A 229,551-nucleotide genomic window follows, 5' to 3' on the forward strand; every position below is an offset into this window, starting at 1 on the left:
TGCACTTTACACCTGAGAAACAGGGTGCAGGAAGGAGAAATTACTTGTTCGAAGTCATGCAGGACATGTTAGAATTCCAGATTGCTAACATCAGCCTGGACAACCCCTTCTTTACGTTAACTGCTCTTTATATATTATCACTGAGACATCCTCAGCTAAGTGAGTTTTATCAAGACAGGGAGCAAGGCATGCATGAAAAGAAAATGACTGTGCAATAGAGGTAGGAGGGTGACACTAACAGATTTTGAACTACAAAACCAAAACCAAATTAAAATTAAAGCTCTCTTATTAAATTTCTAATTGTCTTATAACACCGCACAATCATTTCTAAACCACTGGAATCTTCCTTTTATGTGAGACAAGTGGAGGAAAAAATGCACCAAATCCAAGTCTTTGTTTGGCTTTATTATGTGCAATTCCTTTTTAGCATTCTGAGCATTTAACCTTGAAAAATAGTGTTGTTTTGCTGCTGCGTTTTCTGATTGTTAGTCTCAAGGCATCTCAGTGGCATCTTTATAAATCTGTTGTAGCTGGTAAATACTTCTTGCAGTCCAGTTCTGAAGACTGAAAAAGCCAGATCACTTTTAGCTGTCAGGCAATTAATGTAATCCAAAGGAAATGAAAGGTATGTGCAACTGGGACTGCTTTTAATAACAGAGGGTTCCTGACTCATGCTTCTAAGGGGAAGAAGGAAAAAAATCAATAAAATAAAGCATAGAGAGGGTGCTGGAAAAGATCTTGACACTCTGGATGCCATTTCAATGCAGATTATATGACAACTAATATTTGGGGAGAAAACATGATAAATGTATTTATTGATGACCTGTTTCAAATGACAGCCACAGTATAGTTACACAGCAGCACCTCACATCATCAGTTTCTAATTTTTCCTCTTTCAGGTCACTCCTGTGTTTTAAGTAACGTCCAATACAGGAAGGAGTTAAGCTGGCAAGGTACAAGGGCATTAAGGCACAGGATCAATAAACTGCATGCATGAACCAAGATCTGAAATAAGTTCCAAGTTTTCCTCGGGCATGGAGATGGAGTGCATGAGTGGAAATCTGAGCACTCACCCAAGTGGTGTTGCTATCAGTGGCAGCAAGGCCATGGGAGCAGCCAAGTGTCCAGCACTTCAAAAGTCAGACCAAAATGTGCACTAGGGATCTGGGAACCTACCTGCAGGTTCCACCTACTTAGTAACCTTTTTATTCCCTCAATTACCTCTCCCAGTGCCACAAAAGCCATGCAAAAGGAGTGAGCTCAAAAGCCTGTTTGGCATGGGGCAGTCCAGCACACTAGCAGTCTGGAGGTCAGAAAAGTGAGGGGGCAGGCTTTGTCCACTTCACCAGCGTCCCCCAGCACAGCTAGGGATGTTACTGCTGTGCTGAAAGAAGGGCAAGACCTGGGAGAACACAAGAGGGAATCTTCCCACCTCAACAGTCACTCCAAACAGACCTGGGAGAGTATCGGTGCCTGTGCTAACAGGACACAGCACCTCTTCTGTGTTTTTTCCATGCATCTTCACACCCCAAAGCCTAGCGAGTATTTCTCTGCTCAGTTCTTCCCTGACCCCTATTTAAACACACTTCTCTGCCATCAGCAGAGTTTCTATGTGCATCTCTGCAAGCCCAGAGCAGCAACATTTCTATTTGTGTCTCCTAACTAGTTCAGCTTACACGTAATCTTTTTACTCTAGAGTCAAAAAATCCCGTTTGTATTAAAATGGCAGGATCAGGCCCTTTTATGATACTACCAATATAGAATAATTAAAGCAAACTAAATTAATAATTCCAGCAGAGTAAAATTAACTCAACCACATAGGCAGATAAAAGCATCTCCTGTTATTTGAAGTGTCTGTGGAGCTGCACCTTTAAACACCATGGCAACCACTGCCATTACTGACTTCTTTTTTAGATCTCATTTAAAATGTAGGAAAATTGATGCTTCATTCACTTTGGGTTAGGTTTTCTTTTTTTCCTCAATATGAAAAAACTCTGACTCGGGTATGGCCCTGCTTTTAACAACAAAATCTCTTTTTCTGTAACAGCTTTTCTCATCCTTCCTCAAACAACTTTTCCTTCTCTAGCTCCCTGCATGTTGATCATTTAACCAGCACCAAATACCCCTCTCTAAGAACCACTTATCGATCTGGTTTCTATTCTTTAATATACCCTTTCTCAGTTCCAAAGGCTATGTCTCCACTCAGGGTTAAAAGTAGTGGCTTAGTACATTTTCTTCTTGGCACCTGATTCCCTTAACAGTCCACAAATACTACATGTTTTTCATCAACAAAACAATCATTCATTAATATTGCTTGCTGACATTATCTAATGTTTTATATTCTTTTAGAAAGGCCAGAAATCTGCCATAGCACTAAAATATACAGGAGGCAGTTCACACTCAAGTAAAACATACAGGCCCCTCAGGTCCAGCTGTGAGCTGCAACAGAGGCACCACACTAGAGTCAAACCGTGCATTAAATAAATTACTTGTTCAATAAATTTAGCCCTCTTCAGCTCATTAACTGTCCCTTCAAAAAACGTATTAATTTTTACAAGTTTATTCATTACTCACAGCTGCTTAGTATATTCAAGAGGGCAGACTGCTCACAGGGTGGCCATAAAGAGAACTTAAACTATTAGTGGCTATTCGGTACTCTGTGTTTAACTCTGTGTCTCAGTGTCTCTTGGGTATTGATGATATCAGCTGAATTAAACATTTCTGATTATTCCTAAACAATTTTTATCTGTTCCTTAGACATATTCTGTTTCATCAGACATACAGAAAGTATTTGCCTTTTCTTGAAAAATTACCTAAATTAAACTTCAGCTGTTCAAGTGACCATGAACAGTAAAATGGAGGCAAATATGGCACCAATTTTAACACTGCCGCTATCTTTCTGGGTGACATGAGGCATACCATTCTACCACCCTGCTTCAAGGTTAGAACATATAAAAGGTATTGACTGTTGCATAAATCAGTCAGGATGACAATTTGACCCTATAAAATACTAAGTAAATAGCAGGTACAATTAATGGTGTTGAACATATTAAAACCGTAATTCTGCTCACCAACAAGTTCTATTCTGAGACACATTTCTACTGAACTGCTTATTGCAAATATGCCAGCACAAGAACCTCAGACAGTTAGATCCTACAGAGGAGTTTAAATCAACAAATCATTTCTGTGAGCTATATTCTTCATTAAATTTGGCCTCACCAGCAAATAAGCTACAGCAAAGCTTATACATATCTATTTTGCCCTCAAGAGAGTTAAAAAACTGCTGCATATTCCATGATTTGCACATTTCACTCACTTAACATAAAAGTAATAACATTTTCTACTTCATTCTGCACACTTTTAGCTAAAGCAGCAATGGCCAGCTCTGAGCTTTCAGCTCAAAAGACTCATATCACTCTCTGCCACCCCACATACTGCAACAGGAATTTTCAAGGATGTAGTTTATACTAGCTGGGTTGTCTGTTCTTGTACCCACTAGCAGAGACTATACCACACTTACATAAGCGGAAGCATTGACACAGGTGTCATATCTAAGATGAAGTACACTATTTTCCCACCACTGCAAATGTTTTTTGTTTTTCAGTAAACACAGCACTAGTGTCGTGCATACTTGATCAACCAGGATCTAAATAATGGAAAGAAAATTAAATAAACAATTTATTTTTTCTCAGGCTTCCAGTAAATCTGGTCAAAAGGCACAGCTTGATTAAGAGCCCAGTACAGAATGCAGCCCCATGAATGGTAACAGCAAATTATAATGTAAAGAAAGAGTACTGAGTAACAACTAGGAATTTCCTTTGTATGGTTGATTTCTGGAGATTTATTACCACTACCCAAGAGGATATTGGATTGGTGTGGGCTATGTTAAATATAGGGACAGAAAAAACAACTTTGTCTTTGCTTTTGGAACAGACATGGCCAGTCTGACTTGGGTTGTCTCAAAGTCACCTGCCTCCTGATGGCACTGATGACAAGGAGCTGAACTAACATCTTCAGCTGCCATAACTGTCATACACACTACACCTAGTTTTTTTTTCAGCAACAGCTTGTTTACCAGATTAGCTATTGCACCCATCTACCAGCAGCATTTTAAATTTGTTGTTAGCCTTTTTTTACTGTCACTTGACTGAGTGACCTCAAATATGTTTACAACCACAAAACGTACAAATAGATGTAATATTAGAAAAGATTGTAAAGAACTGAGGAAAATGAAATATTGTACTATAAGCCGAAATGTAATCTTCACAGACACCATCTTATTAAAATCAGAGAAGCAGCCTTTTTAGTATTATTCCTTCTATTGATATATGGAGGAGTGCCTAGGATATCATATCAGCTCTCAGTTTCATCTCTTTTGTTGTTTTTATGCCAGAAGCAGCACTCCTTCTTCCACAGCCAAACAATATATGCTGCATTTACATCTCTTATATTGTGTGCACTAATAAACAGTTAGCCAAGTTTAGCCCTGAAATAAATATGTCATTACAATCACGAATCTTCAAATCTGCCTCCTCCAGAAAAAGGATTTGCTTTTTTGTCCTTAAAACTGGATATTTTGTGCTAGGACATGGCATTCTTTCATGGATGTGGCTTTGATCCCTTGACAGGGGAAATGGAAAAACTGTCCTTGACCTCTGTATAACAGCTGGTCAAAAATTATGATGTGTGATAGATTGATTTTTGCAAATGAAGTAAATGAAAGAAAGGGATATGCCTTTAAAAAAAATCAGAAGACTTCACTTAAAACACCACTAACATATCTGACTCTAAACTGCCCGTGGTTATGCCCATGCAGCTGCATACCTCCTGCTCTCAGTCTCCTCTTCAGTCCGGCCTCTGTCACTGGGCTGCATCTTCCAAATGCATCACTGGTGCAGAAATCCCCCAGATCTATAAGAACAGAATTGTTCCAGTGCCAGGGGAGGCATGCACCAGCTGGGAACCTGATCAACGGAAGAGAAGGGACACACACATCACTAAATATATACCACCTCTAGTAGCTCCTCTTAATACTGAAATAAACCATGAAGTTGCCTGGGTTGTTTGGTTGTGGAATTTTTTTCTGAAGAGAAAACAATTTTGAAAAAAAAATAAGGATTTTCTTCTGAAAATATTTTGATTTTGTGGATATCAGAGCAAGGAATTGCATGGTGACTTTTTCTTGGGGATTTTGTATTTGAAATTTGTAGGAAACTTGCACCAAATGAATTCCCACTACGAAGGCAGCACAAATGGATAAACAAAAAACACAAAACATTATCCTTCAGAACGACATCCTTCAGTAAGCTGGTTCAACGTAACTTACTATAATAACCACATACTACCTGACATAGGTGAAAAAAAAATCAGTTTAAGTGGTAAGTCATCTTCATTACAACTTGCTGACAGCTCAATATAGATATGTCTCTGTAGCACAGAAACCCAAAGGCATTACCAACGTGTCACCCCTTCTCCATGTACTACATTAACATGCAAGTCAGTCATTCTGAATTACTTTTGCCACAAATCAGACAAAGTTTCATTACAAAGAGATTTCTGTAATAAATAATTGACACTCACAGAGCAAAAACTATTTCATCTTTGTATGCAGACCTAAGCTATGTAGCTACTCTTAATGAATTCCGCAACTGCACTTAAACTAAGTAGAAAAGTTTCCATAACCAATAAAGACTCATATGCCCATGGTAACAAAATACATACCAAGTGAGGCAAGACAGGGTTGAGATTTTACAGGGACACAGTAGCATACATCGAAGGCTCTCCACTCTTCCCCAGTTCATGCTGGTATCCAACTCCCCAGTAACTTGTTTCTCTCTTTCAGTATGAATGTGGTTTATGAAATTTCCACCACATAAATGGCATGATAAAGTTTTGGACATGCTGTTAAAGCAGTATTTGGCCTTGCTGGCACCATTATTTCTCCAGAAGGCAACATATTTATCAACAAAACACCTTGTCATTGCCCAAATGCTTCACCCAGGATGTTTTTTCTAGGATGTTGGTGATACAATGATGTGGGAGTGGAACTTGACGATACTAGCAATGAGAGAAAAAAAATATTCACTAATCACCATTTGCGTTCAAAACTAAAGAGATTTAGCCATCAGAAACGTTGCATTAGACAGTAACCAGCCTTTGCATCCACACACTCAAAGCACGTAAGAAAGTAGAAGGAGGCTTATGGGTATAAATAGGACACAAGTCACTAGTATCTCCCGGGCTGGGCAGAGACGGAATGGACGAGCCCATGTGGAAAGAGAAAGCCCCTGAAGACAAATCATTTACTGTGTGGAGCAGGATGAGGGGCTAAGTAATCCTCTCCACCTCCAGAAAGAGGTCTGATTCTGTCCTCTGCTCAGGTCTGCAGCTGTTACCACCAGGCAATCCAACACCTTGGTGCCTAACAATATGTTTGATAATTTACCTGCTTATTTCCCCCTGCGTCTTTTCTCTTTTTCTTTTTTTCCTTTTAAATCATTCCCTTACACTTTCAACTCCTCTGTCCTCACAAACAGCCTTGAGGAAAGGGTCCCTTTGCAATGGGATTTTCTGCTCTGACAGCTCACTATAAAGTTCCTCATCAGCCTGGCTCCATCGCATCTGTGCCACTTCACATCACAGCTTAACCAACAGGAATAAATCAAGTAAATGAAAATCTGCATCCTGAAGGCCTAATGCAAGCAATTTCATCCATTTTAAGAGCCACCAGCTCTGATTTACCTTAGAACCTTGCTTCTGCCTTGAGGGTGCCTCTGAAGTACCCTGTGAGTAATGCTCCTATTTTTAGTTTTGTAGCAGAAGACAAGGAGAAATTAAAGAAATAAAATGGAAAAAAAAATCCAAACAAAAGCTCATTTCAGCTTATAATGGTATTTTCTCAGGTGACTAAACATTCATTTGACTTCTGGTAGTGTTGTATTTGTTCTCCATTAGGGCAAATATGATTTGGAGGCTAACTTGACCTCTGGAGTGTGGAACTTTCCTTTATCTTTATTGCTAGCCTCAGTTATTTATCAGGTCAATGTGTGTGCTCAGATTCCAGGAAAACTGCACTAAAAAATGAAATTAACACTGAAGACAAACACAATTGGAGAAGGTGGCTGTTGACTCAGATGAGCAATTTCTTTCTGATTGTCACTGGCCGCAGTACAAGATGAGATGCCCGTCAGAGTCCAGTATCTGTCATCTAAGATTCATTTCACTGTATGATGGGAATAAGAAAAAGCTTTTAGAAAAAGAAAAGAAGAAAAAAATAGAAAATCTTGTCTGGAAGAATTTGCAGTAAGCTTTCACATGTACCTGCGCCCTTCTGCATGACTCTACAGCATACAACTTCCATGGAAGTCATAAAAAAAAAAATCTAACCAACCCCAGGATACAGCTTTTCAGGAACTTAGATTACTGTGGAAAACATACTTACTAATAAATTTCATGTAGAAGAAACAAATTCTCTGAAGGAGGAAAGCTTATTCTGTCTGTTCATCTGAGAGAGAGGAAGAAAAAAAAGAATGTTTCAGATTCTCTGAGAGAAAATGACAGATTTTTCTGATTCAGGTAAAAATTTATCTCCCTGGCACATCTGAGTATGCATGTTGGGTATCGGCTGCACTAAGGTTTAAATGTAACACAACTCCTCTCTTAGCACTTCTCACGTTATCTTTGTTCCAGCCCCCCTGTAGTTACCAGTAAGTTTGAACACATCCACAGAGGATAAGAGATTTTGCTAACTAGAGCATTGCTAACTTATTTAGCAAAAAGTCATCCAGGACAAAGACCTTGCTCGAGCCTGTTTTGCTAAGAGTTTGCGTTACGAAGAGAGAAACTGAAGTGGGTAGGAAAGCTATTAGCAATCCTTCCTCTGTCCCTCGAGAAACACTAAGCCAGATTCAACGGGGCTAAGAATCTCTATGATACAAGTAAAAATGGCTTCCAGCTGCAAAACAAAAGCATAGTACAGCTCCAGCTCTGTCAGTGGGAAGTGCTCCATTTATCAAATTCAATTCTTAGAAATGCAAAGTGCAAACTATAATGGTCCCTGTTGAATAAACAGTGTAACTGGCTAAGTTCAGCCAGCCTGTACGAAAGGTGACATTTTCCTCAGGAATATTTCTTAGCAAATGAAGGATTTATGCTGGTTACTCTTTCACAGATCACAATGGGAATTTCTGCACTAGTGAAAGGTGCCAAAAGCAGCTGCAGATAGTCAAATCCAATTTATTCCTCAGCATGAACAGTGAGCAGCAATGCAAGCTTCTGCAAACATGCCTCAAAAACGTCCTTGAAAGGGCTGTTTCCAGACATGAGAAGGGAGCTGCAAGTTCCAGCTTCACGAACGTCTGCTTGTCAGAGGGGTTTGCCAACGAGGGTGCCAAATACAGTCTCTGCAGGGGACAGACAGATTTACATGGGAACAGGGTTGCATTACAGTTGATTCCACCAAAAGGGGAACAAAGAAAAAGTGCTTTTCATGCACTTTCCAAATCTGTTTGAGAAGGTCTCATGCAAGCCAGGTGCCACTGGCAAAACCAAGGTCCTGGGCTGCTACCTGGGCAGGTTGACAAGTTGCTCCTTGCTCCTGCCACACTCACTCACCTCAGGGAGAAAAAGGAGGCTTTGAGTCTGACAAGAAGAAAACCAATCATCTTCATTAATTGAAAATAAACTGTGTAAGGAATGATTTCTGGATAGCTGTGCTTCTCTCAGCACGTATTACCTACCTGCTGGCTCCACTGTTAGAGCCCAGTGGCTCATTTAGATATAGTGTTCTCCTCATTTTTTTGAGAAAATACTTTCCTATCAAACTACTAACTCGATTTTAGCAGGAAATTTCTGAATCCCAGATCCTTCTTTTGCTCTAGTACCAGTAGTAGTTAAAGGAACTATGCCAATTTTTACACCACGATGTGTTCCTATGCATCAAATACTCCCCACTGTGTTACTGGTTAGTAGATAACACACAGCCTTCTTTGACAAAGTGCTGCTCATAGGAGCAGAGGTGTTTTGTAATTAATGATGAAAGGATGAGGGGGATCATCTTATCTGCTGCACAAAGGTCAATACATGACAGAGCTTTGTTTGGTTTTCCCAATTAGACAAAAGATAAATCAATTTGCCTGCAAACGTCCTGTTTGGGACAACAGAAATGACCACACTGGCTACTCCAGCATCTTGTCCCCGCAAAACACAGGAGTCCACAGAGCAATAAGTGAGTCATAGAGGGTAAGATCTCCTAGTCCAAAGGCAGACTCAAAAAGATCAGAACAAAACTGCTGCAAATCCTATACCAGACACATTCACTTTTTAAATCTCTTTCACAGAACCGAGGATCCCCTGCATCAGGACAACCTTTCTGTGAAAACACTGATTTCTCATCCTTTTAAAAAAAAAATTTATTGTGAAGGCAGCTATTCTGCTTTGGATAGGATTTCCAGATCTTGATAGCTGCTCCTTCCAGTTGTTTAACAATGTAAATTATAGTCACAGTGCCATATCTTCATTCCACCAGTCAAAGGATTTTGCCTCCCACAATGAATTAGAAAATGCAGACAGATTATTGTGATTATCTTAGCAGCAGGTATTTAAAGCTCATTGTCACTAAAGCTTCTTGCCAATGCCCAAATTCTTTGTCACAGTCGTAAGGTCTGTGCTGCTGGGATATTGCCTTGACAGCTATCTTCTCTACTGGTGGTGCTTCTTGTTTGGACTTCATGAGTGCAGCTCAGCATGCGCTGAAGCACTGCCACAGGGACACAGGCTATTCATGGGAAGGAGACGTGACCTGCCATCTGCTCATCCTGTATTTTATGGTCTTTAAATTGCACTGTAATAATTTCCTGGCTGTCATCCTGGAAGGAGATGCAGGCAGTGCGAGTTCAGTCAGCCAGCGAGGCATAGGTGAGCACAGCTTTCAGGCATTACAGAGGAGACTTACTCAAGCATTAGGTGCTGGAAAGATGCTTTCATGGTATACGTGGCTAGTGCAGGAGGAAAGGAATTTTCTTCTGGCCTCCAGTTTTCACTTCAATATTTGTTCACTTCGTACTATATTATAATACAACATGTCTCTAAAGGGGGACAGTCAGTGGACAGAGATGAGTCTGGATCCCACTAGGGAGACGTGCAGGGACAGAGTGAAGCTACTTGAAAAGGCTTGAAAAAACAGCTTCCCAACACTCAAATGTGAAAGTACGTTTACTCTGAAATTGCAAGCCAGACAAGAAAATCCAAGGTAGCTTACGGCCAGCTTTGATCACAGGATTATCGTTTTGCGTTTTCTGAGTCTGAGGTTTTGAATAATAAAGCTACACCCCAGGCACAGCTCCAGGGAACGCACGACACCAAGAGTCCTCTTCAGCGCAGCAGGCTCAGCATGAGGATGACTGTGGCTACTGAATACAAATAGCAGGTCAAAAAGGCAGCGGGAAGGGCAGGACATGAAGGCCTCATTAGAAACAAGAGCAAGCCTGTTTACCTCTACACAAGGCTGCAGTGGATGCACACAGAAGGAACCATGTTCTCCCAGCAGCTGTCCTCCGGGCAGGGGTTAGCATTCCCAAGGGTGAGAAAGACGCATTTCCAAAACAGAAAATACTGGGGTCAAAGACAGAAGTCAGACAAACCAGGTTATATTTTTTCCCTTTCCATTACTTTTCCTCATTGAATAGATTAATAGCAATTATGAAAGCTCAAATGCCAAAGGCCACATTTTTAAGAAGAGGCAAGAATATAAAAGTAGCTAACTTCCAGGGGGCAAGAGAACGTTCTTAACAGTACAGACAATGTGAGCACTGGAGCAAAGCCTAAGGAAACATAGGATGCTGGCAAGAGAGTCGAATCATTTGGGTTTCCTTCTTTTTTTTTTAATCTCCTCTCCTCTCTTTGAAGGCAAATTATCAGCTCTTAAGGGTAAGAAAGTATTTTTGTTTGCTTATCAAGCTACAGAGAAAGAAAGCCTCATAAGGCATTTGTCCAGTAGTGGTTAAGCTCACCTTTCTGCGTTGTCCATGAATGACTTCCTTGCACATGGATCTGTCCCTCTTTAAGTCTTGCACTTGTGTAGTCCAGCGCAGGAGTGTCTGTGCAGAGTTAGTTAGTACCTGCCCCCAGTATCTCTCAAGTCCTGACAAGAACAGGTACACTTTCCTTTCTTGAAGTGAGGGGAATGGCAGAGGAGAACTAACGGTCAAAGATGCTGCTGCTACCTCTCAGTAAGAGATGCTAGGTGTTTTCAGAACCTGGGCAGAGACTGAGAAGTATTTTAAACAGGAAGTTGAAGACATCAAACATCCCTGATAGGGCTCAGTATTCTCCTTGGAGTAACAAGGAGAGTAGTGATTAGGATATGAAAGTTCACGAGAAAAACTTGCTGGAACACAGAATCTAGACCTCTTAATGACTGATGAACTCAACCAAGCAGCAGGGTGACAGCAGGAGACAACCTGGACAGCCTACCAGTAACTGCCACTACTCAGTCATGTCCTTGTTCTCTGTCTTCCCTTCTGGTCCCTGGCTGCCTGATTTTTTTCAGTGACATGAGACTTAAATGTATATGTTAATATACTTTCTCAATTGAGAAAGTCTGGGCTTGAGACTAGAGAAAGGAATCTTCTGAGCACACAATATATTGTGTCCTCTTGGCAGTATCTGCAGGACTGTATTTGTCTCCCTTCACCAAATTGTTTTATAACTAGAAAAGAGGAAAATGCTGTAAGTAAACCTTCTTTTGTATTTATTTTTCTGTCTATATACATTACAGAGATTCCTAGCAAGAGGAGAATGTGAGGTGGCAGAGCATGCCACCATTGCTTTTCTCAGGCTAGGTATATCATCTTATCAGAACAAAAAAGGATTTCTTACTGCTATTTGGCACATGGATTTGATACATAAATAAGATTCCAGTTAAGTCTATTAAAGAACATCAGATAACGACAGAACTAGTTGACATATTCCACCTAAACTACAGCAGCAATTCAAAGAACCAAGTATTTAATCAGAAATATGTTCAGTAAAACTTTGATTACTAAAATAGCAGAATTTTTTTCTAGCATCTATTCAAAATGAAAGAAAATGTTCTTCAGACCTCAGCACTGGTTCTTTTAACATTATTTAAAATACCCATTCGATATCCCACATCCACTCTACGTTTTAAAAAGACTTCATATGCTAAGACAAAATGCCATGCCATCATACCCTATATTTCCAAAGACCATTGCAATGAAAGTGAAGCTTCCCAACAACTCCAACCAATTTTGTACCAAGTGTGCCTTATACTTCCACGGTATTGCAAAAGGCCTGTCAGTTTTGGCTCATTTCTTCCTTTTTGTTTGTTTGGGCTTGTTTTGATACACATTCTAGGTTCGTGTTGGAAATCAGATTTTTGTCTTGCTCTGATATATAAGAATCAAGAGGAAAATCATTTCAGAATCACCTCAGGGTAAGTCTAGCAGAAGAAAAGAATCAGGCCCAAAGACTTCGGATGTTAATGATAGAGCCAAGGGCTCTCTGCAAAGGCATCTGAAGCTGAAATGGACTCTGATAGTTCAAAGAAAACCTACTGTTGGCATCACCTTCTTCTTTAGAGCTGAGACTGTTTTTACACAGCCTTTGCCCATCAGCAAAATCTCACATGCTTAGGGAGGAATCCAGGTAAAGCTTCTCTATGTTATATAGCAGTTAATATTAAACGAGTACTGAAAACCAATCCCAACTGACTGCAAATTGCAAACAGCATAAACACAGCTTGCTGTGAACAGTATGAGAAACGTGACTTAGCCATGGGAGCACAGAGTCATCTCTGCTAAACCAGCAAGTCTCTGTATCAGAACACATGGTCAAGATACTCATTTGAAGGCTTCTTCAGGAGCCACTTGAGTATCCCCACACCTGCCTCTCCAGCAACACGGCAGGGCTCAGCCTGCTGCTCTTCTGGGGGCTGCAGACCTCACAACAGCTCTGTGCTGCATTTGGAGGGAGCTGGGTTAAAACAATGTCAGGTTTTAAGAGAGAGGAAAGGAAGGTGTAAGCTGTGAAGCTACCAGTGTGCAGTTATGGAGGTGGGACTGTATCACTGCAGGTACCATTTCTCACAGCATCTTCCTACTGCAGGTCCCCCATCCAGTAGTAATGACAGGAAACGCTGGTATGTGAATCGCTCCTGCTGAGTGAGACTTTAATTTCAGGCAAATTAAGAGAAACACAGAGTGAGACCTCACAGGTTATTGCAGCTGGGATAACTCTTTACCTTTCCTTGCCAGAAATGTCAACACAAACAGGGTAAGCTATGAGCTCAAGAGAGTCGCTGGTATTTGCCAGCTGGCTACATCAAATTTTGTATGAGATGTGATAACAGACACGCTACACTGCATCCCATCAGCCAGCTTCTCTCTTCTGTCAGCCTCATTGAAAGTAAAAATTAATACTGTTCTTTAAAATGGATGTATTTACTTATTTGTTTCTGCCTTTTTGAGAATCTGTCCAAAGAAACTGAGAGCAATTCTCCCTGTTCCCATCCTCTAGATATAAAGAAAAGAGCAAAAGTGAGTAAGAATCCAATATGAGAGGGTTTCAGACACTACAATGTAAGAACCACCTGCCCGATACACATTAAAAAAGTGAGTCAAGGCGTGGCAGCCAGTGATAGATGCAGGCTGGTCTTTCCCTTAAGATGCAGAAGGGTTTTAGCAAGGATGGTATACAGCACAGAAACTAAGGTAGCCACTTTCTCCAGTCTCCTCAGGACTAACCACCTCCCTCAGACTCAAGGGCATCAGGCCATACCCTAAGTGACATGTTGCTTCGTCCCATGACACCACTGTCTGAAGCCTTATAGCCTTGCCAGGACAGACAAGTGTGTCCCCATCTTAATGACCAAGTAGCTTGTAATAGAACCTATCATTTGAATTAATCCATTATTGTTGCTTATTATTAGCACTAAAGAAAATCTACAGCTGGCCGTGGAGATTGTTTCAAATGTCATTGAAAGTCAGCAGACAAAAAGCCCCAAAGTACTGAATGTTGCTGACAATATTAGAGTGCATGGACAAATGAACCCTGTGCCAAGCTCAGTGTCTGCTCCAGAGCCTGGACGAAAGACATTGCTCTGAGAACAGAAGCCTATGCAGGATGGTAAATGTGCAGCAGACGGATTCCTGGAGCTGATCCCATGATAACTATTAAACCACAAATCCTCATTTTATGACAATGCTAGTTAGTTTTCTAAGAATCACCCCTTAGGAAATGAGGCTATCTCATCAGTAGTGCAGAACTGGCTATTCTTTGCAAGACCATATTGCAATATTGAAGTGTTAGAGAGTTACTGCCACATAGAACAAGCCAGGATCAAATAGAAAAGCACTGTGATGGTCTCCACAGTGTTGACCATAACCCGAAAGGGGGTTCCCCCAACAGGCTCATCTCTCCCTGCCCATTAGAGACACCCTGGTGACCATCACAGAAATCAAAATGGAAACATCATCCCCTATCCTTGCAAAGCGTAGCTGGACACTTCCATCCATTATCTTGTACGGAGGAAAATGTCTGTGGAGCTAACACCAGCTGACTCGGTCTCTGAGCAGAGGTGGCAGAACACCCTCAGAAGTTTGACCCTTCCAGCAGGAAACCCTGCCAAAACACTAATGATGCACACCCCAACCTGACCACCAGACCCTTGGCAGAAGAGCTGAAGGGGACAAAAGGTCCACCTGCCACTTATAACAAATTCAGCCGGGAGAGAAACCAAGTCCAAACAGAACACCTTCCAGAGCTGTAACTGCTTTGTTCTCCGGCCCTGAAGTCTCCCCACCAGGGTCTAACAGTGCCACCTACTGACTCCTGCTTCAGCAATTTTCACTCCAACACCCAAACAGCAAGGGACAATTATTTAATTTCAAATCTTCACAAGAGAGATAGTAGAGGTCTAAATTGCCACTGAGCCAAAGACAGCTGAAAAGCAAGAAACCTCCTGGGTTTCACCAATTGTTGTTCCTATTTCGCTCCAAATTTAGCAACCATTTACACAGACACACACGAATCAGTCAACAAAGATCAGCCATGGGTATGGGCTGATAAAAATATGTTCGTAAGCTTTTAAAAGCCACGATAACATGTAATGCTCTTAGCTTATTTGAATTAACAGATGCAGAATGAACTAACTGTTGACATCAGCACAGCTGGTCTAGGAGCTGCACTAATCTAGATGGACAGCCAACAATTTGACAAAGTGAACATTGTGGCATATGCTACCTAGTTAGTTTTAAAGGAGGGGCAAAGATATTGGGACCAGAGACTATCAGCAATAGTCTGAGTGCCAGCACTTCCATCTTCATTAGACAGTGCTCATTTCCACGTTAACAGCTGATCATGAGCCAGCACATGCAACTTATCATAACAAGTGGAAGAACAGTATAAAAACGAGATTTAGAGTAGAGCTGAAAAAGCTCCAGACAGCTTTTACACCGAGTCAGGCAAAAAAACCCCGCCACATGCAGAAAGCAACAGAATGTCATAAAGCAAAAATTGTCATCTTTCTTTTTTTGCATCCTGTGCTGTTTCCAAATACTGAGAGCAGAGGAATGCAGATCGAGATATCTGACAGCTGCCTGCAAGGAACACGGAGGATTGTGGCTGCAGCAGTGATGGAAAGGGCTGCCAGTGTCACACCGCTGAGTCCAGCCCTTTTCAGTTGCTGGCAGAGCCAGTGACATTTTCTGTTATGCACTTTCATTTTTTCAGCTCCTGTAATATTTACTAGCTGGACAGGCTGGGCGATGATTTGGCAAGCAAGTGCTCTGCCACACAACTCCTACCAGCACTACCAGACACAAACAACGTGGCCAATTTGTCTTGGCTTCCCATCATCATGTCCATCTCCTCACCTTTGGGCTGCCTTATAACTTAAGTCTCAGCAATACAGTGCTTTTCTCCCTTCTCCCTCTTCCACAAAAGAATTGTCCATATTTTTTTCCTCCCACTCATAATCTCTATGCATTTTAAAATTATCTATTTACAGGGTCTAATCCCACCCCCCTAAAACCACAGTGCGCAGCCTCTTCTTGCACTCAGACAACTCCCCTTTACAAAGACCCAATTGAAAGCAAGGTTTAGACCACTCACTATCTATTCTTTGGGCTCAGTCACTCAAGATAATGAAAACTCATGTCACAGCCCACCATCTCAGCATTAAAGCACAGGTCAAAAGCAAGTTTTGAGTCATGTCTTGTGCTACCTGCCTTTCACATTGAATGGTGAACTTCTCTCCATATATTTGCCACTCAAGAAACTGAGAAATTATCTGAGGAACTTAACTGAGGAAATTAACTGAGGAATTTATCCCATAACTTAATTAATTATAAATTATTTTCTCACGTGTAATGGAAGGACTTTCCACTGAACTGTAACTCCTATGCAAAGATCTCAGAACGCTTTGCACACAGAAATGCAGCAGCACAACTGTCCTGTCAGAAAGGAGATATTGCTGTTATAGGAATTGAGAACCATAAATAGTCACTAAAAGAGTGCCTAAAATAGCCAAAGCGATGAGTGCCTGGAAATTATGACTTTGGGATAATGAGGGCTCAGTAAATTTGTGTGGTTTTTTCTTTTATTTTTTTTTTGTCCTAGGGTGGAGGTAAGGAGATTTTGCCATTTCCCATTTAATCCCAAGAAGTTAGGCCAACATTTCAACATTTTGACAAACAAACAACAAATTTCATCTGTTATCCTGAATGCTTTACCACAGAATCAAGGAGAATTGCCAAACATATTTTAAAAAGGAAACAGAATCTTGTTTCTGCAGTTTCAGGTGTTACCCAACAAAATCCAGTTTGGGAGACTTGCAGAAACCAGCACTTCCCTGTGACTCTCCTTTCTGTAAAATATCTTTCAGTCTCTGATCCCAGAAAAAACATAAAGCAATTGGAGACCATCCAGCTAGTAAAACTAACGCTGGCACATACAAGCCTGAGGACAGCCACAGCTACCTGTGCTTCTTGGGGCAGCAGTGGGGAGCAACACAGAGTGAAAGCGGCATAGGGGACCTGAGGAGCAGGAGGATCCCCAGCTGTGTTCAGAGCACAACCTGCCCAGCTTTCTGCTCCCACTGCCCTGCAGAAGGTGCAGAGACTGCAGCGAGGTGTGTGCACCAGCAATGGCCCCTGGCTGCCCTCAGCAAGCGTTTGCCATGGTCAGAAGAGTCTTACACGCGTAGCGTGGACCCCAAGGCATTTCAGCTGAGCAATTAACCCCGGGAAGGGCCTTGCTCTTTTCAGCAGAGTCGAGGTTAAATGTCAGCAGATGTGTATCTTGTTTTTTAGGCCAGTCAGGACTGATGGTTGCACTTTACTGTGATCCATACAGCACTGTGTGAAAGTGCAGGTTACAACAGCTGTCAGTTATAACAACTAAAAATAGCCATTTACAACTTCAGCAAAGTCTCAGACAAGGAGAGGACTTCAAAATGCAATTACAGCTGAATTTCCTTTCCAAGAGAGGCCTGTGCAAGACAAGCACATAACAGTTGTGCTAACTGCAACGTAAAAGGATTGTGTTGGGTATCTGCTATGTGCTAAGCACTCCACAGAGCAAGTCATCAGTCACTGGTAGTGATGTAAACCCGACTCGATACAGTTCAGTTTCTAGTTTTGAGTTTGGATGTGCATATTTTGCTTCCCTGGGGAAAGAAGTTGGTTTCCCTCTGTGTCACGGAGGACTACTCATTGCCTAATGTGAGAATGCCAGTTTGAATCTGAGTAGCTTTATGTGGAGAGGTGACAACATACCAAAATGAACACAGCCAGAGGGAGGTTTTTCACAAGTTTGAAATAACACTATCAGACAATTTAAGTTCTTTCAGGCAACTCTGAGCAATAAGGCCCAAAACATATATTAATATCCCCTGCCTAGTCCAATTAAAACTGTTTCAAGATCTCAAGTGTCAGGCACAAAACAGAGCTTGCATGGTAAAGTATTCATCTAACATTCGTACTTACATTTAACCTACTTTCAAAAACGTCCAACTAGAATATCATGCCAAAGGACCATTATGCTTTTAGCAAAGTTAAAATTTCAGAAGAGACTGTTCAGTTGTTTTAACGACCTACTTCAGTTTTAAGTTCCTATTGTATAAATAAAATATATTTTAATTGTGTCACGTAAATTAACTCCACATACAAAAGTGAAATCAAATACTTCAATTAAGGTTTATATGGTACAAATGTCATCATCTATATGAGCTCAAAGGAAAACTCCTTCAAGACTTGGAAAATCATTTTCATTCTTTATCTCAGCATAGAAAGAGCAGCTTTGAGATGAGGGAGGGTGGAAATGTGCTGTTCCAGCAGTTTGGTATGTCCCTTGCACTTTGCAGAAGCAGTGAGCCTTCTGGTCTCAGCTCCTCTCAGTTCCTCTGCACCTGGACGCGAGCCCCACTTGGCTTCCAGCTCTCTTCCTCCTGCCATGGCCACTTTGGTTCAGAGGCCATCCCTGCGCACTTGTCCCTACATCCTGCTGCACTGAAACGCTGCTCTATTAGGCTTTCCCTCCCACCACTGTTTCAAAGCACTGTTGAAGAACACCACTGAGAAAGACCAATTTCTTTAACCTCCCCACTGGGGCCAGGCATGATGGTGGCTTGGTTCACTGAGGCTTGTACCATCTCCCATGGGGCATGCTGCGCATTTTTCCTACAGATGCTGCAGCTGCCTTTACTTCTACCCAGCACTTCTCTCTGCCTTATGCACATGTCAGAACATATCATCTGTACAGACCACAAAAGAGCTAGCTTATCACTTTGTGATTAATCCTACAGAATTTAGTTCTTGTTCCAGCAAATCTTCCATGCTATCTTAGGCCACGGCCCAAACATATATTGCAGATGTTGTATCACCTCAATATTCCTAGCTCAAAGAGAAACCCAGTGATTTTTGAGGCCCCACACAGTTTTCTTGGAAACAAAGCACAGGTGACACCTGTAGCTCAAGAAACTCCACAGTGGCTGCTTAAAAGCAAAGCAAACTTCAATTGTCACACAATCAGCACAGTTGATTGAATTAGAGAAGCATATTTATGCACCTAACAAGTTTGAATCTGCAGAAAAACCTGCTGGGAGCGATTTGAAAAGACTAATGAGACTTTTCCCATCACTGGCCTGGTATATTCTCCTTTAAAGGTTTATGAGCATGTCATTTAGTTTCAATACAGCTTTTGCAAAATCATTAATGAACTTGTGAAAATAATTAGAGAGATAAAAGGGCAAGAAATTCGTGCGTTAGCCTGAAACCTGTGATAATACAGAGTAGGCGAAACAGAGGAGAATGCACTGCTTTGAAGGCATCAGACGCAAGTTCCTGATGTTTTATGCTTGTTAAAATTATCATTCCTAATTTTGCTCCTGTTAATCCTAAAATGGATAATGTCTTTGTAGGACATGATCTTGGAGACTCTGTTTCTTATTAAAACAAGAGGGACAGCAGAACAATCTCGTTAGAGCAAACTGAAGACATGAATGTCAGGCCATATAAAACACATCTCATTAATACCTGCATAAACTGAATGGCAGAGGCATGAATGCTGTAATATAAAGACTGGATCTGACTTTGATCTTTTGAAGCTACCTTTGAATAACTCCCAATCAACTACAAATTGCAGAAGAAAAGCAAATGATCAAAGGAAGAAATGACCTAGAATCATAGACTCGGTGCCATGGAGGTGTTTTCTTACTTTGGGAGCACACAAGTTATTTTGGCAAGTAGAGCCACCAGACTCCATGACCAGTGGAGTCTTGACTTTATCCTCCTTGAAAAGGCATTTCCTCCTTCTGTGACAAGCTTATAGGAATGGCACATTCCCACCCCTCAAGTGATCCTAGCAGCATAAATATCCTTTTGCTTCAGGGACTGCGGTCTGTGTGCATCACAGCTCCAAGTAGCAGTGCAACAGAGGCTTCTTGGTATGGACCAAGGCTTGGGACAAAACAGCACACAGTCCTGTTACTAACACAGCATGAGAGCAAGCTGCCGACACCTGTCCAGCTGTCAGACTGCTTCTCTGCTTTCCCAGCAACTTCCAGATGCTTGGCGGGCCTTAATCTGTCTCCTCTAGCAAAGACAGTATCTGATTTTCCGTGCCCTGTGCTCCATCCAAAAGCACAAATCTCTTTATTTATATCTATCTCCATTATGAAGGAGTCACCAATTAATTTCATAGAAACCACTCCAAGAGAAAAACAGAAAGTAATGATTGAGTTCTTGCTAAAGTGACTAACTTGCATATTTCATATAATTTTTCTCCTCTGTATATAAACAGATACTGCAACTGAGCCTGTATCTCAGCATTCACCATGCATTTGAGCAAGCGGTTTCTCTTCTTCACTAGTTTCTCTGATCAGTTTTCTGAAGCCCTCAGACATACAATTGCTAATTCAGAAAGTGGAGACTGCAAGCTTCACTTCTTCCTTTTTGCCTTGGAAACACTGCAGGCTTGGCTAGCTATGTGGCAAAAATATAGCTAAATACAGGTAGAAATCCAGTGTCAATTCATAGAATCATAGAATAGTTAGGGTTGGAAGGGATGTTAAAGATCATCTAGTTCCAACTGCCCTGCCATGAGCAGGGACATCCCACTAGATCAGGCTGCCCAAGACCCCATCCAGCCTGGCCTTGAACACCTCCAGGGATGGGGCAGTCACAGCTAACTTTGGCAACCTGTTCCAGTGTCCCACCACTCTCTTGGTGAAGAAATTCTTCCTAATGTCTAGTCTAAATCTGCCCCTCTCCAGTTTATACCTGTTCCCCCTTGCCTTATCACCACCAGCCTTTATGAATAGTCTCTCTCCAGCTTTCTTGTAGAATTCTAGATGATTTGCAGGCTAAGTTTCACCATAAACTGCAATAGAAACTTGCTGTCTCTGAGAAAGTCTGAAAATTAAGCCCTTTCTCCTCTGCACATTAATGACCTGCATCTGGCTAAAGGGATCACAGTAGTCTGTCCCATCACAGCCTGATGGCTTAGGTAATGTCTGAAAAGCATTTGGACCACAAGAAGGGGAACATTTTCAGTGTGGTTTCACTTCATAAGTGACTAAGTCCTTTTCAGAAATAGAGCTTGGCTGCATCAACCATGCCATCATTATAAGTGGTTTAACCTACGTGCTGGGCTCCCTTTTCCAGTAGCTATGGATAGTTCCATAGTTTGGGCCCAAAGTCCCGAAGCTCGAGACAAGTACAGTGAACTCCTGGCTGTGAGTCAAGTCATCTTGGAGAAAATTAAACGAGCACAAATGGCTCAGAGTCAACATACACTGACAGAAAAAAAAAGGAGGGGGAAAAAAAAAAAAGTAGGACATTTTGCCATTCCCTACACCCACCGCTCACAAAAAGGTACTGGAAATCTTGGTGATGACTTCAGTGAATTTGAATCCTACTCAACGTGCTCTGCCTCTAGGATACATTTTTAGGAAGAGCTGCATTGTGTCTTTTGCTGCAACGATCACCATCTGGCATAGACCAGCTGACATTGCAATCACTGGTATCACTCCACAGATCTGCTCACTCCAACATTTGCTCCACTATATCAGAACTTGGCCCAGCCCCTGTGTCTGGCAGGGAAAATTGCATTGAAAGGTTCTACACACCAACCATTCCCCCTTTCCCCAAAACACTCCACTCTTCTAACTGCCTTGTTTGGATTCTCCTCTCAAATCTCAAACCTTCCTGATGGGAATAAAATACATAGTAGATGACAACTTTCAAGTCATTTTCATGTCATGCCTGATCACTGCTGTAGGAAGGTTATTGATACTGTTATTAATTCTTTTATTTCAATTTTCCCTCTACACTTCTGCCCCCAGCAAACCCTCAATATGAAATTATTTGCTGAACTGTTTCCAGCCTGCTCCTGGTGTTGCTCTCAGAACAATCTGAAGACAGATAATACAGCTGTCATATCTCAAGGCTCCCCTGCCATGCTTTGATAAAACCCAAATCGTGGTTTTGATGGTGCCAGATTTTATGAGCCTATTAAGCTGTCTCTGCCAAGTGATGGTTTTTCCTTTACAAGCTCTGGGCTGACATAGGGTTTCCATGCTCTCTGCAATATTTAACATCCCATCTCTGCCCAAATGTCTGCCTTCTTTTTCTTTCTTTTTAATCTGACTGCCATTATAGCAGCAGATTCAAATGAAGGAACTAGTATAGCCACGAGTAGCAATCACCTTATTTGTCCTCAAGCAGGGGGGCAGAGAGAAATATTTGCATTTAAACAGAAAAACATAAACTCTGATAGAAAAAAAAAGAAAGGAAAAAGATACCTTGCCTTATGGTTCAGATTTCTGTACCATCCATCCACTGAAGTATTCAATATACATTTCAGTCACTCCTAAATCTGAGAAATTAGAAACTAAGCACATGTCCAAGCACTGCACTGAAATCCCAGCAGCTTTAGTGAGCATCAGACACTGCAGACGGTAGAGAGGTTGAGCAGGTGGGAAGAACAAGACCTGTTACTCATTCCAGCACTGTATCATTACTGCCATACATTTACTATTCTGATGAGCGGACAGGATCTCGCAGGCGATAACTGTCCTTCTCTGGTCCTCCCAGATTTTTGTCATGTGGGTTATGCTGCACAGGGAGGCAGACATATTAATTTAACCTTTAATTGGATACTGACTCCCTGCAAAACCACCCATTTTCTTAGAGCTTTCAAGGGGTTAACAAATTCTTGTGATAAGTGGCCAAATAAGAGAGTTCATGGTGAAGGAATATATTCATCATAAACAGAGATGGCTTTTCTGCACAGCAGCACAGCCTGCCCACAGCAGATGGTTGCTTTGAATCACATTCAGTAGCTCCTCTCTGCAACTGCCTATAAAAACTCATACACCTAAACCAAGCCATCCTAGTGGCTTCCTAGTGCCTTCATGGTGGATCTCAGTCCCAGCTTCCCCTCCACTTTCCTTTCCTGACCTTTACCCCGACAGACAGCAAAAACCCAACAGAAGGAATGAGAACAGTTCCTGTTTCCCCACTCTGCTGAAACCTAGCCAAGCTTGAAGACGTTTTCTAGGTAGAAATTTTCTAATATTGACAAACACCAATTAAGTTGCAAAGCAAATTGTCGTGAAATGGAAGTGAGAGGGAGAACTTTATCATTTCCATGAGTGCTAATAACACGCAGACAATGGACTTGGCAGAAAACAGTGACCTGACAGGCTGTGCCAATACCCATGAGTCTCACATAGCCCCAACTCCCAGCCAGGCCTGCTGCACTCCCTGCAGAGTTGAGCATGGACTTTGTTGAATTATTGCTGCAGAATACAACACAAGGCTGTAGATTTGGGAACTAAAAGGGCAATGTTGCATTTACAAGACCAAAAACAGAGAAGAAAATAATGATCTCTGCCATGCCAAGGCCATTCTTGCATGAGTGAAGAGCCAGGCAGCATGAAAGCAACCTTAACTTTGTATGCAGATGTAAGAATTCCCCAGGAGAACTATGTCCAGACCAAAAAGTCAACTTTCAGAGAGAGGGAAGATACAGAAATCAGATTAAATGACAGCTGAAAGAAAACCAGGGCCTGAAAAACTTCCTGCAGAGGCAAACATAAGTAATTTAATGTGTCTGATAAAACATAGGGACAACTCGATACTCACAGGTACTTGCATACAGAAGAGCTGGCCAAGAGTCAGCCTCATCAAGAAAGGATTCAATGGGCAGAAACTAGAGTCAAACAAATTCAGTTTTGAAATGAAAGCTTGTTTCCCAACACTGGGAGTAATTAAACCATTGGAACGGCTTCCCTGGGGACATGGCAGACTTCCCCACTGGGAAGCGTATCACTGCTGGGTGACACTTCATCTATCCCTACACATCCAAGTGTGCCAAACAGACATATTGTAGGGCTAAGGGCCTTTGGCTTACATGTGTCTTGCTGTGAAACAAGAGCCTGGAGCCAAGGAGCACCTTCCCTAGCCAGGGCTTGACTGTCACTCCCCTGGCAGGGCCTACAGGAACCTATGGACCTCCAGACCACACTAGGCTCAGAGCTCCTGAGGTCTTACATTTAGAAACAGACCCTGTTTTGTTTTGTTGTTTGGATTTTTTTACTATAAATTTGCTGAAGAAAAAGGGATATTGTGAGTGAAGCACACAACTATTAGTCATACAGATTGCAGATCCCTTCAGCCACTGCCACCATTTTCTCATTCTTGGGAACATCTCCTACATTAGATAAACTCTCTGAAAATCACTGCAGTACCAGAAATACTGGGCTTAACTATTTTTTGTTCATGAAAGAGTCATTTCCCAAAGGCCATATTCTAGTCAAAAGACCTCTGACATGGCAGCCCACCACAGAGAGGTGATTTCCCCTCCCAGTAGCATGCAGGGAACAGTTAACTTCAACTTCTGCCCTCTCAAGCCTTCAAAACACGTGGAAGAGGCCAGTTAAAAAGCCAGACAATATTGCTTGTTCTTTTGCTTTTCCATTCACTATATATACTTCCATTCAAGAGACTTTGCTCCAACTTGCTAAGCAACTGAGACACATTTACACTTGCTCCCAAATCACTGACTCCCCACTAACTACTTTAAGATGGCAAGAACACCAAGTTAAATGGCAGTAATTTTCCAGTATGAAGAGGTGAGGTCATATCTGCCTATTCTACTTCAGATTTTCCAGTGCAAGTGTAAGCCATTTCTTTTCGTGCACCATAGATGCCTTTCAAACATAAAGTAAGTGGTTTTCTAATGAGTTGGAACATCTTGCTTGATGTGGTCTCTGCTCAAACTGTGATCTTCCTCCAGCTGCGTCAGGGCTTTCTGGATTTGACACATTTTCCATGATTTATGTATTGCAAAGACTCAAGTGTCCATGCTGGCAGATGCAGCGCTCAGGCATCCACCTCTCACCAGGAGGTTGCTTTCCCTTCCTACCAAACGCTGTCCACAAGGGGATACATTCCCCTTTCTCCCTCCAGCTCCAGAAGCACAGAACCAGTCACGGTCCTTGCATATGACTATGTGTGTAATTTTCCTATCTGATCCACAGGACAATGTGATGGAAACAGCCTGCGTCTTACATCAAGGAGGAGCAACACATGCACTGGGTACACTGTACAAATGTGTCTCTCAAGAGCAACCACCAGTGTGTGACAGTAATGCAGCCAGTGCTGCTGACAGATGAGTTCACCTGTCACAACTCATGGATTGTCATTAAACATTTGGCCAGCTTGCAATTATTTGCTTTTTTAACGTCTCCTGCTTGACAACAAACCTACCTATGCTGCTGGTTAAAAAGAAATGTTTCATAAATACCCATGCAGGGTTTTTATCTTCAAGGGAAATTCCCAGTGAGGCCACTGTTTCCACTCCACTGCTCTCCCTCCACTGACACCAGGTGTCCACCCTCCCCAGCACGCATGGAGCAGCAGATGTGTGGCAGACCACATTGCACAATTTTTTAGCTCAAGGTTAGAAAAACAATAATAAGCCTGCCTGAACTCATTAATAAACAGACCAGTTTAATTAAGGATATGCTTCGACAGAAAAGAATTTCCCATTCAAGCCTTTCACAACAGCCTCACAAAAATAGATGTGGACCCCAAGAATATCAGCAAATGTATCCTCATATCATCCCTGCTGGGTCAAGCAAAATCCATTTTACAGAGAAGAACCAGAAATGGGATGTTTTAGCTTTTTGCTTACAGCGAGCTATGGCACATGGCATCCACCAGCCCCAATGACACGGCAGAAATTGAGTCTCATGTTGAAAAGTGAGGCTTTCAGTCATGGGTAGGCAGTACATTTCACCCAAATACAATGTTCTACCTAAAATGTCACACTGCTTTGTTAAGTTTTGTCTTGTTATTCTTGATTTTTCAGCAGAAAAACAGAACAGACATGATTCCTACCTTCTTTCCACCCTCCTGGCCTGCCCTCAGATTATTCAGTAACTTGACTGCAGAATGAAAAAGCCATCCTGTCTTTCTAGCCATTCTTCTTCGAGCCACCCATTGAGTTTGTTGCCATTTATCACACATTCACCATTCTTGCTTTGCAATGTTTGCACCAAAGACAGCAAAAAGCCATCAGCTTATGATAAAAACATGTAAAACTGCCTCTGGTTTGTTTCTTGAACTGGCCAAGCCTACAGAGCCCACCAGAGTGTAAATGGTCTTTACAGCAGGTAAGTTTGGGCATGGGCCATCTCCTCCAGGTGAGCCTCTGGAAGTGTGCACACAGTAAAGCTACGCACAGTTCATCAAGGACTCAAACATCTCTCACGCTCACTCTACTGAAGTGCTCAAAAAACGTGGGAATGGAGAAATGGGAATTTGGGTCTACTTGAAAATCAAAGGACAAGCATAAGCTAGAGCAGCGCTTTGGCTGACATTTAAGGGCTGGGTTACACTGCCAGCCTTACATCAGAGAGCAAAGCACTGGACAAATGCACTACCTGGACCTTGTGCTCCTGGCCAGACATTATTTGGTGGCCACTGCCACCTGGTGGCACTGTCACCCACTGAGGGGCCCAGACACAAAGTAAGAACAACGCAGCCTTCAACGATACAACTTAAAATAAAGGAGCTCTCTCCTGACTACACAGCAGCATAGGAGCAAGAAGAGACCAGAATGTGTGGGTTTCCCTGACTGTAACACCCTTGTAAAACATCCTCTGCCTAATTCCAAGCCAGATAGTTCAGCCCAGGGCTTCAATGCCCACCCCTGTCAACACATTTTTGCTAGCACAACAGAACAAAGCAGGTTCTGCTGCATTTAGAGCACACTTGGAACTGAAACCTTTTACATGTGGTACAGTTGCCCTTTAAAAAACAGAAATCTAGCGTTTAAGAGAATAACAAGGCCTGGAGAGACTTGGAAGTTTTCTGCTCTGGTGAGTGACTGAGAGAAAGCAATTCTACCACCAGAGTTGCTCAGGGTTTACTAGGCAGTACCCTCTCTGCAATTGTAACTTCAAACCACCTTACCCCAGCTCTCCTGTGGAAGCCTTTCCCTCTCACTGCTACACAACCTCTGCCTAGTGTCTGTAGCGATATTTGCTGTCCTCGTGGTCTCCCTTATTCTGTAGACTGGCTCCCGAAGTCTTTTCATGTTTGGAATGTTATCAAGTAAATGGAAACACTGACAGAGAGAGTAATTTAAGCATCCAGGAACCAAACTACCATTAAAACACTGGCACACACAGGATCACATACTAATATCCTAAGGAACAGCAGCCAATCTGAAAAACTATAGGTAATTTTCTCCTGTCTCCCACTCTTTTTATGGCTCATACTACCTGTCATAAGTAGCTATTAAAAAGCCTATAACGTAGCATGGAAGAGAGGAGGGGGGAACCCAAACTACACCACAAAACATTTTCCCTCAAATTCTGCCCATCAAAGGGAATTTAATTTCCAGCTGTCTACCATTTAAGAAATATAAAGCAAAATGGTAAGAATAGACTGCAAAATGCCTCTTTTTTTTTGCCATTATACTCACTACTGAGGAAAAATATTTTTGATGGGGTGACCTTTGCATCGAGCTGTGTTCATACTGAAATGCATTTTGCAGACCATGAAAAAAGTGGCTCCTTTTGACAGCTGAACTCAATACACAAGAACTATTTAAGAGAAGCTGCTTTACAAACAGTGGGTGGCAGATGACAATTAGTTTTATTCTTCTATTATGGTACTGATGGGGGGGAAAAAATTATCTCCATTAGTCACAGCATGCTTGATATGACAACAAAGAGGGACTGGGCTCTCTCTGTCTTCTTTCCCATGTTTTATTTCCCCTGTGTATCCTTCTGTATCCGCAAGCATTGCCTTTACTCCTTCATACACATACGTACACACCCTCATATTCTTGGGACGCTCCCAATTTTGCCTCCTTTTGCTTTAATTCAGCCCTAAACTATTAAATGCAAATCTGAGCAGCTTCCTTAACTGTGGAAACATTTTGCCCTAGTCCTTAAAAGCCAGGACAGAGAGTTGAATCCAAGAAATACGGAGATCAAAAAGGAGGAAGAAGAGTGGCACAGGGAAGAGAGGGAGCACAGAACAAATCCTCCACCAACACAAGCCGCTTCCTCTGGTGCCTGAATTACACACGACCAATTTCTTTCAAAATGTCATCAGTCTCACCTTGATGCAGGGACCTCCATGGACGCTGGCGTTGCTGTCCTCACTCAGGCCTGAGCACCCCTCACAGCTGGGCAGAGGGGACACACGAGGGGCTGGCAGACCCCAGCCTGGAGAAGGCGGCTGAAAAACAACAGGAGTGAGCTCAGGGCAGCTGGAAACCCCAGCAGCCGCCCTCCATGTCAGCTCCCTCTGGCGCCTTGGGAGGGGCTGGGCCCGGCCAGGCACACCTGTGGGCCTGCAGCCCTGTGGGGCTGAGCCTCGTGTGGGGCAGAGCCTCGAGCCGTGAGGGCAGAGCCTCGTGTGGGGCACAGCCTCGAGCCGTGAGGGCAGAGCCTCGTGTCGTGAGGGCAGAGCCTCGTGTGGGGCACAGCCTCGAGCCGTGAGGGCAGAGCCTCGAGCCATGAGGGCAGAGCCTCATACCGTGTGGGGCAGAGCCTTGAGCCGTGAGGGCAGAGCCTCATACCATGTGGGGCAGAGCCTCGAGCCATGAGGGCAGAGCTTCATGTGGGGTCATGCCTTGAGTGGTGAGGGGCAGAGCCTCATGTGGGGCAGAGCCTCCAGCCCTGTGGGGCAGAGCCTCGAGCCGTGAGGGCAGAGCCTCATGTGGGGTCATGCCTTGAGTGGTGAGGGGCAGAGCCTCGTGTGGGGCAGAGCCTCCAGCCCTGTGGGGCAGAGCCTCGAGCCGTGAGGGGCAGAGCCTCATACCGTGTGGGGCAGAGCCTTGAGCCGTGAGGGCAGAGCCTCGTGTGGGGCAGAGCCTCGAGCCGTGAGGGCAGAGCCCCGAGCCATGAGGGCAGAGCCTCATACCATGTGGGGCAGAGCCTCGAGCCGTGAGGGCAGAGCCTCATGTGGGGTCATGCCTTGAGTGGTGAGGGGCAGAGCCTCATGTGGGGCAGAGCCTCCAGCCCTGTGGGGCAGAGCCTCGAGCCGTGTGGGGCACGATGCAGCTTGTTTTTCCTAAGGAAAGGCCTGATTTCACCACACCGTCGTCAGAAATCTGTTTTCCTCAGCTTAGCAGCCACCCCGCGGGGCGGACGGCGCAGACGCCACAAGGGCTGCAGCCCCACACGCTGCGCGGGCCCAAAGGTGCTGGGTGAGGCACCAGCCAGTGACCCGTGAAGAGAGACAAAGACATTTACTGAGCACATTCTCATCTAGGCGAGCGAGTAAACAAAAGGGCAAGCAAAACTAATAAAAAAAATCCTATAAAAGTTATTTGGCCATAAATGAACACCAGGTGATGCCACCATCATCAGATATGATGGTTCCCAGATATTTTTTTTTTCTCTGAAGGTCAAGCAGCCCTTTGAGCAATAAAATCTGAGAACCACAGCTGTAAAGTCTATTCCTTGCATCTGTTCTTTGCCTGCAGAGAGAATATATGTGCATGACTGTATTTCAGATAGCTAGGGCTAAGGATAACTCAAAAGATCTTCAAAAAGGATAAAAACATCCTTTGTTGTACAGCAGCTCCCAAACCATGATTTTGGTAGAAAATAGGCACAGTCATCTGAGAAGCTACGCGCAGCATACAGGAGGCGACAAACAAAAGTATGTGAATTCAGGCAACGGCTGAATCATTTTCATATCAGCTGAAGGTCTGAAAAATGTGATTAGCATATAGTTAGGAGACACTTCTCCTTTGTATCTAAAAATACCACGGCAGCTCTGGAAGACAGCAGCCACCAGCAGAGCAGGAGGATTGCGTAAGGCTCTGCACACCATTGTCTATGGGGAGCAAAAGGGCTGGGTGTTGTGGGAAACAGCAGTTTATCAAGCAGTTTGATTTTTATGACACTTAGCATAACAAATCCATCAAGATCAGCCTGAAAATAGTCACAAGACCTAGGTATTCACCCCATCAATTGGCATCCTGTCACATTTAAAAACTGATACCTATTTTTAAATGCAGGATCTCCAAATGTCTAAAATCTGAAGTGGGAATCAACATTTAGAGCCCAGTTTTGTGGCTGTGATTTGCATGAGACCGTGCTCCCTAACAGCAGGGACAATAAGAAACTCCATGGGCTGTTCCCGGCTCTGTTCAGCTGGCAGCTCTGCCTCTCTGAGCTATCACAGCCTGGTGGGGTTTGGATCTCTGCCAATGGAAATCTTTTCTTCAATTGTTCAAGCTTTGGATGAGGACTAACTTGCACAGACCTTTAAATGTGAGCTGCAGTGAGATTCACTGAGGAATCAGCACATACCATCCATCAAAGGTCAGCAGTCTGGGGATGAGCTTCACCAGGCAGGAGCAGGTCTGGCCAGGATCAGCCGTTATACTCCAGACAGGCCATAAATTACTTCACCCTTGAGATCGGGTGCTAAAGGCAAGGATGTGAATGTCTCCTAGGCTGTGAGGGACCCCTGAAATCTAGATCTTTCTCAACTCCACGTAGAAGCTCTTTTCTCCTGTTCCTTCACGGATGAGAGCTGGCACAGCACCAGCCCTGCTGCAGCTCCAGGCTCAGCTCAGTTCCCCACACCTCCATGTGCTTCCCATATAATCTCAGTTGTTGTTCTATGCAGATGGCTCTGTTTTTACTTAAGGCAATTCTATGCTTTTCATTGTGTTTTTAATTTTCGTTTCACCAAGATTCACTCCCACGACTGCGCTTTCTGGCTTCTTCCAGTTTTTGTCCTTTATTTTTACTGCTGGAGTCAGAGATGATTATCTCTAAGAAAGAGATTTCAGCTGCATTATGTTGATGGTTAAGTGCTGTTTTTTCCTGCCCTGTCTGATTTTCCATGCAAGATAGCTTTTCGTACAGCTTTAAGTATTTTATTATTTGCAAATTGGTTGCCACGTCTCCATGTTTCCCTTTCCCTGCTGTGGAAAGTGCCAGCATTGCTGTAAGGAGGGACTGCAGCCTCTGGGAGGCCCAAAGAAGCCATCAGTTGAGCCTAGGAGAGGACTGCAGAAACCTCCCACGAGTGCAGGATGCTCTGGGGCACCATGACCTCCCCTGGTGGTACCGCGCTGTCTTCAGGCACCAGTATGTGCATGTCCCAGGCTGCAGACACCATCCTGTGCCAGGGCGCAACTACAGAGACAGCAAAGGGATCACAGGCTTCCCAGCAGCTAGCACGTTCAGGTGCTGGTAGACAAGCTGTGACACTTCCATCCTTGACAGCATATTCTCCAGCAGGATATGGAGATCCTCAAACCATCAGTTCTGCTGCCAGCACTGGAAGATGCCCAAGCAGTGAAAAAGAAATGCTGAAATCCAGGACTGAACCCACATCCTGATGTCACCTGGTACAAGCTGGACCTAGCCAAGACTGTGTTTCTAAAGCGTCATCTTCTCCATGACAGGAGGCTTCTGAAGATGCCACAAGAATCTCCAACTATGACTAAAGTCTCCAGAGAAGCACGTTACCCCTCCTTTCAGGCAAAGGAGATATGCCCTCCCCAGACTCTCTGGTAGCTTTCTCCATTAGTCTTCCTCACATTTAGTTCCCAGGACTGTTGCTGTCTGCTCATGTTTCAGACCCCCCGTTCTCAGCTGCTTGCTCAGCCTGCAGCGGCCTCACTAGTCCTAGCACCTGTTACACAGGGCCTGGCAATGCCATAAGCTCTCTCACATCACTTATTGTGCTAGCACCCACAGCTAGAGGACCAGACACCCCTGTAAGAGAAGGCAAGAGCATTAAAACGGTGTCCTCACGTTCTCATAGACCACCAGCAGCCACAAAAGGTCCAACAAGGTCCTTGTTCCCTCAGCTGGCCGTGCCACCTCTGCCCTACAGGGTACGCTTGACTGACTTCAGCCAAGCCAGCGCTGTAACCACAGAATCTGGGTTTTTTCCTCCCTACTTACTTGTCAGTTCCTTTTATTGATATAATAGACCTGCTCATCTCTCAGCTCTGCAACACCTCCCAGTACATGGAAAACCAGCAGGTCCATGCTCGTACAAGACCCTCACGCCACACAACATCCCACAGGCTTGTGAAATATTGTAATAGAGAGAGAGGGCAATCCAATAGAGCGAGCGCTACTGAAAGCCACTGCTGGCTCAGCATTTTTATTTTCAATCAAAGCAACATTATTTTTTTTTTTTTGTAATAGTTTTTCCCCCTTTGGCATTTCCATTAGAAAACAAACAGGAAAAAGAAAAAGCCCTCAGCAATCCCCAAGTGAAAGTTATAAGCAGCCTGACACCTGGTAATGAGATATTTCAAGCTATGGCCTGGCATTTTTATGGTATTTCTAAACCAGGCACTCAATCAAGTGAACTTAGAAAGAATGGAAAGTTTGTTACTCCCAGGCATACGTCCTAAGGTTTTTCATCTTACATTTCAGCAACGGGAGAATACAGTACAAATAAGGCAGGCAAATACCTGGCAAGTAAATACTTTTACCATAGTATAATTATTCCCTTCAACAAAAAGGCTTCCAAGAGGGCTCCTGAGATAGTACTCAGCATTCACAGCCAGCCTGAGAAGCCTTGGCTCTTCTACATTGAAATGTCTCATGATTTTTCTTAGGTAAACAGAGCTCAGACAGTCCCTTTGTCTGCCTACCTCATTGTCTTCCCTTCCATTCCCCAAGAAGCTCTGCAATCCACCAGCCAATATCTCTCAAAGTTTAACCAGGACAGTAAAAGTCCAAGATTGCCCATTTCCACACGTTCTGATGTTAAAACACACGCAGAAGAGATGAGAAACTTACTGTTGTTGCAAAGTAGCATCTGAAAGACAATGTCTGCTGAACCACTTGAGTGCTAAGAGCTTTGCCCAGAAGCTGTTGCGAGGGGCCCTGTGCAGCTGACAGGCGGCATCTGCCCATGCACGGACCCTTAGCAAGGCTTTCCTTCCCTTGTTCTAGAAACTTGGGGGGAAATGACAACTCCACTGGGAAGTCCTCATTGAACTGGTCGATGCTTTTAAAATTACTGCAGGCTCTCGCTCTTTAAGGGCAAGAAACCCCAAACCCCGTGAAACGAGAAGGGGCAGGGCAGCAGCAGGACTGCTGGACCCCCTCACAGCCAGCAGGACGGAGCAGGCTCTAGGCAAGTGAACAAGCACCTTCCTGCACAGCTTCCAACACCACTCCCAGCTAAGAGCACCAGGGATGGGTGTGCAAAAATGCACCTGGTGCACCAGCACAGAAAAGCAAGACAAGAATAAGATGAGCAGGTTCCCATCAGTGGAAAGGAACACAACCTGCATATTCAAGCAACCAACCTTAACTCTATCACCATATCCACACTTGGAGCACCCAACTCCTCAGAAGACCAGCTTTCACCTGGCCACCCGCACCTCTGCAATTAAATTCCTGTGAGATAATCAGGCTAGTTCCACTCCCCTCCCACTCCAGCCATAGCTCGAGTTGAAGCTGTTGGCTGCAGCCAGGCTGCCAGGAGTGGGGCTGGTGAGACACATCTCACCCTCAGAGGAGCTCCACAGCAGCTGAAAGCAGCGTAGAGCCACCATGGGCAGGAGAAGAGCCAGCCTCTTATTCTGCTGTCTCACTTGTCTCCTATTTGACACAAGGAAGAGAGGGTTTTCTCAAAGCACAGCCATGCTTAGGCCACTTGCTCATCTCCCACAATAAATGATGCCATCGACACGCTGGTGCTAACTGCAGAGACAGGAAAGTCATCTGCATTCTACCCATAACAGTCCCTTGTTATTTTTATGCATGCACACACAGACGTGAGTAAGGAACCCTTCTCATATCAAGCTCTGCTACAATGCTAACTACAGAGAAATAAATATGCCACACTGTACCTCGTAAGTGTCATTCACATCAATATTTATTCCAAACATGTTTCCCCTATCACGTCTGCTCTGCCTGGAAGTGCTCATGACTAAAGACCAGACTTTTGTTTTTAGTGATTTAAGCAGGCAGGAGAGAGTTAGCAATTAAAGCTCACTTTTGTACAATTTAATGCTTTTTATTTCAGCTATCAAGGCATGTTATCTGCTATTGCTGTATCTGTTTCTGTAGCTGCCACCTACCAGCACTAGGTTTGTATTTTGCTGATTTGAAAGGTGGGTTCTCCCACCTGGGCATGGGAAACAGGGCTGACTCCTGATGTGCCGCGGGATTGTGGTTCTCATCCCTGTGCCCCACGCTGTAGGACTAGGTCTCTATCAGGAAAGGGGGGTCAGAGTCATTTTTCCTCAGGCTCTGATACATTCCTGTACTGCCAGCTCCAGCCCCCTGCCACCCAGCGAGTGTTTCGCTCTCACCCGGTGACACCTGCAGGCTCTGTGCCCGGAGCTGCCCTGGTGCTCCCACGGCCGTGCCGGGAGCTGGGCTCAGATCCAGCCACCTTCTGTCATTCCCTTGAGGGGTTATTTCTCTGCTCATCAAAGGCTGGTGAGGACTGAATGTCATTCAAGAAAAATGTTTCAGAGCTAAAAATAGCCTCCTGGTCTTTGCTTCCCTCCTGAGGCAAATGTCTGCCTGGCAGGTAGCAGATGCATTTAGTGGTCCCACCACGCGCATCTCATCTTGCATCTGACAATGCTTCACACAGTAAGCAAGGCATCCCACCAAACTCAAATTCCTGCTCTCTAGGCTGAACTATAATTGGTTTTCACTTTAAACTGAAAGAACTGAGTCAGAAATCCTCCACTGGTATTGGAAAACAGGCAAGGCTTTGACTTCTGCCCAAGATGGACAAATCCACCCACCCATCCCACACCAGAGCTAACAGGCCTCCACTCAACTACAGCAACGTGTGCAGTCAGCTCCCAGCTCCACAGCCTGCTCAGACAAGGTGAAAATGGTTTCAAATCTGAGGTGCAGATACTTAACTGAGGGGCTAATGTTGCCACCCTGAGGAATGAAACCCAGGGACTGAATGAGGGCCAGCACTAATTACCAGCCCACACAGACTTGTGGATTATACGTCGAGGATCCTGTTATGCAAGAATACAGCTGGGCAAGCTACTGCAAGTGAAGAGAGGCACCCATGGGAATTGCAGAGGTGTAGGGAGAAAAGGAAAAAAACCGCTTTTGTTTTCCCCAGAGTTTTTTTCATTCTTATGGTTGAAGGCCTGATTTGTAAAGACACTAAAAACCTGAAGTTCTCGTTGATGTTCCTTTGGTTTTTTAAAACAAACTTAAACTGCACTAAACAACAGACCAAATACCAATTAGGCTCCATCTGTAGAGACTGGGAAAGTACACCAGAGGTGGGGGTCAGCAGCAGCTTCTTTTTAACCTCCCTCATCACCTGCTTTTCTTCTCCGGCTACCAGACATAACCCTTGCTCCTTCCTGCCCACAGCCCAGTCCAACTGAAAGCACATTCTACTTGTGTCAGTGGAAGCCAACAGGAATGGTTATGCCACGTTTCTTCCTCACAATAGAAGGCACAAATCCCAGCCTAATCTAGCTTGGGAGGTGTAGACAGAGCAGTGTTGCACATACACTTTTGTATCCAAGATCACACACCAAGTGTTCTTTTTTCATGGTTTCTTATATTAAGGCAAGAGAGACATCTAGAGACCACAGGCAGGGGATTGCAAGCTTCTAGAAAAACTTTTCTGTAGAATGGGTAGCACAACGTGATTAGAGAATAGGAACAATAAATAAAATTAATGAGATTTGAAGCAGATCAGCTCCTGGTTAAAAATGATGAAGACACGAGAGGGAACAGCAATAGAGTAGCAGGAACACTGCATTTCCGTGGTTTGCCCTCAGACAGCACTACCCCTCCAGATGGAAAGAAAAATATCTCCTTGACAAAGTTTTGGGTAGGGCACGTGCCCTGCTAGGACCCCCTGTCCAAATGCAGCAGACACAACAGGACTGCAAACGCCACAATTAAGAGCAGTGCCAGCAGATATGACCTTCAGTAAAAACTAAGCTAGATATGGAACTTGAATTCTGCCCCATCCCAGCAGCACAATGGTACCAACAGCATCACTATTCTCAACTCGGTCACAAGACTGATGAGCTGGGGTGTCCTGAGAGGACTGGGAAAATTACAGCCCAGAGGAGGGAGAACAAGCTACTCATTAAATATGCACCTGACCCATTTACTTTTATAGACCATTTGGCATCCACTTTAACAGTGTTTTATGTCACTATAAAAAGTGTAAGTGGTGGTTGCTGGGTGTTTTCAGCTGGCTGATCTCAAGCATCCTGCTGCACTGTGCTGTGCGTGGCACTAAAGTTTGATCAACCACAACTGCAAAGTGACCGCGGCCCCAATGCCAACCCAAGAACAAAACAGTCGTAGCAGTCAGGCACATTTAGTTTATTGAAGAAACCAGATGAGAATTTGACTGCCTTGTTAGACTGAGACTTGTCACTGGCACGGAAGAGATTTAGCAGAAAGGGGTTTAACTTGCTTGATGCTTTCTGGGAGTAATCATTATAGCTTTGCCACTGGTGTATCTTACTGTTCATGTTTGCTCCCTCACATATGGAACTCAATAGGGTGAAATTCAACAGGAATGAAGATTGGGGCCCTTTTTATAAAAGGGTAAGAGAAGATAACCAAGCGTCTCTTCTAGACTTAGCTCCCAACTCAGATTTTAGAAGGTGGAACAGTTGCCTTAGTAACTTAAGTATTAATTTCCCCACTTTTACATTCCATATATTTTTTGTCCTGCAGTTTTCCTTCTCCCATCTTCAGCCAGTGAAACTCCAGCTGAAACACACACTCCACTCAGGGGAAGGGAGGCGACTGAATCACCTGTGCCAGAAAACAAACAAAAGAACTAGAAGAAAGAGCATTTCCAGGGAAGCCACTCACATATGCACCTGGCTTTTAACCCCATTGCTGTATTTCCAAGATCCATACTCATTCTCAACTCCCATATCTTCAATCAGGCCCTATTGCACAAAAGACAGAAAAAGTTATCTTTGTGGATCATAGTGCAGGAGAAGCTGGAATATTCAGCTCTGTAGCAGGAGCAGGGAGACCAGGACAGCTCAAATCTCACAGATTGCCCTCAGCCACCAGCAATTCAAACTCAGCTGCTGCCATCTGTTGACAATTTCCCACTGCAGCAATACAGAGGGATTTCGCCTGATGCGTGGCAGGCGTTTTGAACATGTTTTATCATGTTCTTAAGAAACGGCACAAGGAGAAATGACAACTGACATCTGTAAATACTTATCACATGTCTGACAGCAGAAGTGAGACCAGCCTGTATCCCAGAGATGTGTCACCAACCTTCTCCCAACTACTTCTGATTTCACCAGTAATTTTCACAACTTGAGTTTTAAGTTTTGACCTGATTTTAAACACCTGTGGCTAGGACCGCTTTAATCTAAAGGATGCCTTAAAGTGGTGCTGACCTTTCTCCAGCAAGTATCAGAAAGGTGTTCTATTCTGGACCAATAGATCACGATTTTATAAAAAGGAAGAGTGGAATCTTGATACACTCTTCAGGGTTACTCTAAACTAGAAATTAAACAGCCTGTGTGTGTCAGTGCTTAGAACTGCAGAATTATCCCCACTGAGCACAGAAGAGAAAATAGTTTAATCTGACAATGAAAGAGGTCAAAACAGACGTTGACTTCATAACTACCCCTTGTAATTCAGGATACAGATCTCTGTCTTCAGCTAAACAAAACTCTGTCTCAAATCAAACCATATTTGAATTTGATACCACCTGCAGTTCATGTTTTGTGACATTAGCTTGCCATGCGACTGAGATAAAGCAGGTAAAATAGCCTTTTATTACTCCTTTGCTCTTCTCAGTCAAACCACAGGACTGTTAGGGGACACTCGCATACACCACAACACTTACTGTAACCATTCTTTCACAGCTTTGTTGCTACCTTCTTGTTCCTCAGATCCACCACATTAGGAAAGACTCTGCTGCCTCTCTACAAAGCTTTAAGACCTGTTCACTTAGCACCTTCTCATTTTCTCCATAAAAAGTAAGAGACCAGACTGGACCAGGTTACACAGTTACACACCACAGATTTTAAGGACTTTGTGCCTGAAGACAGTTACTTCCACCTCAAGGCGCTCTGAAAAGCTTTGTGAGGAATTATCACCTTTAAGGCACACTTCTGACTCGAGCAACCACACGTATCAAGGATCGGAACATGTCACCAGGAAGGCAAATTGTTTCCAACCATTTGTATCAGGAAAACCACAAATTCAAGGGCTGCTCTAAGGCTTGTCAAAATTGGCTCCTTCCTAACAAGGACTCCAAACAAAGCAAAATAAGCCAAGGTATTTCCAATTGCTATTCAAGGACAACACAGTCAGCCCAGAAGTTTGCCTCCCGTTCTCCATCACCTCAAAGCAGCTCTTCGGCTGCAGGCATCTGCTGTGCACTGCTGTGAAAGAGGTGTCTTCACTTCTGTCACCAGACGCCTGAAACAAAGACCAGTAACTCATTCAGTACTAAACATTCACCACCTGCAGGTTCAGAGATCCTCATTTCCTCACTCCAAAAAGTAACCCAAAGAAATCCTCAACAGTGCAACATGCAGAGCAGCTGCACAGGAACCTCCCTAGCCAAAACCAAAGAGCTTCCAAACCAGAATTTTCAATTAAAAAAAAAATACTCACCTCAGCTACTCCTTAGACTGTAAAATGCGGAACAAGTCTGTCACCTAACTTCAACCATCTTCATTACTCCACAATCCCACAACTCATAACCTTTTAAACCAAACTGGGAAGTATCTTCTCGCAAGGCACTTTCTATTATTTAGCTAAAAGGTAAGTCACACATATATGTAACTATGGAGGCACGTGTCTAACACCAAGAGGCAATCCTACCACATGAGAGACAAATGCAGTTTAACATTAGCGCTCCCCTGCTAAGCCTATTCTGTAGAGACCTGTAGCTGTCATTCAAGCAGTAATTACTCAAAGTATGTTACATTATTAACAGAAATAAAAATTGTGACCAGCAACGGTGTGGAACCTGAATGTCATCTGCAGTATAGAAGGAACACAGGCACTACTGAAGAGGTGCCCGTTACAATCACTGCCGAGGTAGTGCTACGAGTCATTAAAACATCGACTGGAAACACCAGAGTCCATCTGAATGGTTTATTAATATCCTCTTTTTTTACAAGTTTTAGAAAAAGAATCCCAGGATTTTGCCTCCTGTGTGTTTTCGCCTAGCCTCCTCATGGTCCATGATGCCAGCTGAGGTTGTCAGTACAATGTACCTGTGAAGAAAGAACAAACGCTTGGTTTATCGTCCCGCCTTACACTCAAGCAGAGCTGACAGCACTGACTTCAGTTCTGTATTTCCAGAGTAACATCGGTTTCTGTAGGACTGGGCCTAACAGAACTAAGAGCGGGTTATGGGACAATGATAAAGGAACTCCACTCACAAGCGTACAGCTCTGCAGCACACATAGGGCATCTACAGGCTTCTGCGCTCCAAGCATTTGCATTAGTCTCAGTAAGAAGTTTTCTTGTGCATTCCCACTATAAACTCAGCTGAGCTGTTGTAGTTCTTAGAAAGAGTGTGCTTCTATCTTAAGCAGACATTTTTCTTCAGAGCAGGTAGAGCTGCCACGGTGCCAGACGGCTCCTCATCCCTAGACGCTTTGTCTCCGTTTTGAGCACTGTGCACAGATGCAGAGGAGGATCTGGACTGACAACTGGAGCAGCCTCAGTCACTGCTAATGCCAACATCTGGCTTATTGGCACTCTTCATCCACACAGCTTCGTGTCCCAGAAGGTCTTGTCCCTTCCCCCTACAAATGCTCCCTATACAGGTACAGCTAAAGCAAGCAGCTCATCACTGGAGCATTAGGAAAAGGAACAGCACGGCACTGTTAACCCTGACAGACTGGCTGAGCCCTCAACACCCTTCCAGCTCTGTCATCCCAATGTACTGAGATTTATTACTCTTGACTCAGTGATTTCTGGGAAGGAAAAACATACTCTGTAACAGTAAGATTTTCAGTGCTGTAGAGGTCTTTTTAACAGAAGCTCTGAGTCTCTCATATCTTAAAATCTAGTCAACTTATACACAATCAGGAAGTTTAATTAAAGTAGCACAACCTACTCCCATTGACGAGGTAACTTGCTTGACTCCTCCTCCATCTACAAATGGCCATTAATAAAATCAAAATAAGTAAGAGAAAAGTTGTATTTTCCTGCTAAACTGTAGAAATGCAAAGCTGAGCAAAAAACAGGTCCTTGCTTAGTAGTGCCTCTTTTAAAATCGGTTACAAAGAGCATTTCTGTGGAAGACGGACTTTTAGACTGGTATCTCCCTCCAGACTGGTAAGAGGAAAGGTGTCAGGTGAATCTAACTCAGGCGGTATGAAAGCGTAATAAAAACCCCCCACACTTTTACATATGTTGCAGAGTAAACTCTCCTCCATACTCACCCAAACTGACGTGACGGTAGCAGATTGTTCTGCCACTTTTCCAAATCCTTCAGCTGAACATCAAATCTGGGACTGATTACACCACACTGTAGAACAAAATATCATTACAAACTTATTAACTTCATAAACTGGATTTATACATTTCTCAATCCAACTCATTTAAAAAAAGGAATTTAACAACTGCACTTGAAATATTTTTGGCAGCAAAAGATCAGGCCCATAGTACAAAAGAGCACTCCCTCCCAGACAAGCTGACTCTCACACAGCTCTTCCCTTGTTATTTCCTTAGCCTCTCCACCTCCTCCTCAGCTCAACAGGGTGACTTACACTGCTGAAGCTCAATTAACATATGAATGGGAAAGCACCAAAGCACACCATAAATAATTGAGATTACTAAACATCCTATATCATCAAAGAATGCAACATTATCCAGTGATGTTCTACTTCTAATCATCGTACATAGTTAGCAAAAAAAACACCTGTAGATTTTAAACAGGTTGAAATTAAGAGGCACAAGTTACTGAAGTTTTCAAGTTAATCATATTGCTGACCGTACCACTGCTACCACCTCCAGTTACCTCACTGGCTCCAAGCATCTCAATAAATATCCAACAGCAAGGATACTTCCTACACGATGGACATTCTTCTGACCCAAACAACTCTTCCCCTACAGCCACTACTGAGAAACGTTATATCCACCTGCACCCTGCACCATCTGCTACAAAACCATCCCACAGAGCCCAAAGAACACTACACACTCAAACCTGACATGCAGTATTTTTAACAACAGTAGCTTGTGTTGTGTGAAAATTCTCTGGCTACACTCAAGCCATTTTCTACTGCAATATCTGTTCACTGTGGAGACAGCTCCTATCGTACTTTGACCAAGTATTTTTTCATTTCCTTATTGAGGAACCATGTCTCACTTGACTAAAACGGAAACAACGATGCACAGCAAGTCATAACAGAATTGGACAACTCAACACTTTGAGACAAAAGGAGTAAAAATAACTCCACAACACACCTGAATATCTCATATACCCCAAGAATTTAAAAAGCACTCATTAACAAACATTCTATTTTCCTGCAATTGCAAGCAAAGCCCATCCAGCAGCAGAACGTTTGTCTTCACAACACTTAGAGGTATTAGACAATGACTGGAGAGAACTCAGTTCCTACCCCTTAAGACAAGTCTTCCAGAAAGCTTAAACACCAAAGAAACCAAGAAATCACTAGGTAGCCAGAAAGCCTTCAAAGACAAGAGAAATACACAGCACTTACAAGATGACTTCCCTGAAATGTCTTACATATTGAGTTTAGAAGAAACGTCAATAATACCAATATGTATCCACATACATAAAAACTTGACAAGCATTTGATAACCACTGGTAACACCCACATTACTCTCATTTACATGGATGCCATAATCACCACCTTCTTTACAAGCAATTCTTTAAGAACCGAAGCAGACAAACATTAAAAAACCAAAAGCGTAATTTAAACAGCTTCCTAGAAAACTGAATTCAGAAAGACAAATCTTACCTTGTTGAGCCTGCCTGTAAGATTGACAACAATCTTCCCAGCTCTGTGGTCATCAATTATCTCAAATTCTCCAATGTAACCTACAGAAGATTAGCAAAAAACCACATCAAATAAATAATACTAGGCTATATTAATACAACTCCATTAACTACGTCGTAAAAAACTATTTTAAGCGTCCTAATCTAATCAAAAAGCACTTTAATACAACAGCATCCACAGAAACCATGACTGAGAAACCAGTCAGCGCCCTGCGCTCCACACTTACCGTGCTTCATCATCACAGTCAAAAACCGGACAATTACTTTGGAGCACGGCCTAATGAGAACTTGGCGTTTCCCACGTTTCTCTGCATTGTTGATGCTTTTGAGAGCATCGGCTAGAACATTCATGCGCACCATGGTGCCTGTGGGGAAGACAAGAGGCTGTTACATATACACCAGTTTTTCAGCCAAGCAATACCGAGCAGAGAGCTTTTTTAAGGCTAATTTTAGACATAAAATATCTAAGACTGACAGAAAGTTGCATTAAACTTTAAAAAGGATTCTTAGGCTAAAAAGCAGATGAAGTCACATACTCCAATATACCCAAGAGGACTCACAACTACGGAACCAAGTTAGGAAGTGTGATTTGCTTATTTAAACTTCACTTTATCAACACATATGTGAAGACTTAAAAAACACCGCTCAGACGTTTCAGCAGTCTGACACTCTTCCCGGGTGAGTCGCTTTAGCCTTTAGAACCCAGTCACGGGTCAGCCCCGTTTAAACCGCAGTCGCACACGGCACTGAAATACAATAAACGCTCCTCCTCTCGCTGATCCGCAGCAGAAGCTGCAGGACGCAAGGGCCGCGCAGCTCCGTGCGCCCCCCGGGCGGGGAAGGCCCGAGCGCGGCGCTCGCCCCCTGACAGCGGCGCTCCCGGGCGGCCCGCGAGGCCTTCACGGCGGAGCCAGGGACCCTCCGAGGCGGGCCCGGCCCCGGCCCCCGCCCCGCTCTCTGCGGAGCCACAGGCGGCGGCCGCCGCACCCCCCCCCCCTCCGCTCTGGAGGCTCCCGAGAGCGCTAGGGGACACGCCGGCGGCTCAAAGGGGGCCGGGCGGGTCGGGCGCAGCCTGGCGGCCCCGGCGAGGCGAGCGGAGGCGGGCGCGGGGCCCGGATGGGGGCGGGGGGCCGCGGATGGCGGCCGGGACCCGCGGCTGCCGCGACTCACCGGCGCAGCAAGATGGCGGAAAAGGAAGGGGCCGGGCTCCCGCGCGGGGTTATGGGAGGGCCGAGAGGCGCGCGCCGCCCCGCGACATCTCGCGAGACTTGGCGTCCCGGTCGGGACGCGGGGCCCGCTCCTCCCCATTGGCCGCGTCCCGTCCCCATGGCAACCGCGACGCTCCGCGGCCGGCGGCGCTACGGCGGCCCGCGAGGGGCAAAAGCCAGCGGGCCGCGAACCGGGACCCCGGCGCCCCCGGGACAGGCTCCAGCAGCACGGCACCGCGGCTCAGGGCTACCGAACGCCTTCCAGCCCCTCGGGGACTCCACCAGAGCCCCCCCGCTGCAGGGGCAGGCCCCCCGGCACGCAGGGGAGAACGGTTTCATCACCCACATCAAGCTACTCCAAGCAAAACGTGTTTTCCCCTCAGGGCAGCGCAGGCAGCGACGCTAAAACACCAGCCCCAGTTCGTCTTCAACAGATGCGCTGACACAACTTGATGTTCACACAGACCAAGGCTCAGAGAGTTTCTCTTTAGTGTGTATTTGTCTACCCAATAGTTTACAACAGACACAGAGGGTTCCTTTTAAAACAGTAAACTCTTAAAATGCATTAACACAGGTTTTAGCTTTTTAAAGAGAAAAGTTCAGTTTTTTAAAAAAAAAAGGAGGGAGAGGCCATAGAAAAGCACAAACAATCGAGGCATATTTACAGGAGACAAACCTAGCACATTCCAGGTGATTTTGTGTACAGACAACACCACCCAGCAAACCAAACGTGTGACGCGGCTCCATGATAACAGCAGGTTTCAGAACAATCGGGTGCTACACTAACTCACACCTTAACTCATTTTCTACAGTCTCAGTGCAACGAGTTGAAGTTTACGCTACAGCTAAATAACTGAACTACAGATTTATATATTCCAGACCCCCACTCAGCAGGTGGTCTGGTAGATGCAGCCAAAACAAGCAAACAGATTCAGTGAGACAATGGAATCGCCCTCTGCCCCCGCTGGGTGTACACTCTCAGCTACGATCACTCTACTCAAGAATCAGTAGTTACAAGCCTGCAAGAGGCGTGAGCTCTCAGAGCCGTCTTCCATACTCGCTGTGGGCACAAATTAACAATCAGTGACACTAACGCAGTTACAGAAACACTATCATGCATTACAGCTCGGCTGTTTCTGGAGTGGGGGTATTTATTCACAGGGCCTCTTCGTCTGGTGAGGACAGCTAAGCTCTGTACATCTTTCATTCAAGATCAGCTGCAGAAGCCTAGTCAGCAGAGCAAGAGAGGCACAGACCCATGGCAGTTGCTAGGGTGACACTTCCACTTCATCAGGGAGCCAATAAAAATAAGCCAGTGAGCAACACTTCTACTGTCTTAATTATACATTAAACTCTCAAAACTGTTCCCAATGAAACCTTTCACAGGAGTGAACAGCAATTCAGTCTTTATTCGTTTTTCTTTTCCTTGTGCTTGAGAAGTTTGTTTATCTCCCTTTTCGCCATTCCAACATACTTTGTAATGATCCCATGCTGGTTTAGTCCAGGAAACAGCAACAAGAAGCTTACTAGAGGAAGTAAAAAAAAAAAAAATAATTACTTCATACTCCTTTAACAAGCTTCTGTCATCTTGCAATTCCTTGTTTCCCTTAAGCCCCATTAACTGCTTGAAAATAGAGAAACATAACCTTACAAAAGAAGACACACAATCAAAAATCACTTCTACCAGGCCCATACTATTTCAGGCAGCAAACAAAAAATATTGTGCCTGTTTTGCATGCCACACACTTACCGATTAGATAGGTCAGAAAGAGATTGTGAACTTGCTGCCCAATCCAGGCAACCACAGCAAGAGAAAAAAGCATGGTCATGAAGTACTGAAAAATGAAAAGGGCACAGTTACCAGAGATGTTGGCAATTGTCCCCCACCCCTTCACGTATCCAGCAACACTTCCAGCATTCAAAAACAACCTAAAGTTTGCTGTTTCTTCCACACACGGTAACTACCCACAGAATTGCTAAAACTGAGATGACACGATTGCATGTTCTCATTTCTTTTCAGAACACCAGTTTTACAGGAAGACAGCTTTATTCTGTCCAGATGTCCCACAGAGCCGGCCTACGCCTTCACTGCTGACACAACTTCAGCCTCACCGTACCTGAAGCTGTTTGCAGGACAGTAAACTCAGCAGTTCACACACCTAAGCTGGCACATTACTAAGACTCATTTTCCTGGACAGTTAGTGTAGGCTGAAAACAAGCTGTGCTTCTAAAAACTGACCATGTTTGACTGGCATTAAGTCACAGTCAGAACTGCTGGTTCTGGGTTGGAAATACCAGTTTATTCAGACACATGCCTTCCTAAAATACTTAAGACAAAACAAACTCAATAAAATCTTAAGACAACAGAGATGAACCCATAGAACTCAATACCATTTTAGGCTTTTCTTCCTTCAGCGTGAAAAGACGCTTCCACCAGCCAACAATTCGGCGACGAGATTTTACCAAATTGCTGCAAATTTCATGAAATCTTTGCTGCTGTTCCGTAGTCCTTTTATTAAGGAAAAAAAAAAAAAAGCCAGAGATAAGAACTAAAGATTTCAGCTGAAATTTAAAAATCTCCCATAGTATTTTTACAGCAATAAAAATGCATCAAGCACTTATCCTAGCATTTGCTTCACTTAGTTTTAAACCTTTTCTTCACTGAGCACTGCCATGCAATTCCTCATGTAATTTATCTTCACACTGACTCTCTTACAATGACCCCCAAAGAGCAACCACATTCAAAGCTGAACCTCACGGATTTCAACCCGATACCAGCATGATACAAACAAATAACACACACCTGATACCAGTGTGTATTATGTCAGTTTTCATGTTGGGTTCATTGTTAGACAAGAACATTTATCCAATAGTCATCTCAAAGCAGATATGCTAAAATTTACCTTTAATTCAAAATTTAGTTAAAATAAGGTTCTTTGGTTTTACAGAAGCTTTGCCCTTCAAATCTTTCAATCACTTACAATCACATTCATACTCTCTGCATTACTCTTGTCCATTGTATTTACTACTGACACTCTTCCCAAAAATAATCCAGCATAATTTTAGTTCTCAGTATCTATTATGCATCAATTGCTAAAAACTAGTTCAGCAGAACTAACTAGCATCCTTAATGTACATGCAAAGAATGTACCTACTCCTTCAAAAAAGAATCTCATTTTTCTAGGAGGAACAGTAACGATATCGCAGTAGTTACCTTTCAGAAAAAGAATGAAGGACATTTTACTTGTGCCCTCAGTTCATATATTACAGACATTTCACACTTCTCGCTACAATGACTCTATAAAGTAATCATTTGATATGTGCAACTCTGATATCCATTTTGATAAAATTCATACTTTAGTTACTCTCCAACTGTTTTAATTCAAAGCTTTCCTCACCATTTGTTAGAGCCAAAGATTCTAGGCGCAAGAGCAGGAACAAGATAATCAGCCAAGCAGAGGAACATCACAAAACAGGAGACACCTGAAAGAACTGACGGGTCCAAGTAGTAGATCATCCTGTCGAAAAAAGGTAGCAGAAATTATTTCTGGATGCTTAGACTGCTAAGTACTAGACATATTTAGCCACCTCTTTGGTTTGGCTCAGGACTTTAAACAGCAGAATAGGAAAGATGCAGAATAGGAAAGTTTGCCCTATGGAAACAGGTTTTCCAAAATGATACTACCATTGGTTTGGGTAAAAAAAGGAGGTAAACCAGATTTGACTGAGAAGCAGGATGCAAAAAGATCAGGGCAAAATAAAACAAATGAACGAAGAACTTAGAGCTGAAAGTGGTAAAAATCTACAGCAATCATTGCTGGCAAACGGCTTTTGCAGAAAGCACTGCCCCCCCTCCACACAGTGTGTCACTTCCTGGTCTCTGTACTTAAGGTTACTCTTTGCCAGTGTTTACACACATTAAGAAACAGAACATGGAGTAAGAGCCAAGCCTTTCCGTTAGGTTTTTAAAGATGTCTTACTGATTTACTTAACAGGTTTGCTAACAGCCATGCAAGTGCAATGGTGTTCTAGGCTCCTCCCACAAACTACTTACAGAAAAGAAAAGGAAACAAGGCTCATCAGCACAAGAGGAAACCAGGCTCTCTCCCAGCGAAGAACTTTATCAGTTATCAAAATCACTTCTCCCCATCCTTGCAACTGCTCTTCCAAGCTAGCAGTTTCTGAAGCCTACACAAAGAGAAGAAAACTGTTATTACTTATCAGAGTATCAAAATAATTCCCACACTCAAAATAGCTAAAAATTATCATAATCTAAAGATCCCAGTCAAACCTTTTTGTGTAATTAATTTATTAATGATGTTCTAAGTTTTGTACTAAGATGTGACATTGTAGCAGTGATACTTCAAAACAGTCAGGATCCTATCAAAGCAGCAACATATGTTATTAGACCAAACCATAACTCCTCCCAGATTGTGCCAAGGTGTTTTCCCTAATCTCCCTATTATTGTATTCTCTCCTCCCAGACTACTAGAAAGTCAAATTTTTAAGTCCAGCTAAAACTTGTCTAGTTTTCAGTGTCAACAGTTGAAAAAATGCAAAATGAGAACTATTTAAAATATGTGTCTACTCAAAGACAACTCTACCACATGAAATTGAAGCTTTCTAGCTGCTGTGCAACACTGATTTTTTAAATGGTTTTTTGATTATGTAAAAGATTAATAACAAAATCAAAATCCACACCAAAGGTCCCCGGACTGATCACATCTGGATTGCGAAGGAAGTTTTTCCACAGGTGACAAAGGCAGCTATCAGGCAACCTTTAGACTCTTTCTCCTGTACAACTCCTGCATTCCTTCCTAAACATCTTCTGCAAGGAGGCCCTACCTGCTCTGGCATCGGCTCGCCAAGCAGCTCACCTGAGGTGTGCCACATGTTACACCGCTTAAAAGTTTCCCTACAGTGGGACAAGGTATCTTGGAGATTACAAAACTCCGCTAATTATGAACAGAACTGATCACTGTCCAAGTAGTAAGAGGTGAATGGTCATTGAGACTTGCACACGTGCTGTGCAGAGACAGCAGTGCAGTGCTAGACAGAGTCTAGCATCTGTGTGCTAGACTCAAACAAAAAGCCTGACACCATGAGACTAACAAGAACAGGTGGGTGCAGCTATCATGATAAAGCAGAGTTTTCTTGTGTTATACCACTGGAAGCTGCCTGAAAGCTACAGTTCAGGGAAAAAAAAGAAGAGCAAAAAATGATCTGACGTGCTGCTGAACACCTTCCAGATATCTTATCTGCTTTATATTATAAATAAACTGTCACATGGAGAACAAAACAAGCACTTCAGTTCTACAGGAGACATTTTATGACAGACTGTTTTGCTTTATTACCTCTATCTGTCTGCATTTAACACCACAATCAAGAAGAAAAATGAACAAGAAACAGACTGGAATGTAAGAGTTATAATTCACAGCCTGCCTCCACCTCCCTAGAAGATGGCTATTGCAAGTTAGTTTCCCGCTGGGCCAGGTAGAGAAAACTTAAGTTTTTGTGAGCACTACCTTCATTCCAGAGCCTATACACCAAGTGTTTTCATTAACATGAAGTTTCCATTAAATGTGAACTTCTGCTCCAGAAGGGGTATCCCTCCCAAACACCGCCTATCTTTTGGCAATACGGTTTTTGGCAACACAATTTTCTGCAGAAATCTGATCCCCTCTTCCACCCTGCTGACAGTCGGTGCCTCCTGCTGCAAGGAACGGCACTGATCAATAACGCACCCAAAACCTCCCCTTTCTCCACCCCTTTATCTGCTTTTACAGTGACTTTCCCGTTTCCCACTACAGAGATAAATCATATAATCACAGAACAGTTTGGAAGGGACCTTAAAGATCACCCAGTCCCCCCCTGCCCCGGGCAGGGACACCCCCACAGCCCAGGCCGCCCCAGGGCCCCCAGCCCGGCCTCGGGCACCCCCAGGGCCGGGGCAGCCGCGGCTAACCTGGGCCAGGGCCTCACCGCCCTCATGGGGAGGAAATTCCCCGTTATGTCCAGTCTCAATCTGCCCCTCCGCACTTTACACCCGCCGCCCCAGCATTATCACTACAAGCCTCTGCGCACAGTCCTTCCCCAGCTCTCTAGTGCTTTCTCACCCCTCCCCCGTATTTACTTCCGTTTTAAGCGCTGAAGCCCCCTCCCCGCCACGGTTCACCCTCCCTCCCGCCCCGCGGGGCTCCTCAGGCGGGGCTGGGGACACACGGAGGCGGGGGGGGGGTGCCGGCCCGCAGGCCCCTCACCAGGTGGTACACGCTGTTGTTGTCACTCTCCGCCATCTTGCCGGGCCGCGCTCCGCCGCGCCCTCCGCGCCCGCCGCTTTTATAGGCGCGCGGCCCTCCCGGCGCGCTGATTGGCCGCCTCGAAACCAGCGCGGGCCAATCGCGGAGCCCGCCCAGCGCCGTGCGAGCAGCCGATTGGCTGCTGCGATTCGAACGGCAACGGCCGCGCGAGCGGCGCGAGGCCCCCGCGCCCCCGCCCCCACGCCGCAATGCGACTGCGGGCGGGGCGGGGCCCGCGCTGCGGGGCGGCTGAGGGGCGGGGGACGCGGAACCAGCGGGACAGGGATCTGAGGGGTCATCGGGCCCAACCGTGCTTACCTGCCGCTAAACCATCTCCCTAACCGCTTAATCCACACGTCCCTTAAACCCCTCCAGGGATGGGGGCTCAACACCGCCCTGGGCAGCCTCTGCCAGGGCCCCATGGCACTTTCGATGAAAAATTTCTTCCTAATGTTCAGTCTGAGCCTCCCCTGGTGCAGCTTGAGGCCATTCCCTCTCGTCCTGTCCCCTGGGAGAAGAGCCCAGCTCTCTCCTCTCCACAACCTCCTCTCAGGTAGTTGTAGAGAGCAATGAGGTCTCCCCTCAGCCTCCTCTTCTCCAGGCTAAACACCCCCAGCTCTCTCAGCCGCTCCTGGTAAGACTTGTGACTGTGTCTAATTAACCCAAAAAACAGGGACTAGCACCATGGTAGGAGGGAGAATCATAGAATCATAGAATAACCAAGTTGGAAGAGACCCACCGGATCATCAAGTCCAACCATTCCTATCAAAAAGAAGAGAAAAACCAGCTAAGACTGGATGCAGCCTTGAAAGGGGCTCAAAGAGGCTAAGAGCAAGCACAGGAAAGGGAGCTGAAAAGCTGAGCTGTGCGGAAGATCTCCAGTCTTCATCAAGAGACCCCAAAGATCTCCGGAGGGAAGCTTATGTAAATAAATTCGGAGAGCTGATTATAATACACACACATATTCCAGGAAAAATAATGAATATGTAACGTTTCCCAGAATCTTTATGAATATTTAACCAGTATAAAAATAATGTAACCAGTCTCAGGAATTGCACACGTATCAGGCAAAGGTATCCTGCCTGCCTGACATCACGTTACAGGACACCTTACTTAATAATCAAATTGGCATTGATTATCGAGTCTGGCTTTTCATGGCATCGGTTTGAAAGCAGCCTGTGTGTCAGCTGGAACAGCAGAATCCGGGGGTGCAGGATTGCCAGATTACTATCCATTTTATCGATGTCCAATTTATGCACGTGAGCACTGGGCACTGTGTTAAGAAATCTGCCATGCTGCAAAGCCAATGAAACAGCTCCAGGCTTCAGAGAAAGGTTCTCCAGTTCTGACCACCACCCTCCGTTCAACTACTGCTTTATATTCTTCAGAAGCTGTAGCTGCATTGGAATAAAGACAGGAGAAAAGCCCTAGGATATAAGTATTTTTTTTTCTGACTCAACTTCCTAAATGTTTGTCACGCATGTTAAGAAGCTTAATCACAACCCCTAATACCTAATGCAATTCCAAAATGAGGGCAAAGAAAACACACAGATGCATGACTGATTGCTGTTTGTGGGAGTGCCTGCAGCATCCTGCAGAAGCCGCTGCTCTGACTGTTCAAAAATCAATGAGCTCCTGGTTTCATCCATGGGTAAACTTCTCAGCAGAACACTTACCACTGAAAACAGCGAGTATTTCCAGCATTCCAGCCACTATCAGAATACTAACTTCCAGGTTCAAGCACCAGCTCCCAAACCAGCCTGCTCTTACAGCTCGTCTTCCATCTGAGAGGGGCTGCAGAGGTGCAGTTCCATGTTAGGCGTTCCTCCGTAACTTCTTTGAGGGGCAGAGGGAAAGCAAGGCTCACAGAATGCCTTATTTGCCCAGAAACACCCAAGAAAAAAAAAAGGAAGTAACCTTGTATCTTTATAGGAAGCGCATTATATTTTAATAGATAACGTAACTCACACAGTCCTATTTAGTAGCAAGATCCATGCAGCGAATGGGCATTTTGGGTTTGCCATATTGTCAACGTTTACCAAGCAAAACGCATCAGCTCAGAAAGGGTCACAGCCCCACAAACTCCCAAGCGTGTGAGCTGTCTCCTCAACATTAGTTGCACATACTTAAGTCACTACATTAATGGGGGATGTTTGTATTTGGCATTTTATTCTCCCCTGTAATTTTCACAGCCACAAGCAGTTTTGCAGAGAAAGAAATCATGACTACATATTCTTTTTTTTTTTCTTTTAAAACTTTATTAAATTACGCAGTAAGAACCCATCTCCACACAAGTGTTTCATTTCTGGATAGCAGAGGTATAATACATGAGCCACAGGTGAGTGCATTACCCCTCCCTCCTCCCCAGCTTCCAAGAAACAAAACAGCCTGTATAATACACTCTTGTTACTATGGTTCTCCAAACAGAGTGTTCACAAGGTTATTTTTAACTGGAGAAAAACAAAAACGACTGACAGTGCCAAGTGTCTTGTTCTGCATATGAATGTTCTTCACTACAACATTCAAACACCTCCTTTCTTGCAGTGCTGGCAAGGCAGGGGCTTCAGGAAGCGATGGCAGTGGAATGCATTTGCACTGGTATCATCAGAATAAAGCCTGTGACTTCCCTAGGGTTAATCAGGCATCAGAATAAAAAAAGTGTGTCTGTTGAAAATTCTCACACTTCAAAGTGCATATCCACAAAAAATTGGCAACAGAGGAGAAAGTGAATTCTAAGACCTACAGAGGAGGCAGAGCAGTTAGCATAGTGCAAAATACTGAAAATAATACAGGTTTGTCTGTTACTTATGCCTGGTGGTAATTTACGTTATCTGCAAACTACTAGCCCAGCTTTCTACTCAGGTGAACTTCTGCAAATCCATTCAATTAAATGAATTTTATGCCAGTAGTGGGCTTGGCTCAAATTCTTTTAATACTCTTTGCTTGACAAAATGCTGTATTTTAAATGTGGTTTTACCCTGAAAAGTAACTAAAATGGCATAAAGGATCTTCCCACGTCTATCTTTTTTCAGCAACTGTGCATAATGAATTCAACAGGTTTACAAAAAGAAACTTTATACACAGCTACGCAAATTCATCTGGGTTGAGAATGCCAGTGTGCATTTCTGCTTCAGTTATCAGCACCTGTAAGATTCTGTAGTTGTAATTTATTTGCGTTTGTTTGCTCTCAGAAAAGGAAGCTGCCTTTTCCTAAAGGTGTCCCACTTTAAAAAGGAAGCAAGAAGTCTTTCAGACAACTGGCAGACAAGCAGGACATTGATCTAAGTAAGATGATGTTTTTAGAAAGACTTTTGACCATAATCACACTTTGAGTGTAGAACTGATTAAAAAAAACCCAAAACCTTGTTGGAAGATTTTCTATGGAAGCATTATTGAATAACCATCTACAGAAGTAACATGGCAAAGGAAAACTACTTTGCAGAAATCTTTACAGATCTAGTTGAACAAAAATTGGAGAGTCCTTCATTTCTTGGATTGTATGCACACCCCTGTGAACTGAAGCACTATAATTTACAAGTGTAAACTAAAAGTATTAGGAAAGTGAAGTAAAAAGCATATCACTGTACCTCCACCAGAACATCACTTTATTGTTTTTCTGTCATCAACAATGTAAAACTCTACTAGATACTCTATCCTGGTCTTTAAAAAGGTAAAGATTACATTGGATTAGCTACGTTGTACGAAAGAAACTACAGCAATCACAGTAGAATGCGATTGGAGGGACAATTTGAATTACAAAAAAGTGTACACTGCAAGCAGAGGGAAGTGCACATTAAATCAAATGCCTGTAGGATTCGTTACTTTTAAATGCACAGTGACAATTTTGAGAAACTGTACATAATAGAATCACAGAAATGACTTTAAAATAACCAAAATTACATTTTGCATTTGACCGTCCAACTCAGAAGTTACCACTGATGTTTTATATTTTCAGTGCTTTTGGAAAATTTGTTTACCAAACAAAATTTAAGTTGTTAATTTGACTAAACTGTGAAGTAGAAGGATTGAAATAAAAAGTATATTGGAAGTACGCCTAACCTACAAGAATAAGCCAAGAGAGGTGTGTGCAAGGAGAGGCTAGGAGGGAGGAGAGAAAGGAAAGAGGAAAGAGAGAACAAAGGCTTTTTCTTCTGTCTCAGAAGTTCTTCCAATGCAGCGTAAATCTGATGTACAGCTCTTTGCGTTCAGTCCATTTCTGAAGTTTACATTTTGTAGCCTTTTTCCATACCAACTGGTCAACTCAACCAGCACTGTTGCCACGCAACAAGAGTAACAAGAATCTGAATGCATCAAATCTTCCCTTGCTGTGATTTCTTCATGGCCCCATTTTTTCTGTTTTTCTTTGAACAGGGTTCGGTGTTTCCTGAATTGTTCACAGGGTCAGGTGGAATTGAGTTCCAAATCACTCTGCGGTTTGTAGCATCCTGATTTCTTTCTGCAGCTAACCCCCACACACGTTTGCAGTTCTTCCGTAGCAGAAAGACAAACCGTGTTGCTCAAGCGGTGAGCGTTCACCCTTGACCGTGGGGGTTGCAGACCATTGTGTTTAGCGTATCCCTGAGTGCAGCTATCCTGCAGGATTCACTTCCCAGTGCACCGAGATTTCCTAGGTTTCCTCAGATTAAGCCCCAGTGTGCACCACCACTGACCGTGGTGTGGCTGTGGATGCCTGAGGCCGCGTTGATTCTGGTGGATGTCTGACCTCGCTGAACCAGACTGATCTGCTTTCTCCCTACTCATACCCAGGCAGTCCAACCTTCATACAGCTGAGCCAAGTTATCTAGATTAGTTGCTTCCTTAATCACAAAGTCAACCTATTGAAAAGGTCAAACAAGTAATTAAAAATAAGCTAGATTTTTAAAAGTCTTTAAGTGATCTTAAAACATAGTGTGGAATGCCATCTGCAAATACAAAATTTCAGTGAAAATATCTATGGTAACTGTAAACTTAACCATACAGATCTTTGTCTAAAAATGGAGATTTAAAAAAAGATATCATACATCACTTCATTCATAGCCCCTAACTCAAAAATAGTTACAGCATTCTCAAATTTACACAGACATCTGGGTCCCAACTTGGTTTCCCAGAGACAGGATGGCGGCTGTGATCTGCTAGTGCTCACAGATAGGTTCTGTCCCTTAGACAGCTGCGCAGGTCTCATGTTCTCCCTGGGTAACAGCTGTGTAACACATGTTAGCTGATACACAAAAGGCAATTTTATTCAATTCCTAAGTTAGATTTATATACATCTACAACACAGAAAACAAAAGGATTTGTGAAAAAAAAGAAGAACGCAGCAATACAAGGCAGCAGCATACACTGATCTGCACTGGAACATAAATCCCACGTCTCAAGAAGCCTCCCCCCATTCACAATAAGATTTTAGTCTTTAAGGCTTACTTCAGCACACTTAAACACGTGGTTACTACCTAATATTTAAAACAAGTACCAGAACTGGAACTTCACTGTTTTCAACTCACCTGTTCAGCAACAGACATTCTCCTGTTGGGATCCACATCTCGGCCCTCCAACTTGGCTTTGACCCGCTTCCACACACTAACTGCATATGAATTCCTTTCCTGCACAGCTAAAGGTACAACAATAAAATTAATTCAATTTCACACTCCTGTACAGAAACCCACTGAGGTGCTCTGGGGTTTTTGTTGTTGTCAGTGGTGGCACTTTTATGTGGGGTTGTGGTTTTTTGGTTTTTTTTCACTTGTTTGGTTTCGTTTTAAGCCATGTTTACCTTTTCCTGTTTTAGGGTCCCTTGCTGTTTTTTTGGGACTACAGGCAACACTTTTGCCAGCTCCCGGGACTGTGCTTGGAGGAGTATCCGCTGACGTGGCAAGATTTTTCTGAATTAGCTTTCTTGCATTCTGTGACATCACCTCTGGCTGAGTTTTCTGCCCTGTATTGCTACGCACAGCTGTAAAGAAAGTTTTACAGTATTCAAAATAATATAGTATAGATGCAAGAAAAAGCACAATTAAATATGTATCAAATGTAGCTATCAGGATTTCAGTACAAAGGCATTTAAAACTTGTATTTTAAACTCAGTACCAGTTCTTTCTTCAATCTTTGCTTTCGATTTTCTTTCACAAGAGGGTTTTTTCCACTGCAAAACATTTATTTACATTAAGCCTGTTTTTATGCGCCCTCTTCACCTCTAATTCTATCATTTTGCATAGCAGTTATAAAACACAATTTTTGTTCTTTACAGAAATCAGGGACCTTCATGTAGTCCAAATGGTGACAGTAGAATAACCCTTCAAATAGAAAAAAATCCATGCTCATGAGAAACTACTCATGTTTTTAACTGTAAAGTAATTAACACTATGCAAATGTGAATGCATTTGTAGGGTTTCAGGATTAATTCCAAAGTCATCACAGATTTTCATACTAATTTCAACAGAAATTACAGTTCAGTTGATACATGTGATAATGCATTCCATGCATTTTGGGGTTTAAGGAGTGAATTCAGATCTAAAAGGTGATTCAAAAGTCATGATCAAGTGGTCATTCAGTATTGTATGCTGGACGACTTGAGTTTTATAGGGTTTTATAATCTTATAGAAACCGTCTGTATCTCAAAATTTAATAAAAGTTATGATCCCCTCTAACAAATTCCTGATCTTTCCCTGAGGAAAGTATTACCTGCAGCAAAGGTTGGCTGATATGTAGCAGCTGACGTTGGGCTTGAGCATTCATTTGCTGTATCCGTGACTAAGGGTGATGCAAAACCCACCAGATTATTGTAGACGCTAGGAAACATAACGGAGTTGATAAATATTCATGCAACTACTTGACTTATTGAAAACTCAAACCCAAAGTTAGGTCAGATTTTGCAAAAAGATTTCTGCGTCCTTAGACAACCACCAAGTAGGCGCCCATGCCATGTTTCTGCTGCGGACAAGCAGATCAGCAAAATACCTTCATCTGAGAGAGGGTGATTTTCTTACCTCTGGCTCTGTGTTTTTAGTTCTTTCAAGGTGGGAGTGATTTCCTGCAGCATTTCAACATGTTCCTGACTGCGGACTTGACCCATAACCTGAACTAATGTAAACAAAACCGTCTGAATATTATCTTGCCATGATTTATACTCGCCCAAGAACTGCCTAACGCTATTCTCATAGGGAACATCTTCACCATCTGCCAAAGCCGCTTCTTCATCCTGTAACGAAGATGTGCAAAAATGTTAACTACTTGCTGTATTTTGGCTAAGAGAATAAAGTTGAGCATTCCTTAACCTTTTTGGACCCTCAGTTTGTCTTATGACTACAAATAACCATAGGTTTCAGCAGTTATATTTCAGGAAAATAAATCTTAAAACGATCAAATGCTTTACTGATTAAAGACCATGGGCACTTGTAAACACAAAAACAGCGTTTCAACTGCAAAATTAGAGAAAAGGTGCAATTCAACCACAGTCTGGTTAGCCTAACGCTAGAAACCAAGCTTTATGAATTCTTAAGAGATTAATTTTGTGTGTTAACTCCATGTGCTTGAACACATTTTACTCTTTCTAGATACTTAAAAAAATCAGAGTTAAACATGTTATTTTTCTTAAACTATACTGACATGGGTTTGAGGAATTAATCTAGAAGTTCTAGGGATACCTTTGCCATAGCTTTCAGTAGATGTTTGACATCTCCAAGCTGTCTGTTATGACCCGTGAGCACAGTTTTAATATTATCCACCAAATTCTGAATTGTTTCACAAACTGTTTCGATTTGCTGCTCTCTTTCTGTTTGCACTGTTCTCTGTGTAGATATTTCCTGGGTCAACTGCTTGTGAGCTGAGTGAAGCCATTCAGAGCTGCCGATGGGATGTTCAAGACCAGTGCCCTAAAAACAACAGAAACGTTTCTGTATCCAGAGATAAACACTCAATTACTATGCAGATGCTATTGCCAACTGTTTATCATCCCACAGAACAGACTGTAATCCACAGCCCATTAGAAGGTGTACGTAATGTTAATATAGAATAAAATACAAAACTGACAACTCCTGATTACAGCAATTCTATAATGTTTACATATTTTGTTTTTACTGTTACATACCACTCTCTGAAGCAGGCGAAGCTCCAGTTCAGACACTGAACTGTTGAACTGCGATGCAAACGAGCACATTTGTTGACAGCGTTTGAGAAGTTCAAATAATGCAGCATCAAGATTTAAGGCTTCTGCTGTTCTTGTACGTAAACTTTCAAAATGGATGATATTACTGCAGAGGAAAGTGACCTGAAAAATCAAAGCAAGAGTGAGAAAAATTACTCCAATTAAACTGTATTACACAAACTGCATTTGCTCCATGTTCTCAGAAGGAAGAATTTTAAATGCAGCAGTCAAGTCACTCCATTGTAGCAGCAGTATCACCTCAGGGTCATCCAAACCTGCAGCAGTTCTCCTAGAGATCATTCATACTGCCTTTAAAGCAGAATTCCCAGACTATCTGCTTATCCATGTTTGCTCTTTAGATGCTGAGGAGCAAGAATATCTTCTACATAAATCTCAAGCAGGAAATAAAGAGCAAATACACTTATCAATCCATTAGGTCTACACTTGCGTCTAGTACCTGACTTGCTCTCTGACTTTCTTTCAGTACGAGGTTTCTTCTTTCAGCAATAGTAGCATCAAAATCTTGCAAGACTGGTGCCAGTGCAGGATTAGCACCTCCTGCCCATTTTAAACGTTGCTCGATACTTGCTTCAAGCGCTGCTAGTTTCTCCTGCAGTGGGGAATAAAAAAAATACATAGATAGAGATAATCCAAACTGATCGATGTTATCTTAAGCCTAACTGCCAGTCATTTAAAAAAAATTAAATATACATATATAACAGAGGCAGACATATTCTTATACCCATGTAAATAAACAAATGTGGTATTCCTGACTGGAAAATGTTAGCTTATGCTGTTTAAAGGTCTATTTTCAGCACACATCACACATCTAGATTTTAACCAATCAAAAAAAAAGCAAGTAAAAAGTAATCACATTTTTAGACTGGAAATTACATAAAGTGATAGCAAGATTATTTTACAAATAAACTTCAAAAATGATTACACACGATACCTTCAGAACTAAAAAGAAAACTATATTTCAAGAAACTAAGCAGTATTTATTGTAAACAATTAAATATGGCTGTCAGTAATGCAGAATTAGTCTAAAAAGCTGAGCCAAGCCACAGCACACAAACCTCAACACACAGAATAATTGATATGCCCAGATCTACAAAGGAAGCTTATGGCACTTAGCTAATAAAATGAGAGTAATGATGATCCAAGTTAGAGAAACTTAAAGAAGAGGAGCATGATCAGCCATCAGGAAGAAAGATACTTTCACATATTCCTATTTTTGATCATGAAACTGGTTTACTGGTATTCCAGAGAGAATATTTGGTAAAAGATGGTAAAATCAAATAATCTAACAGTATCCATCAGACACACTGAAAGTGATCAATGAAAATACTACTGATTCTGTGCTTGAATAGAAACAGAAAAAAACAATCTGGAGGTGGCAGCCAATTTAGCAGTTTGCGTTAGAGTCATGTTCTAAGATGCTGCTGAACAAATCCCCCCAAATAGTAGTACCTGGACTGTTGCAATCGAAGCTTCAATCTGACTGAGTGTGTGAAGTTTCTTTTTCATGCTGGCTAAAATTGCAGAACGAGGTGGAGGAGTAACAGAAATAGCTTGTGGGCGACTGATGAGGAGATCCTCATGCTGCCACTTTAAGAAAATAATGGGTACACTTGATTATCAATTTTGCTCAGTACAAAAAGCTTTGCTTCACAAACAGCTATTCTAGTACTCAAGTAAGCTTCATAAATAAGGGCATTTTAAAACGTCTAAGTGTCAGACAATACCAACACAATTAAAAGTTCTAAATCATCGGAGTGTGTTAAATTACATGAGTAAATCTTATAAAGCAGCTTGTCTTCAATTTAAAACCAAAATACTTCATCAAATTCACTAAAATACTCTAAAGCTCATTCAACAAAATATAAAGTTCTTCTTGTGTTCGCTTTTCACAGACAGTTTGGAGAGAAATAACATGGGCTGTGCTCTTACCTGGAACATGGCAATGTGCAACTGTACTCTCTGAAGACTGGTCTTGCAAGATGAAATACTGGTTTCGAGCCTGCGCACCAGGTCATGCTTCTTCCATGCTGTATCATATGAACTAGCTAATACTGTTGCCCTGTTCATGACCAACTGTGAGAACCTGCCAATCTGGATGTTGTGCTCCACAGCTTTCTTGCACAGGTCATCCACAGAAACTTTGCTTTCTGCCCCAAAGTCTTTAGCTTCTACCTGCGCAATGATATCAACGCCCAAAGCACTGATGAAACTGCACAAAGTAAGTCCCAAAGCTTGATTTGGAAGGCCAATTAAAAGCTGTCTCACGAAGTCAGCTGTAAAAGCCTTGATTGGTTTAGCCATTTGGTCTTCACTAAAACAAGAGTTTCTGTAAAGGGTTTTCACGTTAACAATTTGAACAGGTCCATTTACTGCATTCTGGTCTTCAAGCGAACTGACTCCTTTTAAAAGGAAGAAATAGTACTTTTGTTATAAACAGAACATTTGATGCATCTAGGAAAATACTATCTGATCTATATACACAGCAAGATTACAGGAATTATTTTTGATTTTTGCATGCTTACCATGTACCAAAGGCAAGTTACAGTGAGAATAACCACATTCTTCTCAAAAGGACACAAGATGAGAAGCAAAGTGATACTGAGTAACAGATAACATTTATTTACCTGACAGTGTTTTAGAAAAGGTACCACAAAGCCTGAAAAATTCTTTAATTGTTTGCAGTCTCTTCAGAAAGAAAATTTCCTCTAGAACTTGCCGATTATTGTCATCATCAAAGAAGTTAACTTGGGTGCTGCGGGCTTCCCTAATTATGTCAATCTTACGCCAAGCAACAGGTATTTCCATCTTGTTTAGCTGAGCAACGTAAAGAAAATAAATTACTTTTGTTTTCAAAGAACTTCCATATTCCTGACTCAAAGAATGCTCTGAAAAGAACAAATTCATACCTTTTCAATCAATAAACCAAACGCAGTCTCCACTTGAGCGAACATCCCATCAAAGGCCACCAAAAGCATCTGACCAGCTGACATTTTGGGAGTTTCATCAACTGAACCATTTCTTGGCTGAATCAGCTCACCATACTGAGCATGAAGTACTCTTTAAAAAAATAAAATTTATGTAATTTTGATTGTCTACAAGAATTAAATAGCATTTTCATAAACTAATTGATGACACAGCTAGAGCTCTTTCTAACCCCCCACTTCCCCGCTTACCACAAACACTAGTGCTGCCTTTATAAGAACAGCTAAGGATACTCTTTCTGATTGGTTGCGGTTTTGTTTGTGTTTTGTTTTTCTTTAATCAAGTCACTAATTCGTTATGCAAAATGCTGCTCATCAAAACTCCTGACATGAGGAGTGCCATGGTTACAAGCTCTCCATTCCACAGGTTCCTCCAACAAACTGAAGGACTAGTTACTACTTTTAGCACCCCTTGACTTCAAACATAAAATCACAACTGCACATTTCGTCAAAAGTTGACTACCAAAAGTCAACTTCAAGCAGATGTAAATGTAAATTGCTATAGCTCTGTATTTCTGTGTGTAACCCTTAGACACTGTACTCTGCTTAAGGGTATTCTTGGATAGGAAATGCCCGTACAAACAAATAACAAGATTTAGAGAAACTACTGCTCTGCAGTCTTCATTCTCTCATACATAAACTACAAAAACCCCCATGATTTACCTTGCAACATCAATGTAATGAGAATGTGTTTCTTCCTCGAGTCCCATAGCGGCATTTCGTAAGTAGGCTTGAAGAGATTCAACCAACGTTTGCAAAGGGACTCCATCAGTTGTTTGATCAATAAGGTTATCTAATTCATGAAGCATACTTTCTAAGGTGTACTCTCCTTTCATTAGGCACCTAAGTGCTTCGGGAAAAATGATCTGTCGGAAGTTTGAGTTCAATTCCTGTTGGGAAGCAAGTATGAAAACATGAGTAATTTTCCCCTCTCAAAAATTATCATATGCAACATCTTTCTCATTCAGAATGAGGAAAGGAAAACTAATATAAAAGTATTACCTGAAGTGAGATATATACTCCATTTGCTAAGTGAACAGCTTCTGATGCTTCAATTGGGTTAGGAATATCTAAGTCCTGAGGTACAAGATGACACTGCTTCAGCAACTGCACAAGGCACGTAACATTCCCACTCATGCTGCAAAGCTCCTCCAAGAACCAGGCTCCATCTCTTGAAGTCAAATCAACCAGTTGCTCTCCAGCACTAGATGCTGCACCTTCCATCATCAGATTACGCCTAGATGAATTATGACACTTGAGACAACCTGCCTGCTATTGCATTCTGCGTATAATCATGTCACTTGAATATTACTTTTATGTGGACTCAAGCATGAATGCATACAAAAATTTCACAAGAGGCAACTCACCTCGTCAGCGTACAAAGAGCAGAGATGATAACGCTTGCTAAGCTCAGTGAGCCTTCCTCTCCATTTTCATGAAGGAAAACTTTTATGCAACGCTCTATTTCCTTCAGCTGCTCTTCACAAACAGGTACAGTAACTGCCTCCTGTTTCAACCGCTCCACCTGCCTGATGAGTCTGCTATTTATATCTGCTGCATAGCGCTGCAGAGTCATTTCTGTAGCAGTTATGAACTGACACATACTTGGAGGTGGCTGAGGAGCATACTGCATTTCATACCTGTAAAGCAAAAGTACAATGACAAAATTCTCCCTTCTCAAGCACTAACAAATTGCATTCGGCTCTGTGGGTAGGAAAATACTCCACATTTTGAACAGTTCCCACAGACTGAAAATCTGCTTTAATTAAAAAAAAAAATCTTTGCTTGGCTTCAATGGTTTTTAAATGCTCGAAGTTCCTAAAACCCCTAAATATCACTACCATAAAGCCCCTAACAGGGTCTTCTGTTCGTTCACTACAAGGCAACATTACTTGGTTCTCTTTCTGTAGTACAAAGAATAAATTCTGGAATAGAATTTTTAAAGCAGTTTTTCATCTTTTTTCTCCAAACTTCTGCAATTAAAATTTAATTTTGTCTTGCTTTAAAATTAAACCGGTACTCACAAAAGTATTAACTTTTATTAAAAATTTAAAATTCTGTTAAAATTAAGTTCTCCAATCAATCCATTATTTTGTCAACTTACTTCCTAAAGATATCCTGACAGCGCTCTATTGTCATGTTACAGATGAGTTCTTCCATCCAGGTTTTCCACTGCTCTACTCGGTGCTTCTGAAACACAGCTTTTGGGTACTGAAGAGCTACTGTTGCATAGTTGTGCAGCTGTTCAAGACAACCACGTAAGACAGATCTTCTCTGCTGGAGAAGAGCACCAACTTCTCCTTCCAGCTGTTCACACTGACTGATTAAATGTGCCTGGCCTGCATTTTGCAGAAATGCTGTTGCTGGTACGTAACTCGGAGGACCTGTTAAGAAAGACGGTTAAAAATTAAGACTCACCCCTGAAGTACACATTTTGGAATATACAAATACTGCACGTTAGCATCTTTTGAAAAATATTCTTTTGCTTGGGGTAAAGGAGGCATGGAAAACTCATATTGAGAATTTTGAGCACAAGGCAAGACAATAATCTTGTGTCCAGCTAGGGTAAGACAGACAAATCCCTTCAGACAGCTTGGCAAAGAAACCTTCAAGTGCCCTCTGAAGAATATCCTTTCTTTTAATTTATTACATACAAGTCCTTGACTTTAAGTCAGAGGGTGCTTGTAATGCCTCCTGATATTAAATTTCATTTATTTTCAAACCATCAAAAAAAACCCATAAATACTATTTTATACCTAGGTCCATTTGTGTGCTGATTTCTTGAAGAAGACTTGCAAGTTGTGTTGCCTCTAAATTACTGAAAGCAGTTTGGTAATGTGTTATCCACTGCTCAAACTCATTCAGCTTCACCTGGATTGCTTCCTGGACAGCTCTTTGTTGAGACTGCAACTGTGTGTGCTCAGAATACCTGAATTATTGAAGCCACAGAATCAAGTAAGTACTACAAGAAAAATATACTTAGCTATATTGAATACAAAACCGTATTGAACAACACAAGTATCATGCTGAACTCCTGGCTCATTTGTACCTGTGCTGAAGCGTGTGGGAGGGATGATCCACTCCTTCTGCACCTTCCAGAAATTCTATCTCCTCCAGTAGTTTTCCTTGCAACTTTTCTACATCTGTCAACTGCTCTTGCAGGTTCAGATACTCTTCTAAACTACTGTCCAATTTTGGCAGCACAGCAAGCATTTCATCTCTGTTCTTAAACCAGTTAACCTATAATCAAGACACAAATTCAAACCAGTAAGATAATGTAATGCATGACAGCACTTAATCCTTCCATGACATTGTTCATTTAGGACTACCTCCAGTGCTACAAGTGCTAAAGCTTAAAGGACATTATTTAGACTGCTCTCTAGCCCAGCTTCAGGCAACACATTAAAACATATTTCAGAATTAAGCACACAGCAAGTTCCATATAAGCACTTCCCTCAATATAAACCAAATTTAGCTCAAAAAAATTTGTGAGCTATTTCTAATAAGTGACCACCTCTTCCACCACCCCCAAAATGCAAATAAACGTAGTGAAAGCATAGGGCCTACTTAGGTTACAGAATTATTGTAGTAAAGTCACCTTTATTTCAGCCACTCTTGAAGAAAAGAGACTTCGTGTAATATCTCTTTCCATTTCTCTTTTGCTTTGTTTGTTTTCAGCCTGCTGGCCACCACCACCATACACAGCTCCAGCAAACCCTGCTTCACCTCCTGCTGTCCAGTCCACCAGAGGATCATAAACAAAAGCTTCAAGCAACGTAAGCAGAGTCTCTCTCCCACGTCGCATAATATGAAGGACCTGCACCATATTTGAAACAATCATTCTGATCTTGCATTATCCTTGTAGAACAGCAGAACTTTAAATGCAAAATACTGTACTTGAGTAGCTATAGAAATGTATCACTTATCAAACTTCACTAATCACTACGGATGCAGGAAGAACACTACAGTATGTACAAATGCAGCTAGTCTGCAGCAGCATCACTAAAGACTGCATTCTAGCCCTCCTCACAAATTCTGTACTCTAGCAACAGACACTTGAAGAAAACTCTTTCTTCAGAGCATTTTTTTAAAAAATATATCCATCATGTTTATAAAGGATGAGTCCTGAAGAAAGAGGGTAAGCAAAACTTAACATTCTACCTGAAGCTTTTTTTTTTGTGATGTTTTTCAACTAGACCTACACATCCCTCTTGCCCCCAAACCGTAGTTGTACCACTAACCGCATGTGTCTTTACCTGACATTGTCGTGTTTTTCAAATACCTAGTATGGGATAAGTCCCATTAAAATCACAGCAAAAAAGGTGAGGGCTTTATAAGTCAACAGCAGAATGTTTCACAGGGAAGTTCTAAGATAGTATTTGTTTCCCAACTTACCTGTTCACAAGAAAGCCTGAACACACCTTCTACTCCTGTCACTCCAAGTGCTGTTTCAATATTGTGCGTCATCCGGAATGGAACCTTCTCTGGTACCCTAAGGCTCTTCCCTTTAAGATAAGAAATTGTTTCTTTTACTTACCAAGAAAGGAAACCTTTTATTTCAATAAAATATAGTATTTTTTTAAATTACCTTTTTCAAAGCAAACATTATAATCTATGTGGACAACTTCTCCTGTAGTCATATCTATGAGAACATTATCCAGATGTCTATCTCCAAGCCCAATGATGTAGCCAACCATGGACATAACTGCAGTGGATCTCGCGTATGACTTTAAAGAGAGTTTCGGGAAAAAATTATTTGTGTATATCCTCTGCCAACACACTGGACTGACTACCACCTTAAAATGTTATTTTAAGTGCAAGCGTAAAACAAATCAACCCCAACTTCCAAGCTATTTTCTCTTTGTTGTCTGATGATATCTTACAAGAGCTCTCCTGTCTTAGGCTGATAATTCTAGTACACTAACATAGAGTTATCAGGTGTATATCTGTTTATTTCATTCCATATGGCACAATTGCCAACATTTCCTGGCACATGAAACTTACAGCAGCGCCAGCTCACCTAACTCATTACTATCATTGCTTGAATGCATCCCAGGCATTTGTTGCCCCTTACCCTATTAAAACCACAGCCTTTCAAAGGGAAAATGTTGGGGTTTTTTTATAACTCACCTGTGTAACTCTCCACCATTCATCTGGTGTAGTACACGATGACCAGAGCTCCTTAGCTAGGAGATTCGGGGGAGTTGCTTCCATCAGTTCTTCTAGAACAGCCCTCATGACATTCAAGGGCCAGTCACGACGTGACACGTCAAGATTAAGCCCAACTGCCTTCAGAGCAGGTCCAATTTTACTGTAATAAAGTTCACTGGGCCTAGGCACTATTCCAGGATTTTGAGGAGTCTGGTAAGAGTCCTGAGCCTGTAAAACGCAAAACTGATAGCTTACATATCAGAACCCATTATCACAGAAAAGCATTCCAAATACAGTTTTGGCGAGAACAAAATGACATCAACCCCTCCAGTGAGGCTGATTTTAAGAGCTCAGAGAATTCTTTCAAAATCCAATATTTAAAAAAAGCCTAAATAAACTGAAAACATTGTTTTGGCCTGACTCAACCTTTATAAAGGTAAATTTAAAAAATGTAATTAAAAATTGTATTTAAAATTAAAAGAGAAGGAGAGAAGGAGATGTGGAACTAAAACAACTTTAACAAAGATTAACTCCTGCAATACTATGAACAGTACACACTCCTTTTAAGACTATGTTTGGAACTGCAAAGCAAATCAGAATACTTCCCTTCTGAATTGATCTAGCTGGCATAAAACACAGTAGCTACCTTTTGTACTTGTAAAGCAGCTTCTCGCTGTTGCCACCGCTTGTAAAGACCAAACAGAGGTGTTGCTCCATCCACCCACTGGATCAAGCCTGATCTTGTTCCCAGAGGCGTCACAGAGTAGTGCCTCGCGTGAAACCTCGGCGTCTCTTGACGGTTAATAGTAGCAAACATCGTGTTCACAATTGATAGGAACTGCATGATTCTTTCATCTAGATGCAAGTCTTCCAAACCTGTGATAGATTTTTTTTTAAATTTAGTTTATAGATAAAAACACGTCTTCTCTAAAAGCCGAAAATTTAGCTTTTTTTTGAAATCCTACTTCACTTCAGCCTATGAATAGCTTTATAAATGATGCAGATTAAGGATAAGTTGTTCAGGCTAAACCTAATTGTTTACATAGCGCTCTCTGTGAGCAGCACACACAGCAATTACTAACAGAACTAATAGAACTTTCCATTTCAGGGAAAGCATGCAGTCTCTAAAGTTCTCTTTCGAGTGCTACCTTAAGCTTCTGGAAAACTAATCCAGCTAAACCTATCAGTATGCAAGCAGAGCACCATTTCTCATGCAACAGTTATCAAGAAGGGATCTGAAACATCTGTGGACTTAGAGCTTAACAAGGCAAAATTCCTTGAAAATATGTGGTGAAGCTGGAGGTGAGGAACAGAGGGAGCAAATGTTCCAGATAACTCTTCCTCCATATCATGCAGGCAAATAAAAAAAAAAGTTGCCACAATGCATCTTCCCAACTTCAATATAGTCTAAACTATAACAAGAGATAGTAACTTGTATGAGAAAACTTCTTACCTTTGAACAGGTAGGGATAGTTCTTCCCATCTGAACCCAGGAAAAGCAGCTTTTTAGGTTTGGTTTTGGTAGGCAGGATGGTGATGGTGTTGCCCACGCTATGAATTGTGACTGTGTCTCTGGTAGAGACTTCTCCAGGAAGCGCTATTTCAGTGCTCATCATAGCAGCCAACCAAGGACTGATTTCTTCAAGTCGTAAAAGGTAACTAGCCCGTTTCTGTGCTCTTTGCTGCAAACTTAGCATAACCTATTCAAAAAAAATTTTTTTGTTTAGGTTGAGGTTCACCTTAATGGCTAGCATTAAAATACATCACCACCAAAAGAGTGGTAATCTTCCAGGAAGCACGAAGATTTTTCTTAAGCTACTTTTAATCCTCATCACCCTACTCATCCGTTTACAGCTCAGGATGAAGATGACAAAAATTAAAAAACATCCTTTCCACACCAAATAAACCCTGCCTGGTGACAGGCACCAAAGTCACAACAGATCAAGATTTGAAAAAAATAAAATCATTTCATTGGGTAGAAATGCAATAATGCAGACAGTCAGTAGGACTTTTTACAGAGGACAAAGTTACTCTGCTTTACTGTCTAGCATGCCTGTGGTCACATTAGGGAAGACAAAGTTTCAGACTGCAGTTTTGACATGACAAGAAAATAGCAAAGGAAGAGTGTCAAGCACATGGTGCAGGAAGTGCATGAGTAGTCTCTACACAGTACCCTTACTTTGTGCATATAATACCTCTTTAAACGGGAGCCAGCTGCTTCCAGGTTTAGCAGGATTCAACGGATTCTTAAGTTTCTCTAGTGCATTTTCAATTGCATCTCCATAGCTATCCTGAAACCATTTCTCATGAGGAGTTTCTGCAGGAGCTGCAGTGATGCTCCGTACATGCTCCAAAGCAAATACAATGGGCTTCATTAGAGCTGTATGCTTTTCACGCATGATCGCTATTTTCTCCTCTCTGTTAAAAAAAAATAACACAACAAAACTTCCTCTTAACTCAACAAAACCAACTCAAATCATAAACAGAGCACTACAATAAGACTGCAAAATGAGATATGTAAGAATTCAGGAAAATTATCACATCTCTAAAATGAAGTCTTCGAGGATGACTGTATCAAAAGGAACTGAACGCAAGTTCCTCTGAAACACGCTAAGTGAAACATTTGAACTGGATTTTTTACCACTGGAAACCCTGAGAAGCAGCTCAGGAGTTCTTCAAACCATTAGGCAACTTATTTCCTTTAATAAGTGCTCTTCACTACTACTTCCTGAGGACATGCCACATTATAACATGCACTTAGCCAGGTGCACGGAGAATAGCTTTCCTCTTCAACAAATCCAGATTCACAGAAGAATCCAGGTAAGGGAGAAAAAAAGACTTGCTGACCACTGAAAATCAAGAAAAGATTAATACATTCTGTTTATTCCACAAAGATTATCCCTTCAACATGCTCTTCTTCATTTCAGCTGACTTGCAGGAAAGACCTTGGAAATGAATAGGACTTCATAATCCACAACTTCATATGCACTGGTTTCTAATGCATTATTGCTAAGGAAATCCCCATATGCATGCACAGATAGACTTATTATTTCTCATTTGATTAGAGTACTAGCTGTAGCAGCAAAATGTTCTTGAGATAAGGTTACCGGCTTACAAAGAAGCATCTAGGATACATAGTACGAATCCAGTGCAATAACATTGATCTGTTTGTATGTCTCCCCAAGAACAAATACTTGTTATGATTATCACCTGAATAATTGAAAAAATACATACTTCCGTAAAGTGTTGTTGTTTTGCACCCTCTTGACTTCATCTTCCAGTTGTTGAATCCTTCTGAGGACATACATGTGCTGCTGCAGTAAAACTCCCAACCAAAGTTCATCCCAAAGAACTGTAACTCTGCGCAGCTCAGCCACTAGCATCTGAACCTGCATAAAATAAATAAAGATTCACTTACTTTTAAGAGTATTTGTATTAAGACTTACTTTTGTAGATGAGCAACTTAAAAAAGTGACAGTCTTGTGCCAAAACGATGCACTAAACTTTCAGTAGGTCTCCCCGGAAGATATACAAATTACATATTCTGTGATTCAAATAAAAGCACAAGTAGCATACATTTGGATTATTTACCTGCAATACCATTGTTGGATTTGCAGCAGAGAGTTTCTCCACAATTTTGCTGTAACAATCTTGCATCATTGCTTGATCTTCATTTAATCCAACTTTTGTGTCATCTTTACTGCTTTCCTGAGAAGCCGGGGGGCTCCCTCCATCACATTCACCACCCAACAGTTCTTCTCCTTGAATATTACCTAGCAACGTAGGGATGGCAGAAGGCAGCTTGTTTCCTAAATTAAAAACAGGTATTGAAGCATTAGCTACATTGTTCTGGCCTTCAGGGATACATTAACTCAATACTTCCATTTAGTATGAAGTCCCCACATTACATTCAGTACTGGTAAAATATATGATGATAAAATGGAAAAACTAATTTGCCAAACGGGCAAAGTGAATGAAAGGTATCAGTGAGGTTCCATCAAAAAACATTCCTAAAATAAAAAAGTATCATTTCATCCAGTATATAAAAATATACTAGCTAAAGTGTATTTGAACGTTTATTTTTCCTTCCGTACCTGAAGTCTGGGATTCACTGCTAAGTGAAATGGTACCCACTATTGCAGGATATAGAATGAGATGAGGAGAATCTTGAGCCACTCGACACAACAAGTTGCAAATACTCTGACGAACATACACTTCTGGGTGATTCAGGCGGGAGAAAAGCTGAGGTATAATGCCTTCAAAAACAGGAAAAATAAAATATGCTGATTAATTTTATTTTACTTCAAAATTATGCATAGTTTTATTTAATTTCATTTTTAAAAGCATGCTGGTTTAGCACTGGGAGAACAGAAACGTCTAGCTTCCAAATAAAACCTTTTAAAATAACAGGTCTTTCACAGTATGGGCAATAACTTACTTTCTTCTACTATTCAAATACAGATAACATCAGATGCAGTATGTAATTACTTTAAACAAACACTAGGAATTGAGTTCTAAACATTTTATTTGTTTTGTCATTTTTCAAAAATAAGGAGAGTCACAGTAATGGTTCTCGAAGTTAGCGCAACTGGACGTCTCAAAAGAAAGTACAGTTTTGTAATAACTGTCTTCCTCTTCTGCTGTCTTCCACACTTTAACTCAATAACTTTGTGTTATGTTAAGTCCCTGAGCAACCAGAACAAGTAATGTAGTGACAATCCACTACTACTGAGACATCTGGCTTAGGCCACACATCATCTAGCTATAAAAAAAGCCCATCTTCTAGCTATAAAAAAAGCCCATCTTTTTTTTTTTAAAAATATAATGGTAATATAATGTAATACTTCAACTACAAATATAATGGTAATAACGTAACATTCACAAACTGTATCTCTTTTCTCCTTTCAGTGTCTTAAGGCAGGAAGGGGATCAGCATCTATGCTTATAAGATTAGAATGCATGGCAGACTTGAACACCTTTAATGAAATTATTTAGTAAAAGACAGGCTCTCTTTCCATCACGCTCAAAAAAAAATTCATGAAAATGCAGTGAATACCTTCCTGCTTATATTTAGAGAAAATGCGTAAGAGCTAGATAACATATTTACCTCTCCAAGGAGCAGTGGGTGTAGTTTCTAGCCCATGTTCTAGATATTGTCTGAGTTCTCCAGCATGTTTCACAAGCAACCGTAACAGTCTTAGGGTTGCCATCACAATAACATCATCAGTGCTTTGTTCAGAAGTATTTCTTAAGTGCAGCCTGGGATCATCTTCATCAAGTGGAACCTTGAAAGAAAATATTCCTCTAAGCTCAGTATATCGTTCATATCAGCATTTAGAAAAAATTGTAACTGGATTTCCTCATCAGCACAAACACGAACCTGACCAGCATTGAGTTTAAGGAAAGTAAAGTATGCACTGCAGGAGAGTTTATAGAGACTGAAGATTCTGTCTACAACTTTCCTCCACACTTTAATTAACCCTTCTGTTGCATTTTCATCAAGATCTGAAAGCCAGGGACAACTTGTTAATAACTGACGCCATATAACATCCACCATATCATCCTCTTCATTGTCTTCATTTTCAGTGATTTGTAGAGTCATATCTTCATCCTAATTGCAAATAAAGGGAAAACAGATTTGATTAAGTCCTCCAACCATTCCTACAAGCAATATTTGTTCATAATCCAGTTTTTGTCTAGGCAACTCGTAAAACTGCATTACTCCATCATATTAGTATTGTTCACAGAACAGACATGTTCTCTGCTAACAGGTGGTTTCTCAGAGAACTCTTGCATTGTCTGAATTTTTACTTTAAGTATTTACAAGAGTTAAAATGAATCATAAGTGGAGGAAAAATGAAGTTCACGCTTAAGCTGAACATTTTTTTAAGCAAGCAAATTTACACTTACTTGAATCCCAGCTGGGCGACACACTGCCTGGCCAAGAATCCCATAGATTTTCTCTTTATCTTCCTCTGCAATGTTGTCTGGAAGCAAGTTCTGAACCTCAGATTTTTCCCGGGGAAGCAGACGAACACCTTCTCCCTGACTGTAACATTTAATGAAATATTGATCCCAAATACATTAGTACAGTAGAGCTACTAAACCCATTAAGATCGTATAGATAAAACTTCTTGGAAGAAAGGAATCTTCATCATTATCTCAGAACTAAACTCACTCCTTTTTACAGAGGGCAAGTTATCAAGAGAGTATTCAGCTCACTCCTCACATGCAAATTCACACCACAAAGAACAGTAGTCATAAATACAAAGACAGGGTTTACCTTAAGAAAACTAGTTGTGCTGTATAAATTTACACATTAGGATGAATTTACCTGGCATTATCAACTACTTTCCGGCCCCATCTATAAGCCCAACTAGCCAGGGCTGCCCAAGACTTGGCTACTTCAGGTGCCTGTACTGAAGACAAGTGATACAGCTGTCCTAAGATGAAGTCAGGTTCTCCAACTCCAATATTTACTGTGATAGGAGAAATAGAGTAAAATATGTTATGATGTAGAACCTACTTCTGATTTCCTTAAAACAGAAAATAACACAAAACCATTTTAAGTATATCGTCATTTTTTTCTGTCAAGTTACGACCCAAGAGTAGTATAATTGAGAAAAATGTGAAAAAAATATAAAATATCAATATTAAGGAGTTTGGGTTTTTCAACTTTGTGTAGTTACCTAGCACACAAAACACACACTGTTTACACATGTATTAGGAAAACAAATAAATAAGTATTGGTAAAGATGAAGCACTCCATTAAAACTGGTGCTATCCCTCCATGGAATGATCAGTAAATAAATTAAACCATGAATAAGGAGAACGACTCTACCTGTAGATTCACTTTCAATCCTAGGATATTCTTCTTCTAGTGTATTAACAGTCGGGAGATCTATCAAATTATAGATGTTTTTAGATAAAGTAGACAGACCAGTGTGATTCTGCTGCTGTCGAGCTCTATATACTTGTTTCAGCTGTCCTGAGATCTCTTTCCATTCTGCTTGAATCCATTTAGCCAGTGTGAGAATGGATTTAGCAACTGCATATTCAGCTTTGGCAGATTTGCAAAAAGATATGGCACAAGAACTCAGCATTTCCATGGCATGTGTTGACTGACCTGCATGTCATAGAAAGCATATTGTCAGTAGAGTGTTAACTTTAATCAAAACACTTCTGAAATCCAGCATTTTCAGATACAGCTTGTAACAATATATTTTTACAAAGAAAATTTTCTTTTGAAGTTAAAATGACAAGTTAGAAAAAAGACTTCTGAAAACACTTTCAGACTGAGTCAACAGTTAGCAGGAGGACATCAGTTCCTAACGATACTGTCCTATTACGATTGCACCAAGGTCAGGGGAATTAGCATGGTTATAAGGACAAGTATCTACAAGTATCAAGTATCTACAACACAATTAACGAGTACCCACCTGCTGTGTATAACAATTTTGTTTTCTCAATGTCAAGTTCAGGACCCCACTTTTCATCTATCTGACCTGGTGCAGACAATTTTTTAAAGTGCTGGACTAAGTCCTGTGCAGTAGTGGTTTTTCCTAGCTGAATTTCACTGCACTGGGCAAGCAGCCGTGTAGCTAGGGCAATATTTCCTCGCTTCCGTGCAAATTTTGCAGCTGTTAAGCCCAGCTCCATTAGATGGCTTTTAATTGAGACTGTTGGTTCTGAAGTAGAAACAAGACGTTATAACGAAAATTAATTTTTCCACAATAAGCATTCTTCTTAACTAATAAATCTACTTGTCCCCAATGCAACTTCTTTATCTCCCATTACTTCTTATCATCCTGCACATCCAAATAGCTTTCGTGACTGTTTTTAAAGACCCATTACTGGTAGCGTTAAAGTGTTCAAAAGTGAAAGCATGTGAAGTATGAAGAGATGAGTAAGTAAAGTGTGATCAGCAGAGCAAGTATAGAACTGCTAAGCATTTTAGAATGATTCTTTTGTTTTTTAACACTGCCTACATTACAGTAGTAATCAAGACCCCTGGTTATAAAGCAAGACATTTAAATAATCAAAACTTGGCTTTAAAAGAGAAATTCATCTAATAGAAAAAGACACAGCTGGTGCTCTCAGCAGAATATTGAAGTTCAAATTCTGCGTTCACCTTTCATAACACTAAAATGAGAACTTATATACCTTTAAGTTTTTCCATCAATTGATTCTGGTACACTGTGTACCTCAGCGCATGCATCCATGGCCTTACATCATGCTGTTTGCATGACCTCAAAGCATCATTGAAGAGAGGTATAAGACAGTCCTGAAAGAGGCACAGAAGTTGCACAGCTGTCATGAGAGACACCTTTATTAACATGTATTTCTTATTAGAACCAGAGACCACGTTGGTGCAGAGTAAACATTCTTATTTGTATTAGTAGCTACTATCGTTCTATGCAACTCTAGAAAGACATGCTTGATTTTGAGATGACAAAACTAAGAATGGCTCAAAATTGATCAGAATTTTTTTTCTGATCAATATGATTAGACATTAGAACAAGATCATTCATGCTAATTGAAGTTTGACACTGAGTTTTTAATTGCTGACATGATTGGTCTTTGATAAATATTATGTAAATAATTACATGCGTGTGTTGTATGAATAAGTGTTACAATCTATTTAGGGAAAAAGATATCAACACTTCTCTAAAAAGCAAGTATCAATTAAGCTTTAAAAATACTTCAATTTTTGTTGAAAAAGGTGGTACTATTTATAACTATAGAAAGAAGACCAAAAGACCTAAGTTTAAAAAACTTGGATCAAGGTACACTAGAAAACTGAATGAGGTCTTTTTACAGTATGATTAACAATAGTCAAAACAATTCATTCTATATTCAATAATTCATGACATGACATGCAGAAAGACATTACCCCCGTTTAGGTTTTAAACACACAGACGTACCTCTGATGTCAGCCTGTTGGATACAGTGTTTTCCAAAGCAGAAGAACAATACAACTGAAGAGTGCTCAACACTGGTAAAGACTGAGACACAGTGAGCGTGGAAAGTCTTAAAGGTCCTATAGCGATTCGCGATGTTTGTTTTAAGTATTTAATAACATTTCTGAAATAAAAGCATCAGAACAGTGATTTTTGTTAGCTAGACTTATAAGACATCAATTACTGAAGAAAAAGCAAATTCAACGTCTTTAAAAAGAGGGCGATTAAGTCTTGTAATATCATGCACAAGTTACAGTATGATACATTATTATTACACTGCTTTATGAAGTCACAGAACTACATAATCTCCGATCTTATTTCTCCTTGGCAAGCTTAACTCAACAGCTAAAACTGGTAGCAAACTGAGATAGATAAAAAGTACAAAATAGAGTATACTTTTCAAAGAGTTATGTTTAACAAACTAGAACAGCTTTCCACATTCATTCATATTAGCATATTTCAACTTACTCAGATATTGACTGCCACTTTTGCTCCTGTTCTATGTGGTTTACAGCTGTTGCCAGACATACTGAACTTCTCAAAAGTTGTACTTCAACTGCCTTTTGAAGTTCTCTTGGATCAGGACTTAACATATTAGGAAGGAGCTTCTTCATGTCTACATGGAGATTAAACAATTGAAACCAATTATAACTGACAAATTTTATCAACCATCAACATCTGAGAATGCATTTTTGAGAGCAAGGAAGTTTGGAAAAAATCTTTTTTAAAAAATATATATTTTATGTATGTATGTACTCATATCTGAAATTGGTGACAGACAGAAACAAGCACATTAACTCCAGAAAACACACCTGCATCAACACTTAGAATGACCACTGCAAACAATCTGAAAGCTCAATTCATAAAGGTTACAGTCAGTCCACTGAACACAGCAAACTGCATTCAGAAGTCATAGAAACAGGTATGTAAAGAACTATTCACTTTTGTGTTTGAAGTAATGTTAACTTATGGATTTATACCTATCTTTTCTTTGGATCCCCCTGCAAGAAGGTTGATATTTTCTCCTGGTAATAATTCTAGTTGTTCAGTGCATTCAGCAAGTTGTCCAGACTCAAAGCTGCTCAAAGATCTGCAATTCAATGTTGATAGTTTTATCTTCACACTTCTACCTCCAATCCACTTACTAAATATCTTATACAGCAAAAGGGACTCAAGCCTAATTCAAGATCCTACAGAGCACTTCTGATTAATTATAAGCAAAAATCCCAGTTTTCACACAGACCAGTAGAAAGCAACAGTACTGCACCAAATGGATAAATTCAACAGCAAGTCATAGATTATACAAATGAAAATATTTCTAAGAATTGTACCACTGAAAGGCTTTTTTTTTCTTACTATTGTTTAAGTTGTGGGAAAGGATATAAATTTCTTATCTTTTAATTTAACTGGAAATATATTTTTCTTGAATACTAGGAAACCTCAGCGGTCAGAAAGCTACAGTATTTAGAACGATGTTACCTCTTTACTTATCTGTAGGCCTAGTAAATATTACGGCCATGTTATCCCTCTCCCAAGAACATAACTTTCTTCTTATCAAGCCTCTACTTCAGTGACATCTAGTTTCTAAAAATCCATAAATAACTTTCAGAGTTCAGTATCTTAGAACCCATATAACGGGTACTGTTGAATAAACTATATCCTTACTTTATGTAGTTAAAATCTGCTTTCAGATTGATTGAGGTATTGCTATTGCTTTTCTTCAATTCATGGACCATATTTTGCCACTCCTGAACTGCAGACCAGTCAGCAATGGAAATGTAACATTCACAGGCTTTGTTACCCAAGTAGTTTATAACTTCAGGTGAAGAGTCACTTGGCTTAGTCAGAACAGTTTTTCTAGTTTCTCCTGTGAAACAAAAAAATATAATATGTACTTAAATACATATTAATGTTTATGCATTTTTAAATAGCATTTGTTACTGAAATTAAATTTGTCTCTTGCAAAGAAAACCACATTTTTTTGAAAAAAATCAAATATTTACATAACGTGTACAGCATTCTTCCACTTAAAAAAGCCCAGAACCTTCTCAAAGGAGGTTTTTGAAAAATTTAGTCCACATCTGTAAAGAAGCATCAAAAAAGGAAAACTGAAAACTAAGTCAGGAACAAAGATTCCCGTTCAAAGAAGAGACGGAATAGTGCAATGAAGTCACAGTAGTTAAAACTGAGTAACTTGTGCATTTATAATACAATTATATCATAAATACTTTTTATGATGATCTAAAATAGTTTAGAATTTAACTATTAAATTACAGACTATTTCACCTATTGTTTTTAGTTTAATTCAACTAGACCTGAGTATTGTAAACCCTCTTATCTATACACAATATGGGTTTCAAGGACATTAAACAGTTGATTTCAACTGCAGATAGAAACAGGGTTTCAGATTTAAGAATTAGAAACACAATCATTACCATGGCAATATCACTGAAGGTTCTAATTTTGCATACATAAAGTTAGAAAATTGTATTTCTCTTAAAAAGAAAACAGTAAGTACTGACCATTCAAGGAATGCTTTGGGCTGGCATTATTCACACTGTTTGAATTGGCCAACTTCAGAACAGTTTTGTCAAAGCCTGTAATGCAGCAATCCACTCCTGTCATGGAGCACAGGTGCTCCTGGTATTCCGCAGTTGCTTTTTCAAACCTTAAATGGTTTAATATTTTAGTCAGCATTTTACAGAATCAGTTTCTTTTTTTTGGTAAATACATTGTGCTTTAAATGTTTCTTAACCACAATACTTAAAGTGCATGTGTCACCTTCAGCAAAAGAAAGGGATTAACATACAAGTTTATTGGCTGAATTTCCGGGTTATAGCACCCATTTACATTCAAATCCTGGTAATTTAGTTAAGACTAGAAGTTAAAAATATCTAAAACCGCTGGATCTATTAGATATCTCTAAAAGACAATTACTTTAACTGACATCGAAATTAGCTCAGCAGCCTTGATTCATGCCACAATTTCAAAGATTCAGAAGCAGAACTATGCATAAAAAGGAAAACAAGTCCAAGTTTGCAACATCCAATTATCTGAGAAAACCTACCGCCCTTCTGCTTGTTGAGCTACAGAATTGATCCAGGCAAGACTCTTCCCAAGTACAGCAGAAGACCAGACAGCGATACCCTGAATAGCTTCAGGACAGTGAAGCTCACATAATGCTTCTACCAGCATCATAATTGTCACTTCCAATTCATTTCCCTAAAACCAAACCAAGCAGAAGAATACATAAAGAAGCAGAAAGTAATACCTATCAAATCTCCTTTGTTAAAATACTTAAGCAAATTAAATCAAGTCATGAACTGAATAAACTATTCAACCTTTTGAAGGAAGATTAACCACTTTATCTAGTCACCTCACCCCTGTGCTTATCTGATAGCTCCTTAGAGGAAGTTGATCCTCACGATACATCCCTCACCTGCCCATACCCACAGGTTAGCAAAGACAACTGCACTACCACACGCTTGGCAAGGCCTCATGCAATACAACAGAAATTTCATCAGGTTTAAGCAGAACCTTCTGCTTGAAAAGAAACTGGTCAATTCAAACTGTAAACAAACCACAGCATTTGTTTCAGTACAGTATTTGACCACATTGTACACAACCTAATCTCCAAACCACAGTATCGCTTAACCACAAAAGTCTGTCAATGCAGAAGTAAGAGTTTAAAACGTGGCTTTAAATAACACAGTCTTTTAATGACTCATTTATTAAATAACTACTGATTGTCTTAGCTAAATTCTTGTAGAATATCACATGAGTACTTTTGCAATAGTCTGAGTTTGAAAAGAGAGTACCTGAGAGATACTATTATTAGTTTTCATTTCTGTGAGTAAATCAAAACCATGCCTGACTGTCACAGCAGGCTGGCCAGCCAGCAATCCAACTCTCATAATGGAAAGTCTAATCCGCGTTAGCCAATCTTGGCATGTCTGACGATTAGTATAAAAGAATGTCCTGATAACCTTTAAAAAGAGAAAAGATAAGTTTTACAATACTGTTCTTCTGTATGAATTAGAATAGTTACACTAAGTACTTGTATTTATAGAGATCAAGGTCAGGGCACATTTATTTTCTTCAGTTCAGTTTTCAACCGAGAGATGAAGAAACAGGTAAAATTCTGTATATTTAATTTTATTAATCTGTATGGTCTAAAATCATGCATAGCACGCAAACTGGCCAGACATACAGACAAGCTAAAAATCTTGAAGTGCACCAACTACGAATTATATACTACTGTCTTCTCAAAGTCTGGTAATTAAGGAGCTTATTTCAACATTGAAGAACGTTTTGCAACTAGAACCGCACAAAAGGGTATGTTCTTTATAAATATTATATTCCCCCAAAAGCAATTTAAAGCCTCAAATAATTGTGTTGCTTCGTAACAGTAACGTAACAGCTGACAATCAGCAAACAAGAGACTGCTACAAGTGAGAGGTACCACAGACTTGCTTAATTTGTACCACAATACAAGCTGGTACTCCAGAAATAAATCCTGTTTTCACATGTTCTCTCGGAATCAAAGCCAGGCAAATCAAGAGTCTCGAGCTTTGTTTGAGAAGTTCTTCTGAAGTTCCACAGTTAAGATCTGAACAACCCTGAAAACACTGCACATTCGATAGACCGTTTCAAGCAGCAACAGCACTGTAAGAAAGACAAACCTTGGGTGGAGAGGTAAGGGCGTTGGCACATCCTTCATAAGCATTGTACATTAATTTTTCCAAGTTCTCCAGATACTGTAGAAGGAGAACAAGCCTAAGCTGGTTGCTACTGTGTCCTTCATCATTGTCTGCGGTAGTCCACTGGCTAACATCTTGGTCAGGGTTTAATGTATGGGCTGCAAGACTCCTAATAATACCTACATATTCACCAAAATAGGAAAAAAGTTACTAGACAATATTTTATTTAAACGTGTCAATGAAAATAAACCGCATTTCTTATATTACCTTCAATTGTTTGAAACGTATCCTGGGCCCTGCCCAGAGGAGTTCGTAACTTTGAAAGAACAGTGAATTGAGCTGCTTCCCAAACAGCCCATTGCCAAAGAACAGCATCAGTCTTCAATAGATTACGAGGGATGGTTGGTTGATCTCTCTTATCTAGCCTTTGGCAGCTATAGAATAATCTTTCTAACCAATTATCCTTCCTGAAAGAAAACATCGGTACGTTAACACGAGTTCATGTGATAACAAGTTTACACTGCGCACACTTCGGCTCCCTATTGCTTTCAAACAAATCTCTCATAGGATTCTTTCCAAGCAGCAATGTACATCAGCAAACATGCAAAAAGGTGTGTATTTGAAGACATTTATAAATGCTTCAAGAGAAATGTAAAAAAATTATTCAAGATAACGCAATGCAATTTGCATAGATAACAAAAAATTTTAAACTAAACATAGCTTGGAATTCTTTAATATAAATTCAACATCCATGGACTTCAGTTTTAAGAAGTTCTTACCCAGTTCGGTGAGAGTTTCCATACAGAATAAAACTAATGACATCAGAGAAATCCTGTGGGTGGAATGTATTACTTGGAGCTTTGCTCATATGACTTCTTATTGCCAAAGAAATTTCTTGTATTTCTGTGTGGGTACGGTTACTGCAGGAAGGGGGAAAAACAACCTATGTAACTCTGTACTTGAATAAATAAAATAAAGTTGTGCAAGAAGTTACACACAGACACAGAAGTACGTATATGCAATGACTGGAAATAAGTATACTCTGTTTTTTTCAAAGTGCTTTAAGAGTTCAGCTCTTTGAGACAAACTGCAGGACAAAATATTGCTGGAGATCTGGATAACATGGACCTCACAAGCATTCATATTTGCTGCATAGTTTATCAGATTTGTTAATTTGTGTACTACTGTTCTTAAACTGTAACAAGAGTAGAAGAGATAACAAGACACACATTCTTATCGATTTTATATTAAGACAGTATGATTACATGCGACTAGTGCTACTTTTCAGACAAATGCCATTCTCTACACTGAAGTTATTCCGAACTTACCTCAACACAACATCTAAAGGAATTGACTTCAGAAGTTTTCCAAAAGTTTGCCTTACACGAGCACCACTATGTACCAGTTGAACACGACACACATCAACACACCTGCATCACCAGAAAGGAAAGAAGGTAATAACATTTCCATCAACAGCATAATTCAAGTAGTATACAGAATTCTATGCAAGTACCTTTGTAAAAGGTCATCTGGGAGGGAGGAAGACAGGGCATGGAGGCTACTACATGCTTGAAGACAAATGTTCACATCTTCCAGAAGGGCTGAATTAAGGAGTTGAAACAAACAAACAAAAAAAGAGTTATTCTTGCTAGAATTACATAACTTGTGCATTGCTCTGCTTGTGGCAGAACAGCTTAAGATATTTTACAGCATAGCTGGTGGAAGACAACAGAGGCTTTAAGCAACACTTTTCTTTTGATTTTGTGGACTGGTTTTGCTATAACAAGTAAATGCTTAATAACAAAGTCACTTGTGCTATGTTACTTACAGGCCTTTTCCAATGGCTGACAGATTAATTCTTCTACGGTCTCCACACATTGGCGTTATACACAATACATTTCAGTAAGGGAAAACTATGGTAAAAGTTAGTAACTCTGGGCCTTGGGAAGCTACTGCTTTTGCTAGTATTATACTGCTAAAAGCATTAGTTCCCATATTTGTATTCCCAGGTTTTGAAATGCAAAACAATACATGACATGAAATGCTTCCACTGCTTTTGATGAAATAAAACGCAATCTTAAAAGTAAGATTTGGCACCTCACTGACATTTTTGGTAGATCAATTTCACAATCACAAATTATTTTAAGAAAATTAATTGTGTTTGTAAGTAATAGCCAGGGATTCATTTCAGAAAAAACAGTAAAAGTGTAAATTTTTGCAGAGTACGAGCATCTCTAAAAGGAAACGAAACTAGTGCAGCTACAGCTATCAGTAATTTATGACAAGGTCACTTATGTACTTTATTATGCCACATAAAAGACAGTTAAGTAAAAATATGCAGTATCTTACTGTTTGCTAAAAGTCCTTTACAAAACTTATGAAAAGACGGGAGAGAAAATAATGGTGCGTAAGTCTCTGATTTTTTCATCAGGACTGCCACTTCCAAAGCCCATGTCATAAGTAGTTTCCTTCAAAAAACAAAAGTATTAGTCACAGAAAGATATCTTCCAATAAAACTGCTTCGAATTACAGATGAGTATTATACCATAACTCTTAGTACTTTCTAAAGAAAAGGTTCTATAACATTAAAAATGTCCCTAGCTTTCACAGCATTTTGCTAATACAGGTTTTTAACTGTTGTAAAAGGGTACTTTCAGTGAGCAAAAACTTTTTATGTGAAGTTTGGCAGTTCTGCTTTTACTGTGTAGATCTTATGATGGTTTCCTTTTTTTTTCCCTAGTTTTCATACATAAAAATGAGCACCTACTTTCTTCATATGTATTTCACTATAAGTGTTTAAAAAAATCAAATACTTGACTGGCTAAACTTACGCCAAGGTTTACAGCTTAAAATTATTCCGGTTTCTGAATTAATGCATTCTACTAGAAAAAAAAGAACAGTCCCCTGATTAATAAGAAAATGTTACTTACCTGGTATCTTGAGTAAGGTTATCCTTCTTAAGCAGTAGCCCCAAAAGGTTTAGTATGATTGAGAAATGTTTTTTTGTTGCTGTGGTTACAGTACTTATAACTGCTCCATCAAACAGAGAGGGAGAGGAAGAACTGAGGCTACTGGATATGAAATGGTCATGCCTGAAAAGGCAAGAAAAAACATAAAAGATAAAACCACTCCAAGATTAGGGATACTTCCTTAAAATATACAGAGGAGGGGGAACAACAACAACAAAACAACACACACACAAACAAACAAAAACCAACCAAAAAAAATCAGCAGCAAAAGTTAATAAACACACGCACAGTAACCACATTACGTCAAAATCCAGGCATTTTTATCTCTGGCCTAAAAGATCAAAGCTACTATTTTTACAGCCCAGTAACCTGTAGCTGGTATCACGCTTAGTGAAAAATCTCCAAAGCCAAAAAAATGTAGAATGTAACAGTTAAACTACTATATTCCCTTACTTTGACAACATCTGGTAGTAATAAGGTCCAAAATGTGTTTAAATGTGTTGTTTACATTTCATTACCTCTCCTAGATCTTACAGTAAGCAAAACCATAAACAATCTCTCCTTATTTACTTTCAGTAGAGTTGTCCCTCAGTTATCTCTATTCAAACACAAGACTTCTAATCTGCCTTTGAATAAAATGCCAAATTTGAAGCCAGGATATGCTTTCTTGGCTGAGAGATTCCCTGCAATTACTGAAAGTAAAAACCGATTAGGGAAATTTGGGCAAAAGTTTAATTGTAATAACCTATTTAAATTCATCACTCCAACAATCTATTCAATTCAGATCAGTCCACCCTGGTGCTCTCAAAATACTGCTGAATGAATAATCTTCATACCTGGAACAGTGTGAATACAACGTATAGAGTACTGCATACTGGACAGCAGGAAAATGAACTGCTATGTCACCATGAACAATCATCAGATTTTTACTCAGTAGTGCAAACACAGTCGGCGAAAGGGCCCACATCTATAAAACAATTGCAAAAGGAACATAATAAATAGGATCTATTTTTAAGTGTAGTTGCCATACCATTAATTATCGTGTTTTGCTTTTTCCCCAAGGGAAAAAAATTTACCTCTATTAATTTTCTGGTCTTAATTTTAACCATTTTCTCTCCCCTTTTTAAACCACCTGTTAAAAGCAGTTTATTTTTTTATTTGAAGATCTGGAACAAGTTACTTTCGCATGGCTGATATTCTACCAGAGGACACCCTAAAGCTGCCTTTATCTGCCTTGATTTTCAAAAAGAACTACTATGACAGCTCTTAGAACCAATCCGTGAATAGACCTGATAAGATTCTCTTCTCTAGAAGAGAATTATGCACCTACTTGAGCTATAATACAATCCACCCATTCCGTTTTCCCAAAGTTTTAATACTGGAATTTTTTCTATAACATAAGTTAGGAAACAAACGTGATCATTTTAATTATACATATGTGCACTATTCATGAAATATTATGGTATATTTTAAGTTAAAAAGTGGGTTTACACTTATTGTACAAACCTTACCTGCAGAATTTTTACTCACCCCAATTAATGAGTTTTTAGCATTTCCAATAGTACTTAGAGCACTGAGGTCAAATATAACAACAAACTTTGCATTATCCACATTGAATATACGCTTCTTGAAAGAGTCATGCTGGATTTCAGAACAGGCCTCCGGAAGATGTAAACTATAGAGAAGACTATTTAGAGCACAGGTCATTTCTCCTAGAATCAACCTGTAAGCAGTCTCCAAAACAGGAATGTTCTTTAGGCTCAAAACAGCTTGGTATACAGCAAGGGCTGCTGCAACAACCTTGAGAATATAAAATAATTACAGTAATGATTGATTAGCATGAAGGGTAAAACATATTTGTCACTAATGCAGACTTCAAAATTATGCTTCTTTACTTGTAACTGGCCTAGTCTGATACATATCCCTATCTACGCTTTTCTGTAATTAAGTGCTACTTGCAGAATCTATTAATTACTTTCTGGATCATGCACGTAACATGCTGAGTATGAAAGGCAACTATGGACTTCTCTGTCTGATATGATGGCCAATTTACCAATTCCTTCTCAAATCTAAATGCCAAACTGAAGAAATAGCTACATCTGCCTTTTTAGAGGTTTCATATATATAGTTAGATTAAAAAAATATAGAATTAAGATGAACCAAGTTTTACAGCTTAATAAATATATTCTAGGAAATACACAGAGGCTGTTGTAATACACGTGTAGAAGTCACTTACTCTTACCTCTTTCTCCCTATGATAACGAAGAACAAGTAGTTTCGACTCTGGTATAAATAATTTCTCTACAAATGACGATGGCAGTTTTGTATTTATTTGTTCAACAATCTGGGGATAAAAAACAAAATGATAAACAGATTAACCTGAATTATTTTTTATTAGAACTTCTAACTTGAATACGCTACAACTAGAAAAAAACAGCTTCCCAGCAATGCAAGTATTTTGCATTTCCTTCCCCAAATTCACATTCAGAAAAATTAGTTATTTTCAGACTTTAACAACACAGCTGAGAAAAAGCTGGGTGAATAATTTGGACTGATGTGGGTTTGAGAGTTTGTGACCTACACATTAAGAGCTGTGTTTTCAAAAAGTCTTAATTCCCAGGTCATGGCTTAAGTAGATAAATAGAACATATTAAACACTAAGATTCTGAAATTCATCAGATGGTGTTATCAACTGCAGCTGCCATGGAACAGCACAGTCCAGCAGTCAAGCTAGATGGACCGGGGGGAGAAAGTGAACCAAAAACCCCCCAAAACAAAAAAACCCCAAACCACCATGAATATTCATGCTAAAACTAAACACCACCTTTATCAACAAACCAAATGTATAAACAAGCAAGCAGCATAAGCTTCGCAGAAAAGAATACAAGCATTTAGAGATTTATTTCTTGCTTGCGATCAGGAACAGAAGAGTTTTGAACACACACAAAAAAGCAAAGTTGCTTAGAAAATAACATTTTCCAACGCAAAAACTACAATAATAAAAATATGTACAAACCAGTGTCAACAGATTCAGGACTGAAATGATATAATCAGTGCCACAAGTCTGACAATTCTCCATTTGATCTAATCCATACGTGATGACCATGTCACAGTGTATGGTCATGCTTGGATCTAGGCTGCCAAGTAAAACGCCAACACACTCATTGGCAGCTGTAAGCACGGCTTCAGAAAAGAACACTTGGTTTGCTGCAGTCACACATCTCATTACTCTGTACAGAACCTGGAGAATTAAAACCACACAAATTAAACTACACTGAAAAGAGGCAAGGACTGCATGCTGTTTATTTATTCACATCCATTTAACATCCTGTCCTACCACCTACTCTGCAGCTTGGTAAATTCTGTCTATAGAATATTCTGAATAATGCACATCGTGGCATTGTACTTCAGAAGTATAAGAAAAAAAACAAACCTTCAATTGCCTGGTTTCCTACTCAGTTAAAGACTTGCAAAGCCCTAAAGAACCTAAATTCATGATTTAGAATTCTGTTCAGTTCCAACTGGTGTCAGCAGAACTTCTCTTTTAAAGACAGACTAGCTTTCTTTTCTTGAGCTTTTGCCACAGAATCCTCTGCAGATTAAGACACAAGTTACATAACTGTCTTGGTTTTAACTGGGAAATCCATACACTTATTTATCCAAGAAGTTTTGTCCCTCTCAGAACTCTGCAAGGGCATAGATTCCAGTTGTGCATCTCAAGCAGTAACAACAAGATTTTGACTTGCAGGTAACTTTAGCCTTTTTTTAAAATTACTCACACCCTCTACAGTTCCTGCTACAGACTTATAGCAGCTACTTTGCATATCATGTAACATTTATTCCCAGTTTACATCATCCCATGCTATGCTTTAGAATAAGAGAACTTAGTCAGATTTGCTAGATACAATTTCACATGGATAAAACACCCTACATTGTATAAATTCGAACAAGAAGAAAAACACAAAGAAGAAAAATCTGAAATCTTACATCAGTTACATATGCTTCTGTAATTGGTGGTCCTCTAATTGGGCTGAAGCGTTCCCCAATACTCCTCACCACAGTACTGAACACCCGAAGAAGTGCAGCCAGTTTAGGTAGTGATACTGAAGGAGGAGGAATATCTTCATCTACTGACTCCCCAGAAGCCACATGGCTGAGGTCCTACAGCACAGGAGTTTTATGTACCAGTACATATCATTAGCAGTTGTAACACAGGCATAAGAGATCAAATTATAAGGTTGAAAACCCTTCATCTATCTATTTTCCATACCTATTGTAGATATTCTCCAGTTATAGATACACTTATGCAACAACTCCAACTTCACATACGTATGAAGATGGGATATAGGTACACAATAACAACGAGCATGTCATAGACCAGTAATGAGATGCTGCACAATAGTTTATTGGCTGAAAGAAAGTACTCAGACTATAGTCTGCAAATTAAAACAGAGGTTTATGATGTTCCTGGCCCCTGGAACATGATCATCCATATCGCTGCACTGTTACAACAGTAGTCTGCACATTTTTATAACTCTCCTAAAACAACTCCCGCCCACAAATTGAAACGAGGTGTTCGAGTGGCCATTCCCATCATACTGTTTACATGCAGCTACCTTGATCTGGAAACTATGAGTTTACTAGCAGGCTGCTTCGTGCCAGCTGGCATCAGTGCCTGGGAACACTCCCAGAAGTGCCGATCTCATTAGTATAGATATAGCCTGGGTCTACCCCACCGTGAGATAGAAGCACGCTGGATGGAACCGCCCCCTCCGTGATTTAAGTCAATGCATGTTATCTTAAAACTCTTCTGTGACTAAGAATACACATGTTGTCCAGTTGAGCAGACAAGCTGATAAGCAGTGATTTACTGCACTGGCTAATCACTTTCAACTGGGTGCCTACAGTCAGAGCAGCTGTGGGCTTGACACTGCCAGAAAGGTGCAAGTCCTAACTCTTAAAGCTGCACCATAAGAAGTTTTGGTGTACATAAGCACACGAATAGAATTCATTCTGCTTCAAGGAAAACAGATTGTATTGGAATTTTGCCTATAGAATCTACATGTAAACTTATATAATAAGGCATAATCTAATTGTAAGCATACATACATATGAGCACATATCTTAAAAGACAACACTCCCCCCTAAAAACCCAAAACTCTTCCTTTAATGACAGCATCAAATAAACTCTAGGCCCTGTTAACTAAGCAAATGTTACAAACTGAAAGCAAAGTTTTTAAATGAACATACTTTAGTTTTCTGTCTGTTCGTGCTGCATTATTTCTTGCACAATATAATCCATTATTTTAAATAAAACAAAAAAAAGCTTTACCATTAATCTACAGAAGCATTAAGAATCCCTTTCCCCTCAATAGTCACTACTTCTGAAAAACTCTGAAACTGGACAGCTAGAGAAAATCCAAGGAAAGGCAGTGAACTGTCTTCACTGCAGTTTTTTAAAAATGAAAGCATTCCTGCTTGGTTAATTTTTTATTTTTATTACAACATGATATTCTCAATCAACAATGGCCAAAAGCCTGGCTATGATACAGTTTATGTAGTTTGTAAGGATTCGTGTAGGGTTGTCATTGTACGTGCTTTATGTATGCCCTGTAATATGCTCCTCTTCTCCCCAGGAAAACTACATAATCTTATTTTTCAGAAACATAACACACCCATCAGAACCACAGTTGTGGATTTATTAAGAAATCCGCAACAGTTAACTCCAGTATATACCATAACGTCTTGTTTACCTCAGCATAAGCTTCCATATCTTCTAAAAACTGACCCAAGAGCGTGGTAGAAAAAGTAAGATCAGCCACCCAAAAAGGCTCCAGGCTCTGCAGCCATCCTGTATAAAAATACCAGGGCAATTAAAAAAGGGGAACAAAATAACATACAAAAAATAATTTTTAGTTGCATATTGCTAAGGTAAAAGTTGCTAAGGTAAGTGAAGGTACCTGTACGAAAACTTTAATGCAAGTTGTTTTTACAATAAATATAAATTTTATTTCCCTCTTTTCTTCCTTTGACAAAATCATTTTAACATTCAGTCCTGCCCTACAGCAGTTAAACATCTAATCTAGGACTATGATACAGGAAACTTAACAGGCTGGCTGTGAATAACTCCAAGATGACTGCTACAGCAAGAAGTATCCCAATTCTTTAAATGCCAAAACAGTATCTTTACCACAAGTTTTCTAGAAGCATAAAGATGAAAATATATTCTTCCACAGAGAATACATTAAGATCTATACACTTCTTAAAAGTTGTTTAAAAGCTACAGAAAACAAATTATGTTTAAATGCAGCCTGTAACTAGTAACTAGTTTTTCCAGATACAGCACAAAATGGCAAATGTACATTTACTAAAAAATTAGGAGCAAAGTCTCATTATGAATCAAAAAATTCATTTTGGTTTTATGTCAATTTCCACACCAGAAGGACCAAACTTGTGTAAGTAAACCCACATCTGCAAGCCAGAGCCAACTGCATTAGTGACTCTCCAGCCAAACTTACCGGACACCTGCTGCGTCAAGGAAGGTTTCTGAGTGTGATCTATATGCCACCCAACTAGTATGTCCACTGTGTCCTGGAAAGCAATTGTGAATAAAGGTTAATTACCCAATTTGCTGCACCAAGACTTCAATGAAAGAAAGAAAACAGGACAAGGTAAGCTTACCCTGAAATTGGTGCTGAAAATGTGTGGGTAGCATCGGGACACCAAGAGGATGCACTTGACACATTTGCACAGTAACTCTGGCGTATCCACATTTTCTAGAATGGACTGCAGGCTGGTCATTACAAGCTGCAAAGTAAAGCAAAGCCACTAGACCTTTCACTTCAGTAAAAACGTGAAAAAGTTACTACATTAGACACAGATTTATTCAGTGTTGAACACTTCTTGGCAAACTACTTCTGATTCAAACAACAGAAACATCTCATTGCTTCTTCTGCAGGAAGGAAAAATATAAAAAGCACCACATATTCTAAATGAAAATAACAATCTCAACTGGGCATTTGCTTGAAACATGGCAGAGCCAAGCTCAAGACCTGGGGACACTTTTCTTTCATTCACAGTCACAGAACAACAAATTGTTCTAAGTTCCTGCTTCTCCTGCTGAAGTTTTTTGACTCTGTAACTACTAAACTGCAGCACAGAACTGGAGATAACTGTCCTACATTCAGAATACAGACCCTAGAACTCGAACCAGGAGACCAGATTTGTCTGCATACATCCTACACCCTCTCATATCTGATTACAATTCAAGTCAGGAACTTAAAATAGGAGGTAGCTCAAAACAATCAACAGGTTGGGGTTTGTGTTCCATTGCACACAAGTTCTCTTTTGGTTCTCAACAAGAGTTCCTCCTCTTGGATCTACAATACATAGTACAAAGTCACATCAAAATATATATCATCCTACAAAGACCTGACATTCCTCTCTAACGTAATCATAATCAAAGAATCCCATTCAGACAGAAAGTTCCCTCCCAATTGCAATTATATTTACTTATTATGTCTACATAGCATTACTTATTGTTCATTCCAGTTTAAAAAGTTGATTCAAGCATTGCACTGGAAAAAACACTAATAACCCTGTTTTAACTTGTCTTACCTGCATTAAAGATGAAAAGGCTTTCTTCTCTCCTACAGTCTCTAGTGCTTTGTAGGTTGCACACAAATAAAGAAGTTTAACTTCATCTTTTGTGGATGAGCTGAATTTGCTAAAAATCCATTTAAAGATCTTCTCAGCCTCATAGCTCAGAGAAGCACAAAGAAGGCCAAGACAGCAAGCTCCTTCCTGTCGCAGTTCTTGAAGCAATTTGCTACTGTATTTTTGGGGAGAAAAAAAGAAATGTGAAATCAAGAGCAGAACAGAAGAGACCATGAACAAATTACAATATTTTCTAAGGCATAAAAATATATGCATGAATAAAACTGCTTCTCATTTAATGGCAACAGCGATGAAGGTAAAATAAAAATTAATAATCTGAAAAATTCCATGAAATACTGTTTCTATGGAATAAATCAACTTGCATATAAGTATGCAATAAATAGGCCATTTACTTGCAACACTATCCAAGGAAGAAAATTCTTAACATACAGCTGACCCTGGGTAATAGCACTGAAGTTCACACCAAAAAGCCCACACACACCTGAGCTTCCTCTACATATGCTCTTAGTTGATCAGGTTGTAAAAAAAACTTGAGTTCAGTTTGCAAGCTAGACCACCACTGCAGTGCCCTACTGCACTCAGGAGAGACAGACTTCATACTATCTAAAACATAAAAGCCACATTTGTGACCTCAAATTCTCTTCACATGAAGTGCACTCCACACAGTAATAGTATCATTGACACGCCCAACAGTTAACTCTCCCCCAGCTCCATCCTGTTACTGCAATGTCCCATCCATGCAAAATTAGTGAATTAATTTCTTTCAACCTTTTCCACCTCCATTCCATTTCTATACTGAAATCCAAACCTAACACTATCATTATTTTTCCTCTTTAAAGCCTTCAAGCTGTTAAGTTTTTCCAGCTTACCTTTCATTGAGTACATCATGAATAGCAGTCAGGATATTATCCAGTTGTTTAACCAGTACCTATAACATAAGATGCATAAAAGGCATAAGTATAATAATAGACACTAACTTCTGCACATTAGGTCCTGTTTACACCCATTAAAAACACCAGTGCCAATTCTGCTTGCTAACATAATACTATTATGCTTTCCACAGCCACTGCAGACTAGCATGAACTATATTAAGCAATACTGCAATATTATCCTACATGATATAGTTCATATTTATTTACAGTAGCCACAGAAATACACTGGCAGCCTGCCACCAAGGCTTGTTCTAAGTTTAGTTCTCGCTGATAACATTACATCACAAATGTAAGACTCACCATTCAGCTCATCAGTAGCTTCTAGAAAGACCTAGTCTCCTGTACTAACAATCAATTGCACCAGCAGAACATTTAATTGATCACATTGCACAATCTGCAATATTAAAACTTCTGCTTAGGCAATCCTCACATTGAAAATAAAGGAGTCCTACTCTGGGGATGAGACATTATGTTTACCAAAGAGTCCACTCAGTAGTTTGCTTCAAGGCAATACATCATAAGTAATCAAGCAAGAAAAAGTTTCCTGAATGCCGGAAAAAGGGCATGCAATCCAGGAATACACTTTCCTTTGCTGTGGAAGGAAATGCTTTATATGTAAGCTATTTCTTGCAGACATATTCCAATATTCAGATTTTTAAAAAGACAGTTTTATAAAATGAGAAATAATCCAGTGCTATGAAAAAGCAATAATTACTAACCAGTTTGTTTTCTGGTTGCTGAATGAATTCTTTCAGTTGCTTTACAGTAGCCAGTCTTCGGTCTCTGTCATCTTCCCGAGTAATCCTCCGAAGAAGATTTGACAGTCGAGACTCGTCAGAATAAGACAACGATCGCTCTGAAAAAGAAAAGACAATTATTTCTTTTCTCTACAGCACATGATTGATAATATCTGCATTGACTGAAATGTGTATTTTTGGATTCTATCAGTCATAATAGTAATTTGAGAAAAAAGTTAAAAATCCTGATTTGTTTTACAGCTAATATGAGGAAAATTAAATGTAAAATCAAAGTTAGCTACCAAAATATTTCATTTCTTCCTGTGGAGAGCCCAGTACCCAGTTAGAACTCATTCAGAATCAAGCAGAATTCTTTTACTTCTATGCAAAAACCTGGTTTTAGTTCCCTTCTACACAAATGGAAGTAAAAAAGGAGGTGTAGTAAGGTTAAATAAGACTTCTGACTGAATATATAAACAAAAATAATTCAACAAATGACATAGTTCTTATAGGTCACAGCACCATGTATAGGAGAGCACATCTGAAATCAGACTTCCGGAGGACAGAATATGTACAGAAACATGAAGTCACAGGCAGTAGACACCCAAAATTACAGTTCCTAACATTTTATGGACTGAAGAGGTGCTCATGTACCTAGAACAGTCTGAATTTTCTGCCAGTACTAATAGTAATCCCATGCCCAAGCCCACTAGCAGAACTATTATTTACACATCTCGAACAATTCTCTATTTCCTCTATACAGACATAATTTAAGACACTAAAAGGAGTGCATAGTTTTCAGATGAAGACACCAGAACTATGAAGTCTGAGTTTAATCCATTCCAAAGATCAGGCTTTTGCAACAGTCACATCACCAGTTGCATCTCAATTCTTCCACCCACAAAGCACACTCAACAGCCTTCTTCCACCTTTTGTCTCCTCTGAAATATAAATCTGTCAGGAGAACATCATGTCCTCATGTTTATAACGTGCCAGGCACAGGGCAGTCACAGTTTTTGTCAGTGGCTCAACTACCACTTATATTAAGTGATGCAATAAATGACAGTGCTTAGTCATAACAAACTTTCTATTTTCATTCACAAGTCCTTGGAATATTTTTTTAAAAAAAAAACAAACAACAACCCTGTGATTTAAACCCGAATTGCTGGAAAAACAAAGCCTTCTTCCTCAAAAACACGTGCCCAGCTTTCCTGCACCCTCTTACAACTCGAGATTTCACCTCGCTGCATCTCCCAAGACCTTGCCCACATTCTTCTGATGCCTTCAGTTCCTCTGTGGCCTCTAATCCTCAGCTGAGCAAGAGGGAGCATGAATTGTAGCATGAATTCAGGAGTACACATCAACTGACTAATCAGCTGGTATGATGTGATGACTAGTCGACCTGCAGGCCAGTGAGAACAGATAGTGGCTGAGCTCACCATTGCAGATCTTCCCATGCTACGGACTCATTAATTTACTCAGGAATCAACTTTCAACAAATCTAACAAATCTTTAATCTCTTTGCCAAATTTGGCTAATCTGAATAAGGTTTCAAAAGCTGTTTAAAGAAAATTGAGAGATGGATAGCATAAGCCATACAGTCGAGAGATCTGCCTAACCTGTGAGGGAAGTCTCACTGCAGGGAACAGTAAATACAGGACGACAATTTCCATCACCATCATCTAATTATACATCACAAAAAATAAAATCCATACAGATTGCCTTAGTCAACTTCTTTTTATATTCTGAACACAAAAGAGGTTGCCAAAAGAGATCCATTTCTCCTGAAAACCTGTGGTATCCTTACCCTGTGATTTCCTCATGTCTTTTGTGGCTAAAGCACGATTTCCATGCGGAACACTGGTAAAATCAGGATTGGTCACATTGTTAACTCTCAGCTCTTGCCCCAACGACTTCCGACCATAAGTATTTTCCCCAGATCCTCCATTGACACTGTAGCCACCTGCAGAAAAAAAATCGCAAGATTACAAAAGACTATCACATCACATATTTAGCAGAGCAGTATGTTACAAGTTATTCAATTCATATGAAATTCGCAGCCCTATCCTCCCCACCTTCTTTAACTTCCTTTTTCACTTTCACAAACAAAAATGTTTTGTTATGCTCTGTAAGTTTCCACATCACATATTCAGCATCTCTTTTTGAAGCATATGAAAAAAATTGCAATGAAATTTAACATCGATTTTGCTGCATTTTGGGTTTTATTATTACTTTTGACCCTGTATTTCACATGGCCTTTCATGCCAAACTGCCAGTACACATGCTTAGATACATTTTTGGACATCAAATTTCCACTCTTAAATAAATCCACCACGTAGGCTCAGTAAAGTGGTCAAAAAGAACCTAGGAGAAAGCTTTTAAACAGCCACAGATCATTTAAATGCCCAGATTGAACAATTCTCCCTAAACATACAACAGCCAGTATTTTCACACACTAATATCGACATTATCTTAAATTAATTATACTCAATCCTACACAGTATATCTTTGTAAGAATATAAAATAGAGATAAAGTGTCAGTTTGAATATTTTTTTCTTTTTCCCCTAAATCTGCAAGAATTTACATACACTGTTGTTGAAATGAAAGATTTCCCCAGTCTGCCACATCACTTTGAAAGGCAGTTTCTTCCTCTGCAGTACTGTGGAGAAGTAAAACACTCCCCTGAGCCTGCTCAATACTTCACTCCATGGATTAGAGCTCACTTTAGAGACAGCTGTGCAGGCAGTTTTCTAAAGTGTCTTCCCTGCCTAAAACTGGGAAGAATCAACTAACAAAATTAAACCCAGAACAACAAAAGATATGCTAGAAGAGCTATTTCCACAATTCCACCTGCATTGGTGTATAAAAGCAAGCCTGAGGAAAAAGAGAGGTGGTTCTCCATGAGAAAGGTAACCTACCAAGACTACAGAATAAATAAAAAAGTAAATTCAAACATCAAAGTGAATCTGGACCGTAGTAGATGTAAAGAATGTCATCTTGAAGGTAAAGCTTTTGATAAAAAGCTGTGAACTACCAACAGATGTTTGTGTACTTCTATACACAGTGAACTACCCTACCAATGCAGAAAATCCTGTGCAAAATCTCAGTTGTAATTAATTACAACGACAGTAAAGGTAATTTGCGTATATTTGGATTTACAACATTAAACTCAATTTTTAAACATAAACTAGCATGTACGCCCCCTTAATGCTATTTTGTCATAACAAACCCAAGACTGTCCTATGAAATTACTTCCAAAAGCAATAATTACATCTGTGACTAAACAGAAGCATATCACTAAAATTCAAAGCAATGAAAATTAGTTTAACTGAAAATGTCAGATAACCATGCATTTAGACCACAAACATTAGTTATTAAAACCAGACGTACTATCATATATTATTGGAGTTTTCAAAATTATTTCATACTTTCCCTCTAGCACACAAAATATCCCAGCTTTGTTTGGTTGCCTATAAAGACAACAATATTTCCTAAAGCCTAGCTGACATTGTCTTAAATGAACTAAGCACAAACCTATATTCTCCCACTTGACATATAGATGGTACATCTTTAGTAACAATACGAAACAAATTTTAATTTAGAGTAATTAAAAACCAGCAGGACAATCAGTTTTTCTGGCAATAGGGCTGTAAATATTATAACATAACTTTCATCAGTTATCTCCTGGTCTGAAAAGTTTTTTATGATCCTGATATCCACAAATTCTATTCATTTCCCTTTAAATGTTAAATCTGAGACCAAATAAGACTATGATCAGCTAAGTCACTCTTATTAAAACATGCAGATACCATAACATACAGAATCACAGAATCACAGAACAACCAGGTTGGAAAAGACCCACCGGATCATCGAGTCCAACCGTTAATACCAGTGCAGTATTGTTTTTGGCAGCAAAGACTGAGCACATTGGGTACAAATCAAAAGGGAGGAAAGTGTTGCAGGAAGGAAAAACACCTCACCTGTAAGTAAAAACCCAACAGCCTTCTATTTAGTTTATAAATTGAAATCCTTCAACTCCCCTCTCTTGTTAAAGGGAGAACACAAAGGAGAGCGATCTAACTGCAGTCTTCCAGTAGTTAATATGAAGGGTTATTTAAAAAAATAGACAGCCAGACTAATCTTTTAGACGCAGAGCAAATCAACAGGAGTCAGTCATATGTTGCAGCAAAGAAACTTCAAATGGGGAATGAAAACACAATTATTTACCAGAAGAGTGGTAAAGCACTAAGCAGGCTGCAAAACCTCCCACCCTTGGAGGTTTTCAAACCTCAACAACTTCCAGAAATTATCAAGTTGGGAGTAATTTTTATTATCAACAGCAGAAACTGTTGGGGAGAAGGAATCTCTTCTCAAGGATTCTAGGTACTTATGACACAGAGTTAGCAAGGTAGAAAAGCTAGAAGTTCTTAAAATGAAAATTCCGTGCTGGCAGACTTCAAGAGATTCACTGAAAAATCTTAGTAAACAAAGAAACTATTCTTCATCTGTAAGCTTACAGATTTCTCCAAAACTAAAAATGAACTAGAGATACTTGGAATTTGGTTTTATATTACAGAATATCCTAATCATCACTTTTCAAGTCATATCTGACTAAAATAGCGTCATTGAAGTGTGAGCTAGCAGAGACATGCCCTGTGAGACACAGCACCTGAGGGAGAAATAGGTACTTTTTTTTTTTTCTCAAATAGCACTTTCCAGCAACCTCACAAACTACCTTACTGAATCTGTCCAAAACTTACTATTTCACTATACTGCCAGTATGTCCTTTAAATACCAGCACATTTCAAAGTACAATAACCTATTATGCCAGTCTGTGGCTGTGTGGTTCTTAACTCCAAAGCTCCCCCCTCCTACTAACAGTACCTACTACTAAAAAAATAAATTTGCATCAATGCACTCAGCTCTAACTCCCCCCAGGATGCAGTAATTCTTTACAAAGAGTTACAGGGCAGAGAAGTAGGGGGAGTACAAACGCTTTTTAGGTTCCTGAGCAAAACCTCCCACACTAATATTCCTGTGAGATTTTATGAATCTGGCCTGCCTGAAGAAGATTTTATATAGTCTAAAAAGTGGCTCTGCAAGTAAAAAATCCTCCTATTTGATATCTGTATTTGGTGATTAAAAAAAAATTAATCAGAATACAGATTTCTTTTCCGTAACGGTGAAAAAGATGATTCCAACTTTTTCATTATTTTCTAGAGAAAGTATTTCCATTCTCAAAAAAAAAAAAATCACAGAAAAAAACTCGTACAAACCATACATCACATGATCTATAGGAAGTCTATGAGGCACAAAGAAGTACAAATGCCTACTAATGCCAATGTATAGATTTGACTAGCAAACAAAGGTTCTGGTTTCCTGCGGTAAAGCTGCAATAGGCAGTATATCAGATCAGTAGATCTGTAGTCCATTTAATGAGGCAGTCCATTTTCAATACCAGAAGCACTGGACAGAATCCAGGAAGACATTACTACTTGCAGACCAGACACCTCCAGAACACTATTCTTTAGGATAAAGTGTTTATTCTGTTAATCTTCTCTTACATTCTTCTCCTAATGCGTGCATATTTTTCTCACTGTTCAGATCAACCACAACATTTCTTTGATCCCCGATAAATCTCTCAAGATAGTGATACTGCAGCAGTGAGTTGTATCAGTTGACTGCCTTTTTTGGTGAAGGAAGGGAGTGAGAAAAAAATTCTTCAGCATTTCCAGTTTGCTGCCTTTACCTGAACATCCCCCTCACAATTCACACATGAAACAGCAATCTGTGTACCTTTTTCTTCATTCTGTATGTCAGTGTGGACTCTGATATCATCGTGTCTTTGTCGAGACACCACAGCTGAATTTGAGGGTTGTAATCCATAGGAGGCAGAACTGCCCCGATCTCTGGATGAAGAGTATTTTAAATTGTCCTGGTCAGCTGATGCACTGTCAGTTCTATAAAGAGAAAAATATTTTTTTATGTAGGGGTATAACAGAAGTTGGATTCACATTCACTTATAAATGCAACATACTTAAATGTTACATCCCAAATGTATTTTCCTGTCTCAAAAAAGTCGTACACCTAACCTGCTTCTTAAAAAGTGACCTTAAATTCACATTGGGATTAGAATTGCCTAATGATTTCAGCAACAGGCAAAGGAAACGCATTCTGGTGTGCCAGTGCCTTTTCTCAGGACATTCAAGTCTCTTTTCAGTCAGATGGGTAGGTAAGGAAAAATTACTCCCCAGAAGTGAAAAATAAAATACAATGAGGCACAGAGGCATACAACAGCAAGGCGATACAGTGCCTACCATCTGCGAAAGTAACTATCAATCCACACATGAACATTTACATGACATGCTGTGGGCCTTACTGAGCAGTATAAAACCACTGATTAGATGAAGATGTTACTAGCATGTAACAAATAATCAATATAGTAAACAGATCCTAAGTTTCTGAAAAATAAAATTGCAATACAAGAAAACAGGCTTTACTGTGGAGAAACCTGGAATGCAAATTAAGAGTTGTCATCATTAGAGTAAATGTTTCCAGATAACACAGATTTTTTAACTCACCTTTTAAGTTTAAGCTACTCTCATATCAGAACACTTATTTATAGCCCAGAATAAACTTTTAAGGAAAACAGGGGAAAGTTATGAAATCAACTCCTCTCACTGGACATACTAAGTGATTCCATTTTGAACAGTACAGTTACTTTAATACACTAAACTTGTGAGTAAGTAACTTCAAAACTTAAATTCAATGAACAACTTTAAATGCAAGCTCCTTACAAGCAATATTGGAGGTTTTGTATAAAAACCGGTAAAATAATATCCATCCAAAACAAAAATCAACAGAATTTTGTTCAACTCAAGTACAATTGGATTCACATTATTCAAATTCTTTACGGAAGGCTTCTTCTAAGCAAACTAGAGACCTCTTATTTTTATCTTAAGCTTTGAATAGTTCATTTAATGATTCAACAAAAAGCAGGACAGATCATTCCTTTTCATATCTGTAAATTAACTACAATTTGTGTAAGGACAAACACCACAGGTTCTTGGAAAAAAGTCTTCCAATTTACTTTTCAAAAGAACATGGTGATTAGGTAGTCAAATTCAGGGAAAAGGAGGTAAATTCATCTCAAGGCCAAAATAGAAAAACACAGCCAAAATTTTTGAAAAGCAGTTGTTACTTAGCCATCCTAAAGGCTTGCTGTTTTCAGATACAGCTCGTTCTCGGTACAAGTGGAAGGGTAACACCATGAGGGCTGATATTTTCAAAAATAACTGGCATTACAGGAACGCAACACCCCCTTCCTATTCTATTCTCTTGTATGTTACAAGACAACATACTATCAATTTGGAACAGGGTTTGGAATAAGGAAATTATGCTTTTGCCCTGTTCTCACAGCAAAAGGCTGACACTAGGTTTGATTGGCAAGTATTATTCCATTTGACATATAAGTAAATTCATCTTCAGATATACTCCATAAGACACTCTTCCTCACTGTCTGTTGTTCCATCAGAGGTACTGTTCTGTCACACACTTGCTTGGACTGTTTTATAAAATAGGCTATGGTAGTCAAGAGGAAAAGCCCTAGTACACGTCTTTGCTCATGACAATCAACTAGGACTGTAGAAATACACTTGGACCTTCATCATTCACCTCAGTTATGTTGAGCAACAACAAAGTTCAAGGCCTGGAGGGATGGAGCCTTGAGCAGCCTGATCCAGAGGGATCCATGGCAAGGGAGTTGGAACCGGGTGATCTTTAAGGTCCCTTCCATACTAAACCATTCTATGATTCTACAAGGTTCTGCAATGTACCTTCCAAGGGTATGAACCTAAAAGTGCCTGCACCAAGAGTACGTTTTCCAGTCTGCCATAGAACCCTCAGATATTCTCCCTGCCCTAAAACCTCAGGAGACTTCCAGCTTACTTTGGGGAACAGCAGAGTTCATTACAGAAGATTAAAATTATTCTAGCCTTTCAATGAAACAGACTGACAAATTTTCAATTCATAAATTTAAGTACTGATGGGTTTTTAATAGAGTAGCTCCCCAAAGAGCTTTGCTTTCTTAAGGCGATGTGCTGTAGACTGTGCCACCTCCAACTGTCAAGCATTAAATCTGAAGGCAAGTTGATGAAACCTCTGATTTTTACGACTGTTCCACATACCCCAATCAATTGAAAGACTACCCGTGCTCTGAACTAACCTCACTTCCCCCAGCACAGCCACTGAACGCTTTGTGAAATTTTCCACTGTGGTAAATCACATAAGCCTATTGTTACCCTGGGAAGAACCACACACTTGCTTTATTCCGTCTTTGGGAATAGATTTCTACAAGCTAACCTGTTCACACTTTATCACTCAACTAAGCAAGCACAATTTTATTAAAAATATATAATTGTTCTCCTATGGATCAATTTAAGAGGTCACTGCAGCCAATCCAGACGACAGTGGGAAGAACTGTACCCTCTGCTACCTCAGCTCATGTCCGCATTTCAGGAGGGCACCTGTCCTGTTCACACAGCAGTATTTCCACTGTAATTACACTGTGCCAAGCAGATGGTACCGCGTGACACAGACATAAGGTTCAGCATTATCCTTCAAAGGAAGACTATGTAACAACAAATTTAGCAGTTACACTGACCTTGTCAGACCTAAACATTGTATACTAATAAAAATCACAACATGCAATGTTCTCAGCAGATAAGCAACAGCACAAACACAAATTTGCTATTAGACAACGTGGGAACGGGAAATTGCAATGATGAACATGACTGATTATCTCACACTGTACCTTCAAAGGCATATTTGCCACTTCAGGAGACACTACTCTTATTTCCACCTGCAAAGCTCATTGATGGAGACTAAGCAAAGTAGTTCAAGAGCTCACACGACAGTTTTCATCTGTGCCTGCCTCTGGGTCGAAGACTACCTGATTACCAACACCAATTTCCTGCATACACTGTTATAGTGATATCATTTATACATAAGGAGATCACATCCCATTTTTATAGTTTACCCACCTAAACAAACAGAAATTGCTACTAGTTCTCCCTGAAAAAAAGCTACTTAGTCTTTTTTCCAGGACATGCAAAAGGAAACTTAGACCTTTCCAAAAATAAGTGCATATCTCATCCCATCAGAAGTATCAGCATGATTTGACAATAGCAGTTTGTATGACTGAAGCGAGCACAGTTGAGAACAAGTGGCTTAAAAAAATCCCCAACTTTTTATCTAGAAGAAAAATAGGTCAATCAAAAATATATCATGTTTCTTTGTTTACATGGAAGCCTCAAGAATTTTTATCCAAGAAATTTGTTACAATCTGGTGTATACTATTCATTATGTGCAGGTCATTCAGAACAATCTCAACACATGGATATTATTCTGAGACAAAAACCACTTAATTATTCTATTTGATTTTATTTCTAAGCACAAGATCCACATGGAGGATTTATTCTGATATAACTACTGCATGTATTATTGTTTGAGTCAGCCAATTTTACTTGCTTACGTGCCCCAGTTGCCAGCTGATTTGCTATAACACAGATAAATTCATTACTTAAAATCTTTATCAATAAAATATTTAACACAGTCACTGTACCCACTCAAAGTTAACAGTTTCCCCAAGTTTCTGACTTGCCATGCTCTTCTGCCATCACTTGGTCCATCTTGCCAAGCTCGCGTCTGACTAGGCCTACCCCAAATCTTACTTTGGTTTCTACTCCTGTGTTGAGAAAGCATGACAAGCATGTAAGAATACATGCTCCCCTCTAGTGAAATAACAACTAATTAACTATTTTCCTACTGCAATTGTGCAATTTCCACTGCTGGACAACCACCTGCAGTCACAATAGCTTTTCAAATCACGCCTCAATTCTGCATCGCTCCTTTCCTACACCATTTCTTTACCAATTTCCTTCTGTCCTGCGATGGATATTAGGAGGGAATGGCAAGGAAACTTAGCATATATATACACATCTTGTTCGTATTTTTCCATAGGCATCTTCAGATACAAGATAGCATGCTAGCTAAATAATTGGTCTGATCTAGTATGGCTATTTGTGTACAGAAGACGATCAGCTTTCCAAGTTCCTTTTGCTTCCCACTGACACACTTCAAACTCCTTTCATTTTTCTCATATCTCATTCTCCTGTCTTCACATTAAAAACAAAGGCTTTCACATTAGAAACTCGGTCTCCCCCATTTTACCTAAAAAACCCAAAAGAGCTCTTTGATCTCATACATTCCTAACCTTATCAGCATATTCAACACACTCAGATGTGAAAGGAGATCAAGAATTACTTGTTGCCAGTTCAAAATTGAACCCACTCCAGTTCAGCATCTCCCGCACACAGTCCACTGAATCTGTTCGCACAGTTTAGGACTCCGTTGACCTCTTCACAATGCACACCACAGCTGATACAGCATCCCATTCTCTAAGCTGCCTTCAAAACAGCAGACTATTTCTCCCTCTCTCTCTCACCGTATGTACACATCCACATCTCACTCTCCATGCTCTCCTCTCTCCCAGCTATCCCTGAAGAGATGGAGAAGCCTTACCAACTTCCATCCTACACAACTCTATAACCATTCTAAGGTAATTTCAGCAACATCCTCAAACACCTCTATGTTGACAGCTTTCAGGTCTCCCAGTTACAGATCTGCCCAAACTAAGATTTCAGCCTATTTCTAATAAACATTTTCTGTGTAACTTATTGTACAAGCAAATGCGGAAGAAAGCCTCTGTCTCAACTTTCCTTATACACAGCACCCACTCCTATCACACTGCTTGTCCAGCATTATGAACACCCAATAACCACAACTAGAGCTTGTCTGCAAAAAGACATGCCTCCACCCTTCACAGCCACGTAAAAAAACACTGCTCTAACCATCACTCTCTTGGTTCATTTGCTCTGACAAGTTTCTCTGCTCCCTGCCAATACCTCTCATTCTGTCTTCAGTTAAACACAGGTCACTCACCTTCAGTTATAAAGCACTAGCCAATACTGCTACCCTACTTAGCTTACAAGCTACCTGGAAGGAGAGTCATGTTTGTGCCTTGTTTCATTGTGTCTAGACCCACAGGGACCTAGGCAGTAACTTGGTTAACATGCTAACAGAAATTAGTAACCTGTAAGACTGACTTACATTGCATTAAAGGATACACTCCATTCTGAAGAACTAATTTCAGTACTGAAGCTACCAAGACACTTCTGGAACTCCTCAGACATGAAAGATTCTTTTTCACTTCTCCATATTCTCCCCTGCTAACCTACATTTATAGTAGGAGAGATGGAGAAGTCCCATTAATTAAAATCTTACCTCCCTTTTCTCATTTTCACCTACGAAAGACACGGTACATCCTGCACTTGCTAACCTACTGTACGCACGTGAAACTTGTTTGCCACCCAGAGAACATCCCATCAAAGGGAAGTATTGCTTGTTTCAGTAAATAATCAGCCTTTATCACTCTAACAAATTAACTCTACTCACATATGAGACCTGCACACTGACACGATTTTGTTATTCCCCCAAAAGCTGTATCAGGGAAAATGCAGTGAGATCTGTCAAACAAAGAGGAAAAAAGCCTTCTCAAAAAACCCTCACTGTTCTGTCACATATATCCAACATTTACCAAAAAAGTTTTTGTGTTGCCAGTAGAGTCTGGTACACCTCAGTATACTAATTAATATGCCCATACATATCAGGACAACTTCTTCTTCTGTAATACACAGCTCTATCCACACACACTGTAGGATAGACAGTTCACATGCATCAGGCAGATACAACTGCATTCATGCAGGTATAAAAAAAAAGAAATTGTAATTAAAAACTATTCTCCCTTAAAGAAGGACGTGTGCTCAAATTTCTAGTTCCACTGTTTCCATCCCAAGCCCCAATGCTGATCAGTATTTCTAAAAACTGAGAGGAATCTGGACTTCGTAATGAGAATCAATCTAGTTGTTTTCACACATACAAAAATGTGTATTTGAAAACACAATCCACCTGATAATATACCCTTGCATTAGCAGTTCCCTTCTCCTTTAGTAACTTGGAGTAACTACAATTACTGCAGCTTGCACCACTTTAGCCACATGCATTCCCTTTTCCAGGAGACATTTACCAGCAATATCACCTGCACTAAATGAAACAGTCAACAGAAGAGAAAGAGGAAAGAAAGAACACATGGGTATATTTTGTGTTGCAGGGTTTATCCAAAACGTTATCTCAAATAATAAATTAAAAAGAAACTTACTGCCAGTTTCACAAAACATATCTCCTTCAATCATGCATGTGAATCACTCAAAAATCGGTTAACCCCAAAACAACAAAGACTGATTTAATCTCTAGTTCGCCCTTTAAGTTCTTCAGGTAGACTCACAGGTTTCCTATTGCCAAAGCTATCTTTCTCATATTTAAAAAAGTTCAGCATAATATATAGAGAGAAATGTGCTCTGTGATTGTGTCTGTGTGACTATTTCCGATTCTTGAGCTCTCTTAACAGCTTCAGTTAGAGGATCAGGAAGAGGTGTTACCTATTTCTTAGAGCAGGAGCTTTAATAACACAGTGCAATGGAAACAGAACTAGGCCTTACCCATGCTATGAAGCTTCCCTAGTCTGCCACACTTTCTCTAGCGGCTTCACATTTTCTGTCCTGTGGCTTTGGGGACAATTATTTTAGCAGCCCAGCTCACAGCAGCTATACTTGAGAGCAAGGTAGCAGTTAAGAAGTAAAAGAGAGACCAGACTTCTTAAATCTGGACGCTACAAGATGTCACCAACACTTGCAAGTTTTTAAGTGAGGAAAAAATAGGAAGTTATTTGACCAAGCAGTTCGATAACAGAAGAAATTAGAACTTAAACAACCATACCACACACACCATTAAGAACTGAAGAGCTTCTAGTGTTAGCCCTTGAGGCTGCATTGCTAGCTGTTCAAGAAAAACAAAAGTTTCCTTCACAGTAAATACTGAAGTTACAGCCATGTTTTATAATACCTCCCTTCATATCCACCTAATTTAACTACTCTAAATCACATGTGACTGGGACTGTTACCTGTAAATATTTTCCCAAGCATGTGCTGCTCTGTGTTCTGCTGCAAATTTGAGAAGTAGGGCCCTATACTATGTTAAAATTTAAAAAACACTGAAAAAAACCCCAATTCTTCCACATTAAAAAAAATCAAGAAACATCAAGTTTATTTACAGGTTCTACATGACAATTTTGACTATTAAAATAGCAAAGCAGAGCAGTCTATCAAACATACTGGAAGCAATCAAGACCTGAAATGCCCTCTTCTACACTTGACTGAAGAATCACAGAATAACCAGGTTGGAAGAGACCCACCGGATCATCAAGTCCAACCATTCCTATCAAACACTAAACCATGCCTCTTAGCAGAAGTCAACAGACTTTCAATTTCACTTACTAAGAAATAAAGTACCAGGTACAGACACACCTTACAACCTAACACATTGCATAAGCTCTCACCCCAGCCTACTTACAGCTCAACTATTTTCCCCAGATAAGAACTATAACCATCATCCCCCCATACGATTTTATTAACCCTCAAACATGAGGGGTACGTCTGCTCCTCCGCAATTCCCTGCCAGCTGAAAACCGGACTGAGCAAACGCAGGTACAGAGCCTTCCCCCCTGCTGCCTGCGGGGATGAGGCAGCCCCTGGAGATGATTCTGCTCATCTGTTCCTCTCTTGTGAGACCTCATCTGGAGTGTTGTGTCCAGTTCTGGAATCCTCAACATAAGAAGGAAATGGAGCTGTCAGAACAGGTCCAGAGGAGGCTACAAGGGTGATGAGGGGGCTGGGGCACCTCCCATACGAGGACGGGATGAGAGCTGGGGTTGTTCAGCCGGGAGAAGGCTCCGAGGCGATCTTATAGCAACCTCCCAGTACCTGAAGGGGCTACAAGAGAGCTGGGGAAGGGCTGTTTAAAAAGGCTCGTGGTGATAGGACGGGGGGGAACGGGTATAAACTGGAGAGGGGCAGATTTAGACTGGATACAAAGAGGAATTTCTTCACGCTGAGGGCGGTGAGGCCCTGGCCCAGGTTGCCCCGGGAAGCCGCGGCTGCCCCAACCCCGAGGGTGCCCAAGGCCCAGCGGGACGAGCGGCTGCTGCAGCGGGAGGTTTCCCTGCCCAGGGCACGGGTAGAGCTCGATGGTCTCTCCGGTCGCTTCCCCCGGTTCCGGGGAGGGGCGCGCCCGGTGACAGCCCCGCGGGCCCGGCCGCCCCCCGCAGGCCCCGCCGCCCTTCCCGGCCCCCGCCCGCGCCCACCTGGGTTGCCAGTCATTCCAGCCGCGCGGGTGGTAGTGCTGCCTGCCGCCGGTGCCGCTCAGCCGAGACCCCGGGGCTCTGCGGCTCATTACCTTGCCCGAGACGGCATGGCCGGCCGGGCAGCGGCGCGGGGCAGGGGCGGCGGAGAAGAAGGAGCAGGGAGAGGAAGGAGAGGAAGAAGAGAAAGAAGAGGAGGATCAGGAGGAGGAGGAGGGGGCGGCGGGTGGTGGGTCGCGCCCCGCGGGCGGCCGCTGTGTCGGCGCAGGGAGGGGACGCGGCCGCGGCTGCCCGGGTGCTGCCCGCGCGCGGCACGCCGGGATGGCGGACATGGGCCGCCCGCCCCGCCGCGGGGCACGATGGGAGCGCCGCGCCACGCCCCCCCCCCCCCCCCCCCCCCCCCCCCCCCCCGCTGCCGCCGGGCCGGGACCCGCGGGGACACCGGGCCCTGCGCCCATCGCCCTGGCGGAACGGGGCGCACGCCTCCTCCCCGCGTTCCTCTGCAGGGCTCAGTGCTGCCCCGGGCCTTGCTGGAGTGTCTGACGGGCTCTGCTTCGTGCAAATGGATTAGCTCCTCAGACACAGGTTCCCCCCCAACAAGGAGTTCCCCCCCCTCCAAGAAGTTCCCCCCCCCTACACCACCTAAGGAGTTTTCCGCCCTAAGGAGTTTCCTTCCTCAAAGAGGTTCCCCCGCCCCCTTCCAAGGAGTTTCCCCCCACTCCAAGGAATTTCCCCCTTCAAGGAGTTTCCCCCCCCCCAAGGAGTTTCCCCCCCTCCAAGGAGTTTCCCCCCCTTCAAGGAGTTTCCCCCCACTCCAAGGAATTCCCCCCCCTTCAAGGAGTTCCCCCCCCCCCAAGGAGTTTCCCCCCCTCCAAGGAGTTCCCCCCCCCAAGGAGTTTTCTGCCCTAAGGAGTTTCCTTCCTCAAAGAGGTTCCCCCTCTCAAGAGTTCCCCCTGAAGGCGCTTTTCTCCTTAAGGAGTGTTTCCCTCCCTCAAGGAGTTTCCTTCCTCAAAAAGGTTCCCCCCCCCCAGAAGTTCCACCTGAAGATGCTTTCCCCCCCCCTTAAGGAGTTTCACCCCCTAAGGAGTTTTCCCCCCCAAAGAGGTTCCCCCCCCCGCAAGAGGTTCCCCCTGAAGACGCTTCCCCCCTAAGGAGTTTCTCCCCCACAGATGGGAATTTCCCCCCTCGAAGGAGTTTCTCCCCCCACTAAGGAGTTTCCCCCCCCCCAGAGTTTCTCCCCTCAGAAGTCTCTGCACTAACTATTTCCAACCTGTCACCCCTGTGTGGCTGCCAGGCAGAGCTCTGCTGTTGGGCAGGGGTCAGCAAAACGCTGACTAATCCCACACTAAAAAGTAACCGAACCCCAAAGATTTCTCCTTCTTCCTCCCTTCTTCCTCACAGTTGTTAAAAGGCAGTTCAAAAGCAGGATAGTGAAATAGTGCCTTTCTAAGCACGGATGATGTAAAGCGGTTGCTGCATCTGTGAGAAAGGCCTTTGGTCCCCAGTGTGGGGAAAGCCTGTGTGTGAACAGGAGGGCAAGTCTGAGGGGAGGAAAAAAGTCTCAGTTTGATAGATATTCTGAGTACATTTCCCAAACAGGTGTGAAGACTGAGGCATATTTTTATTTTTCCTGCAAGACCTGGAAAGTTACATTGACTGTTTTGATAAACCCAATTCCCAGCTGCAGAATCCTTCCTTGGTCATGAAAAATTGTGATAGTTTAGTCAGATACTCAGCAAAGAGAGCTGGGTAGATCAAACTATTTTTTTTTTTAATTGCAATATCCTTGATTTGAGACCACTGAGACCTGAGGGGACTTTTAAAATTCCTCTGTGCCTAGTATGCCACGGTTCCGTTGGTGACTGAGCTAAAATAGATGGCTTGCTGCCGCCTCCCTTGGATTCTGCTAGGCAGCCATCACCCTGATGATAGGTCTCATTAGCTCACAGTCCATAAGCAATGAGTGCAAGACGTGTAAAGACTTCAAAATCAATTACAGGACATAAAAATTAAAAATTACATCACAAAGCTTCATTGCAACCTAATGCCATTTAGATGCAGTGTGTCCCGGTGCCCATCAGGCTGCATTTCAACTGACATGCGCTTGTGTATCTGAAGCAAATCAGTTTTGCAAAACCAATCATTTCCATGAGCCATGATATATCATTTTCTCCCTTCTTTATAATTGAGATGGACATGCAGAATTACACAATATGCAGCAAAATTAGATTTTTATAAGGATAGCAACAATGCCTGCTGCAAATTTCCTCAGTGTTTCTGGTAAAATGTAGGAGATCCTCTGCCTCAGTGATGGAGCAGGTGATGATTGTTCTTTATATTTCATGACTGTGTAGTATCCCAAAGGTAACAACATGAATCACTTGAGGGGCAAGGTGATACTTGGAATATATATTTAATTGCCTTTCAAATTAATTTAGCAAGGGGAGACAAGAAAGAAAGCAGGCATACCATTACCAACAGCTGCCTGCGTATAGCAAGAATTTAAGAACCAGGGTTTCTGTGTTTGGCACAGTAAATTTTGTATCAGAAATCCTGTATTCTAGCGGTGAATTTGCTGCAGTCTGTGTGGTCTAATGCAGATCGCTCTTCTGTGCATAGTTGTCTCGGTTTGTAAAACAGATTAGTGATGTTCAGCTTTCTAAACTGCTGTGGCGCACAGCCTTAAAACTGTAAAATGTTATTTAGTTGACAAGTGAAAAGATATACTTGATCTGTTTCTATAAGGATGTTTATACTGTGAAATTCGAACGGTATTATAGTTGGTAGTTAAAATGCTCTTCAAGATCTGTGAGATAGAGCAATAATTATTTGTATAGCACTTTTTCAGTTGCAGATTTAAATCAACCACTTTGCAAAGATGGATAAGGCCATTCAGACATCACTCTATGAATGAAGAAACTCAGGGAAGCCGAGGCCAGGATTTTCAAAACTGCCTCCTAATTTTCTGTCTTCAAGTTTGGGACTTCCCTTTTGGATGTTTAGTGGCCAGCACGGACACCAGCTGGACCTGTAGATTATTGAGTCTTCTTAAAAAAATAAGTAAATAAGGTGTCTAAATCTGGATGTCCTCAAAACGGAAATATATGGACTTGAAAGACCTGTCTTACATCTCAGCATGAGTCAATAACACTGGCAGAGATATGTTTCCCATCTCACTCCTGAGCGTGTGCTCAATCCATTCCATCACACTGTCCACATCCATCTGAATGCAGAACTCTGGAGTGACAGACATCATGAATCATGCTTTGGCTGCTTTATAATTCATTCTGTTTAATACATAAAGGAAAGCTGTATTAATCGAAGCGTTATTTTTAGTTGGAATAAAGTGCAGATTGTATATATTTAATGTGCTGAAATAGGGCAGTAAGCACCGTATTGCATCTTTTACCCCTTACTAGTTTATTTCCTTACTAAGCAGTATGTCTAGAATAAAACAGCATGTGCTGGGGTTTATAAGTCACTTTTGGCCCTTGGCTCCCTCTGATCCATAATGAAACTACAGATTGAGAGAGAAGCTATTACCAACCACAAGAGGGAAAGAGAGGCTATTTCCTCTTCTGGAAATAGGACAGAAGCCAAGGAGCAAAGAAGTATTTAACTAGAGCAGAGAAGTACCAGATGCCAAGATCCTGTAGCCTGTATATTGCAGATGGATGCCTCTTAAAAATTCCAAAGGATTCCTAGAACAGTTATTCCCTATACTCGCCAATTCTTCTGTTTTGATGGCAGAATCCTGTTTTTATCGGTTGAATTTTTCAACTGAATGGCCCTCATCCACTATTTTCTGGACTTAGCAGCCTCCAAGCACGTGTGGTGTACGGCCAGTCTGTGCAGGCATGGAGAGCCTGGGGTGTCCAGAACATATTGTGCTTGCAGCGCAGGCACAGCCTGGCAGCGCATGCACAGTGGGTCCTCCAGGACTCCTATTGTTTTCTTCATTAAAAATGTCGGCAGGTATAACGATCTGTGGGGATTGTACTGCCAGGCAAAGCTACTGTCGATCATGAACAAATAGTGCAGTCCGCATCGGGGCTTACCTTGTTTCATCCAAAAATGAAGTTTTTCCTTATCCCATGGTTGTATTAACACAGAAATCCAATGTACAAGTAGTCCTAACAGCAAGGCATATTGAACCATTCTAGACTCTTTGTGTTGAAAATCTTTTTAATGCAAAAAGGTCCATCTTATATTTTAGAATTCCTTAATAAATCCTCTGTGATTTGAATACTAACAACAACCATCTTTTACCTTCTTTTCTCTATGCAAAAGACTAAGGAAAATAGTATTTAACTTTTTCAGAGTGTTTATGAAACCACTTAGAATTTAAGTGGGATAGCACAGGGAACCATCTGCTCCATTTCCTCAAGGTCTTTTAGAAGGTAACCTTTACTGAACAGTATTCCTCTGCATCAGTGCAACAAATACAATACGTTCACTTTCTTAGAACTTACATTTTTGCTCTTCTGGATTTCTTTAAGTCTATTACATCTTTAAAGCATTTTACATCTCCTAAGTAAGGAAGCAATATGTGCAGTATATGAGTAAATATTTGAGCTCCTGTCACCAATATTCATTACAGATTTATTATATCCTGGACTAAAGAAGTCTTTGGTTGTGTTTGTTGTTTTGGGTTTTTTTTCATTTTTTGTTTATTAACAGTATGCTTTTCTATTTATCAGTTACATGCTTCCTTAAATATCCTAGTCATCGTTTACGTTTTACCAGCAACAGCCATATATGTAAACCAAGCACTTCCATTTAAGCGACTGATTCCTAAACAAGCAGTCTTTGTAGTTACTTAGACCTGACACATACACAGCCTAAAACAGTTGCAAGTCTTGAAATATTTAGGTCTTGAAATGTCCAAGGAAAAACAGTAGACTAGTACGTATTTTGTCAATCCAATCAGCTATATTACCTCTGTTAAATTTCAGCCAGTGTACAAATGGCGAGATACCCAAAGCAGTAGTTCACGTGCTGGTCTTTCAGAAAGTAGAAACTGCAGCAATCCTTTTGTGAGTTTTGGAAGTCACACAAGGGGCCTTAGAGGAAAGTCATAATCTCCATGCAGTGTGTTATGTAGTTAAATTGACAGCATCATAGCGACTCGGTTAAAAAAATTTCTCAGTGTCTCTGAAAATCAAACTCCTGGTGGAACAGTCACATGTGTGATTGGTACGCAAAGCTGGCTGAGAATCAAATGTGCTTTTACTCATACGGAATATAATGTGTGACACAAGAAGCGGTTCCCTCTAATCCGTTCTATGAGACAGCACCATACTCCAAGTCCTGCCCAAGATGTTCTGTATCTGCAAGCTAGACAGCGTGGCTGCCGATTAGTTGATGTTGCTGCAAGGGTTGGCTGTTTGGACTGTTGGGAGATTTATGTTGCTTGCATTATTTCTGGAGAGCCTGGGCAGAAGCTTAATGAGAAATACTGCATCCTGCAAGAGTGAAAAGCTGAATCAGGACTTGAAAGCAATTGCATATTGCAAAATGCTGCACAAAGCTGGCATTCACTCTACTGCGCTGCAGAAAAAAACAAAGTTGGAGCAAGTAGCAGTTCTCTTTTACCAGGGATGCCAATAGTACAAGACTATTATGGGTGAAGCCCTCTTGAAAAATCGATAGTGTACTTGATACTTCACCTTTCCCAGTGAATCTGAGAATTTCTACCTGTTAAAATAACTGCTCTCCCACACAAATTTTTATGCTGTTCAGACCCAAGCTTATGTCATGTTTGTTGAAGGGGTTATTTGAAAGAGGCTGCCAGGAAAGTATCAAGCCTTTAAGGCATAATAAGCCTGGGGAAATTTGTTTGGACGGTATAATGAATCCAACTTGTTAATTTAGTTCAGCTTAATGCTTGTTGCAGATACTAGAGTGCTATGACAATTAAAAGAAAAATTGGTCTAAGAGGTGCCGTACAATTAGAAGTGAAACATGCAGTAAACTTCCCCAAGGTATTTATCCTTTAATCTCCTCTCATTTTAACTGGGTTTTTTAGGCTTTTTTTCCCTGCCTGGTTTTTAATGTGTTTTAGGTCTCAACCTGATCAAGTCCTTATCTCTCCATCTTTCCTTGAAGCTTCTTGAAAAGCTTTGATGATATCACTAGAGATGTTACTTGGGTCATACTCTGTATGACAGCTTGATATGCAGCCTTTATGAGAAAAAGACATAGTATCAAAACACAAAAGCGAGGATCAGAGTCAGAGAGAGATTTAAACATCAGGTCCTTAGCCACCAGAGTTCACTGCTCTGACCCATGTGGTCTTCCATGGGGCTGATTTTATATATGAAGTACAACCATATTACCTGTCAATCCTACACATATTTCTCAAGTCCCACTTGGATTTTCTCACAGCCCTTCTGAAGGGTGTTTTGGTGGAAACTCATATGTTGAGGGCTTGACCACCTAGCTGGCAATGGGACCAAAAGTTATTAATAGAGGCTGCACAACCCACCCACTGGCCAAGGGACCACGTAAGCTCTGCTTCCATGAGAAACCAGCGAAAAAGACGGGTTTTCATGCCTCTGGATGTTTGGATGAAGAGAAGGAAGATAGCAGATCTTATCATGCAGTATTGACATGTTATTTTAAATATTTTTTTGCGATTTACACGTAATGGATAGACTTTACTCCCCAATACTTGTGATGTCTTCTGTAAAAAAACATGTTATTCTATTAAACTCTGTATATTGTAAAGATTTCTAGGCAGAAATTACATCTTTCCTTACGTTTAGCACAGTAAGACTTTCATCTAGTTAGGATCTTGGAGCACAACATAACATTAAATCTAATAATCCTGCTGTAGAAGAGTCCAAGCACCTGAAGTCAGTGGGAGTTCAATTATTTGAAACAGAAAGAGCCCTTAAACAGAGCACATCTCTCTCCTCTTTTTCAGTGTTTTTCTAGACCATGGTTTAGGCTACGCTTTTGCCCTGTTCTTGTAGCACAGCCATCCTCCTTTGACTACAGCCCTTTAACCCAAAGGCCTTTTAACTGATACGATCAGCCTTGCATTCAGCTAGAAAGTGATCAATAAGTGACATAAATTTATTGCCATCTTTCATCTAAGTTCCTTCAAATTCTTGTTTAATTAGGTTGTTTTCAGTCAATGGTTTAGAATCACTTAATACTCTCAGTTCCTTGAACTCACTATTCCTCAGTCTTCCTGATAGGACAATCATTGTGAACGGATAAAATTAACCTTGAAATAATCAGTATTGCACAAAGATAATATTTCATCATAGTGCTTTTTTCTTGTTATTTCTGTTCATTGAATATAAAAACATACAATGTTTTGCTCTCTCAGCTCATTCATTCAGATGTTTTTGTAAAACACTGGCACTAGAAGCTGCCCTGCGTTTATTCCATGTCTGATGTGCCCATTAGTTAAACACCTACTCTCCAGATAAATGGAATTCAGCTCCAAGCATGTCAACCCGGTCTACCAACCCCTTAATGATGTGTTCGCAAATCCATAAATCCTGGCTGTACACTTTTCACCAACACACAGCTAAAGAACAAGCTAAGCATTTAAATGCTGAGAAGAAAACCCATGATAGGACAAAAAGTGGCACTGAGAAATGTAGCAGCACGAACCAGAGCTGCACAGATAATTGCTGCTCAGGCATGGGTACCCTGCTGAAATGCATCTGTGTGTAGGACATATACATATGTTCTCATACACACTCCAGATCAACACCATTTATTTCTTTTACATCTGGAATCCGGGTTGAAAGGAGAACATCTAAGTTTTAATGAACTATATCCTTTAAATATTGAACTTTGTAAGATTAAAAATGACACAGAAGCAAATGACAAAGTAGCTCATCGCTTCTTAGACACACTGAAATCAATTGGTCAAGGTAGTTTTTTTAAGGCATTTCCATCTCCTTGTCATTCTCCACAGCCTGTGAGTGTGTTGGCTGCAGCACGCTGGCTCCCTGACTCTGAGGATTCTTCCAGCACATTTTCAGCTCTGTGCTGCTCTGAGCCATGCTGTTACATTCCAGATGACATAAACGCAGCCCAATACATATCAGGGAGAGGCACGTCAGCATGGTAGAGCAGCTTCACATGTAACTGACTGGTTTTTTATATCTGTGAATGGAGAGTGATTTGCATAAGTGACGGGTTATATGAGATTCTTTTCAGTTCCCCAAACCATACTTTATTACAAATCACATGTTTTTTGTGAAATATGTAAATTTGATGTACATTTTTGCAAAATGCCTGAATTGATTGATTATTCCATTTTATTTATGTATTTAAATTATTTTAGCTGGGTTCAGCTGTTCTTAGTATCTGCTGCGTGTTTCTGGCTCTGTGTCACACTGAGGTGGTGATTTGGAGCCTGTCTGTCTGCTTAAGGATTCCCGGGTGTGGGTGGGCTCTGATCTACCAGAGGGACTTACAGTCCCCATCGCTGAGCCCTCCTATGACCTTCTAGCCCCAGTAACCTAATGCAGTATATCTGTCCCTGAGTTACTGCAGGGCACAGACCAACACATTAACGCAAACTGGAACTGAGGTTTATGCTAATATGTCAGACTGTGCACTGGAGCAGGGAAACAGGGCAGGGAGCTGGGAACTGCAGCCTCAGCTGCCACCTCAGCATGAACTGCACAGCTACTGAGAGGGCCTGTCACTCCCACCTTGAAAACGGAACTTTATTATTTTATAGACTGCCCTATTTCTAATTTTTGCCTGCTCACTTGCATCCAATTTGAAAGGGGTCTCCCCATGGTACCGAGTCCCTGTTGGACCAACTTGCAAGGATTATTTTCCTGCCTGTTTGAGAAGGATGATACCCTGGTATGCTCAAACCCACTGCTTGCTGGCCCTTCAGCCCAGCAGTGACTGCTTTCCTGTGTACCAGATCTTGTAAACCACAAATGATAACTTCTCGGGTTTCTTGGTAAAGCCTACAATTCTGTATTGGCCAAAGTGGCTTGAGTGCACGGTGCCCGCACACAGTTCGGTTCCTCCAGCCTGCTAGTGCCACTCCTGCTGCTGGGATGATGCTGCTTCTAGTGCCACCACGCTGCCACTCACTGGGATTCAAAGCGCCACCACTAGAGTGACACCAGCTTGGAACGGGCACGCAGCCTTCATCTGCGGCGTCCGGACACCTGGTCCTGGTCAAACCAAGCCGCAGTTCCTCCCTCTCACCGAGCACCTCCACGCCACAGCCTCACTGTGTAGTTCCCTCTCCCCTGCCCTGCGATGACGGCCAGCAGAGTGGTTCTGTTTATCTCTCTTGCACCATTAAAGGTTGATTTAATCTGTTTTTCTGCATGTAGTATCCATGAAAGACCACCATACCTGCATTCTCTGCCCCAGTCATCCAGTTTGTGAGCTTATCATGCTCTTACGCTAGCAAGTCAGTCTCTCTTGCTATTTGGGGAGCTGTCTCTTAATAGCCTTCCTGTAATTATGTCTCCCCAAAATAAATCATAAGGAAATCCTTAAGGACTCCAGAATTACAGTTCACCTACACCATGCAAACACTTACTCCTTGACCTGAAACGGTCTTTTTACCAGAGATAGCAACGACATGAGAACTCAGTAGAAAATAAGCTGAAGACCTGTAGAATAAGAAGGGCTTGGACTTGAAAAGCCATGCCAAGAAGCCAGAGCAAGGCTTTGGCTACTTCCCACGTGCAAAGTTTGCCTCAACTTCAAAAGTGTCCGCAGTGGAGCCACCTTGTCCTAGCCCCGTCCTCCCAGCTGAGCTGTGCCAGGTCAGAAAGTCTCAGCACAGGCCAGGCTGGACAGTGCAGGTGAGAGGCCAGAAATTAAAGAATGTTCCTCATTCTGAGCAGTGAGTTATGAAAAACACATTCCTCATGGGGCACTGGGAGTTGCTAAATGAGTTTCTGATAGTCTCCATAGCAATGGAAAGGCATACTAAGAAGAGAAACCACAGAGAAGGTATTTGCCAGAGATACGTCTCCTTGACAACACCAGAGGTTTGAGACTGAGAGCTCTGCCTCAAGGAGCGAACGCGGGATCCTCGCGTCCTGCTCTTCCGAAGTGATTCAGGACATCAGAACAGGCTACTCTAAATAAAAGCAATGAGCACCAAGACAAGAATAAATGGAACCACTAATACCAGGAATGAAACTATCACGAATTTACATGAACTGGAAAGATATGCTTGGGTATATCGGTTCCTTTGTCTACCTATATCATAGAATCATAGAATAACAAGGTTGGAAGAGACCCACCAGATCATCGAGTCCACCATAATATGAATTACATATGAGCTGCAAAGTCAAATACTCAAAAATTATCAGATTTACTACCGGTCATGCAGCTGTCTCCAGTCCTCCTGTTTCTTTGCCTGAGGAGGTATTCCTTAATAACATGATCAAGGGGGGTATTTCTGTAGGAGCCCTGCCTTGTTCAGAACACTAGGCAGATGATGCTTACCAATATTTTGTCTTTCCCTTGTTGTTTGATAGCTTGCCTTAGGCCTTCTTTATTTCACGCTATACAAACATTTTCACAAAGACAGAATAAATTCTTTCATGACAATTTATGCAGCAGTTATTATAGCAGCAAAGTTAAATGCTACCAAACAGGAATAATGCTAAAAATACTGGCAAAAAAACCCCACAACCCTGTAACTACAAAGGAAAAAAAAAAAAGCAGGAAGAAGCAAGCCAAAACTATTCTACAGCTACACGGTTTACCCACTCACCTGCAGCTCTCCAGCAGCCAGCTAACCCAGCTGTTAGTTTTGCTCTCTTTTCTCTTTCTATTTACCCAGATTTTGGTGAGGTTTCCCAGCCCAGGAGTACCCAAAGGTGTCCCTCACATCCCCCTCAGCCCCTCCTGAGAGAGATGGACTTAGCTGTGTGCTCCGTAAAGGAACTACGTTACTTGGAGCTGAGAAATATAATTAATAAGTAATATCAAAATAAGCAGGGCATCACAGCTCAATTCTGGGTTCTCTCAGTGAACTCTGAGGGCAGGCGCTGCTGTACAGACTTGGGATTATAATTTTATAGCAAAGTAGAGGGCTTGGTTTATTCTTCCATCACATGCTGAATACTAAGCAAAGTCCTTACCATGGTTTATCATATTACTGGTGAAGATAAACAAAGTGTGGTATTTCCAGGCATGCAGCGCATTGCAAAGCAGGAAGTTCTGTCACTTTTGTAATAAATAAAACCCTTGCTAAGGTGTTTGAAATGTTGTTGAAGTTAAATCATATTGATTCTCCCATCCTGCTTGTAATTAAAGGAAGTAATTGCTCTGTGATTGTTTAGGCAACTTAAAATTAATTCTGTTGTTACACCCTACTTTGGTTATTAGCTGAAGAATGCAAATCTCCCAGGACAGTTGACTAGTTCCTGCAGTCTTCCTCCTCCCTCCCTCCCTGCTGACTCTTGCCCGCCTTGGAGTTTTCAATATTTCCTGGAAACCAGGAGGAACGTATGAATCTTCTGGCAATGTCAGCAAAGAGGACTTTTACTGTTCGCTACAGTCAGCTGAAAAAAATTTTAAAAAAAAGAAAACCAAGAAAAACGGAAACCAAGGTGAGAACTTGGGGGCCAGCAGGCTCTAGTCTGGAAGTGATGGGTTCCCAAGACAGGAGAGTCGTTAAGGAGCCCTTCCTTCCCTCAGAGCAGCTGCTGCTGAATCCTGGCAGGTCATTCTGGGCAACTGTTTGCTCCTGTAAGAGGGAAAGGGCCACCAAGGCACAAGGATGAATTCACAGAGAGCTGGGGCTCACTCTACAGCCGTAATCACTGGTGCAGTGCAAAGTACAGTCATGTTAACTTTGGGCTCATGCAACACATCCTCTGCTAGCAGGCAACTTGATTATTTCCTTTTATCTTTCGCAGCATACGTCTCATTTTCTACTTGAAGAAGTGGAATTTGTTTTGCCGTTAGCCCAAAGCTGCCCGTACGGCCCCAGAGGAAGCTTTGCTTCCAGAGACCGTGATGTCATCAGTGCCTTGGACCTGGCTATTCTGGACAGCGTGTGCCAGGCACTCATGTGCCAAATGAAAAACAACAATGGCAAAATACTCCATGGCCTGCCAACAAGACAGACTGTATCGCACGAGGCGCCTGTGTGTGAAGCCAAGTAAATAAACAGCACTTGAAGAGAGCTTCAAGACACATTCATCAAGAGAGCCCAAACCCAGCAAAGGGGCAAGTCGCAGAAAAGATAGCACATCTGAGAAGTAAGAGAGATTTCCTTAATGCCTTTTATTGACGTGTGCAAAGCTGACAGACTCCATAAGCCCAGGGACACATCCCGTCCACCTTGTGTGAGTAATACCATTTGTCTTGTGGTGAGAAATGACTCCACATCTGCTTTGGTTTAATCTAGCAGCTCCCCGGTCCTGGGTTTCTTTCACTGTTGCTGCAACATACCCACCCCTGGAGAGGGGAGCAATAGCCTGAAATACAGCTCAGCAGTTCCCCACGGCGAACAAGAGAGGACACCTTTACTGTTCCAGGCTACGGCAATTGCTCAAGCCTTTCAGAGGTCAAATATTCTCTTTGAAGTTAAGGGAATCCATACATAAAGATTTATATGGCCCAGCCTAATACATTGATGGGGATGGAGCCTTGCTCAACTTCAGCTGAGCTGTGAAAGCCTCAGCACAGACATCTCTATCCCAAATGTGCAGTTTGGGGTTTGAGGATGTGTCCTGTCATAGAAAGAGCACAAGCTCCTGGCGAGATGTTGAGAAACGTGGTATGAAAAACAGAGTTGGAAAGCAAATGAGCAGAAGCAAGTCAATACACAGCCTGCCAAAAGCAGAAGCAGTTTTCAAACTGATGATAGCTGAAAGTAGGAAACAGTTATTGTGCCCTGGTTCTATTCCCAGGTGTGGTCCATGACTCTGTAAGTTACAGATATTAGACAAATGCATTTCTAGAAACACCTCCAGCCATTGGCAGCCTGGGGAAAGCTTGCCACAAGCCAGCAGGATCATCTGCTAGTTGCTACGTGGAGATGCTGTTATGGACCAAGGTGGTGATCCCAAACCTGGATTTAGATTACTGCAACCTCAGGAAGTCTGGATGGAACTGTCACCCCATCTCACCATGCAGGGCAGATCCCAGTAGCTCTGCGGGGTGCTGGAGTCCCCACACTCCCTCTTCCCCCCAGAGCAGCTCAGGCGACTGGATCACAGGAGCCGGCTCTGTTCTGCCGTGCCCATGCAATTCTTGCTATCATCAGCAGATGGCCAAATATTACCACATATCCATAACATTTACATCAAAAAGGCCACATCATAGGGTAGAAAACGCCTTTCCTTGCCAGAAGCATTTATTTATAAAGTGGCATATGTACACTTGGCATTTACCTTTCTCTGTGCAATATTACTGAACGTGTGACGAACATTAACACTCGTTTCCTTTCCGACACTTAACTTTCTTGCCAAAGTAAAGAATGTTAAGCAAACAAGTAGTAGGATAAAGCTCTGCCCTAAACCACCTAAATATTACTTCTTATTTCAAATTTATTTTACAATAAATAAAAAAAAAAGGCCTAGAACTGGCTGAAGTGAAGCCAACGCTCGCAGCAGAGCAAAGGTGCTACCCCACAGCACAAGAGGAGATTGGAATTTGAACGCAGAAAGTGTTTCATTAAAAACGTCAAAAGGCCCAGCAAGGAGTTGTTTTTGCAAACGCGCATTTTTATAGTTTTAGTTGTTTTGGAGAAAGGCACACAAATCCCTTTTCACGCTGCCTTGCGAGGGCAGAGGGGCTTTAACTTCACACTTTCAGTGTCTGAAAATAATCAATATTGGCACGGCACTAAAATGACTAATAGCAAAAAGCCAAGGAACAACCTTCCCAGCATCACCTCGGGGCACGCCTGCGCGGTACACGCGGCGGGGATTCAGCCAGGGCACGTGCCGGACAGTCAGAATCGTCCGGCTGTACCTGGCAGAGGAACTGGAGCACCGACACAGCAGCATTTAACTATCCTCTGCCTTCTTGGGACCATGACACACACATGCAACCGCGTTTTCCTGCTTTGGCCAGGGCTCTCAGGCCAGTGTTGCTGTTGTCTGGCAGATTCACCCATCCAGGGCCGGCCAGTCCTTCTTCCCTGTGAAATGTCTCCACACCCAAGCACCCCCACTGCCTTCATCTTTCCAATATGGTCTGTGCCTAGAGACCCCTGGCTCTGCATCACTGAGTGCGCTCCCAGACATCAGTCCTACGTGGTGAGGAGGGGCAGGAACAGGAGCTGCAGCGTGGACCTGGTGGTCCTGGGGAGACAGGAATGTGATGTGCCCAGGAGGCACACACAGCCTCAGCTTGGTTTTTCAGATTTATGATACCATGCCAGATTTCCCACTTTGTGCAACCTCCAGTATTTGTTCATGTCCGTGCAAAAGCTTTTAATCACTCTTGATGAGTACTGTTTGCACTACCCTGGAATTTGAAGAGAATTAAAGGTGCTAATGAGGGGCTGCTGGGGAAGTTCTTGTTCTGCAATAGCTCAAAAAAAGAGAGTGCTGAGCACCAGCCCACAGTCAAGGATGGCATTGTGGTGGTGGATGCTCTACTGCAGCTGCTTTCTGCCCATCTGCCAAGGTTTTTTTCTTTGCCACCTGATACCAAAGACCTACCCTGACCCTTTATGGAGGCTCCTTGGGGCAGACTGAGCCGTGCTGGCTGGTCCTCTGCACAGCGCACCCCGAAGAGACACCGTCCAACACTTCCACAGGGCAAGACCATCCCTAAACAGAGGCTGAAGGACATCTTTGCTGACTAAATGACCTCTTCTAGTAAATCCTAGGAGGAGCTGCAATTTCTGACCTTTGGAAGGCTGCAGTCCACATGCAGACATCACTTTGCTAGTGGCTGGGATGTGCTTACAGCCACGCAGCAGCTTCGGCTCCTGCCATTTTAGAAATCACTCCCTAAAAGTGGGGGGTTTTTTTTGATTTTCTTTTTTTTTTGGTTTTCTTTTTTTTTTGTGCATTGTATTTCTACCTACAGTAACTCATTTCAGGATTTTCCAGCTTTAAAAGGAGCCTTTCAGGGCATGGAGACTTGAAAGAATTTTTTATTCAGCTTAATGTGGTTACAGAGTTATCTGTGGCTCAGCAATCTGATTTAAACAATTTAAGCAAATATAATTTAAGTACCAAACTTTTCAATTTGAGAAAATAACTCCCTTTGTCTTCTGAGAGCCCTATGATGACCAAGGGTATCACTGACTTTGTGACAAACGTAATTCCACTCTTGGACACCAGCAAGCTGAGGAGGCGGTTTTAGAAGTGTGCAATTCTATATATGTCAGAGAAAACAGATCATCTGAAAGTAAAATGGCTTTCCAAAGAGAAAGCAAAGCATCCTGCCTATCTTTACCTTTTTTTTGCACCACGTTTTCTGGGCTGCAGGATGGGGACTTCCACAGGGGAATATTTTGAGCTGGAGCCTTTTCTCCATGCCTGTTCCCAAACAGAGCAGACCCAGAGGAAAGGGCAGGGGGGTCAGCTTGGAAGAGGGGATGCAGGCAGCCCCCGAGGCTGGTGGGTGCAGGAGAGATCAGCCCCAGGAACCCCTGTCCCCAGCCCCACACACCCTAGAGCTGGTAGGTATTCAGGCTGTGACCAGGGGGAAACTACAAGGTAATCTCCACACATGTATTAATAACCACCTGCTCCTATCCTAATCGTGCCAGCCACGGGGTGGCTGCTAAGCAACTAAACCCTGGAAAAGAGGCACTTTTGAGATAATGCTAAAAATAGTCGCCGGCAGGCGAGACGGAACAAGCTGCCGTGGTGGGTGACGTCAAGTTTCGTACTGTTGCTCTCCCTGCAGTCACTCAGACGAGTCCAATGACGTGGCAGGTTCCTCCAGGCCTCCCTGGGGACCAGCATCGCTGGCGGTTCCTGACACCCAGAGCTCAGCGCAGCCCCCAGCAGCAGCCCCAGCCGCTCGCCCTTGGAGAGCCCGCAGGGCACCAACATGGCCTTTCCCTGCCTGGGCTGGAGCCTAGCTTGACGTAGAAAGGAACAGAAAGGGGGTAGCGAGCAAATCCAGTGTTAAAAGGAGAAATTTGATTAAACTGACAAAATCACACACACGATTGGAAATTACAAAGAACATCTAATCTACGACTTCAGTACAGAGGACAGGCAGAGCATGCACATCCCTTGCATCCCTCTGTCTTTCCATTTTCATTTCTTTTTCTTTTCATTACAGTTCTTGAATGATGGCTGAAGCCAGCTCAGCTGCCACCTGCGACCACCTCTCAGGCATTTCTTTCGGCAGCAAGAAATTTCCTGAACGCCCCCTTCCTCGACGAGCAGCAGCCCCGCTCCACCTCTCTTAACCACATCGGTGAAATTACTAGACTGAAAATAGCCCCAAGCCCCCTTTTCCTGGGGTTATTCTGGCCCAGGTGTGCTCACACCGAGCCCTGTGCCAGCCCCCCGGATCCCAGCAGGGATGGGGTGCGATGGGGGTGCCCACTGCCTGCGAGAGCTCTGGGCAGGGAGAGGTGTGTTAGTCACAGGCGTTGGGCAACCCCGTCTCCACCTCCTTGCAACACCAAGCACAGGAACAGAAAATCCTGGGCAGGTGCTACCCCACGTTCCTGCATTTAAGGATGACTGATTCTTTAAATAACGTATCTGAGGGATGCGCTTCGCTCCTTGAATTATCACTTTCTTCTAAAACAGTGACCCAAGATCACAGGGAACCGATAAGCAAAGCTGCTTAAGTAGAGAACAGCATCAAACCCCCCCTGTTCAAGCCAGTGGAGGCAGAGGAACATCCATACTCAGCAGAGCCCCATGCCACCCACTGAAGCACAATTGCAAGGACCGGTAGGAGCTTAACCCCGTCACTCCAGTAACCCAGACGAACACCTTTAGCATGGGTTACTTCTGCCTCATCTGACCTGACAGATCAGCATAAAGTCTTCGGTACCAGCCTTGTGAGCACCTGCAGCAGGTCTCCCAGCACTCCCCACAGAGGCACCTGTAACAGCGCTCCCCCTTCTCCCTGCCCTCCTCCCCTTAAACTGCCCTGAACAACCCCAGGGGTGCAGTTCTCCCGGCAGGTGACGTTTCCCACCTGCAGCCCACACACACTGTGTGAATCGACTCCTTTGGTTACCCAAAATAAGCCCCAGGAGAAGGGAGCCAGATCAGAAGAGCTGACCCGCTCGCTCTTTCCAGGATCATAACACAGGAAAACAAACTCAAATGGAGAAAGAGCAGAACTAGAAACTGAAGTTGCAAATTGACTGCAGAGGAAACAGCCTCTCTGCAGCTAGGGAGAGGGCCATAAATTCCCCAGTGAGGATAAGCAGGGACGTGGGTGCTCGTGTGTCTTGCAAATACCAATGTCACTTTCAGTGGGAGCAAAAGCTAATTGATCTTTAACACGTAGCACTTAATTTCAATGCCTTTTGTACATCAACACTACTACTGAAGCAAATACCAGATTTTACTAAAATGAGTATGCGTCAACATATTGATGATTCACATGCCCCGTTGCAAAGGGAGACTCTGAATTAGAATCATAGAATAACCAGGTTGGAAGAGACCCACCGCATCATCAAGTCCAACCATTACTCACAAGGATTCTGCTTTGGTGGTTTTTATCCAGCAATGATAGAAATAGACCAGCTGGAAGTTCTGGTGTGTCCCAGGTCTTTCTTGCTCTTACTCTGAAGCTGAAGTCCCAGCACGTTTGGAAAGAGATTTCCAAGCGAGAAATATTGTCAGTGTCAGATGCACACACACAGCATTGAAAATCTCAAGGCAGCAGTTCTAAAACTTTCAACAAACCCAAATGGAGAGGGTTCAGCCAAAATAAGATACCTGTAAATGTTTTACACCAGGCTTTTCTTTACTCTTCCTTGGCTCTCCCTGCAGCTGAAGCGTGCCGGTGATGTTACAGCACGAGGAGCACTGGGAAAGCGATGCTGCCCGGGACCCACAACTGCCCAGCCGGTGGCTGCAGACTGCTGCAGCTCCACATCTATTTCCCTCTTCTCTTTATGGCTTACTTTGACTGAATCATCATTAAAAAGCTGAGGGGTTGATACCTCACATCTGTGAAGTATAAAGAAAGACTTTAAGAGACATCTTGCACCATAAATGTACTTGCCAGTGCTGGTCTATATCTAGGTGATAAATGAAGCCCAAGACACTTGAAAGAGCTCCTTAATCTATGAAAAGCAAACCAAAGCAAATAATCCTTTGTAGTTTTATTACACCATCCATCCAATTTCTTTTACTCAGCTTGCAAACGTATTCATGGCAGATGGGCAGGCTCTGGTTTCCAGCCTGGTGGGGTTTGAGGGTGGGATTTGTTGCAGAGGCACCAGCAAGGCTGAGAGACAGTGAGGTGAAAAGCAGGGAACCAGCTTCAGCTGCCCTGGAGAAAAAGGGATGTGGAGGCACAGCTTCAGATTGAGCAAGAGGTACCTGGACCCTCAAGGGATCTCTCTTCCTAACTTGCTTCTGCAAGACTCTCCTAGGCACTGCAGCCATCAGAGTTTGGTTTCTCTTCTAGGAGCATAAATGCTGTTTTATAAGAGGTATTATGGCATCCCAAGCCACCTCTGAACTGCCTGAGCACCAGTAACTCTCAGCAAAACCTTCAGCAGTTCTGGATTTTCTGGTTTCTGTTCTGAACCACCTTTCCCTGCCACAGCCCTGACTCACCCTGGACAGCTGGAGGGCTTCTTTTAGTCTAGTCTCCTATCGCTCTTTCAAGGAATACAGGAAGAGATTCTTGCTCTACACTCACGGAACGTTTGAAAAGAAATGACTCGAGGGAGCAGGGTTAGCAAAAATCCAACCTTTTGCCCAAATCCTTTGTGCCAGAACACTTTTACCATTTTTAACATTTTAACCATTAGGGCATATTCAAGTCCTTAGTGGGTGAAAGGGAAGGGAATACTCCTGGGGCAGGTGCATGGTGCATTTGCTAATAAAAAGCATTAGAAGGCAACTGAATAGGATTTTGCAGTTGAAACAAGCAAGTCTTTAAGTCCTCAGTTGCTCAGGAGCTGCAGTTCAAGTCAGCTAGGACCTCCACATCCCCACCAAGTTATCCCCACCGCACTGACCTCAGAGCTCACAACATTTGCAAGCTTTCTCCTTCAAAGCCAATTCTAACAAAACCTCAGATCTACACCAGAAAATTTAAGGTGACTTTAACCTTCTACTAGATACGGCTCTGTAGGCCATCTCTCACCTCCTGGGAAATCTCCTTGCAGACCTTTGACAACTCTTGCAAGTCTCAGGCATCCACAGTCCCAATTTACAGCTATCCACAGCTCTCTGCAGACCCAAACCCAGCTGATGAAGATCTACTGCCAGCACATCCTTACAGTGAGGTGGGAAGATGCAACAAAACGAAGAGCCTGTTGCTGTGCTTTATTTCCCCCCTAGGCTCCACCATGAAATCTCTTCAATAATGAATTTATGGCTCCATCAATCTTATTTAAACTTCAGTACAAATAAACTGCAGCACATTCACAGTCCCATCACAGTGCTCTGACTCACCCAGTCCCAGCAGACATCATATATTAAATTAATTTCCGAATGTATTCCAAAGAAATTGTTTCAGCTGCTTCTGCTAAGAACTCCCCGTGCTGCATGATAGGGCAGAGCATCACATGATATCTAATAGGAGAACTTTAATTAGCTGGTGATTAACCTCATTACAACTCAGCTCATGAATAATTTAAGTCATGCCCAGCACCCACCCACCCACCCTTGGCTCAGGGGAGGTGAGTCTTACGCTGATGGGGGGAACATAGCATTGATCTTGGATTTGCTTCTCCTGCCCAGGCTGTGGATCCCTTGCCAGATGCAGGGACAAATTCTGCATTTCTTTACACTTGGGTATCTCTAACAAATTAAATGAACTTCAGATGTGCTCTGGCATCACTCGGAGAAGGGATACGCTCAGAGACTAAAATATTTACCAACTAGATGGGGAAAAAATGCCTCTCCAGCTATTAATCTCTGTGCCATCCGGCGCGCGCAGCTTCAGTTACTCACAGGGGAAGCACACAAGACTGAGGAAACTAGGACTTGGGGTAACCAGGGAACCTGCTTACTGCAGAAGTTTCTGTACTGCTGGCTCAGGCCTGTGTCTCATTAAAAACACTGAGGCTCTTATTTTCCACCAGCTCCAGCCTCTGTGAACCATGGGGCCCCTACAGCAGGCTGAAAGCTCCCAGTCGCTCTGGGCTGTCCGTGACATGCAATTCAGGGTCCTGTAGGACGCAAAAAAGCCCACCTCAAATACACAAACTAAACAAATAAACCAAAATAAAACCCCCAAAGGCCAAGGTTTTGTCCTGCTCCAGTAGCAGGTGAGGCTGTGTGCGTTGTCACCCCAGAGAGCGCAGGGGGAACGAGCGGGTGGTGGGGAATGAGCTGCAGCCTATGTGATGCCACAAGAGCACCCGGAGAAGCCAAAGTGCTAAATATGCTTCCTAATAGCAAAAAATGTGTCTAAACTGAATTACTATTTGACTTACTGGCTGACAAGATAATTAGTTTTCCCACACAGCTAATTAGCAAATTCCTGAGGCTGTAGTAACAATCAGACCAAAGCCATACCAAACTTCTTGCTAATTCAGCCCTGTTGCATGTCTCCTCTGCCTCCTTTTATTATGCGTTCTTATCTTCTTCCAGCGAGCTTGTGCTTGAATAGGAAACACCTTCCTATTTAACAGCCTGTGTTCTGGAGTGGTTTGCAATCAGTGGACATCAGCATCAGCTTTGGATGCAGATATCTGGTTAATCTAATCCGCCTGGCTGGTTGATTAATATCTGTGAGGTTAACGTTAAAGGGAGACGACCAGGGCTGATGGTGTTAATAACAACGATTATATGGAGGCTCACATTTTCCCCATCCCATTGCTTTCTGCTCAGGGAGATGCCTGGGCACTGGAGAAGCTTGTCTTCATAGGATCATAGAATAACCAGGTTGGAAGAGCCCCACTGGATAATTGAGTCCAACAGAGCCACCAGGGCTTTTGCAGTCTGTGCCAAAGCAACAGCTTCCAGCTCTGCTCCTGTAATTTCTACTGCGTTTCCATTCCCAAGCAAGAGGCAGAGAGGAGCCGTGGGTGACAAGGTCCTGCCAGTGCGTTTCATCGTTTGCGGGTTTTGCTGCTGCTGCTGTGGGAATGTTCCTGCACCCACAGGAATGTCAGTTCTCTCCAGCCACACGCTGACCTTTTCCTAAGCCGCGCTGGTCAAGCCTGGAAAATGACTCTAAGTACTGAGGCTCTTCTGCTTTCTTTCTAAATCACATCAGGTGGCACAGCAAAAGCTGCTCAGTGACATCCACGTCCTGCAGCTTTCCTGCAGCAATCCAAGTGTTCTCCAGTTCCCGACAGGGTGCCAGCCTGGAAGAGAGGCTTGTGTGGCCCCTGCAGCCCTGCACTGCCCTCGGATGCCCTGCCAAGCATGACTCCCATCCCTCTGGAGCCGCCAGCCAGCAGATTTTGGGGTAAGCAGAGGTGGATTTGGCAGGGGAGGTGCCGAGAGATGCTTCCTACACCAGGGCCATGGGAAACCCTGACACTGGGTTTGGCCCCACCAGCCCCGTCCGAGCTCTCCATCGTGGGTTTGGGGGCATTCCCTACAGGTATCCTGAATTCATGGCACCAGCGAGCTCTCCATCGTGGGTTTGGGGGCATTCCCTACAGGTATCCTGAATTCATGGCACCAGCGTGCCGTATTCCCCTTTCCCCATGTCCTGGTCCCCACAAAGCAGGCACTCGGCTGCGTGGGCCCGAAGGGAGCCGCACACACGAGGCTTTAGGCAGCCACCCCACTCCTCTTCGCTTTAATTCTCGCGGAGATGACGCAGTGTAGGGGAAACACTGACTCTGCATCCACAGGGACGTGCTGGCAGCAGCCGTGGTGGCATAGGGGTGGCCAAAGTCGAGGAGAAGGCGGCTAAACCCAGATTTTTGCTTTGCTGCCCCTTGCAGAGTTCCTGTGTCTCCATCCCAGCAGCAGCAAGACCCTCAGAGCCTTGGGGGCTGCGTCTCTGGGACTGGCCAGGAGCCCCGGGCTGCCCCTCTCGCTACTCCCCTTCCCCAGCGCCTGCCCAGGCTCTTGCTGTCCCTCTTCCCAGCGCCCGAGTGCGACACCGCTGCTTTTGGTACTGAAAATAAAATAAAATGTCAGGTCTCTGGCTCCCGAAACCACTTTTCAGTTGAGAAATTGTCATTTTAGTGCTGCTAATGGCCAGGATCAGCCCTGTCAGCAGCAGAGGGAAGCAGCAGGTTGCAGCAGCCTGTGCTCTGAAGTGCTGCAAACACCACAGCGGCTGATAACCGCCTGCCCGGGATGATTCACCACTGTTGACTTTGACAGAGGCAAGAAAAACAGCCTGAAACGCTCCATTTTGGCATCTGCATTCACAGTGATGGGCTATTAGCTCAGAGCAGGTCCCTATCCTATCTCCCCCCCACCTTATTTCAGTGCCATATCACTGAAATATATTTTCTATGTTGGAAAAGTGATTTATTGACATCCTTACCTGTGGGAAAGCAGCCAGAGATGTCACATTCAAATGGATCACATCTGCATCAACAAAATACCTGGCACAGTCTGACCCTCTCTTCGCTGCAGGCAATTTCTCTTTCTTATTTCAAGCCTGCTCAAATATTGGCTTTATTACCACAAGAAGGATAAGAGTGACCTATAGAGCAAATGCTTATGATGGCTTTTCAGGGCTATTTTCACAGGGCTGTTGTCCCAAAAGCATTCACCCCAAGAGAGATATTTAAATCAGGGTGAGCTCCCAGGGCTGTATTTCTGCCCTGTGCCCACAGCTGCAGCCAAAGCCCTGGGCAGGACCCTGGCTGCGATGGAGAAGAGCCGGGTGCCCGTGGTCCGTGCTCCCTAGCGAGGAAAGGGATCTCCCAGCACAGAGCAACCCAAACATGCTGCTGTAACATCGGTGGCAGCTTGGCTCCTGCCTTGTGTGGGAAGCAAGCTGTCAGATCGTGTTTCCTATGTCCAGCCTGGGCAGCCACAAGCATTCATTTATATTTGTGGAATAATTTCCATTTCCTTTTCATTGTCAAAGGTAAAGGAGCCCAGACAAGCTATTTGGACCCACACAAATAAAAAAGCAAGGCTGATGCACTGACAAATAACCTCTGACGACCACGATGCCCTGGAGCTGTCAAAGCATAACCCATTTTCTCTGAGAGAAATCAAACTGGTGGATTTTGTGGTAATGAACGGATGGATGGAGTCAGTTTTCTTAGCTCTGGATGGTGCTCACCAGAGGGGGATCAGACATCTGATTTTTTGAAGTTCATTTCTGAAACCTGTACAACAGGTATATAGTGGTAGCGTTTACCATTCAGTCCTAGACAACACACACAGAGTAAATACTGTATTTAAGATACTGTGCTCACTTATTTCATGATTGTAAACTCCATTTTTAAACCCAGGAGAGTGCAAATGGTGCGGCTCCAGCTGTTGCAGTGCATCACTAGAGCAAACAGATAAGCTTGACACTTCCCATCATTCAGTAATTAATTCTCAAATTTACAGAAAACCTTGATGTGTGTTGGGTTGAAACACTAAAAATAGACACTCAAGCATTTTGTTTGGAAGAAAGCGACCCTGATGTCCCACAACATCGTGTGCTCGCTTGGAGGTTTGGCTCAGGCTGTCGGGAGCCACCTCAGCGTCTCCGTGGCCAGCGCTAAGCATGAACCAGGGCTCTCCCCTCACACCCAGGGTCACTTCATACAGTAACAGGAACATGTTGTTCCTGGGGTACTGTGAATAATCGTGAAAATACACAGAACAGAGAAAAGCAGTGCACAAGCAACATTTTTCCCAGCCCATGCAAATTGCCATGCAACCCTTGTGCAACTCTCCTGTACCTCTCCTGATTTGCATAGCCAAAAGATGGCAGCACTCTCTCATCTATGTGCAACTGCAAAACCTCTTCTCTCCCTACAAATGCACACAAGCCTGGATAACTTTAATCCGAAGGATTAAATCCTTCGGAGGGACGTTTTCCTCTCTCATTTGCTGTAGCCCCCAGCCAGATGAATGGTGCTGGGGCCGCGGTGGCAGCCACGCAAGCTGTGAGCGCAGAGGGCAGGGATGCTGCTGCTCCCTGTGCGCTGTGCCCGACACAGCATCGCTGTCCTCCCCCCGCCAAGCGCTGCCACACGCAAAAGGAATGGGAAGGAATCATTTCACACACGCCTGGTCATCCCCATCAGCACTGAGCAGACGACGAGCTCTCCATCCCGGAGTTTGCCAGGTGTCAGTGAAAGGACTTGTTCTTCAACTTCTGTGTTGAGGGAGGGGGAAAAAAGAAGTTAATAGCATTTTGTGCAAAAGTTTGTATCTGGAATGACCCTCCTGTTCCCTGCTGCCCCAGTGCCTGCACACCCTCTGCTAGTTCAAGTGCACTGGCAGGGTGAAACTCAGCGAAAATATTCAGTCTTGATTTTTGCATTTCCCAATATAGAATCATAGAATCATAGAATAACCAGGTTGGAAGAGACCCACCAGATCATCGAGTCCAACCATCAAACACTAACCCATGTTCCTTAGCACCTCGTCCACCCGTGCCTTAAACCCCTCCAGGGAAGGGGACTCAACCCCCTCCCTGGGCAGCCTCTGACACTGCCCAACGACCCTTTCTGTGAAACATTTTTTCCTAATGTTCAGCCTAAATCTCCCCTGGCGGAGCTTGAGGCCATTCCCTCTTGTCCTGTCCCCTGTCCCTTGGGAGAAGAGCCCAGCTCCCTCCTCTCCACAACCTCCTTTCAGGGAGTTGTAGAGAGCAATGAGGTCTCCCCTCAGCCTCCTCTGATATGATAACCCATCATGTGATTCCATCCACTTGCTTTTTTTTTTCCTCCTACCCTGCACCTGTTTCTTGTCTGACATCCCTCAGCTCGTTTCTGTGCCCTCCTAGGAGCCTGCTGAGCCCTGACCCACCCAGCCCCTGCGAAGCCTTGGTTCCCACGGGATCCTGCCAGGTCCTTGCTGCTGCCTGGGATCGCAGCCGTCCCTCCTTCATCCTGGGTACTTTGCAAACAGAAGAACCTAAGGTTTGCTTTCCATAAGTCCGATGAAAAGATTTGCTTTACAATCCCTACGAGAACAGAAGGAATTAAGGTGGATGGAAAGCTGCATGGAAATTGAGAATCGTGGCAGTTGCCTGCGGAGAAAAGCTGGAGGTGACAGTCCCTCCCCAGTGTGAGCGACATGGGTATCTGCGCCCAGAGGAAGCTGCTTTATATCAAGAAGCCCATGGGCAGAGGCGTAATGGCGCAACATGAGCTGTGCTCCGTTAGGATAATCACATCTTCAGTGCATTAAGGTCGGAGTCAAGGCTGAGCACTTCCAGCTCCCCAGGGCTGAGCCCAGCAAACCCAGACAGCCCCCTCAGGGGAAGTTACCCCAGCTCCACCACTCAGATTGTAACAAATTAAGGAGAAAAAGCTTCATCTCTCTGGGCATAAGGAGCCCAACGTGCAGTGCTGCGTCCCGCGCGGTCAGAAACAGGGTCAGGAGGGAAAGCTCAGCGCTGCCAGCTCTAACGGGGAACCCCGCTGCAGCCTCGCGCCCAGAGCCCTGATGAGTTTCTCCTTCCCCGTGGGACCCCGGCAGGCGTTTGCCCCATCGTCAAGCGAGGCAGCCTGGGGCACGGCCGGTTGAATCCCCCAAGCACACCTCACTTCCCAACCACAACCCTGCCCCAATTCCCAGTGTTTCAGTTAAAACATCTCTTGGATGTTAACGTAAGGGGCATAAACTACCTTCTAGGATGCTCCTGGGTCTCCCATCTTTGAGGACTCCTGACTCACTGCTTTTGGAGAGGGACGTGCACTTTATCTCCACTTGTTGACCATAACTGCAGGCAGATTTAGTGTGAAACATGAGCATGACCTGAGCCCCCTCCGCTTAACGCTGTAACATCAGAAGTATAAACAGTGAAAGCTGCCACCCTGAGAGCTGGGGAGGGAAAATAATTTCTAATTACAACAAATCTTTATGAAGAAGGGTCTCTGAGGTAAGGTGTGTCCCTTCAGGTGGTAACACCAACCAGAGATGCTCCTTCATCAGTGGGTGTCAGCTGGACCCACAGCTCTTCTCCATCACCTTGGGGAGGCCCTGGTTTCTGCAGCATATAGCCCACTGCCACCAATATGGAAAATCTGGACAGAGAATTAGAGAGATAATTAGTGACAGCATTCATTAGAAGCAGCAAGGTGGCCTCACCTGCAAATGCCACCGTGCCACAGCCTCCTCGCCTGTCACAAGAGGAGAGCCCTGAGCTGGCAACACCTTCCTGCAGGGAACCCACCCTCTCTGGCAACCTACAGGATCCGGCTCCAATGGAAAACATTTCCTTTTGGATCTTTGCTGAAAGAAAATGCATCATTTTCCTTCATATGGACAACTTGCCCCTCTGCAAAGCCAGGGAGAGCCTGGCACTTACAGCCTGGCCGAACTGAGCCCGCAGCCCCAGCGTGACCTCAGCAGCATCGCTAGGGGAGGAGCAGCAACCAACATTACAGCGACCCGCCGTGGAAATAGGATCTTTATCATTTCTCTTGCAAAACACAGAGCGTAACGTCTCCTAGATTCGCCTGTGCTGGCCGGCATTTCATTTGGTCTCTGTTGGTCCTCCAGGATGCCTTGTCCAGGTTCATGGGAAAACCAAACACCCAGAGCCATTTGTATATTACATGTTTATTCATGTTCAAAATGAACATTATAGGAAAACAAGAGCACAATATTGTGTTTGTGTATTTGCAAATGTGCCGAGAGGCGCAGAGTGAGCATTCTCGCAGTACCCATCCGTAACTCGTCCTGCAGGCTGAGCTCCTTTCCTAAGAAAAAGGACCATCAGGTCTAATCTCTGCAGGGTGTTTATAAGCAATGGTGACTGGAGAGTGGCACTGCTGCAACCCCAGCCATCAAGCAGCACTTCAGGCTCTGCAGAGCTGCTCGCTGCAGGGAAGCAAGTGGCACCAGATGAACCAGCCACCTCAGGAGCCACCTCAGGAGCCACCTCAGGAGCCACCACATCCTCCCTGGGACACCCACACTGCACCCATCGCAGGGCACGAGGACACCACAAAGAGCTTTGCTCCCTGGGAACTCGCCTGCCTGGGGAGAAAGCAAGCCCAAGTAGGAAAGTTGTTATACACAGCGGCAATCAATAACCTTCAGAGAAACACAGAGGCCAGCAGCAGTCGTGGCTTAACAACAGTGATGTTAGGTTTGCTTTTTTTTAAAAAAAAAATTTTTAATGGCTTATTTAGTATTGCAGAAGGCATTTTATGCTGAAAATAGGGGGTCTTTCTCAGTCTGGCATCCAGGACCTGTGCTCTTTGTCACGCTGCGCATCACCAGGGAAGTCAGTGAAGGAAAGTGGAGTAAATCAATGCAGAATTTGGCTCCATGAAAAAAATCTGTCATTAGCAGAGAAGCCAGTTCCCAAAATGAGCTAGCAGGCACGAACCATTTAACTAAAATAAATCACTGCAAGGGCAATTCAGAGAACTAGAGAGGAAACTGCTTTTGTTCTTCAGTCATCAATTCCACACTGACAATTGGACTGCATCTTTCTGAGTTTGCTTGCCAGCACTCCCAGTCTCATAACCATTTTTCAGTCTAGCATTTCCCCATGCAGAATGACCAATTCTTTTTATTTTGCATGTACACACTTCTCTCTTCTGCAAAGATTCTGGTCAGGTATTATTTTTAGTTATTTTCCCCCATCCCTGCTCTGCTGCAGCTCCTGGTTTTGTGGTACCTCTAGCTGCAGTTTCTCACCTGGGGCATTTTTTCCAAAGCACTTCTATTTGTTTTATGCCGGTCAGAAAACTAATCCCTGACCAGCAACTAATCTTTGTATCAAAGGAAGAAAATGCTAACAAATGGTGAGCCATTACAATTCCTGCCGCTCAAGAATTCCTTGCTGCAAATCAGCTTTCTGCACCCTCGCTGCCGAGACACATCTCTTCATAGCATCCAGCTGTAGCATCTTATGTCATCTTACCTTGGAGCCTTCACCTCGCAAGAAGATGCCACAGAGCCAAGCTCAGGTCAAATAACAATTTGGATGATGGCAAAGGAACTGGAAAGCGTATCAGCCCTATCTTTTTTCCTGTTTGGAACCAGTAATAGGAAAACATGACCAACCCACTGTTTAATTAAAGAAAAAAAAGAAGAAGAAAACAAAATAAGAAAAAAAAAATCACAAAATCCCCAAACAAACAAAAAGAAACACATCAAGCTTGGGGTGAAATTCAGGGTCAGCTTTAGCACCAACTTCTCCATGTGGTTTCTCAGACCCACAGAGAGCAGGGAGGGGAAGCAGATTTCATCAAAGGTGCCATGAAACACATAGCCCTGAATTAGGACATTTCAGAGACAGTTTTGAATCAAAAGGCTTGACCAAGTTTCGAAAGATGAGGCTTGTATAGAGGCAGATGTCACCAAAGTGGCATGAAAACCTCATGCAATGGGACCAGTAGCTGGATTTGCACCCAGCTGAGCGACACCCCCAGCCCTGCAGTCTGGTGTAAAGCCCATGGGATTTTGACTGCCACCGGAGCAAACCTTGTGTGGGACCAGGGATGCTCAGAATTCAACCCCAGACTTTCAGGGTTCCCTTCCCCAAGGCACCGCTCCAACTGCCACATCATCGCCCTAAACAGTCACGTATTATTGACAAAGAGATCCAGGCTGGAGATGGCCTCGTTTCAGTGGTGGGAGCCGTGATTCATCCCCAGTGGCCTATAGCTTGTACGGCATATGGCAAAGCTTTTTTAGAAATCCAGGATGGAGAGAAGGAAAGAGCACGTGCCAAACCAGGGAGCACAGCAGAGCGCCCGGCTGGTAATAAAGTCAGCACGTGGCTGCAGATCAGCTCCTGCATCCCTCCACGCTGGGAAGAGGCACGTGGACCCCAGGAAACCACTCTGGCTGCTCTCCACCCCGGCATCCCACCCTCCTGCTGTCTCACCCGTGTGAGCTGCACTACTGATGCACCGACTGTTTGATTTTCTCATGGTGAATCCAAGACACAAGTTACCAACAGCAAGCTGGGTATCGTTTGGCAAATTCAGAGAGATCAGATTCAACCTCACAAAAAGAGAGGTGAGCTCTTCCTCCTGTCCTGGACGGTCTCACTGCTCCTGAGATGCCAGCTGGCAGATTTAGCCCAAATTACAGACAGATTGTAGTTTCGGTCGCACAAATGTAAACCCAGGAGCAATTCCACTGCCATTAATGGCATTGTTCTGTGTCCATTCCAGCCTGCTAGAAATGAGAACCAGGCCCAGGACACAGGTGAACTATAAATGTGTCATTGCATTCACCTTCTCCTCCACTTTTTTTTGAATCAATTCAAGAACAACTCACGCTTGATACACAACTTCGCAGTTTCTGGAGGCTGCGTTTGCAACATAAACGGCTCTGGGTCAGCATCACCACCGCGGCACCCAGATGAGCTCAAATGCAGCATCAACACAAGCCCATCAGGCTGGGGCAAATCCCATTTAAATGGAACCACTGCTGGAAAATTCAGACATATCCCGCAAATGGCATATTAATAATGAGATCTTTCAGAGGAGGATCCATGACTCATCCGAGAAGAAAAATGGGTTATTCACTGCACTGAGCCATCAGAACGACACAGCAGCTTTTTGGGGGGTTGCTCAATTTAAACTTCAGAAAAATGGAGAAAGTAGCGCAAGAGAGGATGCGGTGGCTGTAGCTGCCAGATATTATGAGCAGTGAGAGTCTGCACTGGCATTTTAAAGTTAAAAACCCCACCCCGACAGACATTTTGTTTGTATGCTAAAACCAGGAGTGGAAGAAACTGCAAGCATTCTTCACCACTGCCTCACTCTGCTCCACCCAAAGCCACAAACTCACCAGTTCATCTCCAAAAGTCACGTCCTGGGGGTACCCAGGGTTGAAGGGACCAAACCCCGCTGTGCTAAGATGCTTGGTGAGCCCCAGAGCCGCTGTCCTGGCAGCTGTACCCACAAGAGGCATCGGGGGGGCCAGGATAACACGCAATGAAAGGTGAAGTTGCTGTAGATGCAAAACACACCCCAAAACGTCAAATCCAGGCAAGGCTTTTGACGCCCTCCCTGAGTTACTGCCAGAGTGAGAGCTGCTCTGTGTTACCTGCGGGGTAAATAACAGTGAAAGCCGCGTCCAGGTGTGCGTGGGGGATTCGAGGGATCCCGTGCAAAGCGATACGCAGTCGCTCCACGGATACAGCAGGTTGCTAGATGGAGTCAGTGCAGAAAAAAGGGCAGATTATAAAGCTGGCATTTAAGATTTCATTAGAGCTGTAATCTTATTGCTATTACCAATTTATAATCACTTTCGCAACCCATTTAAATGCAAGGTAACTATCCACATTAGATGAATACGTTCATCATTTGCATTCAGCTTTTCCTTGGGGCCGTGACTTTGTGTGATGCTTTGGTCAGGGCCCGTCCCTGGGAGCACTGAGCCCGCACACTGAAGAAATACCACATTTAATTTCTTTAACCCCCACTTCTGTTTCCTTCCCCTTCTTGTCTCTGCAACCTTCACATCTGGTATCTGCTGGGAGCAACCCGTGGCCGGTGGTGGGAGGATGGAGAGGTTGGCTGTGATGGAGAAAACAAGTTCTAGCAGCCCCCAGGCTCCACACGAGCACCAGTGCGAGCACCAATGTGCAGACCAGGAGCCCACAAAGTTGTTACGTCTTCACGCTGTCAAGTTGCACAAAACAACTTCTAACTGCAGACCTGCCATTATGTCCTACCTCCTAATTTAATTATCTTAACAAGATAAAAGAGGAATTAGCAGCAAGTGGATTTTCACCACTAAACAACTGCGTGACATTGAATTCTAAGCTCTTAAACCACTGCTAGATTGTGGGTCCATGGACTTTCAGGAACCCATGGCCATCGAGTCTAAACAGCATCCAACTCAAACGAATTTTGTCTTCAGAACAACAAAAAAAAATAATAAAAAGAAGTCTTCCCCATCCTCTTCTACAGCCACCTGTGAAAATTCAAGCCAGCCTTGCAGCACCGTCCTTTCCCAGTGCTCAGCAGCGAGCGCTGGCTCTGTAATACCAAAAATTAGTAAGCACTTAATCTAAGTAGGCATTTTCCCAAACTTCAAAGTCTCCATGGACTCTGGAAGTGGAAGATGATGGTTATTCCCCCAACAGCAGGCCCACAGCCCTCCCATCGAGGCCAGCAGGTTGTTCCCAGCACCCTCCAGCCACACTGCTCTCACCCCTCTCCTCATTACACCGGGAGACACTGACTCCTCCAACTATGTTGGAGTTAAACTTCCTCACCTTCCTACCCCACAGCATCTTTCCAAGCGCAGCCAGAGAACGATATCTCAGGCGATTCCTCTCCACGCTGTGGAGGCACAAGAGGAAAGCTGCTCCTGCAGCATCTCCCTGTCCCGTCCTTAGCCAGGTCTCCCATCTCACTCAGATGTTGCGTTATCCCAAGCAACTGCACGAGTACAAACAGATGTCAGAGGGGATGAGCAGAGCAGGCTCTTCCTGGGCCAGGGGGTACGTTACGGAGTTTCTCTGGGAGGGATGCAGTCATAACACACCCCACGCTCCGACAAGGTTCCCACTCAGAAACGTGCTTAATAACAGCACCAGCCGCTCCCATCCAGCCCTGACAAACAATCCATGCGCCTCCTGACAAAGAGCTTCACAAACGATGCAATCAACAGCCCAGCACAATTTTCAAGAAATACAAATGAGCAAATATCTAGTTGCCATAGTAACCCTGAGAGCCAGGCTAGACTTTTTTTGCAGATAACCCAACACGTTTGGCCGACGCAGCAGGAGCGCGGCACCCGGGACTCACCTGGGGACACCGACCACCTATCGCTGAGGAGAATCAGCTCTTTCCTAAGCTGCCCCCAGAGCTCCCCCCTCGCTAACTGACTCCAGGGGGTTTGTGTTCTGGGTGCCAACTGCAGCCTGTTTCCCCCGCGCTTCACCTGCGCTTTGGCTCCGTGGCCTTCAAGCCTCACAGGTTTTATGAGCAAAAATCCACAGCAAGAATTGGTCTCATTAGATCTCTGCTTTACCTCTGATCAGCAACGTCTTAAACAATTTGCACCCAGGAATAAAAGTTTCCAGCCAAGTTCCCAAGCTCCTGCAAAACAAAAGAAGTTGATAAAAAAACCTTTATCATCCTTTTAGGTGGCTGAGCTGCAGAGCCCTGTGCCCAAAGGGAGGCAGGGCTACTGGCCCACGGGTCCGTGATCCCTAGAAGAGCAGTTTCCACAGGGAGCTTGGAAATCCTTGGTCCCAAAGGACAGGGAGAACTTTGAGGTGCTGATGAGGAGCAACCGGCAGCAAAACAGACCCTGGTGCTGTCACGAGGCAGTCCCTGTGCCTCCTCCAGGCAGGAGGAGCTCCTGGCACCAATGAGCCTCTCCCAGAGGAAAACCAGCACCGATTGAAGCTTCACTCAGCTTTTGTGATTAATTAAGGTGCCATTGCGTGCCAGCAGTTTGCACAGTTTATAAATCCACCCTCAATCACGTCTCTGGCCCTTCTTGACCCAAGACCCTTGCCCAAGGGGCAGCTGTGCTCAGCCCAGCCCAGGAGGTGCATTTCCCAGCAGGTTTGTCCCCGCTGCCTCTCATTCCCGGGAGCAGCAGGGAGCAGCCAGGGCGAGGTGGGATGGGAAAACCTCAACGCAGAACAGGAGAAACACCTTGATGAAGCCAACGTCCACCAGGACCTGCGTAACACAGACAAACCCTCCTCGCCTTCCTCGGGTTCCACTGCTCCATCTCTCCTGGCAGCACATCTGGGGTGCAGCCAAAGCTGGGGGGTTCATGCTAACACCATCACACAGACAGGTAATGTCATTTATCATCAGATTTTGTGGTTAGGTGGTGGCGATGGACATCACTGTCACAGACAGCAGACATCTATCATTTACTCACTGACCTGCTGGAAGCCTTTTTCTTCTTTTGTCCCCAAGATATTTTTGTTTCCCTGTTGAAGGGAACAGCTCTGCCGTGTCCTTGCCCCAGGGTAGGAGCTGCCTTGCTAGGCAGGCAATTAAAATCGAGGGAAACCAGGCAGAGAAAGAAGATGCGCCAGAGAAAGCTCCCAATTCAGCTGTGCAGGCCTTATCCTCCTAGTAATTTGCAGAGGCGGAAAGTCTTCCTGAATTAACAGAGGGAAGGAGAGCCCAGCCCAGCCAGCTCTTTGAGCATCCAGATTAGAAACTAGGGAGGAAAATCATTACCAGGCACCAGTGTGCCCCAGCAAGCACTTGCCTTCACAGCTCCCTCCCTGGACATCCAGCAGCATGTTTCAGGAATAAAAAAGAATAATAATAACAGGGGGGGAAAAAAATATACTCAAAAGGCAAATGGTCCAGACAGGCCCATCCCTCCACTAAGGGCTGGGGCAACGTTGTCTCTACAGACCATGAAATGGGGTGTAGGAAAGAAAAGACATTCATCACTAAGAGATAATTACTTTTCTTCACTCCCAGGCTACGTCATTCACTGTTCACACTTACCCTGACTTTTATGTGTTACAAAGGAAGATGTTCAGCTCGTAAAAAACTCAGAGACACAAAAGGACCCTTCAGCATCAGCCACTTGCAAGTGGTGCGGGCGAGTACCGCTGCTGCCAGGTTTCCCACTGTCTGAACCACGTGGAAAGGCAGAATGGAAAAAATCAAGATAACAGGGACTTAGAGCTTATGAGACAAGAAGTACAGAAAAATAAAATAAAACTCTTCAGCCTGAAGAGCTGTAGATCTTTCCGGCCACCCAAAGTCTGGGGCCATCCATGCCAAGGGAAAGGGCATGTCCAGTCTTCCACTGAGCACTAACCTCACCAGATCCACAAAATATTCATTAAGGAGGTGAAAACTCCTGTAGTTTTCTGAATTTTATTTGATTAGTGTGAAACAGAAGACACTAGCTAAGAGAGCGGGTTGTTTTTTTAAGCAAGGATCCTAGAGCCTGTGGAGAAAACCAGGAGGGGTGGAAAACAAAGCCCCTATTAACTTTGGTCCTGACTTTCAGGTCACGCATGTTCAGTTCCTTTTACCTGGAAATGAAGATGTTAATTGGAGCTGACAGCTTTCATAGGTTTCCCCATTAGTAATATTTTAGCCACAGCAGGACCCAAGTCTTCAAACACTTTCCCAAGGGAAGGTTTTAACCTTTCTTTTGAAACATCTCATGTCTCTCGGAGGGGAAAGAAAAGAGGTTTTTGGCTTGAGGAGTACAGAGCCCCAGCCATGAGGAACTCCCAGCTCCTCTGAACAGCTTTCACAGGAGAAATGGGGTAAAGAAACTGGGGAGAAGCAGCACGGAGCAGAGCTCGGCACCGTGTGGCAGCATCACCCAGCAGCACGTATACATATAAAATCAATTTCAAATAACATCTTTTTATGTATATTATCCACTTATAAATATTTTATATTTCTCTCTTTTTAATATCAAATATAAAAATACCTAATCAAAGGTGACGGAATTCCCTTATTTTAGGATCCTGCTCCACAATGCACAGATTTTCCGCTTACACCACCAGCACTGTTACGCCCGACAAGTTTGCAGTTGCTCTCCAACTGGAAACGTATTTTAGCTGCAAGCTGCACTCACACCCAGGGAAGCAGTTTAAAGCTCCCAGCAGAGCCCCAGTTAGTTACCTCATTGTAACCAGTGTAATCACTCTGGAAAGTCTTAGTTTTGAAATTTCGTTTCTCCAAGATGGTGACATAAAGGAAGACCAGAGAGTTTTGTGAGGATGCTTTTACTCATCTTCTTAGGCAGCAGCCAAGGTGGAGCAGCCCAAGACTGTCCCAGCTGTGCTGCGAGACCCAGGGCTCTGCCAGAGCACGGAGAAAGGGGACTCGTTACTCCAAAGAGAGGGCAAAGGACTGGAGAGGGAGCCCACTGAGCATCTCGAACAAGGCACACTGGGGTTCCCACGACCACACACCCCTTCCCAGAAATTATTTACCTGGAAGATAAAAGTGGTGCCAGCACAGAACAGGAGGATATCAGCAACAGCTACAGGAAAGAGCATCATCCTGCTAGGAAACAGGGCTGCACCAAGAGCTGCAAGCTCTCCCCACTCAGGAAAAGCTCATGAGGATGGGCTGACCCTCAGCTGGTGCACATCAGCCCTCCACCTGCCCTCTCTGTGATTCTGTCAGCCCAAAGCAAACTCACCTGCTGCAGGCATGGGTGCTGCAAAGGTTTGGGGCACAGAGCGGCCCCACACGACCCATGCGATGATACCTCGTGGCTGATGGGGACCAGATGAAGGGCAGTTGTGCATACAGGCTGCCTCAAGGACCCCAAAAAACAGTCAGGGTCAATAAAAAATACTTTCCCAGGTGCCTTCTTTTCCACAGCGCTCCTTATTAATACAAAGCAGGGGATAATGAATGGTTGGACTCGATGATCCGGTGGGTCTCTTCCAACCTGGTTATTCTATGATTCTATAATACCAGCTACTTTTGTATGAGATTCCCATATCCTTGAGGAAATGCTCCTACTCGAGCGCTAGAAAGACAGAGAAGCCTCCACCTGCTGTCTGCTGTTTATTTTAGTGGAGAAAAAAAATAATGTGCACAAGAGGCATTTTGCATAACTTAACAGAAAATAACACGTTTTTCTCTACTCTTCATGGATCAATGGGCAAAATCCAACAGGCAAAACAATTTCCTATACATGGCTATTTTTTGGTACAAACAGTTTGATGCACTGATAAAATAATAGGTTTCTTCTAATACACCGTGATGATTGGTCTGAAACCCAAAGCCAAGCTCTGGCCTGGGGGGCTCCTTTGCTGTTTAACACAGCTCCCGGCTCTGTTTGCCCCTGGGGAGGGTAAGCAGCAGGTTCACCCCTGCAGAGCCCCCAGGAGGGATTTTGCAGCTGGGGTCTGGCTGGGGATGCTGAGCAGCTCCTCAGCTCTTGCCACCTGTGCCACGTCCTGGTACGGCTGGAGAGATGACCCGAAATGAGGGGGCGCAGGCAGCATCGGCAGCCTCAGTCCAGGGCCAGTGATGGGATCTTGCAGACAAACGGGAAGGCTCTGCCGCAGGCGTTGTCATTCCAGGAGCGCAATGCTACCCCCCACCCCCCCCCCAAAAAAAAGCCAAGGTGTTAGCCAAAAAAACCATCAGGAGGTAACGACGCGCTGCCCTCAGGACCAGGACCTCCTGTTGTTTGGGGGGCTTTCCTGGGATGTCCTCCTATTTGGGCTGCTCCCAGCTGTTCCTCCTCCCAACATCCCCATCCCAGTCCTGTAGAGATGCTGGTGGGGATGCTAGACCCCAGCTCAAACGTGGTAGCAGGGAGGTACCTGAAAACGCAGCCCAAAGCCGCAGAATATCAACAGGTCGCATGGAGATGGAGCACTGAGGTGTGTCCGAGGGGTCTGGATACACCTGACTGGTCTCACTGGCAGTGAGGGTGTGACAGGGGACTCCTGCACAAGCAGGGTCTGCCTTGATTCAGCGAGATGCCCCTGGCCTGACTGAGCGATGGAAAAGCTGGGAAACTGATGAGTGTTTCCACAAACCTCCCACGTGGGAGGGGAAATAGGAAAATTTGACCTTGGGCTAAGTTCAGTAACTCTTCAAAGTGGGTGATTCTTCCCTCCTGCCGCTGCTATGGGAGAGGGAGATGGGCTGCAAGCAGAGGGAAAGCGAGTGTGTGTGTGTATGTGGTGAAAGAGAAAACACATCCCTTCTCTGCAAAGAAAAAGGATAATAATAATAAAAAATAAAATGCAAATCCTCAGCCTGCCAGCAACCTCTTCAAAAAAGCAAGACCCTCAGTGGACTGAATTTATTGACATGCAAAATAAGACTCAAGGTGCCCTGAATGCTGGTGCACACTCACCACTGCTGTGCCGGTACCAGATCTGCACACAGTCCTCCTCCTCCGGGATGGAGTGGATCCCGTCGTCGGGCTGACTGCCGTCCCAGTAGTGGTAGTCATAGGAGGAGCCGTCTGTCCACTCGAAGTGACCCTCCTGGCTCGGGGCAAGCGGGGAAAGGCTGTGACCACAGCCCTGTGTTTGCAGGAGCTGGTCCCACTCCCACGCAGCCGCCGTCCCTGGGGCCACACAGCCAGGGAACGCGCGGAGAGACTGTCACCACCCAGCAAAGGGAGAACAGCATGTTTGGGTCTACAGCTGAAACCCTGGAAAGCCCCAGCATCACACCAGGAGAAACCGAGAAATTAAATCCATATATTTTTTAACGCATCTACCCAATTCTGTGTTGCTTTCATTCCCAGTATCTACAAAAAAATTTGCTGTTGTGGGACTGTTCTCCTGACAGTCTCAATTTTTCTCTCGTACATATTAGACTGTATATTTCCAACACGTCAGCTTTGAGAAGTTGCAGAGTATCACAAGAAAGCAATGAAACTTGGTGATTTTTGATGTTGGAGACAGTTCCAGCTTATTTGCTCTTCTTGGCCCAGCAGTACAACACTCTTTCTATCAAACCATTAATAGAATATGATGTGGAAAATAAGTAAGTGTTAATCTATTAATTCTAGCAACATTTTTCTTTTGAAAGCAGATTGGAGGGGATGAAATGACAATTCTCTCTCCTGCGCTGCAAAACAGACCCTAAGGCACCACCCAATCAATGGGGCTATAAGGAGCGAAAAAGAAAACGAAGCGGCTTTCCAGGAGGGAAACGCAGGGAAGTAAAATTTTAAAGGTGATTTCCCGCGCGCTCACGGGGAGCTCTCACCTGCCGGAGGTCATTGAGTCCCATCCAGATGTCGGTGGGGATGCCCGGCACGCGGCTGTTCACCAGGTCGTACACGAAGACGTTTTCTTCCCAGCTGGCAAAACAGAGCGATACAGAGCCGCTGAGGGCTCTGCGGGCACGCGGTCACTCTGCCCCGGGCACCCACCCTGCCGCCTCGCCAAACGGGCCCCCTCCCTCTAATTGCTGTTAATCGCTTCCCTGGGTCTGTGCAAGCGCGTGTAGGGTGGGCAAGAGGTGTGTAGTGTATCCTCAGGGGGACGGAGCAGGGGGAAAAGGGCATCTGGTATATTTCTAATGCTTTTTCAAGCAGTTCGAGGGAATTCAGGGAATGCTGTGTCACTTTTCCTGCCAGCCCAGCATTTTTTCCATTGCTTTTGTGTGCCCGGCTTGCAGAGGGGTGCTGGGGCTGGGACACGAGCCTGCAGCCGGCACAGTGCTGTGGTATTGCGGCTCCATCCCAGATTTCTTTCCTCCCTAGGCCGTGCCGGGGTGGGACGACGGCTTCCAGCGCTCCTCACCTGTGGATGGAGGCCAGCTTGGCTGATCGGATGCCGATGGAGAACTCGGCACAGTAGAGGTCGGCTTCGGCCCAGGTTTTGTTGATGGGGAAGTAGCGGTAGCAGTGGCCTTCGTACTCGGTCCAGAAGAGCGGGCAGGAGTAGGCGTGGACGGGCTCGGGCATGGCTGGGGGCAGAGAAGGGGACACCCGGCAGCTGAGGGCGAAGCGACACGCAGGGAGCAGTGGAGGTGGCAGCCCAGCCCGGCTCCCCGGGGCAAACGGCCCCCAGACACGTGCAGGGAAAGCCCACCTGAGGCAGAACCATAGAGTCATAGAATCACCAGGTTGGAAGAGACCCACCGGATCATCGAGTCCAACCATTCCCATCAATCACTAACCCATGTCCCTCAGTGCCTCGTCCACCCATCCCTTAAACCCCTCCAGGGAAGGGGACTCAACCCCCTCCCTGGGCAGCCTCTGCCAGGGACCAATGACCCTTTCTGGGAAAAGGTTTTTCCTAATATCCAGCCTGACCCTCCCCTGGTGGAGCTTGAGGCCATTCCCTCTCGTCCTGTCCCCTGTCACTTGGGAGAAGAGCCCAGCTCCCTCCTCTCCACAACCTCCTTTCAGGTAGTTGTAGAGAGCAATGAGGTCTCCCCTCAGCCTCCTCCTCTCCAGGCTAAACACCCCCAGCTCCCTCAGCCGTTCCTCACAAGGCCTGTTCTCCAGAAGCCATTCAAAAGTCTGCAAAAGCCGTGGGCTTCTTGGTTTTAGCATCAGCCAAAATCAGAAGGGACATTTCAAGCCAGTTTGATGTTGTTTTAGGCAGCGGGTGCTTAAAATAACGGCACTGACTCCTGCTATCGAGGGAAGGAAGATAAGGGCTCTTCTGGCCGCTCTCAGGCGCTACTGGAGCCGCCGCTGGACCAGGAGCCGAGGGCTGCCGGGCCAGGGCAGACTCTGCCCTCCTGCGAAGCCAACGTGTGCCTCCTCCCTCGCCATCCTCGTGTCCCCACGTTAGACTTTGGCCCCAAAAATAGCCCGGCACGGTGCCAGCCTGTCTCTCTCCCACCAGATAAGAGCTGGGGCTCCGCGGGGCTGCTCCTTGTCAGCACAGCGGGGAGGTTACCCACAAAGAGAACATTTCGGGGCAGGGCACATTTCTGGAGCCTTTGCTGCTGCTGCTGGGTCAACACCACACGGGCTTTAACGCTCCTCTCAGCCCTCCTCCCTGTCACCTTCCCTGCGTGCACACCAGGAGGATGCAGCGCAGACGCACAACCCCCAACACTTAGACACGCGCAACCCCCAAATCTCATGGCACGTAGGCTTAACTCTCTCAGCTGCTGGGTTTTGAGCTTTGGTGACCTGCCAGCTCCCCCAGAGATGGTCCCCGCATCCCTGTGGGGTCCTGCCGGAGTCAGCAGGGAGATGGGGAGGGCAGGGGGAGCAGGGGGTTACAGCACGCCGCAGATGCCATGGAATTATCCAAGCAGGTAACAGGCTGAAGGCTGGAGGGGTCAGGGTGGCGCGAAGGGCCCCCGGGGCTGTACTGACTGCCTGGGAGAAGCCGTTTTCCCCAAGGATAGAAAATCCCTGCCAGCAGCAGGGACGTGGGAGCAGCCAGGGCAGCATCAGCACGGGGAAAAGGAGAAATGAGGTGAATTCGAAGCAGCTGTGGAAATGTTCACGAAGACGAATCCCTTCCTGCCCCAGCAGTAGCAGCTCCAGGTGATAATTTCATATTTCATCAGCTCTTTCCACATTGGGATCTCTGAGTGTTTTACGAACACCCACCAGCCAGGCTCCACGTCCCTCCTGTCAGCCCTGCAAGGTGACAAACCACAAATGCTAAGAGCCTTTTTGTTACTTGAGAGCGAGGCACAGAAGCTCAGCAACATGACTACTGGTGGCACCCACTGTGCTGAGCCCCACGAGGCTGTAACCCCATCGCCCCTGGCCCAGGACCACCGGCTGCTCCCTGCGGAGGAGCTGTGGCTGGGGGCAGCTCTGCACCCTACAGCAGCACGGGGCTCTGCCATCCACACCAGCACTAATTATGGGCTGTAGAGGGGACACGACAAGGGACACCAGCCTGGAAACAGGAGGAAGAGCTTTACCGGAACGTGGCCAAGCCACAGCCAGTTCAGTGGCAAAGCAGGATTCAGCTTTTGGATTCACACACAGCCATCCTTGCATTTTAAAACCTTAGAATAGCCCTAAAAAAATCAAATTGTTGCTATTATAGTAATTGAGCAGAGGACGAGGAACAGAGAGATGATGGGATTTTCTGGGAGCAAAGCCATCCTCCTGCACGGTGCCGGCCAGGGTCCCTGCCACACTGGAAGCAAAGCAGAGCAAGGGCAGAGGGTCCAAACCAGGGGACGTGGCTTCAGCATCACTGTCAGGCTGTGGATGAAGCACATCCCTCCATCCAGGACAGAGCTGAGATCTGGACCCAGTTTACAGCAGCTCCCGGTTGCCGCTGGCACTCAAGGTCTGCGCTAGACGGGCAGCACCAGCTCCCCCAGCAACTGGGATTTTATTACAGAGGCTGTGAAATGCCTCGACAAACTTTTCACCTCTAACAGGACAGTGGCAAAATTCACAGGGCTTAACCCAGCAGCCTCCCCAGCAAATGGGGCCCTTTGCTCCTGAGTGCTAATTGCAGCAGGCATCCTGGTGCCCGGGGCCCAGCGGCATCCCGGTTATCCAGGAAAATCACCCCAGTTCGTTCAGAGCAGGCAAAACCAACTCAGAGATGGAGACAGCCCTTCTTTGTTATTCTGAACTGCTTCCTATTAGGTAGCATTAATTTGATGAGCTTCAGTGAACCAGAGGTGCCTGAAGGAATTTAAGGTTAAATATACCGAAAAGGAAAATACGGGAGGTCAGCATTTAATTAGCATCTTTTCTGTTAGGTCAGGATCAGAGGCTTGGCAGTGTCCGTGGAGGATAACTATTGCTCCCAGTCTTACAGGCAGGAGCAGCTGGGGGTGTTGCTTCATCTGGGATTTTGGGGGGGCTATTTTTAGCAGAAAGGACACAAGAAATTGGATGTATGGTTGTGAGTACATAAGCCCACTCACGTCTCCCTAGGAAAACTTCATAACCCAAGCCGGCAGCTGCTGACAGTATTTTGATCTAAAAGGGGGCGGGGGAAGCATTCGAGGGCTATTTAGACAAAATCTTCACTTCTAAGTACCCCAGCAAAACATCATCCCCAGCAGCATCGGCTCCTCTGCACAGGGTGAGGGCAGCACAGCCCCTGCCCTGGGATGAGGGCTCCTGCCAGCCCTAAGTTATTTCATCTGTTGGTCCCCAAAGTCCTGATCAAAAATGATGGCAAGAATTCTTCTCCCCTTTGCTTATTTACAGAGCAGCATTTTTAAGATCAGGGTCATGTTATAACCAGCAAAATAAATGTCCAGACTTACCTGATGATAAAATTTTTATCAGGCAGATGTTACTAACTCAGAAAAGTTGGGAAATGAAAATTTTGGGTCAGAAAAAGAGGTTTGCGCGCTCTGGGTTTGTTCCCGTGCCAACAAGACTGCTGCCTTTTTATTTATTTACAAGCTGAGACAACTGCAGAAGTGCCAGGAACATCACTTGTCAAAATCTTCCAGAAGCTGGCACTGGCCTGCCAGAAAGTTTCACTTCCCCAAGTGGCCACTTTCCAGCTAGAAATAATTAACTGAGAAAACACCAGCTACTTTCACACAGTTTCTTATTCCAGGATGCTGCTAAAAGAAGATAAAATACCAGCTGCGTGACTCCCACTGAGTCAGCCAGGGAAGAGCGTTTTTGTCCTCACCAGCTCCATCCAAGGTGCGATGCTGCCCCAGATTTGCTATACGAAGGTCGGGGGTAGGACAAGGCTGGTGAGAGGTGACCGTGCAAGAAGGCTCCTGGAGGCACTGAATCTCCATCAAAGGTTTTGGACAGCAGATCGGATCAGGTCAGTGCTGGCAGCAGATGCTGCTCTTGCTGCAGGGTATCGAGAGGCTGTTTCATAAAGAGCTGATGACTTACCAAAACCTTGGAGACACCGTGAGACACCTCACTGAGAGGCATTGCCTTGAAACACTCCCCTTGGCACATCCATCAGCTAATTATGCAATTTGACTTGAAAAACAAGTGAACTTCTTCAGCTCTCAGCAAGTGTATGGATTTGGAAGGTGCCAAGCAACACCCCAGAGGCTTGTCTGAAGCTGATGCCAATGGAGAACTGAGGGGATCCCTGTCACGTGTCAGGCTGGGTCCTTCCCAGGGCAGAGCTTCCCACAGAAACCCTCCACTAGAACCTGGGAAGCTGAGAACGAGTGATGGCTACTGCTCCCCAACTGGTGGTCAGAACCCGGGCTCAGGATGACCCTCCTGGTGCTCACAAACACAATCGCCTCCTAACAGCTCAGGGCCATGGGGGAGGCCAGCAGCTCGGCTTCACCCCGTGTAGGTGCTGCTGGAGCAGGGATGGGTGAGACACAGGGCTGGGACAGGGGAGCCCCAGCACCCTCCGGGACGGCTGCAGATTGGTGGATTCAAAGTGTCAGATGAGTCAGACATCCATCCCACCCCAGTCCCAACACATCCATCAGCCCACGTCCTCATTACCAGATTAACCCAAAGAATAAGCATTAAAAAGGGAGGCTGGTGGGCAAGAGCACGTAGCAGAAGCTAAGACAGGGCTGCTTGGTGATGCTGAGGTGCCTCAAGTCACTCGTGGCTTTAGGAACACATCCTTCAGCCCTGACAATCCAGTCCTTACAGACAAACAATCTCACCTTCATGTGATTGGCAATATTTACCTTTCATTAACAGATGAAAAAGTCTCGTGCTTAGCACCCACCTTCAAAATAAGCAGGTCATGAGAGTGTTTTCAGTCTGAGTGTCTAGGGGCTGCATGGACCTAGAGGGACGGTGTCCACTGGTGGGCATAAAGCTTATTAAATAACTGGGTAACAATTCACACGCACTGATGTGATTTTTAAAGCACACATACAAATTTCAAAGTAAAATTTTAAACACCTGTTGAAGCAAGCTGGAAGTGACATCCCTTCACACCGAGGGTTTTGCTTCTCTGAACCCCGTGACAAAACCAAGCTGGTTTTACAGCTTCAGATCTGCTGCGTGTTTTGGAGTCGTGAGGCTGCACAGACAGGCTGCAGCAGACACCACCAGCAGCCCTCCCGCAGCTGGCACTGGCAGATAGGAGCTATCTCGCAGGGGTTTTTTCCCTCCTTAATTAGTTTTGGCAAAGCTCCCACGGATTAGGTGTCTGGCAGGAAAACCGGGCTTTTATGAACCCTTTTTCCCACGAACTCACTGAACAGCCCTTAAGGAGTCCCCTTCCCATACGAAACTAACAGGGCACAAAGAAACTCAGAGCAGCGACTCTCACACACTCCAGCCCCAGGAAAAAGTTTGCAAGAACCTCGAGCGACATAAAGCAGCAGCCATCAGCGACAGTTCAGGAAAGAAAAGGTGGGGAATAAGGGAAATACGGAGGAATCACTTACTTGTGGCCACTTCTCACATGTGTTTAATATGAATAAATAAATAGGGAGCCTCCCCCCGCATCCTGCACCCCTCACGCGTGTGCCCCCGTGCAGTTCTTTCTGAAGAAGCCGGTGGGGACGGCTGAAGGTCCAGGCACATCGCTGAGCCGCAGCCTCTCACACGCAGGAGCAAAGCCAGAGAGAGGCAGCTTCAATACCCTGGGAGAGAGACAGCAGGGCTGCTCGCGGCACATCCCCCCAGGTGACGAAGAAAGTTGATTTTGAGGAAAGTCTGAGATTTCTGGAGCAGTCAGGGAAAAGGGAAAACCAGCTCTTGGCCCTGCAAGAGCTAGGGACGCGCTCTCTTCTCTCTGCTGAAGCCGGAGCGGCTTCAGGCTGCCTTTACCCCAAGGTTTAGTCAACGCTTCGCACTCACCTTGGCTGATCTTGATGTTAGTCTGGGGGAAAGCCTGGGCGGCGAGCAACGCTGCGGAAAGCAGCGCGTACACATCCCACCCAGCGCCCATCGCAGCGAAGCGAGGAACAGGCTCCGCAGGGGCCGGTGGGCAGGGGTCACTGCTCGGCCCGCGACCTCCCGGCTGTGCCAGGGAGGCCGCCGGCAGAGGTAGAAATAGGAGCTGGGCTGCTCCCTCCCCCAAAAGCAGCAGCTCTCCCAGCGACACACGCCTCCCCTCCCGCCCTGGCCTCACCCGCTGCATCCCATCCCATCCCACCCCATCCCATCCCACCCCATCCCATCCCATCCCATCCCACCCCATCCCATCCCATCCCACCCCATCCCATCCCAAGGGACCCATGTTCAACCCTTCGCCTGGCTTGGGGCTGCGCGTCTCCTGTCCGCACCAAAGGCTGCGGGTGAGCAAGGAAATCCCTTCTCTACCACCCCGGTTTCCTTCCAAGCCATGATTTGTGTCCCCGTTCCAGTGCTGCCCAGCTGCGAGGTGCTGGCTGCCCGCTGGGGTGCTGCTGGGCTTCCGCGGGCAGGGCAGAGGGGAGCTGGGGCAAACCTTCCCCTCGAGGAGCCCCAACAGCGCGTCCCCGGTGCCCGCTGCGCGCGGCTGGCAGCCCCTCAGGGCTGGGCACAGCGAGCCAGGCTGCCCGGGGCTGCAGGGAGCAGCTGGGGAGCAGGCAGGGGGGCCCAGGGAGCTTGTCCCAGCTCCCCTGCGGCCAGTAACCGTGGGGTTTAACCCATCACTACCCCATTTGATGCTTGTTTGGGTTTTTAACCAGCAAAAGGCAATGCTTTGACACCCTGCATCAGCCTGGGAGGGGAAACCACCAGCTGTGCCAGGGAGTCCGAGGCTGTTTCAGGAATTCACACACTCACACTGCGCCCATGGGCCAGGTCCCAGCTGGGTCCATGCCATCCCGTAACAGCAGAAAACCTTCGGCATCAGGCAGCACTCAGTATTATTAACAGTGCGTATTTTCTAGCACACCTCTTTCATGTGGTCAATTTTATTTTCTAAAGAAACTTCGGATTTTAAAAAATACTGTATAAAGTCCTTTTCCAGCTGTTGCACTGGTAAGGGAAACAGCACAGGCACAAAGACTGAATTTTTGTCATCCTGCTCCATTTCTGATTTACACGTTAATTCAGCTTTGAACAAACTGCTTGGGAACACACTCAGTGACATTCCCTTTCTATTCTTAGCTACACATCAAAATTTTCAGCGTTTTCTGAATTCAGTTGGGATGAATTTTTACATGCAAGATTCAATTAGAAAGAGTTTGGGGTGACACAAAGCTTTCAGTGTACTAGAACATCCAGACTTTAGACAGTAACTCATTCAATCAACTTTCATATGCTAAATTTTCTTTGCATTAAATAAAACCTTTAAAGAAAATACCACCACCCCAAATTTTCAGTTGTATACATTAAGCTGAAACTATACAGGCCTATCAGACCACAAAAAATTAGGAATTCAGAGCATTAAAAGCCAAGGCGTGCGTTCTCCCTTCTTAACTGTGTGACATCCCCAGATAAAGCCAGTGTTTCAAGCAATTATCAGCAAACTATGGAACAAAACTCTCTGAGCGTATTAATCTGCTCCCAAAAAAGTCTTTGCTTAAGGAGGGAGCAGAGATCCAGAATAATTTTAATCCTGTTTCTAACAGCAGAGCCGCTCCAACAGCATCTGCTGGGCTCCAGCGTGGGCAGCGTTGAGCCCCCCGTCCCTCCCCCAGGCTGGGGTTCCATGCCTGGACAACAGCTGGGGACCAGCTTTGCCTCCAGCACTGGGAAAGTACACGCACGTTGTGCGCTCAGAGCTGGCTGGAGTTGCAGCTGCACTGCTGGCTACCTTCCGATTTCACAGAGCATAAGATGTGTTTTACCTGCTCGATGGAGCCCCGGGAGCCCAGCCACGTCCAGTTTATTCAGCCCTTCTGCTCTTCTCCTGCCCACGTTGTTTTCTGGTTGCTCTCCAGGTCAGGAGTTCCTCAGCATGCTTCCATCCTGGCTTTACGGAGCTTTCTGCAGGGTTCCCTTGCCAATTTTTGCCTTCACATGTACCTGACCCCCTCCCCCTTCCTGTAAAACAGACACCTCACAGCTCCAAGGACAGACTCAGGGCTAAGAGTGCCTTCTGTTAACATTTCATCCCCAGTGCTTGAGCAAAGCATGTGGCAGGTCTCAGGTCAGCTTCCACGGATGCCCAGAGCTTGTGCTGCTGCCAACAGACCCCACATGGAAGAACATTATTATCAATGGCAGGGACTGCAGCCCCTTGCCTGAGCCTTTTTGAGTCATGGGAAGAGACTGGCCTCCTACAGTGTGTGTTGGCTCAGGACACCTCATGGGCTCTCCCTCCACCATACTGGAAGCATTATTGATGAGACAAACCAGTAGGACGCCAGAGAACAGAGATTTGCTATTGCCCACACTGTCACTCTCCCCTGGCTGCTAAAAGGTGGCTTCTAGATGCAGAGGGGAGACAATATCTCTTGCAGCCTCCTTGTATTCATTGCATCCCCTCCTCCACGACAGCAGGGTCACCATATCAGAAGAGGCCGTTGCATGGAGAACACGCACAAGGATGCTCTGAGCACAGAAGGGAAACACCTACGATTCAGTGTAAACTGGAACAGGTCCCAGATCAAAGTCGTGCTGCAGGGATGATGCTAGTACCAGAGATACAACAGAGACCTTCACAGTAGAGCACAAACATGTTGGACTTTTTTTTTTGCTTTTTAAGACTTGCCCATCCCTAACTGTGGCAGCCAATCTCCATCAGCAGGTACCCAGATTCTCTCAAATTACCCTGGTTCATCTGCAGTGAGTCACAAGGGGGTAAATACCAACAGTTTGGCTTTTCTTGTGCCATAAACGGAACTGATGAACTCAACACCAAGGTGCATGCTGCTAACAAGTATAACCCCAGTCTGCATGGCACAATTAAATAGAATTTTATTTTCAATAAATATACAGTCTGCATCATACCAGACAATACGCTGTGGAAAAATAAAATGTACAGAAGCAACCAACAGGACAGATTGACCATAGCTAAGTTCACTTAGTGACCCAGAAAACTACCTGGGTTAACACACGCAACACAGAAAGAACCACTGCAGTCTGTGAGAGAGTTAAAATTGTGTATTTTGGCTCTTCTTAACTGCAAAAGTCCCTGCAGCAGGTTTCTGTTGCACAACACAGGTTTGAAAAGACATGAGCTGGCTTTCTCAGTACAAACGCTACTGGAAATGTTTACTTTGCTGTATCACCACTGTATCTACTTGACGCACAGACACTGCTATGGAGAGTGGCAGGTCTCACCGCTGACATGACATCGGATCCAGGTGACCCGCGGCTGCACGGCCACACACACGTGCGTGCCCTGGCACACAAATGCACGCGCACGTACTAACAGGAGCTTATTCTGTTAAAACTAGTACAAGGACAAAACTGGAGTCAACTGATTTCACCACAGGTTCTACCATTAAAAAAAATATTCTAGCCTAATTACCACGTTCACCAATGAGAGTACACAGGTACTTATATCTCCGAGGGGATAAACCATGGATTTGGACTGGAAGGACAGCAGAGGCAAGTCCTAACTCTTCCAACTGCTCCGTGCTTCCCGCGGCACCTCCGTGCCCAGCCCAGGCTGCCCAGCCACATGCTCCACTGCACAGGATGCAGAGAGCCGAGCAGAGAGAGGTACAGCTGGCTGGGCCACTGGTGGCCCCAGGGGAATGGCCAAGACCCAGTGGGACACGGTTCATAGAGGCCACCACGGCCGGTTGGGTGCCGGCAGCCACTTCAGTCCAACGGAGCTGCTGTGGGGTGTGTGTAGGGTGTGACGTGGGGTGTTTCAGTTGGCGGGTTATTTCTTTTCTGTCGTCTGCCTGCTTGGTCTGGCTGCTGTTAGTCCTCCACTTCATGTTACCTCCAGGGATGCTGGAGAGACGCGGTCACACTCCTCCCGGGACCGCAGGCTGTGCCACTGCTCCACCGCTGTCCGGTGGGCGTTCAGCATCCGGCGCCAGTGGTTGGACTCCGGGGCGCCAGTCGAGTACTGCCCGATCACAATCCTCCCAATGAAGTCATTGCTGCTCTTCACGTTGTGCCCGTACACTGGGGAGAGCAGAGACAGAAACTGGTCAAGGCAAAAGCATCGCTTGTCCTCCTGGAGCCCTGTGCCCAGAGAACCAAGCGTCCTGCCAAAGCCCCCCTCGTGCAGCAAACCAGGCACTAGCATTTCTTGGCAGGTAACTGCACCTCAGAACTGTTAGAGACCAAATCAGGAGTTTGGAAGGAATAAAATAAGCTGTACTACACACTGAAATATAACTCGATTAAACAGAGGACGTAAATCCACAGATATCATGGTATTTAGCAAGAACAGGTAAAGTAGATTCATAGAGTAGTTTGGGTTGGAAGGGACCTCAAAGATCACCCAGTTCCAAGCCCCCTGCCATGGGCAGGGACACCTTCCACTGGATCAGTTTGCTCTAAGCCCCATCCAGCCTGGCCTTGAAATACAATTACATTGTGTAAAGAAATGCTGAAAGCTCTGCTGGGGCATTGAGAAATGACAAATGCAGTCAAGCAACCCACAGCTGGGTGAGTGAACAAGCAGCATCTTCAATTGTCCTCCTCCAAACGCAAGTGTTCCTGCACCATTCTAGGGCTAATCAATAGCCTTCCTGACTCGGAGACAAGAATCACACACACACAGGCTGTCAGCAGGATGTTTACACAGAAACAACTCACCACAATTATTGCTGCAGCTACTTGTTAAAGTCCAGGAAAGCAACCTAGGGAGAGACATCAACCCAACACCCTGTCCTTTGGATTAGCTCAGTCTCCTGGAACAAAACATCACAGACAGAAGCCAACTCTAAAAATGGGCCTGATCCCAGGGAAGTCTGCACGCTGCTGCTGGACAGGAGCAAAAGCACTCTGTGTTCTGCAAAGTGAAGCTCTGACTCGGCTCATTAGAAAGCTGAACAAAAAGCCTGTGCAAGCTGAAGCCAGAATATCCACAGGCACTGGCTGGAATATTGAGGATTAAAATAGATCCGCAGGAAAGAGAGGGAATTTTAAGAACCAATGTCTGCAGGGGCTCCAAATCCACCCAGGCTTGTGCAGCAAGAGAAAGTTCAAAGGGGGAGCAGAGCCTGGCGTGGAGCCGAGCACTGCTGCCACTGCCCTCCCTGCCAGCAGTACCAGCTCTCCAGGCCTGCTGGAAACCAGTGCAAAGCGACGTCTGGGGATCCCTGGAGCACCAGCCGATGCAGTGCGCACCCTTCCAGGCTGGCAGGACACCATGCACTTAAGTACTCAACCACAATTTTACCCGCACATCTTGGTTAAGTCTGTGTATTTCCTATCATACTATATCCCACGATTAATTAGTGTTATTTTAACATACTACTCAGTGTCTCTACCATCTCCATACTCTGCAAAGGCTGGTTCCTAGCTGCTGCACCAGTATGGGGTCTAGCTCTGGGTGATTCAGGTGTGATCTGCCAGTGCAGCCACAAAATAAAGCTTCACAAAGTTATATCTCACTTTATTCCTTCCGACAGCTCTGACACACAGTTTATGGGCAAAGATTCTTCTCTGCATCAAACTACCCAGGGATATTTTTGGTAACAGCAAACCTTCAAGCGCCCCAATCATTTCTCCAAATAATTGCACTAAAAAATAAAATTACTCTGCAACTACCTTCAAACCACTGCTAAAAATGAATTGGGGGTACATCTTCCCTTTAGGAAGACTGCGTCTCTCCTGCTTGTCCCAATCAGTCATCCTGGGGTGATGCCATTAGCTCTCTGCAACGCGACGCTGAGAAAGCACCTGTCACGATGCCAGGTTGGTGTTATTTGGAAAGACCACCTTCCGAGGATGCAAGGAAGAATTTTAAGCCATCCATCTCCAACCAGTACACAGCCTGCCAGAGTTATTAACGACTTCTCCTGCAAGGCAATGGATCACAAGTGTATCTATCATGGCTATGCTACATGTCCTGCTATGATTTATTATCCTAAAGAAAACAAATACGGTGATAAAATCACATAAAAGTACCCCCACACCAAATGCCTCCCTCATTTTTTATATAGGATTTTTTTCCCTTCTTTTTTTCCCATTCTTTTCTTCAAGAATGAAAGAAGATGAAGCCTAATCCTGGGAGACAATACCAAGTAATTTAAACCATGAAGTCTTAAAGGCCGTCAATTAATCACAGTATAAATTAACAGTAAGGAAGTACCCCAGGCATACCAATTCCTCAAAAATAACCCATGTCAGGATTGTAAAATGAGTAGGTGTGCTAAATAAGAGGAACTGTTATTTTACTGTTGATCTAAGTATTTTGAGCTCTTATAAAGCATAATCTCATGCTAGTGCTGCTAATCTCATCATCAGGCAATTAGCATGCTGATTCCTTTAGGGTATTAATAGGCTAATTATATGAGCATTGTTGCTCTGTTGTTAACTAGTTTAGATAGCTCAGAGGCAGACTTATTGCTGAAGAACTAGGAAGACATTTTCCAAGGCCACATGCTTATTCACACACAGACCACAAGAGATGGCACCAGATTTGACCCCGGGTTTACAAACTCGCAGCTTGACCAAAAGATCAGATGTTTGTGTGCTAAAAATTCAGCTTCATTCATCAGTTCATGGGTCTTTAAAACTCAAGCACAAGCCTTTCTTGATTCCACTCTTAAAATGGCCAGTATTTGCTGAGCAGATTTGCTCATGTTTGAGCTGCACCGAGCTGTTGCACGGACCTTACCCAGGAGAAGGTGCTAAGGTCAGTATTGTGCAAACAAGCTCTTTTCTTTGCTCAAATTCAGAAGCACAATTTTCCCTGTTGCTGTCACCAGTTCTTCCAAGAACCAATCTGAAGGAAAACGGTAGGAGCCCGTCAGCACAGGTGGGAAGCTGAAAGCAGAGGCTGGCTGTGCCACTGCACTGAGCTGAAGCCGTTCTGCATCGTGGGCTCTGGTCCTGGTGCAGGGAGGGGTTACAGCTCTCCCCCATCCCTTCCTCTGCGCTGGCAATCTCTTCCCAAACAGATGGGGAACTGTTTCCTTGAGCACCAACAACTATGCACTAGCTGTTGCTCTTATTATGCCATTTACACTCACGTCTGACACTTGAGTCGGCTCCAAAGCCCAGCAGGGATGACTAACGTCACACTCTAAACAGACCCCGCATGTTCCACTCGTACCCACCAGGACTCCACAGTGCTCAGACCCGATACCAACACGACAGTTTTTCAAGATACAAGGCAAGCTGCACACGGTTGTGGGGCTGCCCTCTGCCCTGGCTGGAAGGGGACCTGCCGACGAAGCAGGTATCCACAGGGAGACCCGATGTCTCAGCATCCCCTCCCAGAGTCTGAAAGGAATTCAGTGTAGATTTCAGATTAAATCTGCTCTTGGACACAAAAAAACCCAGTACATCCAGGGAGCTGCTCAGAAGCAGAAAGTGAGGTAATTATCATTTGGGAGTTTCTGACTGACCCAGCCTCTGCTTATGGACAGGTAGATAGTGCTTTCCATTTAAGAAACCTATTTTCCTGACAGAAACGACACACCTGATTTCATAAGCTCTTTTTCCACCATCACAATAATTTACACAATAGCAACATCCATTTCCAGGCCAGCACACAGCAAAAAGCAATTAAGGAAGCAGAGGTCAAACCAATTCCTTCTGCAGCTGCTCTTTATCAAGGGATGCATTTGGAAACAGAAAGGCTTCTTTTTAAAAAAATCTCTTTATAACAGAAAGGCTGAAATATGAAAAAAAAAAATTGGATTCACTTATGTCCATTAAAAAGGCTGAATTCCTGCGGACAATCAAAGCGATGTAAATAAAACATTTTTGTGTTATATACTTCCTGATGCAGCACTCCTAAAGGACCCATATCACACTGATAGGGGCCTGGATGTGACACGAAACTTTTCATCAGGGTGGGGGCCCACGTCCTTCACGGGGCTCCTGCACAGGCGAGGTCCAGCCCAGCTGCCTTGCTCCTTGCAGGGCTGCACGGCAGGTACCAGGCATCGCACGGCCAGCCCAGGGCTGCAGCCCAGGCACGGCACGGACTGCCAGCACATGCAACGGGATGGAGAGCTCTGGCACAAATAATTTAAACTCTTCTTCAGTCACCTACATCAGTTACTTGCAATGCAATTAAAACCATTTAACTCAGAGAGAAGAAAAATAACAAGCAGGAATGTGCCTCTGTTCTTCATCTGCCTTCTTATTCAGGCCAGACATTAAGCAGAATGTTTTCACTCAGCACACACCAGTTCACTGGTCGCTCCCTTACAGTCCACCGCCACCCATTCCCTAACAAACTGCCCCCAAAGTTTTCCTTTCAGGTAGTTGGAAAGCAATAATGTCTCCCCCTCAGTTGTTGGCACAGCCTGTGAAAGTTTCACCCAATACCCTGGGCTAGGAACTGAATTAAATACCTACACAGAAAATGTTCTTACTGCAAGGGCTGTGGCCCCACAGGCACAACTAACCACAGCGCCTGCAGCCACACTTACTGCTGGCCAGCATTGCACTGCCAGCTGCAAAACCTACACCCAGAAACCTTCAACCATCAGTGTCTTGCTTTGGCAGCCCCACTGCACGCTGCATCCAAATCCAGAGGAAAAGGGAAAAATAAGAAAAGACACAACCGAGGCTGCACACAAGCAATTTGGCAGCAGAGCCTCCCCGAGGACACAGGGCTCAGGAGACCACAGGGTCTCTCTGGCAGGAACCACACTCCTGTTCTGCACTGACGCACCGATACTCCCTGCACTCAGGGCTCAGCAGGGTGGCAAAAAGTGCCCTGTTGCACACGCGTGCACCGCTCGTGCAGGCAGCGCTTTGACTCCCATCCTCTGGGAGTAGAAAGGATCTCTCAGCTTTTTCTATGCTGGCCACCGAGCTCTGCCACCAGCTACTACATCTGAGGTTAAGCAGGTCTGAAAAGTACTTCTGAACTGCTTGACATCAATATTAAAAAGCTGTTTAGCACAAAGAGGGTGCTCCTAGGAGCAGGCAGCAACAGGACTAATAATGTACACTGAGAAGGTCACGGGTGTGGACCAAATTCTGCCCTTGCGTCCTTAAGCGTGGCCTCTAATATTTAGTACAGAGCACAAAAAAACACAGGAGAAGATGCAGCGGTTTCACATTTATCAATTTAATCTCCATCAGGCTCTGACGCGCACATAAAACACACATCCCAGCATCTCCTCGGTGAGGCTGCTGCCTGCAACGTCTGCACCCGCCCAGCTCCAGAGGGAACTGGAACCACTTGCTCCAGGCTGACAAACAGCACCTACTGTGGAGACTGGGAAGCCACAGGTGGGGATCTGGAGGACGGAGAGTAATGGGTGCTTTCCTTCAGAAAGGTTTCAAAATCCATGCATCGTACCCACTGTGGAGAGGCTCTGCCAGACAGAGCAGTTTCCAAAGGCCAAGGTCTCCGGCTGCCGGTGCACCTACCTGTTCCTCTCTCCCTGCCTGAGGAGCAAGAGATGCCCTCACAAGACCTGCGAGGTCATCTCCTGCAGCCACAGGACCCAGAGCAAAGCAGCCAGGATGACAGGAGGTGCCAACTGGGAACACTCCGCTCTGCCTAGACCACAGCATGGACCATATGGTGTCCAGTGCCTAAAAACATTAAGTATTTTATAACAGCAGACATAAAGGCCAATTCTGATCTAAATTAAACAGGTATAAATCCCCAGAAAAGCCAGTGCTGACATCAATGTTTTTTTCTTTTCCCTGCCTTTGGCTAAGATAGGATTACACAGGTTTAAGCACAGACTAGATTCTGCTTCTGAGCTCCAGATATATGGAATATACAGACAGTCCAATACTTCAGAAACACATATATAATAGGCAATAAGAAACAATTTTCTAGCAGCAAGTTGCCTAATTATCTGCCCATCTAGGAGATGTTACAGTCCCCAGCATGATAGCACTTCAAAACAGAAACGCTTCCTCCTGCTTACCCACATGGGGAAAAATATAGTTTCATTTGCCTCAAATACTAGAGGAGATTTTTTTCCCTCATAGATGTGTGCAAAAGACAAAGTGCCTTAATATTTCTGTGGTAAAGAAAAAGCAATAGAGGAAATGAGATAAGCATCTGAAGTAGCAAGTCAAAATGTAGATATGTAATGACCCCAAAAATGCTGCAGTTTCCATCCCTGCAAACAAGCACCTAGAGGTGATGCTGACATCTAAAGGTCATGCTTTCAACGGAGGCAGGCAATCAAAATTCAGGTGTATTTCTGGAGAAGCCTGAGGACAAAATCATTATCAGTTTATTCAGCTAACTGGGACATTTGGAAATCAGCCTGCTAATTAAAAAAATACCATTGGAAAGCCTTGCTATCTCTGCATCCCATTCATGGGACTTTTACAAATCTCATCCTATGCAAACAAAACCCAAAACCATCACCTTGTCTCCTACATCTACACCAGGAGTCTGATCACCACAACTGACAGGAGAAAACATGAATGCTTTAAGGCTTGAGGAGCTTCAGACATTTCTCCTCAACCAGGACTCAAGCCACCTGCAGGCTCAACTTTACATCACAACCAGAATGAATCCTAATTAGTTTTATTTCCACCTGCAATGGGTTTGAGGGGGTCTGTGAGCTGCAAGCCTTTGGTGCAGCAGTTTGCCCCTCTATCTATCCCGGGCTGTCTTGGAAGGTGAGGTCTGGAGCCAACAACCACCTTCAGGTTTGGCCCATCTCTATTAGCCTTTTCTACCAGGTCACGGTTGCTTTCCTCCCCACATCTTCACCACCAGCAACTGCCCCAGAAACTGCTATGTGGATCAAGTGTCAAAAAAAAGCTCATTAGACAACACACAAACCCAAACTGGTCTGTACCAGAGTATCTCCACACTGCTAGGCACAAAGGGTGACAGTGGGGCAGAGCTACTCTCACCAGGAGCTACCTGTGCCATTAGTGACCATTTACTCCTGACAGAGATAAATCCCCAAACCTCTGCCTCCAACAAGAAGTCAGGATTTCAAGGAAGACCTAATTACTCTCAAGCCGTAGTGCCACAAAAGCAAAGAGTATGCTCAAACAAGCAGTATTTCTTCAAAAAGAAAACATTTCTGTGAAAGTAAACCAAACTAAACTACCCAGAACTACATCATTAGCAACACACATTAACAATGCTGTGATTATTTTTTCTCTAAAAATTCGAAGTTCATTAAATGGTTCCTAAATTTTCCCAAAGGCCAAGGGAAACGGAAAATGAGCCAATAGAGGAACCACATATATTGCTATTGAACAGCAATCTGTTGTTTTAATCAAGTGCTGCCTATTAACTGGAAGTTGATTAGAGCCCTGGGATAAAGCATCAAAGTGATCTGTGGCCTGAAAGCATGCGTTGTTACAGCACTTGGTGCATGGAGACACTTGATGGTATTGTCAATGCCTCTCTGCAGTAGCTATTGAAACACAGGAGTGGGTGTTCAAAGTCTCGCCGTACAACACCACTCCCTCAGGAACTCCAATACTTACAGAAGTAAATCAAAAAATGCTCCTAAATCATTACAGAAAGGAGAGATACGGTCCTTTTTTAAATATACTAAAGACTGAAGAGACTCATATAAAAGAATCCTATGAATGATTCAGAAGAGAGAGTGCCCATGAGCTGCCCCCTCAGCCGTACTCACTGTGAAGCTCTCACCAGCTGTCACACGCTTATCAAGGACACTTCTCCATCAACGAGCAAACCCTGCCCCGGCCTGCTCTCTCTGCTGGGCAGAGCATCATGTCCTGCTGGAGCAACAGCCACCTTTCACATGCAAACAGTGCCGTGGGACAAGCCCTACCACCATGCTCCATCAGACACCATCAGCCTTGATGCCTGTCCCAGCTCCAGCTATGCTCTCGCCCAGGTCAGATGGGAAAGCAGGTTTTCCCTCTGCATTTGCACAGACAGTACCCAGAGCATGAAAAGGACTTTCCCTTCTTTGGGGACACTGCTTGTTTCACAAGCCCTAAAGATCCTGTCATCTAAACATGCACAAGAGCTTATTTAGATGGAGAAAGACACACAGTCACCACAGGACCTCGGGGCTATATATACCCCCTAACTGTGAGCACTGCAGGCTGTATTTTTTATGGTAAGTAATGAAAAGATGGTAACGAGTCACCAAGATGCGGTTTGCCCTGGAGCACTGGTGATTTTTATTGGGCCATCTGGGCTTTACTGCAGCGCAAACAGCATTACTGATGATTGCTATTAACAACATTATAATCATTAACAAAATACCACAGTGCTCAGATTTCAGGTGTCATCTGACCTCCTGCTGCACAGCCCAGGCTTTCTGAAGGTTAGGCCGGGGTTTAGAGGACAGCCTGCCCAAAATCCATCAGTGGAGGGAGTGTGGTGCCTCTAGGCACCCAGCATCAAGTCCTCCTGAGCACAGAGGCTGCATTCACACCTCAAATATCTTTTTTCTGCATGGAAATTACCTCAGTCAGCAGCTGACAGCCCTGATGTCCAAGTCAAACTCCACCTTCCCCTTACTATGGGACAAAAACCAATTAACATTCACAGATATACATGGTTAGGAGAATATACTGTCTTTTAAAGCCTGCTCCATTTCTCTACAAGAGGTGAATCCACGACCTCCTTACACATGAGCAGAAGATGGCACATAGGGGATGTGCATCAAGCTGCCAAAAGCCAAAAAGTGGAAAAAAGAACCACGTAAAAAAGTGCATTTCTGTTAGAGTGCGTATACAGATGCTCATTACCTAGACAACATGTTTGACGGAGTAAATTAAAATCAAACACCTTCTCCACTAGCTGTTGTTTCACTCATTGTCTTTTTTTCCATCAGGACATTAGGCTTGTTAGGATTATCAGTCATTTTCCTTGTTTTGGCCTCTTTTTGGTGAGAAGCTGTAAACAGACAATAATTGCAGCAGAGATCCTGACTGTGGATGCCTCCTCCTGGAGAAGACATCTCCACCCAAGCTCATCCCACCTCATTTTAGGCACTAAACTTGGACATGTGAGTCAGTGACAGCTGCAGCGAGCACCTGAGGTAGGAACAGAGGGGAAAGAAGAAAGTCAGCTTGCACAAGGTGTCCAGCACCAATGCAGAAGAAGCATTTTGGTCTGTAAATACCAATAATTTACAGTGTTGAATCCTAGTATGTCTAAGGAGGAGAAAAGACCAAGAAACCAACCCAACTCCCTCAAATCTTTGCTAATGCGGAGTTCACCCTGTGCACGCCACCTTGGAGGCACCCACTGCCCGTCTCCTGGTCCAGCTGCACTTTAACCCTGTGTCTGGTCCAAACTCCAGCTTTCCAGAGCACCACTAGGAAAGCAGGGAGCAGAACGGAACTTTACTGAAAGAAATCCATCTGCAGTGTTTGCACACACAGCCCTTGCTAAAGTCCCAGCTAAATGCTGCATAAATTCTTACTACAGTGCACTAAATTCAGACAGTTTGAGTCAAGATGCACATAAGAAAAACACATGATGGGAGGTGAGGGCGGGAGAGAATTAATCTTACCTTGTCTAAATAGTGGCTCACCTTGCAGAGTGCTACCAGCCACAGAGAGGGAGCCAGAAGCTTCAGCTGAGAGGGACTGGCACAGCTCCACTGCTTCCCAGCGAAGCCAAGCCAACGTAAAGACAGCTGCAGACTGGGTCCAAAATATGAAGCCACAAAAAAGGTTCCTTTAAATTATTGAAGACATACTCACTGCTGGCTCCCATGACTGCTTTTACAGCTCTCTCTCCATTCAATGCATCATCACCCAGACTTCAGGCAGGATTATTTTCCTTTTCAATTGGACTTTGACTCAACAGTAAATCTAATTAACTGACCTAATGGACTAGAGCTGCGGACTGAAAAAAAAAAATTAAAAAACAACTCCCACAAAACAGACAACAGAAAGAACCACCACTGCAGACAAGAGAAAAAAAGTAAAACCAAAAAAACTGGAGAAAAAGCGTGGCTTATGCTCCTGCTTTGTAGAGGTGCAAAACAACAAAGAGACCCTCACATGGCACGGTATGGCTTCTTCATGCTGGTGACTATTCACTCTTTACTGTCTTTCAACAGATGATCCCAAAGCCCTTTATAACCTTCTAAGCTGCACAATGCCCTAACATGCCAAGAAGGCAGCTATATGGGGAATACCATCGTCCCCATCGCAGAACTTCAGCCAAGCTGCACACCAATAATGATTTTATTCAAACCTCATAGGTGCACACAAAAAGCAATTGGTGCTGCACTCCCTGTTCGGGACACACTTTCACCAACACCTAGAGCATCTCCATCACTTAGAACACGGAACATGGCTCAGCATCTTCAACACCACCACATCCCCTGAACCACCTCAGCCCTGTGACGCCACAGATGCCTGTGCAGAAGTTCTGATTCAAAGGTCCTTGCGACAAGATCGGCTCTGGTTCCTCTGACAATGGGAGGCATTGCAGGCACTGGACCCGCAGAAGTCTGTATACACAAGAACGTGACCAAAACCTCTGGGCTCCAGCTATGTACAGGCCACACAAACCACGTCTCTCAAACGACACAGTTGTGATCACAGCAAAAGCAGCAAGCCCAATGATGCCTGCAGCAGAGCCATGCCTGACTCACACGTCACTCTTCGCTCTGAGAGCAGCCATGAGAACCTGGCCCCACTGCTCCTCCAAAAAGCTCTGCATGCTCCTTCTCAGCTCTGTAGCTGCTGGTGACATTTCTGGCCTGGGATTATTTATTGCAATGTTCAAAGCAAGCAGCACGTCACTTAGAAAGTGAAGCACTACTTAAAAGGCACACCACTGAAATCTGACTGCACTACACATGATTATAAATCAGCTAACTTTCCACCGACTTAGTTGAGAATACATCCATTTGCATGGAAAAGAATAATCAGACATACACTCATTAACTCTAACTTCATCAGCTCTGGTGAGGAGCAGTGTGTTCTCTTCACCTTTCTGACTGCATAGAGCTGTTACTCTGTCTGCCTTTTCTTCTCCTATTAGAAAAAAGGGAAAACAAAGAAAAGAGTATTTCACACTGTCATGAGATCACCTGATGGAAGCTTCCAAGAACAAATTCATCACTGCACATACAACAAACAGTAAGGGTGACGTGCACATAAAGCAGTGACTAATTGTAGACTTTTCACTAAGGAAATTTTTGAGCATGAAGGGTAACATTTGAATTGTTGATCAGCATCACTTTTGTTATAATATGTTTGGAAACAAACTAATGGGTTGGAATTAGGCACATTGAACCAGTTTTGACACCTGTATCTGCCATTTAAGAAATAAAATTCAAAAATACTTCAAAATATGTTCTTTCAAATGCAGATTTCTTTCTCTTCATTGAAAGGTGATGACTAATGGTGGAAAGTTGCCCAAAAAAAGTTGTTTGTGAAGCATGAGAGATCATTGTTGCAGAAGAGTGTGGGTTCCATATTCCCACCCCCGCCCCTGCTCCTCCAGAGGGCAAGAAGATCTGATCCTGGTCCTGCTGGTGCCCCAAGCTCTACAGCGTATACAGCCTGGGAGAAGCCATGGCATGGAAGGCAACCCCACCACTTCCTAAGGGTTCCTGCACCCTGCCCGAGCCCATTGGCCACTGCATCAGGAGGTCTTCTGTAAGGCCCACAGCTTTCAGTTCAGCCCCACTGGTGCTGCCCAGCTCCCGGGCGAGAGCATAGCTGGGAGCTCATGCCTGCACTTTGCTACACCTGCTCCAAGGAGTACACCAAATTACCAATTTCTATTGAAGTTTTCATGCCTAGAGAACAAAAATAGGAGATACGGAAATTGTTTAAAAATAAAAATTCCTGTCATAGCCAAACACCCCTAGCACTGACAAAGCTCTTGAGTGAGGTTAGCTCTAGGACTCCTCCTGGCCCACAGACCACTTCGGCAGTGCCCGGCATGACTTGGCACCAAGTCACAGCCATTTAAAAATAAAGACATGAACAAACCTGCTTACAGAACAGGTGATGTCAGTGTCAACACCTATAGCTGCATAATCTCACTGGCAAATTATGTCAAGTACCAGAAGTTATCTTTGCCAGTGTTTGGACTCTGGGATAATTCAATACTTCCCTCTCATTCTTCTCATTTTTTATTTTATGCCTAAGTCAGTTATTGCTGAGAAACGCAATTAATGCCCCTCCTCCTCTGCACAAAAGCATTCCCAGTAGCACCAGTTAACCACAGGACCAACGAATTGCATCCCCAACCTGCTCCAGCCATCAGGTGGCAATGCTGGGGAAAGCTTCTGCAGAGCTTCTGCAGTTAAGCCTCCCTGGAGTCTCCAGAGATGGTCACCCCTTGTAGGACGGCTGCTGGGACAGACACTGTCCAGCACAGGCTCATCTGCACACCCATAACTGCTCCTTTGTTCACCTTGGTGGCAACCACAACGATGCCAAGTCAGTAGCACCACCACATTTACCTGTGAATACTAGACTGGCATTCTCCAGTTCTTCCTGTGGAACCTTGAAGCTGAAGGACTCGTTGTAGAAGGGATCTATAGTCCCCCGCATGCAGGAAGTCTTCTTGGTTTTTGTTAATTTTAATCCATGAACAAGCTGAATTTTCACAAAGGGATCTGACAAAAAACCACAAAGCACAGGCTCTACATTACAGGCATCATTTAGTGGGTATCCCAGTTCACGAAGGTCGGGCACTGCAGGGATGGACCGTGCTGGAAAAGGGTATTTGGAAACCAGCGAGACTCGTACCACCATGCTGCTCCTCGGGGATTTGCAGTGGAGACAAAGTCAGGCAGCTGGATTAAAAACGCTCCCTGCCAAAACCACAATTAATGACAGCCCTGATGGAGGCCAAGCACGCTGCTCCGTTTGGGAAATGCCAATCTTCTGGCAACAGCAGCGGCTGGAGCAGCCAACGTGGGAAAAACACCTGATGACATATGCATAAAACAATTACTAGCAGGCACACTCTGAAATTACAGGAAGTGATGCATGGTTGCTGGAAAAACCTCATACCACGCACAGAACAACTAGATAGCACAAATGAAACCACTGCAACGTTAACACACCGGCAGCACATGGAGCATCGGCAAAAGAAGGCACAGGCCTAAACAGCCTGCCTTACGAAACACAGCATGGGGGTAGTTTAGAAGCTCCTAGTTCTTCATCTCACCCTGGTTCAGAGATGTTTACTTTAATTATGGCAAAGGTATTTGCACCCTTCATTTTATCTTGGGGTAAGCGCTCCAAATTCTTCCATTACTGTTGGCTACATATATAAAATTAATATCCAGAGCCCTGTATTAATAGGAACTAAGCATCCAAATCCCTCTGGGTCCCCCACAAATTTCAGCCTCACCACTCATCTGCTTTAAAAGCACATATAAACAGTCCATGAGTAATGTGAGAAATGCACTGCCCTTTACCTGAACCTTGGCTCATATCTGTCTGAAGAAGCTGTTTTGCTCTAATGATGTCCACGTTCAGCCTTCCTGCGCTGGGTAGGTAGTTTAGTGACACCAGCAGCTCTCCCAGCTCCACTTCGTTCTGCAGGGTAAAGGGAATGTCGAAAATTAGAACAGAGCTCAGAGGAGAAGGGAAGACCAGGAAGAGAAATTAAATAAATCCCATTTGTCTAAGTGCCTGAAAAACAGATTTTAGTCATGCTCTAAACTGCAAGCAAGAACCATCTGGCAGTACTTCGTGCTGAGTGGAAACAAGAAAGAATACTATTCCCAGGTGAAGATCAGCCTTTAAATGCTGATCCTTCACGATCTTTTCAGCAGTGATGCAAAGAGGACCTGTAAGGAGGAGTGAATAGAAGGTCAGTAGTTTCTACCTACTCTGTTTTGAACGGTTCCAGGTGGTTCTGATCTTACCAACCTCACATCCCCATTAAGTACAAACACAGACCCAGTGGAGAGGACATCCTCTTTTTTCCCCAGCCCCCAGGGACCACACCAGCCACCTGGGAAGTTCAGGCATGAGATGGTTACAGCATTCCTGGACAACAGGAAGGCAATTCTGAGGAGACATCCCCTCAGCATTCAGCCTCGTTCTACCAGGAGACCTCAGCACAGCTTAACTGTGCCCTTGCTGTTCATCAGGCTGTACCACAGCCATAGCTACACATCAGTATAGCTGTTCTGTCATTATTTCTTTCCTTTTAACTAATGATGCTTAAAACTGACTATTAAAAAAAAAAAAAAGAAGAAAAAAAAGAAAAAAAGAGCCGGAGAACTGACATCATTGCTTCTCAGACGTGACAGGTTAAAATAACCTCTTGACCTCAGCATGACCTGGCTCTGAGATGCTGTAGATGCAAAATACACACAACACAACTCTGGAGACTGAAGACACATGAGCCAGCCCATTTTTAACATATCCAGTCTTACTTCTCCCTTCCATTCACCACCGTACTGGGTTCCATGCAGGCTTTACTTCCTAGAAATTCAGGTACATTTGGACAGCGCAAATTGGAAAACTAATTAGTATGTTTTCACCTGCTGGGAAAAGACAATCAACAGCTCAGGCTGCAAATACCAAACCCCTGACACAGCCAGCAGGCAGGCTGGCACTGGACAGGGACACAGGACCTTTCAAGTCACTTAGAGTGCTGCAAATTCACATTAAAATTCAGGAGAATCACTACTGGATCTATCCATTGGTGGAACCTGTTGACCTTATCCAAGACCTGTGTCTGGGTGGCAAGGGAGGAGCGGGGAAGTTCAGCAAGGGAATGCAGATCTCCACACTTTCAACACATTTAGATTTATGTTCCATCTTTAAAAAATTGACTCACACTGTACACCTACAAAATCAGATAGGGTATGTACCACCCGCTGATGCACAGGTAGATCCAGGCACCTGCCCCCACCCAAGCCCTCCAAGCACTGTGTCCCACAACCCCGGCAGGAGTCGCTGAAGGAGCCACTATAATGTAACCATCACGCTGCTGCCCAACCCACGAGCCTTCGACAGGTAAAGGTAAAGCTAAATCTTAGATTTTCCATAGGACCTAACCTAGCAGGGGTTTGGCACCTCTAGATTATTCAGTTACTTTTTTTTCTTACTATCTGGGCTTAAATTGAGTAAAGTGGGCTATAAAACGCTATACACTTTAAGCATTATCCACTGAAGTCAGAAGACAGACTACCATCAGCTCAGGCCTTATTTCCCAAATCTCAACAGCACCTTCTGCCTCCCAGTACTTTTCAAGCATGCCCAGATTTCTATTATTTTAAGGAAAGGAACCCATGGAGGCCACGGCAGGATGGGTGTGCTCAGGCACAGCAAGAAAGCAGCAGCCCTGCTGTAGGCAGAGCAGCAGCAAGCGTTTGTAGCAATAACAAAAGGCGTTTTCAGACGGAAACCCAGATCCCCAGATAGCTCCCCTCCCCATACAAGTGACTCAGCCTTTTCAAGGCACTTAACTCAAGCAATGAACTGCCTCTGATCTTATAAATGCATTACTGCTAGCTTAGCCACAAGGATCTAGGAAAAATGCTTCAAATGCTGCCACAGTGCCCGAGGGGACATCAAGTACTCGGAGAAAGCAGAGCAGTGGCCAGCAGCCACCATGTGTTTCTCCCTGGCACATCACGCTGTCCCTGTCTCCACTGTGCCCTGCTGCATCACGCTTACCAGCTTTCTCCTGCTCTCTGGTCATTGTTAGCAAACAAGCGATTGTGAGAAACACTCATTCACTGGTAAAATATTAAAAAGGAATTAACAGGTTGCTTCAAGAAGCCTGAGGTACAAGGGCGGGATGAGCGGCCACAGACATATCGTGGTGGCTTAGGGGGTCAGCAGGGCTGCCCAGAGTGCTCCTCCAGCCCAGCGACTTGCTGAGCTTACCTGCACCGTGGAAACACACTGGTTTGCCGTAACCAGTGACCCCCGTGCCCATTACCTTGTTTACCTGCACCTTTATCAGCAACAGTGTTAAGACACGTCTTTTTGGGGGACTGCAGGCACAGAAGCACGGCTTTTGTTTTGTCACACATCGGAGACTCCCCAAACCTCAGACGCACACAGCAGCCGAGCAGAGGAGACGATGCTTATGCATGAGAGGTGTCAGCAGAACACTGCTCACTGCGGGGAAAGGAAGAGCCTGAATTTTATTTTACCTAGGTCTTTTCATCAGAAAACTAAAACGCTGTTGGTCTCACATTGAATATTTTGCTCACACAACACAGTGTGCACCACCATGCAAAGGCATCATTTTAGTTGCCACTATTATGCTGATGACACGCTGATTTTTTCCGAGATCCCAGATGACCCTGGAAAAGCAATTTCCTGTTTGATGAGGTGCCGAAGTGACACCAAGTCTGGGATGTCTGAGACTCTCCTCAGCCCTGATTAACGTTTCACTCCCGGCTGTTCCTCTCTGCAGCCGTATTTGTACCCAGCCAGTTGTTTGGATGTGCAGCCTTGGGCTCGCCTGTGATCCAGAGCCTTCTGCAGTTACCGTTTGGGTGGAACCAGACACACATAAGAAGTGTCTTGTCTTTTCTGTTATCTCTGAAACACAAACAGGCTACCTCAAGGGAAGAGGAGTTTTTAATTAATGTCACTTGCACATCTTGTTTGGATCAGAGAAATTCTTACCTCACAGCCCCCCCAAACAGTTTGCTGTGCATTGCTACAACACCAGCACAATTCTGCAGCTGAAACCTTCCCCGGATCCCGACGGGAACCAGAGCACATTACATCAGCACAGACATCTATGCAACGCTCCTAATGAAGTTTCAGATTGATTTTCCTCCTCAAGGTTATCTGTGACGGTACCTCCAGGCACATTACAAAATGGATGGTTTAGAACAGTTTGCTCTAACAGGCTTTCTACAGCATCCTGTGACACACAGCAATCATCTCGGGAAGGCTGAGCTATTAAGGACCAGGACCTGAAAAAAAAATACTTACCAATGGATAAGAGCAGCGTTATCTATGTAACAGACACTGAGTAGATGTATGATGAAGAGAGTCACAAAATCCCTTCTAAAATCTTACTGGCTTTGCATCAGTTCGGACGACCATGAGAAAACCTCTCCTGGGCAAAGACCTTTAGGAAGAAGTTTTCCTGTGGAGAGGTCCTGCCCACAGCCCCCACCAACCCCACCCTGGGGCTCCTCCTCAGCAAAATCACCCCACAACTTGCTGGTTCTCCACAGAAAGGGGAAGGCATGAGCAGCACAGAGGGGAAGGGATGAGGCAAACAAGATGACAGCTGGAAGGATAAAGAAAAATTATCAAAAAGAAAGATTTCTCAGTGCTGGAGCTTTAAAGACTGTAAAAGGAAAGGGGAAAAATCCACTGAAATGGATCTGGGGAAAAAATAAAGAAACAAAGAAAAGTGATAGAATGTCATAAGCCAAAGTACAAGAAATCACAGGTTAAGAGCCAACAATGTTGTCATGACAGACAAGCATCATCTCATCATCCAGCATCCCATCACAGTTCCCTCAACTCCAGTGACCTGCCAGGGTGGTGGCATCCAGCCTCCAGCCAGGCTTCGCCCAGCATCTCTCTCACCAGGCACAGGTGAATTGACAGGTTGATTTTACATCCTGTTAATGAATAAGAAGAGCCCCGCATAACCATCCCGCATCATTCCTTCAATTAATTAAAGAAGAAAAGGAAAAAGACGGTGACAACATTCACTTTCACAATTAATTTCCCATGACTGTGTCACGAACATGGACCCCGCTTCCACGCTGACACACGCAGCCTTCAGAAAACTGCTGTACCAGCCCCCTGAAGCAAGTCTCTGCCTGTCCAATGCTTTACACCTGTACGAGAATGGGTGCTGCGATTATTTTCAATAATACACTGTGCTACCAAACGCAAGGATGGCTCCTGCTCAGGGCTGCAATGGATAAGCCAAGGAACAAGATCAAACTGGTGCACGCGCAACCACCGGGCTTTACAGCAGAATCCAACACAGCATCCGAGAGGAATGGTCTGAAATAAGTCATTACCTGAAATTCAAATTCCTTTCTCCCTTCTCCTTCCCAGTGAAGGCACTGTAAGAACAAGAGTGCAGTACTTGTCGTAGGCTTATTCTTGAGATGGGAATCAAAAATTGCAGAGAGCTGCCACAGCAAAGCCACTCCATTTGTGGCGCACATACCATTTTGAACATAAGACGCTGACAGCTCCTTAAATGACTGTCACTCTAGTGCACTCACAGTACAAAGTTAAAAAAGCAAGTCCAGTACTCACTCCTTCCACTACAAAAATGGCTAATTCGAGAGGAGAAGAAATTTTTATGCTATTTTCCCACCACAACCAGGCAATTTTTTTTTTTTTCATTTTTTTTTTCAGAATGATCTCCAAGCTCTCATTACTGCTGGTCTAAAACATTTATTCCTGCCCACTCAAATCTGCCAAAAGAGAAATGAATCATATGTCAATAAAGCTTGGGGTCCTGAACATGTGTTTCAGAATTAATCTTAACGGTAAAATGTGTGAATCTGAGCCCAGCTACAGCAAGGCCTGCCAACTTCATTCATGGTAATTAAGCAAAGCCACACACGCTTAAGGGGATATTTAAGGAGCGCAGAGTGTTCCTATGGGGACTGGACTCAAGAGCTACTCCATGAGCAGCTACTGAGCTTTAGAAACATATTAATTACCCTGCAAAAAAAAAAAAAAAGCCTCCCAGAACTACCAAGGATAAAGAATTTGGCAATACCTGCACTGACATTTTCTACAAGGAATAAGTCCTACTTAGTTACTGGCTCTGATGAGACATTGGACGGCAGCTCCCCTGCGCCTCCGCTTTGGACTCAATCCCACAAAGTGCTCAATGCATAATCCAAAATAATAAAAAAACCCCAAACCACTTATGCACAGGTACAGTCTTTCGCCTGAAGCTTAGCACCAAGTGGTTTATTGCACCAATTGCTCAGGACTGAGGACAGCAAGCTGTTCACCCATACTCGGGTCCTCCAATAACCCATTCCTGACATGATGAGCACAGCAATGCTGCACAACCCACCTCGTTACACCCAAGATTAAGTTCTCAGACTGTCAGTTAACAAGCAACTCTATGAAGTGGTAATGAAGACATTCTGTTATTAATGCTGATGGGCTTTCAGCCACTGAGGAGCTGTACATCCCATCCACAGCACCAAGGAGCTCATCCTGGTCCAGCTCACAGTGCAGTCAATGGAGTTGTTGGCTGCAGAAGCTAGATCATGCCTCAGCCTGACAGAAACTCAACCAATCCCTGCCAACACCACACACCCCAAAAGACTGCTGGCATCCCCTATCTTTTTTAGCAGGGTTCAGTCTTGCTGGCACAGTCCCGTTTTGAGGTACTGTCCCAGCTCTGGCCTTGACAGGGGCTCAGTGTGATGGTGGGACAAGGACTCAGCACCTGATTTTACCAGCATAGTCTATGGCAACGGCTTTCAGGTGGATCCAGCAAGGGCAAAACAGACTTTCATCCTAGCTGATAGCACTGAGACCACTATCTCTGCTCTTCTATGGCTCTTGCCCCACCCAGCTCCCACCAGCACGAAGAGAAAAAACTTTACCATAGCTCCTGCCACCTGGATTCATTTTTCTCCATCTCTCCAGCTCATCATGCTTCTGTCTATAAATGCCAGTAAAAAAAAAAAAAAAAATCACTTATTTCTTGTCTTTCCTCTTTACTTATCATGTGTACGACTGTCTGTTTTTCTCTCCCTCCTGTTACTGGTTTTCCAAGCACTTGCTTCAGCATTTCCTCCCCCACGATCTTTGCTGCTGGGGGCTGCTGCTGCCAGCTGCCGCTCCATGTCGCAGCCCTGGGGCAGACAACCCAGCCTGGTAAATTTTCATCGACTAACAATCAGAATTGCAGCGCGGCAGCTTTGCTCTCCCGAATCCGAGGACACTTCTGCAAAATAAAATGCTATTGCACGTAGATTTCTTTGTCCTCATCTATCATGATCTCACAACACAAAGTATACATTAGCACACTCGGGTTCAATCCAACAACAAATTGATAAAGGTTGTCTGTACCTCAACTAATCAAGCACAAAAGCGAGAAGTATAAAAAACAACCTGCCAACACGTCAAATCTGTGATTCCACAGGGACTGGACAGGCAACCCTCTTATACCAACCTTGAGCGGTACTCCTATCCTTGGCACAAATGTTTGAGATGCTGCTCATGCCACACTCTTAGCTTGGCTTTTTACGAGGTCCTGTGCCTCTAGCTACGTGGGTGATACTGCAAGTAACAGATCTGGTAGCTAACTACTGTTCCTGGTTGCAAAGCTCCAATTTTCCCTGGCTGGCGAGGAAGTGGCATGGACCAGGGCCCCTTCCTGAAAACAGACATGAAAGCACACAGATCCTCTGCACCGTCTCTTCCCATCCCACTGGATGGCTGAAAATCCATGCTGAAATTCGCATCGTGCCTCTTACATCAGTCAAAATCTATGGCGAGCTTATTTCCTTCAGGGATGGGATGAAATCTACCACTACCCTGCGATTTTTTTTCTTTTTGCACATGCACTCTGCCCATAACCTGTAGAGACTCTGTCTTCCATACGCTTTCTTCAGCCAAATCACTACTAAGTTGGCACCAGGGGTTCTCCTCATGTCCCTAAAGAACAGTTATGTTAACAACCACGGGAGTGACCCAGAAGGTACAGTGCCACTGCAGCATCCAGGAATGGATGCAAGTCACTGCAGAGACAAGAATCTTCCAAAAGGTGAAGGCTTCCAAAGCAGTCTTGAGGTGTTCCCTACAGAACTGACACAGCACCTTCTGTCATGCCACCTCCTTTAAATATGAAAGAGGACATCTCAACCTCACCGTATGAGTTATAAGACCAGTTACAGGCCCAACATTATTTCACCCCAGCAGATGCTGCAATAACAGGATGACAATGACTAATTATAAACTGTACTACATGCCAACGAGCAAAGGATCAGCACAAAAAAACAGTGAGAAAAATTGTGGCAATAACCGGATAAATTGTTACCTGAGAACTAGGCACAAGGGCTTTCCACCAGTGTCCGCCTTTCACAAGGTCTACATCACTCAAGGGCATTGACACTTTGCCAATAACACAATGGCGGGAGAATTTGTCAAAATCCACTACAGTTAAAAGCAGAGTTCTTCTCTGGGCTTCTAGAAAGGGGATTTCAAATGTGTACCTCTCTTCAAACACCGGGTTCTGTGTTTTGCGTTTCACTCCAGTCTGCTTGGAGTTCTTCTGATCAGGAAGAAGGCAGATCTTCACGTAGGGGTTGGAGTGAGCCATGTCTTGCCTTGAACCATCGTAAGAAATTGGAGGAGGCAGATCTTTAGCCTCAATGACTCGCACTATTAGATAATTATGCAACAGGTCGTATTGAGTGCTAAAATGCAGCATACCCAGCTGATATTTCGTTAAAATCTCCTCATCTGTCAAGGAGTCCAGATCATCGCTATTTGAGTCAAGGGAGTAAAGTCTAGGTTCAAATTTTCTAAAATAGTCATCTGGGGTATAAGTTTTTCGCAGAATAGTTGGCTGAACTATTTCTTTCTTAGCTCCAATTATTCCAAACTCGATAGGTTTAATGTCAATTAACGGAGAACTTGGCCTCCTCGACTCTAAACCTAAACAAGAGAAACACACAAATAGAATTGTTAGAAACTCAACTGAAGTCATTACAGGCACAAATCACCTCGTGTGGCTTTGGGTATAGCTATTCTGTGCCATGAGCACAACAGTTCCTCAGTGGGACTTTTCACCATTACACTGCAACAATTAATAGCACCCTTACTTACACTGAACTGTAAGCTCAGTTATGCTTTCCTCCCCTGTTCTTTTTCATATGCAATTACCATGTGTACGTGTCAACAAGAAAAACAGGGCTGGCCCCTTCTACTGTGTTCCTGCAGAACAGTATGGGATTTTAATCAACGTACCTTCAATTTGACTTGATTCCCTGACTAAAAGATGAAAGAGCAAGCGCTACCATTTCATTTTCTTCCCCACAAGAATTACATTAATGTTGGAAGGATGACCTTACTCGAAATCCGCCTCGTGAGGCTGTAAGTGGACCGTGATGCATCTGAAGACGACCGCCTTCTGTCAGGGGAAACATCCTGAAGAGTGGGAGGCAGCTCGCTGATTGTATTATCAGAGTCTCCATCTTTGTCCTCATTTTGGCTGCTTATCCTGTTATAACGAGAGACCTTTGGGTGATTCAATCCAGCAAAAGGAATATACATAGAATAAAAATGCCTTCTGATCTTCTGGGTCTAATCTTGGGTGCGCACCTCTGGATGATGCAGGGCATCTCGATCTATCTGACAAGCAAAAGGCTGAGCAACTGACTTCAGACCTGTGTAAAACCCAGGTTCTTTATCTCTCAGCTTGTCTTTCAAACAGTTATATCAGTATTAGAGCATGACATGGGCCACACAGACACATGTCACTCAGATCTTGAATTTGTCTTTAAGAAAAGAAGCAAAAAAACCCAAACCCACAATCCCCAAGCAGTAGCTTATTGCTGTAAATTCACAGCTTTACATTGGAAGCGCAGACTTCACTAGGAATGAACCAGCATGGATACCACCGTGCCCAGACATCTCAAACCCACCACAACCCTCTCTCAGTAAATCACTGCTTTGCAGGCACGCCACTAAGGTGTCAAAATTCAATCTTACACACACAATTAATTCAGAGCTATTTACCGACATGCCTTTTAAAAAACTGGCTGATTTTTTCTACTTCTATAAACAAGAGGCGATTCTCAAAAGGTAGTAATTTGACAGTGGTTTCAGTGGGAGCAAGGAGGTTGGCAGGATCTAAATAACAAAGCAAGATTCGATGAGAGCCGTAGCATCTTTGGGAAAACTTAGCATCCTAAAGAAGTCCACCTGTAATTCCCATTTCAGTTTGGCTTTATATATATACTCTGGGTCTGTATACAAAATTCTGGTTAAAAACCTCAATGTATCACAGCCACATCTGCTCACAAAAGCAGCCAGGACCTCCTACCTTTGACCGAAAGAAGAGCAAGATCAGACAGTAACAAATGCAAGAGAAAGTTTCCGACTGCTTGTTCAGAGAGGAGTGGCTGGCAGACATCTGGAAATGGCCCATGGAAATTAAATCACGTAACAATATGTGATGTGTAGCACATCATGTAAAATAAGCCTTTTGGTTAATCCATGAGACAGAGTACTCAAGAAAAAAAAGCAACAGATCACAAGGAAAGCATCAGCATGAAATGAGCAAAGCAAAGGGGAATACTGTTTGAGTTCCACTCCTGATTCACTCTCTCTACGTGTGTGGCTCGGTTGGGTATAAACGAAATGCATCGAATCATTTGCTTCAGCAACCAATGACTGGTCTAGAGCCATAAATGTATTCTGCAAAAAGCAGCAGACTCACTGAAAAGGGTCCCAAAACATAAAAAAGATTTAACCTGGAAATTCTTACCCAAATCCACAAAGTTCACACCATGATCCATGCAAATCTCACCAATACAGAGCCACACAACTCATCCACGTTAAAAAAAAAAAAATCCATTATAATCAAAACCCAAGGCTATGCTAGAAGAGGCGTACAATATTTGCACAGCTCTGTAGCCCATTAATGCACGTAGTCCAAGTCATGCAGTTCAACATATAATCACTACCTGGAACACAAACAGTTTTTTCACACCTAACTGTGGGTCTATACAATCTCAGGCAGCGTTAGGATATACTTGTGTTTGAGAAGCAAACACACAGAACGAGGAGAAGGCAGGGTGAAAAGGGAATCAGGAAGAGAGGCATTAAGGATGTTCTACAACAAGTAAACGTAATAGTGAGTTAATAACATACAGATGACCTTTAGTAAGGAAATTGCTACTGAGCTACAATAATTTTTCCTCAAATAAACTCTGTCTCTGGTTAAAGCAGCTCTGTTTCTGTTTAATCCGAACCTTTGGGAAGGGGAGTCGCATTCTGATTTCAATTCAGTCTCACAGACTAACCCGAAAGGTAAACGGTGCATAATGTAGAATGTTCCATGACGGGCAGCACCAACACATACCCTCACTCCCAGCCCACTTCTGCAAAAACCAGGATGCATCATGAAATAAAAAGAAGCAGCTACCATGCACTCAGGTCGATACCATTAGACTTACTTCTGTAAGAATTTTATCTTTTTTATTCTAAGTTGCCACTGGAGGCTACTGTAAAAAATTCAGGAAGTGAGAAAAATCAACATTCTCCCAAGAGGAAGGGTTTAAACTTGCAGCTTTAACGTCCCCTCCTGAATTTCCAGGACAATGAGGTGTCTCAGAGGTGCCAAAGGGAAAACCTACGTGCAAAAAATAAAGGATGAATTATTAAGCACAGGCATTCAGATGTTTGCCAGTAGGCCAATGAAGACCATAAAAGCAGTTTTCCCGTGGGTACTAGGTGGGGAGGTAAGGAAGGAGTAAATTGCATTCTGTATTTATGCCAGCATCCTGTGTCAACGAAGAAGTGGCAAGATGGAAAGATTTCAGCTGAAAACCTAGATCAGTTTTAAAATATTTTCAGCTTTGTACAGAATATATCATCTTGTGCTCATGGCCATTCCAATAAGTTAATCATAGAGGCTTTCAGATGGAGCATGACTGGGAGAAAGCAATACAAGAGAGAGCGTTTTATGAGTCCAAAGGTCTCCACGTTCTCTGCCTGTGGCAAAGTCCAGCTCATCTGCCCAGTCACTATACATTCGAGTCTTAAGACCAAACGAGGAACAGTTTCAGTACTCACAATGTCCCCTTAGCCAGACAGAAGGATCCAGCAGCCACAATTACACGATGGGCCAATCACCCCACACCCTCAAACACACACGGATGTCCCTTTTGCTCCTCAGCACACCAGAGAAACTCTGAAGCATTTTCTCATGACAAGCCTACCTACTTGGAAACAGGTGCATAATTGTTCCTCCGGCAATCTTTCTATATCCAATACTGCAACCTCATCACTGTGTTCTGTGCACAACGCTTCCCTATTTAGCATTGATTTTGTTACTATTTCCCATTAATTGCAGGTGAATCCATTCCTGGGTATGTATCAGAGACTTAAATATGCTGATGCACATTTAAAAATCACTCTAACACAGCTTGAACACATCTACTTTTATTGCTTCAGTATAAATTACCATCCTATTCTACCTGGATTCAAAAGACTGTATAGACAAGACTGCAATTTAAACGAGAGACAGTTTATTTAATGCAGCACCAAGACATGGACCTTCCAGACCTGACCCAAACTAATAGTAGGTACTCACAGGAGTAGACAAAAATAACTGAGTATCTCAGTGCCTAGGTACCAACTTCTGAGTATCCTATAACACACTAAATAGGCATCTCCTGTGCCATAGCTCCTGGGCACCCTGAAGCGTGTCCATCACATGACCGACTGTCGCAGAAGACAGCCCAGCCCAGTGGGCAGAGTAGGCACTAAAAGACCAGAGATCTCTGCTCCTTTCTTGGTTTCACTAATACCTCCGCGGGGTCACCTCTGTGCTGCAGATTCCCAAACACGAGGGAGAAAAACAGGGAAGACTTCACTGACTTCCTTTATAACAGGTTTGCAAACATGCTAATCAAAGCCCCAGATAAAACCTGGTGCTGCTGCTGTGGCTCTTTAATGATTCAAGAGGAGATCTTGAAGAGTATTAAGATGACACGGAAGATTAAATCTTGCTAAATGAAACTTTAAATGAATTTCTCCTTTAGAACACGTATGAGGTATGCCTTTCATCTGCCTAAATGATAATCACCTTCACGCCAGGATAAGAAAATATTTGAAAAAAACCTTAATCAGCATTTCAGCTAAGTTGAATTGCTCTGAACGGCTGGTCCATTTGAAGAGGAAATGGGACTGAAGATGAAAAGCACCTATAGAGAAGGGTACAACAGCTAAACCCGTCCTTAGCTCGCTAGGCTAGCTTACAAAATAACTTCTGTTTTACTCATCAGAAAACTGTTTTACAAAGACTAACCTCACCATCTGAGCTAACAGGGCTGCCCTTTTTCACCTCACCGTTGAGTAGCCTATGTTCCTACCCACAGCAGGAGGTTCGTCCTTTCTCCACGGCATCCTCTGAGTGTTCTATCGCCATTTCATACCCGTACTCTTACTACAGCTGAGCAGCCCTATTCCCCGGTTAAAGCTATGATATTGTGCATCTAAACTTACAGCCAGGCTGGAGTTTGAGCAGGAAAAGGTCCCAGGATTTCAACTTCATCTTCATTTGTTTGACAACAGCTACAGTCGAAACACTTCTGACAACAATTCCTACAAGTCCACCGGCACAGCAAGAGATCCGAGATTCTAGCGAGCAGACCCTGAAGCCATTGGAAACCAAAGTACAAGATTACAACCCATCAATAGCTATTGAGAAATAACATTCAGCTGTATTTACGTTTGTGTTTCTACAACAGAACATTAAGAACTATATTTATTCCATCTATATCAACAGTCAACTGCTACACAGCTACCAGCCCAACTGGTATCACTGATGCCATAACAAGGCAGGAAAATAAGCATTCACTGCAGGTATTTCCCCCTCTAGCAGCAATGTATTATTATGTAGGTTGGCAAGAGGGTGATTTACAAAATACTACGGTGTAGCAATATGCTAGAGTGGAAACGTGCTTATTCTTCCACACACATCAACAAACTAATAGATCGGCAAACGTACAACAGAAGGAATATAAAAACAGAAGGTAAGTGAAAGCTCCAATTTAATCTAGTAAGGGTCTATTTCATTTGAAAATCTTAACACAGCAGCGTGAACATATTTTGTCCCTGTAGATGTATAAACATGTATATTTGTATGATCTATACGTACACAGCATTACAGCGTGTCAAACTTGCCACTACAGTGAATTAACAAAGCATGCTATCCACAAGCCCCTCCTTTGCTACGATCATTAATTTAATGAAAAATTTTTATTTTTTTTAAAAAAAATAAGTTATTTGACCCAGAAAAGCATCTAATTTCTTAGGTTTCCATGGTGGCACTGGCAGCTCCTCTGCTGTTATACCCATGGGAGGGACAAGAGTCTAGTGCCGCGTTTCCACGCCATCCCTACAGCCTTCCTGCCAGGGCAAAGCTCTGCTTGCTTCAAGAGGAGCAGAAAGCTAAAACATAGCCCGTTTCCCACCCATGCCAACTCCAACTTCTGCAGTTCGTAAGAAGGCTCATTAAGCAGTGCAAGGGCACTGCTAATAAAGGGCATCGCTCCACAGTCATGGTGGGGGAAGATACACAGCTGCAAGAGCACAGCACGTGTGCGCTCAGGGGTGAATCGCTTTATGACTGTATGTGACCCTGAAATGGAGCTGAAGAAATAAAGCATGTGAGAATTTCTCCGGAGATATCCCCCTGCAATACTTGAGACACTGGCATTACTCCTGAGTGTGCAGATACAAGGACGCTACCACACTACGCAAGGGGTTTTCCTCTGAGGAACACAGAGCTGCAGAAAAGACTCCACAGAAACATGTCTGTTTGCTCCAGTAAAACCCACAGTTTTCCCATAAACAAAACCTGAACACTGAAAAAAAAAATTACCAGCCCAAAACGTGGTGCATTATCTAGGACATCAGTTAAGAGCCAGAAAATAGGAGACAATCCCCTCAGGATGGAGCGAGAAGACAGAGCAGAGAGTGATTCATCAGATTAACTCACCTCATTTATTGGCTCCAACTGTCCTTTTAGACATCCAGGATGAAGCAAAGGGGAACAAAATGAAAAAGACAAAAACAAGTTAGCAACGTTCAAATAACTTTAAATTTTTTGCCATGACATGCCTCAGCCTGGCAAGGCAGTACCTTGTAGATGTTAGAGGAAGGAGACATCTGACCAGACACCGGCTTCTGCTGCCTCCAGCCCTTCCCCACTAGGCTTCCCTCTGCTCCTCCTTCCTCAAGAGCAAAATTCTCAAACCCATCCTGGGGCATGAAAATCCTGCTCATTGCCTCTTGCTAATGAGGAATTACACACAACCACTTGATTTCTTTTAATAACCTGTCCCTTATTGCAGCAACTACTTGCTGCTGGCAGCAAATCATATCCAGATTTTCCAGTTAGATGCCAAAGTGGAAAAAAAGGCTTTCCTCCAGATTCAACCCATGCATAAGCGTAGTTTCAATGCCAGCTTGTTAAAAGCAACATTTCTAGGACAGGGCACGTATTCAGAATACTCTCCATTACATGCACATCCCTTGAGGTAGCTGAGCATCTTCAGTCTCATCCTTAGCTGTGACTTGAAGACTATAAAAAATAGAAGTTAAGTGCTTAAAACTTGAGTCACTCCAGTTCAAACACAACCTGCACTGCAGCCACTTCCCCGAGTCACGGAGAAAACCTACAGAAAGGAAGAAATCACCACAAGCCAGTGTTTTGTTCATAAAGCCATCCGGGAATACTGTACTCGACCCACTTCACTGATAACTGGGGATTTGGTAGCCGTTCAGGAAAGACGTTTCAGCAGGTACCTATTACTTTCCCTTAATAACATCGAAGAGTTTCTCAGCTGTCCTGGCTGTCTTCCTACAGGGGAATCCCTAATAAAAAACAAACTCGCAAACCAACAGAAAATCCCAAAACAAGAATCCACACAAAAATCCCCCCCTCATCTCCACTCTTCCCGTTTAGAAATCGGTTTCTAGCTCACGGCAGGAACGAGAGCAGCCTTTTATAAGGATGCTGGGATAAAGAAGTTGCCTCTAGTTTGAAGAAGCCTCCTACGAGCCGCGTTTCCCTTTTCAACCTGCTCTGTGAGGAGAGGACCGCTCGTCAGACACACAAATGGAGAGGCTGGAAAAGAAGCCAGAGCTCACCAGATACCCACGTTCCAACCGTTTAAGAAAACCCCAGACGGCTTAAAAGAGCTTCATCATTGCTGCTCAACGCGCCGTCGCCGCCAAAGCTCCAGTGGGTTAGTCAAACCGCGACAAGAATGTTTAAATCGCTTCAAAATGAAGCATCTGGATCCCTCGCCACCTGAGGGAAGCGGCACGTCCCCAGGGCCCTCAGAGAGCCCTCAGGGTCCCACCTGGTGACTGGAAACCCCCCCAAGGCTCCCCACAGGCGGCGGGGTAAAGCACCTGTGGGGCCAGGCGCGGATTCCTGCCGCGAAAGGCGAGGATAGGAGGAAAAACTCGATGTGACAGCGCGGGAGAGGTAAAGGAGTCGCTGAGGCCGTAAAGGGAGGGGTGTAAGAGGGGTTAAATGGGGAAGGGGAGCGGCTGCGGGCGAGCAGCGGGGCTGGGAAGGGTCGGAGGGGGCTGAGGGGGGCGGAGAGGCCCCTCAGGGGCCGGGGCTGAGCCCGGGTGCGGGGGCTTCTCGCGGGGCGTTCGCCCCGCGAGAAGCCCCCGCACCCGGTCTCAGCCTCAGGCGGGCTGCCCAGCGAGTCAATCCCAAGTTTTATCCCCCCCCTCACGCACCTGGATATACGCCATGCTCCAAGGGAGCCGCTCCCCGAGCCCCGAGAGCGGCGCCGCCCCCCGGGGTTGGGGGGAAGCGGGAACCGAGGAGCCGGGAAGGCGGCGGCGGCGGGAGGAGCGCGGGCGGCGCGAGACTGACCCCCAGAGGGGCCCGAGCGGAGTGCAGGGCGGACAGACGGACACGGGGACACGGAAAGAGACACAGAGACACGGAAAGAGACACAGACAGACACACAGACACAGAAAGAGGCGCCCAGACAGACAGAGAAACAGACACACGGACACAGAAAGAGACACAGACAGACAGACACGGAAAGAGACACAGAAAAAGACACGCAGACAGACACACGGACACAGAAAGAGGCACACAGACATGGAAACAGACAGAGACACAGAAAGAGACACACAGACAGACACACAGACACAGAATGAGACACGGAGACACAGACAGACACAGAAACAGAAGGAGACACACAGACAGACACACGGACACGGAAAGAGACACGGAAAGAGACACGGAAAGAGACACACAGACACGGAAAGAGACACACAGACAGACACACGGAGAGACACAGAAACAGACACAGAATGAGACACGGAGACACACACGGAGACCCAGACACGGATATGGAAAGAGACACACAGACAGACACACAGACACGGAAAGAGACATGGAGACAGACACACAGACACAGAAAGAGACACACAGACACGGGAAGAGACATGGAGACAGACACGCAGACGAGGAAAGAGAGACACAGACATGGAAACAGACATGGAGACAGACACACAGACACAGAAAGAGACACGGAAAGAGACAGGGAAAGAGACACACACAGACAGACACGCAGACACAGAAAGAGACAGAGACAGACACACAGACACAGAAAGAGACACAGGAACAGAGACACGCACAGACACAGAAACAGAGACACGCAAACAGGCACAGACGTACAGACACAGGAACAGACACACAGAGACACAAACACGGAAACAGACACACAGACACACACGCAGACATGTGTGTGCATGCACCACACAAGCAGGTGCACACACAGATGGACACACACAGACACACATGTGCACACACGCATGCATCACATACACACAGGCACAGATACGTGTGCATGCACAAACATGCACACACAAACACACAGACGCACACACATGCGTGCACACAGATAGGTGTGTGCACATATCATGCACACACAGACACATGTGCACACACAGAGACAGACACACAGACATGCGTGCATGCACATGGACACACACATCCAGACACAAACACAGAAACAGACACAGAGACACGTGAACACACACCACACACACGAACACAAATGCAGATGCACACAGACGTGCACACAAACACAGAAACACACACACACATGCGTGCACATGGGCTGGGTGGGCCTGGGGCAGCCTGGGCTGTGGGAGGTGTCCCTGCCCATCGCAGGGGGTTGGAACTGGGTGATCTTAAGGTCCCTTCCAACCCAAAGCATTCCATGATTCTACGAGGCATCACTTTGCTTGGCTCCATGTCTGTGTGCTGACCTATCAGGTCCCAGCCGAAGGAGATGCGAGCCAGCGATGGGATCCTCTCGGCAAACCCCACCGCACAGGCGGTTAGACCCGGGGATCTCAAGTAGGAAAATGGTCTGGTTTGAGGTCAAACTCTTGGAAAGGGAAAGCAGGGGAAAGGCAGAGGTTTGGGGCTGTTCCTTGTGAGCACCACCTTGGTACGGTACAAAGGACACGCTTCCCTACATGCTGCTGGAAACGCTCCTGTCCTTTGCTTTTGAGGAAAGTCTTCTGGCCCCTTCCCAGCAGATGGATTTACACTAAACCCTGGCTAGAGAAGGAGAGGCAAGAGGCAGCGTTTCACAGCTCAGCAGTTGTGTCCTACAGGGCCCTTCCCCGACTCACAATAACCCCACTACGGTTCAGTTACTGGGGGGAACGGCAAAACCACAGATGTTCTGGAGAAGGGAATATTTTGATAGGAATGGTTGGACTCGATGATCCGGTGGGTCTCTTCCAACCTGGTTATTCTATGATTCTATGTGCGGCTTCAGACGTGCCAGCCCATAGCCAGGGGTCTCCACTGCTCCTTGGGGAGCCTCTGGGGCAGGACGGCTTTGGAAAGTTCTTGCCTTATGGATCTCATTTAATGGGCCGTTTAAGTTCTCACTGAATTCCGTGAGAAACTCCCCTAGACTTCTGTGGGAAGGGCCATGCTCTGAGTCAGAAAAATAAATTCTCATTTTCCCCAGGGAGAGCAGCTACCAGTTTAGAAGAACCATTATCACAGTGGAGATAAGCAAGAAAAAAAAAAAATCTGTAGTACTTATTTGGTTTGGGCAGCTTTAAGCATATGATGAAACAGTGATAGAAACTGTCAATTTTTGCTCTGCAATTCTTTTTAATTCCACTTCTTTCTAAGTGCCAGTGTTTAAAATGTCAGCCTTTACTTTGAATATCGTTGCTCTTTTCATCTTGACTCACCACCACCTTGATGCAGCTTGCAAGAAGTGAACACACGTATTTTTTTTCCATGTTCTAACATAGCGGAGAGAGGTTTAAACTTTCAAACAGATTTTTTTTGACTCCTTAAAGGCAGACTGCTGTAAGTCACAAAATCTATGGCATGACTCACTATATAAACATTATGTGTATGTTTGTACTTAGCCTTTTAAAAACATTTAGGACAGAGGAAGGAAGATCCAGTGCCGCATCAATTGTCACTGACTTTGTTTTGGCTGACACATATAAGTACTCTGAACCCAAAAAGAAGAGAAAAAGAAGTTTTACAAGGGGGAAACACTGATAATGGTGGGGTTTTTACATGGAAAAATGCCTCCCTCCCCATGCTTTAGTAGCAGACTGCAGTGCAAAGGCATAAGATAAATGTGCTTCCCACTCATACATATACGTGCATTTAAGTGCCTTTTACACTGCTGCTTGAAGGCTTTTAGACTACAGTTTCTCAGCAAATAGATTCGCTAAGCCAACAGAGCTCCAACCCAAAGAATTTGATGGATTCGAAACAGCAGACAGGTGGTTATTGTAAAATCTAATTTCAAATCTGCATATGGCTGGTGCTCTGATTAAGCTCTGCTTCTCCAGCACTCAGAATAAACAGACCCATTTGACATGATGACAACATAACCTTTGGATGTCCTTTGCTGTGCACGCTCTGTGTCTGATAAGACACATTCCATGCTTCCCACATGTAATGGCTGCAGTGCAGATGGGGAGGCTTGCAAATGCAAAATTTCTATGCAGAAAGCAAGCTAATTAACACTGCTGTTACAGAATATCATTTTGGGATAGATTTCTGTTCTTAATAGTGTTAATACACATGGGGAAGAACATCAGCTACATCCAGGGCATGTGCCCAGATCATTACAAGCAGCCCAGCAAGTAGCAAAATCTACCCCCAGCACAGCAAATCGGTTCAGCAGCTCTCAGAGAAACCAGAACCAGGGCTGCGGGTGTTCAAAATGCCATGTCTGCATGTGTCTTCTAAACCCTAGTCGGAGACTTTCAGCTGCTTCGTGCCTTCAAGTCAAGAGAGAAGAGCATCTCTCTGAAAAAGTGGAGAAAGGGATCTGATGGCTAGTTCAAAGGATTTTCCTTTGAATCCTAAAGCAATTGGCCGTGCTTTTTTTCCTCTGCAAGGGTGAAAGTGAGGAGGAAAGTGGTGGTGCGAGATAAGATGAGATGTCTTATTCTGCTGTTCATATGCCAAATCCTTATCATCATCACTGGAGCCCACTGGAGTAGCCAGCAACCAGTCTGCCTAAAAATAAGCTTCTTATCTCCAGATGTTTTTTAAAACGAGAAGCCATTGTAGCCAGTGCTTCCCCACTGCTGTTGGCAGCCCATAAAGGTTTAGCTTTGTCCCCTGCAGCAGCATCACTCCAACAAAAGCACCTCAGATTCACTTTCCCACAGCCATCCCTAGCAACGCGCTTATCTCTTTGCAGGTTTCAGGAAAACGCAGTTTCCCCTCTGTGTTTTTTTCGAGCCCTTTTCTGCCTTGGCATTTGTACCCTGAAGAGACAAGCCTATGAAATCTTATCCAAGAAGTTTTGAGCAACCAGGAGCAGGACCGTCCCCCACAACCTACACTTGGGAGAGATGAAGGGCCAGTGGGCACTGGTGCGGAGACCCTGAGCAGTGGCATGGCAAACAGGGGAAAAAAAAATGGGTAAATAACCCTGTTTGGGAGTGCAAGCCGTGCTCTGAGAAGCAGACCTACCCCAGCTGTTGAAGGAGAAAGCAGCAAGCTTTGTTCACCTGCTTTGGCCCCTAGCTGTGTCCCAGCAGTGCCCCGACACAGCCTGGTGGAGAGATGGTTTGCCCTGGGGCAGGACAGCTCTGCTCTGCTGACCCCACACCTCCGTCTTCCAGCAGCAAGGATTAGCTTTAGCTTTGACTTTGCCGTGGGAGCCTGTATTTATTCTAGCTCTAGCACCGAGTCGGTGTCAACATCAGCATCACATTGTGCCTCGGTACAGCAGAAGATGCCTGAAGCATCCTGAACAGAGTTCTGCTTCCCGCTGGTAGCAGAGGTGCAAGCTAAACCCCACTGGCTGCCCACCCAGGCTCATGTACTGATTTCTTCAATCCTCTCTCCCGAATTCCAGCATAGCAGGGTGCCCAGACAGCTTTGTTTGGGGTAGGGAAAGGCTATCCCCTTCCCCAAGATCATTCCTGCTGTGCTCCAGGAGTCAGCACTAAGCCTCAGCAGCTCCATCCCAAGCTCTGGCCCCTTGAGGGATGCAGGGGTCATAGCAGCAGGTCTCGTGCCAGCAATGATGCACTTTCCAGCAGGAATCGGGCTCACATCACTATGACAGAAACAGATTCCAGCTAGTGACAGGAGGGGAAAATGCTACAACCCATTTCCATGATTCATCCAGCATTTGGTCTCAACTGTCTCTAAATTAGCCCATCAGCTCCACGGACGCCCATGAATTCACCTGATTCAAAGCCAAGATGCCGTTTCCCAGGCTTCTACATTTTCAGAAGCCAACTGTTCTTTATATTACATTGCCATATTACATTACATCATCCAATTTTCCTGAGCTCTTATCCCTTTCTGGTTCGGCATTACCTATCCCAGGATCTCTTTCTTGTCACATCTCCCGTACTCAAATCACGCCTGCAGCTGGGAATAAACTGCGGATGCTCCCCCAGCTTGTTGCTGTGGCCTGGAAAACACTCCTCTGCTGCTCTTCAGAAACAGCCTCTGCTGATCTTGCATCTTCTGGAGCGCATCTGGATTATTAACTGGCCACCTGGCAGCTCCCTAATTGGCAATAGCAGTAAAAGCACATTTTTCTCTTTTCTTAAGCTTTCAGATGAAGTGGCTAAATTTGATCTAAAATCCTCAGATCCTCGTTGCCTCATGCCGTTTATAATGGCCTTGCCTATGCCCTAGAAATTACAGCTACGCACTGGCACTCGCATCCTTTCTGTTTTGTCCTTAACATAAATTCTGACGGGGAACCGAATGACGCAGCACAATCGACCAGAGCTGTTTCTCTAGTAAACAGAGACAAACACCACAGTCAGAGGGCACGCAGCCTCCGAGGAAGCAGGCATCGCGTGTTGTATCAAGCACTCGAATCCCGACGGAGGGAGCCGACGCTGCCCCGTTAAACCACTCTGGTTCCCAACAAGCTGCTCCCGTCAGAGCGGGGGCTTCACACAGCGTCGCTGTGCGTAAGCTGAGCATCATCAACAGCGGGGAGGCAACACGGGGGCTGCTGGGGCACATATGTAAACATGAATTTGAGTTCATGTTCTTTCAACTGCCTCCTCTTGCAATAAAGACAGGATCTCTGTGGCCTGGGACTCGCTTGCTCGCAGCCCCCCTCCCAATTTGGTGCGATTTCAGCAGCGGGAGAGCCCCCCGAGAAGTTCACAGCGCTGCACAGACTCCTCTGCTTTGGAACTCGCTCCCTGCTTTTAGGCCAAAAGAACTTGGACACGGTATGTGCTGGGTCATGCTGAAAAGACAGAGTATTTTCAGACTTCCGAGGCACGAATGTTGTATTTATAGGGAAGTTTGGTTTTTCGCTTGCTTTTGCAATTTATTTTGTTTCCAACTGGTTTATTCAAGCTGTGGAGCTGAGGAGTTACCTGCTAGATTTCTTTTCCAGATTCACATTTCTAACTGTTTGCTGACATAAAACAGAGCTATTTTTGTGATCTAACTCGTTACAGAGGGAGTATCTCTCAGTCCCTACCGAAGCAAATTCCTAAGGAAGTGAGGTCTATTTTTATCGTATTTGTTTTAATCTGAGGACTGAGAAAAGAACAGCAGCAGCCTTTCAGAAGCCGAGAAGTAGTATCCCCGTTTCTTTGGGAGACAAAACCCAGCAGAAGGAGGAGCTGGATGGAAGCTGCAGATGTGGCTCCTCCAGCCCGGCGGATGCAGCATGACCTCAGCCAAGGGGGCTGAGCAAACGGGGAACAGAATCCAGGTCTCCAAAGCAACACAACTTCAGAGATAAAGATATTCACGGTACCTTCAGTGCCCATCTTAAAAAATAAGAGGATAACTTTGAAAAAGTTTCCAGTGTGGGATTTTATAGAATAAGGCAAACCCAGTCTCACGCTCACTCAAGGTCATCCCTCCCAGACCCAAGGGTAGAATTGTCAGCTAAATGCTGAGAGCTTTGCTTGTGAGGCAGACTCACAGATTACCTGTTTTAGAACAACAGCCTCATCCCCTGGAAGCTGTTTGAATACCTGCGCTATGGCTCTTCCCATTTCATTCACACTAATTCAATAAGTCACAATTTTAAATATTCTTTTCTTATTTGTATCAACACTAAGACCTATATCAAATCTAGAAAGAGGAAGGGGGGGGAAATTGGCATTTACAGTTTTCTCCTTCCAGCAGTGCCCTAAAGACTTAAGTTAACACAGAAACAGATGTGGTCAAGTGCGCTAACTACGTCAGGAAGGCTTTCAAACTGAGCCCTGGGGCTGTGCAGCTGTAAAACGCAGCAGAAGTTATCCACAAACATTTAAATGTGGCTGGTAAGATAAAAGCTTTTAAATTATTAAACAAATGACCAAAACAGAAAAATAGAGGCCGCTTAAAGCTTTTGGAAAAAACCAATATCAACAGCTATAAAAATGCTTCTAAGCTCTGCAGGAACAGCTACAGGGGTGGGTTTAGCACCAGTCAGCTGCAAATACCAAATTGGCATTTGCAAAAACATGCCCGTGGCAGCTTCAGAATTCAACAGGTTCAAAAGGGTAGGACTATTTTTATTAAAAAAGGCTCCTCTTCCGATGAGCCCAGCCGCAGACACCGTTACGTCTGGTTTTCCCATCTCATTAAGCAGACGCGTATAAGAGCACATCACGCTGCAGAGTTAAACATCGTGAGTTAAAGGGGTCATTTACATTCTAAAACTCTGCAGTACTATAGCTAAGAAGTACACTGAATTATCGAATATTTCTGCCTCGCAGGGACCTTGGTTTCATCTGTTTCATATTTTTTCCCGACACCTCATTCCTATGCGTTTACCCTGTAGTGTTTTCACTAGTACGTAGCTCTGCTGAAGAGCTGTAAATCCAGCTAAATGCAACCAATATAAATGAACCGAGTCTTTTCCGAATTAAAATTTCTTTCTCATGAGGAATCTCTTTTTCTGGACGCTAATGGAAACCAAAATCACTAAAGAGAGCAATGCACCGTGCTCTCCTCTGTTCAGATTCAGAGCTACACTTGGAAGGCAAACCTGTCTTCACCAGGGACTGAGCCAACCTCATATCCAAAAGTCTGCAGGAGCTGCTCAAATCCAGGTGATAAAATTCCTCCTTGCCACTGGGTGTTCTCCGGAGTGTCTGACTAAAGAAACCTGTTCTTATGCAGCAGATGGAAGTGTTTGCTCTCAGGATTGGTCCTGAGCGATGTCCTGGTGTGGGTCCAGCCCTACCTGCTGCCTCACCCTGCTGTGCCTGTAGCTCAACCAGCACTTGCCCTCGCCAGTGACAAACTGCACACCCACTGACCTCGGAAAGGCAGTTAGCATGAGTCAAGGACTGCAACAACCTTTTCCCAGGGGAGGAAGCTTATTTGCTCCCCTCCTTTCGGCATCCCTTTTATGGCACTGAACTGAGGACCTAGTGAGCAACATAACTAAGCTTCCAAGAAGAAAAGTGAAAAAAGTAAGTCTGATCTCACCCTGGCCTCTTCCCCACTGGAAGAAATGGAGCGGCTGTGGCCAGGACACGATCGCCATCCTGCCCCTGATCCACCAGGTTATGAAAACACCGCACGAGAAGGAGAAGGGAATCATCCGCCTGCTCCTTTCGCTGCAAGAACCTGTCTCCTCGGCAAGCCTGGACCTATCAGGGAGGGGGAGAATTTGCTGCAAACGAGGCCCAGCTGCCCTCACAGGGCAAAGACACGCCAGAGCAGCCAGGACAGCGTATCCCGGGCACCTGTGTTTAATCTGAGCAGTACGTTATCCACCCAAAATTAACTCCTGCTCTGTGGCTCACAGCTCTCTGGGGCAGCTGTGTGTGCTAACGGCTAAGAGCAAGAATTTTTATTCAAATAAAATACCTGTGCCCTTCACATGCAACTACTCCAATGGCAGTCGGACAAATATTTGATAGGAATGGTTGGACTCGATGATCCGGTGGGTCTCTTCCAACCTGGTGATTCTATGATTCTATGAAATACTTTCAGTCCAAGGGCCCTTTGATACGTGATTCTCATTATAAAGGTCTTTATTGGCCATAGAGATTAATTTCACTGCCAAAATAGCCTTTTTTCAGGTAGCAGTCATCACACCCCTCCAGCTACCGAAGACAGGCGAACAGCACTTTGATCAGCTGACATTTTGGAAGGCAGAAAGCCGTGCTCGAAGCGCATCTTCTTCCAGAAGAGCTACAAGCCTTCAAAGCTCTGGTGGAAAAGGTTTGTGCAAATCCCAGTTAGCCCCCAGTCACGTTTCCCATTGAGGGCTGACTTCTCAGTCACCATCTGCCCCAAGGTGAGCCGTCTGCCCCTCCCTGCAGCACAGGAATATATTCCTACGGCTTCTTGGAAGTCCTCCGAGAACCACGCTTTTCCTACTTCCCCTTCCTCCCATCTCCCCTCTAGCTTCTCTGTGTGGTGTTTCTGTTGTTGCTCTAACTTAGATACTAATTTCAATCCACAGCGTCTCATTATAATTAGTTCTTAATTGCCACTTAACACTGGGATCATTTTGGGAGACCATAACAATTCTTCCTTGAGAAATTATTTGACTGTTGAAAGCTCATTACATGCCTCTATAAACATTTTGGGCGGTGAGAGTAATTTTAACAGGTAAATTTCAAAACACCACTGCTCACACAAGCTCTGGATTTGCACGGTTTCTTTGCACACTACTAGTATTTTCAGGGAGAAAACCATACAAGTCAGCATGTTTTGGCACCAGTCTCCCTCCCTCTAGCACCCACCATGGCTTTATACCGAGAGGGGGAATGTTTTAAGGCGCATCTGTAAAATGTGGGAGGAAAATGCCACAGGCCAGTTGTGTTGCCCCCGTGCGTTGCTGCTGCTCTGCTGGAACCGGAGCGCTCAGCCAGCTGGGATCAGAGGACATCCAAACACTGCACTTCGAGCCAGGCAGCTGCTCAAGGAGCCAAACGATGAGCGTGCTGTTAGAGGAAATTCATCCATGGGCACATACACAGCTTCATCCAAGACTTGCTGTGTTCCTGAACAAGTTAGACTCCTCCAAGATTAGAAAATGGACAGTTTGCCAAATTCATAGAATCACCAGGTTGGAAAAGACCCACCGGATCATCGAGTCCAACCATTCCTATCAAATCCTTCCCAAGATCTCTCACGCTCTCACAGCAGAAGTTACAACTGAGCACCAGTTCACTTCATTTATTCACCTGTCTGCCAGGGAAGATGCGAGGAGCTGGAGAGAGAGGGCTGATGCTCTCCTACCAGGCGATGCCTCGTAGGCACCGAGCCTCCTAAACCAGCCTCCCTCCCCACAGCCAGTTCAGCCTCTGGGTGCAGCACTGGGGGACACCACACCGGAACAGAAGAGCAGACCCCGGTTTATTGGCTTGTCAGAGCCTACTGCTATTCTTCTCCCACACGCCCCCCCTATTTTAAACATTCAGGAGATGTCAGTGGTTTTGGTAGGGTCTGAATGGCTGGTGAGCTCAAACAGCTTCTGGGAAAACACTTACAGGCTCCGTAGAGAAATACTTTTTGGAGAAGTGCCCATGATTCACAACCCTTACGACTAGTGAGATTCTTCTTTTCGAAACACCCTTAAACAAGCCTCCGAACACATATGACCTAGAGAGACGCTCCAAGGATACTCTCATGCCCTCAGACAACCTCCTCTTCGGCAACAGCCCCTCCACCAGCAGGCAGACCTGGAGCCGACAGTGGCATCAAATACCAGCTTGAGAAACACCCTGCACAACCTATTTAAAGTCAAGGGGAAGTCTGTATAACGTGCCTGTTAATACAGTGATGTCTGTAAGGCTAAACGTGGTCCTAGGAGGCAAACTTCCAAGAAGCCATCAGAATGTATTCCTAAATGCGTTGTACAGTGCAGAGAAGTTTTTTGCAACAGAAATAGAGGAATGACTCATTTCCTCTGTAGCTGCTGCTCCAGCGCTTCACTCGCACAGGCAATGGAGCGGCTCCCTCTGCCAGGGCAGCAGGAATTGGGAAACTCGGGAGCAGCTTCCAGCATCCGTAAACCCGAGTTTTGACCGGGACTTGTCTTTAAAACCAGTGACCCCAGACTCACCTGGGATAGCAAAGGAGACAGATCAGCGAATGGTTCCCCAGCACTCCCTCCCTTGATGGGAATAACACTGTATTTCAGCAGTTTAATTTTGCGCAGAGTAGCACTGGAGCAGAGAGACGAGAGCCGCTCTCTCCCTTGCCCTCCTGAAGCATGACTAGTAAGCACACGGATTTGCCCCTGAATTCAGCTGCTTCTCTTCTCCCCTGCTGGAACTGGAAAGGAGCAAACTGACCCAGCAGGAGAGAAGGGGGCTGTCTCGTTGGGCGTTGCTACAGTTCTTCCTCTCTTTCTACAGCTAGAGGGTTTCTATCAGAACAGCACTTTCTCCACACAAGGGTAATTTTTCATACTTTATCTGGTAGCTAGTAACCTTCACAGTATGATCCCCATCACCCCCGTCTTCTAGATTCCTTACCTCCCTTTTTTATTTTCCCACCCAGCTTATTGTAGTGACTCTTTGTGGCAGGGACAGAAGCCTAACGAGGGTCACAACTACCATGAAAACAACCAGCCAGCCCTTATTACATCCAGTCCAACCTTCCGTCTGCAGCTTTAGTCCTTTAGATTTAGGGGGAAAAACATTCCCACAGGTTTGAAGAAATGCACGCCTGTAACTTGAGTACACAGAGATTTTCTGAGGTTCTGGATCAGCACCGCTATCCTTTAAGGGTTAAAAATATGCCTGCCTTAACACCGAAGCCCGGTACACGAGGACACATGATGCATACACGTTCGTAACAACCTTTCAGAGTTTTTTTTGTAAATCATTACTGAATCCTAACAGGCTGTTACACATACAGAGAACGTATGCTATCTATAGCTCCGTTGCTGATGGACTATTACGATGCTTTGACTCTCTTATAAAAGAGTAGCAAATATGCCAACTCTTGGTTACGTATTTATAAAATCGGACACTGCGGGCACACACCCAAGAGCATAGGTTGTCTCTTAATTAGGAAAACTGTATGTCTGAGAAGCTCACGACTCTGATATAACGTACTGGTAGATCTACGTGCAGTCAGCCCTCCGCATCCTCGGACCCCTCGAGTGAGCAGAGCGCTGTGCTCTGAAGCATCAGCAAGCGCTGAAGGCGCATCCGTGTGCTTAAAGCGGAGCAGGTCCTTGCCCCTACGTGGATCAGCAGCTGGTGACACCACCCGCCGCTGCTACCAGCCCAGCAAACGTGGGGCCGCCATCAGTCAGAAAGTCACTTACCTCAGGGAGACCCACAAGGGCAGACGTTTTAAGAGGTGAACAGGAAATAAGCCAGCCTAGAAAATCAAACTCCTAGTGTCTGAACTCTCGTGGAGCCTTAAGAAAATGGGATCCACAAATAAGAGTCCCTTCCCCTCCAGGCAGCTTTAACTTGCATTAGCAGCACTTAATCAGCAATTCACTACTGACCTTGGCTGCGTTACAAGGGAGGTATTTGCACAGGGATGGAAAGATTTTAAACAATTTATCCAACGAGTTGGATGCAAACCAGCTTTTCTTCAAACACCAAGCATGCGAGTCCTTAGGCCACTTAATTTTTTGTTAACAGATTTATCACGAAAGGAAACTCCTACGTTTCTTTAATGATTTTCTGCTGAACAGAAAATCAGGCATCAAACAGAGAAATATTTCAGAGCAAGGAATGGAGAGCAGGGGATGGCTATTGCTTTTAAAGGAAGTCATTAATAAGAGATAATGTTATTAAGGAGATAAAGACGTAAATACACTTCCTCCGCGCTGACTCGGGTGACCGAGTGCTGATGCTAAAGGAACGACATTCCTCCAGGCTTTGCCAGCGAGATGTCCCCTAGCCAGCTGGGCTGCCTCACTGCTGCGCTAACAACCGCTGCCCCGCTCCCTGCAAGGCAAGAGGCAAGCATGCAACGACCCGGAGATACTTCATTTAGCTTTCATTTAATGATTAAAAAGTGAGGGGTCTTGCTGTTATTTCATTCTTTAATAGGGAACACGACCACAAGCTATGAGTACATAGTTCTGGCATCTCACCAACCGCTAATAAAGGAGAGGTAACTCGCTGGCCCATCTACAAAACTCCTGCTGGCTTCAGCAGGACTTTTTCCATATTTAATAAAGCACGACCTATGTGGTTTGGAACGGAGACGTGTCTGCGAATGGCACGCTGAGAAGCTCACACAGATATTGTGAAATGAAGTCCTAGCTCTTCATGAAGCACCAGAAAAAGCACATTTTACACAGTGACCTGAAACTGGAGCCACAGAGACAATAACTTGAGTCCTTCTCAACCTCTGAGCGAGCCGGCCACAAACACCGAGGTGCTCCATCTCAAAAGTCAGCAACACCGCAGATGGTGCCAGCTGCGCTCTATGGTCTCTCCTGGCTCTGCTCCGTGTCCCTCTGCACGACTCCCAAGGCGTGGAAGTCCTGCTTTCCCATGGATTTGCCATTTTAGTGCTCTCCTAAAGAGCACGTAAACCTGCTGATCACAGTTTTGTGGCTGCAGGAAGCTTTTACTGAAAAAAAAAAGATAACAAGGAGCTTAAATCTTGAGGCGCAGATGCTTTAAAACAGCTGTTTATTACTACAGTGAAATATTAAAACAAACCCACCAACTTTTATGGAAACAATAAAAAGTGCAAATGTATTTGGACATTACATAGGAAATGAATTTATAAACGTTTCATCAAAATGGGCTGACGCTTTGAGCCTATAAACACCTTTTTTAAAATAAAAAACAATAGCAGCCGAACACTTTAGTTTAATCTTTGGTCTGATTATTAACCAGCAAAAAACAGTTGTACCAAGAATGTCCATTGCAAACAGACATTTAAAATTTACATTACTCTGCAGAGATTCAAAATCAAAAGAGGAATGTTTCGAGATATTTAGTCAGAGAGGAAATAATGATGTCTGTGAGAAATACACAGCATTTTTCAACACAAAACAAAGTTACACGTGCATTGTGGTTCTGCGAACAGAATTCTCTTGTGGGTGACTCCCCTTCCCAGCCAACGTTCAATAAAAACAACTTCATTTGCACAAGTCTTCACAGAGTTATCTTGCAGATAAAGAGAACCAAGAACCCACATTACGGCTAAATAACACGTTTTTTTCCTCCTCTATGTTTGCATTTCAGTTTGCACACACAGAGGCAACAGTACTGAACCTAAGGTACATTGTCACGGTTACGACCTTAACGAATAAGGTATTCATAACCTTGTTCTGTGCACAGTATCCATGGCTTGGGAGAAGAGGGAAAAGGAAAAAGGCCGAGATTACTCATATAGGTAAAGTTCTCTGTACAGTTCTTGCAGATAAGGTCCTATAATAGCTCCAGGACGCCGCAGGTACCAGTGCTGCCACATTTGCTGTGGAATAAGACAAATAACAGAACAGAACCCAACTTTTATCAGCTCCTTTTGTCGCTCTTATTCATGGATGAATGCTTTATAGCAGATAAAGAAAATACTCTTAATATCTTGGTTGTATGAGACAGCCACAAGTTAGTCCTAAGAAATTTTCTCAGACCTCCCACCAATTGTGTGCACGTAGCCTCACTGGCAGGAAACACCCCGACTCCTCAAGAACGCTCGCCCAAGCCCAAAATTAAAGCAAACACATGCATTTTCTCCCACCGGCAGCCACCACAAACCCAGAAACGCCTTGCTAAGCATCAGCTCGCCCTGAAGATCTGCCCACGCGGCTAATCAACCAAGGGTTTGCCTCACTGCTCAGTCCTGATGGATTCCAACACTTTGGAAATACTGTCACAGCAAACCCCACTGAAATCTCATTTCCCTACACTCCAAATCTGCCTCGCTTTCAATAGCTCTCCTCCAATTTTATACCCACGTGCTTCAGCTTGTTGGCAGCGCATCTCCACTGAGACTTCACCACCACTCTCACTCACCCCTCAGCCCAACTTTCCTTTTCTAAGCTATTTATATTCTCCGCTATCCCTCCTTGTCATGCATTTCCTGACGCAACCATCTTCCCCTGCCACTACTACATCTTAATGAGAAAGTTCTCATCAAGTTTACTGCAGATTCCCACGTATTGCAGCAATGCTAGATGCACACCAGACCTGCATCCTTTTTCAGAGGCAAGATCACTTTTCAGAGACGGGGTAAACAAACCCACAGCTGAATGAAGTGGTTACGATGCCAGAATTAACAGCTATAGGTGCTTTTTATCATAAGTTCAGGCCCCAATATCCTGGGCCAGTCACCTAGTCCTTCTTTGGGCAAAAGATTCAATGGTATCAATTGAGGAACCGCATTTTATGTCAAACACCAAGTAACGCAACATCTGCTAAAACAGTATGTATAGTGTTCTACTATAAAAAAACCCCAAACCTCAAAACACCAAGGTAGCTCACAGCCTTAAACACCATGTGCAAAGAACATTTGATCAATACTACCTATAAATATACTGCTTGTATTTGTAGAAAAAAGCACAATGCTTCGTATACAAAAATAACCCAACTTGCGGGTGTGACCTAGACTATAATTACCTGAAAATATGACTGCTGCAAGAGCAGTTAAAAAAAATAGACCTAAGCAGGCAAACATCCGCCCAGGGAGTGTTTCCACTTAGAAAAACAGATTTTTATAGAGCTTCACAGACTTTGAAAATGTTTTGTGCTCTGATGCGTGATTAAATCACACCGGTATCTCCACGTACACGAGGGAGAGGACTGTAATAGTAACTTCGAGTTATCTTAAAGCTTCCCAGGAGTTACACTCGGTGGTTTACAATTCGTTCCAGAGTATTCACGTAGGACACAGCGCATCGGGCAATAAGGCACACGCCCAGCTTCCCAAGCGCCAGCAATTCAGCAGCGCATTTTGGGTCTTAATACATAAAATACTTGAGCAGATGACCCAATAAGGCAAGGATTAGAAATTCTGAATTTGCTGACACTTTGGGACACACCAGGCTCCTGAGCACAAGGCACATGGAGTTAAGGACACTTGCAGAGCTGGCTGCACTACAGTTCGCCAGGTTATTCCAGGCAAGAAGTGGAAACGACTTGGCTGATGCTTACAGAACACCAGAATCCACAGCCTAAGACTGCCACTGTACCACAAATCCACGCTAAATAATTCTGAAGTACCCCAATATATTTCCCTTCCTGCTCCTTGCAATAAGATTACCATTTTCTAAGGCACAACACTGGAAAAATCAGGTTCTTTGGTCAAAAACACTGCAACGATTAGGTGACCGGTCAGGCAGTCACCCCAAAATGCCCCCACGCTGCAGCAGACAGCTCACAGCAACGACACGTGGAGGAGGTTTGTTAAAAACAAACAAAAAACCAAAACAAAACCACGCAGAATTTCTTCAGTTTGGTTGTTGGTCCTTGACGTAAAGCAAATATACGTAAAGAAAATAATACTCAAAGCCAGGAAACAAATCCCTCCAAGAACCCACAAACAAACTAACCCCAAAATACTTCTTACAAAAAAGGTTTTCCTCAAAATGATTCAACCAACCCTTCAACAAAATATTAATGCCTCCTCCACGGCAAATATTTAGTGCAGCCAATCATCCTACAAAGAAGGCCCTTGTGAAAATAAAGTGCTATTTGTTTCCTTTTACCTACATCAGCCCTCCAGTATAACCTTCACTTGAACACAGAAGCGCGCAACTAGATCCCTCACGCTGTTATCAGGGAAGTTTTCTTTCTTCCCTCAATATTAACGTGCAAGTTACATTTCTACTGAGCACAACGTATTCCATTACACAGGGAACTTGAAGAGCGTCATAAAGCATTTCAAACCGCGATTAACACCCACGCTCTCGTGCTCATCGCGTTTTAAGAACATCTCGGTGCATCAGGGCAGAGGGCTTGTTTGCATTTACAGGATGTTTAAGTCCCAGATGGATTTCGCATCGTAAAGAGCAAATCTCAACAAGTTTAAAATAGATTTCCAGGAATGTCGGTTCGGGCCTCGTAAAGTTAGGTTTGCAAAGTTGAATGACTTAGTTGAATGGACTAAGGCATCTCCCAGAAACCTCTCAATTTTTGTGCGAACAACCAAAGAGATTAAAACCCAAGAATCCGCATTTCATGAAGTCTTGGGCTGCGGTTTCGGAGCTTTTTCCAGTGAGGGACGAGCCATGGAAGCACATTTCAGAGGCTCCCTCCTTCCTGGGGCGGCTGACGGCCTGTTCCGCGCCGTGGGGCCGAGGCCGCGGGGTGCTGTGGTGCTGAGGCCGCGGGGTGCTGTGGGGCCAAGGCCGCGGGGTGCTGTGGGGCCGAGGCTGCGGGGCGCTGTGGGGCTGAGGTCTTGGGGTGCTGTGGGGCCGAGGCCGCGGGGCGCCGTGGGGCTGAGGTCTTGGGGTGCTGTGGGGCCGAGGCCGCGGGGTGCTGTGGGGCCGAGGTCGCGGGGTGCTGTGGGGCCGAGGTCGCGGGGCGCCGTGGGGCCGAGGCCGCGGGGCGCCGTGGGGCCAAGGCTGCGGGGCGCTGTGGGGCTGAGGTCTTGGGGTGCTGTGGGGCCGAGGCCGCGGGGCGCCATGGGGCGATCCGCTGTCTCTCTGGGCGTGAGGCGCTGGGCCTTTCCGCAGAGCTGGCCCGGGAGGGCGGCCGGGCAGCAGGCGCGGGGCCCGCCGTACGCGGCGATGAGGCGCGGCGCCCGCGCCCACGTGTCCACCAGCTGCAAGGCCACCGCGTCCAGCGTGGCGGCGTCGAAGGCGGCCAGCAGGTTGACCGGGGCGGCCTCCCGGAGGAAGCGGGGCACGGCCAGCGCCTCGGGCAGCCCCGCGTTGCCCAGGAAGAGGTGCATGAGCGCCCGCCGGCGCAGACAGTCCCTCAGGAACAGCACCAGCTCCTCCAGCCGCTCCACCAGGAAGCGCTCGTCCCAGCGCTCCAGCGGCCCCCGCAGCAGCAGCGACAGCACCGCCGTCTTGAGCACGTAGGACGAGAGCACGCGGCCCCAGCGCGAGCCCAGCGGCTCCCGCAGCCCGCGGCGCCGCAGGTCGCGCAGCCCCTTGAGGATCCGCAGGCACTTGAGGTGGCAGGCGGAGGCCGGGCCGCGCTCCCGCACCCAGCCCAGCAGCCGCTGCTCCTGCCGCGACGCGTCGAGGCCCCAGAGCGCGTCGTCGGCTCCGCGGCGCGGGGCGGGGGGCGGCGGCGCCGTCAGGTAGAGCGCGCGGCCGAGCGGCACGGCGGGCACGAGGCGCACGGCCACGGCCCCGCGGCAGCACGCCGAGTCGGGCCGCGGCGCCACCAGCAGCGTGGGCGGCCGGCCCGGCGGCGCCCACAGGCTGAGGCGGCAGCCGTCCCGCAGCCGGCCCCGCGCCGCGCCCAGGCAGCGCCGCAGGTGCGCCCGGAACCAGCGCAGCACCAGCGCCGACGACAGGCGGCCCCGCGGCTCCGGCGCCCCGCGCCGCGCCCGCAGCGCGCACGCGAAGGCGCCGCCGCCGCCCCCCCCCCCCCTCCTCCTCCTCCTCCTCCTCCTGCGTCCCGCGCGGCTCCAGCGGCGGCGGCAGCCGCAGCGGCACCAGCACGTCGAAGCGGGCGGGGCGGCGCACCAGGTGCTGCTCGTAGGCGCTGCCCACGGGCACGAAGTCCCCGCGCAGGCTGAGCGCCAGCGGGCCCGGCCGCAGCCCCTGCGCCTTGGCGGCGCGCACCAGCTCGGACACGGCGCGCGCCGCGTGCGCCCGGCTGTGCCCCAGCGCGTGCGGCGACCCGCGCAGCTCCCGCGCGTGGAACCGCTCCAGCGCCCCGCGCAGCGCCGCCGCCTCCCCCCCGCCCCGACCCCGCGCCCCCAACAACGCCGCCTCCCCCGGCTCCGCGGCGCGGCGGCAGCCCAGCAGGCAGCCCAGCAGCAGCAGCAGCGCCGAACCCGCCTCGGCCGCGCCCTCGGCGCCGCGCAGCGCCTGGCACAGGCAGAGCAGCGCCGCGCACAGCCCCGCCAGCACCGGCCACGCGGGCCCGGCGCCCCGGCGCCCCCCGGCAGCCCCCGCCCCGGCCAGCGCCGCCGCCCGGCCCGCCGCCCGCAGGAAATGCCGCCCCGGGGGCGGGGACCGGCCGGGGCGGGGCCCGCGGGGAGCCCCGGGGGAGCCCTGAGAGAGCCCCGAGAGAGCCCGCGGAGGGAGCGCTGCGGGGGGGGGGGGCTCGGCCGCGCCCGGAGGAGCGGGGAGAGCGGGGGGACCCGGCCCCTCCGCCCCTCGCCGGGGACACCCCGGCCGGAGGAGTCCGTCCGGTTCTGGGAGCCTCAACGCAAGGAGAGATGGAGCTCCTGGAGCAGGCGACGAGGATGATCCGAGGGCTGGAGCCCCTCCCCTAGGGGACAGGCTGAGAGCTGGGGGTGCTCAGCCTGGAGAAGGCTCCGAGGAGACCTTAGAGCGACCTTCCAGCACCTTTAGGGGCTGCGAGACAGCTGGGGAGGGGCTGTTCACAAAGGCTCGTGGCGATAGGACGGGGGGAACGGGGATAAACTGGAGAGGAGCAGATTTAGGCTTGATTTAAGGAGGAATTTCCTCGCCGTGAGGGCGGCGAGGCCCTGGCCCAGGTTAGCCGCGGCTGCCCCGGCCCTGGAGGTGCCCCAGGCCGGGCTGGGGGCCCTGGGGCGGCCTGGGCTGTGGGGGTGTCCCTGCCAGGACGCCAGATGGATCAGAGGATGCAAACATCCATCCTGTTGCTTATTCCCCATGACCCATCACTGCCAGCAGCTTGCTCTGCACCCCACAAATCAAAAACGTTTACAAAGCACAGTTGTGCTGGTATGAATCTAATCACAGAATCACCAGGTTGGAAGAGACCCACCAGATCGAGTCCAACCATTCCCATCAATCACTAACCCATGTCCCTCAGCACCTCGTCCACCCGTCCCTTAAACCCCTCCAGAGAAGGGGACTCAACCCTTCAAGATGTCTGGTTGAAACATCGCGTTGAACTCTATGAACCTGTTGACCCATGGGTTCAATTTTCACTAGCCTGTGCTTTTTCACGCCCTTGAGGCCAGCATGTTTTTCATTCCTTCAGGTCTTGCTACGGGCACACTGGTTTTCAAGACGGCCGATGCTGCCTTCACACGTGAGGCTGATGTGAGGAGCTGCTTGTCGGCTCTCAGGGCACAGGGCTGCGTCTGCGGGAGCCGGCAGGGCCTGTCGGGCAGCTGCTGCCCACGGGCCGACCTGGAGCTTGGCAGCACGGCAGTTGTCGCTGTGGGACCCACGTACAAGGAACAGCTGCAGCCTCACAGCTAACTGCGGGCCCACAGGCTGGAGAAAATGCAGATGTCACTCCAACCAGCGGGACGAGCCCGGGGGCCGGCTGGCAAAAAGCGTGTGAGCAGCCCCAGCGGAGCCACCAGCACAAACCAGACCCGTGCCCGACGGTGCTGGTGCAGGCCCGCTCAAGCTGCCCAATAACAGGTTGCACGCCAATAACTGTGACCCCAATAGCAGGACCAAAGTGAATCCAAAACATTGATTTTTTTACCACTGCTGTTTATATTCCCAGCTAGTCATTTCTCACACCTTCAGTTGTACGCTAATAGCTATGACCTCAAAACAGGGACTAGAAAGGATCTACAACATCGATTTTTACTACCATTGTTTAAATCACTCATTGTTTTTAAATAGATTTTATCGAAACACTTGCTTCAGAATGTCCCATATCCAGGATATCCTGTTCACTAAATAAAGAATAATGTTATACTTATTCATATACAAGGCTGAGCTAAAAATAGGTATCCCAGTACATGTGATCTGCATGACACTTCCAGAGATTTACAGAGGCAAAAGGAAGTGTTGGAGATGTAGCATCCACTAAAGTTTCTCCACAGTTAGCAGTATCTCATACATCTGTGTAACTGATCCGTTGGTGCTACAGAATACCAGGCACTGTCTGAGGTGTAGGAAAAGCAGTTTGCACCAGCAGGCTCACCCTCTGAGTGGGCAGAAGAAAGCAGCAGAGAGGCAGAAGGCACAGACAGGTGATGACATTTGTCTGGTGCTTTCGTGATGTACCCAAGACACGAGTGTTACACTCCCTTCCAGGTCAGTATCTGCCCTGGTGAACCAAAGCTGCTCGTGGCCTATTGCAGGTGCAGGAGGAAATATAGTGTACAGAACCATAGAATCTTAGAATCACCAGGTTGGAAAAGACCCACCGGATCATCGAGTCCAACCATTCCCATCAATCACTAAACCAGCTGCCCTGCCACAGTGAATGGGTTACACCTCCAACTCAATATCTTGCCCTGTTAAACAGTCTATAGCAGACAAAATACAATCATCAATTGCAAGGAAATAGCAAATTTGAAAGACCGGTCATTTAACTTGTGCCCCAATCATTACTTTTCTCAGCATTCCCTCTGAAACAAAGCTGCTAACACATCTCCCCCAGCCCCCCGGGTGATCCTGCGAGGGAGATCCCACGATCACAATACGCATCCTTCACTCGCCATTCCTCCAACTCGGAGGTTTGCAGGGATATTATTTATTACAACAAAAATGAACGTGATCGGGCAGACATGAATCTGTTTTGTACTGTGGACCAACCAGTCTCTGCCAGCCCTGAACGGAGTCCCCGTTCAGGGATGGGAAAACTGCAGAGACTGTCTTGGTACCACAAACAGCTGAGGAGTCTCGGCGACCCAGGACAACCCAGGACTGAGGAGAGCCAGACCTCCAGGGCACATGCCTGCCCGTGGAAGAGTTTTGGGGAGGGGTGTTGCTACACTTTCTCTCTTAAAATAGTTTCTCTTTAATAAGCAGGGGTCTGTGCTCGTGAAGAGCATCAGCTGGCTCGTCTCCAACTTGTCCCATATGGTTTGAAGACCCTCAAGGACTTATTTTGCCTAGAGACTTGTGTGAGCAGGGCGTTTATGTTTATCCATTACACTGCCGTTGGGGCAGCCGTGCCCATGTATTTCCAGCTACCCAATGAAACAGGAACCAAAATCCCCAACCAAACTGCATCAGTGTCAGCTGGCACGCCGAGTTCTGTCTGGCAAGCTGTGAGCACGGGAGGCTGCCATCACGTGTCCTCCAGAAAGCTGAAGTTCCTGCTATGGTGAAAATGCCAACTACAACATCATGGAAAGGAAACAGCTTTCAGCCAGGGCGGTGCAGTTGAACAACCGTCATGTGGAAAGGGAAGCAGCACTAACTGTGAATCAGAGATGTTTCTTACAATAGAAATAGGAACACAAAACCTCTCCAGGTTAAGATCACAAGTCTTGCACTTTCTCTTTAAGTTCAGTGTTTGTGTGACCTACATGTGGATGACAAGAGTCACACTGGTGTGTAGCTTCCAGTGCTGTATCTCCAGACTCCAACCAACAAGCCCTGCACACCCTCCCAGGGCAGCAGAGCAGCCGAACACGCTGCGCTGGTCCTCCCAGCCCTCTGCTTCCCAAACCCAACGCTCTGGCCATGCCTTACCTACTGCAGTTGGGGCTCTTCTGCAAGAGCTGGGGTGGCAGAACAAGGTGCCAGCGTGTCACCTTCCCGGGTATGGGAGCCTGCTCAGCCCTTCCCTTCCTCTTCCTCCCCAGGAATCAGCGGAGCCCATGGGTCTGGGGACCCCAGGATGGAGCCAGGTAACCCCCAGGTTTGAAAAGCATCCAGTAGAGCCAAATCTTGCATCAGGTGCTCACACTAAACTAGTTTAACAAAAAAACATTTAATACCAATCTAATCAAACCTGGATGTATATGTGTGTTCAAATGTAAATTTAATCACTAACTGAAATAGTTTAGCTTAACTAATGGTAAGTCACTTAAACTTGTATTTGCACCATAACTTGCTAAACTAATGAAAACAGATTGCAGAGCTGAGCACTAATTTGCCGATTAAAGCAAAATAATTTAAAAGAGGACTATAACATTTTCATTATACCAGTTTGAGGTTATTGTGCCGTTTGATTGATTTTAAAATCAATTTAGTAAGATTGAACCATTTTAAATAGGTCTGGATCTTTAACGCCTGTTTGCGAGCAAAGAGAGAACCCAAACCCATGCCCTCCCCTAGCAGCAGGGTCACCAGTGCCTCTGGAATGCTTATGCCTGAGTCCTCTGTGAATGGAAACGAACATGCTCATAATTAAAGGAGGACACACACGTGGGAGAAAGCATGGAGCAGTAAAAAAACACATAGAAAGCGCTCAAGTGAAACAGCCTCAGACACCTTTGCAGCATCACGTGTTAGGGACCATGGATGTGGCACTGCAGAGCAGAGATGTCACCTGCCACTCGCACAATAATTTGCTGATCCTCATGGCAGCAGAAGAGAAGAGACATCCACAGTGGCCAAAGAATGAAGAGCTTGAACTGAAAACCAAAGAGGAACGGTTACCCCCCCATAAACAAGACTTCTGCTCAGATGGGAGCACGGCACGGCATTGTCCTCGTATGAATGTGTTATCCCCCTCCCATCTCTCTGCTCTGTCTGCTGCCACAGCGTGACAGATGACAGAGGCTCCAGGAGAGATGCCTCAGGCTCAACAAATTTCAAGCTCTCTCTGAGACCACTTTGATATTAAAATTCACACACTTGAAATTTCCATACCTTTTGCTCCACTGTGGTTATAGCTTTTCCAGGATCTGATCTGACCGGAACCTTAAAAACTCATCTCTGTGGGAAGATTTTTAGTCATTCAAGTAGTATGAAATACCAAGGGTTGCATCTGAACTCGCTAAGAGATTTCAGTTCACACAATTTAGCACCAGCCTTTGGCTCTGGAATAAATACTATACCTTCTTTCTAGACCCGTTTTTGTCAGATTTATGAATTATAAGCCTACGATATAGCTTTTAAATATCACTCCTAAACAGAGTACAATGAATTATTCATGATGATTGAATGCGTCATTTGAGATTTTTTCCCCTTGTTTTAATGAATCATTCATGGACTTCTGGACATTTATCTTACTTGATGCTGTTCATCGAATGCTTTGAATGAGCAATTTTGAACCAGCGGGATTCTTGGACAACATTTGCCTCCAGTATCCTCTGTCATTTGTAATTTGTGCTGTGCATACAGCTGCACATGAGCTACAGCAGTGATTTAGCTCCTCAAGTAGATGACTAAATAAATAAAAATACAGGATAAGTTGAAGGCAAGTACTTGTCCAAAGAACAGGTATCTCTCAAACAGCCAGCCAACAAGTCCGTTTACACCCTGTCGATCGACCAAAGAAATGCAAGAAGGAAGAGTAGAAACAAACAAAACTTAGTTTTAGTGGCCGTCTTCATCCATCAGCATGGATTTATTTTATTTAATTTCATTTATTTATTTATTTTATTTATTTTATTTAATTTTATTAGGTCATTGGGCAATTCTAGCTGTGCCCCTTATCTAGCACAGCCAGAATTGCCCAATGACCTAATAAAATTATTTTAGAAGCCAAGGAAAGCAAAGTCCACAGAAAAATCAGAGCCTACTTATGCCCAGCAAAGCAAAAAAAAAAAAAAAAGAAACACCTAAAAAAATCCGCTTACGAAACTACTTGATTTCAGGCAAATACAGACGGGTGGTGGCTACAACTTCTGAAACTTGATAGCATGCAAGTCTAAACAAAGGGGCAAGAAGGGGGGCACGTGTCCAGGTCCAGAGACCAAATGGACTTTGATCCACTTTGAATTGTTTATCCTTAATAACAAAGAAAAGAAAGCAAACAAAACCAGCTACTGAATCAAGTCCCTGGTGGTGTGTTGTAGCAATTTCTGATTGTTGACTGTTTACATGAGAAGCAGATTAATATCTTGATATGTGGGAGAACTCAGGAATGAGTAAGTGTTGCCTAAGATGAACAGGGTGAACATTGAGTAAGAGCAGAAAATGGCATAATAATTGCCAGATGCAGCAAAATTTATCATTTGTTTTACAACGTGGATGAATATTCTCCAGGAAGTCTCCTCTGCAAACTTCTCCTCTGGGTTTTACACTACATTTTCACACCTAACCACGCAGCTCACATGCATACTTTGTTCTATCAGTTTCTCTTGGCTGTGACAATAAGAACTCATAAGTGAAACATTTGGGTTTTGTTTTGTTCCTGTAAGTCAGAAAGAGAAGCATACAAGAGTTCTGGTGATTATTCTTAACTCAGCGCAACTCAGCCCGGGACAAGTACTCAGTACAAGGAATATGGAATGTGCACTATTACACATCTTCTAAAAACAAAGGCTGTATCAGTATCACACGCACTTTGGAAAACGCAGTACCCGTACGGGTACTTCGTGCTGCAAGTCTCTGCCTTTAAGACAAATGATAAGCTAATACAAACAGCTCTAGAGTCTGCCTATGAACATATCTATCTGTCACCTCCCTTTGCAAGGCTTAGCTCCCTGAGAAGAGAGAACTGATTTCTCACGCATCATCCCTCTAAACATATGCCTGATGTCTTCCTAGATTCTGAATTTTGGTGTAAACAATAGCACTTGTGTCACTTAAAATTGAGATACAATTATTTCTTATTAGCAAATATGGTGATGTTTGGGTGGGAGGAATGGAAAAGTGGTCAGTTATTGTATTTAAAAAAAAAACCAAACCCACAACATTCCAGCTACCTTTGAAGTCTTCACGTAAACTGCATTTTTCCTGTGAAAGTCAGAACAACAATGGCTGACAAGGAGACGTGGAAGACAGCTCCTCACCCATCACTAGTAGTTAGCTTTCCAGGGCAGGGCTGGAATTAAGCCATTAAACTATACTTGCAGAACAATCTCATCAACGATTTTAAGTCCTGCTGCTGTTCTTTTGCTGGAAAACACCACTTAAAAGGAGTGAAGTCGGACATTCTCGCCAGACACCAGGAGCGTTGCATGGTTCATGCAAAAACTTGGGAGGTTCAGCCCCTCTCAAACAGTGTTTCCAGCGTATTCCTGCCACAGACTTGCTGGGTGGCCACAGGCCTGAGAAGAGAATAGGACTCTGCTGTGCCTGCCTCAGGACTCCCAGCTGCCAGTGTGGGAGGATTCAGGATGATACCCCGGGAGAGCAGAGGCCCCGCTGCGTTCTGGCATTCAGGCACTAGTCCTGGGAAAGCGAGTTGCGTGGGTTTTCCTACATCAGAAGCTGGGTGCCAGCTCTGGACCACACCTCTCCTCCGACAAGAGGGAGGAAACAATCTATCAGCAAGATGAGAGCGAGCTCTAAATTAGACACAGGCTGCTGTTTAAAGAGGAAACTTGCTTTAATCCAGAGATAGCAACAAAGATCAACAGGACTGAGTCATCTGCCTTGGCATTGCATGACTGTCTTCACCTAGAAGCAAATGCTTTTCACTCCACTAAATGTTTTAGCTATTCGTATACACACTTATCAGCCTCTGACTGCCCTCAAACCACAAATCTGGGAGACATTCACGACAGCTTGCTAAAACGCAACTGGTAGAACTTGCCTCCAAAATGCACTGCAAAAAAAATTCAAATCCTCTTCACTTTCTAGTGCCTCCAGTCTGACTCAAGCAGTCCCTGGTGGGGGCTGGCCAGTGGCTGCAAAGAAATCAGAAAAGCAGGACAGAAGAGTAAGAGGCGAGGTGCTGATCAAGGAGCAGATAATAGCCCTGTGCGCACACAGATGGAAACCCTCTGCTCCTCCTCACCGAAAAACAAGCCTCACTCTCCTGGAGGAGAAAGATCAGGATCAAGCCCTTGGTTATCACAGGAGCTAGAAGCCACCCTCGTTACTTTGGGGGAAAGGTTTTCATCCCACTGCATATTAACAAGACCCAAATTACGCATGCATCTTATGGTTCAGAAGGGAGCCCCGGAACCCGAAGGCATGGTGAAGATCCTGTCATCTTCCCAACTCTGTGTTTTGAAAATGCAGCTTTTCATAGCCTCCCTGTCTGATCCAAGTTCCCTTCCCTCTGTCAACACAACCAGAGTTCATCAGAATAGCTATGATAACAGACTTGTGTAAGCTATATGCTTTGGCCTCTGCCTGCCATTAACTCCTGCCAGGATGGCTGACATTAGTTGCCCTTAGTTCTGCCTCAACATAACAGCAAAAAGAAATGACAGCCTTGCAGCAGCTGTACAACAGAAGTTCTGTACAGCACTTGAGCGTCTCAAGTCCTTCTGTACTCTCCTACCACCTTTTTTATAGTCTGTCAAAATCTGAAAGAAGGCTTTTTTTTAAAAAAAAAAAAAAAGTACCTTTTGCATAAGGAAAATGAAAACTAGCACCATTTTCTGTTTAAAACAACAGAAAAAAGAGTAACTGCCAGTGAGCAGGGAAACATACAGCCAGCAAAAGTGGCTGTACAGCTCACCCACACTTCAATGGATGGTTGCAAATAGCCTGCTCCAGTAAAAAGAAGGAACAAATCCTGCTCGGGAGCATAAAGCAGGGTGTTCTGTTCTCCTGATTCATATTTTATGCTTACAGCTGGAGACAGTATTACTGTCTGACAGCCTACTCAAATGTGCAAGATGTTGTCAGCTGCTGAGGACAAAGAACCCGCTGTGAGCACTCCCATAGTTACTAAAGATATGACCAAACGCGCTGACCTCACACACTGATTTCCTGGTATTTGATGTCCCCAGCCTCCAGCCAAACTGGACACGTTAAAAGTTAGATTTGTCTCTTAAATGTTGCTGCCCCGAGTCAGCAGCATGTGATGGTCTTGGAGGCCACCCACATCTTGGACAAAGGATCACATGAATGCTTCACAATATCAGCAGCAATTCAGAGAATCTCTTTAACCGCTGCCTTGGAGAATATCTGGCTTCAGATGAATACCATCTATCTAGGAAAGCCCCACAGGTGCTTTGTCCAGTATTCAATCCTGACACAACAGCTAAGAGACCGGGAAACAACCTGGCTCAGATTCCAGTTGATATCACAAGACCATCGTATGCACCAGAGTGTGTAACTTCCAGCTTTGAGTCCAAACATTCTTCCTCCTTAGCTCTAATAGTGGACTTATCAAACATGTTATCCTCATAAAAAAGTTATTAAAGACTGCACAATCAGCTACTCATCAAGCAATCTTTTCTCCTCTTTTGACTCAATTATTGAAGTCCATGACATAGACCAGAAAAAACACCACCCCAAAACAACAACAAATCCCAAAGGAAGAAAAATTTGCTTAAATAAGGAATTCAGAATTGAACATGAAAGAAACCTCCAAAAATGCAAGTCTTCAAATATAAGTCTTATAATATCAATTTTTATTCAAGAAAGACTGAGAAGAAATACTTACTAGTACTTCATTTACTGACCCTGAAAATAAAACTCAAATGTCCTACTTAATTGGTATTAACCATTTTAAAATGAGCTGATGAGCTTCAGCTTATTTCAAGTGCATATAAACTTGAAGGCAACAGAGAATGTATTTATCATTTTTATGTGTCTACAAAACCACATATTATAATATAAAAATCATGTACATACATACATATTTTGCTGCCACCTTGTGATCAGTCTCTGAATAAGCAGTTCTGCCATCCTTATTCACATTTAGCTCAACTGACTTTAATACAGATATTTTTGAACTGCTACTTGACGTGACAAAGGATGACTGAATCAGATGCTTAGTGAAGAAAATTTTAAAAGGCTGAATAAAATAACTGTTAGTCTTCTGCAATTTCTATGTACTTTTATGTAAGTTTATTGCCACAAATATTATGGAAAATATCACTAAATTCTTTCTGATAAAAATATTGCAGCCTTACATCCAAGTTGAATAGCTGCCTTCAAAACTGAATAAGCTGGTGCCTGTAAAACAAAGAATAAAATAGTAAATAAATTTAATGAAGTGTTTCGCTTGAAACAGATTGTGACAAGGGATATAAAGCATTACCTAAAATGAGAAAAAACTAAACTCAAACCAAATAAAACCCAAACCAAAGCAAACACACAAACAAGAAAAACCCACTAAAAATCATCTGTAGTCTAATCTGCCCTAGAGAAAACTAAATCTAAAGTTAACAGCTTTGCAGAATGTTTCCAGTTCTCTAGAAATGTAAGTCAAGCAAAAGAGACATGGTTGCGTACATCTCCCAAGATGATGCCTCAAGTTCCCAGCCGTATGGATAGCACCTATTAGCCTTTCCTTCAAAAATTTTAACCTAAACTTAAAATAAAATTAAAAAACGTGCAGAGAACACCTCTCAAGAAAACATGATCACTTTAACACTTAACAGAGCTCCGACAGATGCAATTCTGTTCTAGAAAGTTGGAAGCTATACTAGGCAATGTTTTCTTATATTTACCTTTGGGAAAGAATATCAAGAGCCCTATTTTCTCTTTCTCAGATAAATAACTACATCACAGTCACTGGATAAGGAAGGTAAGAATATCACACCTACATCCTCATTAACAGTGCCAATTAGTTAACACTGTACTTACCGCTTCCGCATCGTGCTCAAGCCCAATGTCATGATGCTCCCGTTCATCGTCCCGGAACTGCTTTATGACCTTTAAAAAGTAAGCAGTAAGTCTCCTTTGCAGAGAAAGCAAGGCAGCTGGTATACAAACCTACATGCTGTTGACCATTGCATGCACCACAACAGGCATCTGAGGCCCAGGCGTCTCAAAAGCTTTCCAAAAACCTGAACCTCCAGTTCACCAGGAAGGAAATCTACAGCACTCCTCAAACCTAAACTTCTTTTAATATTCTTTAAAAAGTCTTTTAAAAGTAAGTTTATTATATTACTATTTTTTTCACTGTTTCAAGAAAACCTATAACTTATAGTAACTCGTAACACAAATTAGTTTAACACATACAAATTATTCTGACAATTTGTATACTGAAATTAAAGGTCCCTGCCTTGCCAGATAACCAGTTAGAGTGTTTCCCTGTAAGATAACAGGGCTTTTATCCATTCTAGCATACTCCAAAGAACACTCTCTCTCTTCTAATTTCTCAGCTGGGATAAAAAGTTTTTAAGGACTTGCTCTTGAGATGACTTGCAGATAACAATTGCTTAATAAAGCGCTCAGACACCCAAGCACTGTCCCTAGAGTGCAGATTCCCACTGCTTTGGGTTTCATCATTAGTCCTCCGCATACTGGCTCCGTGAATAACCTTGCTCCTTAGCTTTTTCTCTCTGTTTTGTGCTGTCCCAGTTTACAGCCTTTATTCAAGACTAAAACTATATAACCATATCCAGTATAAGCAGAATGTCCCTACACAATCATATTTTCTCCTTTTGTTTCCCCTCTAAACGCTTCCTATCAATAAAAAATAACCAATATTAAAGCACAGCTTTCCCAGTCAAAAGGGAAATGCTGAATGCCTGAAAGCCCGCTGAAGTTAGTCCAACACACATTTTAATTCCGATGCGTGATTAAGTTACTGCTGCTGAAGGGAAAAACACCCTTTTCACTTGGACTCTCCGTTGACTTTAACATTGTAAGTGATGGAATAAAAAGAGATCTACTGTAAATTCTCACAGCGTATTACTCTAAAAGACTAAGGTCACAGTAGACAATTCAATGAACGTGTTAAACTACTTTCTAAGTCATAGTTAAATACCTGCAATAGTTCTTTGTACTTCTCTGGATCTCCTTCCACAAGAGTTCGGATCTGGCTGTTGTAGTGATCGGATATACTCTCCTCCACTGCCACCGTGCAAGCCATCGCACCTTTCTTCCCAAGTAAAGCACTTCCAGCCCCTGTGATTGTGGTACCAAACATATGCAGACGATGACTTCTGAACCAATAAAAACTATTTAAGCACCTGAAGACTTCATAAAACAACAACAGTAACGACGCAAACTCACCTAAAACAAAACCTGCTACGTTCCAAAAAGGCAACAGAATAGTAGGTCGAACTCTGTACGCGACCATTAATTCATTGAACTTTTTCAGGTGGTCTTTTTCTTGATTCCACATTTGCTGCAAAAGAGCCAGATCACAGTAAAGTGTAAACCCAGGAGAATTAAACATTTCATAAAACTAAGCTAAAGAAAAATGAAACACCTCAGGCCTCTCACATTCTGACTGCAGAGGTAACACTCTTCACTTCATAGAAAGGAAATGGTGAAAAAAGGCAAATAAGGAGGGTTATAAATAGGCATCATAAAAACATTTGCAAAATAGGAGTCTTCATGACACTGTTACAGCAGCTCTAGCCCTGGTAACCCCACTCTTTACAAACGGTGAGAATTAATGGGTAAGTTTTGCTGCAGCTGGTTTGTGTTTAATTATCTTGCCATATAAATCGATCTTGTATCGAAAGATAATATGCAATCTCCAGATATGGATGAATAACCTGAAAGATTAAACACTCTCTTAGAGTTGCGAGAACTTATTGATGTGCTTGTAAGATGGAGTTGTCTCAGGTCAGGAGATAACCTGAAGGGAGTCTCTAGACATGGTTGGATAACCTGAAGAAATTAAACATTCATTGTGGACTTACACGGTTCTTGGTCTAAGCCTAGACTATCTACCCACTGCTTTTGTAAGATGGGCATCCAATTCAGCACTGAACTGCAAAATAAAAGTATTATTGCCTTTGCCTCGAGAACTTTGTCCTTCTCAATGTTTTACCAGGGAAGAAGTGTTTCTCACAAACCCCACGCGTTTAGAAACGAGCGCAGCGGTCACTTCACAGCTTCATGTGACCAGTTAATCAAGCGCCCATTAGCCAGAAGCACCGCGGTCGCCGTCGTGGCGCTGACCTGGATGAGCGGCCCCGCGCTGGACCGGCCCAGCACGGCCATCTGCCCCGCGTAGATGCGGGTGGCCCCGAACTCCCCGGCGTGGTCCACGCGGATGATGCGGTCGAGGGCGGCCCTGCCGAGGCGCCCCGGCGCCGCCCCGCTGCTGCAGGGCCGGAGGGCGGCCCCGGGCCACCTCTCCCGCAGACCTGCCGGAGACAGAAGGGTGAGGCGCGCCCCGCCGCCGCCGCCCCGGCCCCGAGGGGTGCGCGGGGGCCCCCGAGCCCGTACCGGTCGCTGCGCGCCGGGCCCGGCAGCGCCCCAGCCCGCGCCCCAGGGCCGCCGCCATCGCGCTGACCCCGCCGCCGCCTCGGCGCGCGCCGTGACGTCATCACCCCCGCGCCGCCCCCCCCCTTCCGGTTGGCGGGAGAGCCGCGCGCCCAGGGAGGCAGCGGGTGTGCAGGAGAAGAACGCACAAAATCATCTATTGAACGGTAATTACTGTAAAATGAAGGCTGACGCTCCTAAACGCTACACGAAAAGCGCGGTCTCTCCCCTATTAACTCAGCGCCCGCCTCAGATATGGAATCAGAGAATGGTTTGCGTTGGAAGGGACCCCAAAGCCCACCCAGTCCCCGCCTGGCCCGGGCAGGGACACCCCCCACAGCCCAGGCCGCCCCAGGGCCCCCAGCCCGGCCTCGGGCACCTCCGGGGACGGGGCAGCCGCGGCTAACCTGGGCAGACTGGGGCAGAGTGTCATCACCCTCACCGCCAAGAAATTCTTCCTTAAATCAAGCCTAAATCTGCCCCTTTCCAGTTTATACCCTTTCCCCCTCGTCCTATCACCACAAGCCTTTGTGAACAGCCCCTCCCCAGCTCTCTTGTAGCCCCTTCAGGCGCTGGAAGGTCGCTCTAAGGTCTCCTCAGAGCCTTCTCCAGGCTGAACAACCCCAGCTCTCTCAGCCTGTCCCCTAGGGGAGGGGCTCCAGCCCTCGCATCATCCTTGTCTCCTCCTCCAGACCCACTCCACCAGCTCTATTATCTTTCTTATGCTAAGGATTCCAGAACTGGACACAATACTCGAGTGATAACACAGCACTGCACAGAAAATCCTCAAGAACAATCTCAGAATAAAGGAAAAGGTCAGCAGCTCACTTAGAAATACCATTCCCTCAGAGTCACACAGCTCCAACAGTTTAGAAACGTGAATTTAAGGGAACTGACACACACCTGTATTTCTAAAGTATAACTTCAATCTCAAATATTCACATTTTACAATAAAGAGAACAATAGTCAAGGTGTTTGTACACAAATAAAACACAAGTAATAAAGCTTTAACACATTTTAAAAAAAAAAGCAAGTCCATATGGCTTTCCCAGCAAGGGATAGTGTGCTCAGTGACCCGATGGCTGCTGCTCCCCTCCTACTCCCAGTACTTTAGATCAGGTTGTTTTCCCTGAACCATTTTGAGAAGTCATCCAGTGTTCAACTGCAGTTGCTATTTCACAGCAAATTAAAACCCAAAGTCTCTTCTCTAGAAATATTTAGAAAACTTATTTCCAACCCATGCCATATTTTCCTCTCCTATGCGCCATTTCCAAACACTGATATGCATCTCTTTTGCTTTGGTTTTAAAGGAAAAGTGAGCTGGAAACATGTAAAACTACACCATTCTCTCCCCTCCTGATTCTTAAAGCATAATCCATAAGAACAGTACAAAGTTTTTAAGCAGAATTTCAGTTCTGATCACATTATACACAAAACCCCTGGAAAAAACAGGGACTTCACATAAACCCCAGCCGCCCTGAATTGTAGCAGCAATAAAGCATCCTACCACACAGTTTTTTTGGACAAGTTTAGCACAGTATAAATTCACATTTCCAGTCTTGGTAACTTTAAGGCCTGCCAGCATTAAACACTAGCTTATAGACAAAGACTATAAGCATCCATTACAGAGACTGCAGTGCCAGGATGCCAGTCAGCTGCTCAGTTTTTTGGTGCTACAGATGGTTTTGCTCTTATCTAGTGCTTCTGGGAGCTTCAGGAAGCGAAGTTCTTTCAGCTTTTCATGTTTTTTAAGGATGCCCCTGAGCTTCTGTTATCTTTCTGATTAGAAACAGCTTGTCACGACTCTCCTGGAAAGACAGAATAAAAAACCACACTCTAGATGAAGGGAAGCACTACCATTTATCTACAAGCAGCTAATTTATTTATTAGAAACAAACAGGTGCACTCACTACACTCTACTCTAACCAACGGCTCCTAGCACACTCTGAACTGCCTGACAATTTTAAGTTTACAATAGTCTTGACTTCATTTATCTCATGTTAGGTCACATATTAACAGCTCTGCATTGAGCCTAGTAAAATCATCTCACACACCTGAAAACTTAAAGCAAGATAGGTGGATTTAAGCAAGGTAACAAAGGAAGAACAGTGACACCACTTCTTACAGGCATATCCCATGCACATGTCGTCTGACGCTTTAGTGCTTCAGTTATTTTTTTTGAGCAATTCTTCACTGCCTGTTCAAATACTAAGGATCCAGAAAACTATGCAAACTGTTGTTCCTCTGCTTGCCTGATTACTGAAGCAACATAGAACACATCAGGAGTGCAGAAAAGATAGTGGGTCATATCTTACCATAACCAGTTGTTCCCTCAGCTGCTCAACCACTCGCTTGTGTGCTCCCGCCAAGGCAATAAAATAGACCATAACAAGGCTGCAAACAACAAACCAACATTATATATTAGCACCATGCAAAACAGAATTAGTCAGAAAAGGGGCTAAAGGAATTGTCAGTACAATATACAGCTAGGGTAGGTTGGGCACAGCTCTGCTCAAGAGCATCTGTTGAGATACTTGTCCTGCTGTTAGCAGGCAGGGACAGAGCACTAGAGGACAGAGCCACAGCCACATTCAGATGTCGCAGGTTGTGTCCTGGCAGCTCTCTCTAAACTGCCAGCTCCTGCTCTCTTCTCAGTGTATATATGGGGGTGTTACTCCTCAGAAATTAAGTTTAATGAAGTATCACTGGAGTAAGTCTTTGCCGCCGCTGGGGCTTCTAACTATGGTAAGCAGCCACAGAGTGGTATTGTAGTCATTCCTAATAGCACATATTCCAGACGTAATCTGTGACCCAGATTATCCACGTGACAATGAAGAGCAGTAGCAAGAACTGGAATGGCACAAATACCTATATAAATCACCTATTTTTTTTTCCCAACTAATAAGCCGTAGGGTAGTAGAGCAAGTTATCCTCCACTTGTAACTCAGGCTTACTGATGAAGTAAAAAAAGAAAAAAACCCAAACAAAAAAAAGAGGAATGGATGAACTGTGCTGCTGCACTGAATCAGGTCTCCACAGTACTCACCAAATGACCATAAAAAAAGGCACTGCAAAGGCTTCTGATGTTATGCCATAAAGGACCTGCTGCAGACCTGTTGGAAACCCAAGTACTGTAGCTGGAACAACTGCCCATGAAGTGTCAAAATTCCTGAATGGCCCACATGCCTTGGAGGAGGGGATTCTGTCAAAGAAGCAGAAGAGAAAGGAGATGCTACGCCAATATGTGAAGTTAAAGTAATCAACACAAGTTTAGGACCATTTTGCTGATGGGGTAAAAGTGTCCTTTCTCTTTAGAACTGCAATTTTTGTTTACATGAACTAAGTAGTAATTCAATATATTATCCATGACATATTTCATTCCAATCTATCATTCCAAATTTGTGTGTCTGTTTTGAAGCAACTGACAACCTTAGAGCAAATGTCAACAAAAGTTAAATTGTCACTTACTGTGCTATGCTGATTCCCAAAGGAATAAAAGCCAAGACGAGCCCAATCAACAGTACCACCAAGAAGAAAAAATTGGAACTTGATGCTCTGATAGGCCTAGCTGCAGGTTTACGTGTATGTATCAAACTGATCTGAAGAGGGAAAGAGAGCAAGACTGTTACCACTACATCTATATACGTATGTCCAAGTATAATTTCCCCACCAACAAAATTTTCCCTACTAAAATACACTATCACCTACTACATAACGATCCTTCATTTGATGTACATGGACTGAAAAGAGCTAAGACAAGAATGCTTTATGTTCCAGTGTAAGTCAATGTCTCCTGCTTTGTGCAAGAATTTGATCCAGAGGGCCTCACACGCTTGCACAGAGTCAAATAACATCAGTCCTCTGGTGTATGAACCCTGGCACAGCCTTTACCTTTGCTGTGTCACATCTTCACTAGATACATTCCTTCTTCTAAGAACTAAAATATCAATAAGAATTTGTTGCACTGAAGGAGCTGTGCAGTCATAAAGCAAAGCTTCGGATAAGCAGAAATTAAGTCTTGAACATCCAACTCTGCTTGGATTATCCATCTGGCTTACAAATTTTTAGCAGCTTGGCAAAATCTTGCCTTGGACAAGCTCTATTGCTAGTAAACAGATAATTGTACGTAAGTATGATAAACTAGCTACATAAGAAGATTTTAACTAACACCCCCCAGAAAAATAATTGATGAGGTAGTTACTAAAATGTTGGTTTGCTTCCTTTCAAAGCAAAATTCTACCTTCTCTTAAAAGCAAGAAGCACATAGAAAATGTAATACCATTACCGCATTTCCAGTATTCCACACATCCTTCATTACCTTTTTAATGTAAAAGATGATGAAGTATTTTATAGTTGCTATTGCAGGGAGAAGTGGTGAAAAGAAGGTTCCGATCCAGCAGATAGTCTGCCCATAAATGATTTCCAGGACATTGTCAGAAATTCCAAATTCCTGCAATCCACACCACTGAACTAGCTTGCAAGAGCAATGAGTAACTAACAACCTAGAATCAAAGAATATCATTAGTTCTAGTTACAGACATTAGCTGAATTCTAACACATTTGGAACACACAGATATTTAGCATTCAAGTGTTAGAAAACATAGCAGAAAAATGTCTGAAGAAAAAAAAGACTCAAATATCAAAAACTACAAGCCATCTGAAGAGCAAGCAAGTGCTCAAATCACCAGAAATAAGTTTAAGTTTTATTTTAAGATTAGAAATATAGAGAATTAATAACAGAAAAAAGAAAATGTGCTTCATATGTAATTTGCAAAAGCATGCTCAAAAGGCAGAGATACTTACTTTCTAGGAAAGTCCCAAAACAGGGTCACAGCAATAATGATAATAAAATCAAAAATCATCAGCTTATACATTTCTTGCCCAACTTCAGACTCCCAGCACTATAAAAACAAGTCAGGAAAAACAAGATTAGAAGTCTAAATAACAAGTGAAAAATAAATCCGCCAGTCACTAAAGCAACAAAACTCTCAGTCAGTTAATGCCATAAAGTTCAAGTGCTATTACCACACACTTCTAAAGTAGGTAAGCGTTTCAGAGCTTCTGTGTCAAGCTGTTTGTTTGGTTTGTTGGGTTTTGCTTGGTTTTGTTTGTTGTTTTGGGTTTTATCCGAGGAAAGACTTTGTCTCACTGGATCGAGAGGCGGTTAATACCACTGTCTCCAAAACACAACTACTGCAAATAGTCCTCATGGTGGTCAGAAAGTCTATCCTAAATGATTATCTGCCACTGGACTAATGCTATTCAGAGTTTTAGATAAACAAAGGATATATGTAAGAACTGTACTGGCTTGCACAGAGCAGTAATAATCAGCATCAGGTATAACGTGAGCAGCAACTCCAGGTCTGACTCTGAATACCTCTAGACAAGCAAGTCTCATGGAAAACAAATCTCTACTCACTAGTTCAGACATCTAAAGACCAAGACAAATCTGCTTACAGGATAGAGTTCATAGTTGTATCCACAGGCTTTACACTCGACAGTGGCACAGTAGGAGATGTGACTCCACAGCGAGAACAAAAGAACACCAATATTGGCCAACCGCATGAAGACACACCTGGAAGAAATGCAAAACCCTATACTAAACCTGCCAAAAAAAAAATGGAGCCTTTCCAACACCTGGCTCAACTTGCACAGGAGTCCAAGGAAGGCTTAAAACACAAAAGGGTTGTACAGAGCTTTATTGCAACAACCAGCTTGATAACAAACACATTTCTCAGTAGCAAGTTAAATTGCTTTTCAACTTCCTTGCTTCAGGCTACAGTCCTATGTTTCTTTTCTCAGTATTGTTCCTAGATCAGTCATTTTAGTTGCAGATCTTGACCCCGCAAAGGGCTATGATTCTCTGAAGTATGGTCTGAGAAGCCAAATGACAACTCTGTGCCACATTTCCCTCTCAGGTGGCTTCAGGCTTTCAGAGGCACTTAGCCAAACTGCAAACAAAAAGCACTGGGAACTTGATGGAGTTTGGATGCTTCAGCCCATATCTTACCGCTTTAGGCTGCCAAATGTTAGTTGATCATTCAAGGAACTGTTGCACACAAGATGGTGTGAATGCACAGCTCTCCAGCATCAACTTGCCTACTATTTATTCAAGCTGTTGAAGATGTCCAGACCACATAGCTAAACAGCACCGAGAAAAACTCAGACACTTGAAATGATTGCACTGTACCGTCGTCAAAGCAGGAGATTGTTTCCAGATTTAAAATTAGTTTCCAACTAAACATAAGTCAAACAATTCCTGTGTGGTTTCTAGTGCCTCAGTCCTCCAGCGCAGAGTTCAACCTCTCTGCTTCTTCCTATCTGAATGCTTACAATACTCTTAACCTAACAAGAACAAGCTGTTGAAACATTCAAGGGCGCAATAAAAATGTCTTTACCTCATCAATGTCAGCCTAATTTCAAAGGCTGGTGAATAATCTTCAAATCTGATCAGAAACGAGAAGATCTGAGGAGCAATGATGTTGGCCAATGTGATTACAATGGAAGGCAAGTATTGCACCAAAAGATTAGCCTGGAAGTCCAAACTGCTGATGTCCTATACAAGAAGAGATAAGTGAAAATAATAAAGAAACACACTTTCCTGACATCAGGCTCTCTCCAGCTACCCATCAGCTTCTCTTGTCCAGGATTAAGGCAGCGTCTTTTACTGTCTTCACCTCCACAGACATTTGGAACTTCAAGCCTGACCACTGCTATCCATCTCGGCAGTCTGCTGCTACATACCCTTGCTTTCTCCTGCTCCTTTCAGCAGTAACTCCCCCCCCACCTCCAGGTATAAGTATTTCAATGCTTCCCCAAAGTTTCAGTGAGAAGAGGCTTCATCTCACCAAGGCTCATGTCGGACTATGCTGTCTAACCCAGCACTAAGGCTACCAGCTTTTACACCTATGCCAAAGCACAGACACTTTCTCAAATTATTCTCAGAGGTGCCAAGCAGCTCTTCTGACTTTCCCACCATCTTAACAAGTTCTTCTACCCACTCATTTAGGCAAGGTCAAGATATTAACCCTTATACATGAAGCCCACAGCAAGTGAAGCAGTTTTTCAAGCTGTTCAGTGTTGTGTTATCCTCCTTCTCTGCCCTCAAAAAATAGCCCTGACACAAACAGTCTGTAGTCCTTGTTTCCTGCTCTCTCTCTGAAATCCAGCCAGTTCACAGAAGTTAAAAGTTAGGTCCACCATAAGCGCAACTTTCACCATACACATCCAGTGCCCATCACATCAGCAAAGAACAGAGGAGAGAGAAAAAACTTGGTCCCCATTCATATCAGGCTATTTCACCTCCAGTGTCCTACAGAGAAGTCAATTACTGTTGTGAAACTGTTGTCTGCTCTTGCTGTTCTGCTTCTGAACTGCTCTTCCCATCCACTTGTCCTGCCAGGGGCGAAAAACCCCACTCAACCTGATTCTTTCCACCACTGATGCAAGAACCTTGTCTTTTGCAAAGCACTCCCTGCTCAAAGTCTTCCTGTTTCCCCACACAGCTGTAACTCAAGCCACAATATAGATCACAATCTTTACTCTCTTCTTCCCTTCCTGTTCACTTTTGCAGTTGAGCAGTGAACCAGATCAAGAAGCTGATCACAATGAAGTTTCTTTTACAGATCAGTTCCCTCAGCCAGTTTACTGCCCAGGCACACGAGTGTGCGCGCTTGTGGTTAGCTGATCACACCGAGGTGAGAACAGTCTCATGGGAAGGGAAGTGAGAGATGCTTTTCTTGTCATCAGCTCCACAGCAGATGACACCGCAGGCTTCTGTATTAAAGGGAGACATTGCTGGTTTTACTTTTACAAATGCTTCTTGATGCTTCTTGTTCTCCCCCACTAAAAAGAAAAAATCTAGGTCTGTAAAATGCATTTGCAGATCTCTTGCGTGAAAGGTGCTATATTAAGACACTTGACTCTTTCACAACAGTTCCTCTTGCCGTAATCATCAGCCCCGACTGAATCCGTCCTAATGTCATCTCTGATACTTACACTGGAGTTTTCTTGAGAGAAGACAGTTGCTCTATAGATAGAGTAGAAACATCCTGATAAAACTGCAATAACAATTATATTTATAAATATTCTCAGGGAGTAGATGCGTAGCTTTTCTTTCATTGTCCTGTCAGCTATTTTTTGCTTCATTCTTTCTTCCTCCAAGTCTGTCTACAAAAAAAAAACAAAACAAAGGATGTGTAGTGTTCTAGACAACTGAACTTTACCAGAGCAGAAAGCAACTCACTGTAATTTATGAAATCTGTATTTACTGCTTTGTGGTTTGAAGTGGAGGTATCTTTTCAAAGTTAATGGTTTCACTACAGAAGTCTCTGCTTCTAGTGTACAGAGAGGAGGGAAAAAAAAAAAAGAGCGTTTCCAACTCTCTTTTCAGACAAATTTATGATCTGGGAAAGCTATTAGCTGCATTGGCATTTCTCATGTGCACGTGTGTCAAAAGACACCTGGTGAGAAACTTTCAGTATCTTCTTTCTGCAACAATGCCCTCAACTTGTATAAAGAGTACCATCTGAATTTCAACTTCAGCCTACCACATCGCAGACTTACAAACCAGGATACTCAAACTGATTCCCAATAGCACAAAAGTTTTGCCTACAGCTGGGATAGTTTCTACATAATCCAACAGGAAGAGCTAACTCAGGAAGCAGGACTGGAATGTGAGGAAAAGGCAGATAAGACAAGAATTAATAGGTTGGCTTCAATTCCCAGAGGATGGAGGAAGGGCCATCAACCTCAAGTGCCAATTCTTCTGTCTTACCACAACTCTAGTTACCTAGAAAGCATGCAAGAGGATGTGGGTTGCCCTGCTCTCGATGTAAACTACTTCAATCCTCCGTATCTTTATTCCATTATCTGCAGAGCTATAAACATTTTTTTGCCATCTAAGCTATACGAAATGACAATCACAGAAAAATGGAAGTAACTCACCTTGAGCTCATATTGCAAGCTGCGATGTTTTAGCCGTGCTGCATTTGCATCTGTAATGCAGAAATCCCAGCCTGCAAAGACTTTGTTACAGTAACTCTGAAATTGATCTTCATTATGCACCAAGTTCTGCTTAAATCCTGCCACAGACCTAGAGAAAAATATAACTTCGCTTCATTCATGAAAAGACATATTTTATCCACAGAAAATGAAATGAAACCACAGACCTAAAGCAGCCTGGCTCATCAAGGACAAAATGCAATGAAATTACACTACATCCCCCCCTCCATGAGCAAACAGCCACATTTGCTTTATATCAACAAGCTTCTGGGAAGCTTTCAGTATGAGATGTGCAGAGAAGCCAGCCAAAGCCATGACTGACACAGGTTACTTCCCTCTGCACTTAGCCACAGTGACACCTTCTCACACCATTCAGTGCTGCTCTGACACTGACAAGAGCTGGCACAGGAAACAGAGATGGTAGAAAAACCCTAAATAAAACCTTCCAACAGTAACTGTACACTCAAGGGTCTTTTATTTATATATATGTGTACAAATAAAACCCTAATACTTCAATTTTATTGATCTATTTCACTGCCCCAGTTTCCCAAAGACAGACAAAGGCCATTGTGGCACTGCACTCTCAAGCAAAAGGTTTTCCATTTCCATATAAAACAGTTCCGGAATGCAGCATGTTCCCTACAAGCAAGAATGCAACATAAAACAGCAATAAACAGCAGGAACTAAACTATACCAACGTCTTTACCTTTTTATTATCCAGAGGAGACTTAATGCAAGGTAGGCAAACGTAGCCAGCAGATAGGCTAGTGGCAAGTTGTACTCCAACATACTGAGCCACACATCATCTATTGTGTAATAGCCATAAAACAAACTTGTCACTTCAAGGAACCCCTGTGAAAACATGAAGTTTAAATAGATTTTTTAACAGCAGCAGCAACTGCCTCATTAAATCCAGCACAGTATTAAGCAATCATTCGGTAAATTTAAAACTACTGCTGGAGCCCCCAGCAAGCTACTCCAGTCTGTAGCTTCTAAACACTGCCCGTTGCCTCTACTGAACTGTAACACAGACACTAAGAGCTTAAAAATCTCTCCCCTTTCCCATCAAAGGGCTCTATGACAAGGACACTGAGACGCTATACAGAGAGCACAATAGGCAGCGTGCTCTGGGATACGTAATGTTTGGCAGCTGGGGAGCAGAGGTGCCGGCTGCAGCATGTGGCCAACCAGGCCCTGCAGACGTTCTCTGAAAGTCAGTTTGAAGACCACCCCCCCTTCTCACAGATTAAGGATAAAGGCTAATTTTACCCCAGCGATGCCTTATCATTTTTCAAAATTACCAAAACTTCATTCCCCAAGTAAAATGTTTTCACATTTTACATGTTACGTGAGACAGAGATACTTAATTAAGAAAAATAAATCTATTTACTTACCGTGCCACTGAGCAAATCTTTAAGGTACGTATAGAAGTAAACCAGTCCCTTGTTAGCATTAGGGTTATAAACTGTGCAGTGAGGCTCTGTCAAAAGGAAGGCTGGAAAAGTCACTTAAATGGTAATGCCCATCAAACTGCAAGATCATGCTCACTCAAACACAGCAAATTATAATTAAAAAAAAAGCATTTATTTGTCCTGGGAGGTAGAAGAGAAGCTGATGGAAAGGGGGACCCTTATAAATAACAGCAGTACATAGAGAAGATGTTTACCTATGTTCTTTGGAGAAATTTTAGCAAAGCTGCTGTTGAATACTCCATATTTAGAAATGATACTGGGAAGTGTAACAAAACTGAACATCAGGAGAAAAATTATAAAATTCAGCAGGACCAGAAAACGCAGGAAGGAGAAGTAGGACTGGATACCAGTACCAAATTTCCCTGTGAATAAGAGAAACATATGTAAATAATTAAGATGATAAAATCACTGAAAATAGAGAATGAAATTATCATTTCAGTTATATTGAGTTACCTGAGGAAACATTACTAAAGGTAGTTTTAACTACAGCAGGGTTTTAGTAATATAACCGAAATGGAAATACGAGTTTTTAATAGTTTTCTCCAGTATATTTCCTTCTACCCCATCATAGATCTTACATCAGCAATAACAAAGGAAGCAGTTAACTTCTTAAACATACACAGCTACATCTAAAACTGCATCCACACATTACATTACCAATAGCAGAAGCAACTTAAAAGAGGATAAATTTCCATAAGACTGTAAATACCTTCTATGCTGTGAATATCATGTCGCCAAAGCTCCAGATAAGATGACAACTCCTTGACATCACTGAAGAATTTTTTCAGCGATTTACTGCTAGCTCTTTTCCGCTGTTTCCATCCAGATAAAGGCTTTATATCCGCCTGCTGATAGTCCCTAAGAACCAAGAAATACAGTTACTGAGCACAACAAACACTTCTTCACCGCATGTAACAGGGTCTAGCACAAAGAAGCCTGCGTGCAGCCTTCAGAGAGATAGCACAGTGCTAAAAGTTGGAGTAACATATGCTGGCTGTCCCCATCCATTCCTCCTGGTAACTGTGATATGAATTCAAACATAGCTAGTTCTCTCACAGGAAACCCTTGCCTCCCTTGGAGAAAAAAAAATAATCCAGTTGACAATAGAACACAACAGACAACACACTAAAAATACATAGCTGAACTTCCCAGTGGGATCACATGGAAGTTGCAATCAATGATTTCACATTTACAAATGGCTGGGAAAGGAAGAGAAGTCTTTTCTCAAGACTTCTGACCACAGCATCTTCACCATGAGGCTCTTTAAAAGAGGAGAGCTACATATTTTAGGGGATGTTTTTAAGTTAATGCAGCTGTTCAAAATAGAAAAGCATTCTTTTTTTTTGTAGAAAATTCACAAATCTCAAAATCAGAATGAAATGTCAAAATACATTGGGGGGGAGTAAAAAACCCAGAGGGAACTAGAAAAAGACCTAAGTATTTTATTTGGATTTTAACTTTTATGACACATTCCAGTATAACACAAAAAACAAAGGCTATTAAAATTATTCATTTTTAATTATCCAAGGTTTATAGCAATTTGAAAAATTTGCCTCAAAGTGTGAACTCAACAAACTTGAGGAAGTATCTCTTTGCCAACATGTTGGGGGGGGTATTGTTCTAATAAGATACAAATGAACACCAAGGATGTGCCACAACTGTCTATAATTTTTAATTATTTCTTACTTTTAGCTTTCCATACCATATGAATACACTTGCATTTTAAAAATTGCTGCATAGAATTAATTCTGAGTGGCTCAGAGTTAACATTTCATTTGTTCTTTCAAGAAACCTTAAAAATAGACAAAATTGCCCCGAAACATAGCTTGAAGATTGACCTGTATGCATCAAATTCTGTTCCAGCTTCTGATGCCACTGAAGAAGGGCAGCAGTTAAATACCCACAAGGACACCGTACTAGAGTAGAAGCCAAAGGTTTCAATTTTAAAAGACTTTTGGGTATGACCCTAGTTAAGTGCATAAATGACTTGCTGCCACACTATGCCACTGCCAGGTGTGCTGTACGCCGAGAAAGTTTCCGTAACTCCCTCAGCTGTAAGTAAAAATTAGCTTTTCTTTGGCAGAAAGCCAAATCAAACCCTATATGCAACTATCAGGCATCAGATGACCTCATCTGTAAAGTGCAAATACGACTACTCTCAGAAGATTTTATTTTGTGGAAAGTACAGGCAGCAGCAAGCAGTGTTTTAAGCAGACACTTGGGAAAGCTATCTGGCCCTTATTTGGTCTGCACTTTAAACAGAGGCGTGGGCTGCACATGCATCTGTATTACAGAGGTTGAGTGTTCAGCTTTCAGAACAATTATATCAAGTATTTTGTGTTGGCAGCTGCTGCACAATACACACACAGATTACTGATCTGTAGAAGTGCCAAAAACCCCCACGAGAATCTTTCAGCCCTGAAACATGTCAACAAGCTTAGCATATCCCAACACCGCTCCTAACACGTATGACAGCCACAGGACTGCAGTTCCTTTTCCCTGAAGAACTGAACTTTAGAAACCCAACTTCGAATAAAAATTCAATGTATCGAGCACGTTTCTTTACCATGACTTAGATCTACCCTTCCTCGTATGCAGGCTGCAGGGTTAAGCTTAACTCCAGAGGGTCAGGCTGAGGTCACTACAAGAAGGATGTTGAGGCTCTGGAGTGAGTCCAGAGAAGAGCAACAAAGCTGGTGAGGGGTCTGGAGAACAGGCCTTATGAGGAGCGGCTGAGAGAGCTGGGGGTGTTTAGCCTGGAGGAGGCTGAGGGGAGACCTCATTGCTCTCTCCAACTACCTGAGAGGAGGTTGTGGAGAGGAGGGAGCTGGGCTCTTCTCCCAAGGGACAGGGGACAGGACGAGAGGGAATGGCCTCAAGCTCCACCAGGGGAGGTTTAGGCTGGACATTAGGAAAAAATTCTTCACAGAAAGGGTCATTGGGCACTGGCAGAGGCTGCCCAGGGAGGGGGGTTGAGTCGCCTTCCTTGGAGGGGTTTAAAAGATGGGTGGACGAGGTGCTGAGGGACATGGTTTAGTGTTTGATAGGAATGGTTGGACTCGACGATCTGGTGGGTCTCTTCCAACCTGGTTATTCTATGATTCTATCTCTTGTTCTCTGTGCAGCACTAGACATCAACTGTACTTCCACCCCTGTCCTGGTTCATAACCACAACTACAAAATACCTGATTGAAAGGGGTAGGTGTTCCCTGGCAATGTACACCCAAAGGCTGTATCCTCTGCAGCCTGGCAGTAAGGCATGAGGCAACACGCAGAAAAACGCAGGCGGCTCAAAACATGCTCTTTGCAATCCCTCCCAGCCGGGGTTACCCCCAGAGGGGCAGGAACCGCTCACAGCAAAGAGCCATTTAAAAAGGAGTATGGACAAAAAACAAAGAGGAAATGGTTCTGAAAAGCTTCTTTCCACCTGTGTTGAGCCATACGAGAGAGAGCACAAAGTATTTTGGAAGAACTGGTGAG

The 229,551-nt window shown here is 44.2% G+C and overlaps 8 protein-coding genes across 10 annotated transcripts; all 8 read right to left on the reverse strand.

The window, feature by feature from the left end:
- Positions 1-39,131: 39,131 nt before the first annotated feature.
- On the reverse strand, positions 39,132-43,310 carry RPS15A (ribosomal protein S15a). Its single transcript, XM_069869913.1, has 5 exons — positions 43,197-43,310; positions 42,254-42,391; positions 41,989-42,068; positions 40,447-40,532; positions 39,132-39,267 (listed from the first exon to the last, which is right to left on the reverse strand). Exons 2-5 carry the CDS (start codon positions 42,384-42,386, stop codon positions 39,174-39,176), a joined length of 393 nt encoding a protein of 130 aa, XP_069726014.1. The 5' UTR covers positions 42,387-42,391; positions 43,197-43,310; the 3' UTR covers positions 39,132-39,173.
- A 404-nt stretch (positions 43,311-43,714) lies between these two features.
- Positions 43,715-49,542, reverse strand: ARL6IP1 (ARL6 interacting reticulophagy regulator 1). The gene is made up of 6 exons (XM_069869892.1): positions 49,495-49,542; positions 47,289-47,422; positions 46,633-46,752; positions 45,626-45,743; positions 44,985-45,069; positions 43,715-44,760 (listed from the first exon to the last, which is right to left on the reverse strand). Exons 1-6 carry the CDS (start codon positions 49,528-49,530, stop codon positions 44,642-44,644), a joined length of 612 nt encoding a protein of 203 aa, XP_069725993.1. The 5' UTR covers positions 49,531-49,542; the 3' UTR covers positions 43,715-44,641.
- Positions 49,543-51,631: 2,089 nt separating this feature from the next.
- Positions 51,632-106,288, reverse strand: SMG1 (SMG1 nonsense mediated mRNA decay associated PI3K related kinase). Of its 2 annotated transcripts, XM_069870502.1 has the most exons (63): positions 106,120-106,288; positions 97,599-97,762; positions 93,609-93,764; positions 91,784-91,920; positions 91,002-91,060; positions 90,073-90,286; positions 89,137-89,262; positions 88,974-89,046; positions 88,209-88,306; positions 86,443-86,616; positions 85,472-85,696; positions 84,698-84,799; positions 83,986-84,255; positions 83,292-83,422; positions 82,417-82,578; positions 81,836-81,954; positions 81,000-81,087; positions 80,815-80,916; positions 80,266-80,406; positions 79,754-79,953; positions 79,469-79,665; positions 78,605-78,772; positions 77,854-78,008; positions 77,309-77,454; positions 76,452-76,653; positions 75,767-75,876; positions 75,255-75,402; positions 74,751-74,910; positions 73,990-74,110; positions 73,266-73,514; positions 72,668-72,952; positions 72,161-72,305; positions 71,737-71,875; positions 71,207-71,437; positions 70,934-71,111; positions 69,921-70,082; positions 69,418-69,635; positions 69,061-69,215; positions 68,022-68,244; positions 67,280-67,526; positions 66,473-66,702; positions 65,806-66,054; positions 65,264-65,402; positions 65,071-65,180; positions 64,274-64,492; positions 63,725-63,915; positions 63,432-63,604; positions 62,780-63,059; positions 62,043-62,315; positions 61,678-61,912; positions 61,339-61,565; positions 60,601-60,751; positions 60,319-60,508; positions 59,624-60,093; positions 59,144-59,281; positions 58,131-58,283; positions 57,617-57,796; positions 57,174-57,401; positions 56,517-56,728; positions 56,212-56,318; positions 55,304-55,483; positions 55,035-55,141; positions 51,632-54,368 (listed from the first exon to the last, which is right to left on the reverse strand). In XM_069870502.1, the coding sequence occupies exons 1-63, from the start codon at positions 106,206-106,208 to the stop codon at positions 54,291-54,293; spliced, it is 10,989 nt and encodes a 3,662-aa protein (XP_069726603.1). In that variant the 5' UTR covers positions 106,209-106,288; the 3' UTR covers positions 51,632-54,290. The 2 variants fall into 2 exon arrangements, with proteins under 2 accessions (XP_069726603.1, XP_069726604.1); XM_069870503.1 differs by lacking the exon at positions 97,599-97,762 and having other exon boundaries at positions 106,120-106,254.
- Positions 106,289-142,172: 35,884 nt separating this feature from the next.
- On the reverse strand, positions 142,173-150,510 carry CLEC19A (C-type lectin domain containing 19A). Its single transcript, XM_069869905.1, has 5 exons — positions 150,405-150,510; positions 144,487-144,652; positions 143,948-144,041; positions 143,082-143,214; positions 142,173-142,303 (listed from the first exon to the last, which is right to left on the reverse strand). Exons 1-5 carry the CDS (start codon positions 150,493-150,495, stop codon positions 142,224-142,226), a joined length of 564 nt encoding a protein of 187 aa, XP_069726006.1. The 5' UTR covers positions 150,496-150,510; the 3' UTR covers positions 142,173-142,223.
- Positions 150,511-153,259: 2,749 nt separating this feature from the next.
- SYT17 (synaptotagmin 17) lies at positions 153,260-183,965 on the reverse strand. The gene is made up of 8 exons (XM_069869904.1): positions 183,918-183,965; positions 182,158-182,175; positions 180,660-180,808; positions 176,498-176,646; positions 175,462-176,081; positions 167,906-168,026; positions 166,940-167,095; positions 153,260-154,565 (listed from the first exon to the last, which is right to left on the reverse strand). The coding sequence occupies exons 1-8, from the start codon at positions 183,930-183,932 to the stop codon at positions 154,369-154,371; spliced, it is 1,425 nt and encodes a 474-aa protein (XP_069726005.1). The 5' UTR covers positions 183,933-183,965; the 3' UTR covers positions 153,260-154,368.
- A 16,801-nt stretch (positions 183,966-200,766) lies between these two features.
- ITPRIPL2 (ITPRIP like 2) lies at positions 200,767-203,507 on the reverse strand. The gene is given in 3 exon segments (XM_069870528.1): positions 200,767-202,131; positions 202,133-202,908; positions 203,504-203,507. Coding segments are annotated over 3 exon segments (2,145 nt in total).
- An 8,308-nt stretch (positions 203,508-211,815) lies between these two features.
- On the reverse strand, positions 211,816-215,622 carry COQ7 (coenzyme Q7, hydroxylase). Its single transcript, XM_069869916.1, has 6 exons — positions 215,561-215,622; positions 215,291-215,478; positions 214,391-214,505; positions 214,143-214,282; positions 213,014-213,082; positions 211,816-212,380 (listed from the first exon to the last, which is right to left on the reverse strand). Exons 1-6 carry the CDS (start codon positions 215,616-215,618, stop codon positions 212,303-212,305), a joined length of 648 nt encoding a protein of 215 aa, XP_069726017.1. The 5' UTR covers positions 215,619-215,622; the 3' UTR covers positions 211,816-212,302.
- A 974-nt stretch (positions 215,623-216,596) lies between these two features.
- Positions 216,597-226,913, reverse strand: TMC7 (transmembrane channel like 7). Of its 2 annotated transcripts, XM_069870568.1 has the most exons (14): positions 226,781-226,913; positions 226,266-226,433; positions 225,994-226,079; positions 225,306-225,451; positions 224,543-224,690; positions 223,595-223,765; positions 221,995-222,152; positions 221,054-221,171; positions 220,400-220,497; positions 219,915-220,098; positions 219,065-219,195; positions 218,643-218,798; positions 217,912-217,990; positions 216,597-217,404 (listed from the first exon to the last, which is right to left on the reverse strand). In XM_069870568.1, exons 2-14 carry the CDS (start codon positions 226,351-226,353, stop codon positions 217,345-217,347), a joined length of 1,623 nt encoding a protein of 540 aa, XP_069726669.1. In that variant the 5' UTR covers positions 226,354-226,433; positions 226,781-226,913; the 3' UTR covers positions 216,597-217,344. The 2 variants fall into 2 exon arrangements, with proteins under 2 accessions (XP_069726669.1, XP_069726670.1); XM_069870569.1 differs by lacking the exons at positions 225,306-225,451; positions 225,994-226,079; positions 226,266-226,433; positions 226,781-226,913 and having other exon boundaries at positions 223,595-223,761; positions 224,543-224,658.
- Between the last annotated feature and the right edge of the window lie 2,638 nt (positions 226,914-229,551).

The sequence above is a fragment of the Phaenicophaeus curvirostris genome, chromosome 16 (genome assembly GCF_032191515.1).
Source record: "Phaenicophaeus curvirostris isolate KB17595 chromosome 16, BPBGC_Pcur_1.0, whole genome shotgun sequence".
NCBI classification, from domain to species: Eukaryota; Metazoa; Chordata; class Aves; order Cuculiformes; family Cuculidae; genus Phaenicophaeus; species Phaenicophaeus curvirostris.

Excerpts from the sequence above, each read along its gene's own strand:
- SYT17 (XM_069869904.1), bottom strand. Across the intron at positions 176,647-180,659 it reads GCTCAAACTCCAGCCTGGCT|GATAAGCAGCCAAAATGAGG; the intron begins GTAAGTTTAGAT and ends TCGTTATAACAG. Across the intron at positions 176,082-176,497 it reads CCTCACGAGGCGGATTTCGA|GTTTAGAGTCGAGGAGGCCA; the intron begins GTAAGGTCATCC and ends TCTCTTGTTTAG.
- RPS15A (XM_069869913.1), bottom strand. The coding sequence starts at position 42,386 with ATGGTGCGCATGAATGTTCTAGCCGATGCTCTCAAAAGCATCAACAAT. Across the intron at positions 42,069-42,253 it reads GACTGTGATGATGAAGCACG|GTTACATTGGAGAATTTGAG; the intron begins GTAAGTGTGGAG and ends AATCTTCTGTAG. Across the intron at positions 39,268-40,446 it reads CTACCGTCACGTCAGTTTGG|GTACATTGTACTGACAACCT; the intron begins GTGAGTATGGAG and ends CTTTCTTCACAG.
- TMC7 (XM_069870568.1), bottom strand. The coding sequence starts at position 226,353 with ATGTTCAGTTTTGTTACACTTCCCAGTATCATTTCTAAATATGGAGTA. Across the intron at positions 223,766-224,542 it reads GCTTGCAATATGAGCTCAAG|ACAGACTTGGAGGAAGAAAG; the intron begins GTGAGTTACTTC and ends TTTTTTTTGTAG. Across the intron at positions 218,799-219,064 it reads TTGGGAATCAGCATAGCACA|AATCCCCTCCTCCAAGGCAT; the intron begins GTAAGTGACAAT and ends CTTCTTTGACAG.
- SMG1 (XM_069870502.1), bottom strand. The coding sequence starts at position 106,208 with ATGAGCCGCAGAGCCCCGGGGTCTCGGCTGAGCGGCACCGGCGGCAGG. Across the intron at positions 88,307-88,973 it reads CTTGACGCAGCAGGTGTCCG|GATGGCTGCAGAGCCTGGAG; the intron begins GTAAGTTTGGCT and ends ATTTTTATACAG. Across the intron at positions 65,181-65,263 it reads TAATGTTTGCTTTGAAAAAG|GGAAGAGCCTTAGGGTACCA; the intron begins GTAATTTAAAAA and ends CTTATCTTAAAG.
- COQ7 (XM_069869916.1), bottom strand. The coding sequence starts at position 215,618 with ATGGCGGCGGCCCTGGGGCGCGGGCTGGGGCGCTGCCGGGCCCGGCGC. Across the intron at positions 215,479-215,560 it reads GGCCCGGCGCGCAGCGACCG|GTCTGCGGGAGAGGTGGCCC; the intron begins GTACGGGCTCGG and ends TGTCTCCGGCAG. Across the intron at positions 214,283-214,390 it reads CGTAGCAGGTTTTGTTTTAG|GGGCTGGAAGTGCTTTACTT; the intron begins GTGAGTTTGCGT and ends CCACAATCACAG.
- ARL6IP1 (XM_069869892.1), bottom strand. The coding sequence starts at position 49,530 with ATGGCGGAGAGTGACAACAACAGCGTGTACCACCTG. Across the intron at positions 47,423-49,494 it reads ACAACAGCGTGTACCACCTG|GCTTCAGAAACTGCTAGCTT; the intron begins GTGAGGGGCCTG and ends CTCTTTGTGTAG. Across the intron at positions 46,753-47,288 it reads CTTGTTTCCTTTTCTTTTCT|GATGATCTACTACTTGGACC; the intron begins GTAAGTAGTTTG and ends TTTTTTCGACAG.
- CLEC19A (XM_069869905.1), bottom strand. The coding sequence starts at position 150,495 with ATGGGCGCTGGGTGGGATGTGTACGCGCTGCTTTCCGCAGCGTTGCTC. Across the intron at positions 144,042-144,486 it reads AAGCTGGCCTCCATCCACAG|CTGGGAAGAAAACGTCTTCG; the intron begins GTGAGGAGCGCT and ends CTGTTTTGCCAG. Across the intron at positions 143,215-143,947 it reads GACTCAATGACCTCCGGCAG|GAGGGTCACTTCGAGTGGAC; the intron begins GTGAGAGCTCCC and ends GCCCCGAGCCAG.